Consider the following 226,723-nt stretch of genomic DNA (forward strand, 5'->3'; position numbering starts at 1 on the left):
AAGTTAGAAAGTAAGACTGACTGCTGCTTCTTAAAACAGGGATCCTCAGCCCTGAGTCAGGGAATGATGAATTTGAGGTGGGTGTGCATTGGTGGACTGGGGGTGGGAATAGTATCCACAGCTCCTCAGGAAGTTATCTGTAACAGTTTGTATTAAAATTTGTGTATATGTATCTCCTAGAAAGAAGATCAGAAGATCCATTACACTGATCAGCTTCTCAAGGGTTCATGCCCCTAAAGACGAACCACTATTTTAAGATAATTAGGAAAGAGAGGAAAAGGGCAAGGAGTTTAATTTGTTCCATTCAGGGCAGCCTCCCTGCTAGCCTAGGCTCAGGGCTGCTATAAACAATGGCTTCTCAGGACGCCTGGGTGGCTCAGTGGGTAGAGCCTCTGCCTTCAGCTCAGGTCATGATCCCAGGGTCCTGGGATGGAGCCCCGCGTCGGGCTCTCCGCTCAGTGGGGAGTCTGCTATTCCCCGCCCCCCGCCTGCCTCTCTGCCTACTTGTGATTGCTCTCTCTCTCTGTCAAATAAATAAATAAAATATTAAAAAAAAAAAAAAAAACAATGGCTTCTCACATCAACTCCCCACCCTGGTCTGGCCTCCAGCCACAATACCCCAGAAAACACACACGGAGGGACCTTGGGGATAAAGGTCTTTATTCAACACAGTTATCTCACTCAATAACAAAATAACAGGAGGTTAACAACTCCCCTAAAGGTCTAGAGCAGTGTTCACGGCTGGCGGCAGGAACATGGTCCACTGACATAACAGAGGCAGCTCAGAGTCCCCGGCAGCCACTTAGAGGTCATAGTTAGGGTTCTTCCGAAGTATAACAAAACCTTCCAGAATGGGGGTGACAGGAAGAAACTCCTCAGTGGCCAATTCTGCCCGCTCCCCGTGGGCCAACAGTACTGGGGTTGTGTGTGTCTGGAACCCCGTGATAGTCTTAGGCTTGCCGGCCTGGCCTACCACATCCACTGCCTGTAGGGTGAGAAAATTGCAAGGGCAGGTGTAGCAGATGGGAGTGCAGCAATACCCCACTGCCCATACCAGTTTCAGAGAAGCAGGTATGTGTGCATTCTCCAAGTTCGAGAGCCCTCCCATCCGTTCAACCCCTCACCTGGCCCACACGGACAGACACTGGTAGCGGCCGCAGCTCCTCATCAAATGTAACCAGCATGCGGGGCTGCATGGCAGCCACCAATCCGTACAATACATAGTGAGATTTGCCCAGGATTACTGAGGGAAGAACAGAGAACAAACATGCATCCAGGCAGGCCTGACCTGAAATCTCGGTCCCCACTCCAGCCCTGACTCTTAATCCCTCAGTGGTTCAGCTGAACCCACACCCCTCCCCTCATACATGGTACCACAAACCGAAATACTCCCTTCTTATTCTGCCCACAGACTTCAAACTTAATAATTAATTTCCCTCAGTCACTTAGGAACAGACACTGGACTCAGCTCTTCATCCTCAAAAAATAAAAATTTCTGTGGGCCAGAACAAAAATGTGGGAGATGAATTTCATAAGGCCCTTCATAGGCCCAAAGAACATCAGGAACCCGGAGTGGCAGGGACCTAACAATTACAAGCTGGCCCTGGTAAGTAAGGGTGGAGATGGGGTCACGTGCCACTATAGGAGTCTTGACAGGAACTCACTGTTACGGACATCCAGGAAAGAGACAAGCACAGTGAGCAGTCCAGCCACAGCCACTTGACTCATAAGCTGCCGATCACTGTGGTAGGGGCAGAGGGTGAGTGTGCCCTTCCCTAAATGTGTCAAGCCCTGGGGGAAGGGGGTGGGGAGAGAAAGAGAAATAAGGGTCACATCTGAAGAGGTGTCACCTAACCTGGCCATATAGAAATCCACAACTCACTCACATCCTCCCTCCCAGCCAAAGTCAAGGTTCCCCTCATGTTACATGTCCCCCACCTTCCATCACCATAGACACGTCCCCCTTGTACTCTCAAAGGAAAAGAGTTCTATTCTTTACCTGTGCCAAGCGCACCATGAAGAGGTTGTTGGGGTCCTTGGCATGATACTGGGCTAACTGGCGCAGCATGGCAGCCAAACGGGCATTATTGGTACCTGGAAATGTTAACCATTACTGAGTTGAAAAAAAAAAGGTCTCAAACATTCCTTCAAGCTATTTCTGATCTTTTTCTGACCGATACTCACCACTGCCCACCATCCCCATGGCAAAGATGGAGTTGTAGGAAACTTCTGGGTCAGCATCATGAGAAAATTTGCTTAGGGTATCCAGGATGTTGAGTCGTGGATTTGAAACAGAGATTAGGGCCAGTGCTAAAGGTACAGCCCGTCGGAGTGTAGGCTCCCCGTATCTCAGCTGGTAATAAAAGACAATGCCAAAAGCATCACAAAAAGCAGTACAACAAACTCAGTTATAAGAACAGACTGATGGGTAAAAGCGGGACTTAGATCAAATTCTTGGAGAACAGGCATAGCAAAAAGACTATTTCTCCCCAGAGAAAACCCATCAGGAAAGTCTTCTCTGGGGGATCTCCAGGCACCAAAACCAGTATATTCCAATCTTCTCCATGCGATACTCACCAAGTGGCCAAAGGTTCGTAGTGCCATCTCTGCACCGATCTCTTCCCCCATAGCAATAAGGGCAATCCCCAGCACAGCCACTCCCTGCGATTGAAGAACCCAATAAGCTCGGGGAACAAAAAATTCACTCTTGACTCAAGTCCCGTGTTAAGAAGAAAAAGCTGTGCTGTAGGAGCTCATCCTTATGCCTCACATACAAACCCCAGCCTCAATACACAGCACCACCCAGAGGGGCGCTAAAACAAACCCAAACCCAGCTCTCCTGCTCCCCTACACACTTATCTTTGCTCAGAGCCTGACTCAGAGAGCGCCCAGCTGCCCACAGAACCTGATGTGCTCCCATGTCAGCAGGGGCTTCCTTCTTGTCCTTATCCTTCTTTTCCTTCTTGTCCTTGTCTTCCTCTTTCTCCTTGGAGTCAAAGTGTTCACTACAAATATGGAGCAGCTGCTGTACCTTCAGTACATTCCCAGAGCCTGCGCCATGGTGGTAAGGGTGACGAAGGAGAAAAACAAGGCACCAAAAGAAAGCTTATTCCAGGAATTGAACAAGCTAAAGAATCTAAAGCAGATCAGAACAACTGAGAAGGAGAATCAATCTGAAGGAAGGTCCAAGAGAGAAATAAGCAGTCCCTGGGGAAGCACAGAGACACAGACCTGCATAGGCACATACATCCACTAGCGTGTTGGCAAAACTGCGGAATGGCTCAGACACAACCTCCAGCGCCGCCAGGATTGCCTCAATGGCCTCGCCCTTGCCTGTAGGACAAATTAAGAGTGCTCCCATCTAGTACAGTTTTTGACACATAGGCCCCCCTGCTGTATCCAGTTACTGTCAGCCTTTGCCCAGAGAGACATCCCCTCACCCAGATGGTTGAGGCCCAGTCCAAGAGGAAGCCAACGGGCATAGGTGTCCTTGAGCTCAGTCTCTGACTTCTCCATGATGGTCTGAAGGATAGTGGAAGTGACATCTCCATTGCAGGATCCCACTGCTATCATTCCACAGGCTAGAGCCGTCACACCTGCCACCTAGAAATAGGAAAATCAGTATCATACATGTTAAGTTATTAAGTAGCTGTTTATCTATCTTGATTCAAGGCAGTCAATTCCTACAGGCTACTGTAACCACACTAGGTAATAATCCCTTTCTGATGGTAACTCAAAGTAACAAAAGCAACCAATCACTGAATATTTCCTATGTATCAACCACTATACCAACTGTTTTGCGTACTATTAACATTTAACCCTCTCAACAACCCCATGAAACAGGTCCTGCTGTTTTTAGTTTATTGATGAGAAAAATGAAACCTAAAGAAATTGAGTTACATGTCCAAGATCACACTGCTTGTAAACAGAGGTGGCATGATTTGAACTGAGGTCTTTCTGACTGAAGCTGTACTTTTAGCCACCATACCATATGTATCTATCACTAGAATGACTGCATAATTAAGAAAATTTAAGGTTGGGGTGACTGGGTGGCTCAGTTAGTTAAGCGTCTGAGACTTGGCTTGGCCTCAGGTCATGATCTCATGAGTCATGAGATCAAGCCCTGCGATGGGCTCCATGCTCAGCAGGGAGTCTGCCTGAACTTGAAGAGTCTCTCCCTCTGCCCCTCCCCCCCACACGAACCCTCTCTAGAATAAATGTTTCTTTAAAAAAAAAGAAAACAAAGAAAGCTTTAGGTTAGCCAATAAAAAAAAAAATGAGTGAGACAGAATCAGCCACCCCAAGCTGGATTAAGTTACTCCCCACTCTAGTCTGACTACTTCCTCACAGACCCCAAGGGCTGGAACTCAATACCAAAATGTTACCTCTAGCCTCAATACCACATGAGGTTTAAAATTCTAGCTCTAAAAGATTTCACTGAAGTGATACACACACCCCCATAAACACACAGTACACACACACACTTTTTTCACTACTTACCACAGAGAGTGCTAAGTCTCAGAGCACCTTCCATACCTCCCCTAAATGTCCAACATTCTCTCCTCACCTCCATACTAGACTTGGAATCTCCCATCACAGGCAGTAGCAGTGTTAGAACGTCTTCACGATTGGAGCCAGCATAAGCCAAGCCTAGCCTGCAAAAGCCAGGGAGAGGCAGTCCCAGACACACAACAAAGGACAGGACAAGGAAAGAACAAAAAGAGGACTGGTCATTTATTCCATATTTCAATAATCACCAAGAGCCAAATATTCAATAGACAGGGCTGTAGCCCTCGGCAATACAAAGATGAAAAGGACCCAGTTCCTGTTTTCACAAAGCTTACAAGTCAAGTACTACCACAAGAAGAAGCAAGAAGCTTTACCCAAAGATGGAACCAAGTCTCATGGTGTTGCTGTTGTGAAGAACATAGTCTGAGAGCAGTGCCAGAGCGGGGTCACACTCATTCCGGACCCCAGAGTTCACGATGCCACAGGCTAGAAGGGCTCCTGACTGCAAAATGCAAACAGATTCTTCACTCAGGCTACTCGACCTTCCCCACCACAATGGATACAATGTGGACTTCATTGCATTTCCACCTTAACTGGACTTAAAAACCAGGTAGACCTTACCAATGAAAGGGAGGCCCAGAGGGCCCTAGAACATGGTAGGAGAATGTCCCCATTAATGGGGTATGCCCAGACCCACCTTGATATAGTCCTCAGAGGAGTACAAGTACTTGTCAATCTGGGTGAGGCCACCATCAACATCCCACAACAGAATCATGCCAAGGGATGCAGCTGCACTCAACATTCCTATACCAAGAAAAAAAACTGTCAGTCTTAAAATGGCCCCACCCTGAGAAAATTATTACAAAGAGCTCTGTAAAAATACAGCCCTGGGGATCCCTGTCACAGTAAAACATGAACCTAGAAGGATAACAGAAATGATCAAAGCAGGGCACCTGGTGGCTCAGTGGGTTAAAGCCTCTGCCTTCGGCTCAGGTCATAATCTCAGGGTCCTGGGATTGAGCCCCACATCGGGCTCTCTGCTCAGAGGGAAGCCTGCTTCCCCCCCCTCTCTGCCTGCCTCTCTGCCTACTTGTGATCTCTGTCAAATAAATAAATAAATAAATAAATAAAAATCTTTTGAAAAAAATAAAAAGAGAAAAAGACATGATCAAAGCAACACAAAGATTGGGATGCCTGGGTGGTTCAGTTGGTTAAGCCACTGCCTTCGGCTCGGGTCATGATCCCAGGGTCCTGGGATTGAGTCCCACATCAGGCTCCTTGGTCAGCAGGGAGACTGCTTCTCTCTCTGCCTCTGCCTGCTTGTGCTCCCTCTCTCTCTCTCTCTGACAAATACATAAATAAATAAAATCTTTAAAAAAAAAAAAAAAAGGCAACACAAAGATAAAGTAGACATAAAGTTATACCATGGTCTTTGTTCTTGTAAAGCCATTTGTTGCCATCATCAGTCAGCAGCTTGTCTTGGCCAAAAGCAGCATTCACAAAGCCATTCACGAAAGAAGAGGCCAGGTTCATGCGGGCAGAGTCCACTTGAGAGCCACTGCCCCCAAACCCTGAATAGGAGGGAGAGGAAAGGAAATGAAAAAGGGTTTAGAGTAGGGCAAGAAAGACAAAGCATGGTGGCTGATCTCTGGCTCTAAACTGGCCACTTGGGATGCTCTATCTTTGCCCCCAACAGTGACCTGGAGAAAAGGTACATGTGAATTCTTAGCTCTATGGGATATATAAATATGTTAGGCCAAGCTATCACTCCAAATACAAGGGGCATAATTAAGAATCCTCCAGTCCTCACACACATGGAGATGGCTACTCACTGTTGTTCTCTAGATGGGTTTTATAGATGTCATCAGGCACTTTGGGCTCCATGATGTCCAGCTGAAGGGAAGTCAGAGAGTCACAACTGCTCCCCCACTATTCCCCCACTACCATCTCTTCTGCTATCCCACTGAATGGCAATTCTAACCAAGGGGAGTCTAGTCAAAGTTATAGTCAGGGACATGAAATGCCAGGTAGAACCACAAACAAACAAACAAAAAGGCCCTGATGTAAAAGGGCAGAGTCTCACCTCCCGAGCTAATGCCAAGAAGTTGCTGTTGAGCTGTACATTGGACATGATCTCTGTCAGGTCCTCATACTCCTCCACATCTTCACTAAGCTCCAGAAACACCCCATGCCGGCCAAGCATGAATGCCATCTGCTTCTGTACTACCCTATGGGAGATAGTCATCACATCTATTCAGTCCTCATCCATTAAGAAAAGCCCCTCATGCCTTAACCAGAAACTACAGGTCCCAGTTCTTCATGCAAATGCCTCATCCATGAGCTCCTCTCTTCCTTTGCCAGATTCCTTCCTACATACACATCCTTGCAGGAGGTGAAGATGTCTTCTACCAGCTCCATGTCATTGAGCATCAACGCCAATCTCAGAGCTTCAGGAAAGCGACTGAACTTTCGGAACACACCCAATGCACAGCGCAGCAGGGCAGAATTCTCAGGCTCAGGCACGTAATTTACACAACTACAGAGAGAGATATAACAAGGCAGTCAGGAAGTTCCAGGCATTCATTTACCACGTTTAATTCACTTATCCAAAATAAATACTGAATGCCTACTATATACGAGGAATTGTGCTAGATGCTTGACTACTAGGGAGACACAAAGTCTCCTTCCTCAACAAGCTCACACACCTCAACAAATCAACTGCAGTTAATGGCGCTGAGAGAACAAAGGAGGAACAACTGAGAGGGAAATGCTGAGGAGGCTAGGCCTTCCACCCAGCCCCACCATGCTCGCTCACCTGGTAAGATAGAGGCAGACCTTTGCATACGCATTCTCATCTATGTCCTTCTCCAGCATATCCACCTGCTCGATTTCCATGAGCAGGTCACAGGCCTCGTGCTCTGCATTATGGGCCATATTGTAGGGGACAATCTCCTTCACCAGGGTCAGCAGTGGTTCCCGTTGTGTCTTTTCCGCATCATCCAGCTCCTGCCACTCCTTAGCCACTTCCCCTGCGAGATGCCTATGGATAGAACCAAGATCATTTAGGGGAGGAGGGGGCACAGGCACAGCTTCACAGGAAGCACTTCTGTGACCCAAGGAATTCAGTGTTTGGGAAATGCAATATTCTGGTACTCCAAGAAAGAACTCAGAATTATGTCTCAGAACCCCTTTGGATTCTCAAGAAGAAAGGTCTTACCTGACATACTCGTGACCCCATGACGCCAATTCCTCCTGGGAACCCACCAGCCGATACTTGAGGCACTCACGTTCCCCACTCATGGTCATGGCCAAAACAGAGATGATGTCAGCAGCAAAACGCTGTAAAGAAACCAGTGCTTTAGGGGCACGTGGGTGGCTCAGTGGGTTAAGTCTCTGCCTTCAGCTCAAGTCATGATCTCAGGGTCCTGGGATCGAGCCCCTACATCAGGCTCTCTGCTCAGCAAGGAGCCTGCTTCCCCCTCTATCTGCCTACTTGTGATTTCTCTCTCCGTCAAAAAAATAAATAAAATCTTAAATAAAAAAATTTAAAAAAAGAAACCAGTGTTTTAAAGTCAAATCCAGGTTAAGGGGAGTGGGACATTATGGAGTTAAGATTACGGTCACTATCCCCCAAATTAAGTTGTAATTATCCCCCCAACTTTGTATTAGAAATTTACATATTTTATCTAAGCTAAGCCTCAAGATAACCCTAAGGTTGATGTTGCTATCTCCCTTTTAAACCAATATGGCTGAAGAATGGTAACAAGGAGAGAATGAAGAAAAATGAAGACTCTGAATTTTATTCTAGGTGCAATTATGAACTATTAAAAAGTTTTAAGCAGACAACATTTTCACAGTCTAAAAAGGTCACTGTGACTGCTATGTGAAAAACAACCTAAATCAAGAACAAAAAGGTGGCAGCCAATTAGGAGACTGTTGCAGTTGTCTAGGTTGACTGAAGATTTCCTGGATTACTGTTGTACTAATAGAGAAATGACTGAACTAGAAAACAAGTTTTCTAGTTCAAAGTTTTCTAAACTGAAACAGAAAACAAATGAACGTACACAGAATATAAAAGAAACAGAAAAATCAAGGTTAAACATAAGTTTAAAATAGATCATGAGTGGTGTCTGGCTGGCTCAGTCAGTACAGCACGGGACTCTTGATCTTGGAGTCGTTGAGTTCAAGCCCCACCCTTGGCACGGAGATTACTTTAAAAAAAAAAAAAAAACCCCAAGATCCACCATAAATGGCAGAAAACAGTGTATTCTAAGAAGGTAATCCTTCTGTCAGCGCTTATGTCAGTACTTTGACTATGACAGCTCAGTTCAACCAGCATGGATTTCAGGTCTATTAGGCTTCCTCTGACTCTCCATGAGCCCCACAGTCTAGATGAAAAGGAGCTCCTAAGCTAGGCCTCCACCAGCTTCTGAAACAGTTTACCTTATTCTCCCCAGGGGCCATGTTCTCATAGATTTCCTTCAGTTTGCCATAGTGTGGACGCAGAAATTTGAGAGGCTTGGGTACAGAAGTCATGGAAGTTGTAGAAGATCGAATTTGCCTCCGCAGCTCCTCCAGGGCTGGTCGGTACAGGGATGTGTCCTTCTCCTGATCAGGAGAGGTCAGAGCTGAGAGTCACATCTCTCAAGTCATAACACAGAAGTGTTTAACAAACAACTCCCCTAAGAGAGTAGCTGTGTCTTATTCATCTGTGATTCCCCAACTCCCTTCTCATTGCCTGGTATGAAAACAAATGATCCTAGTTAAGAGTAGAATTAGAAAGCTACTTCTGTAGCTTGAAATATCCTTTGAAATATCCTTTGTAATTCTCTTATCCCACAACAGCATCACAATGCAACCCTAACAGTCCATCTTTCCTCATAACTCATATAGGAATTGTTGCCCCAAAATGGAATAAAACAAATACGCAGGAAAGATCCGAATAGGTACCCATTCCTGTCAACATCATGACTCACCCCCAGTCGTTCCACGAGCATCTCCAGTTCATCCTGAAGTTGTTTGTCCTCCTCAGACTGAGGGTTGGGGGAAGAAGTTCATCAAGAGAAGAAATCCCCAACACATCCTCCTCCCATTCACCCTGGGGCAGGTAGAGAGTGAGCCTGCCTCCTTAGGAGGGACCAGGTGGACACAGAAAGAGAGCAGGAATGGCACCTTGGCTGCTGGACCACACCACTTGAGTGCCATACTAAAAAAGGGCGGTGACAATGACCAGCCCGGGCTCACTTCACGAGTCGGTGGTGAGGGCTGATGGGGTCGGCGGAGGCGACAGCGCGAAATGGAGAATGAGGGACAGAGAGTGCCAGGAGCCCCGAGGATCGCCCCATCCGCCCTCTCCCGGACGCTGCGAGGCCGTTTAGAGTCCGGCCCAAGGCCTGCGGGGCCGCGGTGACTCAGCCCCGCGGCCTCCTCCGCCGGATCCCAGGGCCGCGCCTCACCAGCTCCTGTTCTTTGTCCTTGTCGCCAGCATCTCGCCGCTCCTTGCCGCTCGGCTTCTCGTCCGCGACGCCCTGTGCCGTCGCTGGGGGTTGCTGAGGCTGCACCGGAGCCTTGTCCCGGCCACCCTCCTCCATCTCCGCCACCACTGCCGGCCAGCTGCGCGCGCACCCCTCGCACCGCCCCGTTTCCCATATGGCTTTGCGCACGTGGCCTACGGCGCCCCGCCTCCTGAACGCGCCTGCGACCGGAAACGCCGCTGGGACCCACCCACTCCCGCTACCTGGGAGACCCCGCCCTTGGGCCCCACCCACGGAAGCTGTCCCAAAACTACAATGTCTATCTCCGGGCGAACGCTGGGTGCCGCCCGGGCATGGACCGGGACTTTCCTGAACGCTACCCGACGGTGCAGTCTGCAATCTGAGTACACTAGCTGCGTTGCGGTGGATGTACAAGCTTCGAGCCAAGAGACCGCCCGTAGTGTTTCCCCACAGCGGTGTGAATAGTACCCACAGTGACAGGCCAGTTGGCTGCGTGGTGGGACAGACGTACGAAATTCTTCAAAGCTGGAATCGATTGCCTGCCGTCTGTGTGAAATCTGTAATCTGTATCTACTGCCTCCCACACACCACGGTGGAATATTAACCTCATCACGTGCCTCCGCAACCGCCCTCCTCCCCCGGCGTTGAAGGACAGTGCCCTGCATATTATTTGGAGGCTATAGCTGCAATCTTAAATCCAGGCTTGAAATCTATGAATAAAATACAGTCCTATGCTCCAATGCTAAATTCTGGAACTAAAAACAGATCAAGACAAAGTCTTTGCCTTCAGTCTCATGGCTTTTGGTCTCCCTCACCCTGTTTTGACTTAGAAGGGGTGTGACAGATACTGTTTCTGTCAGGACTAGTTTTGAATGATACATACATAATGTTCTCACGGTCTTTTTTTTTTTCCTTTTCTTCTTCTTTTCAAAGATTTTATTTATTTATTTGACAGAGAACACAAGTAGCAGAGAGGCAGGCAGAGAGAGAGAAGCAGGCTCTGCACTGAGCAGAGAGCCCGATGCGGGGCTCGATCCCAGGGTCCTGGGATCATGACCTGGGCCAAAGGCAGAGGCTTTAACCCGCTGAGCCACCCAGGCGCCCCTCTCACAGTCTTTTTAATTTGGTTAGGCTGTGTCCGTTTCACAGAAGAAATCATGTAGTAAGTAGTAGAATCAGGATTTGAACCTTGATCATTCAGTCTTCTAAGCTCTTGATTGCTTCAAGCAAACCTCCATGTTTCTTCTTCGTTTGGGTTATGTGTAGGCATCCAGAGCGTGGGAAAAGAGGAAATAACTCCTCCCCCTCTCATCTGGTGGGAATACCCACCATTTGGCCTGGAGTCTTTATTGTGGGTTCTGAGGCATTAAAGAATGCAGGAATTGTTTTTCAAAAAACAGCTAGCACAGCATGGTTAGCACTGAATGAATGTTGCCTAAATATATGTATGCATATAAATGTATGGCTCATTTTTAAAACCTGTGCTTTTTTCATTCAGTGCTTGGATTCTGGGAACCACCTTCCATTTCCATCACCAATGACTTCCCTAACCCTGGTCTGCTGACAGAAGCTGAGCAGTCTATGACTGTTCTGCCTATTCTTTTTTTTTTTTTAAGATTTTATTTATTTATTTGAGAGAGAGACAGTGAGAGAGAACATGAGCGATGAGAAGGTCAGAGGGAGAAGCAGACTCCCCATGATGCTGGGAGCCTGATGTGGGACTCGATCCCGAGACTCCAGGATCATGACCTGAGCCGAAGGCAGTCGTCCAACCAACTGAGCCACCCAGGCGCCCCTGTTCTGCCTATTCTATCTCTGGCTTCAAGATGTCAGTACAGGGGCGCCTGGGTGGCTCAGTGGGTTAAAGCATCTGCCTTCAGCTCAGGTCGTGATCTCAGGTCCTGGAATCGAGCCCCGCATCGGGCTCTCTGCTCAGCAGGGACCCTGCTTCTCCCTCTCTGCCGGTCTTCCTCTCTGCCTACTTGTGATCTCTGTCAGATAAATAAACAAACAAAATCTTAAAAAAAAAAATGTCAATACATTGTCATGCTTTCTTCAGTCATCAGTAGAGTTATTCCTCCTAAATCTCTCCTTTTTCCATGACTTCCTTCTATCAGATCTCAGATTTTGTCTTTTATACCAGTTGTATCTCAATCAGTACCTTAGAGGAGATGGGGTGATGATGTGACACAAAGCACAGTCTGTCAATAGCAGATGCCTCCTGATGAAAATTGTATGTTTGTTGTACTATTTTTCAACTTACTTGTGTGTTTGAAATGTTTCAAAGTAGGGGTGCCACGGTGGCTCAGTCAGTTAAGTGCCTGCTTGGGTCAAGATCTCAGAGTCCTGGAAACAAGCCCCACATTGGACTACCCACTCAGTGGGAAGTCTGCTTGTCTCTCTACATCTGCCCTTCCCCCTGCTTGTACTCACTGTTTCTCTCTCTCTCTCTCCCTAAAATAAATAAATATATAAAATCTTTTTTTTTTAAGTTTCAAAATTTAAAAAGGGGGGGGGGAGAACATAAGCTTTAGAGAGCAACAAACCTAGTGTGTAAAACCATGGGAAGCCTCTCACTAGCTGTGATACTTGGGCAAGCTTCCTAACCTCTCCCAACCTGGTTTCTGCCTTTATGAAATGTGAGTAATAAAGTATCTTGCTTGTAAGCTATGTGTTGAAAATGAAATAAGACATTGTATATAAAGTGCCTAGCTGGGTTTCTGACAACTGAAAAAGAGCCTGTTGTCATTTTCAATCACCTCAAATCTGCAGGGCTGAGATATTGTTTGGGTGGGGGGCTGAGATATTCTTGTTCTCTGCTCCCTACTTCCATGTACTTAAGCCCCCAGTCCTCTCTAGCCAAACTCACATATCTGACAGGTATTTCCAAGGCCACATGATAACATTGATGTCCTACTTCAAGCTTCATTTCAGTCAAATTGCCCTCCCAGAAGTACTCCTTCCTACCATTTAACCAAACTCCCAGCCTTGTGGCCAAATTGCTCTCTATACCAGGGACATCCCATCACCTGTCCCTTTCCTAGCACCTTCCTTCAAATTGCATCTACAAGCCATGCATGCTGTCCCCAAACTCATGGCTTGAGCCATAGAGCTACATGTCTTAGGGATGGTTCCACCAATGTGAAAACTTTGCAACCCAAAACATCATTTACATAACATGGGAAGTGCTCCTGGCAGGACACAGCATTGCAGAGTTTCCACTGGGTTCCTACTTTCATTGTGTGATATTTCTCAAATAGATTGCACTGTGACCTTTCTGACTTCTAATCCTCAGAACTGACAGCAGGTGTTACAATCTTCTCTTCTCACGTGTACTGTTACAGCTTCCCTTCTCCAGACTCTCACCTTACATCATGCCCCTTTCACATGATCATCCTATCATCATTTCTGAACATGCCTTGCCCCTTTAAGATGATTGGCCTTTTCGGGGCGCGTGGGTGGCTCAGTGGGTTGGGCCTCTGCCTTCAGCTCAGGGCTTGGTCTCAGGGGTCCTGGGATGAGCCCCACATCAGGTTCTCTGCTCAGCGGGGAGCCTTCTTCTTCCTCTCCCTCTGCCTGTCTTTCTGCTTACTTGTGATCTCTCTGTCAAATTTTTTTTTTAAATCTTAAAAAAAAAAAAAGATGATTGACCTCTTCACAATGCTAGTCCTTCTGTGTAGAATGCCCTTCACTGTTTTCTGGCTAGCAATTCTCCCATCCTCTGTACTAAAGTTCAGTGTCACCTACCTAGAAAGTTTTTCCTGTTCTACTCTTTAATTTATTCATTTCTTCCCTGTGCTCCCACCATGTGTAATATATCTCTCTTTCTCCCTAGAATCTGAGCTATTAGGGACAGGAACTGTTTTTTATTCACCTTTTGTCCCTAGCACCAACCTAATGCCTGGCTTGTGGTGAGCCTTGATAAATATTTATTGAATGAATGAATTCATTTTGCATTCATCTTCAGGTCATCTTTACATATAATAATGGCCCATTGGGGGCTCTTTAGAGGTCAGATCTGGATGTCAAGAAACTGTTGGGATTTTCTATTTGTGAGTCATGATAGGCACACTGAAAGTGTGCTTATTTTATGAGACTGTCTTCCAACCTAAAATTTCCAGAGGGCTTCCAAGTATGAAATCATAGTGTCTGACATATGTTGCCTTATTGTGCGTGGGAACTGGTCAGACCTCTCAATGGGACAGTGCAAGGTATGGCCCAACACGTTACCAACAGCTGCTCTCATGTGTCCACCAGGAGCACCACCCTTTATTACCTCTTCTGCCTTAACACACCAGAGCATATCACAGATGCATATTCATCGGTTTGGCAGGGCCATTAGGGTGAAGGTTACACCTGTCAGCCGATGTTCACCGTGCCTTGGCTCTGGAAACAAGCACCTGCGAGTGTTCAACAAACAGGTGCTACTTGGCTTAATTTCAGCTCAACATGTGATTAGGTTTCCTGCAGTTAACTGGATGTCACTTACGCCTGGTCCAGGGATGCTGGGTGGCGTGGAAACCCACCTGCTGATGAGGGTCTGGCTTAGAAGTGCAATGACACTGACCAGAAGACAGATTTCTATGCATAAGTCTAAACTCAGTCATGACCCAGAAGACTAAATGGTGGTGATTAAAAACATCTGAGCTCCACATCTGATTTTAATGCAATCTATCTTATCTGCCACTGGAAGTTATATAATTTTTTTCTCTTAGTTTCTCCACTTGTAAAATAGACAAAATTACAGGACCTATTTATAAGTTGTGGGAACCTAGTGAGATTTTTTCAAGTGCTTAGCATGGGCTTAACAAAATAAGGCCTCAGTAAATGAAAGCTGACCTTTGACCTTTCTGGAAATATGGAGTTTCAGTGCCATAGTGACCCACTGGTCAGCTTCCTAAACTGGCCTCTAAAATCAGATATGAGGGGAAGGCCCGCCAAGACTCTCTCCTCCCTCATTAAGACCTCTGACATACAAATCTCATTCTCTGTGCAACACCCAAAATTCACATGTCATTTCTTAATATTTCTTAATAGTTGCTAAGCTCATGAATTCACTTCTTAAAACACTAAGTGCTGAACTGGTCCTCAGAGATCATCTCATCCAACCTACTGGTCTTACAGAATGCTAAGGACACTGAGATCTGGAGAGGGGATGAGCCTAACATCACCCAGCTAAGAAGTCGCAGATCTGGAGCCAGAAGCAGGTTTCCAGATGTGATGGCCCTCCTCTTTTCCATACACTTTGCTGTCCCTCCCAGAGTCATGGTCTCAGAGGCTCAGACATCTTTTCCCTCGGTCTTAAGGTTCCTGAGGCCACGGTCTTTCTTTCTGAACAGTCGGCACCTCCAAGGATGACAGGGGCCCACATATAACTCTTGATGGGGGCAGGACACAGGGGCAGGAAACAGCCTGTGGGACACATGTACCATCACCCAGGGCCCCAGTAGTAATCACTGCCAAAGCTTCACTTACCCTCCACAGATCCACCCTTACTTGGACTTTGGAAATACTGACTTTTAAAGACAATTGAGATGACTCTTTCCACTGTCACTGTTTTGCTCTGGTTCTCATTTTACAGATAAAGAAACTGAGGCTCATGGAAGTAAGGGAACCAGGTCAGGCTCATAGAGCTATCCAATCTTTGAGTTCAAGACAGGTCTCTTTGACTGCAGTAAAGTGCTCAGGGTTAGATCTGTAAAATGGAAACTAGAGCACTTACAGAATGAGGTGGCTGTGAGGATCGGACAAGCTCGTGAAGGTAAACCTGATAATACAAGAACCACCTATGGGAAGGAACCATCTTATTCATCTTTGCATCACCAGTGCCTTGCACACTGTTGGTAACCAATACACTTAAAAAAAATTCCATGAGTGCATAAGTTAATAAATGAATGAATGAATAAAAAAATGACCCGCCCAACAGAGGCACCTGGAACACAAGAGTTATTGAACAAATTCTCCTGTGCCTCCCTTGTTCTGCAGGGTGGCAGCCAGACCCGCAGGCTCCATGCCTGGCACCTGGCAGGCCTCAATGTGTGGTGGGGCAAGTGACTCTCAGGAGTACTGGGCCTTCAAGGCCATGGGGAAATGCATGTCTTCTCGGCCATAAGCGGAGGGCGTACTCTGAGACGCAGGTAAGGGCTGCCCATCTTCCAAGCTGACCTTGGCCCAGTCGTTAGCCAGACTCCGTGTTAGGCCTGGCTACATGCGGCAGTGGAGGGCAGAGGCAAACCCTTCCAGCTATAGATGAGCCAGTGATGGGGATATGACCACCCAAGGAGGTCATCTGCCCAGCCCAACTCAACTTCCTTCTATTCTTCCATCCTGCCTCTCCTCTGTCTTCCTGGGGCTGCATATGTCAGTCCTCTTTGTCTGGTGACTGAGTAAATGGGCATCTAGAAGAGTGCCTCACAGAGTAGGTGCTCAATAAATATCGGCGGGATGAGCGAATGAATGAACGAAAACAGGACTGAAGGAAGAGACGGGCTGACTGATGTGTGTCTATTTATTGGCACAGGTTCCTACAGGGCCAAGACTACCCCCTTCCCTGTAAAAATCAGCTCTGTTCTTCTCTCTCCCTGCTCTATCTGCTTCTCTGCTCAGGCCAGGGAGGGCCAGTGCAGTCCCTGTGACTCGTTCCCCAACACACAGGAACCAGCTTTCCCCTTACATACACACCACACGTACTTCCTCTATGAGCCCAGGGAAACTGGGAGGCAGCAGGTGGGCTTGTCTAGGCCTTCAGGCTTCCACTAAGAGCTGAGCACAGCTAGTCTGCCAGTGAGGGTTGGCAGCAGTATTGGGAGAAGCGGCATAAGGAACATGGGTTGGGGGGTAGCCCCTGAGAGTGGAGTTGAAAGGGGCTGGGTCCACTCCCAAGCGGACACTGAGTGGGCCTCAGGGAGAAGTATGGGAGGCACACCACCCAGGCCCTGTGTGGTCCGAGTGCAGCAGGCACAGCAGGCCCCAAGGCCACCAAGTCAAGTGATCTTAGGACTGCAAGAGGCAGACTCCTTTCCGTGGGAGCTGATGCCCCCTTCTCCCCCAGTCCTCTTCCAGGCAGGGTGACATGGAAGGATGTCACAGTGAATGGTGGGGGCTCTGCTGGAGGCAGGGGAACCCCCGAAGCAGAGGCACAATGTGGTGTTTGAGGGAGGAGCGGAACTCATATCACCTGCGGTGTGGAGGGGCTGGACTCAGCGCAGCTGGCATTCGCCTTCTCTAAACCTGGAGCAAACAGCCTTGCTAGGCAAGCTGTCCCAGGTCCTGGCAACAGCGAGCTATATCTCCCCAGCCCCAGGTCTACCACACCTCACACAGCTGCCCTGGGTTCATGGGGGAGCCAACAGGGCAGCCGAAGTGCCGTAGGAAGTCACGGGAGTTGGAGAGAGTGCCCAGCACACGGAAGCGGGCAGGGCTGTGGGGGTCGGTCACCAGCCCCTCGTGAGAGCTCTCGGGTGTGCGGACTGAGCACCACACCTGCAGGCCAGGACAGACACGGGGACATATGGTGTCTAGTGCAGACGGGGGTGTGCCACAGACTGGGCTGCGGCAGAGCCATCCTGGGGATGCAAACCACCACTGCCCCAGCCCCTCCGCTCAGGAGGCCTCCAGGACACAGCCGGCATCTCCGCCACATGCCCTTGTTATCAGCCTCGAGGGAGGGACCCTGCCTCCCCAATTCCTTGAGGGCCTTCCAAAGCTGCCCTGGACACTGGGTTGCCAAGGATGTACACATCTGAGGGGAAGAATCACGCCCCTCAGAGGCTGAGTGTGGTAGTGCAAAGTGTCTTGAAGAGCTCCCCTTGAGTCCTTGCTCTGACCCTTACTTTGTTCCGGGGTAGCTGTGGATGAACCACACTCTATCCCCAAGCTTTAGTTGCCTCCTCCAAAGCTACCTTACAGGACTGTGGTGGGGATCAATCCCGTACCCTAACCCCTGCCCCTCAAACAGGGAAGTCCTGGCCTTTGGGATCTGTAAAAGCCTCCCGCAGAGTTCTCCTTCTTCGGGACTCCAGACACGCTTTCAAGCTCTGGGCACCAGACCTTCCCAGGCCACCTTCCATACCCCACCTACAGCCCCATTTCCCAGTCCCTTTCCTGCATGACCCAGACTTCTAATGACATGCCCAGAGGGAGTGGGAGAGGGGCAGGCCCCAGATCTTCCAGGACAGCAATACCTGGGCAAATCCCACAAAGAAGAGCTGGTGATTGGTGAGCCCCACAGCTGGCAAGCGCTGCTCCTCCCCGTGCTTCCTCAGCCACGCTTTGTAAGCCTGCAGTCAGGCACCAGGGTGGCAAGTCCATCAGGGCTCACCCACCACTGCCACCCACTACCCACCCCCCCACACAGGTGGGCCTCAGCCACTGGAGGCCCACCAGCCACTCACATTATAGGCAGCCTTAAGTCCCCCATTGTCAGCAATGTTCTCCCCTAGCGTCTGGCGGCCGTTGAGCCTCTCCCCGTGGACTTGGTACTGGCTGTACTGCTCCTCCATGCAGGCTGTGTGGTTCCGGAAGGCCGCCAGGGACTCATTCTGCCACCAGGGCCGCAGGTTCCCTTCCTTGTCATATTCGCGCCCTGAGAAGAACTAAATCTTGGCACCTCACCATGACTAGGGCAGGCTTCCACCAGCAGCCAGGCTCCCTGTGGCCAGCTCCCAATATTCCAAGGCCTTGCAAGAACCCCTAGGAATTCTAGGCTGGGGGGTGTGGTTGTGGGCAACTCCAGGGGCCTCTACCTTGGTCATCAAAGGCATGTGTCAGCTCATGGCCCATCACCACACCGATGCCACCAAAGTTCAGGGCCCTGGTGGGTGATGAATGTTGCATGAGGACATGGTGGGGGAACTTCTGGACCCCACCTCCAGCCCTGGGTCCAGCTTCCCCATGGGCCCAGGCCCCAGCACCCAGCCCCTCCTGCCACAGACACACTTGGGGTGGTTACGGGTATAGAAGGGGGCCTGCAGGATGCCGGCAGGGAAGACGATTTCGTTCTTGGTTGGAAGGTAGTAGGCATTCACTGTCTGGGGGGTCATGCTCCACCTGGGAGAGCAAGAGGGAGAGGCTGAGGCTCCTGACTCTCCTGACACCCCTCCCAGCCCAGCAGCCCTGACCTACCTCCTGCAAAGACCTTGTGCTTCTGGTTTGAGATGTCTTGCCACCCCCTTCCCCAGCCCCAGAAAGCTCCCCTATCTCTCCTGCTGCCCCAAGTATCTATAGCCCCCCGTTCTCACTGGTCCCGGCTGGGAGGCTTGCGGAGCTGGTCAGCCATCACCTTAGCAGAGAAATTGTACAAATTCAACATGTTCTGGAAGAAGGAATCTTCAGAAACTTCATACTGTGGGAGTGGCGGGAAGCAGAAAGCAAGCAAGACAACATGTGGGAGAAGAGAATAGTCCCAGTTTGGCTACTAATTAGCAGCTCTCTGAGCCTCAGTTTTCCTCAATGGCAAAATAGGAATGAAATGTTTAGGAAATACAAAGCGCCAATACTTAATGAGTATTTACGTTGCTGGTGCTTTACTAGTTTACATCCTGCCTCCTAGCTTCACAACAAACCCCATCCCTGTTTTACAAACGGAGACACTCAGACCCAGAGAGGTTATATAACTTGTCCAAGGTTACACAGGTAGGTAGGATTTGGGAACACTGCATTCTGCTGTTGGCTAGCCTGCAGCCTGGCACAGAGCCAGCATGTGAACAGCTTGCACTTGCCTCTGGAAGGACCCAACAGGGACTTCCTTCCCTCCAAGGGCTTGAGCCCCAATTACTGAGCCAAGAATAGAGCCCCCCCTCACCTCGGAGATGAAGTTCAACACTGGTGAGCCCAGGTACTCACCCCATCATAAATATCATCCAGCTCTTTGGGCTCCAGGATGAAGTCCGGGAAACCAATCATATCATATATAGCGTCCGCCTGAAGAGACCAGGTTAAGGGTTTCCCTTCCCCGGCTCCGCCCCCCAAAACTGCATCCTCCATCCCCACCTGAAGATGGCGCCCCAACCCTGGCCACGGCTCACTTTCTCCTTGGCTGCCTGGCGGGTCTTCTCGTCCATCCAAACCAGCTGCCCCAGGGCCTCCTCGAAGGCTGTCCTGATCTCGCTGATCATCCCTTCAGCCTGGACGGAAGGGGGTGTAAGGTGGCTTTCCACTGCACTGATGCATTCTTCCCCCCTCTCCCCCAATCCACCCCAGTGCCCCATCCCTGTCCTTCCAGGGGAGCGTCCGGGGGTTGGGGGCGGGACTGCAATAAGGCTGAGCATCTTGGGAAGATGAGGAGGAAACACCGTTTTGGTGAAGGTACTGAGATGGTGGATGGCTTTTTTCTAACTAATAAAAAAAATTAACTGACAATAAGTTAATTGAATTAATAGAATTTAATATAATGTGTTGACTTTTATCTGATTATGGAAGGAAGGCTTAATAGCAGAAAATATGGGAAGCTGAAAAGAGGCGACGAGGAAACAGACCACTTATAATCCCATCACTCAGAGATGACTCCTTTTAAGATCTTGATTATCTCCTTTGAGAGTCTTTCCCTGCCTGGATATACATATATAACAAGGAATTGTGTTGTGCAACATACACATATCTTGTCAACTACTTTGTTTTTTGACTTGACATTATATCATGAGTTTTAGGTGGCCTCATAATCCACCCTAACCACAACCTTTCTTCCAGTCTCTATGATTAGACATTCCAGCTGTTTTCATTTCTGCCTATTATAAACCACACTGCAAGAACCATTCTTGCAGATAATACTTGAAGCACACTCATTATCATCTCCTAATAAATAAATATTATTTTCCTAGCCCTATAGGCAACATAAACTCATTGTAGAACATTTGGGAAATACAGAGAACTTTAAAGGACAAAAAGAACCCCTCCTAATCTTCCCACCCAAAACAGTTACTATTCATTTATTGATGAATTTCCGCTCAGTACCCCACCCCTTCATGTACACACATGAATGAACTAAAACAAGGACTAGTGTTGGAAGAACCTCGAAGACTCACGATTTCCTTGCTTTGCCGGTCAAACGTGGCCTTCACAAAGAGGGAGCCCAAAGCGAAGCCAAGTGCGTCGTCCGTGTTGGAGATGCAGGTCTGCCACCTTGGCGTGCAGGACTGTAAGGGACAAAGAGCCAGGCCTCCCAGAGATGGCTCTGCTCTCCAGTCTGAGGGCCCTTCTCTTCTCTGTCTCTGGGGCCAGACCTCTCACCCCTGAGCAATGGTAACCTGGGCTTGGGGGGTTGCTGCCCTCTCTCCCTCAGACTCCAGGGGAAACAAAGGGCCGAACTGAAAAGTGTGCCAACTCCAGCAGCAAAACCACAGGAAGAGCATGTGTGCTGCCCACTCTGTGCTTAGTACTCTCCCCCTCTTTAGTTTCTAAGAGCCCCATTAGGGGCCGGAAGTTTCTTTGCTCAGCTCCATATCCCAGGCTTATATCCAGTCAGTCCCCCATGCCAGAAACACACAGGTCACCAGCTTTCTCCATCTCCCTATCCCCACATACAATCTATCACCAGTGTCTACTACCCCAACTTCTTGGCACTCTTCCCAGTCCATCACTTTGCCACTTCCCTGCCCAAAGATTGCAGTCACCTCCTAACTAGATACTCTGGCTCCAGTCTCGATCCCCTGCCCTGTCCCTGTCCCTGCATCTTCCATTTAGCTGCAAGAAACATCATCCAATACCTAGATCTAACTGGGTGATTCTGCTTAAAATCATCCCATGGTTCCCCATTGCTGATAGAATGCCTGACTTTTTTTTTTTTTTTACTTGCAATATATGTCACTTTATTTTCATTATCTTCAAAGATAAGAGATGGAACACAACGAAACTGTCCCCAAGCCTCAACCAATTAAGTTCTCTCTCTCTCTCTTAATTTTTAGTTTCAGTTCAATGCCTGACTTTTTAACAGAACACTCGGGTCCCTTCGTGCACTGCCCCAGGCTCACCTCACCACCCTCAGCCTCTCAGTCAGCCTATTCCCATAACAGAGCACAAGCAAGTCCATGACTTTCTGGCCTCTGGGAATTTGCACATGTTGTTCTTTTACCTAGAATGCCCTTCTCCCTTGCTCCCTTGCTGAACTAATTCTTCGAATGTTGCCTCTTCATAAAGAACTCTCCTGATGCCTCCCCCTCCCCCCGATAGAATGTGCTATCCCTTCCTCTGTTCTATAGCACAAAGGTCTTCCACACGATGCGAGCCTTTATCACCTGAAAATACAAGGTTTGTTTACATGTCCGTGTCCCCCACTTCACGGGGCACCTCGAAACTGAGAAGCATGTTTATTCTTCTCCTTAACCGTCATCATCAAAGCTAAGTGCCTCTGCGTACAAAGCACAGGAGCTTCACTTACACCGGCTCAGTCCTCAGACAACCCTGCCGCCATTCCTATTTCACACACCGGGAAACAGAGAGACCGGGTAACCTGCCCGACCGAGGTCCCGTGGGCCAAAACACAGAGGAGTTGGGATGGCAACCCAAGTCATCTTGGTTCCTACACCTGTGTTCCACACTCTACCATGAGGCAGTGGTGCCTGAAACACAGGCACCCTAGGCTTGATTGGAAGGTGGGGACAGAGTCAGAAATCCCACCTTCTTGGTGCCATAGAGGGTCTCCAGCAGTTTCTCCTGTGCAGACTCAAAGCGATGGTCCAGGCTTGAGGTTGTCTTCTGTACCAGGTTCCAAATCAGGTAATTGTTCAGGATGCTGGCATTCAGACCAGAAGGTAAGGAAAGGGCAGCTGTGGTACCATTTCCACCCCAAATCTGCTCCATGAATGTGCAGGCAACTGAAGTCCTGAGAGGCATATGGAGGAGCTGTCCCAGAATCCCTCTGTCTCACCCTGGGACCACACACCTGCCTGCAGAGGTTAGCTTGGAGCCAGGTGTGGGAATAAAGAGTGTAAATGGACCCCCTGAAGCCCCAGCCTAGGGGAACGGCCTGTAGACATTCTCTTTTGTTGTTTGGAAGGTCCAGGGCCTTGTCAAAGGTTGCTCTGTGTCTGGCTGTGCCAGTCCCCATGCCCAGTCCCTGCCTGGACCTGTGTGGAGCTCTGAGCCCCACCTCCCACCCTTTGGGCTCTTCCCAACCTTGGTTCTGTGTGGTTGATGAGCTCTGACACCTGCTGCAAATAATCCGTCCCATACACCACCACGGGCTCAGAGTCACCCAGCTCCAGTGGTGACAGCAGGAAAGACAGAAACTCCAGCCAGTTCACGGAGGGTGCCAGGCCCTACAGCCAAAAAAAAAAAAAAAAAAAATCTCAAGCCTCCTTGCCTGCCTGGCTGCCAGCAGACCCCTCCCCCATTGATATGCTGGAGGCTGGGAACCTTTCCCATTGCCATGGCAACATCTAGTAGCTGCTTGGTAGCCCCTTCCCGCAATAAACCTTTTTCCAGGCCTGAATGCTCCTTGATCTGGGAGCCCAGTCATTTACTATACAAGAAAAACCAGCCTATATAATGTTCAGTTGGGGCACAGATATTCAAGTATTTTCACAACAGTTGATAAAACCCAACTTCCCTGACACCATCCAGGGTCCCTACAGGGGGACCTTCAGAACCCCTCCACCCCCTTATCTAACCTCTCCATCATCCAACTAAAGAGTTGGTTCCTGGCCCAGTAAGGGCCCTCCAGGAGATACTTCTAAATTTCTTTTGATTGTTTTGTGGACATCTTGTACAAATCGTTACAGATTTTTAACATAATCCCTCTATGCCTCCCCAGGCAACATGAAAGGGGACCAAGGGATGGCCTAGTGAGAGGTGACCTAAAATGGATAGTAACAGTGTAGCTGGGAAGCTCAGAAAATCAAGCAAATGAGGAAAGGACCGGCTGCCTCAGGAGGACCACAGGAAGGAGAGCTGGGAGGCCTGCTCTAGGGGCTGCCCCACCCCCAGCGGTCCGTGCTCCCCCTCCTGCCGCACCTGCAGTTCCGCGATGCTCATCTTGTGGTAGATCTTCTCCTCATCCCGCCTCTGGTCCTGGGGCACGGTGATGTTGGCCAGCTGGACCTCCAGCTCCAGCACCTGCCGCATCTGCTCCCGCGTGGAGTCTGGGCGTCCACCCAGCAGCATCCCCAGTTCCTCCATGTAGTCCAGGTAGGCAGTGAGGACCTGTCAAGGCCCTGAGTCACCCTTGGAGCCCAGCAACAGGTCCTGCCCAAGGCTGAGGGGGTCTGTTCTGGCCCCCACCTCTCCTTACCATCTCTTCTGCTGACATTCCTCACAGAAGCTTTCTTGGACAATCACCTTTTGTTTCTGTCATACTGCTTACCACCATCTGCTAGGATCATGCTGATTTATTTGTGTACTTACTTATCATCTATTTCCCCAAGGACAAGGCAAGTTCAGGAGAGCACCGTTGCAAGTCACAGCAGCTTATTCACCCCGCCACCCCAGGGCCTAGAACGGGGCCCAGCACGGAACACGTGCCCTGCAAATATTTGTCCGGTGGGTGGACCTGCTTTCCACACCGCTCTGCCTTTTCGTTTCCTAAAGCCCTTCTATCCTTTCAGCACCTCAGTGACCACATGCCTTCACCTAACAGCTGAGTGGACCCCACCGGGAATTTGGTCCACAGTAGCTTTGAGGGTCTTCCATCTCCCATCCAGCCAGGCCTCAACCTTGCTGCTTTCTCAGCTCCCTTCTAGAATCCAGCAGGGAGAAAGGTGCAGAAAAATACATAGTGACCACAGGGATACACATGTATCAGACTCTGCTGGGGCCCTCCAGGCAATGTATCTTTCTTCCCTCTCCCAGCAACTCCATAGAGTGGATATTAGTCCAATTTTTCAGATGAGGAAGCGAGCTTGAAGAGGTTGCATGACTTAACCCCTTGACAAACTAGCAGATGGCAGTGTCCTAATGTGGCTCAGGCCTGGTGGTTCCAGCCACAGCCCCAGGGCTCCGTGGGCGCAGGGCAAACTCATGCTGCTTTAGTCCCTGCTGGTACTCAAGCTCCAGTGAGGCGGGCTGTTTTCTCTGTCCTCCACAGTGGCCGCAAGCTCTAGTACAGCATCTGGCACATAGTAGGTGCTCAGTAAATATTTGTTGAATGAAGAGATGAGCACCCGGCCAATAGACCCTTAGCACTTCTCAGCACCCGCTCCTTGGGGCCCTCCTCTCAGTGCCACTACTCATTCTGCCTTTTAAGCCCCATCTGGTCTCCCTCACTCGCTGAAGGCCATTTCCTCTTCTACTCATCGAAAACGACCAGGTCCCTTAACATCCATTCCCTCTACTTCAAAGTCTGTCTCCCGCCTCTCTTCTCCTTGCTGCTGGTGTCAGAGAAAGAGATTTGAGGACCAGTCCCAGTCATCCCAGCTCCTGAGGAGTTGGCCAGCCCAGCCAGTCATCCTGACGCTGCCCTGCCGCCACCACCCTCACTTGTCCCCTTCTTTCCCTGCCCTTAGCTGAAGACTTACACTGAGACTTCCCTGAACCCGTTTTATTCCTCAGTTTTTATCCTATGTGAATCTTGTATGCTGCAGCTTCCCTCAGATGCTGGCACAGACTTCCTGCCTGAGACAACCAGCAACACTGAAGGGCTGAACTGAAGCTTTTTCCCACCAATAGCCAGTTGGCCGAACCAAATTCTCTCCTCTCCTGACCCAGGTGATGCTGAACCACACACCTGTTCCTGCCCCTCCTTTTCCATTTCTTTTGGGATAAATGCTAAATCTGATCCACAGTGTCCATGCATAATATGAATCTACATATCTGTCCAGAAGGACCACCCCCACCCCGGCAACACACACACACACCCTGTATTCCCCTCTCTGGTCCATCAGCGGGTTATATGACCTCCCACCTTGGAACCTTTGCATAAGCTCTTCCCTTTGCCTAAACCCTCTCCTTTCACAGCAGCCTGCCCTTATCCCTGGACAAGGCTGGTTGCCTGTGACACTCAGTCTGGAAATGTCAGGCTGGCCCTCTGTGATAGTCCCAGCAACTGCACATGGGATACGCCGAGCCACTTCATGGCTTCTCCCCCACTGAGAGGGCGAAGGCCCTGTCTTGTTTACCACTAGCCTGGAGGAGGGTCTGGCTGAGGACAAAGGACTCTCCTTTGTATAGTACTCCAAAGTGGCCTACCTCACCGGATCTCTTTCTCCCACTGCCTTGAAAATGCAGGAATATGCTTCTTTCCCTTCTGTACTCTTGTCCAGCCTCTCATTTCTCCTAAGCCTTTGTTTACATTTTTAAGCAGATGCCCCACAAGCCCTCAGATCCCTCCAGCCTCGTCCTCTTTCTGGAACTTCACCCGGCTTCCACAGCCATCTGCGGACCTCACCAGGTAGACGGTACCCAGGTTGCTCACAATCACACATCTAAAATGAGGGATTCCCTCTCCCTGAGTGCCTACATGAGCTTGCAACCCTCCTTTCCCCAAACAGGCACCATAGGAGGTAAATGCTACGATCCCCATTATACAGATAAGGAAACAGCTTCACCTTGCACCAAGCCACAGGGCTAGGATAAAAATCAAGGTCTGACCCCAGAATCTGCCCTTTTCCTGTGATGTCACACTGTCTCCTCTTCCCCAGTGTGCTCTGAGCCAGTTCTTCCTCCGGGCACCCGTAGTTCTTCCACGACTCCTCCATTCTGCCATCACTCAGGCTTACAGCCTCATCTGTCTTTATCTCTTCCTCCTACTCCTATCTTTGAACACCCAGTCACCTGCAATTCAGGATTTGCCCTTGGTTACGTCTTTTGCATCCTCCCCTTCATAATATTCCCTCTGCCACTTCCCACATCTGGGCACTTAGAGACTCAGAGATTAAAGTACTACTGACTTAGCTCACCTCCAAGCTCCCTCTCTTGCTTCTACTTGTCACACCAAGCACTGCTTACTGGGTTCTCCCTTCCTGCTCTGGGAGGCCTATAAAATAAAACTCAGTGTTTCATGGTACAGGATTCCACAACTAGTTCCTACCCACGTGTTCAGCCTGTCATCTGCTTTGAGCACCACATTTTGCCACAGTGGACCCCTTCTCATGGCCCAAACATGCCTTAGGTTTATCCTTCTTCAAGACTTTGTTTACACTCTTCTCGTTACCCAGCATGCCCTCAGCCACTCTTAGCTACTCTACACAGCCTGGTTCAGATGCAATCTCATCAGGAAACCCCCGGCCACCTGGGTCTCTCCTGAGGCCTAGAGACCCCCTTTGAGGCTGTTCTCAGCTATCTGGGTCCATGAACCCATCTCCACTGAAAGGTTTGTGTGGCAGTGGCTCTGCAGGTACATCTCAGAGCTGCCCCGTGACACCTGGCACACAGTAGGTGCCTAGAAGAAGGGGAAGGAAGGAAAGAAGGGGAGAGGGAACAGAAAGAAAGGGGGGAGGGAAAGCGAGGAGGGTAAGAGGAAGGCTGGGAGGGAAGGAGGAAGGAAATGAAGGAAGAGTGACGGGGGAAAGAAGGATGGAAGGGTAGCCGGCTGACTAGGCGACAGGACAGGCTCACCTTCCCCGCTATGACCCTGGACAAAGGGAAAAGTAAACAAGCATCAGCCCAGCTCAACAGAGGGGTGGGTGTTCTGAGGATGCTCCTTACTTTCTCATTGGCGGTCCTGTTTAGGTAGTAATCTCGAGAGGGGAGAAAGAGCCCAGATTGGTCCACCTGCAACAGCAAGTCAAGAGAGTGAGCCTCCCCCCAACACACACCTGGACTTTTGTCCAGGGGATGGAGCCACCCCAGCCTGCCTGTGTCACAGGGAGGAGAGTCTGGGCTCAGCAAATGGTCTGTGAGTCCCTCCCAACCCATCTCCAGACTGGTACCTGGATAACATTGCTGTTGGAACTCTTGGAGTCAGCACTGACATACACCGTGAAGAAAGGGGTGGCCCTGTAGGTCCCTGCTACTGCCTTCAGCACTTCCATGAAGTTGTCCTGGTCCCAGGGCCCGGTAATGTTCCAACCACCGATCTGAGTAGAGACCACAGTGGAAACTATGGCACAGGGGCCCCCAAAGCTTTCTGGGGCCACATCCTCTCCCAAACCCTATCCTGGCCTCCCTCAGGGGTCCTACCTTGTCAATGAGGTCTCGAAGTGGCTGGGCTCCCAGGTCTTCAATGCGCTCCACCTGCAGGCAGGAGAGGTAGAAACGCTGTGTCTTCCGCTCAGCTTCGCTGCTGGAGTTGAACGTGGTGTTTTCTGCAGGGGAGAACACAGGTCCAGTCAGCAACTATGCCAACCGCTGACAGGAGTCCTGGGCCCTTGCTTGGTCCCTCTCCTCGCCTTGTGACGGGGCAGTCCTCCTAATGTAGAGCCAGGAAAACTGTCTGAAACAGCAAAGCGTGACTTCCTCTCCCCTGCCCATGGAAACCCTCAGAGATCTCCAGGCAATCCCTGGTGCCACCCCACCTCAACTGTGGTCTAAACAGAATTCAGAGGACCTACTCAGAGGTCTGTCCCCACAAATCCATTCCCACCTCTCAGGGTCCCCCCGCTGTCCGCATTCCCCACCCCAGCAGAGTTTGCAGTTGTCCACTTACTCGTTCAGTCCCAGACATGTACTGAGTACCTAAATGCAAAGCCCTGTTCCAGGTATGAGCTTTACTTGGCACAGTGCCTCCCGGACAGCCCCACTCACCCAGCAGGTGCTTCAGGATGGCCTGGTTCTGGTCCCAGAGGCTGTTGAAGGTGTTCCAGCGAGAACGCCCATCAGGCAGAGGATTTCTCTGAATCCAGCCTCCACAGGAAAACTGGTAAAAGTCCTCACACGGACTTACCCCACGGTCCAGGGACTCCAGGATTTTTCCAGCCACTCGAATGCAGGCCTCTGTGAGGCAAGTGCTGTGGGATGGGTCTGTGGCAGGGGACATGGTGGGTGGGGGTGCAGGAGTAGGTAACTGTCAGTGAGCCTAGGAAAGGCAAATGCTTTGGGAAGGGTCATGACAACAAGAGGGTTGAGAGGAGAGAGAAAAGCTAGGGGAAGACTGGCCTGACCACAATAAACCTTAGCGGCCCTTGAATCCCCAGAGCCCCCATAGCTAGGAGGGCTGGTGACAGGTGTGGGCCCACCTACCTCTGTGGTACTGGACCCCCAGGGCCACTAAGCAGCCCAGCAGCAGTGCAGCAAGCAGTAGGGAGACAGATGCTAAGACCAACTCCAACTGGGTGTGGGAACCCAAGAAGTCTCTTGTCCTCTTCCGGAATCCCACCTGGGGAACACAGAGTGACAGTGAAGCTAGCAAGCTGCCAGTGGGGATCCAAGATCACAGAAGGCCTCCCAAAGGGCGAAGACACAGGCAGTTTCCAGAGCCATGGAGCAAAGACGTTACAGGGCTTGACTTTGGGCACAGGGGCAATGAGGCAGTCTGAGCTGAGTCGGGAGCCCGCTTTGTGCAAAGTCATGGCATACAATCGCCTCACCATAGTTCTAGCGCAGAGGCCAGAGATGAAGCTGAGCGGGGGCAGGTGACCCTCCAGGGCAGCCCAAAGTTCTGGGTCTGCCAGGCGTCAAGTCAGGGCTGGGGCCTGGTGAGAAAGGGGGAACCCCCTTGCCCACCTCCACAGCGTCCGGGGAGGCCCCGCCCTCTACGGGGGTCTCAGGTGCGTCTTCCTCCCGCAGCGTGGTCCGTTTGTACTCCATCATCTGCCAGACAGTCGGGGGCGCCAACCGAGGTCAGGCAGAGAGGGCCCTTTGCCCACGGCCCTGCCCCCGTGTCCCTGGCCTGGCCTGGCCCCCTCCTGTCCGCAGGGAGGATCCCCTCTCTCCTGCTGGACTCTCCGGCCTGGGGCCCCTCCGACCCGCGCCCCCTCCGGCGCGCAGCCCCTTCTCCGCCAGCCCGAGCCCCTGCCGACTCCTCCTGCACCCTCGGCCTCAACTCCCCCTACACCCCGCCCCAGTGCTGTCCCCGGAGCCTGAGGCCCGCACTTACGTTGCCGCCGCCGCCTAGCTCGCGCAGCGCGACATTCATGGTGGAGTAGGGGCCGGCGGCACCTTAGGGTTCCCGGCAGCTGGCCCTCGCCCAGGCCGCGGCCTCGACCCCCGGCCCGGTCCCGCCACCGCGCGCCATCACGGCCGCTGTCGCAGCCCCTCGCTCCGCCGCCGCCGCCCCCGCCTGCCGAGCCCCCTCCCGCCGCGGCGCCGCGCCCGGGGATGGGGGGTAACGTGGGGGGAGGAGCGCGCCCGCCGCTGCCCGCCACCCGCCCTGCGCCCGGGCGTCACTCCGGTGCCCGAGGCCGCCCTCCGGCGACGCCGGGACCCCGCTCCTCTTCAGAATCAGCCTGACCCCTCCCAGCAACACCCTCTTGCAAGCCACCCATCATTTCCATGCCTTTGCCCCCAGGCCCGCACGCTGGTGATATTTTTTGGCCCCCAGTCCCCACATTGCAGGCCTCCCCATCACCCTTGAACACCTTTAGGAAATGATGCTTTCGAAAGGAGCATCTGCCCCCGGCAGTCCACACAGCCCCTCTTCAGCCGGCACTCACACAGAGCAGGACTCGGGGGTTGACCCACATACGGGGTCTCCACACGGCATCTACCCAGAGAGCACACAGACCCAAAGGACGCAGGCAGGCACTCAGCCCAACACAGGGTCCACACGCACAGAGTACATGCCGCACACTCACCCTCTATACCTCTACAAGGCCCCCAGAGCCAACACACAGACTACACACACAGCACACACACCTCACCTCACCCACACTCTGACTCCACTCTTCCCTGTTGCTTTGAGACTGCACTTTCACTCCCCACGATAATCGTTGTCATCAGATCATCTCACAAAGGGAGGGTTACAGATGGTGACAAATTGGCAGGGAAAAAAGCAGCTATGCTCAGATATTTAAAGAAAAGACGTGCTAACACTTCTAACTTGAGGAAAGCAAACCATTTTATTTGGGAGGTTTACAAGAAAAAAAAAACCGAGCAATATTTAACTGAAAGGCAATAGTGTGGTATCTATGCATGTGCCATCTGCCTTCCATATTGTCACTCCTTAATCAGTCCTGGTGCTATTGCCGTCTGCTGCACTGAAGAGTGCCTAGTGGGGTGTGTTTTTTGGTTTTTGATTTTTTGTGGGGGGTTTTTGGCCAGTTTTTTTTTTTTAAGTGCCTCCTCCCTCCTCTCCTCCCTCCCTCTTCCCCCAACAGAGTACATTAATTTGACCTGAGAAGGCTCAGGATGTTGGCAAATCCATAATCCATTTCTCAACACTCACCTCCATCCTCAGCTTGCTGCATGAGGTTCTGACATGGGCTGTTCTTGTGGCTGAGAAAGGATGGATGATGAATTGATCAGGCTGAGAATGTTGGATTGCTTTCTTTGGCACTTACACACACACAGACACACAGACACACACATACACACACCGCCAATTGCATGTTCTCAAACAGGAGACAGTACAGTATTATAGGTAGGCTGAAAGATTTTGGATTCTGACTCAATGTCTTCACTTGAAAAATTGAAATAAAAGTAGTCCCCATGTCAAAGCACGGTGTCTGGCACACAGAGGACACTCACTCAATGTGTAAGCTGCTATTTTTGTGTTATTGGAAAGAAAGGACAATCGTAAGGCTGTTATATTTCCTCCAGGTAGTAGGTTCATTAGGTGTTCTCTGAGCAAGAGGCTTTCACATTCAGCCATACTGGGGTCTGTAGCAGCAAGGCCTTGGGATCGCCACTTGGGACAGGTTTTTGGAGTTGTTCATGTTCACTCTGATGGCAGTGTGGCATCGCAGCTCTCACCTCTTTCCTTTATCACCCCCAAGGCTAGATGAAGGGGACCACGGCAGTGGGGACAGTCTTGGCGGGTGGGAAATCCCACCATGGCATGGCCAGGGTAGTGTAACCAAAGCTACTACATAAGAACTTCCTGGCAACAGACTCATTAGAAATAGTCCCATGGCTTCCCTGCCATGATGGAAATGACACATAGCCCTTAAGCACATGCCAGCGACTGCTGTAAGGACTTTACATCCGGGTGCTCATCTACCGTCATGGCAATTATGAAGCCATTTTATGGATGAGGAAACTGAGGCATGGAGAGGCTAAGAGTCACATGGCTAGTAAGTAGCAGAGCTGGGATTCCAACCCAGGCAGTCTGGCTGCTTTCTGGAGAGCACTTTGGCAGCAGGAATCAAAAGGAGGACACACTTCCTCCCAACATTAGTTGCCAGTCTTCCATCACATTTTCTCTGCAAGGGTCATGGGGAACACATCAGTTTTCAAAGCTAGACAGACCTGGACGCAAATCTGGGCTCAATTCTTGACCAGCTGTATGATATTTATCAAGTTACTTGAAAGCTCAGACCCTTAATTTTCTTCATCTGTAAAATGGGAATAGTCATCAGTGTCTCAGAGAGTTGCTGTGACAATTACATGCAGCCACTTAGGAGAGAGCCTGGTACCTAGCTTTACAGTGTTCTCAGTTTCACTGGACTTAAGCTAAATGCACATTTCCTTTCCATGTCTCTTTCCTGATTCAAATCATGTATTAGACTCATAACTATTTCTGATTACATGTTAAATATCCTAGCATGAGAGGATTAGAGGTTGCTCTATTCTATAATTTTATTTTCTTTCCTCTGTGTTTATCATCTTTGTCTCTTTTCCTCTCTCTCATTCTATTTTTTTTCTATCTTTTCTGCTCTTCTTTTCCTCTTCCTAAAATGATCTTTCTTTTGCCCCCCCCCACCTAAACTGATTGTGAATTGACAATGGTCTATATGCTGAACTTACAAGGACAAAGTAGACATGAAGATAACAAAACACATTAATGTCCAGTGTTGACAAAGATGGGAAATATGAGCACTGTCTACACTGCTGGTGGCTTAAAAATTGATATAACTTTTTTGGCAATATGAATCAAAAGGTATAAGTGTGGGCGCCTGAGTGGCTCAGTTAGTTAAGTATTTGCCTTTGGCTCAAGTCATGATCCCAAAGTCCAGTATCAAGTCCCACGTCAGGCTTCCTGTTCTGCAAGGAGTCTGCTTCTCCCTCTGCCCCTCCCCCAATTTGTTCTCTTAATCTATCCCTCTCTCCCTCAAATAAATAAATAAAATCTTTTTTAAAAGGTTGTAAGTGTATATACTCTGAATCAGAAAGTCTGATTCTGGGAAATGATTCCAGGAACTAAGCATTATCTATAGGATGTTTGTATTAGTTAGCTTTTGCTGCAGAACAAAACTCCCCAAACTTTGTGGCTTAAAATAGCAAACATGTATCATTTCTTATGTACTGCAGGTTGATTGGATGGTTCTTCAGTTCCATGTCAGCTCAGCAAGAATTGGATGGTGTAGCTGAATGGCCTCACTGCCATGTTTGGGCTTCAGTCGGGATGAGGGGGCCCTGGCTCTATGTGGTGTATCCTTCTTCAGTAGCCTAGCCCGGGCTCCTTCATATCATGGTCTCAGGATGCCCAGAAAAAAAAAGCAGGCCAACCCCAGTACACAAACAGTTTTCAAGCCTCTGCCTGCCCCACATATGCTAATGTCCCTATTGAGCAAAATAAGTCATATGGTCAAGCCCAGATTCAGGGAGGAAGAAATAGAATTTACTCCTTGATTGGAGGAGCTACAAAATACTGGGACCATTTTTTCCCTACAACATTTATTCATCACAGCACGGTCTGTAATAACAACAAAAACAAACAGGGGTGCCTAGGTGCCTCAATCGATTTAGAGACTGACTCTTGATTTCAGCTCAGGTCATGATCTCAGTGTTCTGGGATGGAGTTCCACTTCAGGCCCCCACTTCAGGCTCCGCACTCAGCGGGGAGTTTGCTTGAGGATTCTCTCCCTTTGCTCCTCTGCCAGCTCTCTCTCTCAAATAAATAAATAAGTCTTTGAACAAACAAACAAACAAACAAACAAAAAGAGTAGAGGACTGAAAAAATAAAAGAGTAGAGGTCTTGTTGAATAAATCAAACATGCATACAATGGCATAACAATGTAACATTTACAAAGAATGAAAGGAAGGATTAATACTCTGGGGAAATGTTCTCCATCTAGAATTAAATGGGGGGGGGTGCGCCTGGGTGGCTCAGTGGGTTGAAGCCTCTGCCTTTGGCTCAGGTCGTGATCCCATGGTCCTGGGATCAAGCCCCGCATCAGGCTTTCTGCTTGGCGGGAAGCCTGCTTCCCCCCACCTCCCTGCCTGCCTCTCTGCCTACTTGTGATCTCTCTCTCTCTCTCTTTCTCTCTGTCAAATAAATAAATAAATAATCTTTTTTTTTTAAGAATTAAATGGGGAGTAAAAGGGTTACAAAATCTCACTTTTGTTAAGCAAAAAAAGTATAAAAGCACAGATTTTTAAAAAGAGATTGGAAGGACAGCAAGAAAATGTTAGCATATCTAATGATGAGACTACTCTTCATTTCTTCCTTGGGCTCTCCTTAGGCTCTCCTACACAGCTGACAATTCTATTGTCTTGCACTTACCTAAGCACTTTACATATGTTAATTTACTTAATCCTCACACTGACCCAATAAGATATAGTATAGCAGTATCATTGTCCCTGTTTTACAGATGAGGAACCTAAGAGATAGGGGAACTTACCAACACACCCGACGTCACACATCAGGCAGAAGGCAGATCCTTGATTTGATTCTAAACTCCATGCTCTTAATGAGTACTATTTCTTCTGAGTCAAGTGGTTTGTCTGGGTGGGACCAGAGTGCGATGTTTGGTAAATGGACTATATCCTTGGTTTTGAAACTTTAAAAAATCATCAAAAACTTTTCATTGCAAAAACAATATGTTCAGGGCACCTGGGTGGCTCAGTGGGTGATCTCAGAATCCTGAGATGGAGCCCCGCATCAGGCTCTCTGCTCAGTGGGGAGACTGCTTCCCACTCCCGCCCCACCACACCTGCCTCTCTGCCTACTTGTGATCTCTCTCTCTCTGTCAAATAAATAAATAAAATCTTTTTTAAAAAAGCAATATATTCCATAAATATATAGAATAAAAAGATGAAATTTCACCTGCCAGGATCCGAGGACCACCCTTAGAGAAAACGATTATTAGCAGTTTAGTATGTATCCTTCCAGATCTTTCTTTTATATACATTTACATACCTAAACACACAGTGTGTAGGTGTGTATGCCTAAGTGTGTGTATATATTTTTTTCTCTATATATGAAATCCACTCCACAGTCATTATTTGGTGATACTTTGGCAGGCTTTGGAGATCTTACCCTGTCAATCCACACAGATCTGCCTTATTCCTTTTTTGTGATTTATCAGCCTCTGCTAAATAGAATGAGTCCCAGAAATACCTCCTGGTATGGACTTCCTTCAACAGGGTGAGAGCAAAGAGCTCCTAGAAAGAGTTTAAGGAAAGAGAAATATAGTCACCACAGGTGTCAAAAGATGACCCTAACATATTTGTAACAGGTTACATTTATTTCCTAGGTTTGCTGTAACAAAATACCACAAATGGAGTGTCTTAAAACAACAGAAACTTATTTTCTCACAGTTCTAGAGGTGAAAAGTACAAAATCAAAGTATCGGTAGGACCATTCCCCCTGGGAAGGCTCTAAGGAAGAATCCTTCCTTGCCTCTTCCAGCTTCTCATGGTTCCGAGCAATCCTTGGTGTTCCTTGGCTTGTAGGAACTCCTATCTCTCCTTCCTCATATAGCCTTCTTCCCTGTGTGTATGTGTGCATCAGTCCTCCTATAAAAACATCAGTGACTGGATTTAGGACCCACTCCAATACAGTATGACTTCATTTTAATTTAACTAATTATACTTGCGAAGACCCTATTTCCAAATAAGTTTACATTCTGAGGTTTCAGGTGGATGTAAATTGGAGGGGGTGGTTATTCAACCTGATACACAGGCTTAAAGTTTCCAACTGAATAAAAGTGCCACTATTACTCAGGTGTCAAAAAGCTTAGTATTCTGTTTAGAACATATAGATCAAGTCCACTAGGTTTTGAGAGACTTTCAGTTGAGAAATTCAATGTACTGTCACAAAAGTTCAAACAAACTTAATTTGATTTCAGTTGTGAAAATGAATTTTCACCTCATGGACAGGGATGTAGAACTTCAGAATATTAAGTAGAGGATCAAAGTTTAACACACACACAAACACACCCTGCATTTTTACAACATAGCTATAACTTAGGTCATTCTGTATCTTCACAAATTTGTACTTAGGTCTTTTGCTTTAATCATGATCTATCACACACATCAGGGACAGGAATAAGATTATTTAAGACGGAGCTAACCAAATGAATTCCAAGTTCAACAGTTATTTTTCCAAACTTTTCACGCTGGGAGTAGACAAGAGAATAATTTCAATTCCCCAGTGCTCTCATCTCATCCTTGGCAAGAACTCTCATGGTCCCTTTAGCACTTTCTGGTGAGGCACAGTTCATTACCTCCTGAGACAATCCACTTCATGTCAGGATGATAATTTCATCTACAAAACTGTCCTTAATGTAGGTTCTGTCATCTCCAGTGCTTCAGACCAGAACACAGAGACTCAGAGAGGTATGCATATTATGCAAACAGATGAGGAAAACTTGGAGGGATATCTATGAAAGGTTTCATGTAATTTTCTGTATTTTCCTAAAATATTACAAGTATAATGGAATGAATTTTTTAAAGATTTTATTTTTAAGTAATCTCTACACTCAAAGTGGGGCTTGAACCTATAACCCCGAGATCATGAGTGGCACACTCTACTGACTGAGCCAGCCAGTTACCCCAAAATGAATGTAGTTTTAAAAACTATAATTATGGGACCTTCAGTTCAAGGTCCCACAGAAAGTGGCAGAGCCAGGATTAGAACCCATTTCTAGACAACCTCCAGTGGGGGTAGAATTTTCTGGACTCTCTCCTAATGACCCTGAGCTCCAGCATCTCTTGTCCTTCCCGATCTCAGGGCTCCTTTCATTCCAGCTGGGCCTCCAGCTTTGGCCCTTATCCCGGAGAGCAGGATGCAGCGGAGGAGGACCTGATAGGCCTAGGCCTCTAGGTCTAGGGCCTTGAGTGAATCCTGCACAGATGTGTATTCTCTGGCACTACTCCCGTTGCCAATCCTGATTCCTGAGGGCAGCCACCATGGCATTAGCCTCTGTATCCCTGGGACTAACATTTGATGAGGATTTGGAAGAAGGAAACCCAACACCAGGCAGCTTTACTAACTGTGTGATTTGAAGGAAAGGAGGTAAAGCGCTTCAGTGACAGTGGAGAATCCCTCAGCCTCGGGTATGTACTGGATGTACGGGAGGCTTATTACCCTAATTATCGCTGTCGTCAGCTACGCCAAGTGTGGGACCTCCCCCCACCTTCCAAGGCCAGTGATTGCGCCAGAGCCCCTGCGTGCTAGCAAGCAGGTGACGCTGTTGCTGACGGCCGGCTGGGGGTACGGCAGAGGAGAGAATGCTTTCCCTTCTGTACAGCGGGAACTGTCACGTGATCCCCCGCAACGCTGGCTGGCGTACCCTCTGTCCCTCTTCTTCTGCCTCCGGATACCCACGGGCGCGCGCCGCGTCCTCAGGCGCTCCGGGCTTCCCCGCGTCACCTGCAGCCAGGGCGCCCCCCGCGACGCCGCCATTCATGCCTTCTACAGAGCGCGCGCAACCCGAACCTCCAGGGCCAGGAGAACTGCGGGGCACGCGAGGCGCTTTGAGCTAGAGTTTCGAAGCCAGCAGCGGGGGTGGGGGTCTAACCTGGTGCGCGAGCGTCGGCCCAGTTACCGAGATTCTTCCTAGGAGAGACCGAAATACACAGACTCAGGAGATGGTAAAGGTGGCACGTAGGTACGGGAGCCAAGCATGGAGACATACAGAAAGGCAGAGACACTTCTAAGAAACAGAAGTAGACAGAGATTGTGACACAAAGAGATCCGGGGCGCAGAAACAGATACAGACACAGAGAGATAGACTGATACATAGATAGGCAGACACAGACACAGACGGGGAGTCAAAGAAAAGCTCTAGAGAAACAGTTTAGGACCCAAAGACCAATCCGACACAAACGCGCCAACCGCGGTGACACCACCCACCGGCCCGAGCTATTCCCGCGTCCGCGGGTTTCGCACAGTCCATCTCACCTAACCGGTGTGGGACCTCCCCCCCCCCAGCGTGTTTCCGGAGTCCCCCCTTTCGAATGTGTCCAGACTCCTCGCTTCTGGCCCCGCCTCCCAATTCCCAGTCCCCCTTCCTCGCCTCTAGGAGCCTCCTTGCCAGACCCTCCTCCCGCCCTTTGGGTGCCGGTCTCCCTCCCGCCCCCCACTCCCCAGTCGCGCCTCTCCCGGCCAGATTCTGCACTTGTTGGCCGGTACAAATCGTCCAGCCGCCACTCCCGCCTCGTGCAGGACCCTCCCACTAACACTCGCAGCCCTCGGTTGAGTGCTGGGCGCTCTCCGGTCCGCCTCCCCGCCCGCCCCGCCTCTCTCCCTCGGCCGGTGCCCGCCCCACCTCCACCGCGCCCCGCCTGCCGCGCTCTGCGGCAGTCGGGTGCTCATCGTCATTCCGCTCTTGCCGCCGCCGCCACCCCCGCCCCCCGCGCACCGCCCCCGCCCGGTCCCCGTCACCACCTCCGCCGCCGCCGCCGCCGCCTGCCCAGCGGCCCGGGAGGCGGAGGCGCGGGGGAGGAGGCCCCGCTTGGCTCCGCAGCCCCGGATGCTGCATGACTTCATCCTTCCGCCGGCTCCCCTGCTGAGCTAGGGCCGGTCCGGCAGCTAGCCCGCCGCCCGCGCCCCGCCGCAGTCCCGCGCCCACCCCGCGCCCGCCATGTCCGAGATCCTGCCCTACAGTGAGGACAAGATGGGCCGCTTCGCCGCCGACCCCGAGGGCTCCGACCTCTCCTTCAGCTGCCGCCTGCAGGACACCAACTCCTTCTTCGCGGGCAACCAAGCCAAGCGACCCCCCAAGCTGGGCCAGATCGGCCGAGCCAAGAGAGGTATGCGGCCGGGGCCCGGAGTCGCCGCTTGACCCAGAAACCCTTCGCCGGGCGCCCCCCGGCTGCGGTTCCCCGCCAAGCGCCCGCAGCTCTTGCCGCAGACCAGCGCAGCCAGCCGCTCGCCGGCCGGGGTTTCGGGGGGGGGGTGTCCCCGCTGCAGTCTTGTGTCCCTCTCTTCCCCTCTCCCGGGAACGCAGTGCCCCGGATTCAATGCTCGCCACCTCTGGAAGTAGAGCCCTGACACCCGGGCAAGGGGGAGGGGCCGGCCGGGGCATTTGGGGCTGCCTGAAGTGGGAACGTGGGGCGACCGGCTGCTTCTTCAGGACCAAAGGCTAAGTCGTTGGATGCTTCGGAAGAACCTTCGGGTGGGAAGGGACGTCCGACTGGAGAGAGGACGGGGGGCGGGGGAGGTCCGGGGATTCGGTTGTCCTCGTTGTTTGCATGGGGAGGGGGCTCTGTTGGTGCCAGCATCGGAAGAGGGGTTCAAGAGGCGAGAGGGTTCGGAAGAGGGTTGGACTAGGTGAAGATTCTGTTTGAGAAGGGGGTCTGTCGAAGAGGGGATTCCCACGAGCAAAAGGGTGATCAGCTCGGATGGAGGAGAGCTCTGGCGGCGGGAGGGTTTGGACTGGGAGATTGAACTGCCGGTTGGAACAGGGGGCGTTCCTCCATTGGGAGGGGAGGAGGGCCTGTGGGAACTGGGCTCCGCGGAGGGTCCAGTCGGCAAGAGAATTCGGATGGGGAAGGCACTGTGGCACGGGCATACGAGGGGCGTCACTGGGCCACGGGAAATAGCTGTTCGGGGCGCGAGGACGCGGGGCCCATTCTCGCCGCCGCCGCCCCCTGAGGCCGCGCGGCTGACGCGCTTTCTCCCTGCGCAGTGGTGATCGAGGATGACCGGATAGACGACGTGCTGAAGGGGATGGGGGAGAAGCCGCCGTCCGGAGTGTAGACGCGCCGGCTCGGGCGGCGGGCTCCGGGCCCAGCCCCGCAGCGGCCAGGAGCGCGGGCCGGCTATGCGGCTGCCGGCGCCCCCCGCCCCGGCCCAGGCGCCCGCCGGCGGGGGCTGCAGGGCCGCGCCGCCTTCGGGTTGGAGTCGCTGCCGCCGCCGCCCGGCACTCCGGAGCTGTCCGCTTCAGCACCACGGCGGCGGCGGCGGCGGCGGCGCGGACCGGCCCGGAGCCCGCCGCCGCGCTCATGCACTTTAGAACCTCGGGCCGCAGCCCCACCCCGCACACCGGAACGGACACAGAGACCCGCGGCCCTCAGCCCCCGACCCGCCCCCTCCCGCACGGCTCCCCTGCCCCGCCCCTCTCCGGCCGGTCTGGTCCGCAGAGCCGGCTGCCGGCCGGTGTCGAACCGCGCGCGCAGCCAGGGATGTTTGGCTGCGTATTTGCATGAGCTTCCCACCTACCTGAGCCCAGCCCTCCAGGCCGCTCCCTGACTCCCACCCTGTCTGGCGTTACCCCAGCCTCAGCCTCTTTCTAAGGGACTTCCTCAGCACATTTGTATTTTTATATCCGACTCTTTGTTTACTGGCTCCCCTCATGGTTCGTGCCCCCCCCACCCCACCCCCAGTCTCGGCCACGCTCTTCTGCGCCTGGCAGATAGGATGGGTGTTGAGTCTGAGATGGAACAAGCCCCCAACATGGTAACCAACCACATGGCCAGTCTGCTCACTCTCTGGCAGACCCCTCCTCTCAAGGTATCACCTTCCAAGGTCCCAGGTCTGATTTTACCTTGGACCCCTGCATCCTGCCCCTGGGAACCAAAGTGAGGACTGCTGTGCACCTTTGGATGACACCTGTGGCCCTGGAGATGTTTTCAACCCAGGGGTGTCCTTTGTAAATGTTCTCCATCCTCACTGTACCAGGAGTGTGTGAATAAACACAGACCTCCCTGTGTGTGTGTGTGACCACTGTTTTGGTCTGCTCAGGACCCAGGCCAAGATGGCTCCAATCCCGTTTGGGGAGGGGGGCAGGTACTTGGGAGTCTCAGGTGCGGGTTGCTGGCAGGGAAGGGTTGCCAAGGAAACAAGCAGGCCAGTCTGGCCTGAGAAGTTCATTACAATGTAGCTTCCTGGGGTAAATAAACAATCTAAGCAGGATAGGAGACCAGAGTTGGAGCTGAAGCTGGGATCAGAAGCATAAAACAATCTTTTTTTTTTTTTTTTTTTTGAGATTTTTTTTTTTTTAAGATTTTATTTATTTAACAGAGAGAGATGACAAGTAGGCACAGAGAGAGAGAGAGAAGGAGGAAGCAGGCTCCCTGCCGAGCAGAGAGCCCGATGCGGGACTCGATCCCAGAACTCTGAGATCATGACCTGAGCCGAAGGCAGAGGCTTAACCCACTGAGCCACCCAGGCGCCCAGAAGCATAAAACAATCTTGATTCAAAGTCTGCACCCTCTGTTGGATAAATCCAGGCTGAATGGGGGTCAATAATAGGCCCCAGGGATGCAGGTCTCAGAGTCTGGCTGGCATATGGAGGGGATGTGCTGAGCTTTGCCCTAGGGGATGAATCACTGGTGGTTCACTATGGTAATGGAGGAAGTTGGGGAATCCAGGAAAAATGTGAGGAACCCAAGAAGGAAACCAGAAACCTGGGATCTGGGATCTAGTTTGACCGGGGCTGTATTGTTTCATGTGGGGTTGCTCCCATCAGCTCTATCTTAGGCATGAGGCCTCTGGGATTGAGAGCACCTTGAATCAAACCCTAAGCCCTGAGTCAGGAATTCCAAGTACTTGAAGAGCCCAAAGCAGAAAGGCAGGGAAGGCCAGAGGACCATGCCTCTGGTCTCACAGCTGAATGGCATGGAGGAAGTCCTCGTGATCTGAGTCCTGGAGGAAGCAGGGTGTGATGGAAGGTCTAGAGGGTGAGAGGATCTGGGTCCCAATGGCCAGCTGGGCCACAGTGAGCTCTCTGCCCTTCTGCATGATGTAAAGATGGAAGTGGAAGCCGCTGCCATAGGTTGCATGCCTCAGAGACCAGTTATATCGTGCTTGGGCATAGTGTCTCATCCGAAAGTGGGGAGCAGCTGAGGTCAATGAGATGAACCGACCTCCATGGACCAGCACCCGGCTCACCTGCAAGTCAGACAGAGAAGTCACTGGTGAGGAGTCCATCTCCAGGTTCTCAAAGGTCAGTATGGCCCCAGATACCCTTGCAGGTACCACCCTGCATCCCGTAGCTCAGGGCTCTCCATGGAAAGAGTGAGTCTCCTCTCTAGCCCTAGTCATTCCATGGAGGTAGGGCTATATTCAACCCAGGCAGGACATGGGAATGATGTCAGGAGCAGGGGCACTGCTTTCCTGTCAACTACTCACTCTTCTGGTCTGTATTACCTACCTGGAACCTGGCTGCTACCTCATCCCTATGGCAACCCAGTAGCCAATCGTCAGCACTTGTGACCCTGGCCACTCCAGCCCCCTATAATCTTTTTTCTTTTTTTTAAAAGATTTTATTTATTTATTTGACAGACAGAGATCACAAGGAGGCAGAGAGGCAGGCAGAGAGAGAGAGAGAGGGAAGCAGGCTCCCTGCTGAGCAGAGAGCCCGATGCGGGGCTCGATCCCAGGACCCTGAGATCATGACCCGAGCCGAAGGCAGCGGCTTAACCTACTGAGCCACCCAGGTGCCCCCAGCCCCCTATAATCTTGACTCAGCTTAACCACCCCCTCCTTCAGGTAACTGCAATGCTGAAGGTGACCCACCACCTGCTCCAAACTATGCCTCCTTCCAACCTCTGAGTTCTTTCAATCTCCTGAAACCCCAGTCTCCCGAAACCCACCTCTCAGTCTGCCCTCCTTTCTTGTTGCTCCCTCACCTCACTTAGCACCTGGTCCACGGTGTGGACACCCTCAGAAGACACATTCCAGGGATCTTGTTCTCCAGCTAACAGGGCATCCAGCGTGCCCTTCTCGAGCACCACGTCGAAGGAGCCACTGGGGAAGCCCAGGGCCCGCACATCCATGGTCTCCCAGCGCAGCGAGGGCACATGGGCATAGCGAGTCTGCATTGCAGCCACCACTACTGATGAATAGTCCACACTGGTCACATCAGGGAAGCCTCCAAGGAACAGCTCGTAGCTCAGGGCACTGTTCCCACAGCCTGGGGTGGGAAGGGTCAGAATGGGTGGCAAAAGGGCTAGGTTAGCTTTGGTTCTCACTTGCCCCAATTATCCATCCACTCTTGGCCGATTTGCTCTCAGACTAAACCCTCCTGTATGGAAGGAAAAGAACCACGTACAAAAAAGCACAAGCCTTTGAGTCATACAGACCTGGGCCCATATCCTGCTCTAACATTCTGTGCAGACTAGGGGCAAGTTGTTTTCATACCAGGAACTTGGAATTTCCTATTCAGAAAAATGGAGATAGCAATACTTAGCCTACATGCAGAATGTGATACGCTAAATTTAAAAACTAAAGGAGCTGGAGAGTAGCTGAAGGTGCTCTGAACTTTCGAATTCAAAGATCTAGATTCTGACAGCCATGGTGAGTCACTCAACTCCGAGCCTGTTCCTCCCTACTCAGAGTTGGGATACTATTGGCATCATTAGGACCATATCATATTATTATTAGGATACTAGTAGTACTGTCCTAATTCCTAACCTCTCAGAGAAGCTTTGATCATATCAGCCCTGGGAAGACGTCATGTTAGGGGTTACTATCCTACTTCAGTTTCCCGGGGCAGAATTAACAAGTGTAGGGGAACTCGATGGGGACACACAGTAGGGCTAATTCCTTAATGTATTAAGCACTACATTTGGGTCCTGCAGATGAATAGGGAGCTCATGCTCTGGTGGGAAGAAAAGATGTACATTCATGCAATTGCCACATATGCGATGAGTTTCAATAGGGATGGGCTGTGAAAACACATAGGATGGCTCCTGTCCCCACCTCTGGTGGGGCAGCCAAGGCTTTCACAGAAGTTGACAACCAATCAGAGTCTTGAAGGACCCTAACACTCTGGTGGGAAGTTCTAGAAAGCAGTTCCAGAGGGCAGAGTATGGGGAGAGGAGTGGAGGTTAGAGGACAGGATCCACAACACGGTAGGTGTGACTTCCTAAGATGGCATGCTGGATCTCTTGTGGTCAGTCTCAGCCTGGGAATGGAGCTGGAGGACAGTTCTGGTGGCCCCACAGGGGATCCCCAGTTCTTGGGAGTAGATTGCTTTTAATCCCCATTTGCCTCCTAAGAGGATCATGGGATCAGCTGTTAGGATAGCCCTAATCTAGCAGGGCTTGGCACTTGAACAGGGCACCCAAAAGCTGCTGGCTGGTCCTCAGCTGCCCCTTCCTGTGTTCCTCCTCAGACCCTACAGCTGAGAGATAGTACTATCTTGCCTGGGGAAACCCAGTTTGTATTTTTCACACTGGAACCATAACAAGCCTGGGGAGATATACCACATCGGTGAGAAATGAGGGTGGCTTTACAACAGACCCTAAGTGAGTTCAAGATGAAATCCCAGTGGGTTCTCTGACCCACGATCCCCTCACCATCCCACACCCGACCTCATAGGCCCTCAGAGCTCTGCGCAATGGTGGACAAACCCAAATTTCCTTCCTTTTTTCCCCTTGGTACAGGAATGGCAGCTTCCAAGAGAACTTTACTAAGGATGAAGGGAGAACAAAGACTGCCCACAGAGCCAATCATGCTTACAAAGCAGTGATTTCTCAGTAATTGAAGGCTGGCAACGAAGAAGGGGCCTGGGAAGGCCTCTGCCTTCCTGCGTTAAGCTTTAGAGAAGCAGAGCCCTGGAGAACTGAGCCACATCCAAGAACTCACGAGAGCCCAGAGCTATGTGGATGCTATCCCAATACCAAGAGACAGAGGTGTAAGCCAAATACCAATTCATTAACTTATTATAGGAAAAATAACCATCTTAGGGACTGAGCAGTTTGTCAATCCTCTCTGGTCAGTCCCTTCTCTCTCTATAGGGAATACAACTGAAACCAAATTAGGATCAGAAGCACAGAATCTAACAAGGAGAGAGAATCAGAGTTGGGTGATATTGGCAAAGCTGGGACAGCCATATGTAAGCACCTGCCATGAAGATCTTCCAGCCATAGGTACCAGACACACAAGCCCTCAGGCAGCGTACTCTGTTCTCTGGACAATCCTGGAGAGACTGTTCCCTGACTCCCATTTTCAATAACAATGATAGCTAACAGTCACTTAACACTGGGTTCTATGCTAAGCACTTTATAAGAATTATCTCAATTTATCTTCAAGGTAGCTCCATATAGAAGATACTGTTATTACCATTACCATGTTCTCAATGGGGGATAATGAGGCTGCCCAAAGGGGATAAGGAACTTTCCCAAGGTCACACAATCAGTCATAGAGCCAGAATTTGGATACAGGTCTATCTCACACCAGAACCAGAGCTCTTAAACCACTATCTCCCAGTTTTCAAGAGGTCTACTCACCTTCAGTAGTAACATTCTGTATTTAGCTACATCAGCATGACCATTAGGCTTTCATTCACATCATTCACAATGTGGCCATTTTATCAGTCTCAACAGAGTTCAGATGCCTCTCTGTGCCCATCTGTGTTGTGCAACAAGAGAAACAGAAGCTCTGGAGTAGGATAGCACCCTTCACCAATTACTTGCTCATGACAATAGTGGACCCTGTCAGTGCTCAGACTCAATCCCCTTGGAGTGCTCCTAGGTTTTGGCATGTGTTTGCTTTTGACATTTTACATCTCTGACACTTCAGGCTGAAACCACCCTCAGGGAGGCTTTGCCTATGATCACAATCCTGCTTGGCCTTTTCCCTTTCCCTGTTCCCTCACACTATTAACAATTTCTCCTGCAACCACTTTCCTAATAAATGACTGGGACATGAATCTTCACCTTCGGGTTTGCTTCTGGGGAATCCAACCTGAGACAATGACCTAGAGCAAGGTCACCAAATCCAGCCTGCCACCTGTTTTTATAAAGTTTTACTGCTACATGGCTACTATGTATCATTCACTTCCGAATTGTCTGTAGCAGCTTTTCCAGTAGAGCAGCAGTCCTGAGTAATGGTGACGGAAACTAAATAGGCTGCAAAGCCTAAGATATTTACTACCTGGCCATTTTCAGAAAAAGTTTACCAACTCCTAACTGAGAGTAAGTCTTCTAATAATTATCACTCTCCTCTATGGGTTGTTATGAGGACTACATATGTTAGAAGGGGCCCAGCACACTCTCTAGAACCTGCCAAGTGCTCAACTTAACGTTTGCTTTAGATGGAGTGTAACATAAGGTATTCCCAAGTTGTAGGTCCTGTTCTTAGATTTGGGAAATCTTACCAGGAAAGTGTTCCTCTCATTTTTAAACTTTTAAACTTTTTAAACTTTAAACTTTTCTCCCCTCTATCCAGAAAAGGGTACCTCCTGGTCTGGCAGATTTTAAGGCAGTGTTATTCTGCCAATCACTAAGCATGAGAATCAGTTGTGGACCTGTTGAAACTATAGAATCCCAAGGTCTATTTTATTTTATTTTTAAAGATTTTATACTTATTTGACAGAGAGAGATCACAAGTAGGCAGAGAGGCAGGCAGAGAGAGAGAGAGGGAAGCAGGCTCCCCGCTGAGCAGAGAGCCCGATATGGGACTCAATCCCAGGACCCTGAGATCATGACCTGAGCCAAAGGCAGCGGCTTAACCCACTGAGCCACCCAGGCGCCCCCAAGGCCTATTTTAGACCATCCCTAGACTCTCAGGGTAGGAACAGCCTTTCCAGGTGATTTTGATGGACACCAAAGCTTGAAAAACACAGGAGATTTATGGTAAATTTATAAATAAATACAATGGTTTTAAAGCAAACAATTCAAGAGAGTTTTCACCTCTGGGGAGAAGGGGTTTGGGGGACCATGCAGAAAACCTTGAATAAACATGAGGCCTTTTATGTTGCTAGGCATTGTCCTAGAGAGCTTTCATACTTAATCATTTAAAAAAGACAATAAATAAGTACTTTTATTTTTTAAAGGCCGAGAAAATAAAGGTGCAGAAATTTAGGTGTTTTTTCCCTTGATTCCACAGCTAAGATTCTATGCTTTTGCCCATGATTCCACAGCTAAGGTTACATAAGCAAAGATTCCAACATAATTAACTACCTCCAGGGTCCAAGTTCTTAAGCACCGGGTTATACGTCCTTTCTAGTCCCAGGAACGTTCTATTTCTCAAATTGAATAGGGCATACAAATCTACAAATAAGATTTATTATTCATACTTTCCACATATGCTGTATTATAGATGTCTCATATATATACGAAATATTTCATTTAAACATACACACGCTTTTACAAATACCAAACTAAAAACTAAATTGGAAGGAAACCTATTCCTCAAACCTCACTAGAGCCCCCAAGGCTGGCATTGGGAGAGAAAGAACCCCAGGGCGCTGCTGGACCTCTCAGAGCCCCACCTTGCATCCCTGCATTTGTACTTGCCCCCCCACGCCTCCGCGCTGTGGAGAATCCCCCCAGTCTTGGCTGCAATCTCCCATCCGACCTCAGGGGGCGCTATCCTCGTCCTCACTGCACCTGGGACACAGGACCAAGTGTCAGGTAGGACTGGGAGCGTGGAGAGAGGTAACAGATAAACGCTTGGCATCGTGCTCGAGGTGCCTGAACGTTCCTTATCCGACTCGAGCTCGTAGTTCCATTTCTAGAAGTGAATCTGAAGCCAGAACGGGTTCAGAACTTGTCCTAAGTCATACAGCCAACTAGCAATGGGACTTGAAGTAGATCGTCTGAGCTTTCCAGTACTCGAGGCTGTCTCCCCGAGAGTCCGGAACAGGGTCCTAGAATACCTACAAACTCATAAACTTTCTCTGGCGGGGGGCGGAGCTTGGACTAAGGCTCCCGCGACCCTGGCGAAATACTGCCGAGATGCTGAGGGTAGGGGATCTTGGCTCGTGAGAGGGACAAACAGACTCTGGAAAGCGGAAAGGGCCGGGGCGGCTCCAGCCCGCTCCATTTGGGGTGGGGAGCTCCGGGACTACCCACCTAGCACGAGGATACGGTCTTCGGGCCGCAGCTCAGGCTCCAGGAGGGCACGGAAGGCGGAGAAGTCCCCAAACCACTCGTAAGGGGCAGAGTCAGCCGCATTCCTGTAGCGCTGGTCCCAGTACTGAACCTCGCAGTACCTGCAGTTCTGCTCTGGTATCTCCGTCGGGGGCGTTGAGGCCGGTGGAGAGGCCATGCTTGCAGCTTCAGGGCCGCCAGGGCACACCGCCAGCACCTTAGGACCGGGCTTGGCGCCCGTGTAGCCAATAGGCACGGTATCATTCGGGAGGCGTGGCCCTTGTGTCTCCGCCCACCACCTGCAGTTGCTCAACACAAACACGTGGAACTTCCGTCCTCTGGTGAGCGCTCTTTGAAGAATACTCCGGGTGGGAAAATCCCATCGTTCAGAACTTGAATCGGCCATCTGTACTGTTCTCCCACTTCTGAGAGCCAAACTCGCAGTGTTGGACTCACTCGGCTAATCACTGCTTATTTTCAGTTTGGTCGGCTCTTGCCATTAAGAAGTCTGAAAGTTAATGGAAGATTCATTTCTACCCAGTTTTGAGCACGCGGAAGGCTCTGAGAGGAGGCAGGAGTGCCGCGGCCACAAATCTTGCCCTTCAGAAGCGCCTGTCATGAAACACAGACGAAGTGTGGTGCCAGGCAAGGGAAAACATGAACAGGAATGTTGCTTTTCTGGGCAAATGCTCGACCTACTTTAGCGCCTGTGTGCCCAGAACCAAGCATGTACTGAGGAGTAAGACTATTCCTGGACGTCTGGGGTGTGTAGTGCATCAGAAAAGATATGGAAGAAGTGAATTTTAGTGGAGTCGATAGGACACGAAACCGGACAGCGATCAGTCGGTTGGGACAGCCGGCGCCGAGAGCGGAACTTAAGTGCCGAGGGGTCGGGCTTCCGGGGAGGCGGGCCAATACGAGCGGCGCACCGTCAAGATGGCGGCAGGCCTACGGAAACGCGGCCGGGCGGGTCCCGCAGCCCGGGCTGCCGGACTTTGCGGACAATGGCTACGGCGCGCCTGGCAAGAGCGGCGCCTACTGCTGCTGGAGCCGCGCTACACGCTGCTGGTGGCCGCCTGCCTCTGCTTGGCGGAGGTGGGCATCACCTTCTGTGTCATTCACAGGGTGGCATGTGAGTGCGCCGAGGAGGAGGGGAGGGTAGGGAGGGGGACCCGAACCCCCTACCCAAACCGGGACCCAGATTCGAAGCGGAAGTCCAGACCCCAGAGCCAATGAGTCATCAATTGTAGACCATAATTTTTACCCAGGTCCCAAGCCTGCTCCATAAAACCAAACCCTGTCTTAATCCCTCCCCGATGATGGAAGGGGCGACTCTAGAGATTGGCCCTCTGCCCTGACCATACAGCCTGCCAGGCTAAGAAAATAAACCAGCCTGGAGATCAAAAGACCTGGGTCTGAGTTAATGTACTGCTGCTCCTTCTTTTGTCTATTGCTTTGAGATGGCCCTTCCTCACCTGGGTCCAAATTTTCTCATCTGTTCAATTCTGAGATCTCAAAGTCTCTTGTCAACAGTGGCATTTTGTGACCACTTGAGCCCTTTGGGTATTATTAGGGGCTCCTTTATGGGCTGAATCTAGACACTGGGCTTAAGGCTTTCTTGCTAAAGATGATTAATTCAACATATACTTATTGAATGTTTATTATATGCTTAAGAACACTATGCTAGATACCAGGGGTACAATGGTGAAAAAATAGACACATTTCCTAATTGGGTGTACGGGCCTGGACAAAAAGAAGTTAGTAGAAAATGATGGTGGATCATATTCATCATGACAGTGGGAGACAGGGGAAACAATAAAGGACACAGGAGGGCACTTAAGCCAGACTTGAGTCCCCTTGAAGGGTAAGAGGAAGCTAGGTGAGGAAAGAGAGAAAAGGGGAGGAGAAAGAGCACTCTAGGCAGAGAATCCTGTAACTAAAACCTCTAGTCTGAAGAGAGTCTGCTTTCTTTGAGGAACTGAATTTGTTTTAGAGCTGGAACATAATTTGAGTGAGGGTAGCAGGGAGAGATGAGGTTGCAGACATTGAGACCAAATCATGAAGCAGTCTGTCAGTTGTGTTGAGATAATTAGCACGGTGGTTAAGAATTTAGGACCTCCTGGAGTTCCAGTCTCAACTCTACCCTTCTTAGCTCACTGATCTTGAAGTAGTTGCTTAACCTCATTAATTCACAGGTTTCTTTTTTAAAATTGGGAATAATAGGGTTTGGTTTTTATCTTAGGAAACTTGAGGAATCATTGAAGGGTTTTAAGCAGAGATCTGACATGATTTCTATTATAGGAAGAGCTCTCTAGTTGCAGGGTGGGAAATATATTGTAGTAGGTAGAAGCTGGGAAACTAATAATTTGAAAGCTGCTGCATCATTGAGGTTAGAGATTATGTTAGGTCCAAATATTAGTATGTAAGAGCAGAAAAGGATGAGAGATAGTAGAGTTATTTAGGATGAAGAATAGGCAGGATTTGGTGACGGGTGTTGCAAGTGAGAAAGAAGTAAGTGTCAAAGATGTTACCCAGGTTTGTGACTTGGGCAGCTGGGAGGTTGATGGTGCTGTTCATGGATCCCAGGAGGTAGAGCAGATTTAGAGTGGATGGTTTGAGGTCAATTACAGGCATGCTGAATTTGAGATGCTTGGGTTCACCCAGAGAATGGCAGATAGGCAGTGAGATAAGGGGTTGTGATAAAAGTCCTGGGAAAGAGCTGGAACTCTGTGTTTTGAGGGGTGGGAGGTGTGTGGGGGGGCAGACACGTTCTAAGCTTGGAAGTAACCACACCGTCCTGCCCTTTTCCAGATACAGAAATTGACTGGAAGGCCTATATGGCCCAGGTGGAGGGCGTCATCAATGGCACCTATGACTACACCCAACTGCAGGGTGACACTGGACCTCTTGTGTAAGTGGTGATAAAGGGTTCAGTGAGGACCCGAGGGGCTGCCCAGATACCAGGCTGGGCAGCCTGACCCAGACTCCTCTTCCAGGTACCCAGCCGGCTTTGTGTACATCTTTATGGGGCTATATTATGCCACTGGCCAGGGCACTGACATCCGCATGGCCCAGCACATCTTTGCTGTGCTCTACCTGGCCACCTTGCTTCTTGTCTTCTTGATCTACCACCAGACCTGCAAGGTGAGTTCATGCTCCTGGGAACAGGGGGCTCCAACGGGCAGTACTGGGGAGTAGGGATGGCTCAGGTTTGGTGAGCTGACCTTGTTCCCCACTGTGCCCACCTCTCAGGTACCTCCCTTCGTCTTTTTCTTCATGTGCTGTGCCTCGTACCGTGTGCACTCCATCTTCGTGCTTCGACTCTTCAATGACCCGGTGGCCATGGCTCTGCTCTTCCTCAGTATCAACCTCCTGCTGGCCCAGCGCTGGGGCTGGGGCTGCTGCTGTTTCAGGTCAACACCCCTCCCTTCTCCCCCATCTCTCATTCTGTATTTTCACCATTTCCTCCCCCAGTTTTCTTCAGCAGAGGAAGTAAGGGAGTAACCAGACAATATGGGTCAGTCAGGGCCCCACTAAACAAGACTAGGATCTGTAGAAAGTCTCTGCCCCCACTGCCCCAAAGAAACACACACCCTCTACCCATCCTGTCTTCCTTCTAGACAGCATCTGTTGTTGGAATTGGTTCTTGCACATTATAAATACTCTAAATATGTATTGCTGGCTCAGTCTGAGCATGGAGACTTGGTATCCGCCCCTTACCCTCAGCCTCCTCCCAGACTGCTTTCTCCTCCTTCCAGCAATTCTGAGTGTGGGCCCCATCCTGGAGCTTGCTGGCAGGGGAGGGGAGAAATGCTGTGTGTGCATCAGGGGAGAGATACATCTTTGGGTGGGTAAATGGCCCTGGAGCTGATCTCCCCCCTTGCTCCCTTACCTACTCCAGCCTGGCAGTCTCCGTGAAGATGAATGTGCTACTCTTCGCCCCTGGGTTGCTATTTCTTCTCCTCATGCAGTTTGGTTTCCGTGGAGCCCTCCCCAAGTTGGGCATCTGTGCTGTCCTTCAGGTACCTCACCACCACCCCTTCCCCTTCCCAATGAAGGGAAGGCTACTCTCTGGCGTCCTTCCATCGATGAGACTTCCTCAAAGCTAACAGACAGGATTTTGGAGCTGATTCTGAACTTTGCTTTTATTAACTGTAAAATGAGGGTGTTGAACTAGATGGTTTCTGAGGGTCTCTGATCCTGCCCATTTATGACGTGGTGAATCCAAACTTAAAGGACTGTTATTACCTGCCTTCTCAGCTTCTTTGGCCCCAGGCTCTGGCCTGGATGTGGAAGCTGGCTTACCTGCTATTCCTCGGGGAATCTGAGAACCTCTGAGACCTGCACCCTCTGTCCACTCCCCTCCATGATTAGTTTGAAGGCTTAGTTTGAGCCTGGGCACCTGTGCTGACATGACACCTATCCTCAGGTGGTGCTGGGGCTGCCCTTCCTGCTGGAGAACCCCATTGGCTACCTCTCCCGCTCCTTTGACCTTGGCCGCCAGTTTCTCTTCCGCTGGACAGTGAACTGGCGCTTCCTGCCTGAGGCCCTCTTCTTGCATCGTGCCTTCCACCTGGCACTGTTGGCCGCCCACCTCACCCTGCTCTTTCTCTTTGCCTTCTGCAGGTGGCACAGGTGAGAAAGGGGAGCAGTGTCATGGGCAGAGTTGGAGGGAGGATGAAGGGCCTGTTTGCCTGCTTGGGGAGATGTTGAGTTCACGTGAGTGAATCTAAAGCTTGCCCTAAGATTGGGGCTTGATAAATGTGTGAATGGCTTCTCCCCAGGACGGGGGAAAGTATCCTGTCGCTGCTAAAGGCTCCCTCCAAAAGGAAGGTTCCACCGCAGCCCCTCACACCCAATCATATCCTTTAAATCATAGGAAGGTAAGTCTTGCCCTCTCCAGGTACACTTGGGGTCCTGGTTGGTAACCCTGGATGGCTGGTGTCCTGGGGGAGGGAAAAAGAGGTACCAGTAATAGCTATAGGCCCTGTTCATGGGAATAGAGCTGTTACCTCCACCACTCTGCACCACTGTGCTAAGCACTTCACATATTTAAGCGTATTTTATTCTTAATCCTAAATATTATTTGACTTACCATTATAAGTACTCACTCTCTACCTGGTGTTGTCCTAAGAGATTTACATATATTCTAACGTTTAAAGCTTGCAAGAGACTCTGAAATAGGGAGGTGTCTGATGATGACAGTGCTCATTTTATAGATGATAAAATCAGGACGTTAAGGAGTTTACATAACTTAGGTCACTTAGCCTGTAAGTGATGAATTTAAACTCACTAGGCCTTATGGCCCTAGTATCCTTGTCTCACATTAGATTGAGGAACAGTCTGGAGAAGTTAAGAAATTCGTCCAAAAGGATGCATCTCGGAATGGCAGAGCCAGGGGGCTGTCTGACCCCAAAACTTTTGTCCCTTTACTTTGGAACCTCCCTGTCCCAACCCCCATCCCAACTCCTGGCCCTTCTGTTCCTGCCCTTGGCCTTGACCACTGCCTACAGATTATCTCTACCCTGTTTACTTCGAACTTCATTGGCATCTGCTTCAGCCGCTCCCTCCACTACCAGTTCTACGTCTGGTATTTCCACACACTGCCCTACCTCCTGTGGGCCACGCCTGCACGCTGGCTTACACATCTGCTCAGGTACTGGCTGCGACAACCTGGGCATGTGGGACGGGCGAGGGAGCTCCCCATCCCCAGGCTGACCGTGGAGGGTTGGGCGAGCTGAAGGGCTGCAGGCCTAGAAACTGGGCAAAACCTGAGCTTCTCTCTTCTCTCCAGGTTGCTGGTGCTAGGGCTCATCGAGCTCTCCTGGAACACATACCCGTCCACGTCCTGCAGCTCTGCGGCCCTGCACATATGCCATGCTGTCATCCTCCTGCAGCTCTGGCTGGGCCCCCAGCCTTTCCCCAAGAGCATCCAGCACAGCAAGAAAGCCCACTGAGATCCACCTCCCTTCCCCTCCAGCCCACTCGTGGGACCCTGGATGGCAATAGACTCTCTGCCCTTCCCAATAAACCTTACCCAGTCCACCTCTTTGCAGCCTACATTGAAGGGCCTGCACCAGGCTGTGAGGGGCATGCTCACTGCAGATAAAGAACTCATTTGGGCAGTCCTAAGAGGCACTTTATTGCATAGGATTTGGGGGCTGTGGCTCTCTCCTCTCCCACACTGCACTGCATGGAGCTCGGAAGGGAAAAGACCTGGGCTGGGAGGAGTGGGAGAGAGAGAGCACAGGCAGGCACTTTCTGTGAGGGCAGGGGCATTCTAGGAAGGGGATGAGAAACAGTGGGTGTCAGGAGGACACCAGCCTGCCCCTCCCAGCACCAGCACGGAGAAGCCGGGCCTGGGTGGCAGTGACTTGAGTGTCAGGCAGCGCCAGCCGAGCAGTGGGCAGCCCTCACACATTTGCTGGGCTGTAGCACAGCAGGTGTAGCTGCAGGTTCTGGTCCCAGTGGCGGAGCAGCAGGAAGAGACCCCGAGCCGCAGCTTTGAGGGCAGCCAGGTCAAGGCCATCAGGCAGGTGCTGCGCCCGCAGCCAACAGTCGGCTTTAGCTGCCGCAAGTTCCCACTCGCCAAAGGCGGCGGCGCAGCGGTGCTCCAGCCACGCCAGGGCCACGGCTGTGGCCCAGGTCCGGCCCCGCAGGTCAGCACCGCCTAGCCCTTCGGCGCCCTCCGAGGCCTCAGTGTCGGAGCCCCTCCCGCTGTCCACCTGGCCTGGGCCCTCGGAGCCTGAGCTGGGGGACGGGCTGCAGGAGGCTGTGGCACTGTCGCCCTGGCCCACACCCGGTCCCAGAAGTGCCCAGGGAGAGGAGGCCGAGGTGGGGCTGAGGCTGGCGCGGTGCGCAGCGAAGGGTGAGGCGCGGCACAGGCGTTCCTGCGGGATGCGTACCGCTGCACAGAAGGGCGCGTCCAGGCGGAAGGAGCCGGGAGCCTCCTGCAGCCGCACCTGAGGAGAGAGGAGGTGGGGGGAGAAGCGAGCTGAGACAGTGCCCTGGCCGTGGCAGCGCCACCCTCCACCTCCCGAGTCCTCACCAAGGGCAAGTAGTCGTGGTCGCTGCCTTCACTGTTGCTGTCACTAGCCTGGCCCCGGTGGGGGCTGCAGAGTCGGTGGCTGTCAGAGCCTCTGGCCCTCCCCCCACCCAGGCTGAGCCTAGAAGGAGGCTGGCGGGGGAGGCGAGGAGGACTTCCGGTGGCCAACCTGGGGTTGCCATTTGGGTTCAGGTTCCAGCCGGCCACCAGAGAGCCTCCCTGAGGTCCTGCAAGGGAGCCAGTCAGTGCCAGTCGTGGTCCCTAAACCTGCCTGCTCCTTACCCTCCCCCAACTTCAAGCATTACCTCTAGACTGCACAGCTGTGGACAGAGGAGTTGCATCTAGATGGCCCTGAGGTGCAGGAGAAGTGCTTAGGGGCTCAGCCAGCTCTGTAGGGGCACAGGAGACAGGGTGAGCTGGGAGGGCAGCTGGTGAAGTGAGGGTGGCACCAGAGAGATCACCCAAGAGGGACTCTACCTGAGCTCCGCACCTGCAGGACTGAGGGTAGGAACTCCCTGGTGGTGGCGTCCACGGCTACTGGGCAAGTGAAGCAGGAAGGGGCAGAGCTGACCTTGCTTGTCTGAAGGGCTCGGAGCCAGGACCTCCGGGCATGGCCTATGAGACCAGGGATCAGCAAGCTGAATGGAAGCAGGGACATCCCCCAGCCCCCAACCAGCACAAAGGGCTTTATAGAAACAAATCTCAGGTGTTCTGCATAGCTTTTCCCTCTGTCCACTTTTGAACAGAGTAGAGTTCCTTCTAGGAGCCAGCTCAGACTCCCCAACTTCAAAAAGCAGTTAGACTGAACCCTCAGCTCATAACCGGGCTAGACCCTCAGGCCACCCAGAAATCGAACGTTTTGTTCACCACCCAAAGGAAGCACTGATGTGGTGCCTTTTCTGTCCACTAATTTCAGCACTGTCCAGCAGAACTTCCTGCAGTGAATGAGATGTTCTAGATTTCCATGATAACCACTAGCCATGTGTTAGTGTTAAGCACTTGATGTGTGGCTAGTACCGCTGTACTGAAATGTTCACTCTTTGACTTAATAGTCCTCCTGAATGACAGATTTGTTTCTATGTTACAGGCCCTGTGAGTCATTAAGGAGATCACATTTCCCTCTGTTGGCTGCTAGGAATCCTGACAATTTGGGGTCCCCTGCTTGCTAGGGCATATAAGCTCATGGTGTGCATATCTTTAATATAACCTGATTCTCCACTTTAATTATCCCATTGCCCTGCCTTTTTTTTTTTTTTTCCTTGTCAATATGGGTGAGCCACCTCAAACTGTTTGTGAGCAATGAGATACAGAGTGATCAAACACATAGACCTCCACTTCTGCCACTCTCTGCCCCATATGGGCTCCTGGGACCCTTGCCAGGCCCACTAGTAGCTCACCTCGGTCAGCCGTGGCCTCAGCCCCTCCACGGAGGGCCAGCTGCTCATTGTCCCGGACCACGGAGGCTGCTGTCAGCCGATGGAGTGCTTGGTCCCAAGCACCTTCTCTTTCAGGGGATGACAGAGGCAGTGAGCCATCATCACCAGGTCCCCACAGTGTCTCTAGGCCAACACCCACCTCCCAGCACATAGGCTGCTCCCCACACAGGGCCCGGATCACCACATGGCAGCGTGGAGCCTGGGGAGGCAGTGCCTCTGCTGGAGGAGCCAACTCCCCATTGGGGGGCAGAGCCGTGAATAAGAAGGGGGGTTCCATCAACATGTCCCAGTCCATAGGGGCTGGGGAGAGCAGGTTTCCTGGAGGGAGACAACCATAAAGGCAGGGGCAGTGTCAGGCCCCACCTCTCCGAGACCCTCCGCGGTCTCAGAACCCAGCTCCCCATCCAACGCTTACCTGAGTCATCCAGGCCCTGTCCCAGCTGCTGCACTGACTCAGGGCCTGGCCTGTCGGGTGCTGTGCCCAGAGAGGGGTGCTGGGGATGGCCAGGGACTGGGTTCACCTGGCCTGGGGGCGAGGAGAGGCTCCGGCCAGCCAGAGCCACTCTGCGTCGACGACCCAGCACCTCCGCGCTCAAGGCCCCAGACTGCACATAAGAAGTGGGGTCCACTGGTCAAGAAATGCAGAGCTGCCGGCCACTGCACATGTAGACACAACTGACCCCAGAGCCCCTCGTCTGAAACTGTGGGTGGCTGCTCCCCGCACTTAGGAGCAAGGCCATTCTTTATGGCCCCTGGCCCCTTTGCAGTGCTGTCTCACTCCGTGCCCCACTTCTCACTTGATGTTGTTGCTCGTCTCTGATTTTACTCATGGCTTCTCCCTCTTTGCCTGGCTAGCTTCTACTTGTTCTTTCAGATGTGGCTCTTGCTTTCCTGACTCCCTCACACAGGGCCAGCCATCTTGACTCTGACACTCCCCATAATGCTGTGTCCTTGTGCTTACCACGGTGTGTCACATGGTATCATAGATTTACCCACCTGTCTCTCCAGCTGGACTGAAGAGTAACCACTGCAAAATTTATGGCTAGCTGATGGCCAGTAAACTTTTGCTGGATACCTAGTAGAAAGGATGTGGGCTGACCCTCACCTTGACTGGAGCCAGCGGGGGTGGAGGCAGGGGGCAGGAGCGGGAGCCTGCAGGTTCTCCCCAGGCCAGGCTGCGGCAGCCCTGCTGAGAAGGGAGATGCACGGGAGCCATGCTCTCGGGGGAGCCAGGGCCCTGGGAGCCAGGGGACTCGCTGCTGCCTGTGGAACCTGGACCTGGCTCGGGGCTAGCAGAGCAGTGGGTGAGCACATACTGCTCCCGGATGTAGGACGACTGGAAGATGCGGCGCCATATGGCCGTATCCGAGGAGGGGTTGGGTCCAGGGTCTGTGACAGGCTCTGTCAGAGCATCAGTACCTGCTGGGAGGCAAGAGAACGGATCCGAGCCCCGGCCTCTCCCATGGCCCACTCCTCCAGCACAGCTGCACCCCATGTCCAGGTGCTCACTCTGCTCTGAGTCCCCAGCAGCCCACGGGCTGGACAGCTCCACTGACACAGTGCCTGTTCCCAGCAGCTCTGAGGTGCCAGTGGGCTCAGTGCCAGGACTGGTGGCAGATGGTGCTTCCTCTGGGGACGGGAACACGGAGCCTCCCAAGCTCTGCCAGCCAGGTTCTGGGCCCTGGAGAGGGACAGGCATTGGAGAAAAAATGGGTGCTAGTTATATGCTGCCTCTTTTCAAACAGGATTGTAGATATCTCACCACAAGAGGCAATGAAGTTAATAAACCAGAAATGAAAGCCCTGTCCTGAGGAAGGAGGAAGCATATGTGCTGATCAGAAGGTTAGCAGAGCTGCTGTGGCTGAAGTTCAGGTTCGGCCCTGAGCTTCCTGGCTGGCAGGCAAAAAGGCAAAGCCTCCATTATACAGCATTCTGGATCAAGACGAGGAAGTGTGCTTATTTCTTCTAGAGAGAGAAAGCTTTTTGTAAATCGAAATAACTACCATTTCTTACACTCTCATGCATGTCAAGTGTCCTACCAAGTGTGCACTGCGACTAATCACAGCATCCCTGCAGTAAGACTCAGTATGAGGAAATGGTCTAAAGGTGAGGGGGCTGGCCCCAAATCGAATGCTAGATTGCATCTAGACCCTGCTCCATCTGTTTCTGAGCATTCCAGGAAACAATCCAGATGGTGCTTTCTGTAGGGCACTGTGTGAAGAAGTGAGTGAGTTTCCACAAATCCCTCAGAGCGAATGCTAGAGCTCTGTGGCCGCCTCCGGTCAAAGCCAAGGACAACACCTTACGGGACAATTTAGTGGAAGACCTCATGAAGAGGACAGGCTGCAGTCACCTTGGGGTGTCCAGTGGGGGCCCTAGGGAGGCCAAGGGTGCAGTAGGAGAGCCTGGCAGGGAGAGGCACAGGAAGTGGAAGAGTTTTGAAGACATGCAGGGAGTTCCAACAGCTCAGGCTTACCCCGGGGGCGCGGGGCCGGAAGCCATCCACCCTGAAGAGTGAGCAGTACCCAAGCAGCCGGTCCCCAGGGTAGAGTGCCGGGATCTCCCGGGGTGTCAGCAGTGCCTCCACCGCGTCAGGCACAAACCAGTCCACAGAGATGTCGCTCAGGGCGGGCTCCAGTGCCTTCCGCAGAGCCTGCACCAGCTGGGAGGAGTGGCCAGAGGAAGGACATGGGAGAGAGGGCCACACAGCCCAGAGCTGGAAGGCCACCCTTCCACTGATGCCATCTGCCTAGTCCCTGGGCTAAGGGAAGCAGGGTCAGGCTGGGGTCCAAGGGAGGAGTGGGGGTAGGAATAAGCAAGGGGACTGAGTGTTCAGTCCTCAGGGTTTGGTCTGTCTCCTGGCCTGAGCCAAGCCTGGGGATGAGGTAAGATTTGTTGAGGATATGGCACTTGGTCCCAAGAGAAAAACGAGTAAGATTTGGGGGCCAGTCAGAGAGCCATGTCCCCCACACCTTTGGCCTCCTGCAGCACCCCACAACAACCCCCGCAGCTCCTCTCCTGATTGGCATCTCAAAGGAGGAGATGAACTGGAATGGGGGAAGAGAAGTCCTGGTCAAGGGTGCCAGGAGACCCCACAGCTTAACTGGGTTCTATTGCAGGCTTAGGGTAACTTGGGGGAAGGGCTTCTGAGAGTAGGGAACAGGGCCCAGGCTCAAGCTCACCATGGGCTGAAGCCTCTCCCCAGGCCTTGGGAAGTAGGCCTGGCCTCTGCTGAGGGCAGACAGACCCTGAAGCAGCTGATGGCAGGCAGGCCCCAGCCCAAAGGAGAAGCACCTGATGAGGGAAGGGAAGCATCTGTGATCTTCAGGAGCCTCTTGGGGGCAGGGGTCAATCTCAGGTACCTGGTTCAGCCCATACCTGGCTGCCCCCCTGTGCCACCTCATGAGGTCCAGGCTTTGATGGGTGGCAGCAGCCAAGGGCGAGGCAGCGGTCAGCAGGAATAGCTGCCTTGGGTGGGCCCTGTGCTGGGGCTGCCCCATGGCCCAGGTCAGTGCAGCCAGCACATCTGGGGGACCACTTGCAGCCTGCAGGGTCTCAACACTCTCGCAGATCAGCTGCACAGTGTCCTGGGAAGAGAAGGTATGCTTTGGCCACACCAGGCTGAGATAGCTTCTCCAGGCCCCCCAAATCCCTGACCATACTCACGTCACTGCAGGGTCGGCTCTCTGGGAAGAGGGGCTGCACCGCCATGCCAAACACAGCCAGGTTGATGAGTGTCTGTGGTGGTAGTGACTTCACAGCCAGAACAATGGCATCCTGGGGAGAGCCGGGGGGGGGGGGCACCATGAAGCAGGCGCCAAGGGTGGGGTTGCCAGCCTGCATTCTCCAGGCTGTGTGAAAATGAGGATCTGGCAGTGGGGATCTGGGAGAGGCCGTGCAGGAATGAGGCTGTGTGTGAGATGGGTTAGGAGGGAGGTGAAGTTTGTGGAAGCCCCTGGAGGGGGTTGTGAATCCTTGGGTTTGGGATTGGGGTGACTGAATGTAACTTCACAGGTGAGAGAGGCTCTTGGAATCCAGGAGATACACATCTGTACAAGTGTGTGTGTGTGGGTGTGTGTGTGTATGCGTGTGTGTATGTATCTTTGAGAGGCTGCCCTCAGCCACCCTCAGGCCAACTGCACCTCTCCCAGCCCCCAGGCCCACCCGTGCCTCGCCCCCACAGGCCTTGTGTGCTACACTGCTGCCGTCCAGCAGGAAAAGGAGCTCCCGGGTAGCTGTGCCCAGGTGTCCCGGCTTGGAGCTCAAGTCTGGGCAGAAGCTCAGCACCAGCACGGGATTCAGCAGGATGTCCTTGTGGAAGCGCCGTTGCAGGAACCACATCTGAGCATAGGAGCCCCAAGTCATCCTGGGCCGGGCTTAGTGCAACCCCAGCCCTGGCTGGCAACGGGACCTAGCCCTCAGGCGGCTTCTATCTGATATACCCAGAAGGGCACCTTTTCATATGCCTTTGAAAACAGGCAAGAGCAAAGGCAGGTGGCTGTCCCCTGCCTGTCATTCCTAGTCCCTATCCTTGGAGACACACCCCAGCGAGACTTGCGTGGGCCCTCCTATGACAGCACTCATCTGCTCTCTGGGATGGTGGTGGCAGCTACTAGGAGGTCCTGCTAAGAGCAGAGCCGCCCACCCCCACCCCATTATAACATGAGCCTGCTTATCTGTTCCTTGTGCACAAATGCAGCCAGTGTTGGGGTCGGAGGCCAGGCCAGGACCCCAGGCAGCCATACCTGCCGGTCCCCATCACTGTCCCTTCGCTGTAGCCTCTGGAAGTCCCGGCGGGCCCTCACCTGGGCCTCATATTCTGCTGAGCTCAGGCTGCCAGCCTCTAGCATCAAGTGTGGCTGGTGGGGCTCTAGGGAAGAGGAGACACAGCTGTTAGAAAGCCCCTGTCTCTGGACCCCAGTGGCTCAGTCCCACTCTCTTGGGAGGACCTTGCGAGTCCAGCCTCCCTATACCATGGGGCCCACCCTCACAGATGACTTGATTCATCTGGCTGGGGACCCAGAAATCTATACTTGAAAAATGTTACCCAGGTAGTCCTGAAGCAGGTCAGAGCTGGCCCACTGTGTGCCCCAGTCTCTCACCACTGGGGTACAGCAGGATCTCCAACGCCCGGTCACAGCGGTGGCCCTCTGCTAGTGTGACACAGATGGTGGCTGCAGAGCTGGCATGAGGGGGGGCATCTGCCCGCAGAGCATGAGAGGGGCTCTCCAGGCCTGAGGGATAGTGAGGCAGGGAGAGGGGTTGATCACCCACCCTAAGCCAGTCCTAAAGCACCGATACAACCTTCTGGACAACAGCGGCGTGGGCAAGGATCATGCTGATTCAGCTCAGCTCTCAGATCCTGATCTCTAGGGTTGGATGGACAAGCAGAGGGATTTTGCCCACTTTCTTGGGCTGGGAGGTGGATTCCTGGTTCTGTTCCTGGCTGATCAGTTACATATCAGCCAGCTGCTGATTTAGCATCCTCCCCCACTTCTTGCACAAGGAACTCCACTTCATTGCTTGGACTAGTCTCAATTTAATCATCTTTCTTCCCCTTGGTGAATGGATGTGAATAAATTACACAGACAAACCTAGGGGGTGGTCTGTGTTGTGTAGAAGCTTCCAGGGGATGCTCCCGCCAAAACTGGAGTTTCCTAAGGCTTAAGTCCTTGGTTTTTTTGTTTGTTTGTTTTTTTGAGGGGGGGCGGTCCTGGGATCCTCCTAGTACTAAGCCCTGAATTATTCCCTAGTCAGCTATGCCAGGAGGGGCACCCACCTGCCAGCAGGCATGGCCCAGTGACCAGCATCTCGAAGGAGAAGGTGTACAGGGCAGGGCAGCGGGCAGGGCCTGAGAACACATCCCGAGGGGCAGCAGGCTCCTCCCAGGCAAACCCTTCCTCCTGAGGGCTGCCCACCCCAAAGCATCTGGTGGGGCTGAAAGGGAGTACAAGGAGGGTCACCGGGCCACCACCAAGGCCCCTAGCCCCTCTGGCTGAATGGCCCCAGCCCTTCCACACCCTACCCATCCCCCAGGGCACCCTACCAAAGCCCCCTCACCCGCACTAGACCCAGAGAAGCCGAGGGAGGGACGAAGAGAATCACCATAGGCCCAACCTGTCGTCACAGAGCCCCGGAGGCCTGGGGGGCCCCGGTGGGCCTGATGAGGCCAGCGGGGTGAGCACAGAGGGGAGAGCCACGCGCAGCACCCCATCAGGCCTGGAGGGCAGCTCCCGGCTGCTGCACAGAGTCACTGTCATGGTGCCGGCCGCGTTGATGAGGCCTGTGGGCAGCACCAGTGCAGACCGGGCCTGGGCCGGATCCAAGACAAGATGACCTACGGTGAGTGAGAAAAGGGGTCAGAGGGAGCTGAAGTAGAGGAGATGGGGGAAATAGGAAATGACAGCATGCACTGACGCAGGGGAGGCTGGGCAAGGGGTACTTTAAAAAGTTGGAGGAACACAGGGCTTATGTGTTGGTGATGCAGAATGGAGGCATGAACTGAATGATGGCTGATGGAGAGGCAGGCTGGTGGTAGAAAGACCTGGCTATCATCAGGAAAAGTAGTGATGTCCTGTTAATGGAGAGCTGAGGAGAAGGGGACATGTCCACACTACCCCCAAGGTCCTAGGGGACCCATACCCTCTGCCCTTCTTCCCCTGCCTGCTCATTCAACCCTTGGGCACCATCTTCCTAAGGACCCTCCCTTGTGCGCTGACATCTCCCATAGCATGGGATCCAGCCTGCTCATAAATCCCCAGCTCATGAACAGTCAGGGGCTCCCCACTGCCCACTCCAGAATTTTCTACCCAAGAGGGGTTTAGGAGCAGTGATCTGCTTAGAAACTGGCTAGAGGACACAAAGCTGTACTTGCATACTGAGCACACCATTCTACTCATATTGTAGGTTTATTTAGGGACAGGTGGAATCAAGGGAGTCACTGGTGCTAAAGGAAAATGGCCAGGTGTGTACAGTGGCAGTCAAGGCCTTACATGGTCTGGCTCCAGTCTGCCTTTATAGCCCTTCCCCACAATAATCATTCATCCATTCTTTTGAGAAATGCTTGCAGAATAAATGAATGGAAGAAGAAGATGGAAGGAAAGAAAAAAGGGAGAGAAAAAGGAAGAAAGGGACTTCTATCCTAATCAGCTGCAGCTTGGGGACAGCCTGATATGGGGAGAGAGCACAGGATCAGGTTTTGAGTCTCAGCTCTGTGACTTCTAATTCCGCCCTTTGGTTAACTCTCTTATTTTGAGGAGCCTCAGTTTCTTCATCCATGAAATAGGAGTCATAATAACTATATCTAAATGACTGGTGAGGAATGAGATAATGTACGCATAACACCCAACACAGAAGGGCTGTTGTTATTATTTTCACACCTGTAAAAGGGGGATAGAGAACAGCACTTCCATTACATACCTCTCTGGATTCAAATGAGGTGATATCAGTGACTGGACTTTGTCAACTGTAAATTACTACAAATACGACGTATTTTATTACCATCACTCAACACAACTTACTCCCAAACCTTTGTTTACACCATGGCCCCTGACTGAAGGGCCTTTTCCCTCCTCTCCACTTCACCAGTCATACCATTCTTTTTGGTCAAATTCTGGCTGTACTTCCTTCTGGAACATTCCTGGGGCCTCAGCCCAGAGTTTACTCTGGCCTCTAACTATCTGCTGGGTTGGTACCAACTCTCAACACCAACTCTGAACACCACTGGACGAGGTCTCTCCTACGGGAAGGTAGATCCCACGTGCAGGAGTCAAATGAATGTACAAATAAATAAACGAAAGGATGACGTGCAAGGCACAAAATTTGGCTCAGCAATGGGCTTCCATTCCCCCAAGCCAGCACTCATATGCCACATTCCATGCTGGGCCTTGGAGCTGGCCAAAGCCCTGTCTCAGGCTCGGGAGCTAACGCTCCAGTGGTGGGGAGACTGCTGTGTGGACTGCCAGCTGCATCTGTCTCCCAGGCCGCAAACCTCAGGTCAGGCCTGGGTCACATCGCCCCGGCCCCTGGCGCACGTCGGGTGCCTAGTCCATGACTGTTGCACAAAGCCATGAATTAATGAATGAAAAAATCAGTGGCTGGAGGGGGCGCGGGCAGGGGTGGGACGTGGAGCGGGTGTGGGAACCCGAGGGCGGCTGGCTTCCGGGGGCGGGGCGGGGGCGCCGGCACTCACCCTGCGCGCAGCGGCGGGGCGTGGAGGCCCCCCACCCGGGGCCCAGAGCGCGGCAGCAAGCTGCCTGCAAGCGTCGCCGGCTCTGCAGCTGGAACGAGACGCGCCGTCCGGCCGCCTCCGCCTCGAAGCCCGAGACCACTTCGGCCTCCGCTAGTGGGTACACGAACACGCCTGGGGCGGGGGGACACAGGCGGCGTCGGACCTCGCCGCCCCCACCCCCCGCGCCCCGCCGCCCTGCGCCTCGCGCACCGCCGGAGCCTCACCTTCCACCGGCTGCGGCTGCGGGTTGTGGTAGGTGAGCCGGGCCCGCAGGCTGAGGCAGGGGCCGTTGGCGCAGGCCCGAACCCAGGAGTCGGTGAGGGGCAGTGGCGTCCAGCTGGAGGGGCAGTACAGGCCGGGCATGGCGCCCCTGGGGGAAGGGAGCTCGATGGAGAAGGGGGCCGCAGGGTGGGTCCCGGCCGCCCGACCCCGCCCTCCTGCAGGCCGCCGGGAAAACCGAACTCGGGCTCTGGGAGCGCCGGGCTGAGCCGGGGGCTGCGGCCGGACCGACAGGTGGCGAGGGGAGGGAAGAGGGGGATGGCGTGATGGGCATCCTAGCCGGTTACCTGGGAAGCCGGGGCGGAGCGCAGCTCGGAGCCGCGCGGGGAGCCGGGCAGCCGAGGGTTAATGATTAACTGGCGCTCTGGGCGCCCAGCGCTCCCGCCGCCTGCTCCTCCAGGAGACGAGGGTGGGGATGGGGGGGGGGTCACAGCTGTTCCATCGCCCGCTCCCGGGCCTGGCCGCCGCCCCCGTACCTGCCGGCCCCCCGGGGCTCCCCGCGGCTGCCAGCTGTCGGAAGTGGCGCGGGTGGCGAGATGGAAGATGCTCTGGGTGAGGATCACGGGCGTTAAAGGGCCATCCTTTAACCCTCCTCCTGGGTGTCCCCAGCCCAGCGAGGGACTCCCGGGGAGGATTGGGAGGGGGAGCCGAAGGACCGTAGTCTTTCCTAATCCTGCATCTCACCTGACTAGGGCGCACGCAGAGAGGGGCTGCAGGCAGAGTGGAGGCGGTTGGGTGGGAAGAACGAGACAGGGAAGCGACAGGACAGGGTCTTTCAGAGGCAAGACCAGGAGAGGCGTTGGGGCAGGGGGATTCCCTGGGATCTGTCCAGGGCACCCACCTCCCACCGACCCTGGCAGATCTGACCTGAGAGTAGGGGCCCTACGGCCGAGCTGTCGGGGGATGCGGCGGGCTGGGTCTAGGGATCGTCACCCACCCGGCGGGTAACCCCAGCCTCACCGTCGCGTCTTCTGCGGAGTTCTGGGCGCCACAGCTGGAGCAAGACGGATAGGGCCTCGTCTGCGTTTCGGGCCGCACTCAGTCCAGTCACCTTCGGGGACCGGCTCGGGACTCCCGCTGAGGCAGCTCTGAGTCCGCGCAGGGGCGTCGGCTCTGCGGGTGCTGGTCCCGCCCCCGCTCGGGAAGGCCGCCCCTTCAGCCCGCCCCGGCCCCGCCTGCCGCTGCGGCGGGCTGCTGCTCCTCGCGCGGCCCCCGCTTCGGGCGCGGTGCTGCCTCCGCGCCAGCCTTGGCCGCTCCAGCTAGACAGGGCACCGCAGTGCAGGGATCGCGTCCCCGCCGCTGCACAGTCCCCCACCGAGGAGGGACCCGGGCCTCCGAAGCCCCACCCTTTCCGTCCTTCAGGAAGTGAAACGCTGTGCAAGTGCAGCAGTGGGCTCAATCTGCAGCCTCCCACCCCCACCTAGCACGGCAAGGACTCCAACTATCCCAGCATCACCCCACTTCTCGCCCTGGCTATGCTTTCCCTTAGTGCAGTGACCCTCTTTCATCACTGCAATGATCCCAGCGCTTCATCGCTGCAGGACATTCCCCCCATCCCTAAAAAGCCAGCCTTTTTCCTTTGCAAAGGTCTCCTTCATCGCTGCAGAAATCTTCCCGCGTCCCTGCAGCTGTCTTCAGTTCTCGTGATCGCTTCAATGGCCACTCACTCCACGGAGGGATCCTCCATCACTGCAGCAAGTTCCCCCCACCACCAAGCAGGCAGCATTCCTATCGCTGCAGTGCCATCTCCCCACCTTTTCTGCGGGTGGAGAGAGTAGGCAGGATCAGCCCCTCAGGCTTATAACTTCCTGCTACTTTCGGTGCCCACCGCCTTGAAGTGAGGCCTTCCAGCCTGCACAGCCTTCTCTTGGCTTGAGGCTGCCGATGGATCGTGGCAGTGACCCCTACCCCATCCCACCCCTGCAGCACCGGCAGAAAAAAAAAAAAAAAAAAAAAACCCTGCTTGTAAACATGTCCCCTGTTATTGGCAGAATGTTCATGCAGCTGGATGGTGTTAAGGTTGGGGAGGTCTGTAAAATCTCTCCCAGGATCCCTGAGGAAGTCTGGGATTCCTGGGTAAGTGACCATGTTTGGGGGGTCACACATGCAAGCTTTCTTGCAGAGGCCGCACTAAGATTCTGAAAAAAAAAAAAAAAAAAAAAAAAAGCTTTGAGGAGAACTGGGGTGGGTGTGGGGCAGCCAGTGGGAGTGGGTTTTCAAGCTAGACTCAAGGTTCTTACCCCTCCCCCTTCACTCCATCCTTCTGATTCTGGTCACTATCATCATGCTGACTGCAGGGGCATACCCTGTCTCCTTGAGCCCCTGAGCTCTCAAACCCCAACCTTTTCTTTTGCTCAAACCACTTAGCATAGTGGAGATGGTTTGGCCTTTTCCCAAGGAACTTCATGGGTGGAAAATATATAAGGACAGTATAGAAAGCATAGACATGCTTGCAATGAGCCATCCAGCTCACAGCGAGCTCCTGCTGGGTCCCAGCCCTGTTCTTTCCACACTATCAGAACCATGGTTCCATTGACCCTTCCCATCCCTTCTCTGCTGAACCTGCCCCCAGCCTCATTCCAAGTTATGGTCCCTCTTCCAGGCTTAGGAGAGAAACAGTGGATGGTTTGTGGGCTGATTTGCCCTCTAGGGGGACCCAGGTCTCCAGCCTGGCCCATCCTGATGTCCCCATGGAAGTTCAGGCAATGGCCTCCTCCTCATTGGCATTTTTGCGCAAATGGCCCAAGAGCTACATGTGACCCACGCAGGCCAAACATGAAGCTGCAGGGAGAAATCATTAGGGAGACTTAAATATATGGAGATGGAAAAAGAGACCCTTGGTTTGGGTTCTGATAGGGTCTGAGATGTAAGACAGTCTCCCAGGAAGATGATGTCCCTGTCAAAGTCTAGACAATGCATTGATAGAAGCTGAGCTTTGCTGGGAAATCCTGCTAGCAAGGCTGTCTTAGAGGCAAGCTCATCGGGAGGGCAAGAGGGCTACCAAGCATCCTGCAGGGTAGAGGTTGGGCAGTGCAGGCTGCTGCAGGCATAGTAAGAGGGTCTCTGAGGCCCAGCAGGGAGGGGCTTTGGTGGCGGGGCTGCAGTATGACACACAGCTGAGGACAGGAAAGGACAGCACAGTCCCAGAAGACCTCCAGAACCAGGTTTCAGGAGATGGAGGAGGCCCTTTGGCAGGGGTAAAGAATGGCCCGGAGCTTGAGTGGTTGGCTCTGAGCCAGGCGTAAGGGAGGGATTGAACGATAAAAGGCAGAGCCTCTGCCTTGAAAGGCTCCCATTTAGTGAAAAAGACAAATACCCAGTTACTATAGATTAAGATGAGTACTGCCTTAGAGAGATACAAGGGATATTTTAAAGCTTTTAACAGGAGATATTAGGAGAGGCGCCTAACTTGGCAGTGATGGTGGGTGGGTTGCCATCTAAGCCAAGTCCTAAACAGAAGCTAGGCAGTGAAGAAGATTTTCAAGCAGAGGAATCAGCTCATTCAAAGGTGAAGGAGCTTGGAGCACTGGGTGTGGTGCGAAAACAATGAATACTGTTACGCTGAAAAAAAAAAAAAAAAAAGGTGAAGGAGCCAGAGGGACTAAGGAACACAGAAGTAGGTGAGCGTTTTTCCTCGTAGTTAATATTTATCAGCCATTTACTACAGCCCAAGTACTGCACTAGGCGTGGATTACCTCCTTTAATGGTCAGAACAGCCCAAGACCTCCGTATTATCATTATCTTACAGATGAGAAAACCCAAGGAGGGACAGAATAAGTAACTTGCTCATCAGAAGCTAGTGAAGAGGTGGGACCAGGAGGTTGATCTCGGATGGTCTGGCCTCAGAACCCCCGTTTTTAAACAACCACCATGGACAATATGTTTTCTTGATGTTTACTTCCTGGTTTATTTCTCTTTGATTTTCCTGGAATCAATCTCTCTCTCTCTCTCTCTTTTTTTCAGTTTTCTTATTGAGATATAAGTGGCATATAACATTGCATTTGTTTTAGGTATATAACACACTGATTTGATGTATGTAGTGTATATTACAAAATGATTACCACAATGAGTTTAGTTAACATTGATCTAGACTCCCTATGTCTCTTTTTAAATTCAAATTCAATTAATTAACACATAATGTATTATTTGTTTCAGGGGTACAGGTCTGTGATTCATCAGTCTTATACAACTCACAGTGCTCATTATAGCACATACCCTCCCCAGTGTCCATCACCCAGTTACCTCATCCCTCCGCCCCCTCCCCTCCAGCAACCCTCAGTTTGTTTCCTATGATTAAGAGTCTCTTATGGTTTGTCTCCCTCTCTGGTTTTTGTCTTGTCTCATATTTTCCTCTCTTCCCCTATGATCCTCTTCCTTGTTTCTTAAATTCCACATATGAGTGAGATCATATGGTAATTGTCTTTCCCTGATTGACTAATTTCACTTATCATAGTACCCTCTAGTTCCATCCACATCATTGTAAATGGCAAGATTTCATTTTTTTGATGGCTTTGTAATATTCCATTATATACACACACATATATATATTCATGTGTATGTGTGTGTGTGTGTGTGTATATATATATATGCCACATCTTTTTTCTTTTTTTTTTTAAGTTTTTTTTTTAATTCATTTGACAGAGAGAGAGAGAGCACAAGCAGGGGTAAGGGCAGGCAGGGGAGAAGCAGGCTCCCCGCTGAGCAAAGAGGCCGGTGTGGGGTTCGATCTCAGGACCGTGGGATCATGACCTGGGCCAAGGGCAGGTGCCTAACCATCTGAACCACCCAGGTGCCCCATATACCACATCTTCTTTATCCATTCATCTGTGGATGGCCATCTGGGCTCTCTCCATAGTTTGGCTATTGTGGACATTGCTGCTATAAACACTGGAGTGCAGGTGCCCCTTCGGATTACTACATTTGCTAGATTCCCTATGTCTCTTAATACACTTCATTTTGAAAATACTCATCAGTATTGGTTGATCTAAAAAAAAAAAAAAAAAAAGGAATGAGAAGAGAAAGGGTTTGTTCCCCTCTCAGTGGACAGTGGGCAGACAGTGGAGCTGGTGGGACCCAGGCAGGGAATGAGACAGGAAGGGGTAGTTGAACCTGTAGGAGGCCCTAGGAGTGACTCCCTCATCCTACCGTACAGCAGAGAATACAGTAGGTGCTCAATAAACATTGGTTGACTCAGGTGCATTGGTGATGGGAGGAAACCCACTGGCTGTTAGTCAACTTGATCTAATTTTCTAATCTCTGTGTGGGGTAGGCAGCTGGGCCGCTGAAGTCCCTGTCTAGGGACTTCATCTGCTCACCTTGGTCACCACCAAGTCAGCCTGAAAGGTGCTGCTTTTCCTCCGATCGGGCCCAAGAGGGAGGATTCAGTCTCACTCCTCTACTCAAGTTAACACCGCCCAGGTGGGAGCTGGAACATGTCAACAACCCTTACCAAGGGACAGGAGGCAGGGAAAGGGTAAGCCCAAAGAGAAATGGTCTCAGAAAATGACACTCATCCAGGCCACCTGTTCCAAAGCACAATTCATTTGTCTTCTGTTTGTGGGCTGCCTCCCTGCCTTTGGGAACAGTGGTCTTGTTTCTCCAAACCTTGGAAGCATCTACCTTCTCAGATTTGAGCTCTGGAAGAATTAGGCTTAGAGAAAGAGAAGAATTTTGCCTCCTGTCTGTCACAAGCTTGATTCCCCAAACTCCAGCTCCAGTCTGAAGCCCAAAATAGAAGATGGCTTAGTTCATGAATTCATTTATTCTCTCAATAAATATTTATTGTTGTAGCCTCTTATGTGTTAGAACTGATGTTATAGCAGGAAACCAGACAGTGGGGGAGCCCACCCTTTATGAAAAATATCAAACAAATTATACATTTAATTTTTAAACTTCTTACTTGGACATAATTTCAAAACTTAAACAAAAGTTGCAAGAATAGGGGCACCTGGATGGCTCAGTTCTTAAGCATCTGCTTTTGGCTCCAGTCCTGATCCTGGGGTCCTGGGATTGAGCCCTGGGTTGGTCTCCTAGCTCAGAGGAGATCCTGTTTCTCAAAGATTTTATTTACACATTTGACAGAGAGAGAGAGAGAGAGCGAGCACAATCAGGGGAAGCAGCAGGCATAGGCAGAGGGAGACACAGGATGTCTGCTGAGCAGGGAGCCTGATGTGGGTCTCCAGCCCAGGACCCCGGGATAGCAATTGGAGCCAAAAGCAGATGCCTAACCTATTAAGCCACCCAGGCGCCCCTAAGTAAATAAAATCTTTTTTTTTTTTTAAGATTTTATTTATTTATTTGACAGAGAGAGACACAGTGAGAGAGGTAACACAAGCAGGAGGAGTGGGAGATGGAAAAGCAGGCTTCCTGCTGAGCAGGGAGCCCAATGTGGGGCTCCATCCCAGAACCTGGGAATCACTTAACGACTAAGCCACAAAGGCACCCCAGTAAATAAAATATTTTTTTTAATTTTTTTACAAGATTTTATTTATTTGACAGACAGAGATTACAAGTAGGCAGAGAGAGGAAGAAGCAGGCTCCCTGCTGAGCAGAGAGCCCGATGCAGGGCTTGATCGAAGGACCCTGGGATTATGACCTGAGCTGAAGGCAGAGGCTTTAACCCACTGAGCCACCCAGGCGCCCCGTAAATAAAATCTTTTTAAAAAATTTGCAAGAATAGACTTTATTTCCTGAACCATTTGAAATAGGTGTACACACCATGCCCTTTACCCCTACATACTTCAATGTGTGTTTCTGAAGAACAAGGACACTCTTCCATCACCACCGAATAGTTGTCAATTTCAGGAAACTTAACTTTGAAATAATGCTCTTAAACTACAGTCAAGGGACGCCTAGGTGGCTCAGTTGGTTGGACGACTGCTTTCAGCTCAGGTCATGATCCTGGAATCCCAGGATCGAGTCCTGCATCGGGCTCCCACCTCCACGGGGAGTCTGCTTCTCCCTCTGACCTTCTCCTTGCTCATGCTCTCTCTCACTGCCTCTCTCTCAAATAAATAAATAAAATCTTAAAAAAAAAAAACTACAGTCAATATCTCCATTTCATTGACTGTTGGGAAAATGTTCTTCACAGATATTCCCCTGCCCCATCCAACCCAGGATCACGCATTGCATTTAGCTGATAGTTCTGTTGATAGTCTTCTTTTATCAAAAATAAATTTCTCGGGGCGCCTGGGTGGCTCAGTGGGTTAAAGCCTCTACCTTCGGCTCAGGTCATGATCTCAGGGTCCTGAAATTGAGCCCTGCAGAAGGCTCTCTGCTCAGTGGGGAGCCTGCTTCCTCCTCTCTCTCTCTTTGCCTGCCCCTCTGCCTACTTGTGATCTCTGTCTGTCAAATAATTAAATAAAATCTTAAAAATATATGTTTCTTTTTCTTACTATTTTTTTACAATACTGACTTTTTAAAAAAGATTTCGTTTATTCATTTATTTGATAGAGAGAGACACAGTGAGAGAGGGAGCACAAGCAGGGGGAGTGGGAGAGGGAGAAGCAGGCTCCCCACTGAGCAGGGAGCCCAATGTGAGACTCGATCCCAGGACCCTGGGATCATGACCTGAGCCGAAAGCAGCCACTTAACAGGCTGACATTTTTAAGCAGGCACTTAACAGGCTGCCCCTATACTGACATTTTTAAAAAAGAATACTTGTCAGTTGTTTTGTAGACCGTCCCTCAGTTTGGGTTTGTCTGCTGCGTTCTCATGATTCAGAATATTTATTTTCTTTTCTTTTTTTTTTTTTAAAGATTTTATTTATTTATTTGACAGACAGAGATTACAAGTAGGCAGAGAGGCAGTCAGAGAGAGGAGGAAGCAGGCTCCCTGCTGAGCAGAGAGCCCGATGTGGGGCTCGATCCCAGGACCCTGAGATCATGACCTGAACCGAAAGCAGAGGCTTTAACCCACTGAGCCACCCAGGCGCTCCCAGAATATTTATTTTCAACAAAATTAGCACATAAGTGATGTCATGCCCTTCTCACTATATCACATCAGGATGTGCATATTGTTACCAGTATGGGTGGTAGTAACTGTCAGCATTTCTTAAGAGGGTGTATTAAGGTTCTCCAGAGAAACAAAAGTAGGATAGATAGATCTATACATAGATCTCTACCACCTATAATGTGCCTGTTTATGTTATATTTATTTACTTATTTATAAAGATTTTTTATTTATTCATGAGAGACAGAGAGAGAGAGGTAGCGGCAGAGGGAGAAGCAGGCTCCCTTTGGAGCAGGGAGCTCGATGGGGGACTTGATCCAGGATCCTGGGATCATGACCTGAGCTGAAGGCAGATGCTTAACCAACTGAGCCACCCAGGCTCCCTATGTTTATATTTCTATTACTTATTTATTGTAAGGAATTAGCTTACCTGATTGTGGAGGCTGGAAAGTTCAAATTTGCCCTATGGGCTGGCAGCCTGGAGAACCGGAAGAGCCAACGGTGCAGATGTCATCTGAAGGCAGTCTGCTGGAGAATCCCCTATTGTTGGAGAGGCTGATCTTTTTGTTAAATTCAAGTTTTAGGGTGAGGCTCACCCACGTTATGGAAAGTAGTCTACTTACTTACAGTTCACCAATTTAAATGTTAATCACATCCAAATCACCCTCCAAGTTGACACAGAAGGTGGTCACAGATTACCTGTGAGGTAATCTGTGTCTGCCAGGTTTTTCCACTCTAGTGTTGCTATTTTTCTTTGTGTAATTAGGAAGTATTTTTGAAGGGAGATAGTTTGATATCTTCATTAAAAGTTCAATTCCAGGGCGCCTGGGTGGCTCAGTGGGTTAAGCTGCTGCCTTCGGCTCGGGTCATGATCTCAGGGTCCTGGGATCGAGTCCTGCATCGGGCTCTCTGCTCAGTGGGGAGCCTGCTTCCTCCTCTCTCTCTGCCTGCCTCTCTGCCTACTTGTGTTCTCTGTCAAATAAATAAATAAAATCTTAAAAAAAAAAAAAGTTCAATTCCAAGTCCTTGCATTTATTAGTATTCCAATTAATATTTTTTTAAAGATTTTATTTATTTATTTGACAGACAGATATCACAAGCAGGCAGACAGGCAGGCAGAGAGAGGAAGAGGAGGAAGCAGGCTCCCTGCAGAGCAGAGAGCCTGATGTGGGACTCGATCCCAGGACCCTGAGATCATGACCTGAGCCGAAGGCAGCGGCTTAACCCACTGAACCACCCAGGCGCCCCTTCCAATTAATATTTTATGTCAGTTTTATTGAAGTATAGTTTACATGCAATAAAATTCACCATTTTTATTGTGGTCAAGTACGCCTAAATAAAATTTACCATTAGTGGTATTTAGTACAAGCACAATACAGTTGTGATTACTGTGTACTGTGTACACAGTACAATTTAGTACAATCACAATGTTGTGCAACCATCATGACTCTTTGGTTCCAGAATGGTTTTTTTTTTAAAGATTTTATTTATTTATTTATTTGACAGAGGGAGAGAGATCACAAGTAGGCAGAGAAGCAGGCAGAGAGAGAGGAGGAAGCAGGCTCCCTGCTGAGCAGAAAGCCTGATGTGGGGCTTGATCCCAGGACCCTGGGATCATGACCCGAACTGAAGGCAGAAGCTTAACCCACTGAGCTACCCAGGCGCCCCAGTTCCAGAATGTTTTTACCACCCCAAAAGGAAACCCTAAAGCCGTTAGTCACTCTCCATTTTGTCTCCTCTCAGTCCCTGGAAATTACTAATGTGCTTTCTCTCTTTCTAGACTTCCCTATTCTGGATAATCCATATGAATAGAATCATATAATACTTTACCTTTTGTGTCTGGCTTCTTTCACTTAACACAGTATTTTCAATGGCTCACCTATGCTGTAGGGTGTATGAGTCCTTCGTTCCTTTTTGTGACTAAATGATATTCCACTACAATGATATTCAATTTTGTTTATCCATTCATCAGTTGATGGACTCTTGGGGTTTTTCCACCTTTTGGCTATTGTACGCAGAGCTGCTATGAGTCTTTGTGTACAAGTTTTTGTTTGAACACCTGTCTTCTATTTTCAGTTCTTTTGGGTACATACCCAGAAGTGGATTCGCTAAGTCATATGGTAATTCTATGTTTAATTTATTGAGGTTACTCAAACCAGCTGAATAATCGTACACTCCTACCAGCAGTGGACAAAGTTTCCAGTTTCTCCACAAATCATATCAAACAAATCAAAATTTCAATTTATTGGTTTTTTTTTCTTTTTATGGATCATGGCTTTGGTATTATGTTAAGAACTCTTCACCAAACCCTTGATCCCAGAGTTTCTCCTATGTTAGTTTGCAAACATTTTACAGTTTTACAGTCTTGCATTTTAATCTTTGATCCATTTGAAAATAATTTTTGTTAGCTGTAAGGTTTAGGTCAAGATTTTAATTTTTTATTTCTGGTCCATGGATATCCAGTTGCTCCTGCTTTCTGTAAAGACCATCTTTCCTCCATTGAATTACTTTTGCATCTTTGTCAAAAATCAACAGCTGTACTTGTGTGGAGCTCTTTCTGGGCTCTCTATTCTACTTCATTAGCTAGTATGTCCGTCCCTCTGCTGATACCAAACAGTCTTGATCCCTCTAGATATATAATAAATAATGAAATTATGTAGACTGATTCCTTTCACTTTATTCTTATTTTCAAAGTTATTTTAGTTATCCCAGTTCCTTTGCTTTTCCACCTAAGTTTAAGATTAATCTTGTCTATATCTATAAAAAAATCTTGCTAGGACATTGAGAGGAATTGCATTAAGCCTGTATATCTATGTGGGGGAGAATGAGCATCTTTATCGAATCTTCCAATCCCAAACACATTATGTTTCTCTCTTTGTTTAGATCTTATTTGTTTATAGATTTTCAACCATAATTATGATAATAGCTACAAAAAAGTACACGTTTCTATGCAATTAATCATAAGGGAACTCGTCCTTGTCTTGGGGGAAGAGTCAAAGATAGCTACTCTGAACATTGAGATTTGAAGGAGTGAGAATTAGCTAGGTAAAGAGGATGGGGAGAAGGTTCCTGGCAGAAGGAACAGTGTGTGCAGAGGCTATGAGTAGGGAGAAAGCTTGGAGCCTTACAGGGAATAAAGGTAAAATTTGCGTAGTTGGTGACCTGAAAGCAAGCAGTGGGTGAACCAAGAGAGTCTGGAGGGGCACCTAGGTGGCGCTGTCGGTTGAGATTGAGCATTACTGGTGATTTTGGCTCAGGTTGTGATCTCAGAGATCTTCAGATCAAGCCAGTGTTGGGCATCGTGGTCAATGGGGAGTCTGCTTGAGATTTTCTCTCTCCCTCTGCACCTCCCCCCTCCCTCCCTCCCTCCCTCCTTTAGCAAGAGAGAGAGAGCATGCACGCTCTCTCTCTCTTGCTAAAGTAAATAAAAAATTGTTTTAAAGATTTTATTTATTCACTTGACAGAGATCACAAGTAGGCAAAGAGGCAGGCAGAGAGAGAGGGAGGAAGCAGGCTCCCTGCTGAGCAGAGAGCGCTGATGCGGGGCTCAATCCCAGGACCCTGAGATCATGATCTGAGCCGAAGGCAGAGGCTTTAACCCGGTGAGCCACCCAGGCACCCCAATAAATAAATTTTTAGAAAAGAAAGTCTAGAGAGGTCAGTAGTTACAGGGTTGGTTATTTGGGGCTTCAGAGCCTTGTTAAGCTTTAAAAATACTACAAATAACCAGTACACACCTTTTAGAATGGATAAACCCCTCAATTTCATGTTATATAGCCATAAGAAAGAATGAGGTCTTGGGCACCTGGATGGCTCAGTCTGTTAAGCAGCTGACTTTTTATTTCGGCTCAGGTCATGATCTCAGGGTCCTGGGGATTGAGTCCCGCATTGGGTTCCCTGCTTATCAGGGAGTCTGCTTCTCCCTCTGCACCTGTCCCCCTTTTCATGCTCTCTCTCTCTCTCTCTCTCTCTCAAAAATAAATAAACAAAATCTTAAAAAAAAAAAAAAAAGGATGAGGTCTTGCCATTTGTGACAACATGGGTGGACCTAGAGGGTATCATGCTAAGTGAATTAAGTGAGACTGAGAAAGAAAAATACCATATGATTCCATTCATGAAAGGAATCTTTAAAAAAAACACACACACACATGATAAACAAAAGGCAGAATCAGACATATAAATGCAGAGAACTAACTGATGATTGTCAGAGGCAAGTGGGGTGAGGGGCTAGGCAAAATATGTGAAGAGGAGAGGGAGATACAGGCTTCCAGTTATGGAATGAGTAAGTCACAGGAGTAAAAGTCGCAGCATAAGGAATACAGTGGATGATATTGTAATAGTATAATGGACAGATAGTAGCTACACTTTCCATGAACATGGAACAATGTATAAACTTGTCAATCGCTAAGTTGTATACCCAGAACTAATGTAACATTATGTGTCAACTACACTAACAAAACAAAACAAAAAACCCCTGAACTCCAGTTGCCAACAAGAATGTGAAGCAGTACGACCTCTCACTGTTGGTAGGAATGTAAAATGGTACAGCCACTTTGGAAGGCAAGTTGTAGTTTTCTTACAAATCTAAACAGTTTTACCCCACAATTCACAAATCAGACTCCTATTTACTCAGCTGATCTGAAAACTGATTTGTTGCCATTGCAACTAGTGAGAGAATTCAGTAAGGTGGTCAGATACAAGATCAATCTACAAAAATTAGTAGAATACCTCTACATCAGATATAACCAACTTTAAAAATGCAACAAAAAGATGTCTTTCACAATAATGACAAAAACTCTAAAGTATCTAGGAATTTACTCAACCAAGACTATATGAGACCTCAATGAAGAAAACTTTAAAATTCAAAGGACACAGAATGTCTGTGAAAATAACTGGAAAGATATTCCACTGTCTTGGATGGAATGGCTTAATAACTAACAATGTTAATTTTCCCCCAGTTAATCTCAACATTTGATGCAATCCCATTTGAAATACATGAAGATTTTCTGAACCATAATAAACTTACTCCACTATTTATTAATTAATTATATTTTATTATTATTTTTTTGAGTAGGTGCCACACCCAACATGGGGCTTGAAATAACAACCTTGAAATTTAAGAGTTGTGTGCTCCACTGATTGAACCCGCCAGGTGCCCCATTACTCCACTATTTATACAGAGAAATGAAGTTTCCAAGTTAGTAAAGTCAGTGTATAGAAAGTAGATTAGGGGCACCTGGGTGGCTCAATCAGTTAAGCAACTGCCTTCGGCTCAGGTGATGATCCTGGGGTCCTGGGATCGAGCCCCACGTTGGGCTCCCTGCTCAGCATTGAGTCTGCTTCTTCCTCTCCCTCTGCTTCTCCCCCGCTGCTTGTGCCTTCTCCACCAAATAAATAAATAAAATCATTTAAAAAGTAGATGATTAAAGAGTAGGGTTTACTCTACCATATTACAAGACCACAGCAATCAAAACAATGTGGTACTGTTTCAAAAATAAATAGGCCAATAAAGAACCTAGCCTGGGTGTATAACAGAAATGAGAACACAATATGCAACAAACATGACACCAACATTACTGAAGAAAGGATAGGTCATTTAACAGGTAATGTTAGAAAAACTGGTTCACTGTATGGAAAAAAAGGTGAAAACCATATTTCTATAGAGCAACACATACAAGGATTAATCCTAACTGGATGGATTAAACCTAACTAAAAAAAAAAAACAACAACAACAAACCCTGATACAATTATTAGAAAAATAATGTTGTGGCACCTGGGTGGGCTTGGTCAGTTACGCCCCCGACTCTTGATTTTGGCTCAGGTCATGATCTTAGGGTCCTGAGATTGAGCCTGTTGGGCTCTGTGCTGAGCATGGAGTCTGCTTAAGATTCACTCCCTCCCTCCACTCTCTCTCCCATCCTCTGCCCCTCCCCCACTTTCTCTCTCTCTAAAAAAAGTTAATGGGGCACCTGGGTGGCTTAGATGGCTAAGTGGCTACCATCAGCTCAGGTCATGATCTCTAGATCCTGAGATCCAGCCCCACGTCAGGCTGCCAGCTCAGTGGGGAGTCTACTTCTCTCTCTCCCTCTGCCTCTCCCCCTGCTCGTGCTCTCTCTGTCTTTCTCTCTCTCTCAAATGAATAAATTAAATCTTTTAAGAAATTTATTTATTTATTGGGTGCCTGGGTGGCTTAGTCAATTGGGCGTTTGCCTTCAGCCCAGGTCATGATCCTGGGGTCCTGGGATCAAGTCCCATGTCAGGCTCCCTAGTCCACAGAGTCTGTTTCTCCCTCTGCCTTCTCCTCCCCCCCCCACCCCCGCTTGTGCGCTCTCTCTCTCTCTGATAAATAAATAAAATCTTTAAGAACATATTTTAAAAGATTTTATAAAAAATAAAATTAATTAATTAATTTTTAAAAAGAAAAATAATGTAGCAGAAAATCTGTTAAGCAGGGGTAGTGGGCAAGAACTCAGACCCCTTATTGATTGATTGATTGATTGATTAAAAGATTTACTTATTTATTTTAGAGAGAAAGAGTGGAAAAGAGAGAATCTCAAGCAGATTCCCTACTGAGCTCCCTGCTGGATGTGGAGCTAGACGTTGGGTTGGATCTCATGACCCTGAGATCATGACCTAAGCTGAAATCAAGAGTCTGTCCCTTAACTGACTGAGCCACCCAGGTGTCCCAAGAATCCAAACCCTTTAAAAGAACAAATAATTTTTGCAAGACATTGAAAACTTTGCTGTATTTATTTATGTTATTTTTTGTTTATTACGTTAACACGCAGAACCATATCATTGATGATTTTGGTTACATAAAAATTAAGTATTTCTTCTCTACAAAATACTAATTAATTACAAAAGGAAAAATGCAATTTACAACATAGCAACCTCCAGATACCACCTTAACCAAGTAATCAAAATCAACATCACCAGTAATGGGACAAATTGACATCACATGTCTCCTGATAAGATGTACTGAGAAGGGACAGCCTCACTCCTGTGATATTCCTGCCAAAAATAATAGCCTGAATTTAATCATAAGGAAACACCAGACTAACCCAAATTGAGGGACTTTCTACAATAATTGTCCTGTACTTTTCCAAAATGTTAAGGTCATGAAAGATGAAGAAATATTGAAGAGTTGTTCCAGATTAAGGAGGCTAAAGAGATAGGACAATTAAAGTCTTGTTTTCTTTTTCTATAAAGGAAATTAATGGTACAACTGGTAAATTTTGGATAAATTTTATAGATAATGATACTATATCAATGTTTATTTCCTGATTTTGATAATCATACTGTGGTTATGTAAGGAGAGTCCTTGTTTTTAGAAAACAACATATCGGCATATTTAGAAATAAATGAACATCATGTTCACAACTTACTTTCATACAGTTTAGGAAAAACTTATACACACACATACACACAATGAGACACAGAATGATAAAGCAAATGTGGCAACATGGTAACATTTGGGGAATCTGGCTGAGGGGAAGAGCAGAATGCTTTGTAACATTTTGCAGCGTTTCTCCAAGTCTGAAATTATTTCAAAATAAAATGTTACAAAAATTAAGATTTCTGTTTAGTGAAGGAGAAAGTTAATAGCTGGCACAAAGACAGAGTGTTTCCATACATGGAAATTTACAGTTTACATGTTCATACGATTATAGATGAAGTCTGGAAAGATGTCTAAGAAACTGGTAACAATGGTTTCTTTATGGAAGAGGGGACTAGAACTGGGGAGGGGGTACTAACTTTATTTGAGTATACGATTGCATTCCTCAACTTGTTCCAACACTCAGGTATTAATTTTATATTTTAAAAATGTTTTAAAAATTTGAAATAATTTCAAGTATATAGAAAATTTACAGTACAAAGACCCTCATCCCTTGATTTAATGTGTATTTTCTACAAAGATATTCTTCTACATAACTGTAGTACAACCATCAAAATCAGGAAATTAACTTGACACCTTTCTACCACCTGATCCTCAAACCCCAATCCAGTTGTCTAGTGTCCCAATAATATCCTCTGTAGTAGTAGTAATAGTAGTAGTAGTAGTATCTATTTCAGATATTGTGCTGCATTTTGTCATTCTCTGTAGTCTATTCTCTCTGGAACACTTCCTCAGTTTTTCCTTGACTATCATGACCTTGACATTTTGAAAGAGTACAGAATAGTGTCACTTGGGTGAGTCAGTCGGTTAAGCATCCAACTCTTGGTTTTGGCTCAGGTCACAATCTCATGAGGTCCAACCCCATGTGGGGCTCCATGCTCAGTGGGAAGTCTGCTTGCAATTCTCTCTCTCTGTCCCTCCACCTTGCACTCTCTCTCCAAAATAAATAAATAAACCTTTAAAAAAGAGTATAGGATATTTATTCTGTACAATGTCCCTCAGTCTGGGGTTGTCTGATGCTTCCTCATGATTAGATCAGGTTCTGCATCTTTGGCAGGAATCTTGCAGAAGGGATGCTGTGTTCTTCTGATTGCATCCTATTAGGTGGCACAAGATTTTGATTTTACGTTACTGATGTTGTTGACTTTGATTACGAGCTCGAGAAAGTGTCTGCTACGCTTCTCTACTATAAAGTATTTTCCTTTTATACTAAATAAATGTTTTGGGTGGAAGTATTTTGGAAATATGTATTTCATTTCTCACCAAACTTTTTTTTTAAAGATTTTGTTTATTTGAGAGACAGAGATCACAAGTAGGCAGAGAGAGAGAGAGAGAGAGAGAGAGAAGCAGCCTTCCAGCTGAGCAGAGAGACCAATGTGGGTCTTGATCCTAGGACCCTGAGATCATGACCTGAGCTGAAGGCAGAGGCTTTAACCCACTGAGCCACCCAGGTGCCCATCTCACCAAGTTTTAAAAAATATATTTTTTATTTATTTGAGAGAGAGAGAGCGAGAACAAGCAGGGGCAGCAGCAGATGGGAGGAAGAAGCAGACTCCCTGCTGAATAGGGAGTTCTATGTGGGACTCCATCCCAAGACCCCGGATCATGACCTGATTAAACCAACTGAGCCACCCAGATGCCCCTCCTCACCAAACTTAATTTATTCATGTATTTGTAACATACCAGTATGGATTCATGGTTTTCTATTTTATACAGGGGTTATAATCTCTTACTATCATTACACTGATACTGAAATCATCCCTAATCTGTCCAGTGGGAGTAGTTTAACCTGACTTTTGTGTCCTTTTTCCATGTCCCAATCATTCCTTCCTCGTGTCTTTGCCTTCTAGTAAAAGATTTCTAGACTTATTTCATATCTTTCCTCCGTCAGCCCAAGAAACATCTTTTTCACTAAGGAGCTCTGGGACTTTACAGTGGAGAATGGTATATAGAAGCCAGGATTTGGGCACTGTGTGTGCTCACTGCAATTGGGGTGGGGCTATCATTTCTTCAAGGTCCTCTCAGTAGCCAGAGCTGGGACAGAGCTACCTGCACACCTAAGTCCGTATTTCTTCTTTTCTTTCTTTTTAAGATTTTATTTGTTTATTTGACAGAGAGGGAGATCACAAGTAGAGAGGCAGGCAGAGAGAGAGGGGGAAGCAGGCTCCACACTGAGCAGAAAGCCAGATGTGGGGCTTGATCCCAGGACCCTGAGATCATGACCCGAGCCAAAGGCAGAGGCTTAACCCACTGAGCCACCTAGGCGCCCCTAAGTCTGTATTTCTTTCAGAATCTCTTTGTATTGAAAACCACAAGTTCACACCAGTATCTCCAACTTTCATCCAGCATCACAATGTTTACTCTAGTTTTCTCTCCTCCCATATTGTCATTTCCTTCTCCAACAGTGAGAAACCTGGCTCCCATTTTCCCTAATATATTTATTTGTATTTTCAACCCCTCTGTTGCCTCCTCCCTCTTCCACACCCCAATGTCCTTCGCACTCTGCTTGGTCTCCAACACTCTGCATTGTGCTATTGTCCTGCTGCCCCCTCGGCAAAGGCCCTCCCCACTCCAACCTTGTCCAACACCCTGTCCTGGTCTTCCCCTCCTCAAGAGCACCCTCCTTGCCTGTTTGGGCTCTGACTCTCCATACCAGGCTGCACTCGTGGGTACACCGTCTTACCCTGTTGGGTCTCTGATACCTGCCTTAGGCCATTCCCACGCAAGCATGTCCTCACTCCACTCGGACGCTCACACTTCCCAGTGGGCAACCTTCTTACACAGATGCCCTTCTCACCCTGTTCAGGTTCTGACATCCTGCTCAGGGGCCCCAAAGTCGACCCCACCCTACTGTGAACACCGACCTTGCTCTACCTCACTTAATGGCTTTGGGATTGAAGTGCTCAAGAAGGGAAGGGAAGGGAGGAAGAGGACATTTTTTGTTTTTATTTTATTTATTTTTTTAAAAGATTTTATTTATTTATTTGACAGACAGAGATCACAAGTAGGCAGAGAGGCAGACAGAGAGAGAGGAAGGGAAGCAGGCTCCCCGATGAGCAGAGGGCTAGAAGTGGGGCTTGATCCCAAGACTCTGGGATCATGACCTGAGCCAAAGGCAGAGGATTTAACCCACTGAGCCACCCAGGTGCCCCCATTTTTCATTTTTAAAAGTAGTCTGTGGGGCACCTGGATGGCTTTGGGTGACAGTGATGTGTCAGTGTAGGTTCATTAATCATGGCAAATGTTCCACTCCCATGAGGGGGGATTAAAAACAAGGGAAGCTATGCATGTGCAGCAGCACATGGTATATGGTAAATCTGTGTACCTTCCCCTCAATTCTGTTGTGAACCTAAAACTTCTCTAAACAATAAATCTATTTTTAAAAGGTTAGAATTTTACTTCCGGCAAGAAAATTGTATGTAAATGCATTTATGCAGCATTAGCTATAATAACCAAATTATGGAAGCAGCCCATGTGTCCCATCTATATTGATAGATGAATGGATAAAATGTGAGTTAGATACACATGCCCACACACGTATGTGTACACACACACACACACACACACACACTAGAATATTATTCAGCCATAAAAATGAATAAAACCTTATCATTTGCAACAACATGGATAGAGCTAGACAGTATTATGCTAAGTGAAATCAGTCAGAGAACGACAAATACCATATGATTCCACTCATATGTAGAATTTAAGAAACAAAACAATCAAGCAAAGAAAAGAGAGAAAAAGAGGAAGAGAGAGACAAAGAGACAAACTTTTTTTTTTTTTTTACACAAACTCTTAACTATGGAGAACAAACAAATGACTATCAGAGGGGACAGGAGTGGGACAATGGGTGAAACAGGTGAAGGGAATTAAGAGCACACTTTTAAAAAAGGTTTTATTTATTTATTTAAGAGAGCATGGAAGGGGGTTGGGGAAGGGAGAGGGCCAAGTAGACTCTGTGCTGAGCACAGAGCCTGTCATCGGGCTCAATCTGATGACCCTCACACTGTGACCTGAGCTGAAACCAAGAGTGGGATACTTAACTAACTGAGCTATCCAGGTGCCCCAAGAATACGCTTATCATGATGAATACGGGGTAATGTATAGAACTGTTGAATCACTATATTGTACACCTGTAACTAATATAACACTACATGTTAACTACACAGAAATTAAAATAAACTTAATAAAAAAGGATTCTACTTCTTAAAAGAAAATTGCATCTCTATGATTTTGACTTATGTATTATAATCGTGATTACTGAAAAACGGCTGTATGAGTAACAACAATTTACACTATTAATTCTACTAGAAAACTTTTATAAACTGCAAAGAAAATGAAGAGAAATAAAAAACTGAACATTATCTTGTTGTAAATATTCAAACTATCACAAAATAGCGATTAAACATTTCATTCATCCTGCTGGGAGTAAGTAACTCTGTAAGGATCATGCTGGGATGGGGATGAAGCATGGCAAATTGAGGGGGGGCGGTATTCACGGGGCAGGAAGAACACGGGAGTACAGAAGAAAAATTAACCAAGCCGAACCATGAAGGATAACTGCTGAGGCTGGTATCGTGTAGGTGGGGCTCATTATTCTATGTCTCTACTCTTGCATATATTTGCAATTTGCCATGATAAATCATTTAAAATATCTACTGCAAAATACAAGAACATATGGCATCATTTTTTTTTTCAAAGTTCAAGATCAAGACTTGAAATGCACAGCTAATCTCATCACTAGCAACCTGGGTGATAGGGATGTCCAAATAAGTGCTTGGCCATATCCTTTCTCCCAAAGTTGCCACACCAGCTGTTCCAGCCAAAAGAACCAAATGTATCACCAAATCGTGCAAATAATCCTAGGGACTTGCTGGATGCAGGCCAGTAATGCCAGTGACATGTAGCTATGGAGACATGAATATTTCTTTCCACAAATCTCAATTCCTCTGAGATTGTGGTATTGTGCACCTGGCCCAATGCTGGCAGGGAGCCCGACATGGAGCTCGATCCCAGGACCCTGGCTGGGATCATGATCTGAGTGGAAAGCAGATGCTTAACCAACTGAGCCACCCCGGCGTCCTAAGATGCTCCCTTCAAGGCAGAGAACACATTCTGCCCTCTAATGGGTTGGATGCCAGGTATCCTTGGAATCCAGGAGAAAGGGAAGATTATTTCAGGAGGAAGGTGTTTTTGTAAGTCAATAGATAGATAGACAAAGAGATAAAGTTATCTTGAGACAGACAGCGCTGCTTCTCTACTTTCCTTATCAGGACTTGCCCTGATCTCTTGTTTATTTTTCTGACACTGTCTACCTTGTAGCCTGTTCTGCAAGCTCAACTGTTCTCTGAGTGTGGGTAATTTTACCTTTTTTATGCAGCTGAATGCATTTTGCGGCACAGAATTTGTCTATATTTCCACTGTCTCAGAAGTTTACAATCGCACGTGCTCAATGGGCTTGAGGGAATAGAATGCCAAGACAGAAATACACAGAGATAGAGAGCTGATGTTGAAATTCCTACCATAATAATTTCTAAGGCACTATAGAAAAATAAATAATACTGTATATAATAAATAAATATATACTGTGTATAATAAGAAAAAAAGGTTCAGGAATATTAAGACAAAGTGTGAGTGAGATATTGAGGGCAGAAAGTTGTGGAGGTGATGAAAGGTGGGAAGACAGGCAGGCAGGGACAAGGGGCCCTGCCTGAAGAAGGAAACACCCTTACAAGGATTTGACACCACCCTGAAGGAGCACTCCGCCCTTTCCCACAGGTGGCAAAAACCTGATGGGATGACTGGCATAGGGAAGGTTAATGAGATTGAAACAGCCCGCCAACAAGTGCAAGAAAACCCCTAGACCTAGAAACTCCCTTGGGAACTCTCTCAGGTCCCCCGCCCTCCTTCTTCCATGGGAGCTTTGTACTATCACTTTGCTATCGCTCAGTAAACCTTGCTTTTGCTGCCCACCACTCGGTCTGCTCTTCATTCTTTGAAGCCACATGACCAAGAACTGCGGGCACAGATGAAGGAAAAAAATCCTGTAACAGAGGTTCTTTAACGAATGACTGCATCCTTGATACATCCCTTCAGATTCTGTAAAATTTCCTTGCTTCTTCTTCCTCTCTTGAAAGCCGTCAGCATGTACACAAAAGAAAGTCAGGTCCAAACTGGTATGAATTAAGTTCTAATAATAGTGATCACTATTTATTTTGTACCTATTGTATATAAAGCTCTATATCAAGTGCTTTATACATATTATCTCACTTATTTTTTTAAAGATTTTATTTATTTATTTGACAGAGAGAGATTACAAGTAGACAGAGAGGCAGGCAGAGAGAGAGAGAGAGGCAAGCAGGCTCCCTGCTGAGCAGAGAGCCCGATGTGGGACTCGATCCCAGGACGCTGAGATCATGACCTGAGCCGAAGGCAGCGGCTTAACCCACTGAGCCACCCAGGCGCCCAATCTCACTTATTTTTATTAAACGATTTAAAAGATTTTTTATTTCGAGAGACAGTGAGAACTGGGGGAGGGGCAGAGACAGACAATCTCAAGCAGACTGCCCACTGCACGAGGAGCTCCCCGCACCACCGCCATGAGGGCTCAATCTCACAACCCTGAGATCATGACCTGAGCTGAAACCAAGAGTAAGACCCTTAACCAACTGAGCCATCCAGATGCCCCCACATTTCTCATTTAATAATTATAGCTCTTTGGTGGAAATATTTTAATTCCCAATTTGCCAATTAAAAACTCAGAGCGGGGGTGGGGGGCGCTGGCTGGCTGAGTCATTAGAGCATGTGACTTTTGATTTTGGGGTCATGAGTTCCAGCCCCCTGTTGCATGTAGAGATTATAAACAAACCTAAAAAAATAAAAATAAAAAATCAGATAGTGTGCACACAGATGTTTATTGTAGCATTTATCCATAATAGTGAAAATTTAGAAGCAACTCAAATGTCCAACAGCAAAGAAAAGTTTAAATAAGCTACAATACATTTGCTCAGTAGACTGTTTTGTAGCCATTGAAGTTTTTAATTATGAAAACTAATAGCAAGTACAAAAAAGGAAAAAAGTTTTTGATATAAAAGATTTTATTAGAGAGAGAGAGAAAGCATGATGGGGACAGGGAGGGGCAAAGGGAAAGGGAGAGGGAGAAGCAGACGCCCTGCTGAATGGGAAGCCCACTTCGGGACTCCTTCTCAGGACCCTGGGATCATGACCTGGCCGAAGGCAGATGCTTCACGGTCTGAGCCAGCCAGGTATCCCAATAATGTTAACTTGAAAGACAAATACAACACAGCAAGGGTACCATGACTGTAAAAATGCAATTGTATGTAGTGTATTCATGAATAAAGTTCTTGTAAAATACTGTAATTTCCCCCTCTACGTTCAAATGCTCTTTGCTATGTTATCTTCATAACAAAAAGGGCAGGGACTGGTCATTGGGAAGCATGGGCTGATACTGAAGAAGGGGAGCACTCGAGGGAGCTACCAGGAGTTTGGCTGAGGTGAGCCCACTCTGTAAGGGGAGAACTAAGGTAGAAGTAAATGGGGTTGCTTGTGTTTAGCCTCCTGCTTCAACTTGGCTGGGCTAGAGTACTTGGTAATTTAATCAAACACTAATTAGTAAAGTTTCTCTAAATTTAAATAGGTCCGTGTTAATATGAAAAGACCAAAGTGACATTCACATCATGGAGAATCCAAAACAACCTGTAAATGCAGAGAAAGCGGTGTATTTATTGCCTAATCCCTAAGTTTTCTGCAAGTTCCCAGCAGCTGGGCACTTGTGTTTTCATTCCTATGGCCGTGCCTGGCTCAGAACTTATGCTTCCTTATTTAATCTGTTTCACCGTGCATTTATCTGGCTCCTTTTTTTATTTCAAAAAGCAAAAATACAAGCAATAACAAGATAAGTCTCTTTTGAAAGACAGATAACTGGAAGAGGCTTTTGCATCTCTGAAATGCAAATAACTTCAAATCAAAGAACTGATCCTTATAGTTCTTTTGGCCGCCCCACCTTTGGGAAATGTACTGGTCCTCAGGAGGTAAGAAGATCAAACTCGGGACACATGCATCTCTTCTCTTGCCTCCCTCCCTCCCCTCCCTACCCAGTGACCACCCAACTCCCATCTTCCCACCTCATTTGGCAAAGCCATATAGCTCTGCTCTCCAGCCCTGAAGCTGGAGCTGATCATTCAGTTTGATTCTCAGAAGGTAGCTTACACCCTCATTTCCAGTTTCCTGGGGGCCAATCTGGGGTTACCTCCATCAGCTGTTTTCAGTGGGGCTCTTTGGACCTGAGCTGGTTGCTCCCATACAGCCCTCTCTAGAGAACTGGTGTTGCACACACCCCATGAGGGCATGTAGAAGTTGTTCTGTGAAGAACCCTCCAGTTGTCGAGGGAGGGGGGCTCTCTGAGCTTTACCTCTGGACTATGTTCGTATCAGAATACTGACTAAATCAAACCAAGGACAGGGAACTGGTGTGCCCATTTTTATAGAGGGCAAGGCTAAACCTCAAGATTAGCCTTTTGGTAAATGTCAAGTCAGATGGAATGTTGTTTCCTTGAACACCCACACACCCCAGACTAAACTTTCCCAGCTGTTCCATTCTGAGTGTATCACTGACGCATGGCGTGCTTACATACATGTGCCCAGATGCTTCTAGGTAAAGCAGCTAGCGTCCAGAGAGGCAGCCTTGTAAAGTCCAAGGCAGCAGACCATCATTTCCCAGGGCACAAACAGCCCAACCTGGGCTCTGAGAAGACAGTAAGATGGGAGCAGATAACTTATCCCTGAAGAGAGGCTAGGCTAAACAGAACAGTGTTTCTTTTCTTGGGGCTGGAATCAACTAATTTGGATTGGCAACTTTAATTATTTAAGGCTAATCAGAAACTGTGATTTGTGCCATATTATGTTTTTGATTTAATATTAATGGGAAAATAATTAACAAATTAGGTTTGTTTCATATAATCTTTTGAAACATGGCAGTATGCCGCAGGAGGGCTGGCAGGCTGCTCAGATGTGGCACTTCTCAGGCCCTGGTACTTGCTGAGGTCACCACAGCACAGAGCGGCTCCTCACCACCTCAGGTGCTAACTATCAATGTGGCTGAGGTGCCTTGCTGTGCTATGGTGGGCAAGCTGGGGCTTTGGGGTCACTCTGACCCCTCAGCACAAGCCCATATCAGAGTCTCATGAGCTGGCTGGACCCAAGCAAGTTTTCTTTCGCTTTTTAACTTTTTAAATTTTTTCTAGGGCCCCATTTTCTCACTTATAAAGATACCTTACTGGTTTATAGTGAGAATTAGTCAATTCATGTAAAATGCTTAGAACAATGCTTGGTACATAGTGCTCTGTATAATATTGTTAGATCAAGCCACAGTCTCAGATGAGACTGATATATAAACAATATGTCCGTTTATTAATGTGTCATTAGAAATGCAGCTGAAAGAGACCTGAAAATCCAACTTTACTCTTCAGTACATCCTCTCTGGATGAGAAAGGCCATACAAGCCAAGTCACAAACCAAAGAATCCAGAAGAGGGTGGAATGGAGTGGGAGAATTAGTTGAGAAGGCTCTGGGGTCTGTGTTGGCAAGCTCCGATGGACTAGGGCATCGAGGGCCTCTGAAAGCAAGACCCACTAAAAGGTCAAGTCATGAGGTAGAGTCTGCCTCCTCCCAGAAGATCTGGGGACCCACTGAAAACAGCTGGTCTCTCATACCTTCTCTTCTCCACTGCAGGATCCTGGGATCGAGCCCCCACTCGATGCAGGGCTCGATCCCAGGACCCTGAGACCATGACCTGGGCTGAAGGCAGAGGCTTAACTTGCTGAGCCACCCAGGTGCCCCGATCCTGGCACTCTTGACCTCAATCACATTTCATATATTGTTCCAATCACTTATTCTTCCTTGGCTAATTGTGGCTCATTCACCTGATAGTTCTTAAATGCCTCCCCAACCCTGACACCAAACCATAATGTACCACCTCTTGAATGACTTCTATACATCTATAGATGTATAGATGTAATGATTTCTATACATCTCTATACATCTCAACCATTATTTATTGGTTCTTACTAGTTTTTTTTTTTGAAGATTTTTATTTATTTGACAGACAGAGATCACAAGTAGGCAGAGAGGCAGGCAGAGAGAGAGAGGGGGAAGAAGGCTTCCCACTGAGTGGAGAGCCCGATGTGGGGCTCAATCCCAGGACCCTGGGATCATGACCTGAGCCGAAGGCAGAGGCTTCAACCCACTGAGCCACCCAGGTGCCCCTGGTTCTTACTAGTTTTACTCTAGGATAACTGCTTCCAAATCCCGGGTGTGCCATGCATCTGTTCTGACTGTAGAGTTCGTGGAAGAAGAAGAGGAAGAAATCTTTGGGGGGTGAGAAGGTTCAGAATGACTATACTCAAAGTCCCTAGCTGTCAAGAAAAATCTAGACTCCTCTATTGATGGAGAATTCCCAATTTGGAACAAAGTTTTGAGTGATGAACAGATTGAATATAGAACATCCAAAAAGAACTAGAGGAGGCACGTGTGTATATGCATAGAAGAATCTAGGGGGAAAAGTCTTTGCAATGGGAGACGAATCCAAGGAGGAGTGCTTTCTAGGCCTAAAGACACAAAGTTGGAGGTGTAGGTACCTTTCGGGTTGATTGTGGCACCATGACTAAATACAGTGGTTTTTAGCTACAGGGCATCATAAAAATTACCTCACTAAAACCCAGTAAAGTGGTGAAGGTTACAACAAATATCATCATCATAATGGCTAACATTTATGAACCAGTGGGCCCATGATGAGAGTTTTGCTTGTATTATCTGATTTAATAGTCACAATAAACCTAGAGTATAAGGACCATTATTATTCTCATTTTACAGATCAGGAAACTGAGGCACTGAGTAGTTTCACGTGCCAAGTGACATAGCCAGTCAGTGATAGAATCCAGACTCAAATGCAGTTCTTTCTGATTCCAGAGCTAGCTCCCTAATTTACAAGTTAAAACAAGTCAGATTCACACTTACCCTCATCCCGGGTTCAAACACTTCCCCAAGAGGACAGAAGGGCTCCTGACCCTGGGCATGCTCAGGAGAATGTCACATATTATACAAAGAGCTCTGGAACAAAGCTGCAAACAGCTGATCTGGAGAGATGTGGTGAGGCTAGAAACCCACACACCTTGGTTCTTGGCCCCTTTCTGCACAAAAACAAGTACCTGAACCTGAGCAAGACACTCAACATCTTTCTGCTTTAAGTTCCTGTTCTGTAAAATGGGAATAACTCAGCATGAGCCATTTAACACAAGGGGGAAGGAAAAGTGGGAGGAAAAAACCAAAAGCGAATATTTGTGAAGCATTCCTCAGAGTTAAAAATGCTGTAGTGTCGGTTGACAAACATTTATGTACTCTAATTTAGGGTTCAAAGGCCTCTCTATATACAGTAAAGCAGAAATCACTTCCAAACCACCCATTTATTTAACTTAAAGAAAACAGAAACCTAGAATTACCAACAGGGCATGACGTATACATATTATAATGGGCTTAAATTATACGGTGATTTCTGCCCAACTCCATGCGAGTCAGCAGGTGCTAGGCAGTCTTCTGCTGCTTTCCCACACACGTGCTTTCTGATGCCTGGTGCAGCCGATGGCTGTGGGGTGGCCCTCCTGGGGTGACATCTTGATGATGGCCCTGAGCATGTGTGTTCTCATGTCTGATTCCATATCTCTGGAGGAGGCTCTAGGCTGCTGCCACATCAGTTCTCCCATGAAACGATACCCTTTGGATCCACAGCACTTTATATGAAGTTTATGAAAAAATTTATTCAGTTTAGGGGTGCCTGGGTGGCTCAGTCGGTTCAGTGCCTGCTTTTGGCTCAGGTCATGATCCCAGGGTCTTGGGATCAAGCTCCACATCAAGCTCCCTGCTCAGCAGAGAGTCTGCTTCCCCCTCTTCCTCTGCCTGCTGCTCTGCCTACTTCTGCTATCTCTCTGTCAAATAAATACATCTTTTAAAAAAAGTTATTCAGTTTATACAAAACCTTGTTTTGGTTAATCTATCCAACCACCGAAAGAAGCAGGCAGGACAAAGTGCATTATGCCCATTTTATGGCTAAGGAGAATTTACTCCAGAGAGGTTGACTTGCCCAAGAGGCCCTCAGCAGTAGAGCTGGGCTAACCCACCCCTACATGAGACTCCAGTATACTGTGTTTTCGGATCTCCAATGACCCACTGAGCACCTACCATGTCTGCCCCTGGGCTGGTACGCCCACTCATCAGCTTGCCCTCCTGAGAGACGCTTGCTCAAACCTCGCCTCTCTCCTGCCTCATGCAATTAGTGATGAGTTTTATGTGTTGGAATTAAGAAGTGGACCGGTCAGCCTGTCACAGTAGGACCTAAGTGGCAGCTGTGTGAAGAGCTGAGGTCTAGAACCAGCCTGCCCTGCATCCAGGCCTGCCACCCACTGCCAATTCTGGTTTCTCATCTGTAAAGCGGGGATTAGACTGCCAGTTTGCAGGGTTGTGAGGACTGATTTAGTTCAAGTAAAGCACTTATGATGGTACCTGTTACAAAAGACCCCAATAAATATTAACTTCTTTCCTTAGCATTGTGCTGAAAGGAACAAGGGAAGGTTTAGAAGGATCCCTTTTTAAACTCGGAAGTGTCCCAAAGCTTTCCTTTCACTTATTTCAAGACTCAGGCCCAGCAGCAGCAGCTCTCCCTCATTTGGGCAGTGCTCAAAACCTCTGCTGAGTCTGCTCACCACACTCCCAGGTCTCTCCTCTGCCTCCCTCACCCTGACCCCATGTCCTTAGTGCCAGACTTTGGTCATGCCCTCCCTGCTGGTCTCCTTGCCTCAGCTCTCTCCTCCTCCAATGCTGTTCTCTACTTTTTCTCACATCCGTTTTCCCCAAATATTCACTTACCAAGCATTTTAATTGAGCTTAGATGATATATGGAAGATGCAAAAATGAGCAAGCCATTCAAGGAAATCCAGGCAAGCTGGGAACTACAATCTTGATTAATAACTGCACGCAGCTTGTCATCGGGCAGCACATGGTGCTGGGAAACCCACTTGAAGGAACTCAGGGTTGAAGTGGAGTCCATTGCTCCAGGTTTGAAAATCCCTCACAGCCCTGCAGTCAGGTTACGGATCTATCCTGTGGGGCTGCCTGGTACCTCCTGGAGGCTGTCTTCCAGTCTACAATCTCAGGCTCAAGCAGAGCCAGGATGCTCTGATGCCAGGGGGGTGTAACCTGGTTTGTGTCTGTGGGGAGACCAGACCAGGCCCGGGGAGCAGCTCCTAGTAGGGTGTTCTGTTCCAAAATGACAGATCAGACTGGGGCATGGCCAGACAGGGTAAAATGCACCTTCTCTCCTATTCTGCACTGAAGTTGGCCTGGAAACCAGTGAGCGCTTAGCAGAATGACTGCATCAGGCAAATCTCAAGACAGTGATGGCACACTGGAATGAATAATTCTGTGACTGGCATCTTTGAGTGGCATGTAGATAGATACAGAGAACCATGGCACCCTGGGCCACTAGGAACTGGCCAGATTGTCTGAGAAGGCATCAGTGAGAGTGGGAGGGCCAGCAGAGGCAGGGAGGCCAGGATTTCAATGAAGACCCTGCAAATTGAGGCAGTCTCAACCCTGGCAGCTCGGGATTGGTCTAACAACTTGACATAGGCAGGGCAGCTCCATCTCCAGCAGCTGTGAAAGATCAGCTTCCCATGGCTAGGGATAGGGTCTCCATAGCTCCCATGATGGGCTACCTGGAGTGATCATGGGCAGTCTTTTGTGTCGCCTTCCTCTCTCCTCCCTGTCCCATGCTCTCTGGGATGGAGCCGGGTGACTTTGTCCACATTTTCCATCCTCAAGACAACCATCTTTTGCCAGCCACCCTCCCCTAACTTCCAAAAGTTCACTTTACACATTTATTGTGAGATCTTTCTCAGCTGCTGCAGTTCATTTGTCCCACCTTTCCGAAGTCTGGTCACATAGGCTTGTACTGTCATTTATAAAAACTCTTCATGTTTCTTCCATGGAATCATAAAATTGGAAGCTAACCCAGAGGCTATATTGTGTTCCTCCTACCCAAGAGCCATTCTCTAGGGCCTGGCAGGGCTGAGCAGTCTGAGACGGGAAACTCACTCTCCAAAAGCAGCCTGAGCTATTTAAAAAGTCTTCCTTCCTTCGAGCCCAAACCAGTCTACCTCTGGAGTCACTCAAGAGAAAATTTACCTCTTTTCTCATAGTCTCCAAATCACAGACTGGTCACCCACGAATCACTTTGAGCACTTGTGTATTATATGGTTGCAGCTAATCTTCACAAGTATCCTATCAAGAGACCAGGGAGGCAAGTGTTCAAAAAGGTTCAGCGATTTGCTGTGGTTACCCAGCTAATGCTGGCAGCTGGGACTTGATCTCAGGCCCAACTCCAAGGCCTGTGCTCTCTGTACACAAAGCCACCTCCAAAGCATTTTCACTTCAGCTGCATTTTCACTCACTGGGGAGTTGAGGACTCCTAAAGGGATTCACAAGTTACTGAGGGGTAAAAAGGCCGAGAGCCTGGCAAACAGGCAGGCGTGGAGCCTACCCAGGTGTCCCCCGACTGGCCCACCTGCAGGCCTGAGCCTGGGAATTTAGAGGGGGCTGGGAAAAGGCTCTCAGGACTTTGAGGGTGCGCCTGGCCACAGACAGGGCCAGACGTCTGAGAGGATGGAGGCTGAGGTTGCTGCCTGCTGAGTGGCCCTTTGGCTAGGTTCCTATGGCCATCAGCACCTGTTCTGCCTAGGTAACAGAACCTTCCCATCTTTATTCTCCTTTCTTCCAAAACAGGTTCTTTACCCCAACTACCTACGCACCACAACAGCCTCAGGGGCTTAGACTCCTAGGTCGAACTCTGTCAATTCTCCACAGAGGCCAGCCAGCTCCTTCTGTGGACTGTGGTTTCTCCATTATCTTTTGGGAACGCAAAGTTCCTATTTTAGTGTCTTCCAACAATTATAGAGAGCAGCTAACTCCTCAAGAAACAGTATTTATAAGTCATACAACCTCTGTTAAACATCTCTCTGAGATCGCTTCATTGAAAGACAAAGTGCTGTTTCTTCCCATTCGACCCCATTCTCAATTCTCTTACTTCCCAGGCCCCTTCTACATGGTTTGAGGGAAAATAAAGAATATGAAACCACCCAAGCAAAATGGGGACAAAGACAGTTTCTTGGTTTCTCTTCAGTCCCATCTAAGGTTCTAGACCAGAGAAGCAGGGGGAGCCTACATCAGAGACCACTGGACTAAGCAACTGACAAACCATGATTTGTCAGGTTACAGCATCAGTTCATTCCCATGAGGTGTGGGGCTGAGGCAGCAGAAAGCATGCCTTCAGCTAAGGCTGTGCCTGGGCTGTGGCAACCAGCAGCTCAGAGATGTACCACGTTATCCTTCATTCCACCAGCTCGGCCCACCCGATGTCAGGCAGGCGACCTCGGAGCCCTGGCGGCTTTAATGACGTCTCCTTCCAAAGACAAGACTCGTCTGCCACGGGCTTCATCTGCGTGACTGATACAAGTGTTACAAACACCCCAAACCCAGAGCCCGGAGACCCCAGCCCCCAGCGGAGAAGCGCTGCAGCCCTGCCGGGGAGCAGCACACACAAGGCCAGGGAGATGCAGGGGCAGATTTAATTTACACAGCAGCCACTTGGGGCCCAGTCAGAGCTGGGGCAGTAGGGCAGATCTATAACCAGAGGGCACCTCTTGCCCTTTCCCTTGAAGCCCAGTCCTCACAGACACTTAGATGGGGCTCCCTGGGTTGTGCAGAGGATGCTCCAGTCAAAAGGAGATTCGGAAATAAGGCTGTCCCCAAAGCTGGGGGAAGTCCGTGGCCTGGAGATGGTCGCCTACATGGTGGCCCAGGGGTCTGAGAGTCCAGTCCATGTCCCGGGCACAGTCCTCACAGCCTGTGGCCCTAGAGGAAGCCCTCACGGCGGAACTGTTCCTGGAGAAGGGCGCGGTACTGGTCAAATCCCCCCTCGACCCGGGTGACGCCACCGCCTTCGCACACCCACAACTCCCGGCACACCAGCCGGATGAAGCGCTCGTCGTGGGACACCAAAATCACGCCGCCCTGAAAGACACAAGGCCGGGGGCACTCAGGGGCACCTTAGTGGTGCTGAGGCCTGGGGAGAGGTGGGTAGCCTGAAGGCACACTCACCCTGAAATTGTTGAGAGCACGGCCCAGAGCCTCAATCGTCTCCATATCCAGGTGGTTCGTCGGCTCATCCAGAATGTAGAAGTTGGGGCTGGAAGGCAGTGCCCAGGGAGGCAGGCAGTTACGGGGCTTGGGAGAAAATGAACTCCCCGATATGGAGACAAGACAAACATTTTCCACTACGCGAGACGGGGAGAGAAGGCCAGAGCTCACCAGGGCATGGTCATCTGAGCAAAGGCTACCCGGCTCTTCTGGCCTCCGGACAAGCTGGCAACAGGGCGCACGGCCAGTTCTCCAGAGATGCCATACCGGCCGAGCTGGTGACGATACTCCTCCTCAGGCCGCCCTGGAACAGGCCTCACGCCATCAAGTGGGTTCTTGAGCTGACTCCCTCCCATCACCCTCCCCTCAGCCTTACCTCAATGCCCATGTCCTTATACCTAGACTCAGGGCTCGCTGCTCAGCACCCCACCCCAAGGCAGGCCTAGCTGTAGGGGTCCCCTCTTTCCTCCACTAGAGCCCCTACAGTACCGGGAAACCTGCGGGCCAGCAGTTCCACTGCGCTGACATTCAGGTCCAGCTGCTCCACATGGTGCTGGCTGAAGTAGCCAATCTTCAGATTCCTACAGGCAGAAACAAAGGTGGAAAGACAGGGTGGAAGGCAATGCCCATAAAGGAGTGCAGCTACAGAGTCGCTGGGGACTGGGGGGCTTTACCTGTGAGCATGTCTGATGCCCCGAACAGGTGCCAGGTCCCCCATGAGCAGCTTCAGCATGGTAGACTTCCCAGCCCCGTTCTCCCCAACCTGTCAAAAGAACCACGAGAATGCTGAAGAGTTGTCATGGGCAGAACACAGAAGCAAAGATGAGCATTGGTTCTGACCAATGACTCCTTCAACAACCAATAAAATAATATTAAGGATCTATATAAATGAAGGAACTAGTAAAGTCGTAAAGGAAACTGACAGCTGAATACCTACTAAGAGCACGGGGTTTAACTCTCCCAAGAACCAAGTAAGGCAGCTGCTATCTCCATGCAGTAACTGAGCTACCACTCGGCAGAATCAAGACTGGATATCTGACCCTGAAGCCCATGCTATCTCCTCCCTGCTCCATGGTCTGAGGAAACTCAGATCTGAGACTAGGAAGATAAACTCTTGCTCTATGTATTCATAAAGTACCACCAGCCAGGCTTTCTAGCTCTGCAGGAAGTAGAGCAGGGAAGTAGAGCAAAGTCCTTGGCCCAGGCCAACTCCTGCTCCTGCATACCACTTCCCTTTGCCGCCGGAGGACCTGGGTCAATCCATACCACGTGCTGGGGTGGGAGAGTCTCAGCTCACGGAACAGAGGAACAGCAACCATACCACACAAATGCGGGACTCGAGATCAGCAGAGACGGAGAGGCGGCTGAAGATGACATGCTTAGGATCATAGTAGAAATCCACCTCATCTAGTTGCAGAATTGGCGGTGAGAACTTCTCAAACCCATCCGGGAACCTGCAGGAGGAGGTGGTAAGGAACATGGGAGCAGCCAGAAACACGAGCTCCCCACCAGTTTCTCAGCCCAGCACTCACTTCATCACCACCTCCAACTCCTTGTCCACAGGTTTCAGCTCTGGTCTGAGGAGAGAGGGGGCAGACTAGATTTATGGCTTTAAAAACTAACTGTATTTGTTCTTACTACACAAGTAACGTATGTTCAAAGAAAACTTAGAAAAAGCTTGTACTCCCACCATCCAGGCTATATTCATATTTTAGAGTACCTTCTTCTAGTTCACTATATATTGAAAAATAGGGTTATCCTTTCTGTAGGTTTTTGGCCTACCAGTTAAGACACCGTGATAAGTATTTCAATGTCACAAAAACTTATGTGCTTTTGATTTTAGACTCCCCTCCCTGTGCTCCCCACACCAGCACCTCTAGAAAGGTTGATTTCAGATTAAGCCCCCCGAGTTCCACATCATTAGTCATTAAAGAAATGCAAATCAAAACTACAGTAAAATATCACTCACACCCATTAGGCTGGCTAAAATTAAAAAAAGACAGATAATAAGTGTTGGCAAGGATGTGGAGAAATTGGAACCTGCGTACATTGCTGGGAGAAATCCAAAATGGTCCGGCTGCTTTAGAGAACAGTTTGGTAGTTCCTCAAAAAGTTAAACATAGGGGCGCCTGGGTGGCTCAGTGGGTTAAAGCCTCTGCTTTCAGCTCAGGTCATGATCCCAGGGTCTGGGATCGAGCCCCACATCAGGCTCTCTGCTCTGCAGGGAGCCTGCTTCTTGCTCTCTCTCTGCCTGCCTCTCTGCCTATTTGTGATCTCTGTCTGTCAAACAAATAAAAATCTTAAAAAAAAAATAAATAAACATAGAATTATCTTGTAGCCTAGCAATTCCACTCCGAGGTACATACCCCAGAAAACAGAAAACACAGGTCCATATATAAATTTGTACACAAATGTTCAGAGCACTATTAGTCATAAGAGCCAAAAAAGAGGAAACTTCCAATATCTCTTGACTGAAGAGGCAATGGACAAAATGCTGTACGTCCTTCCAATGAAATATTACCTGACCGTAAAAACAAAGTACGGATACACGCTACAGCATGAAAGAACCTCACCAACACTATGATAGGTGAAATAAGCCAGACACAAAACATCACATTATAGGATTCCATTTATATGAAATGTCCAGGATAAGCAAACAGATTAGAGAAAATAAATTAGGGGTTGCCTAATCCTATGGAGAGCAAGACTAATTCCCAACAGCAATGTAAAATGCTCTGTTTTCCTGTTGGAGAGGAGACTAAGGCTGGTTTCTAGAAAAGGGGAGACCTAGAATGGGAGGGCAAGGGGTGGCCGGCAAAATGAGGGCAGAAATTAAGAGACTAGGAGTCACGGCCCGGTCAAGGGCACTGTACTCACAGCTTCTCCAGCATTTTAAGTTTACTCTGCACTTGAGAGGCTCTGTTGGCATTGTAGCGAAATCGGTCAATGAAAACCTGTGGGGACATGAGTGTAGGCACTGGTCAGGTTCCCTCACTCCTACAGACTCTGACACCCATGGGATGGGGCCCCCAGCCCTGCCTGTCCCCACACCTGGATATGCTGGCGATACTGCTGCTGTGCCTCATACTCCCGCTGCTGGTTAAGCAGCCGCTCCTGCTTGCTCTTGATGAAGGTCTCAAAGTCTCCCCGGTATCCATCTAGTCGCTGGCTGTGCAGGTGGATGATGTCTGTGGCTATGGCATTCAGGAAGTTGCGGTCGTGGGAGACGACCAGGATTGTAGAGGGCCATGTCTGAGGGAGTCACAGGATGGCAGACCCAGTTTGGGAGAGCAGTCAGCTTCCAACCCCCCAAGTGTCTTAGAGGCAGACCTCCCCTGGACCTACTCTAACATCTGTAGGCACTCACTTGCAGGTAATTCTCCAGCCACAGGATGGCCCTTACATCCAGCATGTTTGTGGGTTCTGGAAAGATGGGGGAGGACATATTTGGGATTGAAGAGCTACAGAACTTGGATGCTGCCATCTATCCCTAACTCAAAGTCAGGGTGCCCCCTTTCAAACTCACCATCTAACAGCAGAAGATCTGGCCTATAGAAAAGAAGAATGTAACCCTTAAGGTTTTAGATCAGCAGCTCATGGACCTCCCATGAGCCAAGCCCCATCCTCCACAGTATCTGTACACAGGCCCCGGAGACTCACCTAGCAAACAGAGCCCGGGCCAGGGCCAGTCTCATCCTCCAGCCACCTGAGAACTCCCTAAAGGAACAGAGATCACATCAGGGGTAGATGTTTACCAAGAGAGGCAGAGGCAGCGTCAACAGTGCTGATAGCCAAGAATGGCAAGGGCCACTCACCGGGTGGGCTGCTGTTGCATTTTAGGGGTAAAGCCAAGCCCAGCAAGAATGACTGATGCCCTAGAAGTGAAGAAATTTTAGAACCTGCTTGAAACAGGTGACAGAAGGGAAAGGAAATATAAAGGAGGGAAGGGGAATTTTAAATACCTGGCAGGTGCCTTGTCAGCCTCAATCTCCTCCAGTTTGGCATATACTTCCGCCAACTGTGCAGCTTCTGAGCCCTCTGCCCTGGAGTGGGAATGGGAGGAAGGGCACTCAGCCCGAATGGGGGCATTCTAGGTGGAATGCCCTGTACTCTATGCAGCTGGAGAGCAGGCTGCTCACTGCCTTGTTGCCAGGACAGGAATGCACTACAGAAAGCACCTGCTCAAGTCAGTGAGGGCAGTGGGCAGTGTGGAAGGAACAGGGCATTATAGCTCCACAGTGTCAGGTTCTAAGCTCTGCTGATTATTAGGATGAGAGTGCCAGTTACAGACTGTGGCACTATGACGGGCACTCTCTAAAGAACCGTGGCTGCCGGTCATTCTCCATCTGTAGCCCTTACCTGCCAGTGGCAATCTGGGCGCTGAGCTCCCGCTCCCTCTGCAGAAGGTCCTCCCTCACGGTGTCACTTTCTAGCACACTCTGCAGGGCAGGGGTGTCGTCTCCAGCAACCTCCTGCTCCACGTGCAGCAGGGAAATGTGGGCTGGAACTCGCAGGCTCCGAGTGGCCAACATCTTCAGGAGTGTCGTCTTCCCCAGCCCATTTCGACCCACCAGCCCATAGCGGCGGCCCCATGCCAGGTTCACATCTGCTCCAGCCAGCAGTACCCTGCAGGAGTAGGAGGAAGAACACAAAGGGTGCTGCTCTAGAGACAGGTATACAACAAATTTAGCCACAAAAAAAACAATGTTATTTTAAGCCCCATTTCATCTGTCCAAATTCTCCTTTAACTGGAAAAAGAAAAGCATCACCCCTCCCCACGGCCACTCCCTCACCTATCGCCAAAAGATACATCAAAGTTCTCAATTCGCACATCATACGATTTGTTCTTGCCAGATGATTCCAACCGACTCTCCTTTCTGCTGCCTGCCTGGCTGGCTGATGCCTCTTCCAAGACTCTTTCAAAGAGAGAAACGATGGCTTTTAGCACTCCCAGCCACCCTTCCATCCCAATACAGACTGCTCTGTTCTCTTCTCAGCACTTCTTGCTAAACTCACAGAGGAGTGCTGGTCTTGAGTGTGTCCTTCTCTGAGCGCTTCTCCTGCTTTGCCTTCAGTCGAGCCTCAGCCTTCTCTAGCTTCTTTGCATTCACAGTCTAAAGGTGCAGACACAACCATTTCAGCCTAGGCTGGTAGGCTCAGAAAGGAGCCCCAGAAAGAACATCTTAAGTTACCCTTTCAGTGAAAGACATAATCAGAAACCCCCAGAAAAATCCTCCAATATTTGGACAGTCAATTTCTACCCCCACTATAGACATGGCCCCTCCCTTTTTTCCTTCTCCTCACCGAGGACTGTTCCCTCTTTAGCAGTCCTGGAAGTTTGGTGCCACAGTCTGTAAGCGATAAGAAAAGCAGTCACCTTCTCCCTAAGGGAAGGGAAACTAACATTTTGAGTAACTAATATGAACCAGACACAGACAAAAACATTTAAAGGAAAACCTTACAATTCCAGAAATAGCTTTCATCCTCCCCATATTTCAACCAAAAACAAAAACAAAAACAATTCCCAGATTAAGAACACAGAGACTGAGGCAGATAAGCAACTCCTACAAGCTCACACAGTTGATTAAAAAGCCACAAAATTGGTAAGTAAACCTAAGTCTGTCCAGCTCCAAGGCCCATAAGATTTCTACCCTACCTAAGAGCTTGGAAAACTCTCCAACCCCATTCCCTTCATCAACGACCTCTTCTGCCCTCAGTAAAGACACCAACTAGCTTCTACATCCTCATTCTTTTGAAAAGGTACCAGGAGTCTTGGGCTCCAGGGGCTGGCTGGCTGGGGGAGGGGTAGGAAGCTCAGACAAGGGCAGAGAGCAGCTAGTTCAATCTTCCCTCTCTCACCGTAGTTTTCTGTTATCTTTGACAACTGGATGGGGGCGTCTAGTAGCACCTGGCTGTTTCCCTGGGTCTGTGGCTCATCCCTTGAGGGTAGGAACAGAAAGCGCAGAATTAGGAATTGAAGAAAAACCTCTATGGCCATCAGACCTTCTTCCCTTACGTCTTGTCTCCTTACCGTCCGCCTTCCCATCGTCCCCACGAATCCCCCTACCCTGGCACGTACAGGCGCAGAGTGTTGTACATGCGCTGGCACACAGCCCTGATGCCCGCGTCATCCTTGCTGTCCCCGGACACCTCCTGCAACAGTTCCCCCACCGCTTCCACCAGGTCATCCACAGACTCGAAGTCCGCGCTGCCGCTGTGCAAGACGCCTGGCCCGGGCGTGGCAGGTCGAGGAAGATAACGGGTAGGGTAGACATACAAGCAGTTTTAGTCCCCGAAACACTGCCCCACTCCGGGCTCCAGACCTAACCGGCCCTCGGGACAAGAGGTCACGCAAAGGAGAGGCCTAGCAGTGGTCCCCGACATTGCCCTCCCTTAGCCTTTCTCCCAGTGACTTTCATTTTGGCCTCCCCAGCGCGCAAATTCCGTTCGACTCACCCGTCACGTAGTCGAAGACCTGTCCGTCAATTTCGGGGAACTCGCTCCGCAGGATTTCAGCGCAAGTCGCCATGTTCCAGTCGGGCTCCCGTCCGCGCAGGCGCCGTTAGACCAGAGCCAAGACGCGCCTCCTGCCGGTCTCCCAGAAGCTCACCCCTTCTTCCAAAGCGCATGCGTAATGGTGACGTAAGAAACGCGCGGAACGCCCGGAACCCAGTGGACCGGGTGAACGGGGCTGGAGGAACCGTGCGCAAGCGCCGCTCAGAGCCTACGCTCTAGCTTCTCTCTCTGCGCTTGCGCAACGCCGTTTTCGCTGAAAAACTCGCCACATGTGCGGTTCTCGCTGTCTTCTGGGAGCTGGAGTTCCGAGATGCATCTGCTGCGGGTGCAGGGCAGCCCGGGGCTTATCAGGGCGCGGGTGGGAACCTCCCAAGAGACAGGCGGTTGATAAAGCACACGGGCTCCTTTAGGCGCTTCTGTGTCAGCACGCCCAGCCGGGTCCATTTTGGAGGCCACCGAGAGAGAACTTTGCTGACTCATGCTTGGTCCTTGGGCTCTCAGAAGATCCCTGCACAGTTCTGAGACCCATGGATTTTGTTCTGGTCCCCAGGGCCTATGGGCTTCTAGTATTCGGCAGGTGGCCAGCTTCCGTTCTCTCATCTATGACAGATCAGGGGACCTCTGCGAATTGTGCTCACCCAGTCCTAACATCACCCCAGGGTACAAGACACCACCAAAGGGCTAGAAAATGAGGTTAGCCAGTGCAAATTCACTGCTATTTATTCCCTACCTACACACCAAAAACAGACTTCTTTGCACCAGGAAGCTCAGCAAACGAGTGTATAAAGCTACTTCCACTGATTCCTTCTAGAAGTTAGGACTTTTCCCCAAATGATGTTACTGCTTTACATTTAACGTGAATATTCTTCCAACCTAGCTCTAAGATCTTCACCTAAGACACATTATCCTTTTGCCATTAAGAAGGATCAATCCAACTATTTAGTTAAAAAGGCTGGGGCACCTGACTGGCTCAATCAGAGGAGCATGGACGGAACTCTTGATATTCAGGGTCCCAAGTTTGAGCCCCACGTTGGGTGTAGAAACTACTTAAATAAAACTTAAAAAAAAAAAAAAAGTTTGAAAAGCTAAGCTACTAGATCTAACAAACACTTTATAGGCAATAGATGGAAAGAATTTTGATAGGTAAACTACTTCTTTGACAACACTGGCTTCTTTGACAACACTGTAAGAGCTGAGAGAGAACCTGTGGTTTATAGGATTTAAAAAGCGAGGGGTGGGGCGCCTGGGTGGCTCAGAGGGTTAAGCCTCTGCCTTCAGCTCAGGTCATGGTCCCAGGGTCCTGGGATCGAGTCCCACATCGGGCTCTCTGCTCAGCAGGAGCCTGCTTCTTTCTCTCCCTCTGCCTGTCATTTCCTCTGTTTGTGTTCTCTCTCTGGCAAATAAATAAAATCTTAAAAAAAAAAAAAAAAAAAGTGAGGGGTGCCTGAATGGCTCAGTTGGTTAAATGCTGGACTCCTGATTTCATCTCAGGTGGTGATCATGGTCATGAGACCAAGTCCTGTATTGTGCTCTATGCTGGGTAAGGAGCCTGATTAAGATTCTCTCCCTCTCCCTCTGCTCTTCCCCACTCTCCTATAAACAAACAAATAAATAGCATTCGCTGACCACAGTGGACCTTGTTTAGATCCAGATACACGTTGTAAAAAATTCCACAGGACTCTTGGATTAAGTGTGAACACAAATCATGAAATACTAAGGAACTAGCCATGAGTTGATAATTGTTAAAGTTGAATGAATGATAGGACATGTGAGTTTATTATATTTTGATACTTGTTTGTATTTGAAATTTTCTCTGATAGATTTTTTAAGTTTAAAATGGCTGCAGTCAAACAAGGGAAAGATGATGAGGGCAAATTTGTTTGTATCTGCTCCAACACGCCAGCAAGGTATGGAATACTCCTCTCAAGGACAAGCTCATCACAAGATTCTTTGGAGAGGGGAGGTTACAGAAAAGAGAATCCCTTTTATCAGGGAAGCCTGGGTAATTGGGTAGAGGAGAACTGAGGTCAGTTCTCCTTGCTTAATCTCTGCTAATAGAAAATACCTGCCTAAAGCTAAAACTGAACTAGGGAAAGAATCCCTACACTCAGGGAATTGGAATCAGGTGGAGCTGCCTGCCCTTGAGGTTCTGTTTTGGGGAGACAGGAGACCTGGGGTAATACCAGTCAGGATAAGGGCTTGGATAACCTTGAAGGGCCCAACAATCGGCACAACACAAGAGAAAAGCCTTAAGACAGTTCAGAATATAAAATTCTACTCATGCAGGCAGCATGAGGTTTGGGAAGAGCAATCCCATCAGTCCCCCTCCCCATTGAGCTTCCACATTAACACTTAGCAACTCCGCTCTACAGTTTATTGGATTTATAACTGGACAAAGTCACACGTGTACAAAATGAAGCTCACACTATCCCAAAGCAGAGTAGGGATTGAGGGCTGGGGATCCGTTACTGGCCTTTGGGGGAGCTCCGAGGTGAGGGGCAGCCAACCCTCCCACTCCAGAGAGATGTGGCCACAGGGGAGGGGAGGAAAGGGAGCCCACCTGGCTTTGGTCACAGAACAGAGAGCCTGGCATGGGCCAGGGCAGACAGATGGATGGTGGAGTAGGAGCCCCAGAAACCACCCTGCCCAGGGAGCCCGGGGAGCCCAGGGAGCCCAGGGACTGCTCCACCAGTCCCGCTCGCAATGTAGTTGGTCCAGACCTAGACTCAGGGGCTGGTGCAAAGGGAAGGCAGCAAAGCAGGAGGGAGGAGACACTGAAGTATGGTGGCCCAGGGCACCCAGACCCACGGAAAAGGGCGGGTGGGGAGGCAGGCTAGCTGCTACTAGGCAGCTAGCAGCGGGTCTCATAAATGCCACTGCGGCCAATGTAGCGCACCCATTTGATGACATCATGGTCGCTGTAGTTCAGCTTCGGTTCAAACACCTTCAAGTAGCGCACCTTGAGCCCAGAGGGTGCGAATGGCACCTGGGTAAGGGACAACTCCAGTTAGGGATGTGGTCTTCCTCTCACAACTACTCTCCTCTAGGAAGTTCTGTAGCCTTGACCTACCTACTTCATATCTACTACAGGTGTCTGAATGATTGGGGTCCTGAAAGAAGCTGGGGGAAGCTAAAGAAGGGTCTTCTTAAGAGGTTATTAAAGAAGAAAGCATATCTAAGAGTAACTTAAAATAACCACTTAGGTCTGAAATCAGGCCTTGCCTGTGATAACTTGATTTAATTCCTTTAAGCAGCAGGTGGCAGCAACCAAAGACTCACTGTAGAACACACTGATCCTGCTCAATAATATGGGCTTAAAAAATAAGGTGGAGAAAAGTTTATGTCTAACATGCATAAAGCAAAGTCAGCCCATTCTCCTGTCTGTAGATAAACTTTGTCTTATTTGGCATTCCATCTAAATTTTTCCAAAAAATTGTTTTTATGACAAGCTTTAGAAGTCAAAGATTTTTGTCAGTGTGGATAGCAATTTCTAGTAAGAGGTCTGAAGGGGGAAGGAATGGGTCTATGAATTAAATCATTTCCCCTGCCTAGGTCTCATCTGCAGGTAGTAAGGTACAGAAATTGACCTAAACAATCCTAAGATCTTTCTTAGCACACCCTGCCATGGCTCTAAGGCCTCTCCTTTGCCATACCTCAAAGTTCATGGAAATGGGGGGTCGAGCCCATTTCTTCTTGTCATTGGTGGGCAGAAGTTCAATCTCAGCGCTGATCTGTGATTCCTTCATGCCTGCCATGCGCTTGATCCTGGGAACAGAGGGGCAGTAAGCAGCAAGTGCCCCTGATAGCTTGGAGGAGTTTTAAGGTGGAGGGTACCTTTTTGGAGGGGTACGGACAAGGAAACTGAGGAGCATGTGGGAGGTGCCAGGACAAACAGTATGGGGAAGACCCTGCTAAGCACTTGCAATGGAACCTTGGGCCTGCTACTCCTTTGGCACTGTGGGCTGCAGTTTTAGCTTAAATACACAACATGCTATCCCCTGCTAGGTCACAGAAATATTCCAGGGGAAAACATGGAAGCATTCCGATAAATGCATGCATGCACTCAAATGCGGGCGTGTACACTTTTACACAGAGGTATGGGGCTGACAGCATAAGTAGAGGCTCCTGGAAAAAGACAGGCACCCCCCGCCCAACACACACACACACAACACACTCACTCTCTCTCTCGCCCAAGAAAATGAAGGTAAAACTTAAAAGGGGGTACAAGGCATCTTGAGACCTGTAGCGGCCTCATGAAGGAGACTCACTTCCACACAATGGCGTTCTCGCTGGCCTTGTACTTGGCCTTCCCCTTCATGCAGATCACCTGTACCCCACTTGTGTTCAGTGGGGTTGGGATCCTCACCTACAAGTGAGGGAACTCTGTCAAGCCCTGACATCAGCTGCTTTTATACCCAGAGACAGTGCTGCTTCCTCCCCAAGTCCCTTGTTCTCACCTCAATCTTCTGAGCCAGTAATGAAGGCTTGAAATTGGACTTGATGACCACCTTGACCTCCAGTTTGGTGCGTCCCACTTCTCGCACCAGTGGGATCACCCGGAAAGGAAGGATGATGTCCTTGGTGGTACGATACCTTTAGGGGTTGGGAGCAAGGTTGGCACAGCAGAGCCTGTCCTCCTCCCTCCCCCCATTTCTCTTGGCCAGCAGCACCCCCTGCCTCCTCACACCCCAGTGGCACCTCATTAGCTCAAACTCTCCATCAGGTGGGATGAAGCTGATGCTGCGTTCAGAGTCAAACTTGCTGAGTCGCACACACTGGTGGAACGTGCAGTCATCGATGGCAATTGATTGCTTCCCACTGCGAGCAGGGGCAGAAGGTCTCCTCGTTGGTAAAGAAGAGTGGCAGGAGAGGGTTGGCTGGGAGGCTATCCCACCCCCAAAGGCTGCCATATCCTGGATGAGGCCTGCACTACAGACTGGAAAGCTACCAGAATGCAGCTTTCTGACTCAGGGGTCCCTGGTGCTGATTTACGGAGAGTGGGAGCTTTACAAGCTCATCTCTGGAGAACTCTGTTGCTTGGGACCCAGAGATTTCAGGCACAATGGGAGGCCATCAATATGTATAGAAGAGTCTCAGCCCTGGGGATCAAACAAAGGGGTCTACTCTTGAAGTAGGATGAGGACAATCTTCTCATCTCTTGTAAGCACAGATGTCAAGAGTAACCAGGCAAGCACACCCTTGGGAAGAGGGAGTCTGCACTACTGCAGAAATGGTATCTTGAAGGAACCTGTGATAGACCAAGCCCTGCTCAGCCCTCGAAGGTCCACCCTCTCCCACCAGCAATCCCGCTCAGGCACCTCTTGCTGGTTTCATCAGCTGTGCCTTTGCCTTGCTTCTCAATGACAATCTTGTCGTTCATCCCAAACTTGCACTCAGGCATGCCACTCAGGTAGCTCTTCATCACCACCCGGCCTGACACATGGGCGCTCAGCACTTGCCCTGGTGACAGACAGACACATGGGAACATGTGAGTTAGGACAAGAGTGCTGCCCTGACCCTGCCCCTCCGGCTCATCACAAGTGGGCTCTCACCCTGGGGGGACATGAGGAGGTTCACACTCTCCAGCACGTCCAAGAAGAGCTCATTCCGACGGTACTTGATGCCCTCCCGCCGCCAGCCGATCTGCCCAGTCACCTGGCTGGTGATCTGCGATTGCTCTTCCTTTGTCTACATGGGGTGACAGAGAAAAACACGAATGGCCTCATTCCCCTCCACCTTCAAAGACCCTGTCTCTATCCCCACTCCACTCTCACCCCCACTCCCTTCCTCCCTTGCCCCCATGCTGCCAATAACTCATCATCCCCATGAGCTCCATGTGGCAGGGCCTGAAGAAAGCTGTAAAGGTGAAGCTGAGGTAACTGCTTACCTGATGCTGGAGGCCAAAGGGCCAATGTGATGCCCACAGGAAGCAGTAGGGGAGCACAGATGGGAAGAGGCAGGCAGAAAAGGAGGAGAAGGCAGATATAAGATCTGGACCCCAGAGGAGGGCCCATGCTCTCCCTTTCTGAGGAATACCAGGCCTCCAGGGCAGCCCACACCCTTCCTTCCCCCAGTGCAGAAGGAAACTGCTTGAAGTGTATTCCCAGTAACAGGGATGCTGAGTTGGCTGCTCCTAGGGTGGAGGGCCACATGAGGCAAAATAGGCCTGCAATCACGGTAGAGGGCTCAAGCCAGCACTTCCTGTCAGAGGCGGGCTCTTGAGTCATCTGGGACAAGGCTGTGAGGGGGAAGCTCAAGGTAGATGGGCCCCACCCTTGCTGTGGCTATCCCACTGAGTACCTGGCTCTTGATACCCTGCTGGGTGATGAAGGTTTTCAGTGCGCCTGTCTCTGAATTCTGTGGATAGCCAAAATCCAGGATCTCTGCAAAAGGAAGGGAACCATCACCCCCTGGAAAAAACTGAAGGCTCCTTCAGTCCAGTCCCTCCCCTGGCCAGGACATATCTGGCCAGCACAGCTCTAGAAGACCATGGGATTATCTGCGGCAATGTCCTCTGGCTTTGTAGCATTTACTCTGGGATTTGTGCTCCATAAGAAAACGTACTTAAAACATCAGATTTTTTTCACAGAGAAAATCAGAAGAATCTCATAGCTAGTGCGTGAGAGATCAAGAAGCACTGAGACCTTAGAAAACAGACTCTGGGGAAGATGGAAAGACTCCCTTTAATCATACCCTACAGAGGAACAGAGATAATGCAACCCCAGAAGTCAGTAATATCTCACTGTCCTTCAGGCTCTGAGGTAGCTGTTGAGACAGAAAGCTGGAAGGACACTCAGTGAACTAAGGCCCAAACCACAAAGGTAAGAGGGAAATGTGCTTAACTGCAGGAGGCCCAGCTACCAAGCCCCCCACTTAGATTCCTAGCCCTCTGAAATATCTTTTGGTCCCCCAGCCCCTTTCCCCACCTCTACTCACTAGCCTATTTCTGTGTTCTACTTCAGAGCAGCCTTTAAGGCTGAATTTAGACTGGCCGCCTCAAGGCTCAAAAGACCAGACAAAAAAGAAAGTAAGTTCACAGGACACTGGAGGGAACCTCACACATGCTCCCTACCTCCAGGCTAGGCCCCATCAGGTCCATCCCCACCCTAGGCTCACCACCCTGCCAGCCTCACCATCCAGCAGCTCATATATGAGCACAAAATTGTTCTTGATGTTCTCTTCGCTGATCTTGCCGAAGTAGGCAGCCATTACGTCACACATCTTATAGAGGAATTCGAAGACCATGGCAGCATTGACATTCTGCTTGGTGACAGCTGCCAACCAGATGTTGGACCGCTTAACATGGAAGAAACTGGTGCGAGCGATGTTGGTGACGGGGCTGCGCACCTGCTGCCGGGCGTGGATAACATTGACCCGAAAAGCATCCACTGCATTCCTCCTGAGGAAAAGGGTACACAGGGGCTGCTCAGCACCCCATCAAACCTCACTCCGTGGGGACATTAACCACAGCTGTTAACAACCTTTCCCCACACCTTCACTGCTTAAGTCTGACATGTACTCTGAAGCCAACGCCTAAACCGCTGGGGCAGTTCCCTTGTGGCTCCCAGCAGAAGCACGGGAGTAGGGCCAGAGCAGAGCTGGTGTCTGAAAGCCACCAGAGTTAGGGAAATCAGGTGGGAATGACAGGACAGGCATACCACTAATAAAGTGAAGTCCATTAGGCTTAAGGAGGTATATTCCTGACTCCCAGACCTGGCCCCAATTTCCCAGCTGCCACCTCTCTAGTTTCTCAGTAAGCTCCAGGCCCAAATTAGAAAGATACCCTGCTCCTTCTTCAGTTCTCCCACTTGTGATCCTACCAGTGGGGAGGCCTGGCTCTTGCAGAAGTGAGACAAAGCCAGCATGACTTCAGAGAAGGTTCTAATCAATTGAGGAAAAGGCACCAAGGGGCCAGGGAGCTGGGCCATTCATTCCTGTCCAGGGTCCAATTCCAGGACGAGTTCAGGGAATGAAAACAGATGAAGAAAACAATGATGGGGGGCAGGGCCCCCCACCCACCTGTGCCTGGGTGGCAGCTTGATAGGCTGCTTACCTATTGCTACGGCAGCCAATGAGATGGGATGAGAGAAATGACGCCAGCAAGAAGAGGAGAGTGGCAGCAACGAGAGAGAGGATTAGACACACAACACACTGGGGCAGGCAGCACACACCATGAGGTGGAAGCAGACGAGCAACAGGCAAGGAGCGGAAAGCACAGCAAGGCACGCAAGACAGTATGTGCCCTGGCTTAAGCAGGTTCATCCAGGGCAGGAGAGGGTGCAGATGGGTACAGCCAGCCAGGTTCAGGGAAGCCAGGCACTCCCACAACTCTAGTTCATGCCCACCACCACCCAATGGACAAATAGCCACAAAGGCCAGGCCAGCCCATTAGCCACAGAGCTGGGAGCCAAGGAGCTAGGGCACTACAGCATGCCCATTCTATAACTATCTGTCCTAAGCTCTTAAAGTTAGAAAAACAGGGCAGCACAAACCAGAGGAGCCTAATTTCATTAGAGCTGCTGAGGCTAGGATGTGTCCCCTCACTGAGGAAAGAACAGTGGCATGCAGGGTGGGGCAGAATGAGAAGGCAGTCTGTGCCTCCTTGTTAAGGTCTGAGGGACCCCGAACAAGGAGCTCTTCCAGGTCTACAGATAGGCCAGAAAGGGCTGCATGGCCTCCCTGCCCATCCCTCAGTGACCCTGAGAGTGCCTCAGGCTTGCTCACAACCTCTCTTCTAGAAGTGGCCCAGAGGAACTGAAAACAGCTGAGTCAGCAGCCTGCCTCCTCCCAAGAAAGGGAGTGGGAGCGGATCTGGCGGCCTGCAGAGGCTTTCAGAAGAATTCAGTGAAGGCTCTCACCATGTGAAGGGCTTCTGAGACTTATATGGACTAGTACCACTTGCCTGGCCACTAACTTTACCCTCTGGAGAAAGATCTCCCATCCCCTCAAAGGAGGAATTAATTTGCCAAGGCAAAAGCACTCATCTCCAGCAACTAGGTCTGTCACTAAGGGAAACAGAAGGCAGGAAGGGCAGGAGTTCCTAAGACTGTGGAGGCCACACAATTCCACAGGTCCCGCCTATTGCCAGGCCAATACCACCAGACTTAATGGGAACCAGGCTGTATTAGCGGAGCTTCTAGGATGCAGCAAGGGGTGGGGTGGCCCAAGTCAAGACTCTGGTAGGAACGGACCTGCTCTTGCATGCTGGGAAGGAGGGATGAAGGGTGGGGGCACAGCTGGTTCAGCCAGGGGACTCACCCGATGTCATCTCGGTAGACCCGGGAGATGAGCACCTCCCCCTTGTGATTATAGATGAATAAGCCTCCAATCATGGCGGCAGCTCAGTCTCCAAGGCCCATCGCTCTGAGAACAGACCTAGGACAGGCGGAGGCAGGGTAAGGGAAGGCCTGAGAACCTCGGCCAACATCCCCTGTGGGGCTGTGCAGGTCACCAGCTGGGCTTTTTTTCCTGACTCAACTCTCCAGTAAGTGACCCTGAAGTCCTCCCCAGGCATGCCCCTCCCCTTAGCCAGGCTCCAGTTCCTGTTTATCTGACACTGGAAAGGAGAAAAGAAATGGAGAGGGACTTGGGCCCAGGATTCTAAGGCCATTTTGATCTTCCCTTTTCTGGGGCTGAGCCCAAAGAGTAGCCTCCCCCACCCTTCACAGTGCTGAGCTCAGCACGGATCCTTTTTGGCCCCTTCCTGTGCAGACTCTCACTCAGATTCTAGCCGGTGAGTCACTGTGAAGGCCTGCCTGAGGCTGCAGGAATGGCGGTAGGAATTACTCCACTTGGTTCAGGCCTGGGGCCCCCAGGCATGGTTTAGGAGTACCCGGTCTCTCAGGCTCCACTACCCTTCTGAGAAGATGGCAGGGCCTGAACCTGCGGCTCTCTAATTCACAGAAGTCTAAACATTCCAGGAAAGGGTGTGCAGGGCGTGGGGAGGAGAGAACGGAGGCCTTAGGCCCTGACTCCAACCCAGGAGTGTGGCTCCAACCAATCCCAGGCAGTCAGATAAGCAGGCGAAAGAGCAGAGCAGAAAGGCCCCAGCCCTGGCAGGCTATACTTCAATGACCCAAGCTTATTAGTTATTTTTAACCACCTCCCTTTCAAAAAGGGAGGATCCCTCTCAGCTCCCAAATGCAATAAAAACTGGGGGTAGGGGTACAGGTTCATAAAACGAAGAGATCAACCCAGCTGAAATTCTATGATTCCAGACCCATGACATAACTCATTTCTGGCCTGAGTACCTACAAGCAAGGAGTGGAATACGTGAATTATCCAAATTATTTGGGTCAAACTAACTCAAAGTGTTTACAAGGAGAAAAAAGGTTAATTTAATTCTAGATTTCCTGAATTAGCTCTGGTATTAATTTTACAGGGCAGAGAGAGTTTAGCAGACTTTTCTAAACTGGAAAATAAAACCAATTACTGTGGCCATCAGGGTCTCCAAAACTCAGTGAGAGGCTCTCAAGGTGGTGGTGGATACATTTTACCCCTTGGCCCAAAGAGGCTGAGAGAAGAAATGCAAAATGGAGGTAGAGCCCTGGGCAAAGAAGCAAGTTCACAGGTATCAAGTGGTAGGGACCTCAGAGCACCACAGGAGCAGAGGTGGGGCCCGGGACAAGAAGGGAATCCTGAGTTAAGGGGAAAGACTGGTAGAAACAGCCCGACAGTCTACTTCAGGTGAGGCTGCAGCAGCAGAGGCCTGGGGTGGGGGGTGGGGCAGCGTTACATCTGGACGAAGGAGTTTCCCGTGTGGCAAAGGTCAAGCCTTTGAAGAGCAAAAACAGCAGGGAGAGCCTGACAGTGGTGAATAAGGGAAAGTTGGAGCTGCGTAACCTGCTTTGGGGTTCAAGCGTAGAGGCATGAGCGGGTGGTGGGCTTTTCTCCCTGGGGAGGAAGACATCGCGGGAAAAAAATGGCTCCACGGGGGTGCGGGGGCTGTCACAGGCCTGAGGAAGAAGAGCCGCGGGGTGTCACTCAACTGGGGGGAGGGGATGCCGCAGGGTGGGAAGCCTGTCACAGTCCAGGGAGGCGACACAAGGGGGTGTCACTGTCCTAGGGGACGGGGAATTGTCCTTGCGCTGAGAGGAGAAGCGCAAAGGAACAGGAGGGTTGTCACGATCCCGGGTAAGGGGGCGCCGTACAGCGTCCCCGCTCTGAGAGGATTCCAGTAAGTCTCTCTCTCCCGGGAGGCGCCGGACGGGTCAGGTGGAGGGCGCCGCTCCTTGCCCGTCCCGCAACCGCGCCCCGGGCGCCCCCGCCCCGCCGTCAGCTCCCTCTCGATCTGAAGGCTGAAGCCACTCCCTGGTGTGGGCAGCTTTCCGCGTAGCGCAGCGCAAGGAAAGGCAAAGCTGGGCAGCGAGGTAGGCGTTCTCTCTCACCCTTGGCCAGATCCGGAGCTTACCTGGTGTCCGCGGCCCCCTGCTCGGCCCGCCGGGCCACTCTCCGGATCCCAAGATGTCCGCCCGCCCCCTGCTTGCCAGCCCGCTGCCTCGGCTTTCACCGCAGTGCCGCGGCCCCGCCCCGAACATAGTTGCGCGTGCGCGTCCGGCGGACGCGCCGACTACATATCCCGTCAGGCCCTTCGACCTTCTCTTAGCAATTTTAAGCTTCCTATGTTCAGTAAAACTACAACTACCGACAGGCTTCGGCGGGTAGGAGTGCGGTGAGTAGGAATAGGAGGGGCTTTATCCAGCCTTTCACGAAATACAGATCCCATCATATGCCGCTCCAAGGACTTTATTTTCTCCGCTGAGCATTCTGGGAATTGTAGTCTGCAATCCATCCTGGTCCTATTTCAGTATTTAAGACAGCTTCAGAGGATTAATGCCATTTGTTGAAGCCCATCTGTTAAGCCTTAGATTGCTGCAGGCCTTTTCTGTCTCAGGAGTCCGAGGACTGGCTGTGCTCACTTTACACACACACACACGACTTGGCAGAAATATTTGTACTGAATTTCCTGCTTTCTACCACCACCTCTGATTCTCTCAAGAGTTTTTCATCAAATACTTGTTCCAGACATGAGCCCTTTCCCAGGGATCATTACCCAAGTAAAAGGGCAGGGAGTGAGGAGGCAAATACTTGTAAGAAACTAGCCGAGTCTTTTCAAGAATGTCTGTTCTATCCCAGCTATTTATACGTATGTGACTTCTGGAGTCCAGGACCTGTGTGTCTTCTAGTGACAGCATATATGTTGCTTTAAAAACCGTTGGCAAGTTTATTTATTTACTCTTATTTATTTTTTAAAGGTTTTATTTATTTATTGAGAGGGAGAGAGAGAAAGCATAAGCAGGAGGGAAGGGTAGAGGGAGAAGCAGACTCCCCACTGAGCAGGGAGCCCCACGCAGGACTCAATCCCAGGAACCTGGGATCATGATCTGAGCTGAAGGCAGATGCTTAACTGACTGAGCCACCCAGGTGCCCACCGTTGGCAGGTTTAACTTAACTGGATACAGAATTTGAAATCCCTTCTCTGATGAACAGAGTTAATCTACACATCCAAGCTGAGAAGAAGAGACAGAGCAAACCCTCAGACATGAAAGGCCTACTTGACTTTTGCAGGACCTAAAGAAAATCTGTTAGCTCTTTCTGTAGGGAGAGATGCCCTGCTGCCTTCACTGCTGCTGAGCCTATCATGGGAGGAAGGGCAAAAAAGGGCAAACCTGGTCGCAAACCCTACTGTCCCAGCATCCTCCTGCTACAAGCCAGGATGGGGCAGGATGAGGATCTGCTCTCCTTCAAATGGTGGTCACAGTGTGAATCCATTAAGTGATTGAATATGGGCATTTCTAATTCTTGAACCAGCATTCAAAGCTTCACTGCTACCTTCCCAAAAGCTTTATCTTCAGCAATAACCTACCAATTTAGAGTAAATAATAATAATAATAATGATAATAATAATAATAGCTACCATTTATTGAGCACCTATTCTACTGTGTGCCAGGCACTGTGCTAGGCACTTTTCGTACAATATCTAATTTAAATCCTCACAACAACCCTGTGAGGTAGGTATTATTATCATCATTTTACATATGAGGGAATTGAGGCTCAGAGAGATTAAATAACTCTCTTATCATGAAACCAAAAAGTAGCAGAGCTGGAATTCAAACCCAGAACAAACTGACTCCAAATCCCATGCTCCTGTGAATTAGAGTAGAGGCAGAGGGGAGAGCAAGAACCATATTAAGAAAGATTTTTGGAGTGGAATGATATGATGTGCTGACTTGTAAGATATGAGGAGGAATCTAAGCCCATACATGTTCCTAGCTGGTGTACCTATGTAGAGTGTGATAAAGATCACCAGGATTGGAATTCAGGAACATACTTGATGCGGGAAATGAGTTGAGTCCATATGGATATGTCCATGTTGATGTCCAGTGGGTGATAATGCAGATCTCAGATTTGGAGGCAAATTGTGGCTGGAGATAGGTGTTTTAGAATCACAGGTGTATCAGGGACAATTGAGGACATCAGGATAGATGATATCATTTGGAAAGTAAACATAGAGGAAAGAGAAGTGAACTAAAGATGGAACACTGGGAGCACCAACACTGAAGGCATGAGCAATAGAGAAGTTGAACATGAGCGATAGTGGAGTTGAACATGGCAGAGTCAGAAAAGAAAAAGTAGGGAGGCAGCCCTGTAGTGGTGGCTAGAGAAAGCCATGGCCTGGATTGGGAGCAAACCTAGAGCTCCTAGAAGGCAGGAAAGACCGAGTCATGCTTCCAACACAGCCCTTGGTCACCAAAAACTCCAGAAGTATTGGTTAAATGAATGAATGCCAAAAATGTCCTTACCCTAGTTTGCCCCAAAGCCTGGAGCTTAAGACTTAATCCTACTCTTGACACCCCAGTCCTAAAAACATGGATGGCTAGGTGAGCCAGGAGAATTTATAGAAGAGGTTTAAAGAGAAAGTCATGATTTGCTTCAACTGGAGAATAAGGTAAAAAATAAAACCTGGCATTTTAGTAGGAGTCCCAGAAGTCCCTTGCCCAACCTTTTTCTGTGATTGTGAAATAAGGTAAGGGTGTATGGGGTGAGGGTCAGGGTGAGAACCACCTGCCAGTTGCCTGCGGAGTCCTCTGCTGAGCCTAACCTGAGAACCAATTCACGAGCTTTATCCAGGTAGAAAGATGATGAGGACATGTGTAGGAGGCTTGAGGGGAGAGGGAAGTCAGGGGACCAGCCCTACAACCTGGGAGAGAGGGTCCAGCCCTCTGGGTAGGGACCAGCCTTGAGACTTAAGTGAACTTACATAGGCACATATGTGTATGTGTGTGTGTGAGAGAGAGAAAGAGAGAGGGAGAGGGAGAGAGAGAGAGAGAGAGAGAATGGGGCACCCTCTGGAAAGGGGAACAGAGTCTCTCATACATGGGTGAGAGGCTGAAGCCTTCCACAAAAGTCTAATGACTCAACATGCTGAAGTGGGGGTGTGGGAGCTGAACATCCTTGGGAAGCCCTGAGGGGCTGCTGAAGCAGGGTTCCTGGTCTCCTCGGAGGCTGGGCCTCCCCTTGCTGGGGGCTCACAGAAAGTCAAACAGCCCGAAATTCTTGGCTGCTCCAGGCCCAGGAAAAATTGAGGGAAGAAAAAAGAAAGAAAAGAAATGTTTCAGGCCCAGAGGTGAGATGAGCCTGCTGGTTAGTAGGGTTAGGGGTCTGAAGGAACCAGCACACAGGGCGGGCATGGGGGTGCAGGTATAGTGGTAGAGCGGATATGCTTCCTGGAAGCCACCAGCAGCTCAGGCAACTAAGGGGGGCCCTCGGGCTTCCAGTAAAGGTCCGCACAGGCTGGATAGCTTGGATGCTTACTGGAAGGGACTACGGCTCTAAGGCGTAGTACTGAGGCAGCCCTGGGGGCTGCGGTGGGTGGTTAAGAGGAGGGGTAGATGAAGCAAGTATTTTTTGGTGTCAGTATTGTGAGGGGGAAATTTAGGAGATTAGCACACATGCTTGAGGGGATGCAGTTAATGGAGAGCTGATGTAGAGGAATGAATGGTGCAAGATTGAGGAGGGGGGAAAAGTGAGGATAAAGGGACAAGCAGGCCCAAAAAGGGTCTGCTGGTGTCAATTCCTGAAGTGTGTGTGGGGAATAAGGAGCAGCACCAGCAAGTCGGGTCCCAGAAACATGAAGCATCCTGGGAAGGCCTATGCAGCAGTTAGTAGGCAGGGGGACAAGCTGGGGGTGGTGGCAGGTTAGGGGCCGCAGTGGCGACCGGTGGGTGCACCCCACCCTCGCTGCGCCCAGCGAGCAGTTAGCGCGCCTGAATTTAGTTCAATTTATTTCCCTTTCAGGTACCAGACAAAGTAAAAAAGACGGACGGATGGAGAGAGGGACGCAGCCGCCCGGGGTAGCGGGATCGACGTGGGGGAGGGGCCCTGTTCACATCACATCCACAAAGAACTCACTGGGGTTTCCCATGGCCATGCGGAAGGACTGTCTGCTGGCTGTCAGTTCGGGGGGCACAGAGGCCAGGTCGCGGCCCGGAGGGGCTCCTGGGGGCCCCATGGCCGCAGGCGGTGGGGGCATCATCAGCATGGGGGGACCGTAGAGAGGGGGCACGCCAGGGGGACCGTAGCTTGGGTGCGTGTGGTGGCTGCGCAGGCTGCTGGCCATTGAGTGGTGGCTGCGGTGGCTGTGCTCGCTGGCAGCAGGCCCCGAGCGCTCACTGGGCGCTCTTTCCCGTGGACCCCGCAGGCTGCTGCGGGTTGTGTGGTCCGACTCGCTGCCGCTGCCTCCTGACTTCGAGTCTCCCGCCTTCGGGTCCTTCTCCTTCCTCCGGTCGCTGCCACTACGGTTGGAGCCACTGCTCCGGCTACCTGCAGGGGACAGGCAGGCCCAGGGTGGGGGATGCTCAGAGCTGGCAGAAGCGGCTTGGGGCTCTCCTGTGCCCCCACCACCGCTGCCTCTGCCTTACCTTCACTGTGCTGACTGCTGGCGCTGCCCCCACCATAGCTGTACCCCAGCTCTGGGAAGCCTGGGTGCGGGTTGTAGGGGTGTGGGGGTGGAGGGTACTGGTAAGGGAAAGCCATGGGCCAAGGGGCGGCCCCTGGGTGTGGCAAAGGGGCCAGCGTGTCCTGGTCAGAGGCACCACTGGAACCGTCGTGATCATGGAGGGACAAGTTGGCCATGTCTGTGGAGGGGAGGAGAAGGCCAGATGAGCTGGGTCTATCCCACGACCCCACACCCCTAGGTCAGGAGACAGAGGTCCCCACTCTAGGTTGGGCGGGCACATTTACCACGACACCTAACACCCGTGGTAGTTTATACCCAAAATGAGAGGAGGCACAGGTCAGAGATCTCTCACTTCTTCAGACCCCCTCCACTACCCATCTGAGATGGTGGAGGGAGACCCTTGTAGACACAGCACCAAGGGAAACCCTCCTCAGGAAGGCCCTAAGCCCCCACTTCAGATGCTCAATGCCCAATCCTGACACCCAACTCCCATTTCCAGGGGTCTGACAGTTTCTCCTCCTTCCTTAGTAAACTGGAAGAAGTGGCAGAAGTCTTAAATGGGCAATGTTCTCTGTTCACTTAGGGGAGTGCGGGAAGCTGAACTAGCAGATAGGTATGCAAACCTGAGAGTCATTAGGCATGATCAAAGCCCTTCACCTCATGCAGATGTTACCACCAGCCTGTGAAGTCACATTTTTTCCAGATGAGGAAAGTGAAGTCCAGAGAGGTTAAATGACCTGCCTGAGGTCAATCCAAACTGTGGCCAGAGCAGAAGCTAGGAGTTACTTATTTTCTTCTGACCTTTCCAGGTGAGTCATTAATAAAGAGTAGGGAGCAGCTGGGGGAAACTTAGGTGAAACTTTGCCCTCTCCCTTCACCTAGAACTAAAAAAAGTACCCATTATAGGCCAGAACAAACATAGGCCTTTCAGAGTGCCCCTGTACAGAAGGGACTTGGCCCAAATGGATTTTCTGGTGCTGTTGGGTAAGGTGGAAAGGCCTCAGAAAGAGAACCACTTAGGTGCCTCCTCTGTGCCCTCCACCCCATCCCCAGCCAGGCCTCATTCTTCACAGTATTAACATTACTTGTTTCACGACTCCGGTTCCCCCAGGAAATCGTGCACTCCTTAAGGCCAAGGCTGCCCACTCCAATGTTGGAACTACTTGAAAAGGAATACAAGGGGCCACCAGAAGTGATGACCTACCTGGGACACCCCTTGCTCACACCTCATCATACCAGGTCCCAGAGCTCTAAGAGAGCTGGAATTGCCCTACCAGCCAGGTGTTGGATACAGATGGAGCCCTTTGTAAGTGAGCTCAAGTTTCCAGGAGAGAAGAGGTCAGAAGAGGGGATGTGAGAGGGCTGAGGCAGTCTGTGGAGTCTACCAGTTAAGCCATCAGACTGCCAAGGCCTGCAGCTAGCATGGGGGATGGTGATGGTGAGGAGCAGGGGCTGGCCATGGCTCATGCCCCAAGAACTGGTGACTGTTTCAACCTCCAGGCTGCTGTCTTGAGGGGAATGACTAGAGGCTTCTGGCTATCCCAGGTCCCCAATTCTTTCCTGCTGAGGAGGCTGAGGAGACCTTGGCCAGTGAGAAGAAAAAGACCTGTCTGTCGGCATATCCCTGAGCTGGGCCTCTGAGGGGCCTTGGCCCATGGATAAGGACCCAGAAGGCCCCAGGGATAGAACAACATCTCTTGAGCAAAAACCACAGCTGCCTTGAGAAGCTTTAAGGGTCCCTGGAGGTTCAGAGCCAGGGCTGACTTCTGCTAATGATAACAATAGTAACTACACAGGATCGAGTCTAAGAAGCCATTAATTATAAGATGCACCCCAATTTCAGAGATACTGAAATGTGAAAGAAATATTCACCTTAGAATCAATTAAATTTATGAATAATGGAGAACTTTTTTAGAGCACTAACTGTGAACCAAACATGGTACTAAAAGCATTATACATGCTGTCTTAACCTCCGAACAGCTCTGAGATAGGTTCTACTGTTGCCTCCAACTTACAGATCAAGAAATTGAGGCAATGAGAGGTTGTCACTTACCATGTTCACATAGAGAGGGCGGAGCTGGGATTTGAACTCAGAACTGTCCAACTCCAAAACCCTATGCACCCATCACCCGCCATCACAAACTTGTGCTTTGCAGCAACAGCCTTTCTAGTCTTAGAACCTCACGTGAAGCATTTTAAGTCAGTTATTGGACTCCAGTCAGCAAGCATCTCTGGGCAGACAAAAGGCTCCCTGAGGCAGAGGCAGCTGCTGGGAGGGGGGCTTCTGCTCCCAGCCCTGAGCAATGCTGTCCTGTTTTGAGGACTCCCCTTTCTTCCCAAGGGCTGTCTACGTGCTCAGGAGAAGGAGGTTCCCTGAAGACCTTTCCTCCTTAAAAGCCCTCACTGGCTTTGCACTGTCTCAGGACCAAGTCCAGAATGCTCGGGGAAGCTTGCAGAGTCCTCTCTAAGCTGGCCCTGACAGTTTATTTTCAGTTTCATCCCAAGACCCAGCCCATCCTCAAGGGTTTGAGGAGGCTGGGGACTTGGGGCCTCAGGCTAGCCCCAGGTCCTGCCTTGGTGGAACCTGCTTGGTGCTGGGAGGGTGACTAGGGGCCAATGGTAGGATCTTTGTTTGACCTGGCTAAGACAATGTTTCTGCAACACCACATACCTAGGCAGCTCCAGATGATAGCAAGAAAAAGGACTCTGGAGCCAGAAAGACCTGGACCCAAGGCCTAACTCCTCTGCATCTGGCTGTGAGAATGGGTGGACTATTTAACTTCTCTAAGTCTCAGTTTCCTTGGCTGAAATAGGGACAGTGATCCATCTTCCCAAAGGTGAGGAGGCGGGGGTTGTGAGAACTGAGTGAGGGTGAGATGATGCTCAGAAACAACCAGCATAGGCCAGAAACAGAGGAGGCACTTGGAAAATGCCAGCCCCAAGATGGGGATGCAGAGCAGGTGAAAAGGCCTGAATGGGCTCTGCTTCCACTAGAGAGGGAGGCCTGTGTCAGGCCTCAGGCTGGGCCCCCAGCCTGGTTGCCTGCTCATGCCTCATGTGGACTCCCTGGGGTCTGCTGCCACATCCTTGTGCACCTCCCCACTCCCAGCCAGCAGACAGAGCAAGGAGGTAGGGGAGGCACATACTGCCACAGAGGTCACCGAAGATATAGTAGCACTGCTCAGAGAAGGTGATCTTGTTGACAGTGTGGCGGATGAAGCCGGCTTTTAGCAGGTTGCTGGCGTACTTTCGAGCCTCTCTCCGGTCCGTGAAGCCTTCTACGTTGTGGTATAGCCAGTCCACCACATCCGAGCCTGGGGGCAAGGCCACCACTTGACTGGGAGGCCCACCTGACTTGGGCTCCTCTGACCTCCCAGAAGCCACAAGGCTGGGGCTGGTTCCAGCTCAAGGGAGTGGCCCAAGGGAGATCTTCAGCCCCCAGCCTGCCCTGCCCCATCACTCCCCACCCTGTCCTTCATCCCACCATGCAACCCTATCCTTCATCCCACCATGCAGCCCTCTCACCGATGAAAGCGTTGGGGATGGTAATCTTGAGCCACATGCGGTCACGGACCTCCAGCCCAGATTCAGGGGAGGCCATGGCTTTGACAATGGCGGCCATGTCACTGTGGATGGACAGGTGGAAGTCATCTAGGCCTGGGGGTGGGAGGCAGAATGGTGAGGCAGAAAGAGGCTACAGAGTCAGGTAGAGAGAAAAGTCTGCTCTGCAGCTCTACCATCTAATGACTACGGACCAATGGTGGGCACATTACTGACTTCTAGGACACTTAGTTTCCTCCTCTGTAAAAATAGGGACTTTAATATTTATTTTGCAAGAATTTTTTTTTTTTTTTTTAAGTAGGCTCCACGCCCAGTGTGGAGCCCTGAACACAGGACTTGCGCTCACAACCCTGAGATCAAGACCTGAGCTGAGATCAAGAGTCCAACGCTTAACCAGCTGTGCTACCATATTTTGCAAGGATATTTGAAGAGATAATTAAATAATATAAATGAAGGTGCTTAGCATAGTATATAACATGTGTGTTAGAGTAAAAATGGCAGTCATTTTCTGAGTGCTTACTTCATGCCACATCCTGGGATGGGGGCCTCACTTATATCCTCTCATTAAACCCTCCCTCCCTCGCCCCGGAACCCGGTAGAGTGCATATCATTAGTCCCATTTTACTAGAGGAAACTGAGGCTCACAGGGTGCTCAATACAGGCTCAGAGGCAAACACTGTTTAGTGAGGGTCGGGTGTCCACTGAGGGAAGCTGCAGTGTGAGGAAGCTGGAATGAACTCAACCCCCTCTCCAGCCCCCTCTGACTTTTAAGCAAGAGTCTCCATGTGGGCCTTCATCAGTCCCTCCCACCCGGCCCTGCCCGCTGGGCCTAGGGGGCAGGGCTGGACACTCACGCTCTGTGTCAGGGATGGAGCTGGTGATGGAAGAGCTGGTGGAGGTGATGGTGCTCAGGGAGGGGCTCATGCCATAGGCAGGGAAGGTGCCAGTCATGGCTGCAGTGTGGGAGACCCAGGCTGCAGGGTCAATGGGCCGGATGGGCTCACCTGCAGGGAGGAGAAGAGTCAGGGGCTGCCCACTGCCAGGCCCCACAGGGCAGGTATGAGGGTTCAGGGGAACAGAGAAGTATGGAGAGACAGGGTTCACATGTACCAAGCACCAGCTTTAGGGCCAAGTCCCCCAAACACTTACTCCTGGGCAGTGTGAAGCAACCACGTGGACTTGGGTCCCAGCACTTGGCTACAGTCAGGGTGATGGGCCTGAAAGCAAGGGGGTTCCTAGTGAGGGCTGGATGCATGGAGTCCAGATAAGCCCCCTGCCTGACGGCCAGAAGTGCGTGCTCCTTCCTTCCCATGTCCTGTCCCATCCATACCCTGGTTTGTGCACAATCTCCCGCAGGACCCTGACCGCGTCATCATTGCTCATGTTTTCAAAGTTGATCTCGTTTACCTGGGAGAGAGGGTCAGAAGTGGGATAAGCAGCTGGGCTGGGGAGATGGGTAGGGAAGCTGAGCTTAATGGATCAGGAGGTCTTCCCCCTACCAAGCAGTGGCCTTTAAATGAGCCGGTACAGGGATGGGGATTATCCCCCTATGCCCCAACCCCAGCACCACCTCCGGGGCACATGTACCTGTAACAGCATATCTCCTGGCTCGATGCGTCCGTCCGCAGCCACAGCCCCACCCTTCATGATGGAGCCAATGTAGATGCCTCCGTCACCGCGCTCGTTGCTCTGGCCCACAATGGAGATGCCCAGAAAATTGTACTTTTCTATAGAGAGTGACACGACCTTAAGAGGGGAATAAGGTTCCTACCCAAATTCTGAGTCCCTTATTAGAAAAGGGTGGAAAGGGATGGGAACTAACATTTCAGTGAACCTGAATCAGGCCCTGTGCTCAGTATGGTCATGCATACTTCCATTTAGTCCTTGCCAGCTCTGCCACAGGATCTCTTAGTCCCATTTTACAAAGCAGGCAACTGAGGTTTGGAGAACCTCAATGACTTTTCTAAGCCATTAAGTTGCAAAGCCAGGATTCAACTCAGACTTAAATACTAAGGTTGGGGCTCTTTTTACTACATTCAGCTATCTCCTAAAGACAGCACCTAGGGCAGAAATTAGAGAGTGATAAGCAACGGCTGCAAAAGGGAAGGGGGATAGGAATCAGAAATTACTTCCTCCAGGAAGCCTTCCCTGATGTCATCCTCTATTTTCATAGCTCTCTGTGCTTACCTCTGTCCTAGCTCGTGAGCTATTGAAATGGTCAGTTGATGTACCGGTTTATGTTTATGAGGGAATGCTCCTTGGGAGCAGAGAACATATCTTGTGCCTCTCTGAACTCCTCAAGTCTGCCCAGTATCTGGCATACGGTAGGCAGGCCCTCAAGAGTATTGTTTCACCAGACTCACCCATGTTGAGAGTGACAGTGATGATGTTGAGTGACATGGTGGAGTCCGTGATGCTGCTGAAGGATGAGGACTGAAATAGACAGAGGCACTGAGCAGCATGCAGGGGTGGCAAGAACTCACTGCTCCCACATAGCTCCTCCTCAGCCCTCAGCCTCCCCTCCCCTCTAAGGCTCAAATGCTGGCCCAAAAGAAGGGGGTCTAAGGAAGCACACAGCCTGGATCTGCCTGCACAAGGCTCAGTCTGCCCCCACCCATCCCTGGCCTTTCAGGTCCCTTACCCGTTCAATCCGCGAAACCTTCTGCTTCCTCCGCCGCCGCTTATGTCTTCTCATCAGGCGTGAGGCGCTGCTCTGCTCTGTGGAGCTGCTGAACCTGGGGGGCCCACAGTCGTTCCCCACCAGGCTGGCCCAGCCCTGCCCCACAAGAGGCACCGCAGGGCCCAAGTCCCTTATGCAAAGCCCACAGCCCTCCCAGGGTCCCACCATCCTGGGGGGAGGGAGGTGGGGTCAGGGCTCCTCGGGGGGTCACCTGCCCATAGTATCAATGAAACCAAAGCCCCACCTGCTAGTAGAGTCATCCTCATCTGAATCAAAGAAGCTGGTGGTCTCTAACTCGCTGCTCATAAGGGTGGATGAGCTATCATAACCCCCTGGCTCTCGCCGCCGCTCCCCCTTTGCAGTTCCATTTAGCCGGGTTGCTGCAGGGAACAGAGGCAGCTGGGTTCACAGTGCCCATGCAGCATGGAAGGGAAGCACAGGGCTGGGCTTGGGGCTGCACGGGGGTCAGGCATACCCAGAGCTTAGGAAAGGGCAAAGAAGTGGGTAGCTGAATGGAAGCTATGAGGGAAGGCGTAGGGATGGGGAGGGAAGGCGACTGTTCAGGGAAAACGCACTGTGCTCTGGACCGTCCCTCCTGCGTGGCCGTTCGCGCTGGGCAGAGACCAAGGAGTCCGTCTCTGTGTCATTGTCCAGGTTCTCCTGGCTGCCTCCACCAGCATGAGGGCTGTGGGGAAGAGAGGACTTGGTGGGAGAGGGGGCAGGCTGGGGGTTCCCTCCCCCTAGCCCTGGGCTGACCTGATGCAGGCCTCCCCCATGGGCCCGTTCCACTCTCAGGCCACACTCACTGGAAGGATGGGGGCCGGGAGTCCCCAATGCCTCCTGTGCGCTCCATGGGCGGTGGCAGTTCTGATGGGTTGTCGGCACAGAAGGGAGCTGGCTCTGGGTGGGAGCCCTCGGCAGATACCAGCTGACAGGGAAAGAATGGGTGGGTAGTATGGTACGGGGGCACCAGGGATACAGCAGATAGCTGGCTTCCGGCATGGCATGCAGACTTGGGGAGAATGAACCAGGGGATACGGAGGCAGGAGAGAAAGGACTGTGCAAGGTCAGCTGGGATGACGACTGGACTCACTGCTCACGGATGGGGAGGATGAGCAGACATGAGCTATTGAAGTGGGATGGGGGCAGAGAACAAGGGTCAGTGGTCCCAGACAGAGGTTGGCTGGAACCTGTCGCAAAGTGCCTCAAAGGGCATAGGAGACATCTGTGTCTCTGATGAGTGTTTCTGTCCCTCCCTTCCTCACATTCCATCTCCCTACCCACAGCTTTCACCAAGGCTACAGAATCTGGGGTGAGAAACAGTTCAGGTAGAAAACTCAGGGGAGAGTCAGATATTGAAGTATAAAACCACTAGCTATAATCTTAACAACGCTTTTCTTGTCTAGTCCACCGCAGGGATGCAGGAGGAAAGAGGGCTGAGGAGGGCTCCTTACCCAAGACACCACCCGGCCATTGAAGCAGGGCAGCTTGGCATTGTCGTCAGAGATCTCCTCCTTCACCACTCTGCAGGGAAAGGATGGGGGTATCAGGGTGAGCTTTCTAGGGTGGAAATGGAAGGGTCCTCACAATCCTAACTCAAGGGCCCTTCCACCCTAAACTGGGAATCATGTCACCAGCCTAAGCGTATTCAAATGGGAGCAGAAGTGGGGGTCACCCAGGGACTGCTCTTTAGCACCACCAGGAAGACACCAGCCCTGCCCAGGCCAGATGCCATCCTAGGGTGTCCTCTCAGTTATCAGGTGATTACAAATTACACCTGACAAATTGCTGTCCCCTATAAATGTGGCTACTCCCTAGAATTCCAAGAGTGTGTTATCCAGTCCCAACATAGCTCTTCTGGGCTGAACTTATTCTTTCCCTCTGACCTTAAACTAGGAAAAAGCACATCCTTATTTCTGTCTTTTCCTTCTTGGGAATCCTGACATTCTTCTGGGAGGTGTGAATGAAGAGTTTAAGCAAATTAGGAAAGAGAAGGGGAAAAGATGTCTAATGAACATCCCCCATTGCCATTATGCTAACAGTACCAACTGCTCTCATTTACTAAGCATGAATCATGGGCCAAGCACTAAGCTAAGCACTTTACTTGGGTCATTTACTACTCACAGCAATGCTAAGATAGATACAGATGGGAAAACTAAGGCTCGGTAGGTTCAGAAACTCACTCACAGTCACACACTAATAAAAGCTGGAATTTGAATCCTAGTCAGCATGATTCTTTAGCGTTTATTCTTACCTATTATACCACGGTATCTCCCTATAGTTGGAATGTATAATCTTCACATCACCTTCATTGTAAGGACAAGATCCTCATATTATGAGTAAAGAAATAGAGAAACATTCAGTAGCTTGTTCCAGGTCATAGAGCTAGAAGATGTCAGAGTTGGAATTCAACCCCAAGCTTGCCTGACTGCAAAACCTATGGTCTTTCCATGGTATTTCACATTTTTTCTCTTACAATGACAGGTGATGTGGGTCTGTATGTGTGGTGGTAGTGGGGGGAGGAGAGAGTGATGTGGGCAGGGAGGGGGTGGGATGTGTACAGGCATGTAGTTTGGCTCAGGGGATACATCAAGGCAAGAAGTCAGACTACGATTACAGTTTGGGGCTAGAGAAAGGAATGGAAAAGTTTGAGGAGCCCAGACTGTGTCAAACACTCTAGGAGTACAGAGCTGGAAAGATGTGATCAGGGGCAAGAGGAAGACATGCCTGGGGTTGTGAGCAGAGAGGAAAGACAGCAAGAAAGGAGACTGGGAAGCCTAGTCCTTCCTTGTTCTTGGAGCAGCTTCTGTCCAGAGCCGGGAACGTGCTTGGCTCCTTATGATGCTCACATTCTTGGACTCACAGCCAAGTTCAAAGACCGAGCCTGCCCTTCTCCCTCCCATCTAGCTCTGGTTCCTCCACCATTTCCAACCCCACAAAGACCCTGGGAAAGCAGCTCTAATCATTCTGGTCAAGCCCACGATGGCAGAAAGCCCAAGGATAGAACATGCTGAAAAGAAGGGACATGGAGATAGCTCAGAGTCATCAGCCAGGCTGGCCAGAAGATACCCTAAGCTTGCAGTCCAACATGGGACCTGGGGCTCAAAGGAAAATGGGGTATGTGGGTCGCATAGCAGAGATTGACCTGCTCTGGAGAGGGTCTCTCTCTGGTGGGAAACTGCTGCTGAGTCCCCACCACACCACCCCCGCCCCCAGCAGGCCCCACCACGCAGCTCCAACGCTACAGATGTTTCCTCTCTTTCTAGGGGTCACCGACAGGTCGCCAAGGCTCTGCTGACTCATAACCATCAGCAACAGCCTTGGGGGACCTCAGACAGGCCTCCCCCTCCCATCATGGAGATGAATGGCTCATGGTTGCATAGCACTAACATACACACACACACACACACACACACACACACACACACACACACAGTTGAACAAATCTGGGTTCTGATTCTGCCACATATTAGATCTCCTAGCTTAGAGAAATTTCTTAACTTTTCCAAACCTTTGTCTTACCCTGGTAAGTGGGATCTGTGAATGCCTGTCATGATCTTGGCTTACAATAAAAGCTAACTATTAGGGACGCCTGGGTGGCTCAGTTGGTTAAGCAGCTGCCTTCGGCTCAGGTCATGATCCCAGCATCCTGGGATCGAGTCCCGCATCGGGCTCCTTGCTCGGCAGGGAGCCTGCTTCTCCGTCTGCCTCTGCCTGCCATTCTGTCTGCCTGTGCTCGCTTTCTCTCCCTCTCTCTCTCTGATAAATAAATAATAATAAAATCTTTAAAAAAAAAAAAAAGCTAACTATTAGCTGTGCCAATTTTTAGCAGGTTCCATACTCTTTCCAACTTGGTGTAAGTTTCTAAGGGTAGGGACCAAACAAATCTGCGCATCACTCATTGTCCATCGTTGTTCAATTAAAAAGCCTTTGCTAAGAACCCAGCAGGTTTTAAATCCTATGCTTGCTACAGTATAAACTTCAAGGTGCATCAGACCAGGAGCCTGCCTTGTCCTTGGAGGTTATGGCCCAATGGATAGTTCATGCAAGTATATGGCAAGTGGGAAGTGGTCAGAACCAAAAGAACAGCAGATGTGTGCAATGGACAGACATCTGTTGAGTATTTCTTAGGTGTCAGGTCCTGGCTAGGAGCTGAGTAGGTGTAACGATAAATGGGATAAAGTGCCATAACTTTCAAAGCTCAATGCAGAGGATGGGGCAATATGCATGTGGGGAAGACAAGGGAAGAGCAATGTGCTCTGAGGAGAAGGCCCAGAGGCACGGCAGTATGTGACATAGAGCAAGGAACAACACAGTTGGTAGCCCAACTTCCCAAGTTGCTCCTGCCCACCTCGAGGCCACTCTAGCCGCCGTCCCCCATCTCCCTCAGTGCTGAAAATGTTTATTCTTCCTCCATTTTGCAGCAGTTTAAGAGGGTCTGGCCTACCTTAGCTTGACAAATACTTCTGGAGACCAGATGGGAGTTGGGGAGTCCTCCGGCTTCACCAACTGGAACCTCAGAGGGTGAGCTTGGAGAGCAGCCTTGTTCCTCTGACCCACTCTCCCAGCTGTCAGCAGAGGTCGCTGGCCTCTACCTGACCCTGGTCTCAAGGGGCTAAGCCCTATCACTTCTATAGTTTGCCAAGGCTCAGCATCTCCTTCAGAGAGGACGTATCTGTGCAATGGTGACGATAATTTTAACACCTACAATTGTGTGATTAAGGCCTTAGACTTTGGAGCCAGATTTCTGATGCAGAGTCAAGCTCTGCCACTTAGTAGTTGTGTGGCCTTGGGGAAATTACTTTTTCTCTGCGCTCTAGTTTCTTCCTCTATAAACTGGGGATATTACTACTTATTTCATAGGGCTGTTAAGATGACTGCATGAGTAAAGATTTGAAGAGCATTTAGATCAGTGCATGCACAATGAAGCATCCTAAGGAGAGTCTGTTAAATAAATAAAAGATATAAACTTCTCAGCTACTAGTTCTCTGTGACGAGACAGCTCTAGCCCTATTCTGCTCAATAATCCTGGGAATAAAAACAAAATCAATCTCCTCCTTTGGCTTTGTTCTCAACCCTGTTAACACAGTCTACTAGATACTTTGCCAAGGACGGTTCAAGTACCACTAATGTACGCAAGATCGCTTCAGGTGCACCTGAATGAGTGTTTAATTCAATAGTTAAGTATTTTATTTTTAACATATTTTAGAAAGAAATACAAATATAAATTCAGACCTGTGACTTCATATTACTGATTGGGTCAAGCTAAGAAAGAGTGAGTGAACGGACAGTGGATTTAAAGAACAATAACAGTGAGCAGATGAAATGGGGACCCTCCTAAGACTGCAGTTAGGCCTGGCTTGACAGCAGCCTGGGCGGGGAATGGGAGGCAGCCCAGAGGGGTCTAGGTTTACAACAGGCGGGCTAAGCCCATTGGGTTCAGGGGTGAGTTGAGGGTGGAGACACATACCTATCCTAGTCCCCCAAGGCATCCAGTCCCAGGGTGGCTCCAGCACACTGGGCTCTAGAGGATTTGCCCTATCCCATACCCTGTGGGGGCATCTTGGTTTCTTCCAAATCTCTTTTTCTCTTACCACACCAAGGCATTTGCCCCCTCACTCTCACCCCTTGCAGATCAATCCTCCTTTAGAATCTTCCAGTCAGAGGTGTCTTCCTCTGGACTGAAGCCAGACAATCATTACTACATCAGGAGTCCCCACCCCAGGGTAGGAACAGCAAGAGAACCCAGAGTGGTCAGGAGCTGCACAGCACTTCCCACTGTACAAAGCACTCTCACACATAGGAGCTCATGGGCTCATCAAACCCTGAGTTCTGTGGGGAAAGGTGACAGCAAAACATGTTAGGCAGAAGAGGAGAGAAGGTGCTTGCCTCCCAGGGCCAAAAGGGCAGGGGTCCCAGAAGACAAGCCAGACTGATAAACACCAGGAAGGAGAATATCTCCCTTCACTCAGCTCTGGGGCCTCAGCTCCAAAGAGCAGTGCAGGCCTCAGGCTGGGGCTGGAAAGACAGCCTTTAGGCCTGGAGGGCCCGGGAAGGCCTTCCCCACAGGCTTCCAGGCCCAGTGCCCAGTTAGTGTGGGGCTGGCAAGTCTGGGGGCCTCCCCCTCCCCCAGTCCCTTGGGAGTTGGGGGGGCGGTGAGGGGATGGGCCAGGCTCCCCCTCCCAGGCCAGCTGCTACAAAACCTTCCGGCTCCAACATTCCATCCCTTCTTAAAGGGGAAGTTCCTGCTTCCAAACTCCGCCTGTCCAAAGCCCTGCAGCTGGATGGAGAAGACCCCGCCAGGGAGAGGAAGATGAAGAACACCAAGAGAGCTTCCTGGCCCTCCCATCCAGGCTCTGAGGCCCTTTCCAAGGTCTCCCCCTTGGCTACCATCTGGAGGAAAAAGGCCCCAATTCTGAAGGGAAATCAGCACCTAGGCCAGGGGGTACTTCTCAGGGGTCAGGCACTCCGATTCCTTGACAACATCCTAAACGCCCCACAAGGAAGGGGAGACAGCTAAATAAACATTAGGTTTGCTAGCCTCAGCTTGCAGCCTGGCCCTAGAGCCCCCCTCCCACTCCCCCTCCCCTCAGTTCAAAGTCCTACAGCATAGACCCTGGAAGCATTACTCCAAATATGGCTCTGAGTTGGGAGCTGAAAAGATGGAGAGGGCAAAGGTCGGGTGCCAAACACCCCAAGTCTCTGCTAAAAAGGTGGCTCCCTTGGCAGGCGGCAGGTGGGGGACTCTGGCTCTGGAATCCGGTGGGGGTGTGTGTGTCTGTCTATGTAGGACACTGGCTCTGAGAAGGTGAAGGGGGCTTGGAACTCTGGTTGCTTTGGGGGAGTTAGACGTCCTCCTAAACTAGGGGGGCCTAGGTCCCCCACAAGAGGTAAAAGTAAAGTCCCTACAGGGGCTTGAACTCCAGCCTCTGGAAAAACCGGGGGGCCCCCCAAATGCCCAAGTCGCCCTCTGGAATCCAGAGTAGGGCTAGAAGCCAGTGTAACAAGGAGAGTCCAAACTGGCCGAGTGGGCCCCGAGAAGCCGGAGGGGCCGGGGTTCCCAGGAGGTGAGGCAGGGCCCATCCTCACCCGAAATCGTCGTCCATAGACTTGAAGAAGAACTTATAGCTGGGTCGCTGCAGAACGCCCTTAAAGTCCGCCAAGGTGACGCGCTCGGCGGGTAGGGGCAGCTTCACCAGGTACGGTGTCTCCTGCCCGTCCAGGTGGTAGATGATCTTGGTCTCGCCCATGGCTCCGGCCTCGGGCCCGGCGGCCCGCGCGCGGCCTGCTTCCGCGGCCCGGCCGGGCCTCTCGGGCGGCGACGGCGGTCGGCGCGGCCCAGCGGCTCAGCCTAGCTCGGCGGCCGGCCGCGGCGCCAGCTCCCTTGTTCTCCGGCCGCTCCCGGGTCCCAGCGCCGTCTGCCGCCACCGCGGCCGCCGCTTCCGCTCCCCACTCTCCCGGCTCTGCTGGCGACTGCGACTCTTCCGGTGGCCGCGGCCCTCCCGGCTCTGCGCCGAGGCTCGGCCCGCTCCCCTCCCCCGACCCCGGCGCGGCCCCGCCCCGGCGCGGCCCAGCCCCGGCGCGAGCTCCGCCCCCGGCAGCGGCAGAGCCGCGCTGGCCTTGCGGCAGATGGCCGGCCCCTCTGCCGGGCCCCGTGGACACCCCGCCCACCCGCCGGGCGGTGAGCTTGGCCGCCAGCGCTCGGGTCCCAGACCTGCGGGGAGCTTGGTGGAGGTCACCTAGGCTCCCCAGACAGGGAAGGCAGATCTCACCAGGATGGCAGCGTTCGAGGACTCATCAAACCCTGGCTCTGGACCCAAGGGGGATAGGCTGTTCCTCAGCAGCCTGAGGTCACTCTGGCCCCCAGAGCTGGGAGCGGGGGAGCGGTTCTGACCAGGTATCGATGGAGGAAAGTGACCTTCCCATGGCCCTTTCAGGGTCTGTTGGAAAGCATAGCAGCTGTCACTGAGTCTGCCAAACCGAGTTCCTTGAGGACAGAACGAAATCGAGTTCTGATTCCTTCTTAAAAACCTCAGTATTCGGCACCTGGGTGGCTCAGTAGGTTAAGCGTCTGCCTTCTGCTGGAGTCATCATCTCAGGGTCCTGGAATCCAGTTCCATCCGGCTCACTACTCAGCGGGGAGTCTGCTTCTCCCTCTGCCCCCCCCCCCCTCTGCTCTGGCTCTCTCCCACTCCCTCAAAATAAATAAATAAAAACGAAAACCAAAACAAAACAAAAAACAAAACCCTCAGTACAATACCTAGGTGCAAAGCCGTGGCTTAATAAACGCACTGATGGAGAATGAGTGCAAGAATGAAAATGAGTGCATAACTGGGACAGTAAATCTCAAATCAGAACTAGGTATAATGGGTCCCTGACAGATCTCTTCACCCCTTAGCTTTTAATCCGTTTAATAAGTGCACCCACTAAGGTGCAAGGCAAAATGCAGGTGATAAAGTGAAAACAAGACAGTTAAAGCTGCCCTCAGTCAGGACTCACCTGAAAGGAGGCACAGAGCTTGTAGTATCTTCAGAGGGACAAATGCCATGAAGAAGATAATATGGAGTGATGTGATAGTAAAAGGGAGAAGAGAACCATGGGTGGTTAGAGAAAGCCTCTTCCATCTGAGTGAAGACATAGAATGGAAAAAACAGCTGCTAGAAGAAGGTCTGATGTGGGGGGAAAAGCATTCCAGGCAGAGGGTGTAGTCAGGTATAAAGGCTCAAGTCAGGAATAAATTCTCCCAATTTGAGGAACAAGAAGGCCATTGTGACTATGGTGATAGTGGTAGAATGAGGCTGGAGAGGTAGACATAGGTTCTTTAAGGCCACAGGAGCAAGTGTGGACTCCTCCCACTCCTATTTTGTACACTGTTGCCAAATTAGCATTTTCCAGAGTAAGTACCTCTTCTCAGAAATCTCTCCATATTCCCCAGTGCTTTCCAAAGATTCTTAGTACAATATTCAAAACTCCATAATCGAAACTACCTACCTCTACAGTTTTTTTCATTATATCCTGGCTAAATTTTTTACTTCAGCAAACCAACCTATTTGCTAGCCCCTGCACATACCTTGTGCACACACCCATCTCTTTACTTTTTAAATTAACTATATGTGCATATTAAGAAAGCTCTTAATAGCAGTTCTCTGTCCCATTTTCCACCCCACCTCAATACATACTTATTTTTAAACCTCATACTAGTTATCGATTTATGCATTCTGGACATTGCATATTTATTTCCAAATTTGAAGGATGGATTTATCTTTCTTCCACCTCCCCCAGCCTCTTCAAGTAGTAAAATCATGCTTTTTGAAGTCAATATAGTTTTTTGTATTGACATTTTGCCCATGGTAAATGCTTCCTTTTTATAACTTTTCATTTCTCCTGGCATTAATCATTGCTTTACTTTTGCATTTGCTTTTTAATTTTTATTTTAATTAATTTATTTCAAAAAATATTTATTTATTTGACAGAGAGAGGGATCACAAGTAGGCAGAGAGGCAGGCAGAGCAGAGAGCCTGATTTGAGGCTCGATCCCAGGACCCTGGGACCATGACCTGAGCCGAAAGCAGAGGCTTTAACCCACTGAGCCACCCAGGCGCCCCACATTTGCTTTTTTAAATAGTATAACTACAATTAAGTCTTACCATATAATCTAATAGTTTCTCAATGCATATTTTGTTTACCCTGTCAAATATATTAGATAATCCAACCATTTTCTCCCTTGGAGCCTTCCATTCTCTTGCTCTGGTCTGCACTGTTGGCTGTATCAGCCTGTGCACAGAAGTCATTCTGGAACTCTCTGCATCATCCTCAGAGTTCCCTTTATCTCTCCTCTCTGTTGAATCCCCATTTCCTAGATATTTCACTCCTTTGCTTTGGTAAAGCACACTGTTCTGTGGCTTTCTTTGAAAGCATGGGAAATAAAACCCCTTTCAAGAACCTGCAAATCTGGAAATATGATTCAAAGTAATTTTCCTTCAGAATTTTGAAGCTATTACTACATTGTCTTCCAGCATCCAGTGTCGCTATTAAGCAGTCAATTTGAGCTCTATTTTTCCTAAGGCTTTGCACGTGACTTTTTACTCTCCCTGGAAGTCTTCAGGAGGTTCTCTTTATTCCTGGGGTTCTGAAATTTTTTTTAAAAGGTTTTATTTATTTATTTGTCAGAGGGTGAGAGCATAAGCAGGGGGATCAGCAGGTGGAGGGAGAAGCAGGCTCCCCGCCAAGCAAGGAGCCCAATGAGTGCAGGACTCCAGCCCAGGACCCTTGCATCATCACCTGAGTCCAAGGCAGACCCTAAACCGACTGAACCATTTAGGCTTCCCGGGGTTCAGAAATTTTATGGTGATACATCTTGGTACTAATTTACTGTGCTAGGCACTTGGTGAGCCCTTTCCATCTAGAAATTCAATAATACTTCCTTGAATTATTTAACATCAGGACCATTTTTTCTGTTATTTTTAGAGCTCCTGTTAGATGTTAGACCTTCCAGATTGATTTTTATTTTTTCCTCCTTTATCATCTGTTCCCTTTAATTTTTAAATGACTGCACCTTTTTGTGAGATTTTCTTGACATTTCCAACCTTTCCGCTATCCAATTGGATAGGTAAAATGTTCACATTCAAAATTCAACTCCCTAAGGATGGATGTAGTTTTCAGCTTATTCAGTTCTCTAGTCTTCCAGTTATCAGTAGGAAATAATTTACTTATTTTTAATTTCTAAAAACCCTGTTATCCAGTTCTCCCTTTTCATAGTACTTTCTTCATAGACACAGGATCTTCCCTCTTTGAATTTTAAGAATAATTATAGCTCCCCCCTGCCCTGAGGTTTTCAAAAACCTCCCTACTTTCTCATTGTTTCCTTGATTTCAGTTTTGTTTTGGTCTCCACCTTTCACGTTGGAAGTATCCTCAAAATTTTTTTTTAAAGATTTTATTTATTTATTTGACACAGAGAGATCACAAGTAGGCAAAGAGGCAAGCAGAGAGAGAGAGGAGGAAGCAGGCTCCCTGCCAAGCAGAGTCCAATGCGGGACTCGATCCCAGAACCCTGAGATCATGACCTGAGCTGAAGGCAGAGGCTTAACCCACTGAGCCACCCAGGCACCCCGGAAGTATCCTCAAATGTTTGATGGCCATTAGTCTAGTCACATTTAAGAATGAAATACTAAAAAGCTGGTTGGAACTCTGTCCATGTACAGGTTTTTGTTTTTATTTCTACGATTTTATTTTTAAAAGTAAATATACCCAAAGTGGAGCTTGAACCCACAACCCCGAGACCAAAAGTCACACATTCCACTAAACCAGCCCCCCCACACAGGGCTTATTAACTAACAAGTTTCACTGTAGGTGATCAAGTGGGGGTAATGATGGGTTTTTGTTTTGAATAAAAAAAAAAAATGTATTCAAAAGCTCCCTCTTCCCCGCCCCCATTTTTCAGTTTGTTTTTTGCCTAGTGTGTGATGATATTCAGAGCCCTCATATACTTTCACTTAATCCCTCATTTCCAATCAAGCCCCTCATCCTCATCTCCATGTCTGTCTTGAGTCCGGGGCTCAAATAACTCTTCCTTAAGATTCTGGAATTTCACGGGGCTATTTCATACATTCTGCCAGGCACCCATGACCTGTCAGTCTGAAAACTCAAGACCTTTGTACAAATATATTTGATAATTTCCTCCCCACCATCTCTTCAGAAACTAAATCTCCCAGGACTTGCAGGAGAGTAGGGCTAATCAGCAGGCTGAATCAGAGGAGCCAGAGACCTTTGAGGCCTTTTCTTGTATAGATCCTTAATTCCTCTCCACCCTGTTACCAACCAATCCTTATCCCTTCTGCCAAGCCTTTTGATTTAAAAGGGCACATTGGGTTTGCCTGTTATTAAACCCCTCAGCAGACAGAACCCATCTCATTCTGCTCTGTTAAGTCAACTTTCACTCTTTCATTTATTTTTCATTTTTCAAATTGTCAATGTCTCTCATTCATTGTGATCACCTCAGGTTTTCCTTATTGAGTTATGGGACTTTTTTGAAGAATTCCTTTACCTAGCACTTAAATGAGGTTTTAGAAAAAGTAAAAAACCCACGTGTTTAATGTATGATATTTAAATGGAAACCCTTTGCTTTGCTTTTAAAGTCCCCTTTACCTTTTAGGACACTCAGCTGTCACAATCTTCTAAGCCTTTCCTAATTAGTCCACTGGAAGGAATCTATTCCTTCTAAAAAAGCTCTGTAGGGCGCCTGGGTGGCTCAGTGGGTTAAGCTGCTGCCTTCGGCTCGGGTCATGATCTCAGGGTCCTGGGATCGAGTCCCGCATAGGGCTCTCTGCTCAGCAGGGAGCCTGCTTCCCTCTCTCTCTCTCTGCCTGCCTCTCTGACTACTTGTGATTTCTCTCTGTCAAATAAATAAATAAAATCTTAAAAAAAAAAAAAAAAAAAAGCTCTGTAGGCCAACTCTGAGCCCTGCTACCCATCAGGTCCAAATAAGAGGTACCCTATAAGTTATATGTATTTAACTGCTCCTCGTAGTCCATGCCATAACCTTTATATGCCCTCTAGGAACTAGGTCTTGCATCTGAAAAGCAAAAACTGAGATTTACTGAAGAAGAAACGTAAATTAAGCTCCTTTTTTTTCCTCTTTAGAAATATTCAGTAATGCCCCTCACACCCTAGTACAATTCAGTATCATTTTCCTTAGCTTACTTCTTTCTACCCAAATAAAATGAACACTGGCAACCATTTTATCTGTGATGTTCAGGAGGGCCACTTGTTACCAGTAACATCTGTCACTGTTTAAGTGTCAATAGGGTAAGGGATTTAGGACAACAACAAAGAGCTAAAAGAGGTGAGACAGAAGGGCATGTCTCATAGCTGAGGTTAAAGGAAACTACAGAGCAAAACAGCAAACTCCAGCATGGCTCTATCAATGACAAGTTATGGGACATCTCTGAACGTTAGGCTCATCTAAAAATGGAGGTAAGACCTACATTATCTACTGTGAAGTTTAGCTAAACACATGAAAAGTATTTAGCAAAATGCTTATCTTATAGTAAACACTCACTCAATATTAGGAGAAATCCAATTTCATAGGATCTTCCTCTGTTCTTAGAATACCCACTGCTGGCCTGGGGTTATATTTGCCTCTGGAGGCAATTTCCCTTCACTGAGACACTGAATATATGCTGAAACAGAATTCTTGATTATAAGATTCAAGTCCTTAGCTTTACTTCTTTCAAGAGTCTTGAGACCTTAAGTAAACTTCCTCATCTTAAAGATGCTGAATATCCCAGCTTCCCTGATAGTACTGGGTCAACTGGACAAAGCATGTGAGGGACTGGGAGCTGGTTAATGGACTAGACATATGCTTGGGTCATCACCCTCTGGCAGGAAAAGTGTTTGGACTAGGACTCTCTATGGAAATAGGCTCAGGCACACCACTCCAGGACCACAAATTGGTCCAGAGAGGCAGGAAGAGAATCTAGGCCTCTGATTACCCATGAGCCATGACGATGGTCAGTTGGCAAGGCACCACAGTACCACCTAGTGGCTGTTAAACACACCCCACTTCTCCTTTTCCCCCAGGTGTTAGGGGAAAGCTGCCAGGTTCAGAACTCTGGTCACCTACAACAAGAGCTGATCAGTCAGAGTTGGGAGAGAAACCAAATACATCCCTCTCTCTCTTTTTTAATATTAACAAATACAAGCAGCAGAAAGGGCCAGCTGCTCTCTGCTGTTCCCTGAGGGAAAGCCAGAGCACAAAACCGTTCCTCTGGGCTTCCTCTAACTGCAGGGCCTGCCTTGCTCCTCTTTAGGCAGAGTTTTGTTGCAGCCCAACTTCCCTTTTCCCAACTCCTTGGTCAGGATGGGAAGCACATGGTTGCTGGCGGTGGGAAGAATACTGTAGTTCCGGCCTCTGCTCCTTTAAGTCTCAGCTTGGATGGCGGTCACTCATCCTTCGGCAACTAGCTTCTCATTTGCTCTGGCCCAGAAGCCAGGAGAGCCATCAACCACACCCATAGAAGCAGGCAGTGCAACTTCAGTCATCCTCAGATGACTCCTCTTCTGCCTCTTTTAGCCACTGGATGAACCTCTGCAGCTGTAAGGAAGCAGAGTGGAGAGCTCTTGAGCGAGGGGCATATAAACAGCTTTAACAGCCACAGAGTCCCAGGGACCAGCCACCCTGGAGTCTGTGGCCAGAAGCCAGGGGACCAGACAATCACAGTGGTGATAAGAGGGTGGCCTGACTCACCTGTTGGTTCTTGCGCAACTGTCGGCCCTTGTCAGTCATATCCTTTTGGCTGAACCAGCTCAGGATTGCTTCCTCAGCCAGGATCTCTAGCTGGTAGAAAGCCATGAGTACCTGCAGAAGGCCAGCAGAAGAGATCTCAGGGACCTTGCAGAATCCAGCAAGATATAATAGGTAACAGAGGAAGAGGAGGCAAGATCTTAGCACCTCTCTCTACCAGACTATCAGCTTTCTTTAAAACACCAGTTGCTTTTAAAACAGGCGAAAATGAGCTTTTCCCTCTGGTACTAGGACAGGTATAACTTCTGGAACTATTGCTGGGTCCCCAGGTTAATCTCCAAATGGCTGCCTTACTAGCCTGACTCCCAGCTGTACTATCCCAGCAATCAGCACAGTAATAGGGGTGGAGGTGCTCTTAGTCAAATCCCATACTGGATTCACATCAGCTTGTTTTGTGTCTCTATGGAGGGAGCCAACACCTGTTTCAAAGTAAATCCAGGACTCTGGGGCTTGAGGTGGTATTCACCTTGGCCATGGAAGTACTAAGAGCTTCATGCTCCAGGAAGAAGTCCTCAATGGCTGCCAATGCTTCCAAATGATCAGCTGCTCGCTTTATGTAGTTTCTAAAAACAGGACTCCAGGACTTGAGCAGCTATGGAAGAGAGGAGAAGGGAGCTGCAATATATTCCTGAGCATGCACCTATACCCAGACAGCAAAAGAAGTCAATATTGAAAAGATGGGACTTTCAGGATATGACAGAACAAAAGGGAAATGATACAGGCCTGAGGAATCATGTCAGAGGGACCTGGGAATTGCTGGCAGTCAGGGCTGGTGACGAAGAAAAGATTTCCCAGGGAAAGTGGAAGGAGGTCAGTTATAGGCTGCCTCAAAATATCTATTACCAACCTAAAGGTTGATCTCATTCTGGATCAAATCATTTCAATCAGAGAATATAAAAGTCTGGGTCTATCATGGCCATCATTTGGGGTCTAGTATGGTCTGAATCCTGGAGTCTCAAAGAGCACTCAGTATTGAACCTAAATGGACTCCTCTGAACCAGCCAAGCCTGTTCTAGTACCCAATCTGCATCTAAGGGCAAGGAGAAAGGAACCACATGTAACACATATCCCATGATAAGACCTTCTACTCCCTATTTCCTTTAAAGTGAAACATGGAGGGGCGCCTGGGTGGCTCAGTAGGTTGGGCCTTTGCCTTTGGCTCTGGTCATGATCTTGGGGTCCTGGGATTGAGCCCCACATCGGGCTCTCTGCTCAGCAGAGAGCCTGCTTCCCCCCTCTTCTCTGCCTGCCTCTCTGCCTACTTGTGATCTCTCTGTCAAGTAAATAAATAAAATCTTCAAGTGAAACATGGCAAGGACATGGATGTGCCTCCACCCAATCCCTTGTACCCAGTCCCCATCTTTGCTCACAGGAAGCAGCAGGGAACAGTAACGGTTTGGGTCCAGCAGGGAATCCGTTTGCTGTAGGGGGAACTCGAGGACCACATGGCTCAGTACCTGCATCACCTCTTTTAGGCTTATGTTGTAGGCATACCTGTGGGGAGACACGGGTGACACCAAGGCCTTCACTCACCCTTTTAGCCTGCTGTAGGACTATGACTTTGGCAGGACACTGGGGAAGAAGTCGGCTAGAACAACATGCAAGGGGAGAGATTTGGCAGGGGGAAGTCTGTGCTGAGGCCAGAACCTAATGCTCTACTTGCTTCAAATGCTACTGGCCTTGTCCATTTGGGATGCTGAGGGAATTGGTTCCTATTTGGGAAGGAAACAGGAGAGAACCTCTACCTGCCTGGGACTACCCAGAGGAGAGGAGAAGAGGGAGGGCTGCTCTTACTTGAGAGAGTTGATCTCTAGGACAAGATTGTCACAAGAAATGTTCTCTTCCTTGCCCCGCTGTAGTGTTCCTAGGACTTCATTCTGGAACACTGAAATCAAAGCACGAATAAGTTCATGAACCAATAACACTCCAGAATGCTTTAAGTTCCTTAGTCCTGACTTTATACCAAACCCTTCTGGGAGAAACCGAAGTCTCTGGCTAGTTGATCCAGGCAAAGAATAAACTGGAGGTTTTCTTCTTTTGTCCTAGGACACTGCTCCCCTGACCAATCACCTTTGATGTCATCCAACTGTGGGGAGCCCGCTCGGCTATCTAGCTCCTCGGAATCCATACTCTGCTCACTTTCAGTTTCACTCTCTTCTTCCACGTTGATTTTGAGTCCTGAGAACCCATAAGGGTGAGAAAAAAGAAAAATTAGGAAAGAGCTGTTGACAGAGAGGAATATATCTACCATGTCTGAATGAATAAAGTAATGAACGAGTAGTCGGATTCTGAAGTTTTCACTTTTCATCAAAATATTCTGACTTAGAAGGGGGGAGCGGTGACACGGATAAGGCCAAACTCACCCCACAAATTCTGCCGTAGTCCCTCTTCCTCCTCCACATTTATGTCTGCAGCTTTCCAGAGGTAGCCCTGGCCAGCAGCTCCGACTTCTGCTGGATTGTAACCTGGGAAAGGCAGTGGTCTTTAGAGAACACACTTCGGAGAAGCACAATCCCTGCAGGAGGAAACACTGGTTTTCCCATGGGGCAGAGAGACACACAATCGCCCCACACCTGATTAGCCTCATACCTTTTAGTTTCACTTTCTCCTTTTCTTGGTTAGCCCCAGAATCGTCACTGAACTGACCATCGTCCTCATCTTCCTCTGCATCTGGAGGGTGTAAAGAGATCACCGAGCCCTCAGGCAGCGTGATGTCTGGGCCCACTACCACCTAGGGGACACAAAAAGAGTGGGTTGCACAGCTTCATCAGTGTGCTGGGGAAAGGTACATCCTGACCACGAAAGAGATTTTTACTATAGGAACTAGAAGACAAACGGATTCACTGGATTTGGACTCTCAATTCTGGCTGGATCATGGGCGAACATAATGCTCCTCTGGTTCAGCATGACCACCACTAAGTTTGGGGTCCTTGTGCAGTATAGAGCAGGGCTCACCTGGGAAGTGAGAACACAGTGTGGCTTCAGCGTAACTTGTTCCTTGACTTCAGCATTGTCACAGAGCAGAGACTGATGGATCTGTGCTCCAGCAGCCACTTGGACACCCCGCCACAGGTATGCCTGGTCCAGCACCACGTTATCACCTGGCTCAGGACAGGAAGTACTTCCGGTCACTCAGGGTTCTAGACCAGGGCCATTCCAGGAGGACAGGGTTGACTGATAGTAGCACACCTCCCACCCTGCTCTGATACTCCATCCCCTAATTCACCAGAAACACCCTCTACACTCCAGCCTGAGGACAGAACATTGCTTAGCATGACCATCCTCTACCAGGTTTATAACAATCACAGACTATATACTGGACTTAAGAACCTGAGAACCTTCAAGATATCTGGGGACCCCTTTGTACTCAAGAACCTTATTAGAATCATATCCACATCTAGAAGTAGAACTGAAATTTCCCATGTCTTCCTGTACATTTTTATTTTTTTAAAGACTTTATTTTTAAGTAATCTCTACACCCAACATGGGCTCAAACTCACAACGCCAACCTCAAGAGTTCCATGCTCTAGTAACTGAGCCAGCCAGGGACCCCTCTTCTTGTACATTTTAGAATTAGAATCTTATTGTTCTTTAAAGGGGAAGTTCCATTAGAAGCATCCTATTCCTACAATCAGAGTGAGTTACCAAGAGGCCAACCAGGCAGTTATGGTTGAGTTAAAAAGAACACTGGACTTGAAATACTTAGATTCAAGTTCTAGCACTACCTCTCATTAGCTATGACCCTGAGGGAGACAACCTCTTTTAGCCTGTTTGCTTGGCTATAAACTGGAGATAAATAATACCTACTTCACAAGGTTTTTGTGAGGATAAATGAAACAATGCATGCAAAAGCCCTTTGTAAACTGCAATGCACCAAACAGATGTTATTATTGCCTGTTAATTATCCATTAGGTCCTGAATGTGAATAGGGTACTTTGGAATGTGAAGAGTCACCCAATAAGAGGCTCACAGGCCACAGATTAAAGGCTACAAATCTCACATCCCCATTTCCCTCCTTTATTAAGGTAGCCACTCTGGTTCCTTATTCGCAGGGACTATCCCACTGTATCCTTCTCTACCCCCCATCCCCCCGCTCCCTGGGTTCCTATTCCTAGGATGACCATCCTGACTTCCCCACCTGTGCTCACCAATGTGGCAGCCAGGGCCAATGACACTGTTGGTGATAAAGCAATTGCTGCCAATGACAGTGCCAGGACCCAGAAGCACATTTTCCTCTAGGATGCTGCCATGGCCCAGGCTGACCTCAGGCCCTCGGTAAATGTTATGCCGGGAATGAGTGCAGCTCTGGGTTGTGTTGTCAGTGAAGTTTGCCTCTGGGGTGAGAGGGTAGACCCATCGGCGGATGACATCAGCGCAGACTGCTGCATACATGTGCAGGTTGGAGACCCGGGCACCATATTCCCTAGTTGTCACGTGCATGTGGATCTGGTTTCCTAGGATCTGAATGGGGAGAAGGAAAGGGAGGTAGCCCAAGCAAGTAAGAGAGGAAGAACACATCCAGGTACAACTCCTTCTAATCTTAAGTTCCCCTCTGCCCCTCGGTGTCATAGCCAAATGGCCAAAATTTTTCTTTGTGTCTGATTCCCTATTTCCTCTTCCTTCATCCTAAAGCTCAATAAAGCCCAAAAGGGGACCAAAAGTTATCATCAGCCTAGGATAATGGCATAGCCGTCTTCTAAAGAGGCCCAGGAGCCTTTTCTTACCTCCTCATTCACTAACAGGCCTCGTACAAAGTCATCTCGAGTTTGGTAGTCAAAGTTGTCTGTAAAGAGTTGAGCCACCTGTTGGGGGGAAGTTGGGTGGGACCAAGGTGAGTGCTATTCTCTGGAAACAAAAATAAGTCCCTACAGACCTATCAGACCCTATGACAGTTGGACAAGGGCCAGAAGCCCAAAAAGGTTCCCAATGGGATATTGGAGCCAGGATGACAGCATCTGTTTACTGTGGAACTCAGAGTTCTGCTCTTTGGATGTGCAGCCCTGGCCCTGAAGAGCTCACCTGAGGAGAGCAGATGCTGATGTGACAGTCCAGTAAATCATAGCGAATCTCTACTCCATCTCCATTGCCTTGGAACAAACTCTGTGGGGAAAAGGCATAAGGACTTTACCAAAAAGAAAAAAAAAAAAGATTTTATTTATTCATTTGAAGAGAGCATAGGGGGAGGGGCAGAGGGAGAAACAGGCTCCCCACTGAGCAGGGAGACTGATGTGGGGCTTGATCCCAGGACTCTTGAGGTCATGGCCTGAGCTGAAGGCGGATGCTTACCCCACTGAGCCACCCACGCGCCCGGTATAAAAACTTTAACCTGTCTCCTGCTGAAGCCTGTCACTCTCCCACTTCAGGGACCCCAGATACCCACACACCAGAGGAAAAGAAAACCGTCGAAGGCCTTGGGTCTTCTGGAAATGGAGAACCCGGTTTGTGGCACTATCCACAGCCACTACCACATTGTCCTCATGGCAACGAGTTGGGTGGCTAGGGGATGACTCTTTGAAGATCATTGTCATCACAGATACATTTTTTTCTAGCTTCCGCCTCAATCTATAAAGTATAGGAGGAAGAGAGCAGCAAAACAGCAGTCTTAGGGGCTCTGCTGGTCACAAACCCTTTGTCCCTACCATCTTCCCATCCTGACCTGTGTTCTTCCAGGGCTCTGGTAATATTAATGTTTGAGACGACATCCCCATACACCAGAAGGAAGTCAGAGCGCACCAAGGCCTTGGCATCAACATCACGGAGAACATCCCCCAGTGATCGATATAATTCTGATGTAATTATTCGAACCACATTGAAGGATGTAGGGCGGCACCACTTGGATTTCCTAAAGGAAGGGGATGAAGGGAATGAGTAAATCAAGCATAAAGACCACGTAGAGCTTCCCTATTTTTCTCACCCATTCAACACTCACACCCCTTCTCAATGGCTTTTTTGGGTTTCTGCCAGCATCCTCAGCTTCAAAGAGATTTATAAACTATAATTAATGGTTTCAGCATCCTGTGTCATCAGTCTTGTTTTATGGGTTAGAGAAACATGGTTATTTCTTCTCCATACCCTGACACTTGTCCTCTAACATGGATTTGAATTCAAAATCCTGCTGAGATTTAGAGTATACAAAATATCCTGGGAACACATTTCCACTTCTTGCCATCCAAAGTCCCAGGCAAATTTAGGAACTGTCTAAAGGATACCATGCTAATATCCTAGTCTTTATTCCCTGAACTTCCATAAATCCCGAGATTCACTCTTTTTCAAGAAGATTTCATCAAGTATTTGTTAAGTAAGTGTTTATACGTTCTTTGTACTAAGATAGGCACTGGGAATACAATGATGAGGCGCTCAATATTTACAAGCTCAGTGGAAAAACAGAGATGTTAGTCTTGTAACTTCCATACCGGAGCCATTAAATAAAAGCAAAACCTATGGAAAAAAACTTTCTTTTTTTTTTTTTTTTTAAAGATTTTATGTATTTATTTGACAGAGAGAAATCACAAGTAGATGGAGAGGCAGGCAGAGAGAGAGAGGGAAGCAGGCTCCCTGCTGAGCAGAGAGCCCGATGCGGGACTCGATCCCAGGACCCTGAGATCATGACCTGAGCCAAAGGCAGCGGCTTAACCCACTGAGCCACCCAGGCGCCCCGGAACAAAACTTTCTAAGTGAGAATGAAAAGAAATCCAAATGCAATTCTTTAATCTTTGTTACAACTGTAGCTGCTCACCTCCTGATAAGTGAAGAGAAAGCTCTTAGTTCTTTTGACAGACAGAAATCACAAGGAGGCAGAGAGAGGCAGGCAGAGAGAGAGGAGAAAGCAGGCTCCCCGCTGAGCAGAGATTCCGATGCGGGGCTCTATCCCAGGACCCTGGGATCATGACCCGAGCCGAAGGCAGAGGCTTTAACTCACTGAGCCACCCAGGCGCCCCGAAAGCCCTTAGTTCTTATGACAGAATCCAAATAGACATCTTCCCCCCCTCACAATTTCCCCTTATTTAGTTACAACCATCCTAAGGAAAGTGGAAAAAATGGTGAAACATGGAAAGAAAAGTTCCAGAGCCTTACAGTAAATGTTCCTTGATTTGAGCAGCCTTCCAGCAACAAAAGACAAAGGTTTCCTGTACACCTGTGGCAGTCAGAAATTCCAGAGTGTAGTCAAGTAGTGCTACATTGGCCAGGGGCAAGAGTACCTGGAAGGTAGAAGACGAAAAATGTCTGAAGTCTTGAATCCAGGAAGGACCTCTGGGTACTATTCTTTCCTCCACTTAAGCACAATTTTCACTTCCCTACCACTGTTTCCAAACACCGTTGTTTTACTTTACCTTCTCAAGGTAAAAGTAATCAGGTCTCTGCCTTTGATGTTCATGGCATCCTCTAAGCATAAGAATCTGTGGTTGGAATCTAATAGTAAGTAAGCATGGCATCTACTTGCTTAGCACAGGACATAGCTACTACAGAGCAGCAGGCCACCTTGGCAAAGGAAAACACTAAAAATCAATCCTATTTTCAGAAACTTAAGCAATGATAAGGCAATTTCCCCCATTAAATTTCCTTCCTTGATCCTCTTCTAAGGGGAGTCAGAGGCTAGCCACCCCAATCACTCGTCCCAAATGAACAGCCATTAGGTTTTGGGGGGAGGCCTCGGGAGTTAGGATTCTTCCTGAACCGAATGCAGCTCCCTGTCTTTGACTGAACTGGGGACTGCTGAGTGACCCAGCAATCCCTAAAACGAATCCCCCAGTCCAATTCTCCAGTACCTAGACAATACTGGGTCTGCTGCATCAAGCCACTAAAACCTGTTCTGTCCTCCTTTTGACAGATGGCACCAGCTGTCATTAAAACCTGAAAAGAAAAAACGCACACCCTCCGAGATTCAAGACAGCTGTTACTATGGGATTAGATTTTTTTTAGGCATATGGCCTCTCTTTTGCCAGCAAAAGGAAGTGTTGTTCCCATTCACCCAAGGATCTTTTTCCACTGCACAGTTAAAGGCATCACAGCCTCCGTCTGAGGCACTGAATCCCCATGTAAAGGCTTCTCACAAGCACGGCTTTTACATTCAGCCCTCTGCATGCCTTCCAAACCTGAGGTGGTCAGGACTACGAGTGCCCATCGGCCAGAGCACTCCTCATCAGGCAGCCGAAAGGATAACCTGCTCTAGCCCGGCCACGTTCGGGCCCTCCGGCTGCTCCCGCACGCGGCGCTCACCCGAGGCTGGTCCTTGGAGATGGGGAAGAAGCGGCGATTGAAGCTATCTGCCACCAGAACTGCTTGCAGGGGCGGCGGCGGTTCCTCCTCCGTCCCTTTGGCTCCCCCACCGCCGCCTCCGCCGCCTCCCGGCCCAGGGCCGCTGCGCTTGTTGGCCCGATTAGCCGCTGCACCTGGTGCAGTAGCCGCCATGTTCTTTCCTCACGGCCACCACTTCCGCACGGGAACCGACACGGCTCGCAGTAGGGGACAAAAAGGACCCGGCGTTGGAAACGCGCTGGACTAAAGAGGGGGAGGAGGGAGGAGACGCGGAAAACGCAATGCGCAGGCGTGTGGCCCGGGAGTGTCCCCGCGCCGAAGTGTGAGCTGGGAGGAGCCAGCCGTGCGCCTTCGGCCCGCCCCGCGGGTTGAGGCGCGCGGTGGTGTGGAGTCCTATGGACCCCACACTCGATCTGCAGGTACAGTAGGCCTTCATTTGTACGCGAACAGGCTGCGATTCTTGAGGGATGGTAGGTCTGGGGGTCTCTGCGAAGGGGCCAGATCCATTCGGAATATGTGGAGCATGTTAACAACTGTAGTCCTCCATCTACATTCCAGTCACGTAAATGTGACCCGGCATCTCGGGGAGCTCGGACCCCACCCAGATATTCCCTTACCCCAGGCAACTCACAGTCCACCTAAATACGGAACGTAGTATAGTATAGTAGGGAGAGTAGCAATTCTGTTGAGCGCTGATGGTGGCCAGGGGACCATACAAGCCTTAAGTTGTTTAGTTCTTCACACATTTCTGGAGAACGTCCTTATTCATTCGTTCGTCTTATTCATTCGTTTGTTTCTTGAACTCTCAGAGAGGGATGAGCTTCCCCCAGCTACTTAGTGGAAGAACTGGTATTGGACCCCGATCTGGCCCACTTCATAGTGCCACAGTCTTTCTGCCAAGTTATGTGGGGATGAAAGTTACTATATTATGATTTCTTCATTTCTTCGTTCATTCGGCCTGTCGGCATTTATTGAAACCCTACTCTTAGAGTGGAGTTGGGGTGGATCCAGGAACACCATAAAGTTGAGTGGGACTGGAGGTAGGCCTTGGAGGCGGAAGGAACTTCGAGCACAGAGACTCAAAGCTCTAGGCTCAGGAGATGGGGGAGGATTGGGGGAAAAGGTGGTGGCTGCAGGGAGAAAACCAGGCCTGCTGCGGAGCCAGACCGTGGGGACTCGGTGGAAACAAGGTAACACAGTTCGGCTCATTTGTAGGTCAGGAGTTTTCCAGCAAGACATTGCTCCCAGAACTGTCCGAATTCCACAATCGCTTGTCCTGCAAATACCTGCACACCCATGCTCTCCTTGCGCTTTGGGATTTGACATTCGGAAGGCTTAGATTTGTTGTTTCCACGTAGGACCAGGGAGTTCTTTCGTTTCTTCCTCATCCTAGTGAATGAGACTGCTGGGCAAAAACTATTTTTTAAGGATTTTGGAAAATTTAGCCTGGAGAAGGAAAAAAGTAGGAGGAAACTCAGTAAAAGTTTTTGATTAAATATTTGTACATTAACAAGAATGCTGTTCTACTGTCCTACAAATCCATAGGCAGAAAGAAAAAAAAGGATGACTAAACTGAACTAGTGATATGCGGGTGCTGGCACACACATGGAGGTAGGGTGATGGTGGTAGTGGAGATGGTGAAGCAGATGGAAAGTAGGTCCAATTCTAGATATTTTTAAAGGCCTCTTGTGACCCGGGAAAGTGATGAATGATAAATCCCGGGCTTCTAAATCTGTAGATAGGTAATTGGATGGATGAGGTTTTTAATGGATGGGTCTCAGAACATTTGTTTCAAAACTTACTGGACTCAGCAACAACAAAAATTGAAACAAAGAATGAGTCAAGTTCTTGAATAAGCATTTCTCAAAAAAAAAAAAAAAGATATACAAATGGTCAGTAAAGTACATGCAAAGATGCTCAACATCACTAAACATTAGGGAATTACAAATCAAAAGTACAATGAGATGTCCTCTCACATCCATCAGGATGGCCACTAACAAAAAACCAAACCAAAACAAAACTGAAAATAACAAGTGTTTGTGAGGATGTGGAGAAATTGGAGTCCTTGTGCACTGTTGGTGAGAATGAAAAACAGTATAGCCACTGTGGAAAATAGGACAGTGGTTCTTCAAAAGATAAAATATAGAATTACCATAAGCTTCAGCAATTCTATTTCTGGATATATACTGTGAAAATGGGGTCTCAGATATTTAAACACCCAGGTTCATAGCATCATTATTCACAATAGCTAAAACATGGAGAGCAAACCAAGTGTCCATTGACGAATAAGTGGATAAGCAAAATGTGAGATATACATATGACAGACTATTACTCAGTCTTAAAAAGGAAGGAAATTCTGACATAATCTATAGCATGGATGAGCCTTGGGGATATTATGCTAAGTGAAATAAGCCAGTAACAAAAAGACAAATACTGTATGATTCCATTTATATGAATACCTAGAAGAGTCAATAGATAGTAGAACTGTGGTTGCTAGGGGCTGGCTGGGACAAGGAAATGGGGAGTTACTGTGTTTTAAAAATTTTCTTTCATTTTCTTTTCCAAAGATTTTACTTATTTGAAAAAGCATGTGTGTTGATAAATGTTCAGATTTTTGGGTGGGGTGGGGGGAGGCTGCAGGTTTGCTATTACAGGTAATGCTGCAACAAGCATCCTCCTATTGATATCTTTGTAAATTTGCATTCATTTGTTTAAAAGATTTTATTTATTTATTTGACAGACAGAGATCACAAGTAGGCAGAGAAGCAGGCAGAGAGAGGAGGAAGCAGGCTCCCTGCTGAGCAGAGAGCACCTGAGCTGAAGGCAGAGGCTTTAACCCACTGAGCCCCCCAGGCGCCCCTGCATTCATTTTTTAGAACTCCTTCTTAAAGGAGAGTGACTGGTTCAAATTGGATACAATTCCCATGGCAAATGATAAGCTGTTGAACTCACTGGGAAGCCTGCTGATGCGTAAATGCTTAATTATTACATAATTGCTACCCATGGAAAATGTGTTTTTGTCCTTACAACAGCAATGTATGGGAGTACGTTTCCCTACAACCTCACCAACACAGTATGTTGTCAACAATTCGGAGTTTCTGCCAATCCATAGACGAAACAAAGTGTAGTTGTTTTTTCTTTAATTTTTTTTTTTTTTTTTACAAAGTGTAGTTTTAATTTTCATTTCTCTTATTTTGAGATATGTTGAACATCTTTTCACATGTTAAAAGACCATTTGTATTTCTTTGGTCAACTATCAGTTCTGCTTCTTTTTGTAAATTAATATATCAGCATTAAGGTGTGGGTCTTAAATATCAATCAGTTTTGGGGCACCTGGGTGTCTCAGTGGGTTAAGCCTCTGCCTTAGGCTCAGGTCATGATCTCAGGGTCCTGGGATGGAGCCCTGCTCAGCAGGGAGCCTGCTTCTCTCCCTCTCTCTGCCTGCTTCTCTGCCTACTTGTGATCTCTCTGTCAAATAAATAAATAAAATCTTAAAAAAAAAATCAATCAGTTTAGAATGTAAGCTCTGTGAAAATCAGGGCTTTCCATCTGTTTTATTCACTCTGTATCCCAGGTGTCTGGATGAACACTCGGCACATGGCACATGCTCAATAAATATTTGCCAAATGAGTGACTGGTTGTTGCTAGTCAGTAATTGAGAGTCTGATGAGACAACTTTAAGCAAATACGTAAAAGTAATTTCAGGCTCTCCCAAGCTGAGGCTTTTTGTTTTGTTTTTTAATTGTGGTAAAATACATACAACATAAAATTTCCCATCTTGACCATTTTTAAGTGCACAGTTCAGTAGTGCTAAGGACATTCACATTGTTGTGCTACTGTCACCACCACCCATCCATGGAACTCTTTTCATGTTGCAGAACTACAGCCCTGTACTCATTAAACAAGAACTCCTCATTCCCTTCTCCCCTTAGCTCTGGCAACCAGCCTTCTGGTCTATTAAAGTCTATTGTGTCTATTTGAGCATTAAAAATTTTTTTTTCTTAAGTTGTAGGAATTCTTTATGTATTCTGGATATCAATCTCTTATCAGAGATATTATTTGCAAATATTTTCTCCAATTTCATGGGTTACCTTTCACCCTGTTGATGATATCCTTTGATGCACAGAAGTTTTCACTTTGGTGAAGTCGAACTTATCTATTTTTCTTTTGTGACCTATACTTTTGGTGTCCTATCCAAGAAATCACTGTCAAATCCAATGTTGTGAGGTTTTTCTCCTATATTTTCTTTTAACTTTTATTTTTAAATTTTTTTTAAAGATTTTATTTATTTATTTGTCAGAGAGAGAGAGAGAGAGAGAGAGAGAGCGAGCACAGGCAGACAGAGTGGCAGGCAGAGTCAGAGGGAGAAGCAGGCTCCCTGCGGAGCAAGGAGCCCGATGTGGGACTGGATCCCAGGACACTGGGATCATGACCTGAGCCAAAGGCAGCAGCCCAACCAACTGAGCCACCCAGGCGTCCCTTCTTTTAGCTTTTAAATGGCATTTTTTTTTTCTTTCTCTTCAGGTCCTACTACAGAGATGTCAGAATAATGGTAGAGTATGTCCCCTGCAGGGTACCCTTGATATATACACAGAGCTGGCCGTTTCTAGGCATTGCTAAAGAGTCAGGGCTTTAGTGATCACATGCATCAAGCTGGTGGATTAGAACACTTCGACAGTAAATCTTAGAGCCTTTTGTGCTTCTCAGCTGGGCTTACTTGTGGCTTAGTAATCAGAGCCAATTGTTCACTGCCACAAGCGTTGTTTATTTTTCTAGTTACTTTTTGATCTGGAGTCGTTCTGAAAGTTGAATGTTCTAAATATGTTATAGGATAGCTGAAGTTTTTACTGTTCATATCCTAGCTTGCTAGAAAATGACAGAGTAGCTAAAGGTCTGAGTTCTCTTACATCGCATCTTTTTTTTTTTTTAAGATTTTATTTATTTATTTGACAGATAGAGATCACAAGTAGACAGAGAGACAGGCAGAGAGAGAGAGGAGGAAGCAGGCTCCCTGCTGAGCAGAGAGCCTGATGTGGGGCTCGATCCCAGAACCCTGGGATCATGACCCTAGCCGAAGGCAGAGGCTTTAATCCATTGAGCCACCCAGGCACCCCACATCATGTCTTTTTTGTCATTATTGTTGTTGTTGTTGTTTTCCTAGAATCTTCACTCTCATCCCGGGTGATAAAACTAGTTTCTATGGGTATAACAATCCTCTTTGTCTTCTAGGCTGAGAGTTGAGGAAAAAAGATCCTCTAAATCTTCTATAGCCCAGTCAAAACAGGCTGGGATTATTCAGAAGAAACTTCACTTGCGAACTTAAGGGAAGGAGTGCCTGTGTGGCTCAGTCCGTTAAGCATCTGACAGCTCTTGATGTCTGCTCAAGTCATGGTCTCAGGGTGAGATTGAGTCCTGTATCTGGCTCCACCCTCAGCTCAGAGAGAAGTCTGCTCAATCTCTCTCTCTCTCTCTCTCTCTATCTCCCTCCCTCTCTCTCCCTCTGCCCCTCACCTCCCACCCCTCCCGTTGCATGTGCTAGCGAAGGCTCTCCCTCTCTTTCTCAAATAAATAGATAAATAAATAAATCTTAAAAAAAATTAAGGGAAGAGATGAAGGAAGGGGGGAAAAGGGGGAAAATAAAGTCATTGAAACATATGATACTGTACTTGGGCTGGGCCTTGATAAGGTGCTAGAGGGTGGCATGTGGAGTTGGGCACCACCACCCCCTAGAGGTCATTGCTGTGTTGTGCACCAATCAGTTCTATCTGTATCTATAGCTTAAGTCTGTATTTTAGACTTACTCAGGTACCTTTTGACAGAGTGTTCCAGAACTGTAAAGAAGGAGCCCACCATATCCACAATGTACTTGGAGCCCAGGATCCCTTTGGGAAGGAATTTGACCTGGCTGCTCTGAGACCAGTTTTGTTTTTCTTTTCTTCCTTCCTTCCTCTCTTTTTCTCGCTCTCCCTTCCTTCCTTTTTTAATATTTTATTTATTTATTTGAGAGAAAGCATGCATGAGTACACATGTACATGCGCCTGCATCCACAAGCTGGGGAAGAGGCAGAGGGAGGGAAAAGCAGACTCTCTGCTGAGCAGGAAGCCAAACTCAGGCTCAATCCGAGGACCTGGGATCATGACCCCAGGACCCTGGAATCATGACCCCAGCCAAAGGCTGCAGCCTAACTGCCAGGCACTCCTGAGACCAGTTTTCTTGACGACAGCTTGAACTTCGTAGATGGGGAGTGAGCCATCTCTCTCTGGAGAGAGCCAGTAGGGTTCTTGAGATAGCTTTGCCAAGAGAAAAAAAATAGTATGGCTGATGGATCAGCCTGATTATCAGGGTCTTGAATACTGATATAGCAGGGATTGTAAAAAGATTGTGACACTATATCTTACCTGCTTTTTATTCAGGCTTCTCCAAGGGACATGGATGTTCCTGGAGGGGGAGGGTTGTGGTGTGAAGGAGAGGAAGCAGGTAAGGTGACCAACTGTCCATGTTGTCCAGGGCTATCCCAATTTTAGCATTGAAAGTTCTGCATCCTGGACTCAAGGAAATTCTCAGTCCTTGGAAAACTGGAATATTTGGTTGCCATAGAGGCAGGTGACCATGTGCCAGGAGTTCTGCTGTGGTAGAAGATCATGACCGGAGGAGGTGAAGGCAGAGGCTTAACCCACTCAGCCACCCAGGTGCCTCAATAAATAAAACTTAAAAAAAAAAAGGAAAAGGAAAACATGCTTTATGTCAAACTTTAATCTACACATGAATTTTCTGGGGATCTTGTCAAAATGTAGACTCTGACCTAGGAGATTTTGAGGGAGGTGCTGAGTTTTTACTTTTTTTTTTTTTTTTTTTTAAGTAGGCTCCTTGCCCAGTGTGGGCCTCAGACTCAGGACCCTGAGATTGAGAGTCACATGGTCTACCAACTGAGCCAGCCAGGTACCCCTGAGCTTATGCATTTCTTTTATTTTTCTTTCTTTCCTTGAGCTTATACATTTATTTTTCTTCCTTCCTTCCTTCCTTCCTTTCTTTTTTTTTAAGGTTTTATTTATTCATTTGAGACAGAGAGAGAGAGAGGAAGCATGAGCTTGGGGTGGGGGGCAGAGGGAGAGGGGCAGAGGGAGGACAAGCTGGCTTCCTGCTGAACAGGGAACCCTACGAAGGGCTTGATCCCAGGCCCAAAGATAATGACCTGAGTTGAAGGCAGACGCTTAACTATCTGAACCACCCAGGTGCCCCTAAGCTTACACGTTTCTAATAGGCTTTTACATGTTGCTGATGTTGCTCTGAGGACCATAATTTTCATGGAAAACGTCTGTATAACACCAATTCCTTGATATCTGTTGAGATTTGGTTTATGTATGGTTAATACAAATATTCCACAGGCATTTGGAAATAATGTGTATTATTCCCTTATTGAAATGTGTTCCTTATATATCTATTAAATTAATATGGTTAATTAAAATATTCAAGTCTCCTGTATCCTTATTCATTTATCTTTTTGATCTACTGAATACTGAGAAGTATATTTTAAATCTTTTACTAAGGTGGTGGATTTGTTAATTATTTCTTACAGTTTTGTCAATTTTTACTTCATATACTTTGAAGATTCATTTTTTAGGTGTATAGAATTTGAAATATTTTATCTTTCTGGTGAATTTAAGTTTTATCAGTTCAATGTCTAGTAAAATTTGCCAACAGATTTTTTTTTTAAAGTCATTAGAGAGAGGGGCGCCTGGGTGGTTCAGTGGGTTAAGGCCTCTGCCTTCGGCTCAGGTCATGATCCCAGGGCCCTGAGATGGAGCCCCACATTGGGCTCTCTGCTCAGCAGGGAGCCTGCTTCTCTTCCTCTCTCTCTGCCTGCCTCTCTGCCTACTTGTGATCTCTGTCTGTCAAATAAATAAATAAAATCTTAAAACAATTATAAAGTCATTAGAGAGAGAGAGAGCACAAGGAGGGAGAGGCCAACAGAGAAAAAAGGAGGCTCCTAGCAGAGCCCATTGTGGGAGTCAATCCCAGGACTCTGAGATCATGACCTGAGCTGAAACCAAGAGATGGCCCCTTAACCACCTGAGCCACCCAGGCATCCCCGTCTTGGTCCCTTTGTACAAAATAAATTAATCATAAATGTTAGGGTTTGTTTATGAACTCTCAATTCTATTTCATTGATCTATATGTCTATTCTTATGTCAGCAACACACTATCTTGACTATTTTAGTTTGTAATAAGTTTTGAAATCAGTTAGTGTACGACTACCAACTGTGTTTTCTTCCATGATTATTTTGGCTATTCTGAGTTTCTTGCATTTCCATATGAATTTTAGAATCAGCTTGTCAGTTTCTACAAAAAAGACAGCTAGGATTTTGATAAGGATTGTGTTGAATATATAGGTTAATTTGGGAAATGTTGCCATCTTCACAATATGAAGTTTTCCAAATCTAGAACATGATAGATATTTCCATTTATTTAGATCGTCTTTAATTTTTTCAGCAGTGTTTTGTAGTTTTCAATATATAAGTCTTATACTTCTTTTGTTAGGTTTATTCCTAAATGTCTTATTTTTTATGATTCCTAATTTTATTTTCAGTTTATTTATTGCTAATGTATGTAAATATAATGCTTTTTGCATATTGATTTTATATCCTGTAACCTTACCGAACTCATTTTCAGTTAAACTTTTTTTTTTTTTAAGATTTTATTTATTTATTTATTTATTTGACAGATCAGAAGTAGGCAGAGAGGCAGGCAGAGAGAGAGAGAGAGAGTGAGGGAAGCAGGCTCCCTGCTGAGCAGAGAGCCTGATATGGGGCTTGATCCCAGGACCATCACCTGAGCCGAAGGCAGAGGCTTTAACCCACTGAGCCACCCAGGTGCCCCCAGTTAAACTTCATTTTATTGCATTTAGCTTTATTACACCTCACAGATACTGTGTTTTTTTATAAATTGGAGGTTTGTGGCAACCCTGTATTGAGCAAGTCTATCAGCGCCATTTTCAAAAAACATTTGCTCACTTTGTATCTCTGTCACATTTTGATAATTCTCTCAATATTTCAAGCGTTTTCCCTGTTACATTTGTTTTGGTAATCTGTGACTAATGATCTTTGATGTTGCTATTGTAATTGTCTTGGAGTGCCACAAACTATGCTCGTATAAGATGGTGAACTTAATAAATGTGTATGTTCTGATTGCTTCACCAACCGGCTGTACCTGCTTCTCTCTTTCTTTCCTTTGGATTCCCTATTCCTTCAGACACAACAATATTGAAATTAGGCCAATGGCCTTTAAGTGTTAAGTGAAAGGAAGAGTCATACTTCTCTCACTTTAAACCAAAAGCTAGAAACGATTGAGCTTAGTGAGGAATATATGTCGAAAGCCGAGACAGGTTAAAAGCTGGGCCTCTTGCACCAAACAGTTATCCAAGTTATGAGTGCAAAGGAAGAGTTCTTGGGGCACCTGGCACAGTTGCTAAGTGTTGAATTCTTGGTTTTTGACTCAGGTCACGATCTCAGGTTCATGAGATTGAGCATTGCATCAGGCTCTGTGCTCAGTGTGGAGTCTGCCTGGGTTTCTGCCTCCTTATCCCTCTGCCCCTTGCCCCCGAGCACTCTCTGTCTCTCAAATAAATAAATAAATAAATCTTTGAAAAGTTCTTAAAGAAAATGAAAAGTCCTACTACAGTGAACACATGAATGATAAGAAAGTAAAACAGCTTTATTGCTGATACGGAGAAAGTTTAAGTGGTCTGGATAGAAGATCAATCAACCACAACAGAGGTTCATTCAGATGGATTAAGGAAAGAAGTCGTCACCATAACATAAATGTACAAGAGTGAACAGCAGAGTGCTGATGTAGAAGCTGCAGCAAGTTCTGCAGAAGTTCCAGCTAAGGTAACTCATGAAGGTGACTACTGTTAACAACAGATTTTCAAAGTAGAGGAAACAGCCTTCTATTGGAAGAAGATGCCTCCTAGGACTTTCATAGCTAAAGAGGAAAAGTTAATGCCTGGCTTCAAAGCTTCAGAGGATAGGCTGACTCTCTTATAAAGAGCTAATGTAATGCAGCTGGTGATTTTAAGTTGAAGCCAATGCTCATTTACCATTCCAAAAATCCCAAGGCCTTTAAGAATTATGCTAAATCTGCTCTACTTGTGCTCTGTAAGTTGAACAACAAAGCCTGGGTGACAGCACATCTGTTTATCTGCTATGGTTTACTAAATATTTTAAGCCCACTATTGAGACCTAGTGCTCAGAAAAAAAGATTTTTTTCAAAATATTACTGCTCATTGACAATGCATCTGGTCACTAAGAACTCTGATGGAGATGTACAATGTGAATGATGTTTCATGTCTGCTAACACAACATCCATTCTGCAGCCATGGATCAAAGAGTAATTTTGACTTTCAAGTCTTAGTATTTAAGAAATACATTTCATAAGGCTATAGCTGCTGTAGATAGTGATTCCTCTGATGGATTTGGGCAAAGTAAATTGAAAACCTCTGCAAAAGATTCACCATTCTAGATGCCATTAAGAGTATTTATGATTCACGGGAAGAGCCCAAAATAGCAGCGTAACAGCAGTTTGGAAGAGGATGATTCCAGCCCTTAAGGATGACAGGGAGGAATTCAAAGCTTCAGTGCATGAAGTAACCCACAGGTGTAGTAGAAATAGAAGGAGAACTGGAATTAGAAGCGGCGCCTGAAGATGGGACTGAATTGCTGCAATCTCATGATAAAACTGACGAATGAGGAGTGGCTTCTTATGGATGAGCAGAGAAAATGGTTTCTTGAGATGGAATCTACTCCTGGTGAAGATGCTGTGAAGATTGTTGAGATGACAGCAAAGGATGTAGAATATTACTAATCTTGGGATTTGAGAGGACTGACTCCAATTTTGAAAGAAGTTCCACGGCTTAAAAGCTATCAAACAGCATTGAATGCTAGAGAGAAATTGTGAGAGGAAGAGTCAGTTGATGTGGCAAACTTCACTATTGTCCTCAAGAAATTGCTGCAGCCACTCAAGTTTCAGCAGCCACTACCCTCAGCAGTCAGCAGCCATCAGCATTGAAGCAAGATCCTCTAAAGTCAAAAGATTACAACTTGCTGAAAGCTCAGATGATGGTTAGTGTGTTTTAGCATAAAGTACTTTTAAATTAAGGTATGCACTTTTTTTTAGATTTAGTTATTTATTTGAGAGAGAGTGTGAGTTGGAGGGGAGCAGAGGGATATGGAGAAGCGGACTCCCCACTGAGCAGGGTGCCTGATGCAGGGCCTGATCCCAGAATCTTGGGATCATGATCTGAGCCGAAGGCAGATGCTCAACTGACTCAAATAGCTATAGTGCTATTGAACACTCAATAGACTACAGTATAATTCAAACATAACTTTTATGTCTACGGGGAAGTCAAAAAATTCATTGACTACTTTTACTGTGATAGTTGTTTTATTGTGATGTTCTGGAACCTAACCTGTAATATCTCTACAGTATGCCTTTACAATAATGAAAAAGATAAATAAAAGAATCTACAAGGAAGAAATATGTCTTTTAAAATCCCTAAGTGGGGTGCCTGGTGGCTCAGTAGGTTGAGCGACCAACTTGGTTTTGGATCAGGTCATGATCACAGGGTCCTGAGATCAAGCCCTGCATCAAGCTCTGCTCAGCACAGAATCTGTTAGAGATTATCTCCCACTCCCTCTCTTTCTCCCAAAATTGCTGAAACTTGCTTTCTCTCTAAAATAAAAATAAATAAAATCTTAAAAAAATAAAGTAAAATGCCTAAGAAAATTAAAACTTCCCAGACAGGACTATTGTCACATTGGACTTGAAGGTAAGAGAATAGTCTGTTATGACGTCAAAATTTTATCACAGGCAGAGGTATGCACAGGTGATATTTTGCAACTATCAGTCCTGAATAGTTAATTTGCTATCTGAAAACATGATAAAGAACCAGAGATCTCTGTAGAATGATTTATTGGGACAAGTAACCAAGCAGAAGAGGTGGGACTGCTATGGAGAAGACATAAGGGGAGCCTAGAACTGCAAGGGAAGACTGAGGGAAGTCTGTAGAATGCTGATGCAAGAGGAAAATGTCTGGAGTTGGTTGAGACTGATCAGTGGGTCTGGATTGAGATGCATGGAATGCAACAGGGAACTGGTCATCTTTGGGCTGTGACAGTTGGTAGTCAACAAGGCAAAAACTTGACTGGTCTCTGGAACCCAGAAGCAGTTCTTGGCTGGAGCAAGAGCAGGAGCAGATAGACATCATGGCTAGTTGTTCCAGAGGACAATGACTGTGACCACAGAGGTGGCCATGAGGAGCAGGTAGAGGCAGAAGAGCAGGTTGTCCATCCTGTGGCTGAACTGCACCCATAGGTTGACCAAGTGCTGCTTCTTAGTCTCATCTTCCTCCTGGGCCCTTGTTGATTGAGGACACCCATTTAACTCTGCCTCTCTGGGACCTGACACGTTCCCCACCAACTCCACAGGCTCCTTCACACCTACAGAGAAACAGAGACTGAGTTAGGACTATGAAGTTCACCTGGGGAGGAAGAGGGACAGGGAAGGAGGCAGGAGCAGAGAAAAGACTGTGTGGGAAGAGGTAATGTGTGCAGTGCTGACCCCTTACCAGGCAGGTGGGCAGGGGGTAGGCCCAGACCTTTATTTCTCTTCTGGAATGCAGTGGGGCAGCATTTTCTTGGCCTGGTGCAACAGAGGAGCAGAGAATGAAGCCACCAAGGCATGGGTGGGGGCTGGGTGGTGGCAAGGTGCAGCAGGTAGGTGATGAAACTGGTCTCCAGCAGGCTCACCACCATCAGGGATAGACACAGGGCAAAGTAGACACCTGGAGGGAAGGTAGGCCTACATGTGGGCCAGAGGCACCAACCTAGGACTTCTCTCTTCCAATCATATCCTGGAGAACCTCCTTTTCCCAGGATAACTCCCTTCCCTGAGCTAGTTCAGTCAGTCTTTCCCACCCTTCTTTTCCCAATGGCTGGAGAGGGGGTGCCACTGGTGGGGAGTAAATCATTCATCATGAGCAGGAAGACATTGTAGCCCAGAAGAAGGGTTATCTTGAATGGGGCATGATTCCCGCTTTCTGCTGGGAGGTAGAAGCTGATGGCATCGATGGCAATCAGAAAGCCACTGGGCAACAGAAGGTTTATGATGTAGAGTCTGGGCCTGCGCCTGATGGCCACCTTGAGAGGAAAGAGAGGGAAGTGGATAAGGGATTTGGAGACTCCCAGGAATAGTAGTGATTGTGTCTCTGCCTTTCCTGTTGGTCTGATATCACTCTAAGATCCTTAGGTATGCAGAATGCAGCTTCATAATGAAGTATAGAACCTGCCATGGGCGATTAAGGCCAAAGAAGTGAGCTTTAGGAAAAAGAGCATGGCTGGGCAGCCAAGAGAGAAGGTTCAGGCCTGACAGAAGTAAAACTGAAACTTGGGAGATACCCACTTGATGGAGATTGTAGGTAAGAGTAGAAGCAAGGAAGGAAGGAAAAAGCAAGGGCCTCTGAACTTACATAGAACATGATCTGATCATACAGGCTGGTGCCCAGGGACATCTTTGGGGTGGACTTGTTGATGCCCAGGAGCTCCCACTCTCCATGGGTTTGAACGATGTCCTGGGATGTGTCTGCTATTTCCCACACTTCTTTCTCCATGCCGAGCAACATGTTCTCCACTAAAAGGGAGATCCAGATCATTTCCCAAGGATACAGTTTCCTGTTGACTCAACTGCACTCTATTTTTTTGTCTTTTCATTAAACACATATTTTTGTGTATCTACCATATGGCAGAAACTTTGAAAGAGCTTAGGGTGGTAATCAACAAGATAGATTTCGGATCTGCCTTTATGGAAAACATCCATAGAGCCTTAATCTTTGCTCTACCCACACACCTTGGTCACCATTTGTTCATAATTTCTTAATATTTTATTTTTTGTTGTTTTATTGTTTTCTTTCATTCACCCACATCTCTGAGACTCCATCACAACTTACCTGTGTAGAGGAATGAGCTGAAGGTGAGTGTGTAGTTCTGCTGGTCAAAAGGGAAGTAGAAGATATCTAGGCTACAGATGCTGGCCACCTTCATGGGTTTCTTATATCTGATGCGACCTTCATTACTTACATATGCCGTGAGGCCTTTTGGGGTCTTATCTACATCCATGCTGTAAGAGAGATGGAGTGGGATGCAGGTGTTACACAGTTTTTCCTCTTACCTTTCTGATCATTTCTCAGCCATTTAAGACCGCTTGTAGTGACTCCAATGGAAGATTGTAAATTCTACTGATTCCAGAAAATGGGGCTTCCCTCTGCCTTTCCCCAGCCCTTTATATGCACAACTCAATGATGAAAATGTCTGGGAGCCACAGATTCTTGGTTGTCACACTGATCTTCGTGATGCCCTCACATTCCTCTGGGTTCCATCTGATAAATGGGTTATCCCAGACCTAGAACCCAGGTGGAAAAGAGGTGAGAGCCTTATATGAATTGAAGCTGTTTTTTCCTGTCCTTTGATTTTTTTTTTTTTAAAAAAGGTTATGAAATATTTCCTGCACATAAAAAATATATAAAATAATATAATAAACATGTGTTTCTATTACTCATCTTTGTGGAATAAATATTTTGATAAGTTTACTTTGGCTTTTTTTTTCAATAAGTAAGAATTACAGATAGAATTGAAGCACTCTGCATCCATTTCTTCATAAATTTTGATCACTCTCCTTTCCCATTGCCATGAGAAATTACTGGTGACCAGAGAAATCCTCTCCTTTCTTCAGTAGGAATGAGATTCAGAGATGAAAGATCAATAACTTAGCACCTCTGAGCTAGAATTTCCCTAGTGTGAAATAAGGAGATTAGTAGGTATCAAATGAAATAAGGCTTATCAGTGGATTTTGAAACTGTAATATTGTCATAGGCATTATGTATTAATATCTAGCGTGGCTCCAGCTGTCTTCCAGACTGCATTTACCAGACTTTATTGCAAGGAGACCTTGAACAAGCCCTTGGGTTTTTTGAACCCAAGAGGCTTAGTGGTCTTCCACTCCTTGGCAGGTGCCAGGCACCACCCTCCCTTGTCTTTGGGATGACCTTTCCAAACTCTCTTTTCCAAGTCTGGCAATCTTCTTTGAAAACTGTTTTCTAGGATTGTCTAGTTCTGGGTGGGCTTGTGTGGTCTCAGGACACTTTCAACAGCAGCTGTAGTTTGTGGAACCACAGCCACAACAGAGAACTCTATGCACATTAAGCAAAGACTTGTACTAGATCAGTGCTTCTCAACTCTCACTTTGCATATAAAACACCTGGGGATCCTCTTGAACTGTAGATTCTGATTCATTTGCTTGGGTGACTAACTCATCCTGATTTGCTCAGGATTTTGTTAGTTTTTGCATTGAAAATTCCACGTCTTGAGAATTACTCAGTCTTGGGCATGCTGGGATGGTTGATCGTGCTGGGTGGGACCCAAAACTATGTGCATTTCTTGGTTTCCAGATGGTGTAATCAACCAGTGCTGCCCATCTGGGAACTACACTTTGAGAGCAAGTTTAGGTGATCATTACTATTATTTTTCTCCTCTTTCCTTCTCTTCAACCATGCTTTTCAAACTGGAAACTTACTTCATTTACTTTCATCCTCCCCTCTTTTTTTCTAATTAATGGACTTAAGATTCAAACTTTTTAATGTATTTCTTATATATTTCTTATATATTCTTATTATACTTTGGCTACATTCATAGGTTTTCATATGCAGAGCTCTTCATTTCTCATTAGTTCAAAATTTCTGTTTATTTATTTTATTTTATCTTTATTTATTTTTTAAAGATTTATTTATTTGAGAAAAAGAGAGAAAATGAAAGAGAGTGAGAAAGATCACATCAGTGCACACGTGGGGGGAGAGTCAGAGGGAGAGGGAGAGGGAGAGAGAGTCTCACGCGGCTCTGAGCTGAGTGCAGAGCCTGATGCATGGCTCAGTATCATGACCCTGAGATCACAACCTGAGCTGAAACCAAGAGCCAGATGCTTAATTGACTATGCTGCCCAGGTGCCCCTATTTTATTTTCTCTTTAGCCCAAAGTATGTGGAAGTTTAATTTTAAATTCTCAAGAAATAAGGTTTTCTTGGGGAGTGCTATCTTCTCCTGATTAGTTTCATTTTTTTGTATTGTGATTAGAGATTGTGATCTAGATAATTTCTGCTTTCTCGACTTTATTGAGATCTTTGTGGTCAAGAATATGGTCAGTGTGGGACAATATTCCATTTGTGTCAGAAGAGATTATGCATATTCATTGGCACAAAGTTTATTAAATCTAGTCCCCCCCCCCTTTTTTTTTTAAAGTATGCTCCACACCCAACGTGGAACTTAACATGGGGCTTGGCCTCAGGATCCTGAGATCAAGACCTGAGCCAATAACAAGAGTTGGAGACTCAACCAATTGAGCCACTCAGGCACCCCCTAAATCAAGTTTCTTAACTGTGCTGTTAAAAATCACAATATTTTTATTCTTTTTCTACTTGACTTTTGAAAGGAGTATATTGAAGCCTCTCACTGTGATTGTAGATTTTTAAATTTCTCCATCATGTGTTTCTTTCTTTCTTTTTTTAAAGAAGATTTTATTTGTTTATCTGAGAGAGAGAGAGAGGGAGGGAGAGAGAGCGCACAAGTTGGGGGAGCAGCAGGCAGAGGGCAGGGAGCCCTATGCGGGGCTTGATCCCAGGACTCCAGTATCATGACCTGAGTCAAAGGCAGATATTTAATGGACTGAGCCACCCAGGTGCCCCCATCATGTGTTTCAAAGCTATGTTGTTAGGTACGTAAAGGTCATAATTATATCTTTGCTTAAAATCCTTTCTGACTATAAATGAAGGGAGAGAATAAACAGAATTGACCATCCAGCCACAGGAACGATGACAAGAGCTGTAGTTTCTCATCTTGTCAAAAGAATTTCCTGTTTCCCGTGTGATGCTGCTAAGAAGTCTGTCCATTCCTCCCACTCCCCACTTCTATTTACCAACCCCCAAGATATGTCAAAATGGTGCTATGATCAAGGCCAAGATGTAGGGCGAGGACAAAAGCTTGATTAAAACAGATGTTTTGGACCATGAATGAGAGTTCACAGGAGGACTTCTTAACCCTGGCTGTATCTTAGAATCACTTGAGGAGCTTAAAAATACCAAAGTCTGGGTTTCATCCAATCAGAACCTCTGGGAGCAGAACCTGAACAGTGATGTTCAGCCAGCGTAGAGAATTGCTGGCTAAGAAGAAAAGAAATTCTCTTCTAGTGCTGTTAATATGTCATCCTGCTGAACCAGACATAGTTTCTCTGAGATTCTCATTGGGCAGATTCCAGATAGCAATGAGAGAGGAAGCTGAAATGTGGACAAGGGCTTTTGAGCTTGCCTTGCCAGGGTGGGAAAAAATTAAGGGCTAGAGGTATCAGCACTCACCGCATCTAGAATGGCAGACATAGTGAAGGAGATGTTGACTAGGGTGGGGATGCTGAAGTCGGTGACTGGACGGAAGGCCTTCCTGTTGAACACTGACTCCAGAACAGTGGGATACATGCCATCCTGGGCAGACCCTGAGCAGTCGTTGATGAAGGTACTGCTCCTTCCTGTAGAGGACATAGAATGTGTGAGGAGAGGGAGAGAAATCTCATGTTGCCTATGAGAGGGCCCTATGACAGGATCTTGGGGGTAGCCTGTGATAATAATGATAGCTAATATTTATTGAGCATTGACTATGTCCCAGGCATAGTCTAAACCCTTTCAACAAATTACCTCATTTTACCCTCCCAGGCCCCTATCAGGTAGAAATTATTTTTATCGTTATGTAATAAATGAGTCAACTGAGTTTCAGTGAGAGGAATTAAATTCCTGACATCAAATATTTAGGGGCAGAAACTGGACTTGATCTGAACCCTAATTTGTTTGATGCTGCTGCAGCATACACCCCCATTGATGAAATAGAGATTGGGGGAGGGAGAGCTCCAAGAGAGGCCCAGAGGCTGGGTGCTGCCCACCAAAGCCAGGGAGGATGGGTTGGGCTAGAAGGCTAATGATGGAAGCTAATGTGGTAAGCTGAGTTAGGGCTCTGGCCTTCTTCCTAACCTTTCTGTTTTCATGCAAAGCATGCCCAAATCTATATGCAAACCAAACCCTGGGACAGTGATAGCCATTGGATAGGATTCTGTTGGGGGGTGGTGCCCAAAGAGAATGTACCTATCACCTTCACTGCCCCAAGGTTCCTTCCATCTCCTTATTTTGCTGCCCAGTCTTCTATCAGTTTTCTAGTGTGAGGCTTTTGTGGTGTTGCCTTCTCCTCTTTTCTGACTGATAAATATTCCAATTCTCTACTGGTAGAAATTTGCTAGAGTTACAACAAGCTGGAATGAGAGAGAGGGCTGTGTGCCAAGGACATTGAGCCTTATCCATTCCCAGAGTCACCGTGTTCTCCAGGCAAATCCTTAAATCATTCTATGAGCAATGAATTTTCATTTGTCAAGCATGGTCTGTGAGTGACTAGAGGACCATTTCTAATGTTTTCTACTGAGTAGACTAGGTGTACAATTTGTTCCTCTTTCTTGTACTGGCCACCTTTGGTTCAGCCCTCCCCTCTTTCCCCCTATCCAGAAGTTACATGACAACCTAAGGGAGAGAGATGACATTTATTGATACCTGTCAAATGCCGGGCAGCCACTGTGCTACTCACTTCTCTCATTGCATCCTCACAACTGCAAGGTAGGTCCTATTTTACAGATGAGGAAACTGGAGCTCAGAGAAGTCAACCAATTTGCCCAAGGTTACATAAGGAGTCAAGTGAGGGACCAATATTCAAACCCAGGTTCATCTGTCTCCAAATCCCATGTTCTTTCCACTCTACCATGATCACTCCTTGAAAGACAGGCTTACTCCATCTTCACTCTCCACCTCTTACCCTCTGGCATCTTGCTAACCTAGGGAACTTGGATCTTGTAGGTGGATGAGGAAGTTAAGGCTAAAAGTGAGCACTTTGCTGCAATGGGGTTGGTTTCATAGCTGTGGGGAAAAAGAATCATACCTGTGTATAGAAAGATGGGTGTACATTTAGGTCAAATGGAAAAGAAGACAAGCAGGGATGGTTCATGGGAAGAAAAATGGAAGTGTTCCTGTGTGGCACATCTCTGGAAGGATATTTTCTGTCTTTCAGAGATGTAATGTCTGTTCAGGCGTTATGAATTATGAAAATTATGAAATAACAATGCCCATTTTAGATCATCTTTAGGAGTTGGAGATTTGTAAGAAGTTTCTAGGTGTTTACAGAGAGTCTTCACTTCTTCCCTGTTGTTGCCCCTTTCTTACCTTGAAGCAGAAGATTGAGAACAAGGAAGAAGGGGAATCTCTCTTTCTGGAACCAACTTCCTTCCATCTTCTTTGTCTAAATTCATCTCCAGGAGTGTACCAGCTCCCAGGAATCCACAGGAAAAAGGATCAGAGACCACACCTAGAGTCTGATTTTGAATGCTGATAGCATTGGTTGACCACTGACATTTGTTACCTTCCTGGAAAGAGAGTTCTGGTTGTCTTTTTCTTGCCCATGCCGGAGGTTCTGTTTGCTCTTAAGACTTCCCCTCTTCTGTATTTCACTATAATATTGAGTATGGTTGTGTATTAGCTGATATGTATCACACTCAGACCTTTGTGTGATCTCTCAATCTGAAGACTCATCTCTTCAATTCTGGAAAATTCTCAGCCCTTTAAAAAATAGTATATTCCCTCTACTTTTTCTCTTAAATGTTGCATCATTTCCCTTTACCTTACATGCCTTTAAACTCTCACATTAGTTTCCCCACTGCTGTTGTAACAAATCATAAACTTAGTTGGCTTTAAAAAACACAGATTTATTATTTTACAGTTCTGTAGGCCAGAAGTCTGAAATGAGTCTCACTGAGATTTTGCCAGGGCTGCATTTCTTCTGGAGGCTCTAGGAACAAATTCATTTCCTTATATTTTCTAGTTTATTTATTTATTTATTTATTTTTAAAGATTTTATTTATTTATTTGAGAGAGAGAAATCACAAGTAGATGGAGAGGCAGGCAGAGAGAGAGAGAGAGGGAAGCAGGCTCCCTGCTGAGCAGAGAGCCCAATGCGGGACTCGATCCCAGGACCCTGAGATCATGACCTGAGCCGAAGGCAGCGGCTTAACCCACTGAGCCACCCAGGCGCCCTATTTTCTAGTTTTAGAGGCTGCCTGCATTCCTTGGTTCATGGTCCCATTTTTCCATCTTTAAAGCCATCAACATTAACAAGACTTTTTACACTGCCATCTCTCTGCTTCCCATGCTCTTCTCTCTCCTTTTTCACTTTTAAGAACCCCTATGATTACAATAGCCTGACCTGGATAATCCAGGATTCTCTCCCTCTATCAAGGTCAGCCAATACCCAATTTAATTCCACCTGCAACCTTAATTCACCCTTTTCCATTTGACATATTCACAGGTTCCAGACGTTAGGATGTGGACATCCTTTGGGGATCATTATTCTGCTTAACAAACCCTTCTTTCATATTTTCTATCCATTTGTCTATGTCCCTAGTAATTCTTTCAGATCTGCTTTCCAGGTAAGTTTTCTTCTTAATTATATTTAAACTATTGCCTAATCTGTCCACTGAGTTTTCAATTTCAGTGATTATATTTTTTGTTTCTGTAAATTCTATTTGGTTCTTTTAAGAAAACAATCTTTTTTTTTTTTAAGATTTTATTTATTTATTTGACACAGAGAGAGAGAGATCACAAGTAGGCAGAGAGGCAGGCAGAGAGAGAGGGAGAAGCAGGTTCCCCGCTGAGCAGAGAGCCCGAGGCAGGGCTTAATCCCAGCACCCTGAGATCATGACTGAGGGCAGAGGCTCAACCCACTGAGCCACCTAGGCGCCCCAAAGCCAATCTTTCTGGTTCTTTTCTTTCTTCCTTCTTCCTTCCCTCCTTCCTTCTTTTCTTCCTTCCTTTCTTCCTCCCCCCCTTTCTTTCTTTCTTGTTCTTTCATTTTGGTTTCTAATATTTCTTTAGTCTCTTATTATTTGGAACTGTTAAAGCAAAACCAAAATGGAGATCACAGTTTGAATATATTCCTAGACCAAACACTCACAATAATGCAACCAAAACTTAAAACTATCATGATTTCCCCAAATTCTTACTCTGACCTTAAACAAAAGTTAAGAGTTCTTCATGTCAGCATGACCTTAAAGCTTCCTAGCCATGGGGCATCTGGCTGGCTCAGTTGGTGGAGTATGCCCCAACTCTCAATCTTAGAGAGGTGAGTTTAAGCCCCACACTGGGCGTAGAGCTTACTTAAGGGGAAAAAACAAAAAGCAAACCTTCCTAGCTAATTAGCTACAGAGTAAGCCTGTGGTGAAAAAGAGTGTAAGGTTCTAGTAACCAATCACAATAGAAAATGCACTCCTGCATTTCATGCTTTATAAACTGAACTGTAACTGCTGAGATTTTAGTTTCTTAACTACTTTGGTTCAGAAGTCTCCCTATTCTCCAACAGTTTGTTCCTTGCTCAATAAAATATCCATATTAAGTAGAACTTTCCGAATTTTCTTAAGGTAGAGCGTATTTGTTTTACATTTCCTTTCTGATTGTTTTATTATATCTAGTTCTTGGTATGCTAACTATTTTGCTAGCTTTGTCTTATGTGGTTCGTTTCCTCATGATTTGTGACTCTTGACTGTATAGTCATCTTCAGTAAGAGGTTATTTCAGTGGGAGTTTCATGTGCTTGGGTTGTGAAGTTTCCCTACAAAGAAAATTGTCATTTGCCTCTGACATAGCTTTTGGATTTTTACCAGGTCCAGTCATTTCTTTGTGTGTGTGTGTGTGTGTGTGTGTGTGTGTTAAGAATATCCCACATCACATGAGTAGTGCAAATTTAGACTCCATACTGATATGTGACACAGGCTTGGTGTTTCAGTTCCTTGCATTTGACCTTTCCTCTGTACCACTGGCCTCAAGTCTTTGGCTACCTTTTCTAGTCTGAGATGGAGGAGTGGATGGCCAACTCAGAGACATGTCTATCTGCAGTCTACTTGCTAATGATGTCAGAAGATAAGCGATGAAAACCTCATTTGGAAAAAAAAAAAGGTGAGAATATGTATCTTTAGGTAATTTAGAGGTCACTTATTATAAACTAACCAACTAACTTACTTTCTTTCTTTCTTTCTTTCTTTCTTTCTTTCTTTCTTTCTTTCTTTCTTTCTTTCTTTCTTCTTTCTTTCTTTCTTTTGCCAGAGGGTGAGATAGAGAGAGAGAGCACAAGCAGGGGGAGTGTCAGGCAGTAGGAGAAATAGGCTCCCCGCTGAGCAAGAGCCTGACATGGGACTCGATCCCAGCATCCTGGTATCATGATCGGAGCCAAAAACAGACACTTAACTGACTGAGCCACCCTGGTGTCCCCATTTATTATAAACTTTAAACCAAGGTGGATTTTTTCCCCCTATGTATCTTTGATCAGTTGTCATCTGAACATGTGAGTTTTTTTAAATTTAAATTCAATTAGGCAACCTATAGTACATCATTAGTTTTTGGTGTAGTGTTCAATGATTCATTAGTTGCGAATAACATATTAACATTTCCAGTGACACCATCCCATTATTTCTTGTGCTATCCTATTTTATGTTTGAACAAAACTTCTGGTTACTGGAAAGTTTTTTTAAAAGTCCAAATTTGCATTCTTATAGCTTTCACCACTGGTGTAATTTCAGCCCAGTAGAGAATAAAGAATAAGTTATTTCTTTTAAAAAAAAATTCTTTTTTTTTTTAAAGTTTTTTTTTTTTTTTAAGATTTTATTTATTTGTCAGAGACAGAGAGAGCGAGCGAGCACAGGCAGACAGAGAGGCAGGCAGAGGCAGAGGGAGAAGCAGGCTCCCTGCTGAGCAAGGAGCCCAATGTGGGACTCGATCCCAGGACCCTGGGATCATGACCTGAGCTGAAGGCAGCTGCTTAACCAACTGAGCCACCCAGGCGTCCCAAAAATTCTTTATTTTTTATTAACATATAATGTATTATTTGCCCTAGGGGTACAGGTCTGTGAATTGTCAGGGTTACACACTTCACAGCATTCACCATAGCACATACCCTCCCCAATGTCCATAACCCAGCCACCCTCTCCATACACCCCTCCCCCCACAGCCCTCAGTTTGTTTTGTGAGATTGAGAGTCTCTTATGGTTTGTCTCCCTCCAGATCCCATCTTGTTTCATTTTTTCCTTCCGTACCTCCCAAAGTCCTCACGTTGCCTCTCAAATTCTTCATATCAGGGAGATCATATGATAATTGTCTTTCTCTGATTGACTTAATTTGCTCAGGATAATACCCTCTGGTTCCATCCACGTCGCTGCAAAAGGCAAGATTTCATTTCTTTTGATGGCTGCATAGTAGAATAAGTTATTTCTATCTTCTGATAGAATTTTGAAATATTTTTGAACTTTGAAATATTTCAAGACAATTATCATGTGAATGGGGTAATGTTTAAAAATACGAAGCCTGTGAAATTTTCAGTCCTCACTGTATCCTTTTGTCGCACATTCATCTACCTCCTTGCAGCTCCAGAAATCAGTTTCCTCTGTAACCCTTCTGCTATTATAGACCTGGGGGAGAGAAAATGTTCTTCCCAAAAGAATATGACTTATGGAAAATCTCTGCTGCAGTAGAAGGGGATGAAATCCTTCTTCTGGTCTGATAGAATATGGGACAAAAGAGAGAGGGCAGTAAGTGATAACATTCACATGTGATATCACACACACACACACACACACTGATTTTCTGCTGAAATCTGTGTGTGTGCATGCATATGTGCATGGTTGGGAGGGGGCTAGGTAGGTTGAGAGAAATGGAAAAAAATAGTGCCAAAAAAGCAGAGGAGGCTTATGGCCCATCACTCGTTTGGGATCCAGGAAAGAAACTGCTATTCCCTGTAGCCCCAGACTGGTATGTGGAAGTTGCAGAATACAGAGTTGTTAGGCAGAGAGAGGGCCTGGGTTAGCACTCCTGCCTCTCTTCTGGTCCCTGTGAAATATGGAGGGAACCAGAAATTCCTCAGACAGATGAAACATCTCTGCCGTAGAGGCTTTGGAGTGGACTGTCAAGGCCAGATGGAGGCCCTGTGTGCAGCTCAGAGGGGTCTACAGCCTTAGCGATTGTGGAGGTGGAACCAAGCCAGTGAACGAAAACTCTATCAGGGCCAAGACACTAACAAAGAACTTGCCAGTGACAGACTGTAAGCAGCAGGTGCCATCAGAGCACCCAGGAACAAAGAGACAAGGGATGTCACCATGGAGACAAGAGAGGACTCACAGTAACTACACAGGCTGATTGGAGACCCCTTTTCTCCCACTGCCATGAGGTCACAAAAGCCCCGAGTCTACTACTTTGAGAATCTAATGAAAGTTAAAAGACCTTTTGTCCAGCCAGAAAAATGTTCACATGCACTAAATTTTGCATACAGTTTCAGGGTTCACAAGCCATGGACTTTAACTTAATATCCCTTTCTCAGAATCAGTTAAAGAAGCATATAAAAGAGAAGAGGGGCTTACTTTGGTATACTTATTGATTTTAGTGAAATAGTGATCACTGTATTGTGCTCTATAAGTCATCTGTTTAAGATTCCATTTAAGAGTTCTGCTGAAGATTGAGGTCAAACTTTACTGACCTAATGTTTTTGGAATTTACCTCTCCCCCCCAAATTTTAGAAATAAGGAAAATGTTTGTGCTTTCATCAGATACTCCTTTCCTCCATGATTCATGACTATTACTAACTCTGGTTCTGAAATTACATCTGCAGACTCATTTGTTAACCTTTGATGAAAATCATTCAGGCTTAGAGATGTAAAATCTCTTAAATTAGTTGGGTGTCTTTTTCCTCTTTCCTTGTATTTGTTGGTATTCAATTCTTTTGGTCATTTTTGCTTATCTCCGCTCAGCTTAATTATTCTGCCTAATGGAAAAGACAAAAATCTCTTCCCCTTCCAAAAGACACGTGAAAAAGTGCTCCACATCACTTGGCATCCGGGAAATACAAATCAAAACCACAATGAGATACCACCTCACACCAGTCAGAATGGCTAAAATTAACAAGTCAGGAAACAACAGATATTGGCGAGGATGCGGAGAAAGGGGAACCCTCCTACATTGTTGGTGGGAATGCAAGCTGGTGCAACCACTCTGGAAAACAGCATGGAGGTTCCTCAAAAAGTTGAAAACAGAGCTACCCTATGACCCATCAATTCAACTACTGAGTATTTATCCTAAAGACACAAATGTAGTGATCCAAAAGGGCACATGCACCTGAATGTTTATAGCAGCACTGTCCACAATAGCCAAACAATGGAAAGAACCTAGATGTCCATCAACAGATGAATGGATAAAGAAGAGGTGGTGTGTATATATATATATATATATATATATATATATAATGGAATATTATGCAGTCATCAAAAGAAATGAAACCTTACCATTTGCAATGATGTGGATGGAACTATAGGGTATTATGCTGAGTGAAATAAGTCAATCAGAGAAAGACAATTATCTTTTGATCTCCCTGATATGAGGAATTTGAGAGGCAGGGTGGGGGGGTTGGAGGTAGGGAAGGAAAAAATGAAACAAGATGGGATCCGGAGGGAGACAAACCATAAGAGACTCTTAATCTCACAAAACAAACTTAGGGTTACTGGGGGGAGGGGGCATATGGAGACAGTGGTTGGGTTATGGACATTGGGGAGGGTATGTGCTATGGTGAGTGCTGTGAAGTGTGTAAACCTGGTGATTCACAGACCTGTACCCCTAGGGCAAATAATACATTATATGTTAATAAAAATAATAAAATAAAATCTCATCTCTTCCCCAAGGATGACTCTTGCTCATGTATGTATTCTATTCTGAATATATCAAGACATTATGGCGGGAAGAGTATTGACCTTAGAATCAGAAAACATAGATTCAAATCCTGGCTCCATTACATACTAACTGTTGAAATCTGGGGAAAGCTCTTAAATTCTGAGTATTTGATCTCATCGCCAAATGGGGATAATAATACCCCCTTTATAGGTTTTTGGATGGTGATTAAAGAGCTGGCGTTTGAAAAGTTAGTTCAGTGCTAGGCATTTCATAGGCACTGAGTAAATATTCTCCTTCCTCATTTCAGCATTATTCTCAAGCACTCACTTATTCTGGCCATTAGCCTCCCTTTACTTTTCTTACAAGTTCATGCTACCCTTTTGTTTTTGTTCTTGTTTCTGAGTCCCTTCTTCTCTTGTCTGCGTAAATCCACCGGAGTATTTTCTCTGTACTGGGGGCGCAGTGCTCAGAGTCCAAGAGATTCCTAGTAGCCTATTAAATGGTTGAGATTTGGGGGGGGGGGGTGCCTGGGTGGCTCAGTCAGTTAAGTTCTGAGTCAGAACTCAGTCTGCCTTCAGCCAAGGTCATGATCCCCAGGTCCTTGGGATCCAGCCCCAGGTTAGGCTCCCTGCTCAGTGGGGAGTCTGCTTCTCCCTCTGCCTCTCACCACCTCCAGCTTGTGCTTTCTCTCTCTCTCTCTCACATAAATAAACAAAATATTTTTTTAAATAAAATAAATGGTTGAGATTTGGGAAAAAGTTATTGGCTCCAAATATAAAAAGAAAATTGAAAAATCAAAATTAATACATATTTAATTAAGTGTCTAATAACCTGAACATCATCAGGTAGCCTATTCCACTCTTACATTGTTATAAATAGCCCCACAAATCTTTATCCACAATTCTGAAAGTTCTGATAATAAAAATTTTGGGGGGGCAGTTTAGGGTGAACTGATGTGGCAGCACAATTAACCTGAACAAACATGTAGCTGTTTATGATCTGTATTTATTCCTCTTAGTGTGACTATTCATACATCTTTTTTTTCCTGCAGAAATAGAACTGTGTTTGATTATGAATACTGTCCCAAGCCCCTGTGGAAGCATTATGTAGTATATGGTATATGCAATCTATTATTTTAAATCTGAAAAGTTCTGAATTCTGACAGCATATCTACCCAAGGGAATTAGATCAAGAGGTTCATTCTTGAGTAAATAATATGTGAGATAGGAGTAAGTTTTCATATGTTTACTATAAAGTGTATGTGTATGTGTGTGTGTGTGTGTGATTCCAACATTAAGTGAGATGCTGTAAGTCTCTCTCAGTGGGTGGGAGGGAGAGTGAGAGAGTGAGTAGGAGCATGTGCAAGGATGGACAGTACCCTTAAGAAAACCACACTTTAAAAAAAAAGATTTTATTTATTTATCTGAGAGAGAGAGAGCCAGAGAGACCATGAGTGAAAGTGGGTGGGTGGGGGTGGGTAGAAGGAGAAACAGGCTCCCTGCTGGGCAGGGAGCCAGACCTGCAGGCTGGATCTCGGGACCCTGAGATCATGACCTGAGCTGAAGGCAGCCCCTTAACCGACTGAGCCACACAGGTGCCCCCAGAATATTCTTAATAATAGTACCTACCACTCTAGGTTATCATGATGATTAAATAAGATAAGCTTATGAAGCATTTAGCACAATTCCTAGCACAAGGTAAGCAGTAAATTATGATCAGCTATAGAAAGAAGTTTGTGCTTCAGTGGAAAAAACTACATTACCTATAGCACACCCTTCAGGGCTCTCTGATTCTAGCCATGTTTCTTGTCTTTCAGTGATTTTGCGACTCTTGAAAGTTGTTAAGTAGCTGATAGATAGGTGAACTTTGTCCTGTTAGAGACACACTTAACTTCCTCCCTGTGGAAATACCAATTTTGACTCTATTTGCAATTCATCTCAATGTTCCTTTATTCCATATAAATATGTGTTCTTTTGACTTTTCCTTTGAACTAGTTATTACATCTGCTTGGTTCCCTCATATCATATGAGGAAAATCAAAATCTTAACACATATTCATTTTTATAACCGTGAGATTCATGATTTTGTATATTTCTGAAATTATCTTTTAACAGTTTTGGAAGTTCCACCAAGATGCCCGATGGAGTCACCTGACAGAACCAGGTAACATTCATCAATCTCACCGGTGGTGTAAACCTGGGCACATCTTTTTTTGGCTTCCAGAGGTGAATGCAAAGAGGCAGTAAGACTTTGGTGACTCTCTGTTTTTCCAAATTTTAATTTTGTTTCCTACTCATTTTGTTTTCAGTTTTTTTTTTTTTTTAAAGATTATTTATTTATTTATTTGACAGAGAGAGATCACAAGTAGGCAGAGAGGCAGGCAGAGAGAGAGAGAGAGGAGGAAGCAGGCTCCCTGCTGAGCAGAGAGCCCGATGCGGGACTTGATTCCAGGACCCCGAGATCATGACCTGAGCTGAAGGCAGCGGCTTAACCCACTGAGCCACCCAGGCCCCCCTGTTTTCAGTTTGTTTTATCTGATAAATTATTCCTTACTGGAAATTTGGCTTAATGGTCTGACAATTTGATGATTTCTGTAGATGGGTTAATGGGGAGTAGACAGCTTGTCCTGTTGGCTGAAAAGTGTCAGACTGGTTTACTTATCTTTTCTGTTTATATGTTTGTTTATTTTGAGTTCTGATCAATTTTCAATGAATCTATATCCACTGTGGACAGAACAAGTCTTTTATATGGACCATGGATTTTTGTAATTTTGTGTCTACTCTTAACCTATGGCTGAGATTTTAAAATATAAGCTCAAAGTTCTATTTGCGCTTATTTGTCTGTCATTATGTCTATAGTTCAGAAAGGTTTGTACCTCTCATTGTATGAAAGTGAAATATTTTCTACCTCTAGATGACATTACTAAATTTGATTATAAGGCCTCTGTAAGGATCTCTGTTCTGATTATTTTGTAGAAATAAGAACAGATATAAACCGAATATTCCTCATTTCAGAAAATAAGGAAGTATGTTAGCTTGAAGATGATTGGTAAGAGGCTTAGGTAACGTAAAGCTTTGGACTGACACTAAATTGAGTTAATGGATATTTATTGGATGTTCAGACCATTTCTAATCTGAAATACTCATTGCTAAACATCATTTTAAGTGTATATATTTTTGCTTCTTCATTTTTGTTTTGTAATAACAGCTGACATGTATTGAGTGCATAGTTCTATAACATTTATGAGAATTACTTCATTCAATCCTCAAAACAACCTTCTGAAACTGGAACTATTAGTCTTCTACTTTTTAACTTGCCCAAGGTCACCTAGTTAGTAAGAAGCAGAGTTGGAAGGTGAACCCAGGTAGTCTGACTCTAGAGAATGTGATAAACATAAAGCTGAATTCTCTTTGGGCAGTCCTACCACTGGCTAGGCTCTTGAAACCCCTTTGTAAGTTTCTCCCCTTGTTTGTTATGATAGGCCATATATTTGTTTTTGTTTGTTTGTTTGTTTTTATTGAGGAATAACTGACATATGACACTGTATAAGTTTCAGGTATATAAAATAATGATTTGATATTTGATATACTGCAAAATGATCACCACCATAAGTCTAGTTAACATGTTACCATACACAGTTACAAATTTTTTTTCTTGTGATGAGAACTTTAAAGATCTATCCTCCGAGCAACTTTCAAATATGCAGTACAGTATTACTAACTGTAGTGACCATGCTGTACATTACATCCCCATGACTTATTTATTTTATAACTGGAAGGTTTTGCCTTTTGACCCCCTTCACCCATTTCACACTCCCTTGCTTCTTACTTTATATGCTATGAAGGCAATATAAGCGTGTTCATTTTTTCCACTTCTGGAAGTTACAAAGTCAGTGATGCCTATGGCTATAGAATGCTGGGTTATGAGCTGTGCTAATCTGATAAAATGCTGAGGTGGGACATTGCACAGTCATGCCCTCCCATTCTCACAGTGTGAGAAAGAAATAAGAAGCAGCCTCTGATGTCCAGAAGTAATCTAACACTCACAGGCCATCTGTTCATTTTAAACCATTTTACGGAATACCAACCTCAGACATGATTATCCTGAGACCAAGATAGAACAGACAAAACAAGGCTGCTTCATAATTTTGTCTACTCACATATAAGATACCTATATAAAACCACAAAATACCAAATACTCCTCTCTTGCTAAATGAATGGCTATTATTTCCTATGCAATCATTCCTTTGATTTCTGACAGTATTCAATTTTGAACAGATCCTTGCTTCTTTATACTCTCCCAAACCACCCAAGGGATGACCAAATCCTGTAACAGTTTCTTTGTAATTATGTTTCTTTGAGAGAATCCCATGGTTACCTATGATTTTTGTTCTTCCTTGTTGCAATGAGTAGTAAAGGCGGCTTGTTTAACTGCATGTATGTTTTTGCTGGTCTTTGGCAGAAGGGTCTTGGCAAATGGAGTGGTCATTTCCCCCACATTCTTGGCACTGCCATATCCTCAACTACTACTTTCTTCTTTGTTGGTCTAGAGAAAGTCCAAACAATTGAGCATGAAAACAAATATTGATAATAGTGGATTTAACTCTTCGAAAGACATAAGGACCCATGAATATGTTCTGATATAAATGAGTAAAATAAAAGGGAAATGTCTACTTTACATTAGAGTGCCAATGAATAAGCATTAAAGAATTGATGGAACTAGAAAATAATGATTTTGTAAAGATCCTTAAATATGTAATTCATACAAGAATCATTCTGATGAGGAACGGGATGATTACACAGTCTCAAAGCATCTTTCTGCAGAATGCTTATTAATCACCTATTAATTAACAAGCATGCCATACTTGCTCATTATCTTTAACTACTAATTAACTACTAATTTAATTAACTACTAATCAACTAATTCATTTAACTACTAGTTAACATTTATATCATCAGTAAAGGGACAAATTGGCATTGTGCACTTCCTTGACATGCTGAGAAGAACCCAGCATCACTTCTGGGGTATTTCTGCAAAAAATGCATAAATTATAAGTAAATGTTAGACAAATACAGGTTGAGGGACAATCCTCAAAAAATAACTGGCAGTACTCTTCACAAATGTCAAGATCAAGAAGACAAGGAGATTGAGAAACTGATCCAGATTGAAGGAGACTGAAGCTAAATGCAGTTATTTCTTTTCTTTTTTTTTAAAGATTGTATTTATTTATTTGACAGAGAGAGATCACAAGCAGGCAGAGAGAGAGAGAAGGACGCAGGCTCCCCGCTGAGCAGAGAGCCCGATGCAGGGCTCGATCCCAGGACCCTGAGATCATGACCTGAGCCGAAGGCAGCGGCTTAACCCACTGAGCCACCAAGGCACCCCAAAATGCAGGTATTTCTGGGCTTAATCCTGCATCTATAAAAGACATCATTGGGACAAACGCAAAATTTGAATAGGGCTTATAGATTAGATGGTAATCTTGGATTGATGTTAATTTTCTGATGTTGATGGTTATACTGTGATTGTATAGTAGAATGTCCTCGTTTTTAGGAAATATGCACTGAAATATTCAGGGTTAATGTGTCATCAATTCTGCAACTGTTTCTCAGTGATTTAGAAGTATACACAACTGAGGAATCCCAGTGAAGGGTACACAGGAGCTCTTTATTTAACCACATATTTAATTTGAGGTTTTATTTATTTATATGTTAATAATAAAAAATAATAATTTAAAATATTATTATTTGAGGTATTATTTTTATTTGAATTTAACCTCATTTTTTTAAGAGGAAGAAAGGGAGAAAAAGCAAAAATAAGTCTAAAGTTTCTGCATGTGTCCTCTTTCCTTTAAGCCAGAACTGAGTCATGGGGTATTGGCCTCCAGGAGAGGGCACCAGATCTCTTGGTTAAGTGGTTGGAGACTTTGGTCACAATTTCAGTTATTATTTCTTTTTAATATTAGCAGCTGGTCACATTTTTACTTGTTAAATTTGTATCTAGCCTCTTCTGTGCTTCAACTGGGGATTCATATCACTGATCTATGTAGTTTAATTAATATACAGATATTTAGGATTTACTTGAGACTTACTGAATCTCTTGACATTCTTGATATGTTCTTGGTGTATTCTTACAAAAATCTTGGTATATATGTGATATATAAAGTCAGGATTATTATATGTTATGTCTCAATATCTTTTCTTTTTTATTTTTAAAGATTTTATTTATTTGACACACACACACACACACACACACAGAGCACACAAGGAGGGGGAGTGGCAGGTAGAGAGAAACAGGCTGCCAGCTGAGCAGGGAATCCTGATACAAGACTCGATCCCAGGACCCCAGGATCATGACCTGAGCCAAAGACAGACACTTAACCTATTGAGTCACCCAGATGCCCTTAGATTGACTTTATTATCTTGTTTTGCCTGCCAGAGAAATAACCCAATTTCCTTATCATTTTGCATAATTCTTGTAATGAATCCTTATCTGCGCTTTCATTTTTTAAAGTTATCAGTAATAAGCTAGTAGACTAACTACAACCATTTAAAATTTTTTGTCATATACAGGGGCTAAGTTGTTTAAGTTAACAACTCTTGTTGTTTTAAGTTGTTTAAGTTGGCTAAGTTGGTTAAGTGAACAACTCTTGATCTCAGCTCAGGTCTTCACCTCAGGGTCAAGAGTTTGAGCTGCATGTTGGGCTCCATGCTGGGTATGGAGCCTACTTTAAAAAAATGGCTAAGATGGTATATTTGGGGCACCTGGGTGACTCAATTGGTTAGTTTCTGACTCTTGATTTCAGGTTAGGTCATGATCTCAAGGTGGGATCAAGCCCTGTGGCAGGCAGGCCCTGTGCTGGATGTGGAGCCTGCTTAAGATTCTCTCTCTCTCCCTCTCTAAAAAAATTTTTGTTTGTCATATGCAGATAGTTTTTTATTTTATGCTTCCCGGAAAGCTTTTCAATCAACTATAAGCCAGAGTACTTCCATGAAGCAATGTTCCAGAATTCTGTGGAAAAGGACTATACCAGAAGCTTTGGGGTACAGGTTTCCGATGACATTGCTTAAACAATTTTGAGACCATACTGGTGGACTGAGCTAGGATTTCTAGAACTGTAGAGAAGCCAATGGGTTCATAAGACTGCTAGCCCAAGATCCACTGAAACAAGAACTAATTACATAGGACTGATGAATTGACAAAGGGTGATTACTGTTTTTGCTTACTATTACTTATATTTTCATAATGTCTATTTTCTGGATATTCAAGGAAGCCCCTTTTCTTTCCTCTTAAGCTGTCTATAACTCATAACAATTTAATAATTATAACTCTGCTTTTTTTCATACTCTGCTTTTGTACACTGAAATAAAACATTTGTGAGTGATAGCTTTTTCTCTTTGCCTGAGCCCTCTAAAATTTGGAAACTTTTATTGAATATTCTTAATTTCATCACAATATAACTATCATATTTTCATGACAATATAGTTAGTGGCATAGATTCAGGAAGAATCTGTCTTTTTTACCAGGACATAATTGGAAACACTGGGTATGCAACCAAGGCCTTGCCTGGAGTGTTATATTTGAGAACGATGCTCCTTCAATCAGATATGGCCAGACATATCTAAGGAACTAGGATGACTTTATGCAGCCAATGCTTACAAACCCTTCCAGGAAAATTGGTTAGTATCTGACTTAGAAGGTTCTCAGCTTCTGGGTGGGTAAGGTCACTTTCTTGTTAGACCCAGGAATCTTAGGATATTTGGGGAACTTCAAGAAGAGACAAATTCACCGAATGGCTACCACAGCTGAATTCTGGTGTTGAGTTCTTGGTGCAACTATCTAACCTCAGAGGCTTTTAAAAGTAAATTTGAGATTTTTTGAGAAGACTTTCAGCAAAGCAAGTTTAAGAAGACCTAAGTGGCAAATTATCACTCTTATTGCACCAATGTAAATAGTGAAGTTAGAGACCAGCCTTCTTTGTGACCAAGAATAATCTTCCTTTGTTCCCTGAAACAAATAATACATTATATGTTAATTTAAAAAATAAAAATAAAAAAGAATAATCTTCCTTTGAGATTATTTTGGATCAAAGTGAGGAGATTATAGGGAAAAAATGTGTACTTCAATGAGGAATTATGCATTGTGTCTCTCTCTGGGCTATTTATGAACTCTTTAAATTGCTGGTAACTGATGAATATTGCCAATGACAAAACCAAACAATTAAGAAGATTGATTTTATTTTAGGCTCCTGTAGCAGGGAGATCACCCAGATTCATAGAGAGTATCTTGGCAGGGTAGTGTTGCCTTAGACCTTTAATAGAGAGAAGTGGACAAGTTATAGGTGGAATGATTTACAGTTTGAACTGTTTCATAATCAGAAATCTCAGTCAATTAAATAGGATATGTTTAGCTCTGGGTCTGACTCCTTTCAGGATATAAACAGCTCTAATCTCAGGTAATCATTCATGTGACAAAGAACAGGGAGTTGGAGGATCTATGTCTTGCCTTGCTGGTGGATTCAGGCAAAAGGGGAAAAGTGTGTTTGGTCTTGTCACAAGTAAACAAGGGAGACAACTGTAAGGCCTATGGGAGTCACGAGAAAGTGTCGTCACTTTCAGAACACAAAAGGGTGGTGAGATCTCAGAAAGGTAAGGATTAGGGAGATTTCTTAACTGCTGGTGTTTTCTGGGAACACAGGGCTCAGGTAAAATTCAGCATTGTCAGTATGCAAACTCTGCCTTGTCTTTTAGAGTTCCAGTAGACTTAAAACCTCTATTTGCAACTCAGTATCTCACTCCGTATAAATCTGTGCTTCTTGACTTTTCCTTGCAGTTATAACGTTTGTCTGGTTCTCTCCTAGTATATGAGTTCAATCAATTCTTCAATATGTATTCCTTTTTGTATTTGTGTAAGAGTCATGATTTTTCTTCTTTCTAAAAATTGTCTTTAAACAGTGTGACCCACATAGCTTATTCAGATTTCACCAGTTACACATGCATTCATTTGTGTGTGTGTCTGTGAACAAGGCAGTTTCTAACGGTCCCAGTGAGAGGTCAGGAGATCCTGAGAACTATGCAAAGTCTGAAGGCTGGTGGATGCTACAGTGAAGACTGACACTTAGAGGTTAAGAGTTATCAAATACAGTGAGGTGGGATGAACCCTTTGGTGGAGATCATTCTGGATTCAGAGTCTAGAGCTTAGTTTATTCAAGAATTATTATTTCTGCATTCCTTGGCAATAACCTACATGTACTAAAACATGGGGGTAAGAGTTAGACATAATTAGGTTTAAAATGGTTCTATCATTTACTTGCTGTGTGATCTCGGGGAAGGATCTTAACTTCCTTCTAACTGGTGTCCCTATCTGCAAACTGGGAATAATGTTTACACCTAACCCATAGAATTGTTGTGAGGATAGAATGAGATAATGAATGTGATAGACTTGGCATATAGAAGGTACTTGGTGGGAACACCCAGGTGGCTCTATCATTTAAGCATCTGCCTTCAGCTCAGGTCACGACTCCAGTGTTCTGGGTCAAGTCCCAAATCGGTCTCCTTGCTCAGCGGGGAGTCTGCTTCTCCCTCCACCTGCTGTTCCCCCTGATTGTGCTCTCTCTATCTCAAATAAATAAATAAAATCTTGAAAAAAAAGAAAATTTTCTATGTCCAAAACAATGAAAGGCCTAAAATAACAATCTTTCATTCATGAAAACTGCAGAAGCCACTACATGTCTATTTTACTTCAGACCCATTAATACTCAAACAGAGTTCTTGCCCAGTGAGAACAGATAGAATAATAGTTCATCAACTTGTCAATTTCAACAGTCGGTCAATGTGCATGTTGATATGTATTCTTTGGTTTATTTGTTTTTGCAACTTTCATATTTCTTTCCATGTAACTTTTTTTTTTTTTTTTTTACGTAGGCTCCACATCCAGTGTGGAGCCCTGTGTTGGGCCCAGTGTGGGGCTTGAACTCATGACCCTGAGATCAAGAGTCAGACACTTAACCAAATGAACCACCCAAGCACCACTCATGTAACTTTGTTTTTTAATAAAGGCAATTCACTAAGTCTATGAACATAATTTCATTTATAGGTTTTCCTGGGCCTCTTCACATTTACAAATCACCTGACAATGTGTCCAAGTTTTAGTCAGGAAAATATGGATAATGTAGGTATACTCTGTGTAGTATGCTCTTTTTTTTTTTTTTTTTTTTTAATTTCTTTTCAGCGTAACAGTATTCATTGTTTTTGCACCACACCCAGTGCTCCATGCAATCCGTGCCCTCTCTAATACCCACCGCCTGGTTCCCCCTACCTCCCATCCCCCGCCCCTTCAAAACCCTCAGATTGTTTTTCAGAGTCCATAGTCTCTCATGGTTCACCTCCCCTTCCAATTTCCCCCAACTCCCTTCTCCTCGCCATCTCCCCCTGTCCTCCATGCTATTTGTTATGCTCCACAAATAGGTGAAACATATGATAATTGACTCTCTCTGCTTGACTTATTTCACTCAGCATAATCCCTTCCAGTCCCGTCCATGTTGCTACAAAAGTTGGGTATTCATCCTTTCTGATGGAGGCATAATACTCCATAGTGTATATGGACCACATCTTCCTTATCCATTCGTCCGTTGAAGGGCATTTTGGTTCTTTACGCAGTTTGGCGACCATTAGTATGCTCTTCTGCCTACATCCCAGGTAGCCATCTCAGAAGGGTCTGAGTAGGGTGCCCACTAGAGGGCAGTATGGATCTGCCAAAGGGCTGACAAACACTTTGCTTCAAGACTTCATTTCAGCTTTACACATCACTAAGGACCTGTTAATTCAGGAGAGCTAAAAATGAGGCATTTGTAAACTAAACTTTGCATATTACACAATGTCCTCCAGATTCCAATTTGGCATTCTACTATGATGCCGCAGACTGTGAGAAAGTCACAAAGCTCCTACCTGTTTCTGGAGCTTTTGCTGCTGCTGCTGCTGCTGCTTCTTCTTCTTCTTCTTCTTCTTCTTCTTCTTCTTCTTCTTCTTCTTCTTCTTCTCCTTTTCCTTCTCCTTCTCCTTCTCCATCTTCCTCCTCTTCCTCTTCTCCTCCTCCTCCTTCTTCTTCTCCTTCTCTTTCTCCATCTCCTTCTTCCCCTTCCTCCTCCTCTGCCTCTTCTTCTTTTTAAGATCTTATTTATTTATGACAGAGAGAGATAGCAAGAAAGGGAATACAAGCACAGGGGAATTGAAGAGGGAGAAGCAGGCTCTCCACGGAGTAGACAGCCTGATATGGGGCTCGCTCCCAGGACCCTGGGATCATGACCTGAGCTGAAGGCAGACACTTAACTGACTGAGCCACCCAGGCACCTCTCTGGGGCCTCAGAGTGCATCAGCAGTGGTAGAATTGCTGCTATTCATGTTCTTTAATCAACTTCTAGCTTTTTTCATCATCTAGTCAACCTCATGTGGACTGTTTGATTCTCCTCTTCAGAGTGTTATTGTGATGCATTTGCATCAAAAGTAATTTTGCTATGCATTTCAGGTGTCTAATTTACTGTTGAAGTGGATATATACATATTCCCTCAAAATCTGCTTGTGTAGTGACACTGCATTGGTGACATGGTTTCAGAGAATAGAAACTATTTAAATAACTTACAATATCAAGACAAGTGATATAAAAGTATTACCTATATTAAACTTTATAGAACATCGTTTTATAATTAAATGGATAAACTCATGGTCTCTCATATGGTATATAGTAAGTATGTAGTAAGCAATTCTAGCAATAACTTCTCTGCAACTTTTATGTTTCTTTTTAATTCTATATTATCACCCGTTCTTTTTTGAGTAAGGCTATAAATATGGGTGAGTAAAATAGTTTTTTTTTTTTTAAAGATTTATTTATTTATTTATTTGACAGAGAGAGATCACAAGTAGGCAGAGAGGCAGGCAGAGAGAGAGAGAGGAGGAAGCAGGCTCCCCGCTGAGCAGAGAGCCCGATGCGGGACTTGATCCCAGCACCCCGAGATCATGACCCAAGCCGAAGGCAGCGGCTTAACCCACTGAGCCACCCAGGCGCCCCAGTAAAATAGTTTTTGAGATCAAAACCATCTCAAAGTTTCTGTTCTAAACCCTTTGAGTGGATTATAAATGTTTGCCCTCACAATCCTTAAACATTACACAATAGCATCAAAATAATCAATATGGGACCTCTCTCCAGTCTCTCACCTTGTTCATCCAAAGATTTTGGCTACCCATATCTACTTCTATAACTGTAGTGCTTGTCTATCATGTTTCATCCTGGCCTCCCCATATAAATACATCGGTACAAATCTGAGGACATATCTCATCATTCTATGATCATCTGTTTCTCAGCTGGTACAAGTATCACTTTCTCAGAGAGCCCTTCCTAGAACATCCTATTTCTTTGTGTGTCACTCTCTGTCCTATTACCCTGTTTTATTTTCTTTGGAGTAATTATCAGCCTGTGAAATCATCAGTTTGTTACCTGAGAAGATTAGCACCTCCTATCTGTCTAGTTTATCCCCAGCTCCTAGATAAAATGTCTATGACATAAATAAGCACTTAGTAAAGATTGGATGCATGAGTGAATGAGTGCTTCACTCATTTCACTCATTCCATGGTGCTCTTCTGGGGATCAGATGACTAGATGGTCCATAGAGGCCGAGGTTCTCCCTTGAGCCTGATGGTGTGACCCATGTACATAATGTCTGAATTCCCATCTTCTTTCAAGGATCTCTGAGTTGGTCTGACTGGTGAATGTTTCATGTAGTTAGGGATGGTGGGAACTGTGTCTGACCCGAAGTCGTGAGTGATTTCCAAATCATGGAAGCATGCAGAGCTGACAGGCGAGTGGGGAGCTGCCGTCCCTAGGTTCTGGTGAGTCATGATGGCGGAGGCAGGCCAGGGACAGACATTGATGAAAATGAAATATATGGAGTCAGGAGTCAGAGAGTCAGGGAGTTGGCCGCAGGGAGCAGGGGAATGAGAGAACAAGCAGGAAGGAAGTGGTAGACACAGAGAACTGTGGGGTAGGGTTATGCATTTTTTGTTATTGTTAGCAAGTTTATTGAGATATACTTTACATACCATGAAATTCACCTATTTAAACTATATAGTTCCATGGTTTTTAGTATATTTACACTTATGCAATCATCACCAGTTTAATTTTAGGACATTTTTATCATCCCTGTAAAGAAATCCTGCACCCATTAGTATCATTCCTCATTCACCTGCCCTTTTCTGCACCAAGTCCTAGGCCACCACTAATCTTTCTGTCTCTATAGATTAGAGTATTCTGGACATTTCATTCAAGTGGGATTATATAATATGTGTTCTTTTGTGACTGGCTTTTCTCTTACTTAGCATAATGTTTTCACGGTTCATCCATGTTGTAGCATGTATGAAGACTTCTTTCCTTTTTGAAGCCAAATATTTCATTGTATGGATATAAAAAATGTTATTTATCTGTTCATCAGTTAATAGACATTTGGGTTGTTTTAGCTACTTTGAATAATGTTGCTATGACCATTTGTGTACAAGTTTTTGTGTGGACATATGTTTTCATTTCTCTTGAGCATGTACCTAGGAATGGAATTGCTGGGTTATAGGGTAACTCCATGTTCAACACTTTGAGGAGCTGCCAAATTATTTTCCAAAGCGCTTACACTATTCTTCGTCCTATTGTGGGGCTATTTCTGGTAGATGATTTTATGAGTTTGTTCTGGACACCTGAGCCATGTGAGTACCATGAGAATGAGTGTGTCGTGATTCTGCCTGGATCCCTGCCGTTCAGCTACTGCTGCACATACCCCTGGGCCCCCGAGGCCCCACTGCAGTGATCCCAGTATCCTCAGGTAGTAATGTGACCCCAGAGGTGTATTGTGATTCGTCAGTCCCAGCAAGTCCTCCCTCTGTTCGTGTATTAATCATCCTCAGAGTCCAAATTAATATGGCCTCTTCTGCTGGCTCCGCGGTTTCAATTCTGACTGCGCATTAGAATCTCATGGGGAGATTTCAAATATGCCAAAGCCAGGGTCCACATCAAAGGTTCTAATTTAACTGGTCTGGGAGAAGGCCTGGGCCACTAGGATTATTTCAAACTCTCTTCAGGGGCACCTGGGTGGCTCAGTTGGTTAAGCATCCGATTCTAGGTTTCGGCTCTGGTCATGATCTTATGGGTTGTGAGTTCGAGCCCCGTGGGAAGCCCCATGTGGAGCCCCGTGTAGGACTCATGCATGCTCTTTCTCTTTCTCTCTCTCTCTCAAATAAATAAATAAATCTAAAAAAAAAAAAGTCTACTCAGATGATTCCAATGGACAGACAGGATGGAGAACCACAGCTCTGCTCCCACTAGAAGAATCCTTTCTCCTATGAGCTTCACAGCAGTTTCTTTTCAATGGCACTCACCAAAACTTTAAAAACAGATTCCCCATTTAATTGCAGTTATTTAACATATATATTTTACTTGTCCAGCTGGGCCACAAGCTCTTTGAGGACAGAGCTGTGTTTGATTCATCCTCAAGTGTCCATTTGTCAAGAGACATCCTTTTATAGCAGCACCTGTGCTCCTCCTGGTTCTTCTCTGGAGTAACGCATAGGCGCCAACCAGACTGCAAGTTATCATGAAGCCTTCGCGGGCCGCCCACCTAAACCTGCAATCTCCTTCTCCTCCATTTCCCAGTCTTCCTTCTGTAATTTGCTTCCTGCCCCGTCACTTAGCACATGCTCTATGTTTCACTTATTATCTTCTTTATTGTCAGTCTCCACCCGCCTTCCGTGAGGGTAGAGATTTTTGTCAGCTTGGCTCACTGCTACCCTCAGCACTCAGAAAATGCCTCGCACATGGTAGGTGCTCAATAAATATTTATTGAAAGAAGAAATAAATATGTTAGCCTAGATTTAAAAAGAGGTTTAATCCCTTTCCTCTACACCAGTAAATGAGTTAGATTTTGTTTTGTTTTGTTTTATTTTATTTTGTAAATATTTCCATTTATTATAAAGCCTTCTTTTTCTAGTAAAAGTTATATTTCTAGCATAAACATGTAAATCCTGAATTCATTAAGTTTTAGAAATATAGTCCTATTTCTTTTTGTTTGTTTGTTTTAAAAGAACACTTTGCTAACTTCTTACTTTATTTTTTAAAAATATTTTATTTATTTGACAAAGTGAGAAAGGGAGAGAGTGCGCACAAGCTGGGGGAGTAGCAGACAGAGGGAGAGGGAGAAGCAGACTCCTCACCAAGAAATGAGCCTGATATGAGCCTAAAGCCCAGGACCCTGGGATCTTGACCAGGGTCTGGGATCTGCTCTGTGCAGAACTCAAGAGATATTTGCCTGACTGAGCCACCCAGGCATCTCAATATAGTCATATTTCTGAGAGGGTCTGCAGAGGTTCTGTTTAAGCCGTGGAGCAGGGATCATGGCATATTTGGAACTGTGTACACAAACTGGAGCAGAGGAACGAGGTCTGGGACAGGCAGTTGAAGCTGAAGAAACCTGACCACTGGCTTGCTCTTGCACCATTAGAATTCAAGGCCTAGGCGTTCCAGAGGACAATGACTGTGATGATGGAGGAAGCCAAGAAGAGCAGGTAGAGGCGAAAGAGGAAGATGTCCATCATGTGGCTGAACTGCACCCATAGGTCAGCTAGCTGGGTGCTTCTCAGCCCCGAGCCTCCATTCATCTCTGCCTGTCTGGGTCCCAGCTCCTTCCCTACCAACTGCCCTGGCTCCTTCGGTCCTACAGAGAAGACAGAGACTCAGCCCTGAAGTGGGAAGGAGACAGGATTGGGGAAGTAGGGGACTGCGGAAGCTGGGCCCAGTGTAGAGAGTATGGGCAGTGTAGATTTTTCTTACCAGGTAGGTGAGTGGGCGTGAAGCCTGGGCCCACATTCTCCTTCCAGAGCGCAGTGGGGCTGCATTTCCTTGGGCTGGCCCAGTAGAGAAGTAGAGAGTGGAGCCACCGAGGCATGGGTGGGGGCTGGGTGGTGGCCAGGTGCAGCAGGTAGGTGATGAAGATGGTCTCCAGCAGGCTGACCACCATCAGGGACAGACACAGGGCAAAGTACTCACCTGTGTTGGGGGTGAGGAGCATGCCTGAGTGTGGCCGAGAAGAACCAGCAATCCCTCCTTTTCTCTGTCTCACATAGAGAGCCCTTCCTAAAATGACTGCTTTCTCCCTTCTGCCTTAGCTGCCTCAGCAGATCTAGCCAGTTCACCTGTCTGCCCTGCCTCCTACCCCTGCCTCCCCACGCCCCACTACTTTCCAACAGTGAGGAGGTGGGCATACTGATGAGGGGGGGGTGCCACTAGAGGGAAGTAGTTTATTCGTCCTAAGCAGGAAGACGTTGTAGCCCATAAGAAGTGTTATCTTGAATGGGGCACTATTCTCGCTTTCTGCTGGCAGATAGAAGCTGAAGGCATCAATGGCAATCAGGAAGCCACTGGGCACCAGGAGGCTTATGACGTAGAGGCTGGGCCTGCGCCTGATGGCCACCTGTGGGGAGGAGAGAGCAGAGAACTAGGTGAGGCTAGCACTGAGGGGAGGCTGAGGGATAATTCCAGTCCCTTCCTCCCTTGGTGTCCTCAGCCCAACAGGGGCTCTTTCTGGGGCTGGGTGAGAAGCGCTTTCACATGCCTGAGAAGACTCTGCCATACCCACTAAAGAAAACCTATGCCAGAGCTGGCAGGTTCAGAAAGGGGCCTGCTCTGGGGGACTTGGGAGAGAGGAAAGCTGTGAGGGTTGTGGCACCCAGTGGCTTTCTGGTCTTGGGACAAGATGTGAGGGGCTCTGGGATTTGGAAAGATCTGATGAGGGAGATAAGGGGGACGGACACATCTCACAGTCTCTGGGCTTACATAGAACATGATCTGGTCAAAAAGACTGGAGCCCACAGACATCTTTGGGGTGGCCTTGTTGATGCTCAGGAGCTCCCATTCCCCTTGCGTACAGACAATGTCACGTGAGGTGGCCACTATCTCCCATACTTCCTTTTCCATGCCCAGCAGCATGTTTTCCACTGCAGGGAGACAAACACTCATTCAACACACTGTTCAGCACCAGCTCTGTGCAGAACTCAGAGAGGTGAGCTAGAAAACTGCTTTAGCTTCTTCTCTCTGGCTGCCCGGTAACACGGCTTCCTCGCTTCTCAGTCACCTCCTTTCAATTCCTGGCTTTCTCAGAAGTCTTGTCTCCTCCTAAGTTCAACTCCTGTACCCTACCACCCACACACCCCTGACCAGCAAATTCTCCACTGTCCCTTTTTAGGCAGTTAAAAAATAACCTTGCTGTGTGTGCTGTTTCATTGATCCACTGGTTGATCTCATTTTACCCCCACCATGACCCACCTGTGTAGAGGAAAGAGCTAAAGGTGAGCGTGCAGTTCTGCTGGTCAAAGGGGATGTAGAAGATGTCCAGGCTACAGATGCTGGTCACCCGCATTGGTTTGTTATACGTGATGTGACCGTCATTGGTCACATATGCAGAGAGGCCTTCTGGGGTCTGATCCACATCCATGCTACGGGGTAGAAGGGGAGAGAGACAGATGCTCTGGGTTTCACAACAGCTTAAGCTTCTCTCTTAAGGGGGGGCTTCCCAATGTTGCTTACTATGGTCACCCTGCCATCTTTTCGGCTCATCACTTTCTCATTTCTAGAAGAAATGTCTTCTAGAAATGAGAGACCATTGATGAACCGTGATTGTGCTCCTGTCTGAAAGAAGCTTTTGGTGGCCCCACTGAATTGGTTTTCCCTATGACACCCTGGCCTGCTCCTTGCAGAAGGATCTCCACTCCAGCTTTCCCTGGCCCTGATACCCGCGATTCTACGATGAAGATGTCTGAGAGCCACAGGTTCTCAGTTGTCACAGTGAGTTTACTGATAGCACCACATTCTTCTGGATCCCAACTGATGAATGGGTTTTTCCAGATCTAGAGCCCAGAGCACAGAGGGATGGTGATGGCTGAAGCTGAAGCTAGTTTATATCAACATCAACCCTTCCATTCCCTTAAATATATATACACATCTGCATATTTTTTCCAAAATCTATGTACTATAGGCATATGATAAAATTTTAACCATTCTAGAAAGTTATAACATAAAAAGCAAGCTTCCCTCTCCTCAATTCACTCTAACTCAGCTCATATTCCCCAACTCGGTCTCCTTATCAACAGTCTCTTGAGTGTCTTCTAGAAAATAAATTAATACGTATGCCAGCATTCACTTTTACTTACACAGATAAACTCATACTTTGCATTATTATTATGTCTGTAACTTTTTTTTTTTTTTTAAACCTCATTTCCTTTTAAGCTCTGATGTCTCTTCTCTTCCTGGTGATAATGTCCCCCTTCTCTAGCTAACAAAGTCAGGCTGGCCTTCCACTTCCCACTCAAGGAAAATCTGAAACTGGGTGCTGAATACCTTTGGGCCTTGGAGCTTACTTAGGGGTTTTCAACAGTACTGCCCACTTCTTCCTGCAGTTTCCATCTGCATCTTCATATTTGTTTGGCAGCTGTGTGACAGAAAGCTATTTGTCATCAGCATGGGCCCTATTTTGGTTGGATTTATCTATTCCCTCAGGCACTGCCAATTTCAACAAATGTGATTTTTGCAAACAAGCCCAGAAAAAAGGGGAATAAGAGGGAAGAGAACTAAGCTGGACTTACGTACCAACTTTAACCACAGGAATGATGTCAGGAGCTGAAGCTGTTCATCCTGACAAAAAGAAGTCCTCATTCAGGATGATTGATGCCCAGAGATCAGGTCCCAGTCCAGCTCTTGCCTTTGTTTCCTACATGGTCCTGTGTGACTGTTCAGCTTTTTAGTCACAAATCTCCAAAAATGCAAGTTACATGGAAAATGGAGGGGGAGAAAAACAGCACGGGGGCCCACTGGAAATATGTTTTATCTGCCTACAGGGACAGAACTCTGGACAAATGTTCCCTGCAGAAACGTTGCTGCAGCGTTCCCTTTCCCATCTCTCCACCCCACAGGATGGACGTCTGACTCATACAGCATTTGGGGACGGATTGCTTGTCACTGGACCCGTGCAAGTTTGGGCTGCCAGGGGGAAGAGTCCTTGTTCCCTACTAGCAGCCTATGCAAAGAGTGCAAGAGGCAGAACTCACCACTTCCAGGATGGCAGACAAAATGAAGGAGATGTTGACCTGAGTGGGAATGCTGTAGTTGATGACTGGACGGAAGTCCTTCTGGTTAAATATTGTCTGGAAGGCAGCAGGGTCCACCCCATACTGGTCAAAGCCTGAGCAATTGATGGTGAAAGTGTTTGACCTTCCTGTAGAGAGGAGAGACCTGTGAGATGGGAATAGGGCTTTGTGTGTCATAAGGGAGAAGAGTACCAAGGCTGAGGCTTGAGAGCTTCTCTGCAGAGAAAGAAATGTAGACATGGGGTGAGGCATGTGAGCCCCTCCTTCCTGGACCAAGACTTCTGAAGGCCAAGCCCTTCCTGCCAAGGCTGGGGAGCATGGGGTGGTCTGATAGGCAAATGGGGGAAGTTGATGTGGTAAGCTGAACCAGGGCTCAGACCTCTCTTCCTGTGCTTTACTCCCATATAAAGCCTACCCAAATTTGTATGCAAACAGCCTCTCTGGAGAGTCCTATTCCTTCCGTAGTCCCAACCCTGAAGTTTTGGCTTTTGTCTGACCCTACTGTTTTTTTTTTTCTAGCTCTATTATGACTTGTTCTCATAGTCATTGAACAAAATGTCCCTAAAATTTTGTTTTTTTTTTTTAAAGATTTTATTTATTTATTTGACAGAGAGATCACAAGTAAGTAGAGAGGCAGGCAGAGTGAAGAGGAAGCAGGCTCCCTGCGGAGCAGAGAGCCTGATGCGGGGCTCGATCCCAGGACCCTGGGATCATGACCTGAGCCGAAGGCAGAGGCTTTAACCCACTGAGCCACCCAGGCGCCCCTAAAATTTTGTTTCTTAATGTCCGCCTCCTGCTTTCATGTTTTCCCATTTCCTGGAAGGAGAAATTTGGAAAGAAGTCAACCTGAGTGTGACCTGAGATATCTGGGGACTTCATATTGCCCCGAATGTGAATTTATTGACTACCCAGCATGTGCTGTGCTCTGTGCCCATCTCCTGCTCTGTGGCTTCCTCTAAGATCCGTGGGGGCCAGCCTCATGGTCACCATTCTGAGAGGATCTCACTGTGCCTAGTGGAGCTGGGCAATGACATGTAGAAGCTCTTCAGGGCCCTGTCACCCGCCTCCCAGCCACAGGTGACTCTGTGGTGATTCCTGTAACTACAGCCCAGCAATTTCTTCTTATGCCTCGTCCATTACTCCCCATGCCAGCTAATTCATAAGGTACACCTCCAAACCAAGGAGAAACACATTGCGGGGGAAGAAAGTGTTGTCCTTTCCCTTCTCCACCCCTTCTCTGCAAGATCTTCCTGAGTGAGGTGGGGAAAGAGCTACATTCCTGTCACCAGAACCCAAACCACCCTGTTTCATAGTGACTATATCTTGGTAGAAAGGAAAGGTTGGCATAAAGGGGTGGCATTGGAGAGCTGGCAAATGGAAGGATTTGGTAGATACCTAGGCAGGCAAGTGGAAGAGGGGGCTGTGTGTACTGATCAGTGAAATGGGTTTTGTTTTGTTTTTTTAAGATTTTATTTATTTATTTGACAGAGAGAAATCACAAGTAGTCGGAGAGGCAGGCAGAGAGAGAGAGAGGGAAGCAGGCTCCCTGCTGAGCAGAGAGCCCGATGCGGGGCTCGATCCCAGGACCCCGAGATCATGACCTGAGCCAAAGGCAGTGGCTTAACCCTCTGAGCCACCCAGGCACCCCAGTGAAATGGGTTTTTTGTCTGTTTCCAAGAAAGCCATACCATAGATCCTACAGAGAAAGAAAATGTTTAACCCAGCTATTTTAGATGCTCTCTAGTTCTGGAGAATGAGAGGTTTTCTGGATTTTGCCCAGAACAGCATTCCCATCTTTCCTGTTCTTGCCCCATCTTACCTGGAAGCAGAAGGCTGACAGTGAGGCAGAGGAGGACTCCCCCCTCCAAAGGCCACCCCCCTTCCATCCTCCTCTTCTGGCCTCTTCTCTGGGGATTCACGAGGAGCCCCCAAACTGTTGAGCTTAAAGGAGCTCAGACCACACCTTGGTTCCTGGTTTTGAATAGTACTCTTGACAGGTGACCCCTCCCTGGTGAGAGGCTGTGGCCAGAGGGATCACATCAGAGTGTCCTGCTTTGTCCCTGTGCTGGTATGCCTTCCGGGCGCCAGGCAGTTGGGGAAGTTAGGCCAAGACCAGGGAGAAAATCACCTGTTTAGCAGCCTTGTCTAGATGAGTGATTTTAAATCTGAGTTCCAAGTACCTTTCAGGGAAAATGGAGGATGTGGGAGATGGGTCAGGTAAAGCCACTGATAAAGGTCTCATCAGGTGCTTCTAGAACTAACTATGCCTCAGGGAAAGTGCGTGGATCCCTCAGAAAGGGATGTGGTGGAGACACCTGCTAATTTCACAAGGCAAAAACTTGTAATTATTTTATTGCAGACCTAGAAATGTATCTTTTTACTCACTTGTGGACATTAGGGATTATTGTCAGTAGTGAGTTAAAAATATTGAGAGAGCAAGCTTTTCTTTCATGACGTAAACCTAACCAATGGACCTCTGCCCTCACAGCTAGCACAGCCAGTACCGACCTGCCTCGTCCCTTGTTTGCACTACTGGGACATCTTCATAAGGTTTCCTCTCTTTGGTTTTCCCTAGTCCAATGCTTTCTTCTTTTTTTAAAGAGTGTATTTATTCATTTGAGAAAGAGAGAGAACAAGGCAGGGGGAGAGGTGGAGAGAGAAGAAGCAGACCCCCCACTGAGCTGGGAGCCAGACTTGGGGCTTGATCCTGGGACCCTGGATCATGACCTAAGCCAAAGGCGGGTGCTTAACTGACTGAGTCACCCAGGCACCCCTGCTCAGTCTAGTTCTTCATTTTGCCATCCTCCTAACTCTCTTGCTTTCTTTCCCTATGTAATGTCTCTAAAGGCCTACAGCCCTGGGGCCACGTGGGAATGTGTGAGCAAAAAAAACCACTTGGTGAGCTTTTTTTTTTTTAAAGATTTCTTTTAAATTTATTTATTTGACAGAGATCACAAGTAGGCAGAGAGGCAGGCAGAGAGAGAGGGGGAAGCAGGCTCCCTGCTGAGCAGAGAGCCCAATGTGGGACTCGATCCCAGGACCCTGAGATCATGACCTGAGCCGAAGGCAGCAGCTTAACCCACTGAGCCACCCAGGCGCCCCACTTGGTGAGCTTTTTGAAGATAACTGCACGCCCCGCCTCCCCGACCCCTATGGAGGGGTGTATGTGTATTTAAAATCTCCCCAGATGGTTGTGATTCACACTTCATTGAAAACTTTTGGGCTGGCCTGTGTTACCATTACCACAAGCAGGATACTGATACAGATAGATAGTCAAGATAGAGAACTTTAACACCAGGATCGCTATGTTCTCCTTTGATAGCTACAACCACCTCCCTCCCTCCCTAAGCTCCTGCTGTCTGGCAGCCATTCATTTGTTCTCTGTTTCTATAATTGTGTTGTCTCAAGAATGTTATATTATAGATCAAATAGCACTGTATAAACTTTTTGAGACTGGCTTTTTTTCTCTCGTTATTTCTCGGGAGACCCATCCAGACGGCTGTGTGTATTAGGATGCATTCCTTTTTATTGCTGACTAGTATTCCGAGGTAGGAATGTACCCCAGTTTGTTCAACCACTTATCTGTTGAAGGATTTCTGAGGTTTTTAAAATTTTTAAAATTTTGTTGAGGGACTTCTGAGTTTTAAGGGAGAACACTTATTTCCTCTACTTTCCTCACAACACTTGGAAAAAAAAAGATTTATTTATTTATTTGAGGGGGGAGGGGCAAAGGGAGGGGGAAGGGACTTTCAGGCTGACTCCCCATTGAGCATGGAGCCTGATACAGGGCTCCAACCCAGGACCCTGAGATCATGACCTGATCCGAAATCAGGGGTCGGATGCTTAACCGACTGAGCCACCCAGGTCCTCCCACAACACTTCTGATACCAAATTGTGGGTTTTTCCCCTCACACTAAGTACTTCTGAACTACCCCTTCTGGCATACCCCTTAGGTTAAGGGCTCAATTCCACAAGACTGAACCCCACTTCAGGGGCCAATTGTAAGTCAGGGCCTCCTATACTTCTGACCAACTGACAGTAAATTGGGGATCCCCACAACACCCTCCTCAGATTCAGATTTTTGCAATAACAGCTCACAGAACTCATGGAAACATTTACTTCTGTTTACTGGCTGAAAAGTTTATATTAAAGTATACAGATGAACAGCCAGGTGAAAAGGTACGCAGGGTGAGATCTGGAAGGGTTCTGTAGGCAGGAGCTTCTTCTGTCTCTGTAGAGTTCTGGCATGTAGGTGGATGTGTCACCAACCTGGAAGGTCTCCAGACTACATAGTTTAAGGATTTTTTGTGGAGGCCTCATCACATAATTATGTAATCATTTATCAATTATGAACTCAATCTCTAGCCCCTCTCCCCTCCCTAGAGGATGGGGATTGGGGCAGAGAGTTCCAAGCTTCCCGTCATGCCTTGGTCTTTCTGGTGATCAGTTCCCATCCTGAAGTTATCCAGGAGCCTACCAAGAGTCACCTCATTAGAACAAAAGATGCTCTCATTACCTAGGAAATTCCAAGGGATTTATGTCAGGAACTGGGAGCAAAGACCAAATATACATTTTTTCACAGAGTTGTTTATAGTTTTTGTCTTACATATAAAGCTGTTATAAACGTCTGTCTACGGGTTTTTGTGTGAACAAAAGTTTTCTGGAAATTATACTCAGAAGTGCTAGATTATATGGTATTTGCATGTACTGTTTTTAAAGAAACTGCAGCACTCTTCCAGAGTGGCAGTACCATTTAACATTCCCACCCACAATGTATGAATGATCCAGTTTCTCTGCGTTTTTTAGGGTTTAAAACTTTGGGTAAGGAAGGACTTCTGAAAATAGGACCCTAACATCACAAACATAAAGGAAATGATTGATAAATTCAGCATTAAAAAAAATTTTAACTGGGGCACCTGGGTGGCTCAGTGGGTTAAGCCTCTGCCTTCGGCTCAGGTCATGATCCCGGGGTCCTGGGATTGAGCCCCGAACGGGCTCTCTGCTCAGCAGGGAGCCTGCTTCCCTTCCTCTCTCTCTCTGCCTGCCTCTCAGGCTACTTGTGATCTTTCTCTGTCAAATAAATAAATAAAATTTTTAAAAAATTTAACTTATTTTCATTAAAGGACAGTAAATGTGGGGCATCTGGGTGGTTCAGTTGGTTAAATGTCTGCCTTCGGCTCAGGTCATGATCCGCAAGTCCCAGAATTGAGTTCCGCCCGCATTGGACTCCCTGCTCGGCGGGGAGTCTGCTTCTGCCTTGGTCCTTCACTCCAATCATGTTCTCTCTCACTCTCTCTTTCTCAAATAAATAAGTGAAATCTTTTTTAAAAGGACACTAAGTGTGAAAAGTCAAATCATAAACTGGGAAAATACCTTTGCAACACGTAACTGACAAAAGAATAGTAGAAAATATGTAAAACATGCCTATAAATGAGTAACAATGACAAAAAACCCTATCAGAAAAATGAACTGAATAAATGAATTGGCAGTTTGTAGAACAGAAAACACAAACAGCCAATAAACAACAAAAAGATATTCACATAAATACAGGGAACAAACTGCTGGTTGCCAAAGGTGGGGAGGTTTGGGCAAAATGGGTGAAGGGGAGAGGGAGGTTCAGGCTTCCAGGTATGGGATGACTAAGTCATGGGGATGAAAGGCACAGCCTAGGGAATACAGTCAATGGTACTTCATAGTGTTGTATGGTCACAGTGGTGAGCATAGCATAGCGTATAGGTTTGTCAAGTCACTATGTTGTACAGGCAGAACTAGTGTAACATTGTGTGTCCCCTATACTTGAGTTAGAAAAAAAAAAAAGGAAACACTGAGATGTGAAAAGGTTGTGAGGATACCCCTGGATGCTGCTAATGAAAAGAGAGTGGGAAGCTAGTAGAAACAACTCAAGAAGTTAGAAACATGATCAAACATTTGAGGACAGTAATATATCCAGGGCCAGTGGGCTGGGTTTTGTCTTTTTTTTTTTTTTTAAATTTAACTTGAGAGAGAGAAAGCACACAAATAGGGGAGAGGGACAGAGGGAGAGAGAAGCAGAATCCTTGCTGAACAGGGAGCCCGATGCAGGGTTCAATCTCAGGATCGGAGGATCATGACATGAGCTGAAGGCAGATGCTTAACTGACTAAGCCACCCCGGCTTCCCAGTGGTCTGGTTTTTACAGTCCATAAAGTTCCAAAGCACATTCTTTTTTTTTTTTTTTAAGATTTTATTTATTTATTTGACAGAGAGAGATCACAAGTAGGCAGAGAGGCAGGCAGAGAGAGAGAGGAGGAAGCAGGCTCCCTGCCGAGCAGAGAGCCCGATGCAGGACTCGATCCCAGGACCCTGAGATCATGACCCGAGCCGAAGGCAGCGGCTTAACCCACTGAGCCACCCAGGCGCCCACCAAAACACATTCTTAACAGAGGTTTATAATAGAAACTGGAGGGAAAGAAAATAAAGTTATTATCACAAGGGCTACTATTTATATATATCTTTTAAATGGGAGAAGGATGGCAGGAACCAGAAGCACCCGCTCCAAAGCTGTGAAATACTCCTATTGTTCCTGATGACATGTCTAAGCTAGTACTGCCTTAAAATGTTTTGCTTTGTTTTTAGGTCATATTTCAGACCACAAGGCTCACCTCAACCCTAACATATGAACAGGATGTTCTTTTGCAAAGGATATTGTCAGTTATAATGGTCTTGACACAGAAAACCCAAAGCCACCTGTCAATAGGTGGAAAAAAAATTAGAAAATGACATCTAGAGAAATATAAATGTGGAGATGGGAAAGGGAAAAGAAATGATGCAAAAGTGATGTTAAGAAATTTGAAATTCCTGAAAGATGTGGTAAACACTTCACTGTATGCTATTGGCAAAAGTCAAGGACAGGTTTCTGCACGAGAAATATGTTCTGAGTAATGGAAAGAAACACATGAGAATGTGCAAGCAGAAATGCCTGTTGGTATATAATTAACATCTTTAAGAACTCAAAGGCAAAGTTGAATTATAAAAATGGGTTGCTAATTTTCCATATGAGACTGGAAAAATAAAATAAAATATACCAGGATGGGCTAAAGGGATTTTAACTAGGGAGAGTAAAATACGGATTCTTGGTTGGCTGGCATTAATGCATACATTTAATCACTCAGTGAGTCTGTATTAAGGACCCATGGTATATCAGGATTATTACCATATACTGAGTTATAAAAATGAATGAGACATTGTACCTGATCTACACGAAGATCTATACTCTCTTAGTGGAGACAGAAATATAAATAAATCTCTGAAATGTATTCACCGAATTGAAGTATAATTCAGAAATTTGTCTTTGGTCTTCTTTTTCTTCCCTTTTCAGTTCCTGAGGGCCAGCTGTTAGAATCCTTCCCAAGATCATATCTTCCCAGGAAGGTGTAAAGTATTATTGATTAGGAACACTTTAAAAACTAGGGGGTTTTTGATAGTAAAAATAATACATGTTCATTGAAAACAACTAAGAAAACACAGGTGAAGATATAAAAGAAAAGGGTAATCATTTCTCATCCCATTATCCAGGACAAAGTTTACTTATGTTCTGGTCTCTAGCCATCTGCACTTTTTTCTCTGCGCTTCTCTCAAGCCCTCTTTTTCTTTACTTTCTTTCTTTCTTTTTTTTCAAACAGAACTTAACATATAAAAACTGTTTTGTAACTTGTTTTTTCCACTTTATATGTCAGGGACCTGTTTCCATGGTATTAACTTTGATCTATAGTCTTACTTTAAATGGCTACAAATCATCTAATTGTATGGCTATGTGATGATTTGTTTAACTTGAGCCCTTTAATTGAGGTCCTTAACCAGCCTTCCTAGGCCTCCTCTAAGCATGTATATCAGATTTTATTTATTTATTTGAGCAAGAAAGTGAGCGAGCGCAAGTGGGGGGCGGGGCAGAGACAGAGGGAGAAAGAGAATCTCAAGCAGACTCTGCTGAGTGTGGAGCCCCAAGCAGGGCTTAATCTCATGACCCTGAGATCATGATCTGAGTGGAAGTCAAGAGTCAGTCGCTTAACCAACTTAGCCACACAGGTGCCCCCAAGCATATATTCAGAAGGCCCTCCCTGTTTGATTTTGTGAACTCTGGAGGTGGGGAGAGATACAATATATCATTTATTTCAAAGAACAATTTCAGGAATGAGAGAGGTAAAGGCAAGTGAAATGAAAGTGGTTGATGAAAGAAGCATTTTGCAATTATAAATATTTTACAGTGATTTCTTACAAATGAGACTTGACCTTTTCATTTTTTAAAATCTGTAAATGTGTCTGAAAGACTTCAAATCACATTAGATTACAGTTGTTTAGAGTGAGCTATCAGAGTGTCTGCAAGAAGACTCTCGCTCCAGTGTTTGTAAACCTACCCTAAATGTACTGAGGAGCCAGTACCTCCTGAAGAAACCTCCTGTTTCTTGGGACAATCAATCAAGGAGAGACTCTGCTGACCCTGACCTCCATTGTTAACAGTCAGAAGTTAGGTGTGGCTAAGGAATACTGAAAGTGTTTAGGAATGAGAACCATGGCATATGAAAAATCAGAAATTTGTTTGGGGCAGTTCTGAACCTGCTCCTTAGGGTTGGAGTTTGGGGAGTATAAATGGGGAATATAAATGGGGATAAGTAGCTAAGATCAGAAAAGGGGCCCAGGTCTGGCTGGCTCTAACACCAAGAGAAACTGCAGCTGTGGTCTGCAGGGAGAAGTGGATGTGGATATCTGCTTAGGTGTTCCAGAGGACGATGACCGTGACCACGGAGGTGGCCATGAAGAGCAGGTAGAGGCGGAAGAGCAGGGTGTCCATCATGTGGCTGAACTGCACCCACAGGTCGACCAAGGGCTGTCTCTGAGCCTCTTGTTCCTCCTGGACCCTTGACTGAGGGCTCCCAGTTAACTCTGCCTCTCTGGGACCTGCCACCTTCCCCACCAACTCCACGGGCTCCTTCATGCCTACAGAGAAACAGAGACTCAGCCATGGGCCATGAAGTGCACCTGGGGAGGGAGGGGGCCAGGGAAGGAGACAAAGCAGGGAGTGGAGGTGTGGGAAGAGGAAGTGGGGGCAGTGCTGACTCCCCTTACCAGGCAGGTGGTTGGGGGTGGGGCCCAGGCCCTTATTTCCCTTCTGGGGCACAGAGGGGTAGCATTTCCTTGGGCTGGCCCAGTAGAGAAGCAGAGAGTGGAGCCACTGAGGCATGGGTGGGGGCTGGGTGGTGGCCAGGTGCAGCAGGTAGGTGATGAAGATGGTCTCCAGGAGGCTGACCACCATTAGGGACAGACACAGGGCAAAGTACACACCTGAGGGAAAAACAGATTATAAGTAAATGAGGACAGATTCATCTCTACACTTTTCTTAAGACTTTCTCCAAATCCAGTCTGTCCTGGCAACCCCTTCCCTCCTTAAGTGGAGAGGGAGCTGGTTCCTGGTTCCCCTCCCTATGCCCTGCTGCGTTTGCTTTCCTGGAAAGTGGAAAGGACCATACTGATGAGGGGGGTGCCACTGGCTGGGAGTAAGTCATTCATCATGAGCAGGAAGACGTTGTAGCCCAGCAGAAGTGTCATCTTGAATGGGGCACGATTCTCGCTTTCTGCCGGAATATAGAAGCTGAGGGCGTCGATAACAACCAGAAAGCCACTGGGCACCAGGAGGTTTATGACATAGAGGCTGGGCCTGCGCCTGATGGCCACCTGGGGGGGAGGAGAGATTGTGGAGATGTCAGAGGGCATATATATATATATTTTTTTTTTTTTAAAGATTTTGTTTATTTGACAGAGAGAGCACAGACAAGTGGGGGAGCAGCAGAGGGAGAGGGGAGAAGTAGGATCTCCATTGAGCAGGGAGCCCAATGTGGAGCTTGATCCCAGGACCCTGGGATCATGACCTGAGCTGAAGGCAGAGGCTTAACCCACTGAGCCACCCAGGTGCCCAGAGGGCTCTTGTATATTTGACTGTAATCCTTGCTGATGTGCTGTTAGGCTGGCTTGGGATGATGGCTTTAGGTAACACATTCATTTAATTGTGCCCTATAGAAGTGCCCTGCTTTGTTGTCTAATTTTTAGTGGTAAATGTGTCCAACCTGCTGGCAACAAAACAACTATAGACTTTCAGGGGCAAAGAGGGCCCTTTGGACCATCACAGAGGTGGCTGCTCCATTCTTAACAGTAGAGCTTGTAAGTGCCCAGCTGTACCTCCTCTCTGCAGGGTGGAGGACGGGAGAAAGAGGTGAGGAAAGGGGAGACTGTGGTGATCTTTCCTCAGGGCAGTTAGGATAGAGGGTGGAGTGGAGAGCAGGTGCTTAACCCCCTGGAAATTCTTTTTACATCCCAAAGTGCCTTAGATCAAGAAGAAAATCATGGAGGAACTGGGACCAGAGGTCAAACAGGGGACCCTTGAACTTACATAGAACGTGATCTGGTCATATAGGTTGCTGCCGACCAACATCTTTGGGGTGGCCTTGTTGATGCCCAGGAGCTCCCACTCTCCCTGGGTCTGGATGAGGTTACGAGATGTATCTGTTATCTCCCACACCTCCTTGTCCATGCCCAGTAGCATGCTGTCCACTGTAAGGGAAGCCGGGGGCAACTCAGTCCAGAAGTGTTCCCCAGTTTCCTGCCCCCAAATTAAATTCCTCCCCCACTGAGATTCTTGAGCAAAATTTCCTCTCTGTTTCTTTAAGATAAGTCATCCAGGTTTTCTCAAAAGTGGGTTATAGGACAGTAATTCATGTGTATGCAGGCTGCGGCTTGATTTTTTTTTTTTTTTTAGTTGGAAGCAAGACTGAGTTAAAGTTGTTATGGGAATATTGGATATGACTCAAATGTGATTCAAGAACTTTTGCAATCATTCCCATTTTCCTTCTCTATCTCCTAGTTGTATGATGTTGTTTTAGTGGAATTGAACTTGAAGAGCTCAACCTTTTTATAATTACATGCATGCCCATTAGAATGATTAATATAGGGGCACCTGGGTGGCTCAGTGGGTTAAGCCTCTGCTTTCAGCCCAGGTCATGATCCGAAGGTCCTTGAGCCTCTGCTTTCAGCCCAGGTCATGATCTGAAGGTCCTGGGATCGAGCCCTGAATCGAGCTCTCTGCTCACCAGGGGGCCTGCTTCCCCCTCCCCCTCTGCCTGCTTCTCTGCCTACTTGTGATCTCTCTCTCTCTCTCTGTCAAGTAAATAAATAAAAATCTTAAAAAAAAAAAGAATGATTAATATATCTAAATATCTAAATCTACCACATGAAACCTGGTGGCATTCAGTGTTTACTGGTTTAAGCATGTTAGCTATCAAAATTAAAAGTCTTCAGCTAAAAAACGTAGAGCAGGAGCTTTACAGCAGCTCAGGGTCAGATGGGCCACATTTGGCACAAGGGCCATCCAAGATCTCAAGCAGTAATTCTTTCTTTTTTTTTTAATAGAGTCTTGATTTTTTTAAATTAATTTTTTAAAGATTTTATTTATTTGACAGACAGAGATCACAAGTAGGCAGAGAGGCAGGCAGAGAGAGTGGGGGAAGCAGGCTCCCTGCTGAGCAGAGAGCCCGATGCGGGGCTCGATCCCAGGACCCTGGTATCATGACCTGAGCCAAAGGCAGAGGCTTTAACCCACTGAGCCACCCAGGCGCCGCCCCCCCTTTTTTTAGTTTATTTATTTATTTATTTATTTTAGTAATCACTACACCCACCATGGGGCTCGAACTCACAACCTGGAGATCAAGAGTTGCATGCACTTCTGACTGAGCCAGCTAGGTGCCCCTGTAGTTCTCTCTCTCTTTCTTTTTAAGAAATTTTATTTATTTCTTAGAGAGAGAGAGGGGACGTGAGGGAGGGTGAGGGGGAAGAGCAGAGGGAGAGGGAGAAAAGAGACTCCTTGCTGAGCGCAGAGCCTGATGTGGGTCTTGATTCCAGCACCCTGAGATCATGACCTGAGCCAAAGTCAGACTCTCAACCAACTGAGCCAGGCATCCCTCTCTAGTTCTTCTTTTTTTTTTTTAATAAACTTTTTTGAGGAGTTAAAGCAGTAATTCTTAACCCTGCCTGCACATTAGCACCACCTGAGAACATGTAAAAATATCAGCACCTGGGCCCCTCCTGGAAGAACTACATTGGAATCTCTGGGGTGAGTCATGGTTGTTTGTATTTTTAAAAAGCTTGAGTGGGCAGCCAGGGTTGAGAAACACTGATCTAAAACCTTCCCTGACCATATACCTATATCACTTAAATATCTTCCCCGCATCTTGAATAACTAGCAAAACATGTCTTGCCCACCTGTGTAGAGGAATGAGCTGAAGGTGAGCGTGCAGTTCTGTTGGTCGAAAGGAAAGTAGAAGATGTCCAGGTTACAGATGCTGGTCACCCGCACTGGCCTGTCGTACTTCATTCGACCTTCACTGTTGACAAAGGCGGTGAGACCTGGTGGTGCTCGATTCACATCCATGCTGCTCAGGAGAGGGAGGGAGTGGGTGCTGTGGGGCCTTCATTGGCTTTTGTTTCCCTCCCTTCCCATGTCTTCCTTTACTGTGCTCCCCTTTTGGACTCTTTCTCTCCTGTCGCTCTATCTTGTCCCTTGTACGCCTCATGGTGTTCTGTGGCGGTTAGTTAATTGAGGCTGTGCCCCTGTCTGAGTCTTCTGATGTTCCTGTGCCTTGCGCTGACCCGAGGCTGCTCTTTGCAGACGGGCTTCATGCTCGCTTTCCCCAGCCCCCATACGCACGATTCCAAGATGAAGATGTCTGGGATCCACAGGTTTTCAGCTGAGACAGTGAGTCTTTTGAGGCTGACGCACTCTTCCGGGTTCCAGCTGATTAAAGGATTGTCCCACATCTGTAGCCAGGGCAGTGGGAAACAGAGATGAACAATGTGGAGCTTATTCAGTCAGCTCCTCCTGCCCCTCCCCTTATTCTTCTTCCCGCACTCATGTCCCTGACGACCACAGCCTGTCTCTCCCTTCTTTACCTAGCCATGTGTTATTGGTAAAGTACCCTGTAATGGCCTTGTTTTCTTTCCAGGCAGAGCAGAAGTATATCCTAAAACCCTTTGGTCCCAGGAGCACACCAATATATTGGCCTTCAAACCATTTGGCCATTGTCTTAGATCATCATTTCTACCTTTGTAAGCTCCCCCAGGAAAGTGCATGTGCCCAAGGCCAGTCCAGTTCTAGATGGAGTGATTTGGTCCCCTAAAGATTGTAGATTTAGTAGAGGTTGGGACTAGGAAACCCCTACATTGCTCCTCAGATTTATACTACAAATGGAAGTGAGACGGGGATAATTGCATCTGCCTTACCAAATTCATCCACAGGAATGATGTCAGAAGCTGGAGCTGTGCATTCTGGTAAAGAAATTCCCATCCAGGATTATTAGCACAAAAATACTTTGCCCATGCCTATTTCATATTCCTACCAATGTTTACTAACTTATTGGGTCAGACATATTTCTAGGTGCTCAACTGTCTTCCTTGCTTGTCTTCCCTTGTATCTAGGGACAATTCAGGTTTTAACTGACATAGACATTTCTTCCTGGAACATTCCAGAAAGGACAGACTCTAGAAGGAATCCTTCCTGAAAAAGTACCACTACAGCATTCTTCTTTATGTCTCCCCATCCCATAGGAAAATCCTCTAATTTGTGCAGAATCCATTTAGAGGATCTGTTGTTCACCACTGAATCAGAACAATGTTGTGTTGACAAGACAGAGGATCCTCATTCCCTATTAGAAAAATGGAAGGTGGGGACCATGTCTCACCACTTCCAGGATGGCAGACAGGGTGAAGGAGATGTTGACTTGAGTGGGAATGCTGTTGTTGACGACTGGACGGAAGGCCTTTCTGTCAAACACTGCTTGGAAGGCAGCAGGATCCACCCCATACTGGTCAAAGCCAGAGCAATTGATGGTGAAAGCTTTGCCTCCTCCTGTAGTGAGCAGAGACCCTGTAAGAGAGGGCCTCTATGGCCAGGGCTGAAGCCTCTCTGCAGAGAGAAAACAGGTGACATTCTGGGAGGGTGATGAGCCCTCCTTCCTGGGCCAAGATTCACCAAGGCCAAAGCCCTTCCTGCCGGGCCAGAGAGGACAGGCTGACCTGGTAGGCAAATGGTGGAAGTAGATGTGGTGACCTTGGCCAGTGCTCTATTCTCATTCCTATTGTTTTGCCATCATGCAAAACCTGTCCAAATCTATATGCAAACTTGACCTTGGTACAATGGCACCCACTTCAACAAGTCCTCAAGTGCACCCATCACAGGCTTCTTGGGTCTATGTAGGAGCACCTCTCAGCACTGCCTTAAAACTTGTCATCCAGGTCACTTAGAAATCTGCTATGGTGTATTTCTCTTCCTCATTCTCAGGGACTTCCATTTACTGAAGACAAGAACTGGCTTATCAAGAAAATAAGGGAAGTAAACAATTGTACTTTCTAGGTGGATATGGGTAACAGGTGTAGGCACTCTGAATTGGTATGTACCTCAGTGCCATGCATTTATTTTTCCCTTCTCAGATGTAGTGACTTAAGATGTCTTGGGGCTTATTTCCAGAATTGGGATAATTAGATGATATCACTGAGGTTATACCAGATGCCAATCATATAGAGTGAGACCTGTGCATATGTTATGTTGTCTCTTGGCTATGATCAGGGGTCATCTTGGTAGTACCTGGGCAGAATCTTTCCCCATTTCCAGCACTGGGTGATCTTTTGCTCTGCTTGCTCCTCTACAACTCCATCTTTTTCCATAATATTCAAGGCATATACCCAGACTAGGAACAAATATTCCCTCATGGAAGCAAAGCATCTACTCCTACCTCAGATTGATTCCTACCCTCCCTCAGTGTTCTACACTTACTCTTTCATGACACGTTTAAAATCTGTGGCTACTCTTCTCACAGATACCATACCAAGGGAAGAGGATAGGGAGAATGAGATGAGGGTGTGCTGGGAGGGACACTGGAAGTGAAGGAAAAGGTGGAATTGGCAAGGTGGTGAAGTGGGACAGTTTGGCAGATTCCTGTATGGACAGGAATAGAGAAGGCTATATGTCCTGATCAACAGATTGTCTTTCCATCCGTCACACACACCCCCCCACACACACCGAGACAAAGATATTAGGGAAAAAACTTAATATGTGAATTCTGAATGTCCTCCAAGCGCTGCAGGAAAGTTCCTAGATGTCGTTGAGAACCACATTCTGGTCTTCCCTGTTCTTGCCCCATCTTACCTGGAAGCAGAAGGCTGACAGTGAGGCAGAGGAGGACTCCCCCCTCCAAAGGCCACCCCCCTTCCATCCTCCTCTTCTGGCCTCTTCTCTGGGGATTCACCAGGAGCCCCCAAACTGTTGAGCTTAAAGGAGCTCAGACCACACCTTGGTTCCTGGTTTTGAATAGTGCTTATGACAGGTGACCCCTCCCTGCTGAGAGGCTGTGGCCAGGGAGATCACATCAGAGTGTCCTGCTTTGCCCCTGTGCTGGTATGCCATCCGGGTGCCAGGCAGTGGGGAAGTTGGGCCAAGACTAAGGGAGAAGCACCTGTTTGGCAGCAGTTTGCTGAGATCAGTAATAAAATAACTTGCCTTAATGACTGGGTGAGGCCTGGGGAAGTAAGAATTAAGTTCTTTTAAGATCAGGGAATCTGGGGGCGCCTGGGTGGCTCAGTGGGTTAAGCCGCTGCCTTCGGCTCAGGTCGTGGTCCCAGGGTCCTGGGATTGAGTCCCGCATCGGGCTCTCTGCTCAGCAGGGAGCCTGCTTCCTCCTCTCTCTCTCTCTGCCTGCCTCTATGCCTACTTGTGATCTCTCTCTGTCAAATAAATAAATAAAATCTTAAAAAAAAAAAAAAAGATCAGGGAATCTGCAGATTTGGAAAGGTAGCAATATTTAGTGATTTGGTTATGTGTTCATTAGGGATAATTGCAAATACCAAATTTTTTAAAAAAGATTATTTATTTATTTATTTATTTGACAGACCAATCACAAGTAGGCAGAGAGGCAGGCAGAGAGAGAGGAGGAAGCAGGCTCCAGTGAGCAGAGAGCCCGATGCGGGGCTCGATCCCAGGACGCTGAGATCATGACCTGAACCGAAGGCAGAGGCTTAACCCACTGAGCCACCCAGGCATCCCACAAATTCCAGATTTTAAAGCATAATTCCTGCCTTCATCATCTATTGTCTATATTTTTCCAACAGCCCCTAACAAGATTTTCTCCTTTCAATCCCACTGCCTTTCCAATTCATTTTCCCTAAACCAAATTTTCTATACATTTTTTACCTTATGCATTTATTACACGATAATATAAGTCATAAAATTAAGGTAGCAGAACCATTTTTAATGTCTTTGTGTTTTCAGTTGTGTGATGCATTATCATAAACTAGTAAACTCAGATAACATCAATCTTAATGGCAATGGTATAAACATTATATCTTAGGTGCCATCTCTACAGAAAACACAATTGGACCAAATGAGTGAGTTGGAGCATTGTTCTGTTAAATATCTTAGTTACATTTCCAGAAAGACGCTTGGAAATTTTTTTCTTGCAGCAAGGGGGAAGGATCAGACCTAGGATACGAAAGAAACTTTGTTCAGAATGGAAGATTATGGGACGCCTGGGTGGCTCAGTGGGTTAAGCCTCTGCCTTCGGCTCAGGTCATGATCTCAGGGTCCTGGGATCGAGTCCCACACTGGGCTCTCTGCTCAGCGGGGAGCCTGCTTCCTCCTCTCTCTCTCTGCCTGCCTCTCTGCCTACTTGTGATGTGTCAAATAAATTAATAAAAATCTTAAAAAAAAAAGAAAGAAAAAGAATGGAAGATTATGACAGCCCTGAACAGAAAGAGCTGAGGATGGCAGGAATGACCGAGGGGCCTGAAGTAGGAAAGCACAGGAGAGACATATTTTCTGTCTAAGGTTTGAAATACCTGCAGTGCCTCAGCCCCACCCGCTCTGTGAGGCATTTCTTCCCTGTTTTGGAAACTTGGCCAGAGGACTGGGCCATCATGCCACATAGGACCAAAGTACTACTGTGTCTCTATCCACAGGGATACACCTGGGGGGTACTGGTCTCCTGGATCAGGTAAGAGTGAAGGACTCCCAAGGACACTCGAGTTCCACAGATAGGCTGGCTACCCGACCTTAGGTCTAGGACAGGAGGGTTAAATTCAAGCCCTGATGAAAGGCAGCTGAAGACTGTTGATGTATATCTGCCTTTATCAAGGCTGGCTGAAAAACTGGACCCAAGTCTATAGGCTAGACTCAAAAGTAGATCTGGCTGCCAGGAAATGCATATGATGGAGGCAGGAGTAAGGCCTCTCCTCTCCTGCTCTGTAACCTCATGAGAAGCAGGAGGCACATCTTGTTCTCCTACCCATTGTGCCCCCCACCCCAGTGGGTGGCATATAGCAATTAGCAGTCAATAAATGGTAGTTAAATACCGGTTCCATCAGGTCACTATGGATGGGGAGAAACACACGGGCACTTTGGGCAGATGTAGGAAACGTGGTAGGGAACCTCATGGGAGTCCTGAGGCCACATCAGAGAAGTTGCTTGCTATTCCCATGGTGTGGCTAAGGTGTGGGCCTCCATCTTGGGTGCTGCTTGGTAGAGATGGGGGTTGGCAGATGTACAACAGGTGAGATACAGAGGCCTAGAGCCAGGGCCCAGCCTTTTATTTCTGACTGCCTCCCGTCTAAATTTCCAATAAAGGCCTAACCAGAGCTGCCATTAATTGAGTTTGTGCTATGTGCCCTGCGATGTGGTAGGCATGTTACGGTATTCTTATCCTCCCAAATGCTTGGAGCGGTCAGTGGTATTACTCCCATTTCACAGATGAAGAAAATGGAGGTAAAGAAGCCAAAAATATCGTGCTCAGTGTCTATCCAGATAGAAGTAGATAGAATGCATATTCAAACCCAAGTCTGATTCCATTGTTCTTTCCTTGCTCTTTTTATTATGCCATAGCTGGGAAGTCTTTTGGACTGGATTATAGGCCCCTAGTTTCCCACCAGTGAAATTCCTAGGCCTAGACAATGCTTGGATTCAAAGGTAAACAGTGGGGGAGCCGTAGTTTTGCAAGTCACAGACACCAGTAACTTTCTCCTTAGCTCATTCCAAGTGGGTTCACAATGCATGATCCCACTTATCTGGGACCCTGGTGGATCAGGTTTGAAAAGATAGCTATAACCTGGCAAGGGCAGAGTGAAACGATGGAAGGGGGAAACGAGAGCCATTTGCAGCTCTGATAGATGGCAGTCACCCACAGAGGCCACTGGCCAGGGGTAAGGATCCAGGAGCAGAAAGGCAGCTGGAACATCCAAACTGCTGTGGGTCACTAGCTGGGGTCAAGCTGGCTATGGTGTCTGGAGCAGGAGAGAAGGAAACTCTTGGGACTCTGAAACATACCTGGAAAAAGAGTCCCACGGACAAGTACTCATCTGAGCTGCCGTTTTGACAGGCCCAGGCTCTGACCCCAGGCTTTCTTGAAGTATGACAACCCCACACTTATCACTTCACTTTTCTTGCCTAAAAAATGAGGGGGCTGAACTAGAAAGTCAGTAATTCTTTATGTCTGTAGCCTCCCACCTAGAAGTCGATTTTGCACACTAAGTCTCAGTCTGCATGATAAATGGATGCTCTCTTGTGCATCACATTTGGCTTTCTAGTTTCTGTAAGCTCGTAAATGATTTTTTAATGCATATTTAAAAAATAATTTAATCTGCATCATTAGCTCCACTTCACAAATGAAATTTAAACTTATGGGGTGAGTCCTCCTGTACAAGTTTTTACCCAACAAATAATGTGGTCAGATTAGAACCCAAGGTTGCCAGATTCCAACGTCTCCCTATTATAGTATTCACCCCCAACCCCTGCCCCCGACATTTATAAGAACCAGTGCTAATGAATGACCAAATAGGAGAGGTTATCGAAGGGAGGAGCAGAACCTGGAGGAGGGATGGGCTCCCGAGTGGTCCAGTCAGTTAAGTGTCTGCTTTCAGCTTAGGTTATGATCCCAGAGTCCTGGGATCGAGGCCCTCATCGGGCTCCCTGCTCAGCAGGGAACCTGCTTCTCCCTCTGCCTGCAACTCCCCCTGCTTGTGCTCTCTCTCTCTCTTACTCTTTCTGACAAACGAATAAATAAAATCTTAAAAAAAAAAAAAGAAGAAAGAAATTGGAGGAGGGAAAGGATGGGCTTGAAATGAAGTCTGTGACTTCACATCCCAGAGTGGAAATGAAGGAGGAGGCGAGCCAGGGAGGAGGAGGAGATAATACATGTGAATGTCAGGTTAATATGGAGCTGAAAGAAAATGTGGGAAACATGGAGAAATACTGCCTATAATGGTTTAGAGAAAGGAAGTGAACACAAGTGTGTGCCAGGGCCACAGGTGGTAATTCAGATGAATGGACAAGGTGAAGGGCTATCCTGCAGAGGCAAGCCATCAAATGCAAGCTAGCCCAGGTGGGACCAGTGGCCTGTCAGCAGATTTTTCTAAAGATTTTCCTAAATTTTTCCAGATTACCTTGCAACGCCTTTCAGAGGCTTGCCCTATAACAAGAGGAGAGTCATTAGCACCCAAGTGTGCTTCTCGGAGGATTCTGTTATAGATGCAACAGAAATGCAACAACCGTATCTGTAAATTTTCTGGGAGAGTTATGGTTTCAAGGCTCCACGTGATTATCCCTTGCATGTTAAGATCGTGTGCTCAGATTCTGCTTGTGGAGAAGATAAAATCACTGTAATTATATTATGCTTTCTCTTACTGAGAGGGGATCTAGTTTCTTAATTCTCGTGTCAAAAAAGACAAATTGCATATCTCCTGTTCAAATAAAACAAAAAGCTATGTGTCGGAAAAAAATGTGAAGAAAATAAGCAGGAAAATATGTACCATGAAGATGGGTGGGAAAACGAAAATGCTACAAATTGATCTTAAATAATTTCAGGCCCCCCCCCCCCCCCGAGTGGGGTCAATGAGCTTCTTGGCAAAATCAAGAGTGAGTTTCCAGGTGAGATGACCATCTTGGGATAGGGCATAAGAGTAGAAGATCCCAGGACCTTGAGACCATGACCTGAGCTGAAGGCAGAGGCTTAAGCCACTGAGCCATCCAGGTGCCCAATACCCTGTGCAGGTCTCGTCCTAGTTTGGAGGGCAGAGAGGCGGAGGCTCAGAGTCCAGTATCTAACCCTGGCTCGGTCACTTTCTAGCTGGGGTACCTGGGAGACAGTTCAATGGCTATCCCTTCACCTCTGTGTTTCATTTCCTTCATTTATTTCATCTCCTGTATCCGAGTGTATAAAATGGGGGCCATAATACAAAACAATAGCACTAAAACCTAAAGAGCTCTGAAAACCAAATGATTTTTCATGAGTTATTCAGTGGCAAAACCTGACCTGAACTGATGTGAGACTATCCCTAATTTCCTCTCTGCTCCCTACTGTGAGTATTCCTAGATTTCACTGCAGAAATGTTAATGTGTTTGATTACAGGGCATTGCCCCATACCCCATACAGTACATTTATAATTATTTCCTTTTTAAAATCTGAAAAACTCCGAATTCCGAAACGTATTTGGCTCCAAGCGTTTGTGGATCTATAGTTCCTACTTCATAAATTTCCTGTAGGATTAAATGTGGTTATTTATCTAAGACCCTTAGGAGACTGCCTGCCAACTTAATAAATGTTGGTTATTGTTATTTCTTTACCGTATCCTTTCTAAAGACCCACTTTCTAGAAAGCTGTGAGTTGAGGAATTGCAGAAATTCTAACAGATATGCTGATTTATTTAGGTGAACATCAGGGGCTCCTGATTTGAGCCCAGATTGTGTATACACTAGTCTTTGGACATGCCTGGAATGCTAGTGATGGTGCGGGGGGCCTTGACAGGGCCTTAGAGACTGAGAAACCAAACACATTCCTGGGGGGGAAAATTGCAGATCAGAGAAAAGGAGACCTAAGGAACACAAGTTGAGTTGGAAACCATGGGCCTGAGTGCAAGGAGCGTTTTAGAGTTTAGCGGGGGTGTTTCTGCCTCGATACTCCCAGCTTCTCATGGACTCTTTCCCGAGTCCCAGTGGTAGGGGACTGCAAGGAAAGAACAAGTAATAGCTATGTGTCGGAAAAGTGAAGAAACCTCCAGCTGGGGACATCTGCCCCAACTAGCTTGGGCTCTGCTGGCCAGATGCTCTGGTGGTGGGACCTTGTGCCACCACCACCACCAGCAACCCTGCTCATGAATAGTGACAGCCTTGCCACCATTTGGGCATCTGTAGCTCCCTATGGAGGGAGCCAAAGAAGTTTGAGGAAGAGCAGAAGAGAGGAGGAACCCAGAAAATGTTTAGTAAACCCTACCGTTAATCTCTTGCGCTTGAAATAGAAGGCAGTAGCATAAAGGAAAGAAGGGAAAAGAAATGGTTGCTAGAAAGAAAAGATTTTGTGTGAATTCTAATTAATTTGCTCTCATCTTTGTGCTTTTCTGAACCTGGGGTGTCCAGCAAATCATGTCACAGCTCCCATGGACAACAACGCCTTGAAATCTGTATATCTCTCAGACAGCTAGTGGGAGAGATGGGCCAAAAGACGAACACTTGCAACATCATAAGGCAAGTGCTAGAAGGGGAATTTTCCAGTTCATACGGGGGCGTTTGTGTTATTCCCAAGTAAAGCAGATGCCATTTTCAAATGGGCTTTCCTTGGCCTCGTGTTCTTTCCTTTGCATGATTAAGGGCCCATCCACTTTGATTGCAACACAGTTAAAGGTAATTTGGGATATGTTAACATCTAAGTGCTTAAGGATGAATGAGTCATATGTCAAGCTGTGACAAAATGCTTCACTCTTGAAGTAAGAGATGCCTGATTCTGGCACATTATTAATTTCTAAAGCTTAATTCCAGGATAACTAGATTCGGGAGATTAACCCCTGTTTCAGTATAATTCCTTGTAATAGGTTTTGAACGCTTCACTCCTCTCTCCCTGCTTTCACAAGTTGTCTAATAGACTTAAAATACCCTTTTTACTGTGGGAATGAGAAGCTTCTCCAAGAAGACTCTCAATCCAAGATTTTTGGTATTGTAATATAACGCTGGGAAGAGCCAATGCTTTCTGCAAAGGGTTTTATTGGGAGTGAGTCAATCAAGAAAGTATGCCAGGAACTTGGATCCTGAGGAGCCAGGCAGGCGGCACATACAGGAGGAGTGAAGGGGGCTGATGGCATGTAGGAGCAAGGACCAACTGTGGGAGGCTTAGGCCATCATCCAGGTCTGGTCTGAAACTGCACGGAAGGACTGACTTGAAAACAAGGTGTTTGCCAGGGCTCTGAGGCAGGGATTTGGAAACATAGGGGAGTTTGGCTGGTTTCTAGAGGCAAGAGAAGCTCCAGAATGGAGTTTGCAGCTAGGCATTTGCCTAGGTGTTCCAGAGGATGATGACTGTGACCACGGAGGTGGCCATGAAGAGCAGGTAGAGGCGGAAGAGCAGGGTGTCCATCATGTGGCTGAACTGCACCCACAGGTCGACCAAGGGCTGTCTCTGAGCCTCTTGTTCCTCCTGGGCCCTTGACTGAGGGCTCCCAATTAACTCTGCCTCTCTGGGATCTGCCACCTTCCCCACCAACTCCACAGGCTCCTTCATGCCTACAGAGAAACAGAGACTCAGCCATGGGCCATGAAGTGCACCTGGGGAGGAGGGGGCCAGGGAAGGAGACAAAGCAGGGAGTGGAGGTGTGGGAAGAGGAAGTGGGGGCAGTGCTGACTCCCTTACCAGGCAGGTGGTTGGGGGTGGGGCCCAGGCCCTTATTTCCCTTCTGGGGCACAGTGGGGCTGCATTTCCTTGGGCTGGCCCAGTACAGAAGCAGAGAGTGGAGCCACTGAGGCATGGGTGGGGGCTGGGTGGTGGCCAGGTGCAGCAGGTAGGTGATGAAGATGGTCTCTAGCAGGCTGACCACCATTAGGGACAGACACAGGGCAAAGTACACACCTGGAGGGAAGATGGGGATGCCATGAGGGCCGGAGGTACCTCCCAGGACTTTGTGTTTCCTCTTTCCCAAAGGGTCCTTTCCAGGATCTCTTTTCACTCTGACCCGGTTCCACTGGTCCATGTCCCCAGCCCACTCCCCAACCTTGCTTTTAGTCTCCTGATGGAGGGAGGGGCCATACTGATGAGGGGTGTGCCAGTCGCTGGGAGTAAGTCATTCATCATGAGCAGGAAGACGTTGTAGCCCAGCAGAAGTGTCATCTTGAATGGGGCACGATTCTCGCTTTCTGCCGGCAGATAGAAGCTGAGGGCATCAATGGCAACCAGAAAGCCACTGGGCACCAGGAGGTTTATGACATAGAGTCTGGGCCTGCGCCTGATGGCCACCTGGGGGAAGGAAAGAGGGCAGCAAGTGAGGAATAGGCTGGGAGACTGCCGACCCAGTTAAGAGCAAGAGTTGAGATATGTCCCAGACCAAACTGTCTAGGAAGGAAATTTATCTCAAGTCCCTCTTTCCAACGAAGTCATCTTAATCACCATAGTCTGCCTTTCCAAGATTTGACTCTGCCATGCTGCTTACCACTGAAATGTATCTCATTTCTTGCTGACCCAAGGTGTCAACTTTCTCCACTTCCATTTTTAGCCCTACCAATGTAGGGCTCTTGGCAGGACTGTGCAACCAAATTCTTAGGTATCATGTGTATTTTTTCCTTGTATTTCTGCTTCTTTCCTCATCAAGGTCAAATCTCTAGTGACTTTGATGGTCTGCTTGCTTTCCTCATCAAGGTCTAATCTCTAGTGACTTTGCTTGTGGCCATTCAAGACCAGTGGAAAGGAAAGTAAGACAGTGGCAGATAATTTTGGGGTCACTAGGATTTGGAAGCATAATATCCCATAGATAGTGTTTCATAACTTTTCCAGGATCTCTTTTTAAAAATAAACATAAAATTATGCTGAGTGAAATAAGTCAAGCAGAGAGAGTCAATTATCATATGGTTTCACTTACTTGTAGAGCATAAGGAATAACACAGAGGACATGGGGAGATGGAGAGGAGAAGGGAGTTGGGGGAAATTGGAGGGGAAGGTGAACCATGAGAGATTGTGGACTCTGAAAAACAATCTGAGGGTTTTGGAGGGGCAAGGGGTGGGAGGTTGGGTGAGCCTGGTGGTGGGTATTATGGAGGGCAGGTATTTCATGGAGCACTGGGTGTGGTGCACAAACAATGAATTCTGGAACACTGAAAAGAAATAAAAAAGAAATAAAAAAATAAAAAAAATAAAATGTCAAAGATTTAAAAATATATATAAACATGAAAATTTTGCCTTCTAAAGAGTTCTGATAGTCATGGGAGTTGGGAAGCTCACTTTCACTAGGAGTCACTTCCATGGGAGCTTCCCCCCCACCCCCAGGAGGATTTATTCAATCAATATTCACTGCATTCCAGGTACTGCGTTCCAGGTGATGGGGGTTTATCAGTGAAAAAAAAAAATGATAAAAAATCTCCAGCCTTATGGAGCTTACTTTCTAGTGGGAGGGCTTATGTTCTGGTAGGGGACATAAGCTATGAATCTTAGAGGAGATCACAACCACAGTCCCTGAGCTCACATGGAAAATGATTTGGTCATACTGGTTGGTGCCCACAGTCATCTTCATCATTCTCTGGTGGATACCCAGAAGTACCCACTCCCCCTTGCTCCGGATGAGGTTCTGTGATGTGTTCGAAATCTCCTGCACTTTCTTCTCCATGCCCAGGACCACATTCTCCACTGCAAAGGAGACCCAGACAACTCAGCCTCCCAAATGCTCCCAATCCCCTTTCCCAGACTATTGAATTCCTTACTGCTCAACTCCCACACCCCTTTCAGTGAGATCCCTTCACTGTTCTTCTTTCTCAAAATCTTTTCTCTGGGGGCGTGTTGGTGACCTAGTTGGTTAAAGCTTCTGCCTTCAGCTCAGGTCATGATCTCAGGGTCCTGGGATTCAGCCCTGCATCAGGCTCCGCAGGCCATCTGCTTCTCCCTCTGCCCCTCACCCTGGTTGTGCTCTCTCTCTCTCTCAAATAAATAAAATCTCTCTCTCTCTTTTTTTTTTAAAAGGTCTTTAAAAAAAAAAACCCTCTCTCTGCCTCTCAGTAGACTACTACAAAGAGCCTTACTCACCTGTATAGATGAATGAGCTGAAGGTGAGCGTGCAGTTCTGTTCATCAAAGGGGAAATAGAAGATGTCCAGGTTGCAGATGCTGACCACCTTCATCGGCTTGTCATATTTGATGAGACCTTCACTGTTGACATAAGCCATGAGACCTGTAGCTGTCTGATCCACATCCATGCTGTATGTGAGAAGGATGGGAAGGTGGACAGTGTGGGTTCCCTGTCAGTCGTGGCCTTCTTTCTCAGGCCATGTCATTCCTGCGATCCAAACCCACTCATTTGACTTCCCCTTTCTACCTATAGCTATGTTCTGGGGGGTTTTGGAAGTTCAGTTCAGACATTGCTTTTTCTAAACTGAGTCTTTGTGTGCCCCCTATTGGTTATATCATTCCTTTCCTTGGAAAGAGGGTTTCCTTCTTGCTTTTTTTCAACCCTGATACTCACAACTCCTCGATGAAGATATCTGGAAGCCAAAGATACTCAGCTGCTATGCTGATCTTCCTGATGCCCCCACATTCCTCTGGGTTCCACCTGATGAATGGATTGTACCAGATCTATAGGAAACCGTGGTGTGGGACAAATGGGGTGGGAACTAGTTTTAGTCACACTCTGTCTCCTGCACTTTTCATTTCTTTTTTCTCTCATTTCCTCACTCTCTTACCCCCTCCCTGGTGACAGCTATCACTATGTCATTAACAACGTCTCTCTTCTACTTCTCCCTCAATGCTCTCAAGGGAGACCTTGAGCTTAGCTTTGGAGTCTGTGGGATGCAGCCACTTAAATATTGTCTTCCATGACCTTGGTTTATGCTACTTTCTTTCTGTGCCCCATCTCTGCACTCCAAAACTGGCAGGATAATCAGGAAGTTTTGTGTTTTCATTTGGTAGCCTGACTCTGTTTGAACTTATCTAATTTGTGAGTTTTCTCAGCTTTATCCATTGTAATCTGTGCCCAGGAGTGGAAAAAGGGAGGTAAAGGGGAAACAGTAAAAGGGAAACAGTCTATCATACCACGTTTAGCCACAGGAAAGATGTCATCAGTTGAAGCTGTGCATCCTGAAAAAAAAAATTTTCATCTGGAGTCATTGCCTCCATGAAGTCAAGTCCAATGCCACCACCTGCCTCCTACTCATTTCCAAGGCTGTTCTAGGTGGCAATTATGATTTTTAATCATAAACCACTGAAAAATGTAGGTCAAATCATCCAGGGTATAAGGAAAATTTAAGTGAAAATAAAAAGCATGAAAGTCCATTGGGGTTATGTTTCTTACGGAGTAGTCCAAAAAGGGACAGATTTTACCTGCCATGACGTCACTGAAGCATCCCTGTCATGCCTTCCCACCCCAAAGAATGAAATTTTCATTTTATAAAATTCAAGCAGGGAACCCACTGCTTACCACTGCTCAGCCCATTGCAGTGTTGAGTCAGGACTTACCACTTCCACAATGGCAGACATAGTGAAGGAGATGTTGACTTGAGTGGGGATGCTGTAGTTGACGACTGGACGGAAGGCCTTTCTGTCAAACACTGCTTGGAAGGCAGCAGGATCCACCCCGTACCGGTCAAAGCCTGAACAATTGATGGTGAAAGTGTCTCCTCTTCCTGCAGAGAGCAGAGACCTTGTGAGAAGAGTGCCAGGACTGGGGGAATGGCAGGTGTTTCTGCACAAAGAGAAAACGGGACATGGGAGAAGCATGTAAGCTCCTCCTACCTGGGCCACAAGTGTGGCCTGGGCTGGTAGGCAAATGGTGGAAGTTCATGAGGTGAGCTGAGTCAGGGCTCTATCCTCAATTCCATTGTTTGTGTCCCCATGCAAAACTTGTCCAAACATGTAGGCAAACTCAGCCTTGACCACCACTTTACAGTGTCCTGAATCTCACCACAAACGTTTTCACCTTCACTCAGTGTCCTTACATTACTCATTTCTGTCCTTGATACACCTGGGTGACATCAGTGATAATTTTTGCAATCACAGTTCTCCTTGCCCTATTAATACAACATAGATGATAATCAATTAATGACGAAGGCAATCAGGTAGGGAGTGTGAGGTATGTGGAACCTTAAGGAAGGATCTCAGTTTTTCAAGTTAATAAGAATTTACTGTGTCTCTACTATGTGCTGTAATTGTTCTCTTATAAACCAGAGTGGTTCTCACCACTGAGACTATCTTAAAAAGAGTTCTTTGATACCCATCTTATACCTACCCCTTTTCTAGTCATACCTTGTGATGCAGAATAGAGAATTGTGTGGTAACAACTTCTGGTAGAGTCTATTCAGATAGATCTTTGATATTATACTAACCCTCATTGTTCATTTTTGATAATGAATGAGAAAAACAATCTACACTGAAAAAAATTTTGCTGAAAATGTTTCCCTTTTTCATGACAGGTCTTCTCATCATCTTCTTCTCTTTAGCCTTTTCTCTGTTCCATTTAATTTACTTCAAGAGGGCTGTAAAAAAATTGTCTTCTTTTTAACATTAGTTGACACCCAGAAACATGCAGTTAGGTTATATGCCTGGAAAGAGAAAGACATGGGGAAAGAGAAGAGGCCAAGAGAAGCACAAGGAGAGAAAGATCTTACAAAAAGGTACAAAGCTGCCAGTGTTCTGAGTTTTCATGTTTACCAAAATGAACATTCAGGTGTTGACTATCTAGGAATAATAAAAATTAGCCTGGTTTGTTTGTTTCTCAGAAGCTATATGTTTGCTTTGTTTTTGCTCTGGTCCCTTCTTACCTTGAAGCAGCACATGGACAATGAGGCAGAGGAAGCCTCCATTCTCATGGAGCCCACCTCTTCCCATCTTCTTCTCTTTGGCTCTTCTCTGAGATAATGTTGATCTCTGGGGACTTAGTGATGATGTTGATCTTAAAAGACCATAGGCCACACCTTGAACCCTAGCTTTGAATAATACATGTATCAGGTGGCATTAGCCACGTCTCTAACAAGCACCCCTGGTGACACGAGAATGTCACAGAGGACTACCCCACCCTGTGCCCTAGCTGAGCCTGAATCTCATCTCCAAAAGTAATCTGGCAAATCAGTTTGGAGAGGAGGAAGAAAAAATATTTGGTTACTAGGGCAGGGCTAATGGTCTCCTCATACTTAGAGTCAGTCTGGCATATAATGCATCATAGAAAAGGCTCATGATAATTGCCCGAGCTTTCAAGGGGCATTTTAACCTTGCTACCATCTTTCAAAAAAACTGGGGGCCTCCTTTTTGTAATCAACTTCTGACTCTGAAGTTTTAAATATGACTTCAGCACTGGAAAATCTTTTGGTTTTGTGAGTCCGTTGAAAGTGCCCCAGGTCTACTGGTTGGAGGGAGTGATCAGTGGGGTAGATGGAGGCAATGCAGTGTTTAGTAGAAGTTGACTGATGAGAACATGAGTGAACAGCTTGAAATTAATGTTGTTTTGGCCCTGCCTATGTTTATAAGAAATTAGTTAATTGTAATCATATTAAAAATTGGGAAATCTCATGAAAAAAATGTATTTCTGGCTTCATTTGAAAAAATAAGATCAAGCAATACTGGGCTCACATTTTTCCTTGACAACAATCTGCCAAAGTTAATGGTCACGCCCTTTGGATGGAACATTCTCTCTAGATCAGCACAGTCTGTCACCAACTATTGATTATTCCTGACCAGCTGCTCTCATTTATGTTACCTCCTTGGTCTCTTTTAGGCATTTGAATTTGCCTTTGAGAGTAAAGATTTATTTTCTTGCATAATTTTAAAAGAGCTTTGGGAAATAATTTCAAAATACCCTGCCATGCTTAGGTGATTATAGGTCTGATCAGATGTAGCATGTACAATTATTATTTTTTAAAAGATTTTGTTTATTTATTTAGCTAGTTTATTTGTTTGTTTCATGATCAAGCAGGGGGAGAGGCGGAGGAAGAGGGAGGAAAAGAGAATCTCAAGCACGTTCTGCACTGACCACACAGCTGGACTTGGGGCTCAATCTCCTGACCTTGAAATCATGACCCCGAGATCATGACCTGGGTCAAAATCAAGAGTCGGGCACTCAACTGACTGAGCCATCCAGGCCCCTGTAGCATGTACAACTATTTGATTAATGGTGGAAACCAGACATGGTATGGTTAAGTAGAGCAAAGTCATCACTGGGGTTTAACTTTTTTTTTTTTTTTAAAGATTTAATTTATTTATTTGACAGATAGAAATCACAAGCAGGCAGGGCGGGGAGGTGGGACTCGATCCCAGGACCCTGAGATCATGACGTGAGCCTAAGGCAGAGGCTTAACCCACTAAACCACCCAGGTGCCCTAAGGGTTTAACTTGTTTTATACTAGAATTAGTTGCATTAGGAAAGGCTCCAGAGAGGGTAATGAATGGCTTAGAGAACAAAGGGAGAGCAATTGAAGGGGTGCCTGGGTGGCTCAGTCAGTTAAGTATATGCCTTCAGCTCAGGTCATGATCCCAGGGTCCCTGCTGAGCAGGGAGCCTGCTTCTCCCTCTCTCTCTCTGCTTCTGCCCTCTCTCTGTCAAATAAATAAATAAAATCTAAAAAAGGGCTGGGGGAGAACAATTGCTTCAGTGAAGAAATTTTACAGACTGAGCTGGAATAATGCAGTAACAAGGGTTTCCTTCTTTCTCATATTGGCGTTTTATGTGGTTAGAGATAATGTTGGTGTGGTACCTTTCCCATTCTAAGCAATTAGTGAATTGAAGCAGAAGTAAAAGTACAAACGGCAATAATAGTAGCTGTCATTATTATTCTGGCTCTCTTGAGATTGCTCAGTTGCTTCAGCCTGAATGGAATCTTCTGGACTTAAAGTGTCTAGGTTAACTGCAGCAATCCTGATTGCCGTGAGCATTAGTCTTTTCTCCCAGTCTTGCTCAGCTTTTGGTTACTATAAGGGTCATCCCTCACTCTCTCCAGCAGCCCCCTATATCATTTGAGAATCCCTTCTCCTCTGGGGAGGTTTTGTTTTGTTTTTAAGGTGACTTACTTACTTACTTACTTACCTATTTTATTTATTGTAATTTATTTGATAGAGAGAGAGCGAGTGAGAGAGAGAGCACAAGCAGGGCAGAGGAGCAGAAAGAGAGGGAGAAGCTGACCCCCTTGCTGAGAAGGGAGCCTAATTCTGGACTTGATCCCAGGACCCCAGGATCATGATTAAGGTGACTTTAGATCAGCATTTCTCCAAGCATTTTCTGCAGAACACTAGTTCTATAGGATGTGGAATGCATTTCTAAAAAATTGTTCTTATCGTTTCCAGTTCAGATAAGTCTGGTAAATACTGAATTAAAGAAGGCTAAATGGGTTTTATTATTTCAGGATTTCTCAGAGTATTTAATGTTCATGTGACTTGAATATCATATATACAATTCCCCAAACTTAGTTGACTTCAAATTTCTTTTTCTCAGAATACTTTGCGGGACTAACACTTGATCTGTTATTTTGGGGAAACACTGCGGTAGGCAAATAGAATAAATGTAGAAGAAAAAAAACTTGAAGATTCTACAGATGGGGTGTAGAATGCAAGCATCATATGTATAAATAAACCAGAAATTAGAAAATGAATTAGGTAAGTATTTTTTAGATAAGTATTCTAAAACCTGAAATTTGATTAGAACTCTAAGAACCTACAAGCAAATAGAAAGTAAAATAGATAAAATTTCATGCTGTTTCTGAATCCATCAGCCATATAAACTTTGTCTTGAGGAAGAATCTTTTTTTTTTCCTTTTCTTTAGATCAGTGACCTACCAGCTGTAGGCCACATGTCACTCACCTAGATCTAATTTTAGGATGAGAGTTTAAAAACCTGCTTTGGTATTTTTACTTCTCAAATATGCTCAGACAGTTAACATTTTAGTAGTTGAAAAGCAATGCGGATTATTCTCATTGGTGGTCTTATAATCAATCCAGTATATAATTTGTGTTTTCAGAGTACGTATTTTTTCCTCATGGTATTCAATAAATGAGTTAATTACTTTAAGTGAAAAATAAATACAGCCTGAATAGATTTCTGATTTTCCTGAACAGAGCTTCACACCAAAAAGGTTATAACAAATGTAGACTGAAGTGGTTTGTCTTTTCTCACCAGAAGCTCATATATTTTTTTAAACATTTTATTTATTTATTTGACAGAGAGAGACACATCAAGAGAGGGAACACAAGCAGGGAGAGTGGGAGAGGGAGAAGCAGGCCTCCCACCAAGCAGGGAGCCTGATGCGGGGCTCAATCTCAGGACCCCGGGATCATGACCTGAGCCAAAGGCAGTTGCTTAACCCACTGAGCCACCCAGGCATCCCAAGGAGCTAATTTTTGAACACCTTTTATTTTGTTGGGCCAATTTGATAGTGCTTCTCAACATAATGATACTTAAAATTTTTTTTGAAGTAGTTCTTTGTTTCTTTTTAACTACTACCCTTACTGCTAATGAACCTGGGACATTATTACTATGAAGGTGGGAAGTGTGTAATTCTTTCCTTTGTAAAGTGACTATGTGATATGACTTGTCATAACATGCCTATACTGCTGTGTACCGTTTCACCCACTGTAGTTCTCTGTTGAAAATACCATGAAACTTTTGTCTGTATAATAGGCAAAGATGTCATTTGGCTTTCATTCAGCATTGTTGACATTTTTTTTTCTGATTTATTAAAATTTTTTTTAATTCCAGTATAATTAACATAATTAAGTTATATTAGCTTCAGGTGTACAATATAGTGAGTCACAATTCTGTATATTACTCAGTGTTCATCATGCTAAGTACATTTTTAATCCCCTTGACCTATTTCATCCCCTCCCCCACAACCTCTCTGGCAACCACCAGTTTGTTCTCCATATCTAAGAGTCTGTTTTTTTAATTGGTCTCTTTTTTTTTCTGTTCATTTGTTTTGTTTCTTAAATTCCATCTAGGAATGAATGAAATCCTATGGTATGTGGCTTTCTCTGACTTATTTCATTTAGCATTATACCCACTAGATCCATCCATGTTGATGTAAATGGCAAGATTTCAGTCTTTTTATGACTAATATTCCATTATATACATATAATATATATATAATCTTCTTCATGCATTCATCTATGGTTGGACACTTGGGCTGTTTCCATATCTAGGTTATGGTAAAGAATGCTGCAATAAACGTAGGGATGCATGTATCTTTTCAAGTTGGTGTTTTCATTTTCTTTCCCAGGAGCAGAATTAATGAATCATATGATAATTTTGTTTTTAATTTTTTGAGGGAACTCTATACTGTCTTCCATAGTGGCTGCACCCATTTTGGCACTGTTGACATATTAAATCTTCTTCTCTTTTCTAGGTTGCCCAAGACCATTAAAGAGGTTCATCATTCTCCCATACTGTTGTTTCTGTGATGTCAAATAAAAGATTCAGTTTATTAGCAAACTTGAAAAAAAAAACTTATTTCATTAAAACGACTTTCATTGTGATGTTGATCTGCAAAAGGAAAATTTTGTTTTCAAAAGTGGCAGGAGAATTCAACGTGCATGTCCCAGTAGGTGTGGGTTGATCATTACCACTTGACATTAGGTCCTGGGAACCTGAGTAGAGGAGGCTACCAGAAGCTACCACAGTAGAACACTTCTCCTGTCAGTGAGCAGTGATACCACCACCCATCCACGTTTGCAACCAGAAAACTAGGTGTACCCTTGATGCCTCTCTTTCTCACACCACTTTATATAATCCATCAACTAGGAAGGTCTGCTGATTTTACCTCTTAAATTTCCCCCTTTTTTTTTTTTTGAAGATTTTATTTATTTATTTGAAAGTGAGAACAAAGGAACAGAGTGGGGGAGGGGAGGACAGAGGGAGAAGCAGACTCTCCACAGGGAGCCCAAAGCGGGACTTGATCCCAGGATCATGACCTGAGCTGAAGGCAGCCACTTAGCTGACTGAGCCATCCAGGCCCCCCTCTTCTTAAATTCCTTTCAAGTCCACTCACTTCTCTCCTTCTTTTCTACCATAATCCTAGTCCAAACTAATCATCTCTTCCCTGGGTGACAATAGGCACTCCTAGCTAGACTCCTCTCTTCCATTCTAGCTACCTCTAATTCTTCCTCCAGTTTGGCAGCCACTGTGCAGTTTTTGAAATGCAAATCTCATTTCTCAACCCTTAACCCACTCCCCTTTTAAAGCCTTGCAATGGTTGCCTTTTGCCCTTCCTCTAAGATCTGTAATGGTCTAACAAGGCCTTTGGAGGTGTTCCCTTCCTTCTCCCACCCCTTGGTTTTTGTTGTTTCTTCTGTGTGGAGTGCTCTTTGCTCTGCCCATCCACCATCTTCACCTCGCTAACTCCTGCAGTCCTACAGATGCAACTCATATCTTCCTTCTCTAGTACATCCCATGGTTATAATTTTTTTTAAAGATTTTATTTATTTACTTGAGAGAGAGAAGAGTGAGAGAGAGAGCATGAGAGGGGAAAGAGTCAGAGGGAGAAGCAGACTCCCTGCTGAGCAAGGAGCCCAATACGGACTCGATCCCAGGACTCCCAGGACTCCTGGCACCCCACAGTTATAATTTAAATTTGGATTGATGTTGACTTGTAACTCTAAGCCCCATGAAGGCAGGAAACTTGTCTGTTTTTGCTCTACTGTATCTCCATGAAATAATGAATGAGTATTTTTAATATATTACACAACATAAATACTATTTTTAAATGTGTGAAAGTCTGGATTTACAAGATTCTCCACTCTAGCCCCTTGTCTGAGGGTTGGAGAATATCACCCCCCCAAAACATTTCACAACACAAACATGTTTTAAGGAGGGGATGCTTTGCAATCAATATCATGTAAATAAGCATACATCTTATTATACTT

General features: G+C 47.3%; 13 protein-coding genes and 2 long non-coding RNA genes across 44 annotated transcripts; 3 read left to right on the forward strand and 12 right to left on the reverse strand.

The window, feature by feature from the left end:
• Positions 1-641: 641 nt before the first annotated feature.
• Positions 642-10,156, reverse strand: PSMD2 (proteasome 26S subunit, non-ATPase 2). Its single transcript, XM_032338878.1, has 21 exons — positions 9,966-10,156; positions 9,486-9,542; positions 8,953-9,117; positions 7,727-7,848; positions 7,325-7,549; positions 6,887-7,045; positions 6,593-6,737; positions 6,342-6,402; positions 5,934-6,080; positions 5,207-5,313; positions 4,884-5,011; positions 4,568-4,655; positions 3,441-3,603; positions 3,232-3,333; positions 2,906-3,051; positions 2,578-2,661; positions 2,185-2,353; positions 2,000-2,094; positions 1,665-1,791; positions 1,125-1,243; positions 642-985 (listed from the first exon to the last, which is right to left on the reverse strand). Exons 1-21 carry the CDS (start codon positions 10,098-10,100, stop codon positions 803-805), a joined length of 2,727 nt encoding a protein of 908 aa, XP_032194769.1. The 5' UTR covers positions 10,101-10,156; the 3' UTR covers positions 642-802.
• Positions 10,157-17,051: 6,895 nt separating this feature from the next.
• On the reverse strand, positions 17,052-48,193 carry LOC116588183 (endothelin-converting enzyme 2). Of its 11 annotated transcripts, none has more exons than XM_032339039.1 (20): positions 47,883-48,193; positions 42,711-42,994; positions 29,535-29,621; positions 29,052-29,187; positions 28,617-28,832; positions 28,053-28,177; positions 27,803-27,949; positions 27,579-27,644; positions 23,952-24,140; positions 23,115-23,257; positions 22,617-22,731; positions 21,026-21,136; positions 20,030-20,128; positions 19,848-19,925; positions 19,244-19,347; positions 18,942-19,052; positions 18,749-18,816; positions 18,398-18,588; positions 18,188-18,283; positions 17,052-17,486 (listed from the first exon to the last, which is right to left on the reverse strand). In XM_032339039.1, exons 1-20 carry the CDS (start codon positions 48,076-48,078, stop codon positions 17,310-17,312), a joined length of 2,739 nt encoding a protein of 912 aa, XP_032194930.1. In that variant the 5' UTR covers positions 48,079-48,193; the 3' UTR covers positions 17,052-17,309. The 11 variants fall into 11 exon arrangements, with proteins under 11 accessions (XP_032194930.1, XP_032194854.1, XP_032194869.1 ...); XM_032338963.1 differs by lacking the exons at positions 42,711-42,994; positions 47,883-48,193 and adding an exon at positions 29,908-30,103 and having other exon boundaries at positions 17,052-17,234; positions 17,319-17,486; XM_032338978.1 differs by lacking the exons at positions 42,711-42,994; positions 47,883-48,193 and adding an exon at positions 30,671-30,705.
• Positions 34,453-37,977, reverse strand: LOC116588254. Its single transcript, XR_004284863.1, has 3 exons — positions 37,427-37,977; positions 35,170-35,294; positions 34,453-34,634 (listed from the first exon to the last, which is right to left on the reverse strand). It is a non-coding gene; the product is annotated as an uncharacterized LOC116588254 (long non-coding RNA).
• On the forward strand, positions 38,423-40,789 carry CAMK2N2 (calcium/calmodulin dependent protein kinase II inhibitor 2). Its single transcript, XM_032339084.1, has 3 exons — positions 38,423-38,888; positions 39,767-39,838; positions 40,068-40,789. Exons 1-2 carry the CDS (start codon positions 38,720-38,722, stop codon positions 39,835-39,837), a joined length of 240 nt encoding a protein of 79 aa, XP_032194975.1. The 5' UTR covers positions 38,423-38,719; the 3' UTR covers position 39,838; positions 40,068-40,789.
• A 600-nt stretch (positions 48,194-48,793) lies between the features above and the next one.
• ALG3 (ALG3 alpha-1,3- mannosyltransferase) lies at positions 48,794-54,028 on the forward strand. 4 transcript variants are annotated; one of them, XM_032339058.1, is made up of 9 exons: positions 48,795-49,032; positions 50,712-50,811; positions 50,897-51,044; positions 51,153-51,313; positions 51,802-51,922; positions 52,330-52,535; positions 52,685-52,761; positions 53,412-53,556; positions 53,695-53,945. In XM_032339058.1, the coding sequence occupies exons 1-9, from the start codon at positions 48,837-48,839 to the stop codon at positions 53,855-53,857; spliced, it is 1,317 nt and encodes a 438-aa protein (XP_032194949.1). In that variant the 5' UTR covers positions 48,795-48,836; the 3' UTR covers positions 53,858-53,945. The 4 variants fall into 4 exon arrangements, with proteins under 4 accessions (XP_032194966.1, XP_032194959.1, XP_032194949.1 ...); XM_032339050.1 differs by having other exon boundaries at positions 48,797-48,995; positions 53,414-53,556; positions 53,695-54,028; XM_032339075.1 differs by lacking the exon at positions 52,685-52,761 and having other exon boundaries at positions 48,794-49,032; positions 53,414-53,556; positions 53,695-53,809.
• Positions 54,029-54,157: 129 nt separating this feature from the next.
• Positions 54,158-66,628, reverse strand: VWA5B2 (von Willebrand factor A domain containing 5B2). Of its 9 annotated transcripts, XM_032338900.1 has the most exons (21): positions 65,851-66,626; positions 65,367-65,438; positions 64,836-64,981; positions 64,573-64,743; positions 62,487-62,718; positions 62,161-62,318; positions 61,484-61,615; positions 61,127-61,251; positions 60,567-60,722; positions 60,048-60,158; positions 59,760-59,968; positions 59,564-59,675; positions 58,858-59,043; positions 57,891-58,062; positions 57,487-57,803; positions 56,797-56,986; positions 56,343-56,699; positions 55,423-55,560; positions 55,251-55,334; positions 54,949-55,172; positions 54,158-54,862 (listed from the first exon to the last, which is right to left on the reverse strand). In XM_032338900.1, the coding sequence occupies exons 3-21, from the start codon at positions 64,972-64,974 to the stop codon at positions 54,314-54,316; spliced, it is 3,762 nt and encodes a 1,253-aa protein (XP_032194791.1). In that variant the 5' UTR covers positions 64,975-64,981; positions 65,367-65,438; positions 65,851-66,626; the 3' UTR covers positions 54,158-54,313. The 9 variants fall into 9 exon arrangements, with proteins under 9 accessions (XP_032194791.1, XP_032194798.1, XP_032194783.1 ...); XM_032338907.1 differs by lacking the exon at positions 65,367-65,438; XM_032338892.1 differs by having other exon boundaries at positions 64,836-65,438.
• Positions 66,629-92,916: 26,288 nt separating this feature from the next.
• On the reverse strand, positions 92,917-103,121 carry ABCF3 (ATP binding cassette subfamily F member 3). Of its 2 annotated transcripts, XM_032339104.1 has the most exons (21): positions 102,958-103,121; positions 102,581-102,728; positions 102,361-102,440; positions 101,806-101,852; positions 101,518-101,615; positions 101,295-101,417; positions 100,861-101,127; positions 100,464-100,544; positions 100,317-100,376; positions 100,162-100,218; positions 100,028-100,050; positions 99,869-99,924; positions 99,553-99,753; positions 99,379-99,455; positions 98,034-98,078; positions 97,823-97,955; positions 97,176-97,264; positions 96,991-97,082; positions 96,673-96,805; positions 96,463-96,550; positions 92,917-96,375 (listed from the first exon to the last, which is right to left on the reverse strand). In XM_032339104.1, the coding sequence occupies exons 1-21, from the start codon at positions 103,028-103,030 to the stop codon at positions 96,217-96,219; spliced, it is 2,130 nt and encodes a 709-aa protein (XP_032194995.1). In that variant the 5' UTR covers positions 103,031-103,121; the 3' UTR covers positions 92,917-96,216. The 2 variants fall into 2 exon arrangements, with proteins under 2 accessions (XP_032194995.1, XP_032195006.1); XM_032339115.1 differs by lacking the exons at positions 101,518-101,615; positions 101,806-101,852; positions 102,361-102,440; positions 102,581-102,728; positions 102,958-103,121 and having other exon boundaries at positions 96,217-96,375; positions 101,333-101,417.
• Positions 103,122-105,377: 2,256 nt separating this feature from the next.
• Positions 105,378-114,556, reverse strand: AP2M1 (adaptor related protein complex 2 subunit mu 1). Of its 3 annotated transcripts, XM_032339205.1 has the most exons (12): positions 114,428-114,556; positions 112,276-112,392; positions 110,151-110,416; positions 109,318-109,400; positions 108,905-108,910; positions 108,570-108,705; positions 108,336-108,477; positions 107,716-107,835; positions 107,475-107,610; positions 107,286-107,383; positions 106,671-106,782; positions 105,378-106,003 (listed from the first exon to the last, which is right to left on the reverse strand). In XM_032339205.1, exons 2-12 carry the CDS (start codon positions 112,347-112,349, stop codon positions 105,869-105,871), a joined length of 1,308 nt encoding a protein of 435 aa, XP_032195096.1. In that variant the 5' UTR covers positions 112,350-112,392; positions 114,428-114,556; the 3' UTR covers positions 105,378-105,868. The 3 variants fall into 3 exon arrangements, with proteins under 3 accessions (XP_032195096.1, XP_032195104.1, XP_032195112.1); XM_032339213.1 differs by lacking the exon at positions 108,905-108,910 and having other exon boundaries at positions 105,869-106,003; XM_032339221.1 differs by lacking the exon at positions 112,276-112,392 and having other exon boundaries at positions 105,869-106,003; positions 114,428-114,548.
• A 3,728-nt stretch (positions 114,557-118,284) lies between these two features.
• Positions 118,285-132,763, reverse strand: DVL3 (dishevelled segment polarity protein 3). The gene is made up of 15 exons (XM_032339160.1): positions 132,306-132,763; positions 126,671-126,740; positions 126,023-126,144; positions 125,792-125,901; positions 125,461-125,596; positions 125,178-125,271; positions 124,900-124,969; positions 124,124-124,263; positions 123,867-123,943; positions 123,686-123,753; positions 123,391-123,540; positions 122,501-122,632; positions 122,122-122,289; positions 118,938-119,153; positions 118,285-118,839 (listed from the first exon to the last, which is right to left on the reverse strand). The coding sequence occupies exons 1-15, from the start codon at positions 132,464-132,466 to the stop codon at positions 118,403-118,405; spliced, it is 2,151 nt and encodes a 716-aa protein (XP_032195051.1). The 5' UTR covers positions 132,467-132,763; the 3' UTR covers positions 118,285-118,402.
• A 101-nt stretch (positions 132,764-132,864) lies between these two features.
• EIF2B5 (eukaryotic translation initiation factor 2B subunit epsilon) lies at positions 132,865-148,017 on the reverse strand. Of its 4 annotated transcripts, XR_004284872.1 has the most exons (18): positions 147,738-148,017; positions 146,595-146,719; positions 145,177-145,362; positions 144,905-145,082; positions 144,540-144,620; positions 144,245-144,322; positions 143,669-143,981; positions 142,476-142,621; positions 142,110-142,251; positions 141,884-141,985; positions 141,591-141,698; positions 141,315-141,405; positions 140,891-141,014; positions 139,987-140,112; positions 139,464-139,574; positions 139,232-139,310; positions 135,218-135,345; positions 132,865-133,156 (listed from the first exon to the last, which is right to left on the reverse strand). XR_004284872.1 is itself a non-coding variant. In XM_032339145.1 (17 exons), the coding sequence occupies exons 1-16, from the start codon at positions 147,927-147,929 to the stop codon at positions 139,251-139,253; spliced, it is 2,163 nt and encodes a 720-aa protein (XP_032195036.1). In that variant the 5' UTR covers positions 147,930-148,017; the 3' UTR covers positions 132,865-133,156; positions 139,232-139,250. The 4 variants fall into 4 exon arrangements, 3 of the variants coding, with proteins under 3 accessions (XP_032195036.1, XP_032195022.1, XP_032195016.1); XM_032339145.1 differs by lacking the exon at positions 135,218-135,345; XM_032339131.1 differs by lacking the exon at positions 132,865-133,156 and having other exon boundaries at positions 134,792-135,345.
• A 46-nt stretch (positions 148,018-148,063) lies between these two features.
• On the forward strand, positions 148,064-178,920 carry LOC116588331. Of its 2 annotated transcripts, XR_004284893.1 has the most exons (5): positions 148,064-148,195; positions 169,789-169,897; positions 175,761-175,809; positions 176,622-176,694; positions 178,884-178,920. It is a non-coding gene; the product is annotated as an uncharacterized LOC116588331 (long non-coding RNA). The 2 variants fall into 2 exon arrangements; XR_004284890.1 differs by lacking the exon at positions 178,884-178,920 and having other exon boundaries at positions 148,069-148,195; positions 176,622-177,264.
• HTR3E (5-hydroxytryptamine receptor 3E) lies at positions 159,603-167,251 on the reverse strand. Its single transcript, XM_032339227.1, has 8 exons — positions 167,118-167,251; positions 165,225-165,391; positions 162,118-162,227; positions 161,776-161,945; positions 161,299-161,459; positions 160,764-160,969; positions 160,399-160,613; positions 159,603-160,270 (listed from the first exon to the last, which is right to left on the reverse strand). The coding sequence occupies exons 1-8, from the start codon at positions 167,182-167,184 to the stop codon at positions 160,041-160,043; spliced, it is 1,326 nt and encodes a 441-aa protein (XP_032195118.1). The 5' UTR covers positions 167,185-167,251; the 3' UTR covers positions 159,603-160,040.
• Positions 178,921-189,161: 10,241 nt separating the features above from the next.
• LOC116588324 (5-hydroxytryptamine receptor 3C-like) lies at positions 189,162-193,074 on the reverse strand. Its single transcript, XM_032339236.1, has 8 exons — positions 192,774-193,074; positions 192,316-192,360; positions 191,467-191,576; positions 190,996-191,165; positions 190,507-190,667; positions 189,942-190,144; positions 189,505-189,722; positions 189,162-189,388 (listed from the first exon to the last, which is right to left on the reverse strand). Exons 1-8 carry the CDS (start codon positions 193,062-193,064, stop codon positions 189,186-189,188), a joined length of 1,401 nt encoding a protein of 466 aa, XP_032195127.1. The 5' UTR covers positions 193,065-193,074; the 3' UTR covers positions 189,162-189,185.
• Positions 193,075-200,833: 7,759 nt separating this feature from the next.
• Positions 200,834-208,220, reverse strand: LOC116588285 (5-hydroxytryptamine receptor 3C-like). Of its 2 annotated transcripts, XM_032339182.1 has the most exons (9): positions 208,035-208,220; positions 206,572-206,738; positions 206,114-206,158; positions 205,542-205,651; positions 205,097-205,266; positions 203,232-203,392; positions 202,315-202,519; positions 201,914-202,129; positions 200,834-201,784 (listed from the first exon to the last, which is right to left on the reverse strand). In XM_032339182.1, the coding sequence occupies exons 1-9, from the start codon at positions 208,099-208,101 to the stop codon at positions 201,558-201,560; spliced, it is 1,368 nt and encodes a 455-aa protein (XP_032195073.1). In that variant the 5' UTR covers positions 208,102-208,220; the 3' UTR covers positions 200,834-201,557. The 2 variants fall into 2 exon arrangements, with proteins under 2 accessions (XP_032195073.1, XP_032195064.1); XM_032339173.1 differs by having other exon boundaries at positions 200,834-202,129.
• Positions 208,221-214,891: 6,671 nt separating this feature from the next.
• LOC116588295 (5-hydroxytryptamine receptor 3C-like) lies at positions 214,892-219,605 on the reverse strand. The gene is made up of 8 exons (XM_032339192.1): positions 219,345-219,605; positions 218,922-218,966; positions 218,356-218,465; positions 217,921-218,090; positions 217,367-217,527; positions 215,943-216,147; positions 215,548-215,763; positions 214,892-215,420 (listed from the first exon to the last, which is right to left on the reverse strand). The coding sequence occupies exons 1-8, from the start codon at positions 219,603-219,605 to the stop codon at positions 215,194-215,196; spliced, it is 1,395 nt and encodes a 464-aa protein (XP_032195083.1). The 3' UTR covers positions 214,892-215,193.
• Between the last annotated feature and the right edge of the window lie 7,118 nt (positions 219,606-226,723).

Source organism: Mustela erminea, chromosome 1 (assembly GCF_009829155.1).
Source record: "Mustela erminea isolate mMusErm1 chromosome 1, mMusErm1.Pri, whole genome shotgun sequence".
NCBI lineage: Eukaryota > Metazoa > Chordata > Mammalia > Carnivora > Mustelidae > Mustela > Mustela erminea.

Bases quoted from the DNA above. Each gene is read 5' to 3' on its own strand.
- PSMD2 (XM_032338878.1), bottom strand. From the start codon at position 10,100: ATGGAGGAGGGTGGCCGGGACAAGGCTCCGGTGCAGCCTCAGCAACCC. The intron at 9,118-9,485 runs GTGAGTCATGAT...TCTCCTGATCAG, and splicing joins TGCTCGTGGAACGACTGGGG to GAGAAGGACACATCCCTGTA. The intron at 4,656-4,883 runs GTAAAGCTTCTT...TGGCTTTTGCAG, and splicing joins AGACTTGGTTCCATCTTTGG to GCTAGGCTTGGCTTATGCTG.
- CAMK2N2 (XM_032339084.1), top strand. From the start codon at position 38,720: ATGTCCGAGATCCTGCCCTACAGTGAGGACAAGATGGGCCGCTTCGCC. The intron at 38,889-39,766 runs GTATGCGGCCGG...CTCCCTGCGCAG, and splicing joins GATCGGCCGAGCCAAGAGAG to TGGTGATCGAGGATGACCGG.
- LOC116588183 (XM_032339039.1), bottom strand. From the start codon at position 48,078: ATGGCCTCTCCACCGGCCTCAACGCCCCCGACGGAGATACCAGAGCAG. The intron at 23,258-23,951 runs GTGCGGCAGGAG...TTTTGGCTGTAG, and splicing joins TGAGCATCGCGGAACTGCAG to GGCCTGGCACCCTCCGTGAA. The intron at 19,053-19,243 runs GTGAGAACGGGG...TTGCTCTCCCAG, and splicing joins AAGCCTCCCAGCCGGGACCA to GTGGAGCATGACCCCCCAGA.
- ALG3 (XM_032339050.1), top strand. From the start codon at position 48,905: ATGGCTACGGCGCGCCTGGCAAGAGCGGCGCCTACTGCTGCTGGAGCC. The intron at 51,045-51,152 runs GTGAGTTCATGC...CCCACCTCTCAG, and splicing joins TCTACCACCAGACCTGCAAG to GTACCTCCCTTCGTCTTTTT. The intron at 52,762-53,413 runs ATATCCTTTAAA...CACTGCCTACAG, and splicing joins GCAGCCCCTCACACCCAATC to ATTATCTCTACCCTGTTTAC.
- VWA5B2 (XM_032338907.1), bottom strand. From the start codon at position 64,974: ATGCCCGGCCTGTACTGCCCCTCCAGCTGGACGCCACTGCCCCTCACC. The intron at 61,252-61,483 runs GTGAGAGACTGG...CCTCTTCCCTAG, and splicing joins GATCCTGCTGTACCCCAGTG to AGCCCCACCAGCCACACTTG. The intron at 57,804-57,890 runs GTGAGCACCTGG...CTTGCCTCCCAG, and splicing joins TGCTGGGGACTCAGAGCAGA to CAGGTACTGATGCTCTGACA.
- ABCF3 (XM_032339104.1), bottom strand. From the start codon at position 103,030: ATGGCGACTTGCGCTGAAATCCTGCGGAGCGAGTTCCCCGAAATTGAC. The intron at 101,616-101,805 runs GTGAGGAGAAGG...CTGCACCTTTAG, and splicing joins TAAAGAGGGAACAGTCCTCG to ACTGTGAATGCAAAGAAGCT. The intron at 96,551-96,672 runs GTGAGCTCTGGC...ACTGCCTTCCAG, and splicing joins GCTCAGATGACCATGCCCTG to CCCCAACTTCTACATTCTGG.
- AP2M1 (XM_032339205.1), bottom strand. From the start codon at position 112,349: ATGATTGGAGGCTTATTCATCTATAATCACAAGGGGGAGGTGCTCATC. The intron at 107,384-107,474 runs GTGAGAACAAGG...CCTCACTTGTAG, and splicing joins TACTGGCTCAGAAGATTGAG to GTGAGGATCCCAACCCCACT. The intron at 106,783-107,285 runs GTGAGTCTCCTT...CTCTGTTCCCAG, and splicing joins GAGAACGCCATTGTGTGGAA to GATCAAGCGCATGGCAGGCA.
- DVL3 (XM_032339160.1), bottom strand. From the start codon at position 132,466: ATGGGCGAGACCAAGATCATCTACCACCTGGACGGGCAGGAGACACCG. The intron at 123,754-123,866 runs GTATGGATGGGA...CCTTGCTTTCAG, and splicing joins GAGATTGTGCACAAACCAGG to GCCCATCACCCTGACTGTAG. The intron at 119,154-122,121 runs GTATGTGCCTCC...TCCCCTCCACAG, and splicing joins CTTCGGTGACCTCTGTGGCA to ACATGGCCAACTTGTCCCTC.
- EIF2B5 (XM_032339145.1), bottom strand. From the start codon at position 147,929: ATGGCGGCTACTGCACCAGGTGCAGCGGCTAATCGGGCCAACAAGCGC. The intron at 143,982-144,244 runs GTAAGAAAAGGC...CTCCCCATTCAG, and splicing joins GCCTGTTAGTGAATGAGGAG to ATCCTAGGAAACCAGATCCA. The intron at 142,252-142,475 runs GTGAGCCCTGCT...TGTGTCCCCTAG, and splicing joins ACTGTGTTCTCACTTCCCAG to GTGGTAGTGGGCCCAGACAT.
- HTR3E (XM_032339227.1), bottom strand. From the start codon at position 167,184: ATGGAAGGAAGTTGGTTCCAGAAAGAGAGATTCCCCTTCTTCCTTGTT. The intron at 161,946-162,117 runs GTGCATATAAAG...TCTCTCTTACAG, and splicing joins GACATTTTCATCATTGAGTT to CATGGATGTAGATAAGACCC. The intron at 160,271-160,398 runs GTAAGGGGTCAG...GTTTCTCTGTAG, and splicing joins ACCCCCTGCCCACCTGCCTG to GTGTGAAGGAGCCTGTGGAG.
- LOC116588324 (XM_032339236.1), bottom strand. From the start codon at position 193,064: ATGCCTCACCCCATGTCTACATTTCTTTCTCTGCAGAGAAGCTCTCAA. The intron at 191,577-192,315 runs GTACGTAAGTCC...TCTGGGCTCTAG, and splicing joins CATTCCTGTGGTTAAAGTTG to ATCTGGAAAAACCCATTCAT. The intron at 191,166-191,466 runs GCGGGTATCAGG...TCTACCCCGTAG, and splicing joins GACATCTTCATCGTAGAATC to CATGGATGTGGATCAGACCC.
- LOC116588285 (XM_032339173.1), bottom strand. From the start codon at position 208,101: ATGGAAGGGGGGTGGCCTTTGGAGGGGGGAGTCCTCCTCTGCCTCACT. The intron at 206,159-206,571 runs GTGAGACATGGT...TTTCTTTACCAG, and splicing joins TGTCTGCCATCCTGGAAGTG to AATGCACAGCTCCAGCTTCT. The intron at 203,393-205,096 runs GTGGGCAAGACA...CTTCCCTTACAG, and splicing joins CAGCTCATTCCTCTACACAG to TGGACAGCATGCTACTGGGC.
- LOC116588295 (XM_032339192.1), bottom strand. From the start codon at position 219,605: ATGCTTCTCCCATGTCCCGTTTTCTCTTTGTGCAGAAACACCTGCCAT. The intron at 217,528-217,920 runs GTGAGTAAGGCT...TCTCCTTTGCAG, and splicing joins CAGCTCATTCATCTATACAG to TGGAGAATGTGGTCCTGGGC. The intron at 215,764-215,942 runs GTATGGCCCCTC...TCTTCCCTCCAG, and splicing joins GACTGGCACACCCCTCATCA to GTGTGTACTTTGCCCTGTGT.